This window comes from Hyperolius riggenbachi, chromosome 2 (assembly GCF_040937935.1).
Source record: "Hyperolius riggenbachi isolate aHypRig1 chromosome 2, aHypRig1.pri, whole genome shotgun sequence".
Classification (NCBI taxonomy): Eukaryota; Metazoa; Chordata; class Amphibia; order Anura; family Hyperoliidae; genus Hyperolius; species Hyperolius riggenbachi.
In genome coordinates this window covers 560,359,401-560,584,400 of record NC_090647.1, presented here as the reverse complement: position 1 = coordinate 560,584,400, position 225,000 = coordinate 560,359,401, and the positions used below count along the sequence as shown (strand labels likewise).

Sequence of the window (225,000 nt, the reverse complement as noted above, 5' to 3'; positions counted from 1 at the left end):
AGTCACTCACTGCTGCTCCAGTCCCCCGCCGCCAGCTAGTTTAGTTTTTGCTGACCTCGGAGGTCGGCGGGCCGCATTGCATACATTTGTATGCATTCCTGCTAGTGCAGGCACATTAACACATACATTTTTACGCATTAGAGGTGCAATGCGAAAAATGTTATGCGTTGCACCACTAACGCGTAAAAACGTAGGCGTTAATGTTCCTGCACCAGCGGGAATGCGTAAAAATGTATGCAATGCGGCCCACCGACCCCGAGGTCGGCAAAAACTAAACTAGCTGGCGGCGGGGGACTGGAGCAGCAGTGAGTGACTACGGGGGCACAGGATGGCTGCATGGGGCTGGTAGAAGCAGAACTAGCTGGCGGCGGGGGACTGGAGCAGCAGTGAGTGACTGCGAGGGCACAGGATGGCTGCATGGGGCTGGTAGAAGCAGAACTAGCTGGCGGAGGGGGACTGGAGCAGCAGTGAGTGACTACGAGGGCACAGGATGGCTGCAGGGGGCTGGTAGAAGCAGAACTAGCTGGCGGCGGGGGACTGGAGCAGCAGTGAGTGACTACGAGGGCACAGGATGGCTGCATGGGGCTGGTAGAAGCAGAACTAGCTGGCGGCGGGGGACTGGAGCAGCAGTGAGTGACTACGAGGGCACAGGATGGCTGCATGGGGCTGGTAGAAGCAGAACTAGCTGGCGGCGGGGGACTGGAGCAGCAGTGAGTGACTGCGAGGGCACAGGATGGCTGCATGGGGCTGGTAGAAGCAGAACTAGCTGGCGACGGGGGACTGGAGCAGCAGTGAGTGACTAGGAGGGCACAGGATGGCTGCATGAGGCTGGTAGAAGCCCCAGGTAAATGAAACTCCATATTTTTTTTTTTTTTTGCCTGACTATTCCTTTAAGGAGAACATACAAAGTGCTAGTGCTATGTACACAGTGCTGCAATATGGAACTTTGACTTGTTTCACCAAACGGCTTTTTCAAAAAGTGCTATACACGATATATACAGTAGATAAATACATTGTGCACACCTCCACCAATCACAGCATGTTCCCCCTATAGCCCAAGTCAGAGCTCGATGTATTTATCTGCTGTATATATGTATAGCACTTTTTGAAAAAGCCGTTTGGTGAAACGTCAAAGTTCCATATTGCAGCACTGTGTACATAGCACTAGCACTCTGTATGTTCTCTTTATGTTAATCTATAGCGAAGACAGGTGACAGCCAGATATGGTGGGGCTCTGCCACTTGCATATGAAGTAGCAACTGCAAGGACAGAGAGTTTACATTTTCACCTGTATCATTTCTGGGGGTGTCCTACTGACTCTGTGGGATAGCTACACTGCAACCATACATATAGCGGGTTGTCTGGGGATAAGCAAGGACCCCCACAGAATCTAGAGCAGGAGTCCCCAAACGTTTTGGGTCGAGGGCCGGGTCAACATACTTCAGACTGCTGGGGGGCCGGAGTATACATAAAATGATGTAGAAGTCTTTGTGGGCCAGACAGTGAAGCACACCCAGGTGACACTGCAGTCCAATTGGACAGCAGTGTCACCTGATGTGGAATTTGATTGGAAACCAGCGAAGTACTGCTATTTTGCTTCCATGTAGATGGGTGGTGCCAGTACTACTATTCTTACATAGTAACATAGTTATTTTGGTTGAAAAAAAGACATACGTCCATTGAGTTCAACCAGTATAAAGTACAACACCAGCCTGCTCCCTCACATATCCCTGTTGATCCAGAGGAAGGCGGAAAAAAAACCCACAAGGCATGGTCCAAATATGCCCCAAAAGGGAAAAGGGCGCCACCAGGGGTTTGTCATAATCAAGTGACTCCCCAATGTGTGTAATACCTGATTATTGGTCAGCAGTTAGTTTGAGACTTTGGAGGTGCCCCTTCCAAATAGAAAATATATACAAAAAAAATTCACTCGGCGATATTATGCTGGGTACACACGTTAAGATTCTGGCAGATTTATTGCCAGATCATTTTCAGCATGTCCGATCTTATTTCCTGCTCACTTCTATGGAAAATCGATCGGAAATCAGATTGGACATGCTGAAAATAATCTTACAGTAAATCTGCTTGAAAACCCTATTTTGTGTATTAGGCATAACAATGGAGGGGAGCAGGGGAACTGAGAGCAGTGCACATATGAGAGGTGTGGCTTTATTCTTTCTGGAGAGTCAGAACTCACTAACTCGTTAAATCAAAAAGTTAATTTACTCCGAATTACTTTTACTTCAAAGCATTTACATTTTCACACTAAAACCCATTAAAAACGCTGCAAGAGATCACTCAGAGTAATGAAACCTATAACTAGAGGTTTACAAGAGGAACCTGTTACTTGGCATTTCCTCTGCCTCCTGCCCCCCTACAAGTGCACTGTGGTCCAGTGATAGTCGAGGAGCAGAATTGCAGACATCAAACCAACAAGAGTGTTTCCCCGAAAATAAGACAGTCTTCTATTATTTTTTTCTCTCGAAAAGATGTGCTAGGGGCGGGCTTATTTTCAGGGGATGTCTTATATTTGTATCACGAAGTGTCTCTCAGCAGAACATTTCATGTTACTTTGTACTGTACTATTCCTGGATTTGAAGATATGCTGCTGTACAGATCAGGCACCTGTCCCTTCATCCCTGCACAGCTGATAAGCTTGCTGTGTGCTGGGATGACAGGACCGGTGCCCAATCATCACTGCACTGTTGTGTCCCCGCTTGCTGGCTGCCTCTTCTTCCTCTTTAACTTCCGCTAGGGCTTATTTTCAGGGAAAGAGGGTACCTTTAACGACTAATGCTGCGAATATACGATTCGTTTCTGCTGCAGATAGATGGCTCGATAGATAATTTCCGACATGTCCGATCTCCCGTTAGATCATTTTGCCGCTCGATTTCTCATAGAAGTAAATAGAAAAAGATAAGAAAAACAAAAAAAAAGAGAATCGAGGGGCAAAATTGATAGAGCGAAAAAAAACAACGCATCGTGTATTCCCAGCATAACTGTGCATGGTTTTGTTGCAAGCTTTCCAAATATTAACCACTTAAGGACCACAGTCTTTTCACCCCTTAAGGACCAGAGCCTTTTTTCCCATTCAGACCACTGCAGCTTTAACGGTTTATTGCTCGGTGTCACTGGAGCCCTAGTGGTCAGACCGCAAACTGCCTTCCAATCGGTTTCAGCACACAGACCATGCAAGCTTTGGTCGCGATCTTTGCGCAGAAACCAACAGAAATTTGGTCAGCAGCCCGACCAGAAGGGAGCCTGTGGGTTACGGAATTACACTTTACACACTAGTTCAGGGTATAACTGCCACCACCTCTGTTACCATGGGACAGAGGAGCCTGCTCACTGTCTGAACCTAGATCTACAAATAAAAACGGTTAAAACGCTGTATTCTGTCTAGCTAGCAACAATACAATAGTAGCGTCTCTTCAGAAGTCTGGTTCAGTTTGTGCGGCTGCGAAGCAGGGTAGCGGAACAGTGAATGACTTGGATAAAGTCGTTTATTCACGGCAATATAAATAATTAATACATACAGACAATTATTAAAATCAACAATTATTAAAACAGTACTAGCCAGTATGAAAAATAAAAGCAAGGGAGAAAAAATACTTAGTTTCATGGAAAATGTCCTTTTGTGGGAAAATCATCAAGTCCTTGATTTCAAGTTCCGCAGAGTTCTTTGTTTCAGCTAAGTTCAATCAAAATGGCCACCACTTGTTCCTCAAGGTGGCCGTGTGTTCATGAAGGTGGAAAAATGGAGGAATAATTAGCCCGGGCAGCTCATGTACTTTTAATGGAGCTGCTTTCAGAGGCGGGCTTCCAGAGTCGGCCCCCGGGCTGGACTATGGTAATCACATCTGGGCAGGGGCTTTCACAAGCCCCATAACCCTGACATTTCCCTAGACCGACCTACGCGGCCGGCACACAAATAATAATTACATATTCTTGATCCCGAGAACCTACCGATTAATATGATACCTTGGATGCGGGTGTTAGGGCGTATGGTTACCGAGGGGTCCATAATTCCTTAACCGAACGAGGTATGATTATGATTTGTATACCGAGACGTTGGTCCAATTTCAACGAATCCGAATACACTCCTCCCACCTCTGGGTGATACTCAGTTTTTCTTTAATAAGCAGAAACCATACATCCCATGCATCACCATTTTAAGCCATGGAGACGGTTTGGCTGGGTAGTCTGATCTCCTGCTGTGAGCTCATCCTGTCTTTTCCCAAAAGGCAGAGTGAGCTCTTTGCTGGCTCCTGGGGGAAGCTTCCTTCTAGCTGAACAAACTTTTGGTATTTTACACCTCTGGCTAATTAACCTCTAGGTGTCACCTGGTTCCCAGAACAGAAAAGGGAATTAATGCCTCCATGTTATTCTGCCTTGCACAGGGAATATGCCCAAGCTAATTAACACCTCCCCCCAGGCTTTTACAGGGATTCTCTCAGCTAAGAGAAGACTGTAGATGCTCCTACACAATCAACCCAGATTCTATTGATGTGAAGCGCAATTTATGCAGAGAATCGAGTGCGATCGCTTTTTCTTCACGGGCAGTTCCAGGACGCGTCTGCGGCCCCGCAACCGTCCGTGACACTCGGTCATACAACCTACCACCTAAATGAATTTTACCTCCTTTTCTTGTCACTAATACAGCTTTCTTTTGGTGCTATTTGATTGCTGCTGCGAGTTTTAGTTTTTATTATAAAACAGAATGATAAAAGCGCTCGCTCCACACTAATGATATCAGTGATCAATAAATGTATTTGACTAAAGCTGAACAGTCAATAGTCCGCAATTGTGATTTGCCGGGTGCTGCAATTAATTCTCTGGGTTATAGCCAGCAATAGAAAGTCATTAGGTTGTAATTGCGCTCTCAGCATAAAACTTAATTCATCCATCTCTCCCCCCTTCATGGACTCACTCACCAGATGTTGCGGTCTATAGCTAGACCAAACAGCGCCTCCGGGGTGTATGGCCCCCCGTCGCCTCACGATCTCACTTGTTCCCCTCCTTGATGGATGCAGGGCTAGTTCGTGTCTGGTTAGGTCCTTGAGGTATAAAGCATGCAGGGAGAGAAGAAACAGGAAGACCAGCCTCCTATAGTGTAACTCCGTTTTATTTAAAAAGATAAAAAAACGTAAAAATTGAGCCAGCAATACTAGGTACACTTGGACTTTTAGGTGGAGTCAGTTACAAGCGGCCGCCAGTTACCCACATCACCCTTCAGTGTCCACTAAATGCTGCCCAATGCCGCCGGGACGCCAAGCCAGTCATTATGACCAATGTTCAGTGCAATGATGAACTCTTAAAACTAGTCTCAGACACATCCACATATAAAAAATTGCCGGGGGACCCCACAAAAACCTACCTGGGGGAACTGAGGCAAATATTGAAGCAGGGGCTGAGTGAATATTTACTTAATGACCATGAGTTTGATTACTTGATACCCTCTGCCCCCAGAATCCCTGTAATCTATCAGGTACCAAAAGTACACAAAGGCCCCATTTGCCCACCAGGGAGGCCCATAATAAGTGGGATTGGGTCGGTCACTCATCGGCTGGGCCAGTACCTGGATGACGTGCTGCAGCCGGCAGTGGCTTTGGTGCCTCACCTTCTTAGAGACACCAAGCATGCCCTGCAGGTGCTGGACCAGATAGACATTAAGACCCATATGTTGCTAGCGACTGCGGACATCGCATCTTTATATACGGTAATACCCCACCGGGCGGGGGTGGAGGCAGTTAGACTGTACTTGATCAGAACCGGTATGATAGAAAGGCAAATTGAATTTATTAAGGGAAAAAAATTGGTATATGCGCTCCTCTATGTACAGCACAGCTAGTATCAATATATGCTCTTCCCTTCACTAGGGTCTAAACCTGGTTAAATGGATCGCTATATGATTGGGTGTGTAAATGCCACCCTATAAAAATTGTAAACAGTAAATACAGCGCTCTAACATCAACCAGATCTATATCAAAATATTATTCCAAATATTGCACACAGTCCCTTAGGCACACAAAAAACAAAAGTCCACGTTAAAGTCCATATGCATAAGCCTCCATATCGTTAGTATTAATCACGCTCACCAGACAGGATGGCTGACTAATTATGATCAGCATATACAGCATATGATAGATGTCCTCTGAAGTTCCTTTACACTTCTTCCTGTATGCACCTCAGAAAAAAAGCATATCATAGCATGATACCGTTTGGCATACAGGGAAAACAAGCTTTCACCAATGCAAGTGGTTACCCGTGTGGGATTCCCAATCACCATACACCCAATGTGTATAACAGTAAGGTTGCGGGCTCACCAGATGCAAATGCTGACCATATACAGGATCAGCTAACAGCGCTCAGCACAAAGAAACCTCCTCACTCCGAACAGACTCTTCTCCCTTGAAAGGACTCAAAGCGGAATCGCCATAGTATATTACCGTTTATTAAAACATTAAAACTCAGCATTTGCATCTGGTGAGCCCGCAACCTTACTGTTATACACACTGGGTGTATGGTGATTGGGAATCCCACACGGGTGACCACTTGCATTGGTGAAAGCTTGTTTTCCCTGTATGCCAAACGGTATCATGCTATGATATGCTTTTTTTCTGAGGTGCATACAGGAAGAAGTGTAAAGGAACTTCAGAGGACATCTATCATATGCTGTATATGCTGATCATAATTAGTCAGCCATCCTGTCTGGTGAGCGTGATTAATACTAACGATATGGAGGCTTATGCATATGGACTTTAACGTGGACTTTTGTTTTTTGTGTGCCTAAGGGACTGTGTGCAATATTTGGAATAATATTTTGATATATATCTGGTTGATGTTAGAGCGCTGTATTTACTGTTTACAAATTGAATTTATTGTCCAGTTGTTGGAATTTGCTTTAGGGAAAAATTATTTCTGGTTTGGGGGCCATTTCTATGTACAGACCAGGGGATGTGCCATGGGGGCGGGGTTTGCTCCCAGTTTCACGAACCTCTTCATGGCGATTTGGGAGATGGGGGTGTTGGCTGGCCCCGCCTCCAGGGAAATCGTCTCCTGGTCTAGGTACATAGATGACCTGATAATTGTTTGGAACGCCACAGAGGAGGCCTTGCAGACCTTCGTCCAGAATTTAAATGACAATGACCTGAACATTCGGCTCACAATGGAGGCTAGTAGCACGACAGTGCATTTTTTGGATCTAGAGGTCAACAAAGGCGAATCCAAAATCTGGACACGTACGTTTTTTAAAACGACAGATAGAAACGAGTACATAGGTCTTGACAGCTGCCATCACCCTAACTAGGTGAGGGCGGTACCGAAAGGGAACTTCCTTAGATTAAAGAGGAACTGTTCTCGACATGAGGATTTTATAGAACAATCACATATGCTTAGGGGTCGTTTTTTACAGAAGGGTTATGATGCTGCCTTCATTGATGAGCAGATTAGTCAGGTGGCCCAAATGGATAGGAAACAGACCTTCACTAGGAGGACAAAAGATAGAGATCCAAATAACATACCTTTCATCACAGGATTTAGCAGACAATATCAAGAAATGGAAAGAATTGTCAAACGACATTGGAAGATCTTGAAAGCAGATGCTCAGCGGGGACCTATATTGACAGATCAGCCACAATTCATCTATAGGAAAGCCAATAACCTTAAATCCCTGATGGCACCTAGTTGTGTGAACCCGCCCAAAAGACACAAAAATCCTTGGCAGACTGATGGCTTTTATCCATGTAGATCTTGCAGAATGTGTCAGAATGGTCTCACAAAGAAAGCTTCTAGTATAACTTCAAGCTCTAATGGTTGTGAGATCAAAATAAAGGGATTTATCACATGTTCCACCAAATTCGTTGTGTATTGCCTGACATGTATGTGCGGTAAGCAATACATTGGCAGGACTAGTAGAGAGCTGAAAGAGCGATTGGGTGAACACTACTATAAAATTGAGAACTAATCCTAGTGTCCCAAGGCATTTTGTAGGTAACCACTCTTGTAGGCTCAGTAAAATGACAATGACAGGTATAGAAAAATTGCAGCCTTCATGGCGGGGCAGTAACAAAATTCGAGAGCTGTCAAAACTAGAAACTAAACATATATATGAATTTGAGACTCTAGAACCAACAGGACTAAACATTGAAATAGATCTTAACTGCTTTCTTAATAATTCCTAACTATTATCCTGTTATATGTATAAGGCCCTCTGGGTGGTGCTGTAGCTCCCTTGACTGATCTGTATATAGTGTCCCATCTGTACGATTTGAAAATAGACCCGAGACGGTGGTGTGTGGTTGTATGGGGGGGGGACCCACTTACCACCAGCATTGTTTGGCCCGTGAGTAACATAATGGATTGTGCTGTATAAACAAAAAGCGGTTTAACCCGGGGTTTCCCTGGGGTTGGGATATTGGGTCATAGTAATCTATTTGCGGGTGTTAATATGGACGTTTGTTTGCCTGATTCTAATATGTAAAATTATGGATTGTAATCCGCAGGAAGGTTTCTTCCTTTTGTTCATGTATATGGTATTTTTATGTACATGGCATTTTGCTGCATTGAGTCATATGTAAATATGCAGAGCACAGAACCTAAGCATGAATGATCCATCTGTTATATGTGCTATTAGCCTGTCAGCAGAGGGCGGATTTAGCCGCGGTCAAATAAAGAACATTAAATAATGTGTAGTAAGTTATATACTATATGCACATATGCAATAAAAATGTATCTAAGTATCCGAGGGGATCGTTTTTAATTGTACAACAAAACTGTATTTTTACGAAATTCTGTGAAGGAGGAGTCACTTCCGGGTTGGCAGCCGTACAGGCTTTAAATTGAGGGCACACACGTCACTCCGTGTAGCCCCTGATGAGTTGCTAAGCAACGAAACGCGTAGGGCGGAGCCACGGAGTGACTTAACACACAGGGCAGAGCGAGCGCCGAGTACTGGCTTGGCGTCCCGGCGGCATTGGGCAGCATTTAGTGGACACTGAAGGGTGATGTGGGTAACTGGCGGCCGCTTGTAACTGACTCCACCTAAAAGCCCAAGTGTTCCTAGTATTGCTGGCTCAATTTTTACGTTTTTTTTTTAATCTTTTTAAATAAAACGGAGTTACACTATAGGAGGCTGGTCTTCCTGTTTCTTCTCTCCCTGCATGCTTTATACCTCAAGGACCTAACCAGACATGAACTAGCCCTGCATCCATCAAGGAGGGGAACAAGTGAGATTGTGAGGCGACGGGGGGCCATACACCCCGGAGGCGCTGTTTGGTCTAGCTATAGACCGCAACATCTGGTAAATGAGTCCATGAAGGGGGGAGAGGTGGATGAATTAAGTTTTATGCTGAGAGCGCAATTACAACCTAATGAATAATTAGTTTTTATTATGTTCCTCAAAAAAGACATACATTTTGTCAAAAGATTTCTTTTAACTTTCTACACACACATTTTTCAAATAAAGTAAAATTTCTATATACATTTTTGTCCCAAAAAAAAAATAAAAAAAAAAAATCCATTCAGTGTATATTTATTGGATTGGGTAAAAGTTGTAGCGTTTACAAACTATGGTGCCAAAAGTGAAATTTTCCCATTTTAAAGCATCTCTGACTTTTCTGAGCACCTGTCATGTTTCATGAGGTGCTAAAATTCCAGGATAGTATAAATACCCCCCAAATGACCCTATTTTGGAAAGAAGACATCCCAAAGTATTCAGTGAGAGGCATGGTGAGTTCATAGAAGATTTTATTTCTTGTCACAAGTTAGCGGAAAATGACACTTTGTGACAAAGTGTCACTCCATTTTAGAAAGCAGACACCCCAAGGTATTCCGTTAGGAGTATGGTGAGTTTATAAAAGATTTTATTTTTTTCTTTTGTCACAAGTTAGTGGAAATAGATTTTTTTTTTTTTTTTTTTTTTACAAAGTGTCATTTTCCGCTAACTTGTGACAAAAAATAAAATCTTCTATGAACTCACCATACTCCTAACCTTGGGGTGTCTTCTTTCTAAAACGGGGTCATTTGTGGGGTTCCTATACTGCCCTGGCATTTTAGGGGCCCTAAAGCGTGAGGAGTAGTCTTGAAACCAAATGTCTCAAAATGACCTGTGAAATCCTAAAGGTACTCATTGGACTTTGGGCCCCTTAGCACAGTTAGGGTGCAAAAAAGTGCCACACATGTGGTATCGCTGTACTCAGGAGAAGTAGTATAATGTGGTTTGGGGTGTATTTTTACATATACCCATGCTGGGGGGGAGAAATATCTCTAAATGACAATTTTTTTTTTTTTTTGTACACACAATTGTCCATTTACAGAGATATTTCTCCCACCCAGCATGGGTATGTGTAAAAATACACTCCAAAACACATACTGCTTCTGAGTACGGCGATACCACGTGTGACACTTTTTTGCAGCTTAGGTGAGCTAAGGGGCCCAACGTCCTATTCACAGGTCATTTTGAGGCATTTGATTTCTAGACTACTCCTCACGCTTTAGGGCCCCTAAAATGCCAGGGCAGTATATGAACCCTACAAGTGACCCCATTTTAGAAAGACACCCCAAGGTATTCTGTTAGGAGTATGGTGAGTTCATAGAAGATTTTATTTTTTGTCACAAGTTAGCGTAAATTGATTTTTATTATTTTTTTTTCACAAAGTGTCATTTTCCACTAACGTGTGACAAAAAATAAAATCTTCTATGAACTCATCATACACCTAATGGAATACCTTGGGGTGTCGTCTTTCTAAAATGGGGTCACTTGGTGGGGTTCCTATACTGCCCTGGCATTTTAGAGGCCCAAAACCGTGAGGAGTAGTCTGGAAACCAAATGCCTCAAAATGACTGTTCAGGGGTATATGCATCTGCAAATCTTGATGACAGGTGGTCTATGAGGGGCCGAATTTTGTGGAACCGTTTATAAGCAAGGTGGCCTCTTAGATGACAGGTTGTATCGGCACTGAAGTGCAGGAAGCGCAGAATGTTCTCAAATCGTGACCTGGACATGGCAGCAGAGAACATGGGCATGTGATGTATTGGGTGCGTAGACCAATAAGGCCGCAATACATTCTTTTTGACTAGACCCATGTTAAGCAGAAGGCCTCAAAAAATTACCGCAATACATTCTTTTTGATTAGACCCATGTTAAGCAGAAGGCCCCAAAAAATGTTACGTTCGGAAACTTGGAGTGGTTTCCACCGAAAAGGCTGGGCATGGTAGCTTCTTGGATTGGTGGTTGCGTATTGTGTGGCATAACGGTTGGTCTCAGCCACAATTAAGCCGTAGAGACCAGCAGTGATCAGAAAAAAAAATCCTGTCACTGCGGTGGGGCGGGTGAGGGTTTGGCTGGGTGATCAGAAGCCCGCAGGGGGCAGATTAGGGCCTGATCTGATGGATAGGAGTGCTAGGGGCGTGACAGGAGGTGATTGATGGGTGTCTCAGTGGGTGATTAGAGGGGAGAATAGATGCAATTAATGCACTGGGGAGGTGATCGGAAGGGGGTCTGAGGGGGATCTGAGTGTTTGGCCGAGTGATCAGGAGCCCACACGGGGCAAATTAGGGCCTGATCTGATGGGTAGGTGTGACAGGTGGTGAGAGGAGGTGATTGATGGGTGTCTCAAGGTGTGATTAGAGGGGGGAATAGATGCAAGCAATGCACTGGCGAGGTGATCAGGGCTGGGGTCTGAGGGCGTTCTGAGGGTGTGGGCGGGTGATTGGGTGCCCAAGGGGCAGATTACGGTCTGATCTGATGGGTAGCAGTGACAGGGGGTGGTTAATGGGTGATCAGTGGGTGATTAGAGGGGAGAACAGATGTAAACAATGCACTGAAGGAGGTGTTCAGGGGGGTCTGAGGGTGTAGGCGGGTGTTTGGGTGCCCACAGGGGGCAGTTTAGGGTCTGATTTGATGGGTAGCAGTGACAGGTGGTGACGAGGTGATTGATAAGTGATCAGGGTGTGATTAGAGAGTAGAATAGATGCAAGCAATGCACTGGTGAGGTTATCAGGGCTGGGGTCTGAGGGCGTTCTGAGGATGTGGGCGGGGGATTGGGTGCCCAAGGGGCAGATAAGGGTCTGATCTGATGGGTAGCAGTGACAGGGGGTGATTGATGGGTGATCAGTGGGTGATTAGAGGGGAGAACAGATGTAAACAATGCACTTTGGAGGTCATCTGAGGGTGGGTCTGCGGGCGATCTGATGGTTTGGGTGGGTAATCAGATGCCCGTAAGAGGCAGGTTAGGCTCTGATCTGATGGGTGGCAGTGACGGGGTGATTGACAGGTGATCAGTGGGTGAGTACAGGGGAGAATGGATGTATACAGTACACAGGGGGGAGGTCTGAGGGCGTTCTGAGGGTGTGGGCGGGTGATTGGGTGCCCAAGGGGCGGATTAGGGTCTGATCTGATGGGTAGCAGTGACAGGGGGTAATTGATGGGTTATCAGTAGGTGATTTAGAGGGGAGAACAGATGTAAACAATGCACTTTGGAGGTGATCTGAGGGTGGGTCTGCGGGCGATCTGATGGTGTAGGTGGATGATCAGATGCCCGCAAGAAGCAGGTTAGGCTCTGATCTGATGGGTGGCAGTGACAGGGAGTGATTGATGGGTGATTGACAGGTGATCAGTGGGGGATTACAGGGGAGAATAGATGTATACAGTACATGGGGGGGGGGGGTCTGAGGGTGTGTGTGTGTGTGGGGGGGGGGGGGTGATCAGGAGCCCCCAGGGGGCAGTTTAGGACCTAATCTAAAAAATAGCGTTGACAGATAGTGACAGGGAGTGATTGATGGGTGATTGGGTGCAAACAGGGTCGGGGGGGGGGGGGGGTCTGACTGGTGCTGTGGGCGATCAGAGGGCAGGGGGGGGCAGGATCAGTGTGCTTGGGTGCGTATTAGGGGGGCTGCAACCTGCCCTGGTGGTCCCTTGTTCACTGGGACCACCAGGGCAGGAGGTAGCCTGTATAACACGCTTTGTGTACATTAAAAAGCGTATTATACACTTAGATCGCGGCGATCGAGGGGTTAACAACTCGCCGGAGCTGCTAATTGGCCGGCCGGGTTGACGTCGTGGGTGGGCGGAGCCTATTGCCGGCAGATACGCGTGTATGCAGCGCTCGATTTGCCGGCCAGCTACTGCAGAACGAGCCACCGCCGATGCGATGATCGGCTGTGGGAGGTTGGCAAGTGGTTAAAGCCTGGATTCAGGCGTGTGTATGACCAGAAAACCTGGATTCAGGCGTGTGTATGACCAGAAAACCTGGATTCAGGCGTGTGTATGACCAGAAAACCTGGATTCAGGCGTGTGTATGACCAGAAAACCTGGATTCAGGCGTGTGTATGACCAGAAAACCTGGATTCAGGCGTGTGTATGACCAGAAAACCTGGATTCAGGCGTGTGTATGACCAGAAAACCTGGATTCAGGCGTGTGTATGACCAGAAAACCTGGATTCAGGCGTGTGTATGACCAGAAAACCTGGATTCAGGCGTGTGTATGACCAGAAAACCTGGATTCAGGCGTGTGTATGACCAGAAAACCTGGATTCAGGCGTGTGTATGACCAGAAAACCTGGATTCAGGAATGCTCATTTTTTTGTCTCTTCTCTTCAGACTGGCTGACTTTTTAACACTTCTGTTTGTTGCTGCTCTCTGGCTGAGAGATACGTTTATTATTGTGTGTTTACCTGTAGTGGCAACTGCTGGCAGAAGTTCAATAGATCTAAACACTGAGGATGTATTTTTACATTTCAAAAGAGGGAACAACTGTGGGACATGTCAGATTGAGCCTACAGAATCTGTCTTTGTCACCACCCCTCCCTCTAGATCAGTGGTCCTCAAACTAAGGCCCGTGGGCCGAATGTGCCCCCCTAAGGCTTTTTTACCGCCCCCCCCCCCCCACACACACACACAAAATGTATTACTTATAGATGTTCTCGGCTACATCTTTAAATATTAGCGGTCCGCATATAGAATAGCAGTGCTGGTACCACCCATCCACATGGAAGCCAGAAAGCAGTCATTTCGCTGGTTTCCAATCAAATTCCACATCAGGTGACACTGCCGTCCACTGCAGGTTGTCACCTGGGTATGCTTCACTGTCTGGCCCGCAAAGACTTCTACATCATTTTATGTATACTCTGGCCCCCCAGCAGTCTGAAGTATGTTGACCCGGCCCTCAACCCAAAACGTTTGGGGACCCCTGCTCTAGATTGTAAGCCTTTGGCAGGACCCTCTCCCTTTGTGTATCATACTTGCTTGTGCACTCCACCCAGAGCAATGTGAACTTGTATTATTAGCACTACTGCTCCAGTGTATGATCTGACATTGTATTGCTACCTGTATTGTGCTGTGTATCTTATTTCCCATTACCTGTATTGTTTTGTCTATTGCCTGTATTGTGCTGTCACCCCTGTTCTCATTGTCTGTAATCCTATGTATTGTACATTGCTGCGTAATATGTTTGCGCTATATAAATCCAATAATAATAATGTGATCCTAAACTTCTTATTGTATGGTTCTGATCCAGTTCTGTATAATGCCTAAAGAAGAAGCTTAACGTTTGGAAAGCTTGCAATAAACCATATACAGTTAGTCATTAACCCCCTTGGCGTTATGATTCTTTCCGGATTTTAGGGCACCCTTTCAGATCCTAAAACCTGGAAAATCATGCTGCCAGGGAGATCTGCAGCAGCCCAGCAATCACTCACCTCCCTGGTAGTGTTGGGCGAACACCTGGATGTTCGGGTTCGCGAACGTTCGTCGAACATGGCCGCGATGTTCGGGTGTTCGCGCCGAACTCCGAACATAATGGAAGTCAATGGGGACCCGAACTTTTGTGCTTTCTAAAGCTTCCTTACATGCTACATACCCCAAATTTGCAGGGTATGTGCACCTTGGGAGTGGGTACAAGAGGAAAAAAAATATTTGAAAAAGAGCTTATAGTTTTTGAGAAAATTGATTGTAAAGTTTCAAAGGAAAAACTGTCTTTTAAATGCGGAAATGTCATGTTTCTTTGCACAGGTAACATGCTTTTTGTCGCCATGCAGTCATAAATGTAATACAGATGAGAGGTTCAATAAACAGGGACCGGAAACGCTAACCCAGCAGCAGCACACGTGATGGAACAGGAGGAGGCGCAGGAGGAGAAGTCCACGCTTTTTGAGACGCAACCCAGGCCTTGCATGAGGACAAAAAGCGTGCGGCTATAGCAATGCTTTTTGCCGCCATGCAGTCATAAATGTAATACAGATGAGAGGTTCAATAAACAGGGACCGGAAACGCTAACCCAGCAGCAGCACACGTGATGGAACAGGAGGAGGTGCAGGAGGAGAAGGCCATGCTTTTTGAGACACAACAACCCAGGCCTTGCATGAGGACAAAAAGCGTGCGGATATAGCAATGCTTTTTGCCGCCATGCAGTCATAAATGTAATACAGATGAGAGGTTCAATAAACAGGGACCGGAAACGCTAACCCATCACAGATGTTCATTGGTCATGTTACTTGGTTGGGGTCCTGGAGTGTTGCGTAGTCGTTTCCAATCCAGGATTGATTCATTTTAATTTGAGTCAGACGGTCTGCATTTTCTGTGGAGAGGCGGATACGCCGATCTGTGACGATGCCTCCGGCAGCACTGAAACAGCGTTCCGACATAACGCTGGCTGCCGGGCAAACCAGCACCTCTATTGCGTACATTGCCAGTTCGTGCCAGGTGTCTAGCTTCGATACCCAATAGTTGAAGGGTGCAGATGGATTGTTCAACACAGCTACGCCATCTGACATGTAGTCCTTGACCATCTTCTCCAGGCGATCGGTGTTGGAGGTGGATGTGCACGCTTGCTGTTCTGTGGGCTGCTGCATGGGTGTCAGAAAATTTTCCCACTCCAAGGACACTGCCGATACCATTCCCTTTTGGGCACTAGCTGCGGCTTGTTTTGTTTGCTGCCCTCCTGGTCGTCCTGGGTTTGCGGAAGTCAGTCTGTTGGCGTACAACTGGCTAGAGGAGGGGGAGGATGTCAATCTCCTCTCTAAAGTCTCCACAAGGGCCTGCTGGTATTCTTCCATTTTGACCTGTCTGACTCTTTCTTCAAGCAGTTTTGGAACATTGTGTTTGTACCGTGGATCCAGAAGGGTATAAACCCAGTAATTGGTGTTGTCCTGAATGCGCACAATGCGTGGGTCGCGTTCAATGCAGTCTAGCATGAATTGAGCCATGTGTGCCAGAGTCCTGCCAGAACCATCATCATCCTCTTGTGGGCGTTGTGATAGTTGTGATGCATCATAGTCGTCACCTTCTTCCTGGTCTGCTTCTGCTGACCATTCGCGCTGAATTGTGGAAGTCCAACGTGCACCGCTCTGGCCCTCGTCAGTGGTGGCATGAAATTCCTGCTCCAACTCCAGCTGTTCCTCCTCCTCTTCTTCGTCATAGCTGCTGGGGCCAGCGTTTCCTGAGGCAGATGGCCTGATGTTGGTACCATCACGCTGATCGTTTTCTCCTTCAGATTCCCCCAGTTGCATCATGACAGCTGTTTCCTTGATTTTCAACATTGACCTCTTCAGTAAACACAGCAGTGGTATGGTAATGCTGACTGAAGAGTTGTCACTGCTCACAAGCAACGTGGATTGCTCAAAATTTTGGAGGACTTGGCAGAGGTCCAACATGTTGGCCCAATCGGATCCACAGAAGCTTGGCAGCTGTCCGGATGCGCCCCGGTACTGCGCCGTCATGTACTGGACCACTGCACTCTTCTGCTCGCAAAAGCGGGCTAGTATGTGCAGCGTAGAATTCCAGCGCGTAGGGACATCACACAGCAAGCGATGGTGGGGGAGATTGAAGCGCTCCTGCATCTTGGCGAGTGCCCCCGAAGCAGTACTGGAATTTCTACAATGTTTGGCCACTCGTCGCACCTTCAACAGAAGATCGGCGACGCCTGGGTATGTCTTCAGGAACCGCTGAACTACTAGGTTCATCACGTGCGCCAGGCAAGGGATGTGTGTCAGCTTAGCCAACCTTAAAGCGCGAATGAGATTACTCCCATTATCACACACAACCATGCCCAGTTTCAGGTCCAGCGGTGCCAGCCACAAATCCGTCTGTTCCTTTATTCCCCTCCAAATTTCCTTCCCTGTGTGCTGCTTATCCCCAAGGCAGATCAGCTTCAGCAACGCTTGCTGACGCATGCCAACAGCTGTGCTGCACTGCTTCCACGATCCTACTGCTGCTGGGTTAGCGTTTCTGGATGAGGTACAGCTTTGAGATGCGTTGGAGGAGAAGGAGTCAGAGAGGTAGGTGCTGCTGTTGTTATCCAGTGGGAAGGACGGCGGTGCAGCTGTTTGCGCTGTGGGCAACACCCGCGCCGTAGCAGGTGAGGAATCGCTGCCAGGCTCCACAAGGCTCACCCAGTGCGCGGTAAGGGAGATGTATCGACCCTGGCCGAACGCACTCGTCCAGGTGTCAGTGGTGAGGTGAACCTTGCAGGCAACGGCATTCTTCAAGCTTCGGGTTATTTTGCTGACCACGTGCTCATGCAACTCAGGCACTGCAGAGTGCGCAAAGTGGTAGCGGCTGGGAACCACGTAACGTGGGATGGCCACTGACATCATGCCCTTGAAGCTGTCTCCACCACTCGATATGGCAGCATTTCGCAGGCCAGAAGCTTGGCTATGCTGGCTGTTACTGCCACGGCCCGGGGGTCATTTGCTGGCAATTTCCTCTTGCGCTCAAACATCTCCGAGACAGACAACTGAACCGTAGGGCTGCACACTGAAGGGCTGTTGGTTGTTGTGTTTGATGAACACTGGGAGACCTCAAGAGCACTAGTCCGGAAAGTGACAGTGTCAGCGTCGTCTGATGTTTGTGAATGTTGTGAACCACGCAATGGCTGGGCTACTGCTGCTGCTGAGGCGGGTCTGGTGGTGAGTCTGGTGAACCCAAGGGAGGCAGTGTTGCTGGTACCCTGTCCTGCCGCGTTTGCCCACAGAGTGGGATGTTTGGATAGCATGTGGCGGCTCATGCTGGTGGTGGAGAGGTTGTTAATACTTTTTCCCCTGCTCAGGCGGGTCTTGCACACCTTGCAAATCGCCATGGTACCATCCTCAGTGCAGTCTTCAAAGAAAGCCCAGACTTTGGAGCACCTGCCTTGCTGGCGATTTCTGTTTGCGCCTCTTTTGCGTCTCAAAGGAACTTCTACGCTTGTGGTGCCTGAAATTTCGCGCCGCCCACCTTGTGGCACAAGGCGAACTCGTGCAGCAGTGGGTTCTTCAACAGACTCATCTGTGCTGCTACGACGGCGATGTTCTCCTTCACATACAAAATCTGGGTCTGTGTCCACATTGTCCATACCCTCCTCTTCCATCTCCTGAAACTCGTCATATGTCATTGTGGGGGGCCGCCGCCGTGGAGTAGACCTCCCTAGAACAACCTCTGCGCAGCTCACTCCAACGTCGTCTTCCAGATCTTCTCGGCCGACCTCCTGCAATTGCAACCCCTCCTGCCCAACTTGCTCTGGGATTTGGGTTTCAAAGTCCTCGGACTCGCCTTGTATTTCAGTGCGTGGTGCATTTCCCACAGTTAATGGTTGTGAATCCGGGCACAACATTTCTGGCTGTTCCATTGACCTTTCAAAGGTGGAAGTTTGTTGGGCTGGGAATAGCTCCTGCGAATACCCCATTGTGTCCTGAGGTAATTATTCGGACTGGTTATCTGGCAGTTGTGTGCGTGGTGTCGCTGCCGGTTGTGTCAGCTTTGTGCCCACTGGCTCCTTGTAACTGGCTGAGGACTCGGACCTCGTGCGTGATGTGCTGGTGCTGCTTAACCCACTGCTGGACGCTTGAGAGGTCATCCAAGTAATTATCTGGTCCTGATCTTTTGGATTTGTGAGGGTTGTTGTCCTGGACAACATGGGCGGTATTGAGTGGGTTTTCTTCGGTGCTCCCCTGTGGCCTGTACGTGAACCGTCAGGGGAAACACCTCTTCCCTTGCCCCTCCCTCTTTCACCGGATTTCTTCCTCATTTCACTTATCCTTAAAGTACACGCTGACTGGCAGCAGTACAGTGGCAGTACAGAAATGCTATACAGTGGTGGGTGAGCGGTGTACCACTATTCCCAGCAGCGACACAGAGCACAATGCTATACAGTGGCGGGTGAGCGGTGTACTACTGTTCCCAGCAGACACAGAGTGGCAGTAAACACAATGCTACATAGTGTGGGTGAGCGGTGTACTAATGTTCCCAGCAGCGAGTCAGAGCACAATGCTATACAGTGGTGGGTGAGCGGTGTACCACTATTCCCAGCAGCGACACAGAGCACAATGCTATACAGTGACAGGTGAGCGGTGTACTAGTGTTCCCAGCAGACACAGAGTGGCAGTAAACACAATGCTATATAGTGCTGGGTGAGCGGTGTACACAGAGTGGCAGTAAACACAATGCTATATAGTGTGGGTGAGCGGTGTACTACTGTTCCCAGCAGCGAGTCAGAGCACAATGCTATACAGTGGTGGGTGAGCGGTGTACCACTATTCCCAGCAGCGACACAGAGCACAATGCTATACAGTGGCGGGTGAGCGGTGTACTACTGTTCCCAGCAGACACAGAGTGGCAGTAAACACAATGCTATATAGTGTGGGTGAGCGAGCGGTGTACTACTGTTCCCAGCAGCGACACAGAGCACAATGCTATACAGTGGTGGGTGAGCGGTGTACCACTATTCCCAGCAGCGACACAGAGTGGCAGTAAACACAATGCTATACAGTGCTGGGTGAGCGGTGTACACAGTGGCAGTAAACACAATGCTATATAGTGTGGGTGAGCGAGCGGTGTACTACTGTTCCCAGCAGCGACACAATGACTGGGGGGACCCTGGCTAGCCTGGCTGGAGAGAGAACTACCCTGCCTGCCTACCCAAAGCTAAACCCACAGACAAATGGCGGAGAAATGACGTGGTTCGGGTATTTATTTACCCGAACCACGTGACCCCTTCGGCCAGTCAGAGCGCGTTCGGGTCCGAACCACGTGACCGTCCGGCCAATCACAGCGTGTTCGGGTCCGAACCACGTGACCCGTTCGGCCAATCACAGCGCTAGCCGAACATTCGGGGAACGTTCGGCCATGCGCTCTTAGTTCGGCCATGTGGCCGAACGGTTTGGCCGAACACCATCAGGTGTTCGGCCGAACTCGAACATCACCCGAACAGGGTGATGTTCTGCAGAACCCGAACAGTGGCGAACACTGTTCGCCCAACACTACTCCCTGGCTCCAGCGCTGCAGTTAGACCTCCATCCTCCAGGTGGCGCTGCAACTCTAAAGTGAAATTGCTGGCTGTCGTCATGACGACAGCCGGCGATCTCACCAGCAGGAAGCAGAGCCCCGGAGGAGAGGAAGCAGAATGCCGGCAGACGTTGGGATCCCCGGGAGGTATGTAGAAACGCTCCCGCTGCACGCATTGCTCTGCATACAGCCTCCAGCGGCTACCCCGAGCACAGGTCGGGATTACTGCTCTTAGCTGCAGTTTTCTGCCCCGACCCTAGCTCAGGATAAACGCCAAGGAGGTAAAAGGTATCACCGGAATCTTCGTTTGTTGGATTGATGTCTGCATTTCTGTCTCCCTACATACACACTTGCTATGTGATCTTAGGGCCTGTCTCCACTTGGCAGTTTTTCTGAATGAGCTGTCTGAAAGTTTTGCATGGTTGTCAATTTTTTTTTCTGCATGTGTAAAAAACGCATTCAAGTGTGACCTAGCCCATTGATCAACATTGGTTTCAGTTTTCCTGTGCAGAAAACTCACAGAAAAACTGATGATTGGAGACATGCTCTGCTCTCCGTGCACTTAAAGGGATACTGTAGGGGGGTCGGGGGAAAATGAGTTGAAGTTACCCGGAGCTTCTAATGGTCCCCCACAGACGTCCTGTGCCCGCGCAGCCACTCCCCGATGCTCCGGCCCCGCCTCTGGTTCACTTCTGGAATGTCAGACTTTAAAATCTGAAAATCACTGCGCCTGTGTTGCCGTGTCCTCGCTCCTCCCGCTGATGTCACCAGGAGCGCACGGCGCAGGCACAGACCATACTGGGCCTGCGCAGTACGCTCCTGGTGATGTCAGTGGGAGCGAGGACCCGGCAACGCAGGCACAGTGGTTTTCTGACTTTAAAGTCTGAAATTCCAGAAGTGAACCAGAGGCGGGGCCGGAGCATCGGTGAGTGGCTGCGCGGGCACAGGATGTCTGCAGGGGACCATTAGAAGCCCCGGGTAACTTCAACTCATTTTCCCCGATCCCCCTACAGTATCCCTTTAAAGTAAACCTGAGATGCCAGGGAGAAACTAAACAAAATAAGTGTGTGTGTGTGTTGCAAGTTTGGGCAACGTTCTTAATGTCATGATTTTCTTGTATAAGTCATTGGTTGTTGCAATAAAAAATGTCAGTTAAATATATCATATGAAACACACACAGTGATATTTGAGAAGTGAAATGAAGTTTATTGGATTTACAGAAAGTGTGCAATAATTGTTTAAATAAAATTAGGCAGGTGCATAAATTTGGGCACTGCAGTGCGATGTGACAGGAGCATCAGTTTCCTGGCTGTCCTGCTTATCTTTCTGGCTTCCGTAGTTTCTAAATCACACACCTGAAAGACTTCTACTTTGGGGGACATTTATCAAGAGTTTCTGAGACAAAATATTAGTAGGTTTTTAGAAATCTGTGCAGAACTGTCTCAGGCGTCCTAAGAAATCACTAAATAGTGCAGATTCCTTCTTAAACTGTTTTTAAATAGGAGGGGTTGGGAAGGTTTCTCAGATAATGCAGTATGTGAGGGAAATTGCTGTTGCCTAGGTAACCAATACATCTGCTGTATTGCATCTATGCTCAGCACTGGAAGGGTTAAAGGATACCCTTGTAGACATGTGACATGATAGACATGGGTATGTACAGTGCCTAGCACACATATAACTATATTGTGTTCCTTTTTTTTTTCCCTCCCCTCCGCCTGAAAGAGTTAAATATCAGGTATGTAAGTGGCTGACTCAGACAGGAAGCGACTACAGTGTGACCCTCACTGATAAGAAATTCCAACTATAAAACACTTTCCTAGCAGAAAATGGCTTCTGAGAGCAGGAAAGAGATAAAAAGGGTAAATAGTTCATAGATTTTTAGCTCTGGCATACTTCAATGAATGTGTCTTTGAGCAAAAACAATAAAACAGTTAAAACTTAAAAAGTATTATTATTATTATTATTATTATTTATTGTATTTATAAAGCGCCAACATATTACGCAGCACTGGACATTAATTTAGGTAGATTTAAACATAAAATAAAACTGGAATATCTTAAAAAGTCATTTTTGGAGAAGGAAGATAGATACAATTGTTTATTTCATTAGTTTATTTTCGCCTCTGGTGTCCTTTAAGCACAGAACAGTTTCACAGGACACCTGGTGGATTTTTTCGCCTCGCGTGTCCTTTAAAGTGAACCAGAGACGAAGCACCCTCATGTATTTACCATATATATCAGTGGGAACATTAGAGAAAACTCCTACCCTGCTCTCTGTTTCATCCTTCACTGCTCAGCCTGCTTGTTTACAGCCCTAATAAAATCCCTGACTGAGCATTGTCTGGCTTTGCTCAGGAATCTCTATAGCTGAGTCTGTCTTCTCTGATGTCTTTTCAAGCCTAAGCCTGCCCCCTTGTGGCTCTGCTATAATGACTGAGCTATAATGATTCCTGAGCAAAGCCAGACTGAATTCTAGTCTGGGTTTTTATCAGGGCTGATCAGAAGCAAGCAGGCTGAACAGTGAATAATGAAACAGAAAGCAGGGTAGGTGTTTTCTCTAATGTTCCCACTGATATATATGATACATGAGGGTGCTTTGTCTCTGGTTCACTTTAAGCACAGAACAGTTTCACAGGACACCTGGCGGATTTTTTCGCTTCGAGTGTCCTTTAAAGTGGATCCGAGATAAACTTTGACTCATTGCATAATTGTGTTCCTTTCGTATAGTTTATAGGGCATTCCTCAAGCCAAATAGTTTTTTTTGTTTTAATACTCGAATTCCCTATAAACTAAACAAGCCTCGCCCACAGCTTTTTCACAGTGCCTTGGCACTGTAGCAAGGGCTTATGGGAGCTCATTCTGGGCAGGAGGAGGAAGAGGTTACTAGCCAGAGATTTAAGAGGCAGAGGGGAGGGAGGAGGAGAGGGAACTAAATTTACACACAGGCAAGCTGATAGCATCTCCAGCCCTCAGCCTGTGACAAACAGAACATGGCAGCTCTCATTGTATCACAGGACTAAATAATCATAAACTGTTGAAGCTGTTGGCAGCTAGATATGCTGTGTAAACTATCTAAACTTTATATAAGATATATAGACAAGTTACTTGTTCGTTTTTCATCTTGCATCCGCTTTAAGCCCAGAACCGCTTCACAGGACACCTTGGGGGGGAGAGGAGCACTTAACAAATCATGCCTAGCCTGCACTGCACAAGCTGTGTAGATGTGCTATTAAACACTTCTTAATCTAGGACAGTTCAGGAATGGATTTGCGCTTTTCTTGTAATAATAATCTTAACTGTAGTGCAGTTCTAGAAATTCACGCTAAGCTGCTGCTATTAAGTAGGATTTAAGAAGTTTCTTACTATCATGCAGAACAGTTCCTCTGCTGGTTAGAACTGTTTAAGAAAAAACTGTCAGTAATGCTTTGATAAATCTGGCTCTTTGTATCCTGTTTCTCAGGTGTCCTGTGTCTGGCCATCATCTCAGCAGTGTCTTCTGTACCGGAATGTGTGAGGAGTGGATCAGACGTGTCTCTGTGTGATATGAAGTGTCCGGACGAGCTCCCGATCCTACTGCTCTCCAGGAGATGTGGAGGAGAGGCTGCTGCAGCTGGTCTGTCACATCCGCCACACTGACCGCTTCCACCCCAGACTCCACCTGGACACAGACAGCGGCTGCTGGTCCCTCCCCCAGGCTGGGAGGGGAGACTCCTGTGTGTATGAGGTCCGGGATCGGGGCGCTGCAGATAAAGTCCTGACCTCTACATCCATCCGTGTGCTGGGTAAGAGTTCATATCCTGCATCACACTTCCCTCTAACCTCCATTGTACTCTATGGGGAGAGCTGACGTTATACCGCATGTCATAGAGGCCAGTAACACTGCTGACTGTATGTGGGGGAGGGGCTGCAGATCACATGATCAGTGTGGGTACAGGAGCTAGCAATCTCTCCCATGTCTCTGTGCTGGTGTCACATGACTGATGGGGAGTGTGTGGGGGAGGGGCTTCAGATCACATGATCAGTGTGGGCACAAGAGCTAGCAATCTATCCCGTCTCTCTGTGCTGGTGACGACTGATGGGGAGTATATGTGGGGGAGGAGCTGCAGATCACATGATCAGTGTTAGTACAAGAGCTAGCAATCTATACCATGTCTCTGTCCTGGCGTCACATGACTGATGGGGCGTGTCCTTCTGATCATTGCAGATCCGGTTCTTATCTACAACATAAGCAGTAACAGCAGCCGGCTGGGGGAGGACATTGCTGTGACTGTCCAGTTCTCTGGAGAAGAGAGCCATGTGACCTGGGAGCTGGACGGGGGGCGTCTCCCTGAGAGATACCGGCTGATAGATGACAACAGGACGCTGATTATCCCGAGTCTGCAGAGAGACGATGCCGAGAGGACATTCCGGGTCAGGGTCACAAACCCGGTCAGTGAGGAGGTCCGGGACCACCGGCTGGAGATCAGAGGTAAGGGGGCGGGTACTGGGGTGATCATGTGACCTGTATAGAGGGGGCGGTGTCAGTGAGGAGGTCCGGGACCACTGGCTGGAGATCAGAGGTAAGGGGGCGGGTAATGGGGGTCATGTGACCTGTATAGAGGGGGTGGTGTCAGTGAGGAGGTCCGGGACCACTGGCTAGAGATCACAGGTAAGGGGGCGGGTAATGGGGTTCATGTGACCTGTATAGAGGGGGTGGTGTCAGTGAGGAGGTCCGGGACCCCTGGCTGGAGATCAGAGGTAAGGGGGCGGGTAATGGGGGTCGTGACCTGTATAGAGGGGGTGGTGTCAGTGAGGAGGTCCGGGACCACTGGCTGGAGAGCACAGGTAAGGGGGCGGGTAATGGGGGTCATGTGACCTGTATAGAGGGGGTGGTGTCATTTAGGAGGTCCGGGACCACTGGCTGGAGATCACAGGTAAGGGGGCGGGTAATGGGGGTCTTGTGACCTGTATAGTGAGGGGAAAGTGTGGTGTCATAGTGTGAGGGGACACAGAATAGTGACAGTGTTTCATGTTGTCTCTTCTATGCTTTCCTTATGGAGGATTATACAGGTGAGTTCACATGTCCTTCCAGAATGCTCTCTGGTACATTGTATGTTGTGTAACATGTGACTCACACACAGTTCATTAGTGAGCTCCAGACTCTAGAGCTGGTACACAGGTTAGTAATCACACATGTGCTGGTAACATCAGCTAGACTCTCCTCCACATCCCCAGCAGACTCTCTATAGTGCTGCTGCAGGAGGTTATTGTGAGATGTATGAGAGGCCTGGACTGCAGCAGCCTGACAAATGTTGCCAAACTCCGGTGCACTACTGCTCCCAGCCAGCCGATGTATAGCCGCTTTCAGTCATACATCATCCACGTCCACTAATCACCCCCTGTCACCACCTGTCACTGCCACCTATCAGAGATCAGACCCTAAACTGCCCCCTGCGGGCATCCAAACACCCGCCCACACCCTCAGATCGCCCGAAGACCCACCATCATATCACCACCAAAGTGCATTGTTTACATCTGTTCTTCCCTCTCATCACCCCCTAATTACCCATCAATCACTCCCTTTCAATATCTGTCAGAGCTATTTTATAGATTAGGTCCCTAACTGCCCTCTGGGGGCTCCTGATCCCCCCCCCCCCCCCCCGTGTACTGTATACATCTATTCTCCCCTGTCAATCACCCATCAATCATCCCGTCACCATCTTTCACTGCCACCCATCTGATCAGACCCTAACCTGCCTCTTGCGGGCATCTGATCACCCCCACACCATCAGATCGCCCGCAGACCCACCGTCAGATCACCACCAAAGTGCATTGTTTACATCTGTTCTTTCCTCTAATCACCCACTTATCACCCATCAATCACCCCCTGTCTCCACCTGTCACTACTACCCATCAGATCAGACCCTAATCTGCCCCTTGCGGGCAACCAATCACCCGCCCACACCCTCAGATAGTCCCCCAGACCCCCTCTGATCAACTCGCCAGTGCATTGCTTGCATATATTCCCCCCTCTAATCACACCTTGAGACACCCATCAATCACCTCCTGTCACCACCTGTCACCCCCTAGCACTCCTATCCATCAGATCAGGCCCTAATCTGCCCCATTTTAGAAAGACACCCCAAGGTATTCCGTTAGGTGTATGACGAGCTCATAGAAGATTTTATTTTTTGTCACAAGTTAGTGTAAAATGACACTTTGTAAAAAAAAAAAAAATAATAAAGATCAATTTCCACTAACTTGTGACAAAAAATAAAATCTTCTATGAACTCACCATACTCCCTAACAGAATACCTTGGGGTGTCTTCTTTCTAAGATGGGGTCACTTGTGGGGTTCCTATACTGCCCTGGCATTTTAGGGGCCCTAAACCGTTAGTACACTTTTTTGCAGCCTAGGTGCGCTAAGGGGCCCAACGTCCTATTCACAGGTCATTTTGAGGCATTTGGATTCTAGACTACTCCTCACGGTTTAGGGCCCCTAAAATGCCAGGACAGTATAGGAACCCCACAAGTGACCCCATTTTAGAAAGAAGACACCCCAAGGTATTCCGTTAGGAGTATGGTGAGTTCATAGAAGATTTTATTTTTTGTCACAAGTTAGTGGAAAATGACACTTTGTGAAAAAAAAAAAATACAAATCAATTTCCGCTAACTTGTGACAAAAAATAAAATCTTCTATGAACTCACCATACAACTAACGGAATACCTTTGGGCAGCCTTTCTCAACCTTTTTACCCTGGAGGAACCCTGTAAATAACTTTTGGATCTCGAGGAACCCCTGCATTTATTTTTCAGGAGGCGTGGTCTTTAAATAGGTTAGGCTGCTAATTTCACTATCTCCTATTACACTGCCACTTATTAATTATACTGTCTCCTGACCCCCCAATTTAGTTTCTTGTTTTAGTACCACCTATTATAGTGTGCTCTATTATACTTCCCCCACGATGGGGTAAAATGCCAAGGAACCCCTGCAGAGTCCTCAAGGAACCCTGGTTGAGAAAGCCTTCCTTGGGGTGTCTTCTTTCTAAAATAGGGTCACTTGTGGGGTTCCTATACTGCCCTGGCATTTTAGGGGCCCTAAAGCGTGAGGAGTAGTCTAGAAACCAAATGTTTCAAAATGACCTGTGAAATCCTAAAGGTACTCATTGGACTTTGGGCCCCTTAGCGCACCTAGGCTGCAAAAGTGTCACATGTGGTATCGCCGTACTCAGGAGAAGTAGTATAATGTGTTTTGGGGTGTATTTTTACACATACCCATGCTGGGTGGGAGAAATATCTCTGTAAATGGACAATTGTGTGTGTAAAAAAAAAAAAAAAAAAAAAAAAAAAAAATCTCATTTACAGAGATATTTCTCCCACCCAGCATGGGTATGTGTAAAAATACACCCCAAAACACATTATACTACTTCTCCCGAGTACGGCAATACCACATGTGTGGCACTTTTTTGCAGCCTAACTGCGGTAAGGGGCCCTAAGTCCAATGAGCACCTTTAGGCTTTACAGGGGTGCTTACAAATTAGCACCCCCCAAAATGCCAGAACAGTAAACACACCCCACAAATGACCCCATTTTGGAAAGTAGACACTTCAAGGTATTCAGAGAGGGGCATGGTGAGTGCATGGCATATTTCTTTTTTTTTTTTTGGTCTTATTTTTGTTTCAAAGTGTCATTTTCCGCTAACTTGTGACAAAAAATATCTTCTATGAACTCACCATGCCTCTTAGTGAATACTTTGGGTTGTCTTCTTTCCAAAATGGGGTCATTTGGGGGGTATTTATACTATCCTGGAATTTTAGCCCCTCATGAAACATGACAGGTGGTCAGAAAAGTCAGAGATGCTTCAAAATGGGAAAATTCACTTTTGGCACCATAGATGTAAACGCTATAACTTTTACCCAAACCAATAAATATACACTTATTGGATTTTTTTTTATCAAAGACATGTACATTTGGACAAATGTATAGGAAATTTTACTTTATTTGAAAAATGTCAGCACAGAAAGTTAAAAAAATCATTTTTTTGACAAAATTCATGTCTTTTTTGATGAATATAATAAAAACTAAAAATCACAGCAGCAATCAAATAGCACCAAAAGAAAGCTGTATTAGTGACAAGAAAAGGAGGTAAAATTCATTTAGATGGTAGGTTGTATGGCCGAGCAATAAACCGTGAAAGCTGCAGTGGTCTGAATGGGAAAAAAAGTGTCTGGTCCTTAAGGGGTAGAAAGACTGTGGTCCTCAAGTGGTTAAAAGCTTCAACAGCCCTCTTAACTCTACTCCCCGCTAAAACTTACAGTATCAATAAAATCAATAACTCCTATTTTACTTACCTCAGCAAGATTACTAATTGCTCGACAATGGAAATCAAGCTCAGTACCCACTATGGCTGAACTGTTCAAAGAGATAAACGCAGTTATGCGTTTTGCAGGACCTCTTCACCCCGACCTCAGATAATGCTGAATCTTTCACTACGAAATGGGCTATATGGTTGGATTTTAGGGACTCAGAGAAAGCTGTGGTAATTCTCCGCAGGGACCCTGCTCTTTCTACATCCAGCACTCCATAAAATTGGACTTTATAAACAGCACAGAATAGACCTGACACGGAGTTAGACACACTTCCTACACCTCTTGTCCCATTCCCCCCCCCCCCCCCCTTCCTCTTATGTTTCTTATCCTCCTCCCTTTCTACTTGTATATGTCTTACTATGTCCATTTCACTCTTTACTGCTCTCTAATATAACCATCTTTTGGTGTATATCAAATCCTATGCTTCTTAAGGTACATCTATATTCTCTACTCTCTTTATACTTAGTGTACCACTTTACCATTTATTACTAATGTCATGACTTCTTTGTCCAGAAACCTTCGGAATAGAACATTGCGGATAACTCGATTCATAATCCTCCCGAAATAACCTGAAATGGAACTCTGCTCAATATTCTGGACTTTCATAACCCTCACAAATGTACCGAAAGCTCAACTATACGCCATAGCTAATACTTAATGTTATACACATTATCTTTGTGACATGTTATTTTACCTACTTGTTCCTGTTAAATCTTTCAATAAAAATTTATTTGGAAAAAAATAAATAAAAGAATGAACCTACAATCCCTATCTTGTTTAACCAGATACTACCTGATGGGTAAATCTTGGGTTTTGCATGTCTTTCCTCACAGATGCTGATAGAAGAATAAGAGCGGGAGTCATCGTGGGAATCATCGCTGCCTCTGGAGGGACGGTAATGCTGCTGATGCTGATTTTCTGCATTATATGTAGGGTGAGTGATTAGATATTTCCCTGGTTGTGTGTATTGTATATATCCTCTCCCGGCCTCTGTATACATCTATATATATGAGTGAGTGAGTGAGTGAGTGAGTGAGTGAGTGAGTGAGTGAGTGAGTGAGTGAGTGAGTGAGTGAGTGAGTGAGTGAGTGAGTGAGTGAGTGAGTGAGTGAGTGAGTGAGTGAGTGAGTGAGTGAGTGAGTGAGTGAGTGAGTGAGTGAGTGAGTGAGTGAGTGAGTGAGTGAGTGAGTGAGTGAGTGAGTGAGTGAGTGAGTGAGTGAGTGAGTGTGTGTGTGTGTGTGTGTGTGTGTGTGTGTGTGTGTGTGTGTGTGTGTGTCAATGGAAAAATGTAAAAGGCTGCCATTCTCACAGTAAACAAGCCACAGTCCCCACACTTGGCACAGGTGGTCACTTGGTGACCGAGGTTACAAATCCAGGAAAAGTGGGCGGAGCATAAAAACAGCCAATCAGATTTCAGCCGTTCATTTTAAATGGGAAAATGTAAACTGCAGCCATTCTTAGACTGTTAATCGCAGGGGTCTCAAACTTGGCACACTTGGTCACTGGGTGAATGTGATTAAGATTCAAGAAAATGGGTGGAGCCTACAACTGCCAATCAAAATTCACCTATTGATTTTCAAGGGAAATATTTAAACTGCTGCTATTCTTACACTGTTAATGGCAGAGGCTTCAAACTTGCTACAGTCGGTCATTGGGTGACTGGGGTCAAAATTCACGAAAGGGGCGGGGCCACATACAGCCAATCAGATTTCCTTGGTGGATAAACTGCTTTCATTCACACATTTTTGATGCCAGGAACCTGACAGCTCACAAACTTGGTCATCAAGTGACTGTGTGTCAAGGTTACAAAAAGTGGGCGGAGCCAAACAACTTTTACTGGGAAAATATAAACTGCAGCCATTCTTACACCGTTAATGGCAGGGTTCTGAAACTTTGCACAGTTAGTCATTGGGTGACAGATTAAGATTTTGGAAGGTGGGTGGAGCCTACAACAGCCAATAAAAATTCACCTTTTGATTTTCAAAGGGAATATTTCATCTGCTACCATTCTCTTATACTGGTAAAAGCAGATGCCTCAAATCTCGTACAGTTGGTGACTGGGGTCCAAATTCAGGAAGGGGGCGGAGCCACAAACAGCCAGATTTGTTTATTTTTCAATGGGAATATACAAAGTATTGATACCAAGGACCCCAAAGCTGATAATCTTGATAATTGAGTGTCTGTATTCCAAGGTTAGAAAAAGTGGGCGGTGCCAACAACTTCATTTTTTACATTGCAGGGTTCCCAAACTTTACACAATTGGCCACTGGGTGACTGGGATGAATATTCAGAAATGTGGGTGGAGCCTACAACAGCCAATCAAAATTCACCTTTTGATTTTCAAGGGGAATATTTACATTGCTGCCATTCATGCACTGTTAGTGGCAGAGGCCTCAAACCTGATACAGTCAGTCATTGGGTGACTGGGGTCTAAATTCACTAAAGGGGTGAACAGCCAATCAGATTTGTTAGATTGATTTCAGCCATTCTGTTATTGGCAGGGTTCTCAAGCGTGACACAGTTGGCCACTGGGTGACTGGGACTAATATTCAGAAAAGTGGGTGGAGCCTACAGCAGCCAATCAAAATTCACCTTTTGATTTTCAAGGGGAATATTTACATTGCTGCCATTCATGCACTCTTAATGGCAGAGGCCTAACACCTGCTACAGTCAGTTACTGGGAGACTGGGGTTTAAATTCTGAAGGGAGCGGGCCAAAAACAGCCAATCAGTTTTGTTTAACCCTCCTGGCGGTTTATTAAAAATCCGCCAGGGGGCAGCAAAGTCTTTTTTTTAATTTTTTTTTTTTTTCATGTAGCGAGACAAAGTCTCGCTACATGATAGCCGCTGCTCAGCGGCATCCTCCCAGCCCCTCCGATCGCCTTTGGCGATCGGAGATCAGGAGATCCCGTTCAAAGAACAGGATCTCCTGGAGGGCTTCCCCGTCGCCATGGCGATGGGCGGCATGATGTCATCGACATCGTGACGTCATTGGGAGTACCGATCTACCCCTCAGCACTGCCTGGCACTGATTGGCCAGGCAGCGCACGGGGTCTGGGGGGGGGGGCTCACGGCGCGGGGAGCGCCGCGTAATCGGCGCAGAGCGGCGGCGATCAGAGGGCACACGCAGCTAGCAAAGTGCTAGCTGCGTGCTGCAAAAAAAAAATTATCAAAATCGGTCCAGTAGGGCCTGAGAAATCCCCCTGCGCGGCATAGCCCGTGCTCAGCACGGGCTTACTGCCAGGGAGGTTAATTTTAATGGTAAAATGCTAATTATTGATGCCAAAGACCCCAAAGGTCATAAACTTGGTCAGTAAGTGACTGTATGTCAAGATTAGAAATAGTGGTCGGAGCCAAAAACAACTAACTTTTTACATGGGGAAATGTAAACTGCAGCTTTTCTTACACTGTTAATGGTAGGGTTCTCAAACTTCACACAGTTGGTCACTGGGTGACTAGGATTAATATTCGGAAAAGTAGGTGGAGCCTACAAGAGCTAATCAAAATTCACCTATTGATTTTCAAGGGGAATATTGAAACTGCAGCCATTCTCACACTGTTAATAGCAGAGGCCTCAAACCTGCTACAGTCGGTCGTTAAGTGTTTGGGGTTCAAATTTAGTAAAGGGGCGGAGCCAAAAACAGACAGATTTCTTTGCTGGATAAACTGCTTACATTAGCACAATTTTGATGCCAGGATCCCAAAAGCTCACAAACTTGGTCATTGAGTAGTGACTGTGTGTCAAGGTTACAAAAAGTGGGTGGAGTTTAAAACAGATTTTCTGGGAAATTGTAAACTGCAGCCCTTCTTCACTGTTAATGGCAGGGTTCTCAAACTTAGCATAGCTGGTTACTGGGTGACTGGGATTAATATTCAGAAAAGTGGGTGGAGCCTAAAAATGCCAATGAAAAATCAATGTCACTTTTCAAGGAGAATATTAAAATTGCTGCCATTCTTGCACTGTTAATGGCACAAGCCTCAAACCTGGTACAGTTGGTCATTGGGTCACTGAGGTTCAAATTCAGAAAAGGGACAGAACCACAAACAGTGAATCAGATTTGTTTCATTTCATGGGAAAGTACAAATTATTGATGCCAAGGACCCCAAAACTCACAAACTTGGTCATGGAGTGACTTTGTGTCCAGGTTACAAAAAGTGGGCGGAGCCACAAACAAATTTCACTGGGAAAGTGTAAACTGCAGCCCTTCTTACACTGTTTATTTCAGGGTTCCCAATCTTTGCCCAGATGGTCACTGAGTGACTGATATTAATATTCAGGGAAGTGGGTGGAGCCTATAATAGCCAATCAAAATTCACCTGTTTATTTTCAAGTGGAATATTTAAAGTGCTGCCATTTTTACACTGTTAATAGCAGATGCCTCAAACCTGCTACAGTTGGTCATTGGGTGACTGGGGTTCAAATGCTGGAGAGGGGTGGAGCCACAAACAGCCTATGTGATTTGTTTAATTTCTATGGGAATATACACATTATTGATGCCAAGGACCCCAAAGCTCGCAAACTTGGTCATTGAGTGTTTGTGTGTTAGGGTTAGAAAGTGGGCGGAGCCAACACCAGTCAAATACATACCCGGGCAACGCCGGGTCATCAGTGGGTGGAGACAAATACAAATTTCACTGGGAAAATGTAAACTGCAGCCATTCTGTTAATGGCAGGGTTTTTAAACTTTGCACAGTTGGTCACTGGGTGACTGGGATTAATATTCAGAAAAGTGGGTGGAGCCTACAAAAGTGAATCAAACTTCACCTGTTGCTTTTCAAGGGGAATATTTAATTGCTACCATTCTTGAACTGTTAATGGCACAGGCCTCAAACCTGGTACAGTTGTTTATTGGGTGACTGGGGTTCAAATTCAAAAAAGGGGGTGGAGCCACACACACCCAATCAGATTTGTTTCATTTCAATGCAGATTATTGATACCAAAGACCGCAAAGCTCACAAACTTGTTCAGTGAGTAATTGTGTGTTAGGGTTAGAAAAAGTAGGCGGAGCCAAAAACCAGCCAAATACATACCCGGGGAACGCCGGGCAATCAGCTAGTACATCTATATTAGTGGAATGTTCATCTGCTACAGGGGAGTTCTTATTTTACACAGATTTGTAATAACACAATCTTGGATTAGCTGCTTTTGTTTGCATTGTAGAAATTATTTAACCCTTTGCCATTGAGAGATTTCAAGCAGGCTGCACCCCTTATTGCCAGTCACTGCTGGGTCCATCTCATCATGGCTGGTAAAGGGTTAATGTGAACCTGACGTGAGGAAACTCAGATACACACAATGTAGAGGGACGGCTGTGGAATGTACAGAGCCTCTCCGGTCCTCTCTGCCCCTTGTTCCTGCGTCATCCCCAGTGGAAGTTATTCGTCCTGCTAGGCCTTCAGTACTCCTTAGGTAACCTTCTGAAGTACTTGCTCCCCCTGAGTACTTCTGAATTGGGGATAATCAATGAGATGCAAATATTTCTGAATTTATGTAAATTTATATGCAAATATAGGCAGTTCAAAATAGACTATTCCATTTTAAAGAACAAGTGACACCCATGGTAACCTAGAAAAAAAAAACACACGTATAAGTAGATAAATATTAGTTCTACTTGCATAACAAATTTATTGCGCGATCCACGTAATGATTCCTGTGAATTTTATAAATGAAAAGCAGAGAATCCTATTCTAGACAGTTTCCATCTTTGTTACCTTTGACCTCCTGACATCATTTTCTCCCTCACTTTTTTTTCTTCTCTTGCTAATTGTGTATTCGTTACCCGCCCTCCTCCCAGAGTCTTCAGACACTCCCACTGAGGTCTATACTGGGAAGTGCACTGTCTTCTGTCATTAGGAGGGGGACTAAAGGGAAGAGGAGGAATATATTATAGATAAAAAGAGCCCCAGCATTCAACTGTTTGGCAATGGCACTTAAATGGCCAGTGCTCCTAAGGTATGTGATAACTCCAAATCATAACAGCAGAAAAAGTTTTTTGAAAGTTTTGAATGCAGGATTAGCATCTTTATTACTCAATACACTCAGATCAGTTGCTGCTGAAATTTGATTATTATGGTGACAATCTCGCTTTAAGGCCTGGAACCAACTAGAGAGGTTTTTTTTGTTTTGTTTTTTTTTAGCGTTTAGGGAGCGCTTTCAATCACTAGCGTTTTCCCTAAACGCTCTGCCAATGTAAATGGGTGGGACAGATTCCACTACAGCGATTGCGATTTAGGAAATCACAATTACAGAACATGCTGCATTTTGGGAGTGTTTCCATTCTAAAGAATTGTATAGAAGTAGGGAAATCGCTCCCAAAATCGCTTGCAAAATGCTATCATAAATCGCTAGTGATTGCGATAGCATTTGGCGCTTTCTAGTGGGTTCCAGGCCTAGACCTGTGTTTAAATTGGTTGGTCCATTTTCAAACTGCATAAGTTTGCATAAACTCAGAAATATTTGCAAAATTGCGTTAAACGCAAACAGCCCTTGTTCACAGGTGAACTGTTCGGCCCATCTCTACCGAACAGTTGTGTGAACTAGCAGGTGGGATAAGTTTCACTGGGAACAGCACAGGAATGACGGGACAGAGCGAGGAACGGGAAATCTGTATAGTATCCAGAGCCTTCCCTCTGTTTGGGGTAAGTATCGAACTTGAAGTTTCCTTAGGTCAGGTTTACTTTAAAAGAAGCTCATGCATTAGCCCCTGCAAGCTTGTTTTGGAGAATATTATTCTACATCTTGGTAATGTTTAGGGGTGATCTGGGTGGCTATCCTGATCACCTCCATCAGCTGCCACAGATGCTCTCCCTTCCCTTGCAGAACCTTCTGTTGTGGCTGCCTCCCTCTGTCCTGGGCTGGCTGCTCACTCTTCCTGGAAGTTCCAGGCAGGAGGAGATGAGCAAGCATTAGCGGTCAGTCATGCTCGCTCATCTTTGTGATCTGCAGCCACATAACCTAGAAGGGCCCAGGGCCCTGTTACAAGGAGATGGAACGCCAGAACAGGGAGAAGTAAGTAGTACGCATGCAATGGTTTGAGGCGAAGTAAGTATTTAACCCCGCCTCTGTCGCCCCGCCCCAAGAAACCGGTAAAATGCGATAGTGCATGGTATGATTACCAATCACAAGCAAACAGCGGTATAGCATGGCAACCCTAATCCAGTGACACGGCTCCGCACCTATCCAGAAATACAGCTCCCTGCCCACATCCCCGCCCATCCAGTGACACTGTTCCCAGTCTACATCCCCACCCAGTGACACTGCTCCCCGCCCACATCCCCATCTAGTGACACTGCTCTCCGCCCACATCCCCCTCCCCATCCAGTGACACTGTTCCCCGTCTACATCCCCACCCAGTGACACTGCTCCCCGCCCACATCCCCATCTAGTGACACTGCTCTCCGCCCACATCCCCCTCCCCATCCAGTGACACTGCTTCCCGCCCACATCCCCCTCCCCTCCAGTGACACAGCTGGGCTGCTCCAGGTCACAAATAACTTGTGGAATTGAGACCTTTAGCTGCTTTGGGCCGCTCTGCTGTGGGTTTTAGAATAAAACGAAGTATATGGAGGTTAAGAAGACCCTGAAGTGAGAAGAATATGCAGGCTGCCATCTTCATCCTGTAATAAGCCGTGCCAGTTCCCTGATTCTGTGCTGATGCTCCGCCTCTAATACTACATGTCACTGGCCCCGGAATGAGCATGCAGATTAGATGCTGTGACTCCACTGGCTGCATGCTTGTTGCAGGGCTGTGACTCAAACTAAAGCCAAAAGCTCAGCCAGGCAACTAGCATTGTTAATAAGGGAATGAAGATGGCAGCCACTGTGCTCCTCACTTTAGGTTTCCTTTAACCTCCTGAGCGTTACGCCGCTCAGGAGGTTTATCAGCTTTAGAGACCCCGGGACTAATCCAACTGATTGCCTGGCTATTAAAGCTTTAGGTAGCACTAGGCTAGCTTGTATAGGTAGCCGCCACCCCCCGATCACCTGATCCCGGCAGTTAATACATTACCCAGCCTGGCTCCATCGATGGCACAGCCTCCCCGCACAGATCCGGTCTCTATGGGGAGGATAGGGTCTGCGGATGACGTCATGTACGATCCTCCCCATAGAGAGACTGGAGGCTGCGCCGATCACTGGAGCCAGGCTGGGTAATGTATAAGCAAACTGATTGGGGGGATTCTAGGCGATCGAGGGGTGCCGGCTGCTTATACTAGCTAGCTTAATGCTAGCTAAAGCTTTTACAGCCAGGCAATCAGTTGGATTAGTCCTGGGGGACCCCTGAGGAGAGTGAGTGGTACGGCCGACAGTGTCAGGCATACCGCTAAGGAGGTTAAGGAAGGTGACCACTACCAAGCTATTCTTGAGGGGTTGTTCAGCCATTTTCCAGAAGAAAAGATCTGATGACTGAAACATAACTGGGGCAGCAGTGGGTTCTGTCCTTGTGTGGGGGGAGGAGTATTCTGCGCAGTCACATGACCTGTCATTCTTAATTCTATATCCCCAGAAATCTGCAGAGAGGAGAAAAACAGAAGAAAATGGCACCTAGTATGAAAAGAACAAAATAAAAAAAAGGGGGGAAAGGGACCTCACCTGCCAGGACAGCAAGACTATGTATTGTATTCTGGACACTAAAATGCAATGATGTGCTGTGCTGGTCACATGTGCGAGTGTACAGTGTGTAAAATCAATGAATGCACTTTATTGTTGGTTTTAATAAAAATGTTTTACATGTGATTGATTCTGTATTTTTTGCTATAAGCAAAGCTCTTGGGAGGAGAAGATGGAAATTCTCTCCTGCACCATCATCTATCACTATTATCTCAAAATAGCACAAAGGACAGATACTTAATGAGAACCTGAGGCGGTTCCTTGAGGGGCAGATGGGACACAGAGACATGTTCTCTGCCTCATGACGTGTCTTCTGTGTCCACCCACCACCGCTCTCTGTCCCCCCACCCGAACCTCTGGCTCTCTTTAAGGATACTCAAAGTGACATGATGAGATAGACATGTGTATGTACGGTGCCTAGCACACAAATAACTAGGCTGTGTTCCTTTTTTTTTCTTTCTCTGCCTGCAAGAGTTAAATATTAGGTATGTAAGTGGCTGACTCAGTCTACAGCGTGACCCTCACTGATTCTGAGAGCAGGAAAGAGATAAAGGGTCAATAGTTCATAGATTTTAGCATACTTTAATGAATGTGTCATTAAGCAAAAACAATAAAACAGTTAAAACTTAAAAAGTAGATATAAACATAAAACTGTGGAATATCTTAGTCATTTTTAGGAGAAGGAAGATGGATACAATCGTTTATTAGTTTATTTTCACTTCGGGTGTCCTTTAAAGCAGCATTAGGATACATCAGAAGCTGGGAAATGCTTAAAAAAAACCCGAGGTGGGCTCATATAATAAAAAAAAAGCTACCTGATGGGCCACGATGCTGGAAGGAGGGAGAGCTCTCCCAGAGCGCAGGGAGTCGGAGGAGCGGCAGGGGGCATGGCCAGGGAGAGAGAGCTGCCCACTGGTAACTCTGGAAAGCCTGCAGGAACACCCCTAGTGAGCAGGGAGTCCCTCTCCTCCCATTACCCTCCGAGATAGTGACAAATATTGTTGCTAATTTGAAGGGGGGGGGGGGGGGGTGAGGGAGGGAAGGGGGCACAAAGGCATGTCATGAGACAGAGAACATGCCTCGTGTTGCATCTGCCACACCACCTTGAGTTCTCTTAAATGGGACTGCACATATTAGTTATCTAGTACCTAGGTTCTCAATGTGTAGTACGCGTACCCCAGGGGATACTTCTGATGGGTCCAGGGGGTACTCGGGCTTGATGCACTTAACCAAGAATAACATTTAGAGTTTTAGAAAATGATAAATCTTATTTAAAAAAACAAAACCAAAATAGTATTTTAGCTACCGTATTTTCCGCTGTATAAGACGCACTTTTTCTCCCCCAAAAATGAGGAGAAAAAGTTCCTGCGTCTTATACGGCAAATGCAGGGAATCCCCGACTTACGAACACCCGCCGATACGAACTGCCACTACGTCGGGGATTCCCTGCATGTAACTACCTGCTATGTGGTCTGCTTTCTGTCATTCCTGTAGGGGCTTGTAGGATTGTGCTGCCCCTATGTGTTCCTGGCTCCCCCCGTGTGGTCCGCTGACTCGCGCCCCTGCCTGCTTGTGTCCGTGTCCGCTCCAGCATATGTGCGCTCCCCTCCCCGCAATTGTGCTCTAGCCCCCCACTCGTTTCTGCCACCCTCCCCGCTTGCGTGCACGCTGCTCCCGATATCCAAATAGCCGCCGCAGTCTTACTATATCAGCGGCTCCCGGGATCGCAGCCGTGGTCTCCAGTCTCATCGCTCTAGTGATGGCTTCTGCTGATGACGCGTATTGCAGGAGCCATCACTAGAGCGAGGAGACTGGAGACCACAGGGCTGCGATCCCGGGAGCCGCTGATATAGTAAGACTGCGGCGGCTATTTGGATATCGGGAGCAGCGTGCACGCAAGCGGGGAGGGTGGCAGAAACAAGTGGGGGGCTAGAGCACAATTGCGGGGAGGGGAGCGCACATATGCTGGAACGGACACAAGCAGGCAGGGGCGCGAGTCAGCGGACCACACGGGGGGAGCCAGGAACACATAGGGGCAGCACAATCCTACAACCCCCTACAGGAATGACAGAAAACAGACCACACAGGTAACGGGGACACATAAGGGACAGCTATGGACACATGGGGGCACCTGAGGACACATGATGGACAGCTAGGGACACATGGGGGACACCTGAGGACACATGGGGGACAGCTAGGGACACCTACGGACACGGGGCCCACACTGGGGACCCCTGGGAACACCTGAGGTCACATGGAGGACATTAATTGGGGGAGAACATCTACAAGACGCTCTAGTATATAGACACACCAGGTTTAGTATACATTTTTTTTTTCCCCCTGGTTTTTGCCCTCTAAACTTGGGTGCGTCCTATATTCCGGAGCGTCTTATACCGCGCGAAATACGGTAATTAAAAGCAATAGTAAATGTTTAGAAATTGTTTAGAACCAATTATCATGTACTACAATTAAATGTATATTTGTCAAAGGTGTACTTGTGATAATGGTTACTATGGCAGGGGGTACTTGATGAGTACAGGGTTTTTAAAAGAGGTAGATACCAATAAAATGTTGAGAAACACTGATCTAGTAGATAGAATAAAGAGCACTGCTGCCATTTTTGCAGGTGATATAAAATGATGCAGAATTAGCACTAAGCACCATAGTAGGGCAGTTTATAGGCTACATAGCTCGGGGGGAGAGTGCGAGTCTCCCCCCCCATATTATTTAGCAAGATGCAGCCTCCTTACCAATATAGGTAGCCAGAAGAGCCCCCAGTATTCTGTAGCCAGACACAGCCCTCCAAGAATGTGTAGCGCGCCCCCCCCCCCCCCAGTAGTAGGTAGCACAAGCAGGCGGCCATGATCCCTCCCCCCCACCTCCCCAAGAATAAGAAGCCACATGCAGAGCACCCCCCTCCTCAGGTAGCCAGAGGTACCCCCAGTATTAGGCCAGATATGACCCCCGGGCATTAGGTAGCCAGAACTCCCAACATGCAGAGACCACAGTGGAGAGAGAGGTAACTGGCCATCTGTGGTCGGTAATGACACATGCAGTCTGTCTTTGTCCTCTAACAGTGCCAGTGGTGTCAGTCACCCATGGAAACAAGGATCCCGAAGATTGTGTGTCCTTCCTGGCCCCAGATGTTGTCTAAAGGGACCTATACACTGGTCGATTTCAGCCATTCTATAGAATCAATGGATCAGAAATCGATTCTATCAAATTATCAGATTGATCGATTTGAGCTATATGACAGGATGGAAAATCTAGGTCTATCAGCTGCTGGCAGCAGATCGATGACCCATAGAGTTGCATTTAGATAGATTTCATTCTGAAATCTATTGGATATCTGTTCCTAGTGGTTCGAATCATTGTACAGCAAAGATGGGCATATATGACCAGGCAGATTAACATTTATTTACATCAATTTTAAGTTTTGCACTTTACACATGACAGTGGTAAAGCACAATATAAAAGGGCATACAGCTGGGAACATCAGACTTAAGCTACGTACACACATGCGACAACAATCGTTCGTTGTGAACGACGAACGAACTTTTAATTGACAAAAGAACGACCTAAGTAAAGTTAGTTTTTAAAGGTGTGTAACGATCTGATCGTTAGAACGAAAGTTACATCACGTAAAGCAATTATTGCGCTTGTGCATAAATATGAAAAGTTCCATGGAGTAATAGTGAAATGCGCATGTCAAGCCTAGTACGAACTACCGTTTTCCAACGATGTACTACTTTTTCAAACGATCGTCGTTGGAAAAAATCCGCCAAGCTAGATCGTTTGTTTTTAACGATCTAGCTCGTCCGTCGTTAGACTTAATTGTGGTTGGCTGCTTTTTTTAAACGATCGTCGTTTGAAATGATCAGGGAACGATCGTTTCAAACGACTATAGTCGCATGTGTGTATGCAGCATTAGGAATAATGGTTGTTAAGTAAAATAATCATTTACAACGCCAAGCAGCAGCAGCTAAAGCAGACAAAATTCTGTGATGCATAAAACAGGAAATAAAGTCACAAGATCCTAGTGTACTACTCCCTCTGTATAAATCACTTGTGAGGCCACATCTGGGTTTGGAATAAAAAGTTTTGTGAACCACATTATAGAAAGGACATTGACGTTTTAGAACAAGTACAAAGACAGCCAAGTAAATTGTTCAGCATTACTTGTCACTTAGACTTACAAGGCAAAAATCATGAAAAGAAAAACTAAACCTGGTGCATCTATTAAGCAGGGTTGTCTTATGAACCTCCCCCCACCCCTCGTCTCTAAGCTACACCGCAGTATAGGTAGCTCCTCCCCCCCCCCCAATACATACAGATACACCCACCCTCCCTCCACCGGCCACCGCTCATTTACTGTCTGCCCCAGCTGCTCCCTTTTTGCTCAAAGTCCGTCTCTCTCTCTGGTGGAGGAGAGAGATGAGATGGAGCCAGCACTGCAATTCGGGTAATTTATTCAATCAATAAAAACAGAAGCACTTACAGTCAGCAAGGTCGGATGCAGAGCGTAAAGGTGGGCGCCAGGTCTATGTCTCTCTGCACTGCCCAGCGGCATACTTCAGACCAGCACAGTGAAGACACAGCAAGCGTTGCTCGTTACAGCAGCCGTTGTATTCAGGAAGTAAACAGTGATGTCACTTCCTGTATACAGCGGTCGCTGTAAGGCTCGGTTCACATTAGCATTCTGAGCCAAAAGGATCCAGTGAGTGGATCCAGTCTCCGCTTCATCGGATCCGGATGGCTATGTCCGTGGCCTGGTTCACATAGTGCATCACAGTTCACATAGTGAAAACTGACCTGATCAATGATTGATCAGATCAGTTTTCACTCAGCAAATACATATCTAATCTTCTGTAGCAGCCGGAGGTAATGGCTTCCTCTTCTTCTGCTGTGACTACACAGAGCATCATGTGACTAGTGACATGACGTGGAAGACGACAGAAGCCTCTACCGCCGGCTGCTACAGATTAGGTATGTATAAACCCTCCCTCACCCAAATTAGGGCCTGCAGGAATTTTTAGGTCCGGGGACCGGAACATATCCGTACCAACGGACGCATGTGAATGGATCCATAGGTTAACATTGGATCCTTTCACATCCGTTCCGTTTGTACAGTATATGTTCCGGTCCGCAAAAAAAAGCTAATGTGAACCGCTACCTCTTCACTGCGAGTCAAAACTGATCTGAAGTATACAGCCGCTCAGTGAGTGGGAGCCAGACTTTGTGCAGGAGGGGGGCCGTCTGAGGCAGAGAGCAGGTAAATGAGCAGTGGCAGGATGCGGGTAAGTGCTGCCTGTGCACTCTGCACTTTTTTTGCATTATATTTGGAATATAAGATGCACCCATTCCACCACCCCCCCCCCCCCCCCATGTTTTGGGGAAGAAAAAAGTGCGCCTGTAAGAAAGATAAGAATATAAGCTGTGTGTGGAGGGAAGAAGATTTTACCATCTGAGGGTTCTTTACAGTTAATAAATGAGGAAGATGGAAAGTCCTCTTAAAAATTGGGGGGGGGGGGGGGCTTGGTTGCTTTCCTTGGTTTTACAGGACATCACAGCTATCATTGCTCTGTGTGGGTAAGTAATGCCCTAATCTGGTCAGGAGATAGTTTCTTTCCTTAAAGCCCAATCTACACGATTTGATTCTATTTACGATCCGATTAAATCCGACATGTCCGATCAGGATTTGATTCAATTCAATTTACCATTGTTTTGCAATGGCAAATCGAATTGAATCAAATCCTGATCGGACATGTCTGATTTCATTGGATCGTAAATAGAATCGTATCATGGAGATCGGGCTTTACAGTGAGGAGTAGTGAGGTTGAATCTGATAGGCGTGTCTTCTGTAACCTACATGGTCATGTAACACATCAAACCACATACACATCAATATTGGTGTCGTTTCTCTTTGTGGGATCCTAATTAATCTGCTCATTATAAAAATGAAGCCCTCTGATCAGTTTATTTGTAAACCATAAATAAAACAAAACAACAAAAAACTAAGAGATAAAACACATTTATTTTAACCACTTAAGCCCTCAGTTGTTTTCACTTTATGCATCCGAGCAATGTTCACCTCCCATTCATTAGCCTATAACTTTATCACAATGAACTGATCTATATCTTGTTTTTTCCCCCACCAATTAGGCTTTCTTTGGGGGGTACATTTTGCTAAGAGCCACTTTACTGTAAATGCATTTAACAGTAAGAATAAGAAAAAAAAAAACAGAAAAAAATTCTCTTTACATAGATATTTAAAAAATGTAGACCCTTAGGTAAATATTTGTGTGTTTTTTTTATGTTTTTTCTTTTTTTTCATTAATATGTGGGTATTTTTGGGAGGGTGGGATGTAAATAGGGTTTGATTTGGGGAAATATGTGTATTGTAATTTTTTTTTTTTTTTTACTTTTAGATGTAGTTTTACTTTTTGGCCACAAGATGGCAACCTTGAGTTTGTTTACATGACGTCACTAAGTGTACAATGTACGCTTAGAGGGACATAGGAGTCAGAAAAAGCAAAGCTTTTGAGAGAAGCTGTCGCTTTTTCTGTGTGGGAGAGGAATCAGTGATCGGGCACCATAGCCCGATACATTGATTCCTTGGCTACCGAATCCGCGGCCGGGAGTGCACGCGGGAGCGCACATGTCCTCGACGTTTTTATGCGTCAAGGAGGACAAAGTGGTTAAAACCTAATGAATATTTTTGGATACTATAGAAATACAGTTTTCAGCACAGAAATGTAACAGTATAAATCATTTTCATACTTAACGAGCCATTTTAAAGAGTAACTGTAGTGAAAACATAATGAATAAAATTGCTATTATTTTTACAGTACAGCACATTATACACTAAAGCTGGCCATACACTGGCCCGATTTGCGCCCGTTTCGACAGCAGATTCGATCACTGGGATCGAATCTGCTGCCAATCGTTCACGCTACACGCCGAATTTCGATCCATTTCGTCCGATCCCGTCGATCGTGCCGTGCGGAAAATAACCGTCGATCGCCCGCGGGTAAAGAGCGCATCGCTAGCGGCGTTCGAGTGCCCGACGACCGACGCAATAGAGCCCGCATACATTACCTGCTCCGCCGGCGCGACTCCAGTCTCCCGGTCACCGCTGCTCTGTCTGCGCTCTCGTCTCCAGGTCCGGCATGCCTCACTTCTTCTAGCCCGGCAGGAAGTTTAAACAGTAGAGCGCCCTCTACTGTTTAAACTTCCTGCGCTAGAAGAAGTGAGGCATGCCGGACCTGGAGACCAGAGCGCAGACAGAGCAGCGGTGACCGGGAGACTGGAGTCGCGCCGGCGGAGCAGGTAATGTATGCGGGCGGGCGGGGGCAGCAGCAGCAGTACCACCACAACAGATTGTGAACGGTTTCAGGCTGAAATCGGTTCACAATCTGTTTGCTGTAAAGGTAGCCATACGATCCCTCTCTGATCAGATTAGATCAGAGAGGGATCTGTCTGTTGGTCGAATCTGATGGCAAATCGACCAGTGTATGGCCACCTTTAGTGTATTTGCAGATTGTAAAGACTTCCCTCCCCCTGATTTACAAGCTGAAATGTATCACTGGTGGTGACCTCTTTAGTCAGGTGCATCACTGTGGAATGTTTCTGAGATTTCCAAAGCCAGTGAAAAAATAATGCCCAGTCTCCCATAATGCTCTGGGAGGAAATTTCCACATAGCCAAACAGCCTAGGCTAAGCTTCAGTAGGAGGATGGGTTATTGACCAAATATACAGCAATGTTTAGACATAGGAAGTGTTTCTAATGCTGAAACCAGGAGAATTACCATAAAAGCGGGTTTCATGAATATTTTACTGCATTGTATTATGTCACTACAGGTCCTCTTTACACATACTCAGAAAATAGATGGGCAGCTTTAACTATTTCAGCCCGCGGGGATTTTTCACCTTATGCATCAGAGCAATTTTCACCTCCCATTCATTCGCTAATAACTTTATCACTACTTATCACAATTTATTGATCTATATCTTGTTTTCTCAGCCACTAATTAGGCTTTCTTTGGGGGGGTACATTTTGCTAAGAGCCACTTTACTGTAAATGCATTTTCACAAGATTAATAAGAAAAAAATGAAAAAAAAATAATTATTTCTCAGTTTTAGGCCATTATAGCTTTAAAATAATCCATGCTACCATAATTAAAACCTATATATTTTATTTGCCCGTATGTCTCAGTTATTATACCATTTAAATTTTGTCCCTCTCACAATGTATGGTGCCAATATTTTATTTGGAAATAAAGCGTATTGTTTCAGTTTTGCGCCCATCACTATTTACAAGCTTATAATTTAAAAATGTTTGTAGTATACCCCCTTCAAATGCATATTTAAAAAGTTCACACCCTTAGGTAACTATTTATGTTTTTTGTTTTTGTTTTTAATTGTAATTTTTTTTTTCCATTAAAAAATTTATTTGGGTAATATTTTGTTAATTTTTAATGTAGAGAAATGTGTAAACTGTAATGTAAAAAAATGTGTAGATGTAGTTTTACTATTTGGCCACCTTCATTTTTGTTTTCCCTCCTTGTACTTCTCGCTAAGCAGAAGTACAAGGGAGATGCGGAAATTTTTCCGGGCAGAAGAACTGAAGCCTCATGTGTGAGCGTTTTGGTTTTTCTGCGGGGGACAGGGATCGGTAATTGGGAACCGGGGGACACCATAGGGGCGCGATCGCGTGCGGGAGCGCAGCAGCGCGGCGGAAATGGTTAACCCTCCTGGCGGTCTATTAAAACCCGCCAGGGGGCAGCGCAGCAGTTTTTTTTTTTTTTTTAAATCATGTAGCGGGCCCAGGGCTCGCTACATGATAGCCGCTGTTCAGCGGCATCCCCCCACCCGCTTCGATCGCCTTTGGCGATCTCCGATCAGGAAATCCCGTTCAAAGAACGGGATTTCCTGGAGGGCTTCCCCCACTGCACTGATTGGCCAGGTGGCGCAGGGGGTCTGGGGGGGGGGGGGGGGGGGAGCGGAGCGGCGATCAGAGTGCACATGCAGCTAGCAAAGTGCTAGCTCCGTGTTGCAAAAAAAAAAAATTATGCAAATCGACCCAGCAGGGGCTTAGCAAGTTCATACATTACCCAGCCAGGATCCAGCGATCGCGCAGCCTCCCAGCACAGGAGCTGTGCTGGGAGGCTGCGCGATCTTCACTATGGTAAGGATCGCACATGATGTCATGCGCAAACCCGATCCTCCCCATAGAGAGACCGGAGCTGCCACACACCAGATAATAAGGTCGTTGCTTCATTGTGGACAGACCAAATTTGATCAGCTGGACAGTCACTGTTGTTCTATCATTGAGCTACCACAGCCCGGCGACCATGTGGGCTTGAAAACCGCCACGGCCTGCACTCTCGCCATGGTGCGCACCAGTCCAGCACGGCCGTCACTACACAGACAGGTGTTTGCGGTGCGTTACACAGGGAGATTCGTGTGTCAGTGTGAAGCAGTACTCTAATTACACTCCCTGATTGATGTATACACATGCAAGATGTTTTAAAGCACTTTAGGCCTCCAATTTAGCATTCAATGTGATTTCTGCCCTTACAACGCTGCTTTGCGTCCAATCCGGATTTTTCCCCGGGACTTTTGGCGTCTATCCCACTCATCCATGCAAAAACTCAGATGTTAGACCCCTTGAAACGTCTTTTCCATCACTTTTGTGGCTAGCATAAGTGTTTCTAGTGTTCAAAATTCGCCTCCCCATTGAAGTCTATTGCGGTTCGCGCGAACTGAACTTTTGCGGAAGTTTGCTAACCGAAAATCGGAGGTTCGGGCCATCTCTATGTATAAACGGGTGGATTGCAGGCGAGCGGGGGTTGCCGGACACCTTTACTAGCTAGCCTACTGCTAGCTAAAGCTTTTACTGCAATGAGAGCACATTTAATTAATTTTGGGAGACTCCTGAGAACAGAGAGTGGTATGCCTGACACAATGTCAATAAAGAAAAAAACGAAATTTTATTCAACAGGACAATAACACAAATGGACGTTTGTAGAAACGGAACTTGTTCTGCTGTATTTGTAAAATGTATTTAACTGAACTTATTAGTTTTAAGAATCAAAATTCTTTGCGGGATATGTTTTTCTTGCACATAACATGAACATTCCTGGGGAATGTTGACTAAGGCCTTGTTCACATTGCGTTCGGCTCGCGTGGCTGTCCGCAGTGGCCTTATTTTGAGGCGTTCTTTCTTTCCGACTCCCAGCGCTTTGGTGGGTGGTTTTTTTTTGGGGGGGGGGGCGGTAGCGGTTTTCGACGCGTTTTTTCCCGAGCGCTTTGATAATTAACTCCCTGACGCGAGTCAGGAAGTGAACTCTTTGATCCGGAAAATAATAAATACAATGTATTTATTCTTAAAACGCGAACGCAATCGCTCCACAAAGCGGTTTGCTTTTTTCCTATACCTCCCATTATTGCAAAAACGCCCTAAAAAGGCTCAAGCACCACTTTTCAAAACTGACAGCGCACGGAACGCTTTAGTCTAAACTACACCATAGCACAACATGGTGTAACCGCTTTCTCTGCGTTTTTGAAAAAACGCCCACGCTTAACTTTTCTAAAAACTCCTCTAATGTGAAGAGAGCCTTACTGTTGGCAGGAGGAGAGAGCAGCAACCTGGGAGCAGGAATTGTCTTTAATTTTAAACGCTCGTTAAACTGCTGCCTCTGTATAAATTCTGGCAAGCAATTATCCTATCACTCATTATGAGCAGTATGCAGACCATGGGCTCTCTTCTGGCATTTTTTTACAGCGGCACCCCTGGCTCTCAATTCCTTGCATATGGAGTCAACAAAATAGTGGTTTATAGTTAAAGCGGATCCAAGATGGAAAACTAGAACAAGACAAGTAACTTATCTATATATCTTATCTAAAGTTTAGATAGTTTACACAGCAAATCAAGCTGCAAACAGCTTCAACGGTATATGATTATTTATTCCTGTGATACAATGAGGGCAGCCATGTTCTGCTTGTGATCATTACACAGGCAAGCTGCTCTGTCTCTCCTCCCCCTCAGCCTGTGAAAACTTCACTCCCCTCTCCTCCTCCCTCTAAAATCTCTGGCTAGTAACCTCCTGCCCAGACTGAGCTCCCATAAGCCCTTCCTACATGGGTCTCAAGAGTGCCCAGGCGCTGGAAGAGCTGCGGGTGAGGCTTATTTAGTTTATAGGGTATTAAAAGCATAATATATAATTATTTTTATTTTTTTATTTTTTTTTTATTTGGCTTGAGGAATGCCCTATAAACTATATGTAAGAAACACAATTATGCAATGAGTAAAAGTTTATCTTGGATCCACTTTAAAGGGCAATTGAAGTGAGAGATGTGGAGGCTATCATATTTACTTTTAAGCAATACCAGTACCTGGCAATACCTGGCCATCATGTTGATCCTCTGCCTCCAATACTTTTAGCCACAGCCCCCCCCCCCCCCCCCCTCCAAACAAGCATGCAGCAGATCAGGTGTTTGACATTATTGTCAGATCTGACATGCTTGTTTCTGGTGGGATTCAGACACTATTGTAGCCAATCAAATCAGCAGGACAGCCGGGCAACTGGTATTGCTTAAAGGGACACTTAAGCTAGAAACAAAAAAAAAGTTTTACTCACCTGGGGCTTCTACCAGCCCCCTGCAGCAGTCCTGTGCCCTCGCAGCCACTCACTAATCCTCTGGTCCCCCGCTACCAGCTAGTTTCGTTTTTGCCGACAGGCCCGTCAGGACTGGCCACGCGTAGCTTTTTCCACATTCCCGACTGCAATTAGCGCTATTGCGGGCCGCAACGCGTACAAAAATACGCGTTGCCGCATATCTATGCGTGCGTAATGCGGCAACGCGCTAATTACAGTCGGGAATGCGGAGAAAGTTATGCATGGCCAGTCCTGACGGCAAAAATGAAACTAGCTGGCAGCGGGGGACCAGAGGATTAGTGAGTGGCTGCGAGGGCACAGGACTGCTGCAGGTCGCTGGTAGAAGCCCCAGGTGAGTAAAACTCATTTTTTTTCCCTGGCTTAAGTGTCCCTTTAAAAGGAGAAATATTACAGCCACCATATCACGCTCACTTCAGATCCCCTTTAAATAGAGATACCCTCCATGTAACCTCCCAATCTCTCCATACACTGCCCACAAATTTGACATAATAGAGCCCGATCTGACATACAGCTGAATAATGGGCAGCTACCCTACTAATTTAAAAGAAACAAAATAATGTTTAATTCCACTGAACATCCATTGGCGTTCTTGGCCTGGCAATCTCCCAGCATTGCATCTTCGGTGGGAAATGCTGCTCTCATCCATCTCCATGACAACACCAGGCAGTGCAAACGTCACACGTTCTGTAAGGATGTATAGGATTATGGAGTCCCTGTGAGGTTCCCCACTGGTCACACAAGCACACCAGCTGCAAATATATATTTCATATGCTAGGGTGACCATGCGTCCTCTTTTCCCCGGACAGGTCCTCTTTTTCAGATCTGTCCGGGGTATCCGGCCGGTCTTTTGAAATGCCCGGGGAAGAGCTCACGCAGGGGCGGCCAGCATACAGGCGAGGCACGCCCCCCGCTTGGGGCCTCACACTGCGGGGGGGGGGCTCGCTCTGCTGCTGGTGGCGGGCGGACACCGGGCGGCGGGTGTGCGGGCACCTGGCGGAACAGCGGGAGAGAGGATTTCCCACTTACCTTCCTCGATCCTGCCAGCTACTATCTACTTCCTGTCCCGGCGTCTGTCGGTATGGTAACGGCGCCCTCTGTGATGACGTAACCGCCTGTCATCACAGGGGGAGCTCTTACCAATGCGACGCGCTCCGGGAGAGGCTGAAGATAGAAGTTCTCTGCAGGATCCAGGCAGGTAAGTGGAAACTTCTCTCCCCGCCGCTGCACACACCCTCCTGGCCATACTGGGGGGGGGGGGGGGCGGGCATCTACCTATCTAACCTACACTGAGGGCATATACCTATGTAACCTATACTGAGGGCATATACCTATCTAACCTATTCTAAGGGGAAATAACTATCTAACCTACACTGAGGGCATATACCTATCTAAGCTATACTGGGGGTACTGGGGGCATATACCTATCTAAGCTATACTGGGGGCATATACCTATCTAAGCTACACTGGGGGCATATACCTATCTAAGCTACACTGGGGGCATATACCTATCTAAACTACACTGAGGGCATATACCTATCTAAGCTATACTGGGGGTACTGGGGGCATATACCTATCTAAGCTATACTGGGGGCATATACCTATCTAAGCTATACTGGGGGCATATCCCTATCTAAGCTATACTGGGGGCATATCCCTATCTAAGCTATACTGAGGGCATATCCCTATCTAAGCTATACTGAGGGCATATCCCTATCTAACCTATACTGAGGGCATATCCCTATCTAACCTACACTGAGGGCATATACCTATCTAAGCTATACTGGGGGTACTGGGGGCATATACCTATCTAAGCTATACTGGGGGTACTGGGGGCATATACCTATCTAAGCTATACTGGGGGCATATACCTATCTAAGCTATACTGGGGGCATATACCTATCTAAGCTACACTGGGGGCATATACCTATCTAAGCTACACTGGGGGCATATACCTATCTAAGCTACACTGGGGGCATATACCTATCTAAGCTACACTGGGGGCATATCCCTATCTAAGCTATACTCGGGGCATATCCCTATCTAAGCTATACTGGGGGCATATACCTATCTAACCTATACTGGGGCCATATTCCTATCTAAGCTATACTGGGGCCATATTCCTATCTAACCTATACTGCGGACATATACCTTGTCCGCACATTTGTGGGGAAATCTGCTGCCAATCTCATTGCATTTTGTGGAGAAATCTTCTGCAAATCTGATTGCATTTTGTGGTTGGCCGGCCCTCCACCATGTGGTTTGGAAAAAGAAAACGGCCCTCCATGCCCACAAAGTTGGACAGCACACTGCTAAGGTCTTGTATATTTGGCCCCACCCATGACCACGCCCACATGCTGTTGTGATTGTCCTCTTTTTTGGAAATCAAAATATGGTCATCCTATCATATGCACTTAGCAGACTCCAGAGTTGTACCTCCCAGCCAGGACACGCTCCACCCCAATAGAGCTGTCTAATGCAGGTCAATATGGCTTCTTTCCTGTACAGCTCCACTATTATGAATACAAAATATCCAGATACCTTCCTCCTTAGAAACTTCCCGACTAACCATGATGCACTTCCTGTTGTCATGTGGCCATGTCACTGTCCATGTGACCATCTCATAACAGATGTATCCTCCTGCCCAATCCATCAATAGCTTGGCTTAGCGTGTAACTACATAACTAACTACAACGTGTAACACGTACTTACAACTAACTACATAAGAGTTCCAGGTAAAAGGAAAATTGGTTTAAGACTCTTAGATTATATGGAAATGTTATCAAACATCTCTCCTTTTAGAAAAATAAGCTGTTATTTTAGCCCATCCAAATATTGCAGGGTTGCGCCACGGGGTCCTCTGTAGTTAGTCTAATCCTTCCACCACTGGCAGAGGCCACAGCATGAAGGATCTCCTCCATTCGTTTCACCAGCCGAATCTGTGACATAAACCCAAGTCTGGTCTCCTGCCACAGACTTGTAGCCATTCCCCTCTGGAGAGCCATTCTGCACGGCATTTACAGACCCTGTTCCCGCTTCTTCTTAAAGACCTGAGAACATAAAACACAGGAGGATAGATGAGATGATGGGACAGAGAACACCACACCACACATTGTACATGAGGCCTCACAAACAGCTGGGGGGAGGGGTCTGCTTCCATACAGTCATGTCTCTAGTGTTTTTCTTCCTTTACCCATCACACCAGATATACAGCAAGTAACCTCTTTATATATACAGACTACCCAGCAAGCTCATGGTGAACCAGAACTCATTGGAATGTGTGAGGGGCTACAATGGACCAAAAAGCCCTCTTACTAAAATGTTAAGCAAAACAAAAGTTTGCCTTCTTAAAACAGAAGGAATTTGGAAGAATTCAGGTTGGAGTGAGCTCTGATGTTTCCCACAATGCACCACTGATGAATATATGCAACTCCAAGAAGTTCTGGTTCACCATGAGCTTGCTGGGTAGTCTAACTCTGGGTGTTTCAAGGCCTACCCTGTAGAGCCACATTAACCACCTGTCCGCTGAGGGGTTTTCCCCCTAGAAGAGCAATTTTCACCTGTTAGCGCTCCTTCCATTCATTCACCAATAACTTAATCACTACTAATCACAATTAAATGATCTGCATCTTTTTTTTTTTTTTTTTTCACCACCAACTAGGCTTTCTATTGGGTTATTTTATTCTATTTATTCTAAATGCATTTTAAAGTGGACCCAAATTAAAAATACAAGATTTCAGAAATAAAATCTATTTTCTAAATTATAATAATAAATAGCAGCCTTTTTTCAGCTGCATGATGACAAATATAAAATATTTTACATTTATTGGAGAACCCCTCCCTTCCTTTCATATTGCCGGGACAGAATCCGGCAGACTGGTGGAGTAGTAGGTGTCTGGCAATGGATAAATTGCTAATGGCTGCCACCTGTATAACCCTAGTTATTAAAAGAGGAGGGTGAAAAGCATGCACTTATATGCTCATAGGCTTGAAGGAGTGTTTATTTATCTTTGTATGTGTCAGAGTGGTGCAACTAAATATTTTGAATTAAAAAAATGTTTGGTTTGGGTCCGCTTTAATGGGAATAATAAGAAAAAAAAAAATTTATCAGTTTTTGGCCATTATAGTTTTAAAATAATACATGCTATCATAATTAAAACCCACATATTTGTATTTGCCCATATATCCCGGTTATTACACCGTTTAAATTATGTCCCCAATAATTTATTTGGAAATAATGTTGAAGTTTTTCAGTTTTGCATCCATCACTATTTACAAGCTCATATTTTCAAAAACTATAATATGTCCTCTAGACATACATATTAAAAAAAAAGTTCAGTTCCTAAGGTAACCATTTATAGCTTTTTTATTGTCTTTTTTTATTTGGGTATTTATGAGAGTGTGTGGAAGGTAAGGAGTTAATTTTAAATGAAGTGTTGGTCTTTTTATTAAAAAAGAAAAAAAAAAATTAGGCGAGTGTAATTTTACCATTTGGCCACAAGACACCACTGAAGTCCCTACGTCCCTGGAACTTCAAGTGAAGTTTTTCAGGGCATAGATATACTGCAGCAGATGCAAGTAGTTAACCCATGCCATGCACTGATGAGGATCAACCAATCCGGAACAGTCTGTATGCATGTTGGATTATTGTGGCTCTGGAGGTGTGGTTAGCTTACAGGGATAACAAATGATGATTTGCATATTCAGAAGTGATGCATTGTGGGAGACATTATATGCTCACGCCAACCTGAACAAATACCTTCTGTGTTAAGAAGGCAAGGTTTCTGTTTTTCATTATATATTAAAGTGAAGCTAAACGTACATGGTTTACACAATGAGGTACTGGTGGGGAGGGGCATATATACATGATAAGATCCTTAATTACCAAGAGAATCCTGGTTTGGCCACATCTTAAAGGATACCCGAACTGACGTGACATGATGAGATAGACATGTGTATGTACAGTGCCTAGCACACAAATAACTAGGCTGTGTTCCTTTTTTTTTTTCCTTTCTCTGCCTAAAAGAGGCATACATATCAGGTATGTAAGTGGCTGACTCAGTCCTGACTCAGACAGGAAGTGACTACAGTGTGACCCTCACTGATAAGAAATTCCAACTATACAACACTTTCCTAGCAGAAAATGGCTTCTGAGAGCAAGAAAGAGGTAAAAAAGGGGAATTTCTTATCAGTGAGGGTCACACTGTTGTCACTTCCTGTCTGAATCAGCCACTTACATACCTGATATTTAACTCTTTCAGGCAGAGAAAGAAAAAAAAGGAGCACAGCCTAGTTATTTATGTTAGGCACTGTACATACACATGTCTATCTCATGTCACATGTCACTTCGGTTATCCTTTAACCACTGTACAAGTGTCGAGCACTCAATACCCACGCCCCAGTAATTATGTGTGTGTGTGTGTGTCCCGGCCCTTCTGCAGGTGTAATCACTCCCCCACATTGGCACAGAGGGAGGGGTGGAGGTGTAATCACTCCCCCACATTGGCACAGAGGGAGGGGTGGAGGTGCAGGAACTGCTTCTCAGACCGGGCTGTTCCCCAACATTCCGCACCCTGTGATGTCATCGCACAAGACACAATGGGCTCGATTCACAAAGCGGTGCTAACCCAGTTAGAGACTTTAGGCATGATAACCATTGCACCACTCTGGTGAAAAGCCAGTTTAGGTGTGATAAGTTTAGGCATGATAAGTTTAGGTGTGATAAGTTTAGGCATGATAAGTTTAGGTGTGATAAGTTTAGGCATGCTAAGTTTAGATAAGTTTAGATCGCTTGCAAAGTCCCGCACGCAAAGCAGCGCCATTAAACTTTATACGAAGTGCACCAGTCTTTGCTAGCGTAAAACTTTTGATCAGCTGTGCACTGCGGTGCTAACCCAGTTGGCGCTTAAACTTATCATGCCTAAACTTATCACGCCTAAACTTATCACGCCTAAACTTATCATGCCTAAACTGAGTTCAGGCATGATAAAGGGCTTTTCACCAGGGTGCTAACTGTTAGCACCGCTTTGTGAATCAGGCCCAATGTATCAAGACTGCACAAGCTAAAATATTCCACTAATCAATAAAACAAGATGTAGAAGGAAGCAGTCATATGGTGGTGCGCTTTACAATGTATTGCAATAATCTGCTATTGGATTGTAATATGGCAACAGTCTGTACAGGCAGCAGATGCTCCCATATCCTGGGGTATGGTGCCAGGGATCCACTTCGATACACGGGGCATAGCAGAGGCTCCACCACACCTTGCGGCACTCACTGTCAATGGTGGCAAAAAAAAAAAAAAAAAAAAAAAGATTGGGTCTCAAAGCACTTGTGGCGCAGTTAACTGTCTTCCCCTCACTCTCTGGGCAATGCAGATAGGATCCAGACACCCACCTGCTGCCCTATATGGCCACCCACCTCTAAGGTGTGGGGCAGGCACAGTGAAAATAGGTCACAAGATGGAGGAGCGCATTGGCTAAAAAGGCGAGGGCGTTCCACTGCAATTATGCTCTGCAAGATGGCAGAGAGAAGAGATGGAGGAGGGGGGGGGGGAGGGGGACCTTGCCCCAGCGGCAGCTGCTACTCTATAGGGGCCCTGGAGCAGCACTGTTAGCTTAGGAGAGGGTGCAAGAGAAGATGCTGTACAAGAAACCCCTGTACAATGAAGACACACCAGCTTGAGAATATGGTTTGTCTTGCTTTTTGTCCTCTAAACCTAGGTGAGTATGAGGCAGGGAGCTCTGCACTGATATCTTCTGCAGCACTGTACAGAGTACATAGTCCCATCACTGACTGTCCTCATGTCTAATGTCCAAACATATTATTATGATTTATTTATACAGCACTGACATGACTATGTACTGTGTAAAGTGCTGCAGAAGATGTCACAGACTATCCTCAGAGAAACTCACATCTACATCTAATACTACTGTAGTCATAGTCTGATAGTCCTACCACAAACTAAAGGTGAGCACTAATTATCCAATTTCAAGAACGATTGACGGGCTGATCTGATTAAATGTGATCAGTTGGAAATGATCTATGAGGTCTGTGACATCTTCTGCAGCACAGTCATGTCACTGACTATCCTCAGAGGAGCTCACACTCTAATCCTACCATAGTCATAGTCTAATGTCCTACCATATTATTATCATGTATTCATATAGCACTGACATCTTCTGCAGCACTTTACAGAGTACAAAGTCATGTCACTGACTGTCCTCAGAGGAGCTCACAATGTAATCCTACCATAGTCATAGCCTAATGTCCTACCATATTATTATTATTATGTATTTATATAGCACTGAAATCTTCTGCAGCACTTTACAGAGTACATAGTACATAGTCATGTCACTAACTGTCCTCAGAGGAGCTCACAATCTAGTCATAGTTTGATGTCCTTTTAGGGAGGGGAGCGATGTTATGGGAACCTGAATTACTCTTTTATAAGACAACGGGAGCATACAAACTCCATGCTTCTGGCTTAGAGATTCAAACCCGGGACCCCAGCGCTGCAAGGCAGGAGAGCTAGGCACCATGCTATGTAACTGTACACAGAGAAAGAGGTAACACTCACCCAAAAAGTAATGCAGATAATCAGCACTACCACCAGTACAGCAACCACGACACTCACTATTAATCCGACATTTGAATCAGGCCCTGTAAGAAAATAAAAAAAGTGTATAAAAAACACCTGAAACTTAAGGGGAACCTAAAGTGACATAAAAAAAGAGTTTCACTTACCTGGGGCTTCTACCAGCCCTCTGCCTGCGCCGGTCCTTAACGATCCTCCATTCCCCCGCCGCGGCGCAGTTTCGTTTCTGCTGACTGGGGTCGGCAGGCCACTGTGACTGCTCAGGACGCTCTGGCAGACAGTAACATGAACAAGGATGCGCACGGCCCTGGCCATGCAGGCGCAGTGGCCCGCCCACTCCCAGTCAGCAGAAACTAAACTAACCCGCGTGGGGGAACGGAGGATCGTTGAGGACTGGCGCGGGCACAGGACGGCTGCAGGGACTGGGTAGAACTAAGTGAAACTCTTTCTTTACTTCGCTTTACGTTCCCTTTAAATGCTACAGATACACAACATCAGTATATATATTTTGGGAGGTCATGTGACATCTCACCTGTATGATCCTCCATAAGGAAAGCATAGAAGAGAACATGAAACAGTCACTATTCTGTGTCCATGTCACACTATGACACCACACTCTCCCCCCCTCTATATAGGTCACGTGATCACCCCAGTACCCGCCCCCTTACCCCTGATCTCCAGCCAGTGGTCCTGAACTTCCTCACTGACCCCGCTCCCTCCCCCCTCTATACCAGCTGGTGGCCCCGGCACAGCACCCCCACCCTAATACAGGTCACATGATCACCCCAGTACACCTCCCCCACACACACCTGTTATCTCCAGACGGTGGTCCCGGACCTCCTCACTGACACCACCCCCTCTATACAGGTCACATGATCACCCCAGTACCCGCCCCCTTACCTCTGATCTCCAGCCGGTGGTCCCGGACCTCCTCACTGACGGGGTTTGTGACCCTGACCCGGAATGTCCTCTCGGCATCGTCTCTCTGCACACTCGGGATAATCAGCGTCCTGTTGTCATCTCTCAGCCGGTATCTCTCAGGGAGACGCCCCCAGTCCAGCTCCCAGGTCACATGGCTCTCTTCTCCAGAGAACTGGACAGTCACAGCAATGTCCTCCCCCAGCCGGCTGCTGGTACTGCTTATGTTGTAGAGGAGAACCGGATCTGCAATGATCAGGAGAAGGACACGCCCCATCAGTCATGTGACACCAGCACAGAGACATGGCATAGATTGCTAGCTCTTGTACCCACACTGATCATGTGATCTGCAGCTCCTCCCCCCACATACATTCCCCATCAGTCATGTGTCACCAGCACAGAGACATGGCATAGATTGCTAGCTCCTGTACCCACACTGATCATGTGATCTGCAGCCCCTCCCCCACATACAGTCACCAGTGTTCCTGGTCTCTATGTAATGCAGTATAGCGTCAGCTCCCCCCATACAATAGAGGTTAGGGGGAAGTGTAATGCAGGATATGGGCTCTTACCCAGCACACGGATGGATGTAGAGGTCAGGAATTTATCTCCAGCAACCCGATCCAGGACCGCATACACACAGGAGTCTCCCCTCCCAGCCTGGGGGAGGGTCCAGCAGCCACTGCTGGTGTCCAGGTGGAGTCTGGGCTGAAAGTGGTCAGTGTGGCTGATGTGACAGACCAGCTGCAGCAGCCTCTCCCTCTCGTCCCCTCCACATCGCCTGGAGAGCAGCAGGATCGGGAGCTCGTCAGGACATTTCATATCACACCGAGTGAAGTCTGTTCCGGTCTGTATGTATTCCGGGACTGAGAATATAAAATGAGATTTCAGTAACAGAGAGAGTGACAGAAATATAGTTGCAAACATAGACAATCATTTTATATAAATTTGATGGGAAGAGTTGGCCTGTCCTGATCTGCAGTTACGCCAGGATTGCCATTGCTGGAGGGCTGGATAGGGAAATATACATCACATCCCGCTACTCACAACATGAAGAAATGACAGCATCACTCCTGAACAGACACGGCTGCTGATGGTAAATACAGGATTATTCTATAGAAGCACATTATGTGCAATGTCTGTTTCCTGAATGCCAGATTCTAGTTCCCAAGTCCTCTACTGCCCCATTACTCAGATAAACTACTAGAATTCCATCTGGAGTCAGGAAGGAATTTACTTCTCTTTTAGGGCTAATTGGTCCAAGCTTTGGTTTAAAACTGAAAATAGTTCAGACCTACTGCTGATGCTGTAACGACACGTCATCAGCATCCTGGCTAGCAACACGTCTGTTGCTATGCAGGGGGACAGAGGTATGAAAGCAGCTTGCAATGGAGCCAATTCTCATTGGGGCAGGGAACAATGTGGTCCAGCAATGCTCGGGCCGCTGTACACAGGCTGAATAACCCCCAGCCGAGGTCAGACCAGCATGTGTACGTAGCATAAAATGCAAATGTAATGCAGCTTAGAACTAGGCCATCTAAATGCTGCTGGTGCAGATTTCAGAGCACAGCAACCTCATGCTGCCATGTCAGACCACGCCCCAGCCTGATTTGTTTGCGCCTATAATCTCCAGGCTGAACATATTCCTCATTTTCGTGAGAATAGCCGTGTTTAGCTGCAAAGGTGGATCCATCCCTATCAGCAATATTCTTGGCTATCCGTTGATACCAAGAGGTAGTCCGCATACTCTTCTCTGCTGCCCACTTTTCTTGAACATTTGTGCTCCATTTCAACAGGTAAGGAGTTTTTTTTTTGCCTTGTGAGCTAGGATCTGGCTTATTCTTGTCCCAAACCATCTTGGAGGGTACACTGACGTAGAGGAGTGGAGGAGACACAGAAAGGGAGAGAGAGAATATAAAAGGAAAAGCAGGAGGAGAGCTCAGAGGGAGAGGAGTGGAGGAGAGACCACAGAAAGGAGAGAGAGGATAAAGGAAGAGCAGGAGGAGAGCTCAGAGGGGGAGGAGAGACCACAGAAAGGAAGAGAGGATAAAGGAAGAGCAGGAGGAGAGCTGAGAGGGGGAGGAGTGGAGAAGAGACCACAGAAAGGAGAGAGAGGATAAAGGAAGAGCAGGAGGAGAGCTCAGAGGGGGAGGAGGGGAGACCACAGAAAGGGAGAGAGGGGAGAAAGGAAGAGCAGGAGGAGAGAGGGGTAAAGGAAGAGCAGGAGGAGAGCTCAGAGGGAGAGGAGGGGAGGAGAGGCCACAGAAAGGGAGAGAGGATAAAGGAAGAGCAGGAGGAGAGCTCAGAGGGGGAGGAGGGGAAGAGAGACCACAGAAAGGAGAGGGAGGATAAAGGAAGAGCAGGAGGAGAGCTCAGAGGGAGAGGAGAGACCACAGAAAGGAGAGAGAGGATAAAGGAGGAGCAGGAGGAGAGCTCAGAGGGGGAGGAGAGACCACAGAAAGGGAGAGAGAGGATAAAGGAGGAGCAGGAGGAGAGCTCAGAGGGAGAGGAGACCACAGAAAGGAGAGAGAGAATAAAGGAAGAGCAGGAGGAGAGCTCAGAGGGGGAGGAGGGGAGGAAAGGCCACAGAAAGGAGAGGGAGAGGATAAAGGAAGAGCAGGAGGAGAGCTCAGAGGGAGAGGAGGGGAGGAGAGACCACAGAAAGGAGGGGGAGGATAAAGGAAGAGCAGGAGGAGAGCTCAGAGGGGGAGGAGGGGAGGAGAGACCACAGAAAGGAGAGAGAGGATAAAGGAAGAGCAGGAGGAGAGCTCAGAGGGAGAGGAGGGGAGGAGAGACCACAGAAAGGGAGAGAGAGGGGATAAAGGAAGAGCAGGAGGCGAGCTCAGAGGGAGAGGAGGGGAGGAGAGACCACAGAAAGGGAGAGAGGATAAAGGAAGAGCAGGAGGAGAGGAGAGACAACAGAAAGGGATAGAGGATAAAGGAAGAGCAGGAGGAGGATGATGAGGAGGAAGAGGAGGAGCGCTCAGAGAGAGGGGTAAAGGAAGAGCAGGAGGAGAGCTCAGAGGGAGAGGAGGGGAGGAGAGACCACAGAAAGGGAGAGAGAGGATAAAGGAAGAGCAGGAGGAGAGCTCAGAGGGGGAGGAGGGACCACAGAAGGAGAGATAACAGAAAGGGAGAGAGGATAAAGGAAGAGCAGGAGGAGGATGAGGAGGAGCACTCAGAGAGAGGGGTAAAGGAAGAGCAGGAGGAGAGCTCAGAGGGAGAGGAGGGGAGGAGAGACCACAGAAAGGAGAGGGAGGATAAAGGAAGAGCAGGAGGAGAGCTCAGAGGGAGGAGAGGGGAGGCCACAGAAAGGAGAGAGAGAATAGAGGAAGAGCAGGACGAGAGCTCAGAGGGAGAACAGGGGAGGAGAGACCACAGAAAGGAGAGAGGGGATAAAGGAAGAGCAGGAGGAGAGCTCAGAGGGAGGGTAGACCACAAAAAGGAAAGAGGATAAAGGAAGAGCAGGAGGAGGAGGAGAGACCACAGAAAGGAAAGAGGATAAAGGAAGAGCAGGAGGAAAAGGAGGGACCACAGAAAGGAAAGAGAGGATAAAGGAAGAGCAGGAGGAGGAGGAGAGACCACATAAAGGAGAGAGAGGATAAAGGAAGAGCAGGAGGAGGAGGAGGAGAGACCACAGAAAGGAAAGAGAGGATAAAGGAAGAGCAGGAGGAGGAGGAGGAGAGACCACAGAAAGGAGAGAGGATAAAGGAAGAGCAGGAGGAGAGCTCAGAGGGAGAGGAGGGGAGGAGAGACCACAGAAAGGAGAGAGGATAAAGGAGGAGTAGGAGGAGAGCTCAGAGGGGGAGGAGGAGAGGAGAGACCACAGAAAAGGAGAGAGAGGATAAAGGAAGAGCAGGAGGAGAGCTCAGAGGGAGAGGAGGGGAGGAGAGACCACAGAAAGGAGAGGGAGAGGATAAAGGAAGAGCAGGAGGAGAGCTCAGAGGGGGAGGAAAGACCACAGAAAGGGAGAGAGAGGATAAAGGAAGAGCAGGGGGAGAGCTCAGAGGGGGAGGAGGGGAGACCACAGAAAGGAGAGAGAGAATAAAGGAAGAGCAAGAGGAGAGCTCAAAGGGGGAGGGGGAGGAGAGACCACAGAAAGGGAGAGAAAGGATAAAGGAAGAGCAGGAGGAGGAGAGCTCAGAGGGGGAGGAGGGGAGGAGATACCACAGAAAGGAGAGAGAGGATAAAAGAAGAGCAGGAGAAGAGCTCAGAGGGGAGGAGAGACCACAGAAAGGGAGAGAGAGGATAAAGGAAGAGCAGGAGGAGAGCTAAGAGGGGGAGGGGGAGGAGAGACCACAGAAAGGGAGAGGATAAAGGAAGAGCAGGAGGAGAGCTCAGAGGGGGAGGGGGAGGAGAGACCACAGAAAGGGAGAGAGAGGATAAAGGAAGAGCAGGAGAAGAGCTCAGAGGAAGAGGAGGGGAGGAGAGACCACAGAAAGGAGAGAGAGAATAAAGGAAGAGCAGGAGGAGAGCTCAGAGCGGGAGGGGGAGGAGAGACCACAGAAAGGGAGAGAGAGGATAAAGGAAGAGCAGGAGGAGAGCTCAGAGGGATAGGAGAGACCACAGAAAGGACAGAGAGAATAAAGGAAGAGCAGGAGGAGAGCTCAGAGGGAGAGGAGTGGAGGAGAGACCACAGGAAGGAGAGAGAGGATAAAGGAAGAGAAGGAGGAGGAGTCATAGGGTGAGGAGTGAAGGGGACACCACAGAAAAGAGAGAGAGGATAAAGGAAGAGCAGGAGGAGAGCTCAGAGGGAGGGTAGACCACAGAAAGGGAGAGAGAGGATAAAGGAAGAGCAGGAGGAGAGCTCAGAGGGAGAGGAGGGGAGGAGAGACCACAGAAAGGAGAGAGAGAATAAAGGAAGAGCAGGAGGAGAGCTCAGAGGGGGAGGGGGAGGAGAGACCACAAAAAGGGAGAGAGAGGATAAAGGAAGAGCAGGAGGAGAGCTCAGAGGGAGAGGAGGGGAGGAGAGACCACAGAAAGGAGAGGGAGGATAAAGGAAGAGCAGGAGGAGAGCTCAGAGGGAGAGGAGGGGAGGCCACAGAAAGGAGAGAGAGAATAGAGGAAGAGCAGGACGAGAGCTCAGAGGGAGAACAGGGGAGGAGAGACCACAGAAAGGAGAGAGAGAATAAAGGAAGAGCAGGAGAAGAGCTCAGAGGGAGGGTAGACCACAAAAAGGAAAGAGGATAAAGGAAGAGCAGGAGGAGGAGGAGAGACCACAGAAAGGAAAGAGAGGATAAAGGAAGAGCAGGAGGAAAAGGAGAGACCACAGAAAGGAAAGAGAGGATAAAGGAAGAGGAGGAGGAGAGACCATAGAAAGGAAAGAGAGGATAAAGAAAGAGCAGGAGGAGGAGGAGGAGAGACCATAGAAAGGAAAGAGAGGATAAAGGAAGAGCAGGAGGAGGAGAGACCACAGAAAGGAAAGAGAGGATAAAGGAAGAACAGGAGGAGGAGGAGAGACCACAGAAAGGAGAGAGAGGATAAAGGAAGAGCAGGAGGAGAGCTCAGAGGGAGAGGAGGGGAGGAGATACCACAGAAAGGAGAGAGGATAAAGGAGGAGTAGGAGGAGAGCTCAGAGGGAGAGGAGGAGAGGAGAGACCACAGAAAGGGAGAGAGAGGATAAAGGAAGAGCAGGAGGAGAGCTCAGAGGGAGAGGAGAGACCACAGAAAAGGAAGAGAGGATAAAGGAAGAGCAGGAGGAGAGCTCAGAGGGAGAGGAGGGGAGACCACAGAAAGGGAGAGAGGATAAAGGAAGAGCGGGAGGAGAGCTCAGAGGGAGAGGAGGGGAGGAGAGACCACAGAAAGGAGAGGGAGAGGATAAAGGAAGAGCAGGAGGAGAGCTCAGAGGGGGAGGGGGAGGAGAGACCACAGAAAGGGAGAGAGAGGATAAAGGAAGAGCAGGAGGAGAGCTCAGAGGGAGAGGAGAGACCACAGAAAAGGAAGAGAGGATAAAGGAAGAGCAGGAGGAGAGCTCAGAGGGGGAGGAGGGGAGACCACAGAAAGGAGAGAGAGAATAAAGGAAGAGCAGGAGGAGAGCTCAGAGGGGGAGGAGAGACCACAGAAAGGGAGAGAGAGGATAAAGGAAGAGCAGGAGAAGAGCTCAGAGGGAGAGGAGGGGAGGAGAGACCACAGAAAGGAGAGAGAGAATAAAGGAAGAGCGGGAGGAGAGCTCAGAGGGAGAGGAGAGGAGGGGAGACCACAGAAAGGAGAGAGGATAAAGGAAGAGCAGGAGGAGAGCTCAGAGGGGGAGGAGGGGAGACCACAGAAAGGAGAGAGAGAATAAAGGAAGAGCAGGAGGAGAGCTCAGATGGAGAGGAGGGGAGGAGAGACCACAGAAAGGGAGAGAGAGGATAAAGGAAGAGCAGGAGAAGAGCTCAGAGGGAGAGGAGGGGAGGAGAGACCACAGAAAGGAGAGAGAGAATAAAGGAAGAGCAGGAGGAGAGCTCAGAGGGGGAGGAGGGGAGACCACAGAAAGGAGAGAGAGAATAAAGGAAGAGCAGGAGAAGAGCTCAGAGGGAGAGGAGGGGAGGAGAGACCACAGAAAGGAGAGAGGATAAAGGAAGAGCAGGAGGAGAGCTCAGAGGGAGAGGAGGGGAGGAGAGACCACAGAAAGGAGAGGGAGAGGATAAAGGAAGAGCAGGAGGAGAGCTCAGAGGGGGAGGGGGAGGAGAGACCACAGAAAGGGAGAGAGAGGATAAAGGAAGAGCAGGAGGAGAGCTCAGAGGGGGAGGGGGAGGAGAGACCACAGAAAGGGAGAGAGAGGATAAAGGAAGAGCAGGAGGAGAGCTCAGAGGGGGAGGGGGAGGAGAGACCACAGAAAGGGAGAGAGAGGATAAAGGAAGAGCAGGAGAAGAGCTCAGAGGAAGAGGAGGGGAGGAGAGACCACAGAAAGGAGAGAGAGAATAAAGGAAGAGCAGGAGGCGAGCTCAGAGGGAGGGTAGACCACAGAAAGGGAGAGAGGATAAAGGAAGAGCAGGAGGAGAGCTCAGAGGGAGAGGAGGGGAGGAGAGACCACAGAAAGGGAGAGGATAAAGGAAGAGCAGGAGGAGAGCTCAGAGGGGAAGGGGGAGGAGAGACCACAGAAAAGAGAGAGAGGATAAAGGAAGAGCAGGAGCAGAGCTCAGAGGGAGGGTAGACCACAGAAAGGGAGAGAGGATAAAGGAAGAGCAGGAGGAGAGCTCAGAGGGAGAGGAGGGGAGGAGAGACCACAGAAAGGAGAGAGAGAATAAAGGAAGAGCAGGAGGAGAGCTCAGAGGGAGAGGAGGGGAGGAGAGACCACAGAAAGGATAGAGAGAATAAAGGAAGAGCAGGAGAAGAGCATAGAGGGGGAGGAGGGGAGGAGAGGCCACAGAAAGGGAGAGAGAGGGGATAAAGGAAGAGCAGGAGGAGAGCTCAGAGGGGGAGGAGGGGAGGAGAGACTACAGAAAGGGAGAGGATAAAGGAAGAGCAGGAGGAGAGCTCAGATGAGGACATACCACTGAAAGGAGAGAGAGAATAAGGGAAGAGCAGGAGGAGAGCTCAGAGGGAGGGGAGGAGAGACCACAGAAAGGGGGAGAGGATAAAGGAAGAGCAGGAGGAGAGGAGAGACAACAGAAAGGGATAGAGGATAAAGGAAGAGCAGGAGGAGGATGATGAGGAGGAAGAGGAGGAGCGCTCAGAGAGAGGGGTAAAGGAAGAGCAGGAGGAGAGCTCAGAGGGAGAGGAGGGGAGACCACAGAAAGGAGAGAGAGAATAAAGGAAGAGCAGGAGGAGAGCTCAGAGGGAGAGGAGGGGAGACCACAGAAAGGAGAGAGAGAATAAAGGAAGAGCAGGAGGAGAGCTCAGAGGGAGAGGAGGGGAGGAGAGACCACAGAAAGGGAGAGAGAGGATAAAGGAAGAGCAGGAGGAGAGCTCAGAGGGGGAGGAGAGACCACAGAAAGGGAGAGAGAGGATAAAGGAAGAGCAGGAGGAGAGCTCAGAGGGAGAGGAGGGGAGACCACAGAAAGGACAGAGAGAATAAAGGAAGAGCAGGAGAAGAGCTCAGAGGGGGAGGAGGGGAGGAGAGACCACAGAAAGGGAGAGAGGATAAAGGAAGAGCAGGCGGAGAGCTCAGAGGGAGAGGAGTGGAGGAGAGACCACAGAAAGGAGAGAGAGAATAGAGGAAGAGCAGGACGAGAGCTCAGAGGGAGGGTAGACCACAGAAAGGAAAGAGAGGATAAAGGAAGAGCAGGAGGAGGAGAGACCACAGAAAGGAAAGAGAGGATAAAGGAAGAGCAGGAGGAGAGCTCAAAAGGAGAACAGGGGAGGAGAGACCACAGAAAGGAAAGAGAGGATAAAGGAAGAGCAGGAGGAGGAGGGGAGACCACAGAAAGGAAAGAGAGGATAAAGGAAGAGCAGGAGGAGGAGGAGGAGGAGAGACCACAGAAAGGAAAGAGGATAAAGGAAGTGCAGGAGGAGGAGGAGGAGGAGAGACCACAGAAAGGAAAGAGGATAAAGGAAGTGCAGGAGGAGGAGGAGGAGAGACCACAGAAAGGAAAGAGGATAAAGGAAGTGCAGGAGGAGGAGGAGAGACCACAGAAAGGAAAGAGAGGATAAAGGAAGAGCAGGAGGAGAGCTCAGAGGGGGAGGAGGAGAGACCACGGAAAGGAGAGAGAGGATAAAGGAAGAGCAGGGGGAGGAGGAGGAGGAGAGACCACAGAAAGGAGAGAGAGGATAAAGGAAGAGCAGGAGAAGGAGGAGGAGAGACCACAGAAAGGAGAGAGAGGATAAAGGAAGAGCAGGAGGAGGAGAGACCACGGAAAGGAGAGAGAGGATAAAGGAAGAGCAGGAGGAGGAAAGACCACGGAAAGGAGAGAGAGGATAAAGGAAGAGCAGGAGGAGGAGGAGAGACCACAGAAAGGAGAGAGAGGATAAAGGAAGAGCAGGAGGAGGAGGAGAGACCACGGAAAGGAAAGAGAGGATAAAGGAAGAGCAGGAGGAGGAGAAGAGACCACAGAAAGGAAAGAGAGGATAAAGGAAGAGCAGGAGGAGGAGGAGAGACCACAGAAAGGAAAGAGAGGATAAAGGAAGAGCAGGAGGAGGAGGAGGAGAGACCACAAAAAGGAAAGAGAGGATAAAGGAAGAGCAGGAGGAGGAGGAGAGACCACAGGAAGGAAAGAGAGGGTAAAGGAAGAGCAGGAGGAGGAGGAGAGACCACAGAAAGGAAAGAGAGGATAAAGGAAGAGCAGGAGGAGGAAGAGAGACCACAGAAAGTAAAGAGAGGATAAAGGAAGAGCAGGAGGAGGAGAGACCACAGAAAGGAAAGAGAGGATAAAGGAAGAGCAGGAGAAGGAGGAGGAGAGACCACAGAAAGGAAAGAGGATAAAGGAAGAGCAGGAGGAGGAAGAGAGACCATAGAAAGGAAGAGAGGATAAAGGAAGAGCAGGGGGAGGAGGAGGAGAGACCACGGAAAGGAGAGAGAGGATAAAGGAAGAGGAGGAGGAGGAGGAGAGACCACAGAAAGGAAAGAGGATAAAGGAAGAGCAGGAGGAGGAGGAGGAGAGACCACAGAAAGGAAAGAGAGGATAAAAGAAGAGCAGGAGGAGGAGGAGATACCACAGAAAGGAGAGATAACAGAAAGGGAGAGAGGATAAAGGAAGAGCAGGAGGAGGAGGAGAGACCATAGAAAGGAAGAGAGGATAAAGGAAGAGCAGGAGGAGGAGGAGAGACCACGGAAAGGAAAGAGAGGATAAAGGAAGAGCAGGAGGAGGAGAAGAGACCACAGAAAGGAAAGAGAGGATAAAGGAAGAGCAGGAGGAGGAGGAGAGACCACAGAAAGGAAGAGAGGATAAAGGAAGAGGAGGAGGAGGAGGAGAGACCACAAAAAGGAAAGAGAGGATAAAGGAAGAGCAGGAGGAGGAGGAGGAGAGACCACAGAAAGGAAAGAGAGGATAAAGGAAGAGCAGGAGGAGGAGGAACCACAGAAAGGAAAGAGAGGATAAAGGAAGAGCAGGAGGAGGAGGAGAGACCACAGAAAGTAAAGAGAGGATAAAGGAAGAGCAGGAGGAGGAGAGACCACAGAAAGGAAAGAGAGGATAAAGGAAGAGCAGGAGAAGGAGAGACCACAGAAAGGAAAGAGGATAAAGGAAGAGCAGGAGGAGGAGGAGAGACCATAGAAAGGAAGAGAGGATAAAGGAAGAGCAGGGGGAGGAGGAGGAGAGACCACGGAAAGGAGAGAGAGGATAAAGGAAGAGGAGGAGGAGAGACCACAGAAAGGAGAGAGAGGATAAAGGAAGAGCAGGAGGAGGAGGAGAGACCACAGAAAGGAAAGAGGATAAAGGAAGAGCAGGAGGAGGAGGAGGAGAGACCACAGAAAGGAAAGAGAGGATAAAAGAAGAGCAGGAGGAGGAGGAGATACCACAGAAAGGAGAGATAACAGAAAGGGAGAGAGGATAAAGGAAGAGCAGGAGGAGGAGGAGAGACCACAGAAAGGAAAGAGAGGATAAAGGAAGAGCAGGAGGAGGAGGAGAGACCACAGAAAGTAAAGAGAGGATAAAGGAAGAGCAGGAGGAGGAGAGACCACAGAAAGGAAAGAGAGGATAAAGGAAGAGCAGGAGGAGGAGAGACCACAGAAAGGAAAGAGAGGATAAAGGAAGAGCAGGAGAAGGAGGAGGAGAGACCACAGAAAGGAAAGAGGATAAAGGAAGAGCAGGAGGAGGAGGAGAGACCATAGAAAGGAAGAGAGGATAAAGGAAGAGCAGGGGGAGGAGGAGGAGAGACCACGGAAAGGAGAGAGAGGATAAAGGAAGAGCAGGAGGAGGAGGAGAGACCATAGAAAGGAAGAGAGGATAAAGGAAGAGCAGGAGGAGGAGGAGAGACCACAGAAAGGAAAGAGAGGATAAAGGAAGAGCAGGAGGAGGAGGAGAGACCACAGAAAGTAAAGAGAGGATAAAGGAAGAGCAGGAGGAGGAGAGACCACAGAAAGGAAAGAGAGGATAAAGGAAGAGCAGGAGAAGGAGGAGGAGAGACCACAGAAAGGAAAAAGGATAAAGGAAGAGCAGGAGGAGGAGGAGAGACCATAGAAAGGAAGAGAGGATAAAGGAAGAGCAGGGGGAGGAGGAGGAGAGAGAGGATAAAGGAAGAGGAGGAGGAGAGACCACAGAAAGGAAAGAGAGGATAAAGGAAGAGGAGGAGGAGGAGGAGAGACCACAGAAAGGAAAGAGGATAAAGGAAGAGCAGGAGGAGGAGGAGGAGAGACCACAGAAAGGAAAGAGAGGATAAAAGAAGAGCAGGAGGAGGAGGAGATACCACAGAAAGGAGAGATAACAGAAAGGGAGAGAGGATAAAGGAAGAGCAGGAGGAGGAGGAGAGACCATAGAAAGGAAGAGAGGATAAAGGAAGAGCAGGAGGAGGAGGAGAGACCACAGAAAGGAAAGAGGATAAAGGAAGAGCAGGAGGAGGAGGAGATACCACAGAAAGGAGAGATAACAGAAAGGGAGAGAGGATAAAGGAAGAGCAGGAGGAGGAGGAGAGACCATAGAAAGGAAGAGAGGATAAAGGAAGAGCAGGAGGAGGAGGAGAGACCACAGAAAGGAAAGAGGATAAAGGAAGAGCAGGAGGAGGAGGAGATACCACAGAAAGGAGAGATAACAGAAAGGGAGAGAGGATAAAGGAAGAGCAGGAGGAGGAGGAGAGACCATAGAAAGGAAAGAGAGGATAAAGGAAGAGCAGGAGGAGGAGGAGAGACCACAGAAAGTAAAGAGAGGATAAAGGAAGAGCAGGAGGAGGAGAGACCACAGAAAGGAAAGAGAGGATAAAGGAAGAGCAGGAGAAGGAGGAGGAGAGACCACAGAAAGGAAAAAGGATAAAGGAAGAGCAGGAGGAGGAGGAGAGACCATAGAAAGGAAGAGAGGATAAAGGAAGAGCAGGGGGAGGAGGAGGAGAGAGAGGATAAAGGAAGAGGAGGAGGAGAGACCACAGAAAGGAGAGAGAGGATAAAGGAAGAGGAGGAGGAGAGACCACAGAAAGGAAAGAGGATAAAGGAAGAGCAGGAGGAGGAGGAGGAGAGACCACAGAAAGGAAAGAGAGGATAAAAGAAGAGCAGGAGGAGGAGGAGATACCACAGAAAGGAGAGATAACAGAAAGGGAGAGAGGATAAAGGAAGAGCAGGAGGAGGAGGAGAGACCATAGAAAGGAAGAGAGGATAAAGGAAGAGCAGGAGGAGGAGGAGAGACCACAGAAAGGAAAGAGGATAAAGGAAGAGCAGGAGGAGGAGGAGAGACCACAGAAAGTAAAGAGAGGATAAAGGAAGAGCAGGAGGAGGAGAGACCACAGAAAGGAAAGAGAGGATAAAGGAAGAGCAGGAGAAGGAGGAGGAGAGACCACAGAAAGGAAAAAGGATAAAGGAAGAGCAGGAGGAGGAGGAGAGACCATAGAAAGGAAGAGAGGATAAAGGAAGAGCAGGGGGAGGAGGAGGAGAGAGAGGATAAAGGAAGAGGAGGAGGAGAGACCACAGAAAGGAAAGAGAGGATAAAGGAAGAGCAGGAGGAGGAGGAGAGACCACAGAAAGGAGAGAGAGGATAAAGGAAGAGCAGGAGGAGGAGGAGAGACCACGGAAAGGAAAGAGAGGATAAAGGAAGAGCAGGAGGAGGAGAAGAGACCACATAAAGGAAAGAGGATAAAGGAAGAGCAGGAGGAGGAGGAGAGACCACAGAAAGGAAAGAGAGGATAAAAGAAGAGCAGGAGGAGGAGGGGAGACCACAGAAAGGAAAGAAAGGATAAAGGAAGAGCAGGAGGAGGAGGAGAGACCACAGAAAGGAAAGAGAGGATAAAAGAAGAGCAGGAGGAGGAGGAGAAACCACAGAAAGGAAAGAGGATAAAGGCAGAGCAGGAGGAGGAGGAGGAGGAGGAGAGACCACAGAAAGGAAAGAGAGGATAAACGCAGAGCAGGAGGAGGAGAAGGAGAGACCACAGAAAGGAGAGAGAGGATAAAGGAAGAGCAGGAGGAGGAGAGACCACGGAAAGGAGAGAGAGGATAAAGGAAGAGCAGGAGGAGGAAAGACCACGGAAAGGAGAGAGAGGATAAAGGAAGAGCAGGAGGAGGAGGAGAGACCACAGAAAGGAGAGAGAGGATAAAGGAAGAGCAGGAGGAGGAGGAGAGACCACGGAAAGGAAAGAGAGGATAAAGGAAGAGCAGGAGGAGGAGGAGAGACCACAGAAAGGAAGAGAGGATAAAGGAAGAGCAGGAGGAGGAGGAGGAGGAGAGACCACAGAAAGGAAAGAGGATAAAAGAAGAGCAGGAGGAGGAGGGGAGACCACAGAAAGGAAAGAGAGGATAAAGGAAGAGCAGGAGGAGGAGGAGAGACCACAGGAAGGAAAGAGAGGATAAAGGAAGAGCAGGAGGAGGAGGAGAGACCACAGAAAGGAAAGAGAGGATAAAGGAAGAGCAGGAGGAGGAGGAGAGACCACAGAAAGTAAAGAGAGGATAAAGGAAGAGCAGGAGGAGGAGAGACCACAGAAAGGAGAGAGAGGATAAAGGAAGAGCAGGAGAAGGAGGAGGAGAGACCACAGAAAGGAAAAAGGATAAAGGAAGAGCAGGAGGAGGAGGAGAGACCATAGAAAGGAAGAGAGGATAAAGGAAGAGCAGGGGGAGGAGGAGGAGAGAGAGGATAAAGGAAGAGGAGGAGGAGAGACCACAGAAAGGAGAGAGAGGATAAAGGAAGAGCAGGAGGAGGAGGAGAGACCACAGAAAGGAGAGAGAGGATAAAGGAAGAGCAGGAGGAGGAGGAGAGACCACGGAAAGGAAAGAGTGGATAAAGGAAGAGCAGGAGGAGGAGAAGAGACCACATAAAGGAAAGAGGATAAAGGAAGAGCAGGAGGAGGAGGAGAGACCACAGAAAGGAAAGAGAGGATAAAAGAAGAGCAGGAGGAGGAGGGGGGACCACAGAAAGGAAAGAGAGGATAAAGGAAGAGCAGGAGGAGGAGGAGAAACCACAGAAAGGAAAGAGGATAAAGGCAGAGCAGGAGGAGGTGGAGGAGGAGGAGAGACCACAGAAAGGAAAGAGAGGATAAACGCAGAGCAGGAGGAGGAGGAGAGACCACAGAAAGGGAGAGAGGATGATGGAGGAGGGAGGGAGGGAGGGGGAGAGAGAGAGAGAGAGAGAGAGAGGATAAAGGAAGAGCAGGAGGAGGAGGAGAGACCACGGAAAGGAAAGAGAGGATAAAGGAAGAGCAAGAGGAGGAGGAGGAGGAGAAACCACAGAAAGGAAAGCGAGGATAAAGGAAGAGCAGGAGGAGGAGGAGAGACCACAGAAAGGAAAGAGAGGATAAAGGCAGAGCAGGAGGAGGAGGAGAGACCACAGAAAGGGAGAGAGGATGATGGAGCAGGAGGAAGGGAGGGAGGGGGAGAGAGAGAGAGAGAGAGAGAGAGAGAGAGAGAGAGAGAGAGAGAGAGAGAGAGAGAGAGAGAGAGAGAGAGAGACCACAGAAAAGGAGAGAGGGGAGAAAGGAAGAGCAGGAGGAGAGAGGGGTAAAGGAAGAGCAGGAGGAGAGCTCAGAGGGAGAGGAGGGGAGGAGATACCACAGAAAGGGAGAGAGGATAAAGGAAGAGCAGGAGGAGAGCTCAGAGGGAGAGGAGGGGAGGAGAGACCACAGAAAGGAGAGAGAGGATAAAGGAAGAGCAGGAGAAGAGCTCAGAGGGAGAGGAGGGGAGGAGAGACCACAGAAAGGAGAGAGAGGATAAAGGAAGAGCAGGAGGAGAGCTCAGAGGGGGAGGAGGGGAGGAGAGACCACAGAAAGGAGAGAGGGGATAAAGGAAGAGCAGGAGGAGAGCTCAGAGGGAGAGGAGGGGAGGAGATACCACAGAAAGGGAGAGAGGATAAAGGAAGAGCAGGAGGAGAGCTCAGAGGGAGAGGAGGGGAGGAGAGACCACAGAAAGGAGAGAGAGGATAAAGGAAGAGCAGGAGGAGAGCTCAGAGGGAGAGGAGGGGAGGAGATACCACAGAAAGGGAGAGAGGATAAAGGAAGAGCAGGAGGAGAGCTCAGAGGGAGAGGAGGGGAGGAGAGACCACAGAAAGGAGAGAGAGGATAAAGGAAGAGCAGGAGGAGAGCTCAGAGGGGGAGGAGGGGAGGAGAGACCACAGAAAGGAGAGAGGGGATAAAGGAAGAGCAGGAGGAGAGCTCAGAGGGGAGGAGGAGAGGCCACAAAAAGGAGAGGGAGGATAAAGGAAGAGCAGGAGGAGAGCTCAGAGGGAGAGGAGGAGAGACCACAGAAAGGAGAGAGAGGATAAAGGAAGAGCAGGAGGAGAGCTCAGAGGGAGAGGAGGGGAGACCACAGAAAGGGGGAGAGAGGATAAAGGAAGAGCAGGAGGAGGAGAGTCCATAGAAAGGGAGAGGATAAAGGAAGAGCAGGAGGAGAGCTCAGAGGTGGAGGATAAAGGAAGAGCAGGAGGAGAGCTCAGAGGGGGAGGAGTGGAGGAGAGGCCACCGAAAGTAGAGGGAGGATAAAGGAAGAGTAGGAGGTGGAGTCAGAGGGGAAGAAGGGGAGGATAGGCCACAGAGGGCAATGAGAGATCACATTAGTCCTGCATTGTACAATCTGCTCTGTATAATGATTGCACTCTGGAGACATTACATGATTGGCAGTTATGTGATGTCACAGACAGAGGAGGATACAACTTACCCATTATGGACAGAGTCACTGCAGTTGAATCATCTCTTCTCTGATTGGTACCTCGGCAGTAATAGGTCCCCCCATCTCTGCGGGTCACAGCAGTCAGTGTCAGGGCCAGGTTCCCCTGTGACAGGTTGCTGGACAGTGCGGTGCGTCCCGTGTACTGAGGATCCTGCTGAGAGAGGTCATCCTGTCCCCTTCTAAATCTGTGTACCAGAAGCTTTCCATTCCCATCTATCCTCTCCCAGAGAAGCAGCAGGTTATCCACTCCGTGTATAAAGGGAAATGTACATGGAAGTTGTACTGTATCCCCGAGGGTAGCGGTCACAGTGGCGCCACCTGTGGGCAGAAAGAGAAATGATCAGAGCGCAGAAGACAGCTGTGTTGTGGGGCTCCCTCTAGAGGCCGGAAGCTTGTAGCCACACAGTGTTACTGCCACATAACTGATATGTAGGGAGGAGCCCCAGCACAGCCACACCTCTCAGCTCTACTTCTGGGGTCTACAGAGATCATAAATATTCCTTTACATTTAAGTGTTTTCTCTCCCGCATGTCTAAAACCACCTGATGCTGACAGCTAGTGATGGATGAACATCATGAACAATGTTCACAGACCGTTCACAAATTTTTCCAGGAATGTACAGTAGCAAAAAAAAAAAAAAAAAAAAAAAAAAAGTATGTGAATCATTTGGAATTATATAAATTTATGCACAAATTGGTCATAAATTGTGATCTGATCTTCATCCAAGTCACAACAATAGACAATCACAAGCGATTTTGCAGAGGGATTTTTTTTTTCCACTTTCTGACGTCATTCAGGAAGTGAGCTCTTGTACCCGGAAAAGAATAAATACAATGTATTTATTCATCAAAGCGCTGGGGAAATCGCTATAGAAGGCACTTTTTCGCTTTGCGATTACCCTACACCTTCCATTACAGGCAAATCACCCAGAAAATGGTACAGGCAGCGCTTTAGTGAGCGGACTGGAATTGAACCGCTCATATGTGAACACTGTCATAGGGAATCATTGCACAAGCGCTGTAAAGCCGCATCTACACGCGTAGATGCGGCGGCGATGTTCCTTATCAATAGAGCTGCTGATGCGGCTCGATTGATAAGATCCGACAGGACGGATCTCCCCACCGCCGCTTCCCTGCTCGCTCCCCGCGAGGGGACAATGGCAGGGATTTGAGCGGAAGATAAGCGGCGCCGGCGGGGATGAGCGGGGAATCGAATCCAGCGGGGACGCGGAAGAAGCGTTTCGGTGGCTAATCGAGCCGCCGGATCGGAGCCTCATCTACCCGTGTAGATGAGGCTTTAGGGCGATTTCTGAAAATTGCCAGCGCTTAAAATAAAAAAAATAAAAAAAAAACACGAAAATGCCCAAGGTGTGAACAAGCCCTTAGGGCTCAGCCACACTATAAGCTCTGAGCGTTAAAAAAAAAAAAAAAAAATCGGTAGCATTCACTTTCATTAAAATTGCGGTAATAATCAGGGCTGTGGAGTCAGTACAAGAATCCACCGACTCCGAAGTTTAGGATTTCACTGACTCCTCTAATTTGCATATTACAATCTTGTTGATTGAAAGTATGTAACATAAAATTCATCTCTTAACTGCCAACGCTTAGGAATTTTAAAAGACAACTGAAGTGAGAAGAATATGTAGACTGCCATATTTATTCCCTTTAGTCATAGACTGAGGCTGCTTACACACAAGGACGTTATAGGCGCACGTTAATGCAGCCTGTAACGCTCCCCCAACGCACAGCAATGTAACACAAGTGGGCTGTTCACACTGCCCACGTTGCGTTACATGTAACGCTGCACGTTGTAGAGAAAGTACAGCATGCTACGGCGTTAGAGCGGCTTAAGCCACTTTAGACTGTCTGCACATGCTCAGTCGTGTTGGGGAGGAGCGGAGAGCGGCCAGGCACATGGCTAATTAATATTCACTGCACGTTGTGACGTGCAGTGTTTACTTCCTGGAGCGGCCGCTCTGTGCGGCGATTGGCCGGCAGGCCCACGTGATGCCGCATGCGTCCAAGAGTACGCATCACGGACGCCAGAGTGAGCTGCACAACGCGGCTCACTCTGACGTCCACATCGAAGAGCACCAGGTGTTGCGTTAGGTGCACGTTATGCGACCTTAACGTGGCACCTAACGCAACGTCTTAGTGTGCAAGTAGCCTAAAACTAGTCCTTGGTAAGAGTACTTGTAAAAGGTACAGACCGGAACAAAGAACATCTATCAGGCCCTAGGCAATGTAACTGTGGGTACATGTAATGCTGAACAGCTTGAGAAAGGTTGCAAGACCGAAACAGCAGGGCTGTCGCTGCTACAGATTATTTTTTAAACCACTTTTGATGGAATAAAAGAGCTTTAATACAAATTGATGGTGCCGACTCTACTGTGGATTGTCCAGGTATGTACAGGTCCTTCTCAAAAAAATAGCATATTGTGATAAAGTTCATTATTTTCTGTAATGTACTGATAAACATTAGACTTTCATATATTTTAGATTCATTACACACAACTGAAGTAGTTCAAGCTTTTTATTGTTTTAATATTGATGATTTTGGCATACAGCTCATGAAAACCCAAAATTCCTATCTCAAAAAATTAGCCTATCATGAAAAGGTTCTCTAAACGAGCTATTAACCTAATCATCTGAATCAACTAATTAACTCTAAACACCTGCAAAAGATTCCTGGGGCTTTTAAAAACACCCAGCCTGGTTCATTACTCAAAACCGCAATCATGGGTAAGACTGCCGACCTGACTGCTGTCCAGAAGGCCATCATTGACACCCTCAAGCAAGAGGGTAAGACACAGAAAGAAATTTCTGAACGAATCGGCTGTTCCCAGAGTGCTGTATCAAGGCACCTCAGTGGGAAGTCTGTGGGAAGAAAAAGTGTGGCAGAAAACGCTGCACAACGAGAAGAGGTGACCGGACCCTGTAGAAGATTGTGGAGAAGGACCGATTCCAGACCTTGGGGGACCTGCGGAAGCAGTGGACTGAGTCTGGAGTAGAAATATTCAGAGCCACCGTGTACAGGCGTGTGCAGGAAATGGGCTTTCCCCAGGTCAAGCCACTTTTGAACCAGAAACAGCGGCATAAGCGCCTGACCTAGGCTACAGAGAAGCAGCACTGGACTGTTGCTCAGTGGTCCAAAGTACTTTTTTTCGGATGAAAGCAACTTTTGCATGTCATTCGGAAATCAAGGTGCCAGAGGAAAATGCCAAAATGCCTGAAGTCCAGTGTCAAGTACCCACAGTCAGTGATGGTCTGGGGTGCCATGTCAGCTGCTGGCTGGTGTTGGTCCACTGTGTTTTATCAAGGGCAGGGTCAATGCAGCTAGCTGTCAGGAGATTTTGGAGCACTTTATGCTTCCATCTGCTGAAAAGCTTTATGGAGATGAAGATTTCATTTTTCAGCACGACCTGGCACCTGCTCACAGTGCCAAAACCACTGGTAAATGGTTTACTGACATGGTATTACTGTGCTCAATTGGCCTGCCAACTCTTCTGACCTGAACCCCATAGAAAATCTGTGGGATATTGTGAAGAGAAAGTTGAGAGACGCAAGACCCAACACTCTGGATGAGCTTAAGGCCGCTATTGAAGCATCCTGGGCCTCCATAACACCTGAGCAGTGCCACAGGCTGATTGCCTCCATGCCACGCCGCATTGAAGCAGTCGTTTCTGCAAAAGGATTTCCAACCAAGTATTGAGTGCATAATTGAACATAATTATTTGAAGGTTGACTTTTTTTGTTTTAAAAACACTTTTCTTTTATTGGTTGGATGAAATATGCTAATTTTTTGAGATAGGAATTTTGGGTTTTCATGAGCTGTATGCCAAAATCATCAATATTAAAACAATAAAAGGCTTGAACTACTTCAGTTGTGTGTAATGAATCTAAAATATATGAAAGTCTAATGTTTATCAGTACATTACAGAAAATATAATAAACTTTATCACAATATGCTAATTTTTTGAGAAGGACCTGTATAAAACTTTTCATCCGTCTCCGGTACCCTTTAATTTGTAGTCACCAAACCAAATTTTAACAACATATCAAATTATTTGATTTCATCAGCAAAGAGAGTGCGTACATTTGCATAAATCAGCATCAATGCAGAATTATTTCCATCTCATTGACCATCTCTATTAGTGACACGGCTACACATCAGGCTTTATTCTTACAGCATAGACATTATTTAGTATATATAAGAGATTCCTGTGTACACATCATATATACTGTACAGTCACAATCAGATATGTGTATCTGACTTTAAAAATACGGGGACTGTTTTATTGAAGCACCACAAGTAACTAATTTTGATTGGTTTATTTCATTTTTGTGGACTAAGCACGGCTATTACTGTATATATAAATTATTTATGATGACTATTATCTGAGAAATAGAACATTTTATCATATTTTCTACTTTAATTACAGTTTAAATTCATTAGGAGTCGGTGCATTTTTTCCCCAACTCCGACTCCAGGCACCCAAAATTGCTCCGACTCCACAGCCCTGGTAAAAATCACGTAAAAATTGCCACGATTTTTCATGTATGCGATCATGTCGATTTTTACCGTGATTTTAACCACTTAAGGAGCGCAGTCTTTTCACCCCGTAAAGTGAACCTCCGGACTAAAAATCGACTCAGCAGCACTGAAAAGGCTTGGTGTTTCTTTAACAGTTTCACAGCATCAGAACTGTGTTTCTCTTATACAAGCCTCATTTTTAGCTGCACAGAAGAAAACTGCCCAGGCTTTTTTTCCCTGATGCTGTGCAAAGCATGATGGGATTTCTGATGTTGTTGTTCTCTTTCTGCTGTTTTGGTGCAATTTTTTTTTGTTTACATTTTGAATTTGACATTTGAAGCCTAGCGTGTGCAGCTGGGAGAGTTAATCAGGACACAGGACAGTTGGAACTGTGTCTCCTGCTCCTTGTCACCTCCTTTCAACCAAAAAGATGGCTGCCCCCATGACAAAGATGGCAGCCCCCATGAATCACAAACATTTGCCTGTTCTTTTAAAAGAGATTATTTTACCTATCTATTCTAATTAACATAACTAATGTAACTTGATGTCAGTATGTTTGTTTAGGCTGAAGTTCCCCTTTAACCTCCCTGGCGGTAAGCCCGAGCCGCGCAGGAGGATTTCTCAGGCTCTACTGGGGCGATTCGCCCCATTCAAAGTGCTGTGCGCGCAGCCAGCACTTTGCTAGCCGCGCGCACAGCTTGATCGCCGCCGCTCTGTGGCGATCGGCCGCACGCAGCGGCGAAAGAGGCCCCCCCCCCCCCCCCGCCAGAGCCCTGCGCTGCCCAGACCAATGAGTTCCGGGCAGCGCTATGGGCCGGATCGGATGCGCCTGACGTCCGGACGTCGGCTGACGTCCATGACATCATCCCGATCGTCGCCATGGCGACAGGAGAAGCCAAACAGGGGAACGCGTTATATATACGCGCTCCCCTGTTTGCTATTAGTGCCGGCGACGATCTCACTAGAGGGACACATGCGCCCTCTAGTGGTGTTTCATGTAGCTACCACTCTGGTAGCTTTACATGAAACAAAAACAAAACAAAAAAAATTAAAAACAAAAGGATTTTTGCCCATGTGGCAAAAAAAATTAACCGCCAGGGAGGTTAAGGACCAGACACTTTTTTTCCCATTCAGACCACTGCAGCTTTAACGGTTTATTGCTCGGTCATACAACCTACTATCTAAATGAATTTTACCTCCTTTTGTCACTACTACAGTTTTCTTTTTGGTGCTATTTGATTGCTGCTGTGATTTTTAGTTTTTATTATATTCATCAAAAAAGACATGAATTTTGTCAAAAAAAAAAAAAAAGATTTTTTTTACTTTCTGTGCTGACATTTTTCAAATAAAGTAAAATTTCTCTATAAATTTATTGTGCTACATGTCTTTGATAAAAAAAAAAAAATCCAATAAGTGTATATTTATTGGTTTGGGTAAAAGATATAGCGTTTACAAACTATGGTGCCAAAAGTGAATTTTCCCATTTTGACGCATCTCTGACTTTTTTTGAGCACCTGTCATGTTTCATGAGGTGCTAGAATTCCAGGATAGTATAAATACCCCCCAAATGACCCCATTTTGGAAAGAAGACATCCCAAAGTATTCACTAAGAGGCATGGTGAGTTCATAGAAGATTTTATTTTTTGTCACAAGTTAGCGGAAAATGACACTTTGAGACAAAAAAAAAAAAAAGTTTCCATTTCTGCTAACTTGTGACAAAAAAAAAAAATGAAATCTGCCACGGACTTACCAACCCCCTCTCTGAATACCTTGAAGTGTCTACTTTCCAAAATGGGGTCATTTGTGGGGTGTGTTTACTGTCCTGGAATTTTGGGGGGTGCTTAATTGTAAGCACCCCTGTAAAGCCTAAAGGTGCTCATAGGACGTTGGGCCCCTTAGCGCACATATGCTGCAAAAAGGGGTCACACATGTGGTATCGCCGTACTCAGGAGAAGTAGTATTATGTGTTTTGGGTGGTAGAAATATCTCTGTAAATGACAATTTTTTATTTTTTTTTATTTTTTACACACAATCGTCCATTTACAGAGATATTTCTCCCACCCAGCATGAGTATGTGTAAAAATACACCACAAAACACATTATACTACTTCTCCCAAGTACGGCAATACCACATGTGTGGCACTTCTTTGCACCCTAACTGCGCTAAGGCTTCTTGCACACCAAGACGTTGTGTTAGGTGCCACGTTAAGGTCGCATAACGTGCACCTAACACAACGTATGGTGCTGCAAGAGCCGACGGTAGAGTGAGCCGCGTTAGGCGGCTCGATTCCTATAATGTCTCCCAGAGTGGCGCTGCTTGGCCAGCGGGACCACGTGATGCGGAGCGAGACACTCCGCATCACGTGGTCCCGCCGGCCAATCAGCTGCCGCCAGTGCAGTGAATATTAAGTAGCCATGTGCGCGGCTACTGTAGCTGGCTCTCCCCGCCTCCTCTCCGCCCCCCACTGCGCATGTGCAAACAGTCTAACGCGGCTATAGCCGCTCCAACGCCGTAGCATGCTGCACTTTGCGGAGAACGTGCAGCATTACATGTAACGCAACGTGGGCTGTGTGAACAGCCCACTTGTGTTACATTGCTGTGCGTTGGGGGAGCGTTACAGGCGCACTAACGAGCGCCTGTAACGTCTTGGTGTGTAAGCAGCCTAAGGGGCCCAAAGTCCAATGAGTACCTTTAGGATTTCACAGGTCATTTTGAGACATTTGGTTTCAAGACTACTCCTCACGGTTTAGGGCCCCTAAAATGCCAGGGCAGTATAGGAACCCCACAAGTGACCCCATTTTAGAAAGAAGACACCCCAAGGTATTCCGTTAGGTGTATGACGAGTTCATAGAAGATTTAATTTTTTGTCAAAAGTTAGCGGAAATTGATTTTTATTGTTTTTTTCACAAAGTGTATTTCCACTAACTTGTGACAAAAAAATAAAATTTTCTATGAACTCACCATACACCAAACGGAATACCTTGGGGTGTCTTCTTTCTAAAATGGGGTCACTTGTGGGGTTCCTATACTGCCCTGGCATTTTAGGGGCCCTAAACCGTGAGTAGTCTAGAAACCAAATGCCTCAAAATGACCCGTGAATAGGACGTTGGGCCCCTTAGCGCACCTAGGCTGTTAGGTGTATGGTGAGTTCATAGAAGATTTTATTTTTTGTCACAAGTTAGCGGAAAATGACACTTTGTAAAAAAAAAAAACAATAAAAATCAATTTCCGCTAACTTGTGACAAAAAATAAAATCTTTTATGAACTCACCATACTCCTAACAGAATACCTTGGGGTGTCTTCTTTCTAAAATGGGGTCATTTGTGGGGGTATTCCTCTGAGACTACCCAGGGGAAAAAAGAGCACCTACCTAGCAAAAGGGAGTACTTGAGGAGCAGAAAGCTGTGGTCACTGCGTTTTGATTAAAAAAAAAAAAAAAAAAAATCAAAACTGATCTTTACAGTGCCACAGCTATTGTACAGTGTTTTTTTGCAGTGATCAGAAAAAAAAAATTCTGTCACTGCGGAGGGGTGGGCTGAACGCAAGTGCAGGCGAACGATCAGGCCTGATCGGGCAAACACTGCATTTTTTATTTAGTGGATCCTAGTGACCCCAATATAGATCTGACTGCGATCAGTAATGATCACTTACACACATATACATACATATACATACATACATATATATATCCATATATATATCCATATATATATCCAATGTTGATTAGCGACAGTGATGACGCTAATTAGTGACTGTGGTGCAGTGGGCTGAGCACTAACTGACACTAACAAAGGGCCCTAGCTAACTGGCCTAACAGCTAACACTAGTGACACTAAAGTGACAGTTTTCACTGATCACTGTTTTTAAATCACTAGGATAGTGACAGGGGGGTGATCTGGGGTGGCGAGTGTGGAATCAGAGGCAATCAGAAACAATAACGGGACAATCAAAGCCAATCACGAGAAAACAAAGCCAATCAAAGGCAATCACAGGGCAATTGCAAGCCAATCACAGGGCACTCAAATCACGAGACAAGCAAAGCCAATCACGGGACAATCAAAGCCAATCACAGGCCAATCACAGGCCAATCAAATCACGGGACAATCAAATCACGGGACAATCAAAGCCAATCACAAGACAAGCAAAGCCAATCACGAGACAAGCAAAGCCAATCAAAGCCAATCACGGGACAATCACAGGGCAATCAAATCACGGGACAATCAAATCCGATCACGGGACAATCAAAGCCGATCACGGGACAATCAAATACAATGTCAGCACAATCAAATACAATTACAGCACAATCAAATACAATGCACTGGGAAGGTGATTGGGGGGGGGGGGGGGGGGGTCTGAGGGCAATCTAAGGATGTGGGGGGTTGATTGGGTGTCCGCACGGGGCAGACTGGGTCCGGGTCCTGATCTGATGGGTGGCAGACACAGGGGGTGACGATGGGAGATCAGTGATTGATTACAGGGGAGAATAGATGTAAACAGTGCACTGGGGAGGTTATCAGGAGGGGGGGGGGGTCTGAGGGCAATCTGAGGGTCTAGGTGGGTGATCAGGTGCCCCCAAGGGACAGTTTAGGGTCTGCTCTGATGGGTGGTGGTGACAAGGGGTGATAGACAGGTGATCAGTGGGTAAGGCAGCTGTATACAAATGTATACAGTATACAGGGGGGTGGTCTGGGGGTTCTGGGGGGATCTGAGGGTAGGGGGGTGATCAGGGGACCCTAGGGGGGCAGTTAGGGACCTAATCTAGGGGATAGCATTGACTGTTAGTAACAGGGAGTGATTGATGGGTTTTTAGGGGGGTGCTTGGGTGCAAACAGTGGTGTGCTGGGGTGGTTCTGAGGGCTGGTGTGGGCGATCGGGGGGTCTGGGTGGGCAAAAGTGTGTGTGCTGGTGATCACTTACACGGCTGCCATCCTTTCTGATGGTCGCACGATGAAGTGACCATCAGAGGAGGAGGCAGCCTGTATAATACACTCTGTTACCCTTTGTTTATGTATTATACACTTGATTGGCCAGATCTGAGGTTTTGAAACCCGCCGGCGCTGCTGATTGGCCAGCGGGTTTCTTGTCAGGTGGGCGGTTTCAGGAACCGGCCCGCGGCACGCCTGCGTATACGGTTCCCGACTGCGGGTTTGACCAGATTAAGCAGGGAACAGCCTTATTTAAGCTACAAACAAGGCTGGAACCCCTCATACACTTCCCACTGCCACCACTAGCGTTGCTAGACACGTCCCCTCAGCTGTCGAGGGCTGAACACGCAATCTGCGTTTTCGTATTTGGGTCAGCTTTGCGCTTAGGCCGAATACGAGAACGCCACGCACCCACACACACAGTACAGTTGTACAGTAACACAGCACAATCAGACACTGACTTGTAATGCAAGTTACACTGTCGTGCAGTAAAACCACTAACAGTCGTTCCGAACGATACTGTTAGCTACTCGCACTGGCGTATCGTACGTTGGGTCAGCTGCACGCTTCAGGCCAACGTATGACAAACGCCCCCCCACACACAATGCAATTACAATTTCATATGGTAGTGTTGCTCAAGCATACAAATTAGGCATGGACTTATACACAGCTACACTGCAGTCTCTTCTAGGCTATGAGTGTTAGTTTAGTACAGCAGAAATCAAGCTTATTAAATAATGATTTAATATTCCATAAAAACATAGAACAATGCAGAACTTAATATATACAAAAGATTACAAAAAGACAAAGTAAAAATGTTACAAGATAAAAGTTACAAAAATAAGAGGTTACAAAGATAACACACACGGATATTTGCGTAAACTAAAAATGGGGATTAAAAAAACGTTACCAACTTGAAGGTCTCAACGTTGTCGGCAGGAGCATGCCGCTTGTTCGACCAAAAGTCGAGATCAACTCTAGCTATGCGCTAACTCCAAGAGCAGATACCGGTGGCTGTCCTGGGCCAGCTTAAATAGTCCGAAGTGTCCCCTGGGGCATTTAATGTCCAGCCCCCAGGAACTAATGCACTTTCCCCGTTTGTGACATCACCGAACGCTTGTCATAATCTTGAGAACAACAAATATCCTGTTGACACTTACAGAATTCAAAGCAATTCCTTTTCCAGAGATCCAACATCCACTATAGTACCCACACCCAACAAAAGACTTCCTTAGCCCAATTTCCCCAGGTTACAATGTCTATACATCAAGAGATTGTTAAGTGAGGCTTTCAACTCCAGGTGATAACTTGATTAAGGCTTTTTCCTGTCTCCTGTTTTTAAAGTCTGCAGAGATTTCCAGCCCCCTTCCAATAGATGTAATTTACAGGGTATGTTTGCGTTTCTTCACCACAAGTTGACATGTGTTAGTCTTTTCCTGACTAGGCTTGCTTTGTGTATTGAGACAATGGGCCGTCTCCTGAGTTCAAAAAGCCAGGCAGATAATCCCATTAGCAGAAACTCAAAGCACTTCATATGGTCAAGACAATACCCACTTCCTTGCCCCAAGCAATCAAAGGCAACAGCTCCCTCCATGGAACACAGGCAGAAAAATGAAAGCATATGTTCCTGTTATCCTTAAATCATCAGCAACCCAATATATCACCACACCTCCGCCGTTAACTTGGTGCAAGGCAGACGATCTTCCCAGATCATCCTGCCAGCACCTACACTGTTGGTTCTGCTTGACGGGACAGCCCATCCGCATTCCCATGATTGCTTCCCTTCCAGATGGCACTGGCAGGTGAATCTAACGAATCATCCCGCCAAAGCCTACATTGACGGCCTGGCCGGGTGGGGAAACTCTTTAGCATCCTCAGGAGGGTTCCCCACCTGTCAGTTAGCTCCCAGTTATACGAATGGAAAGCTAGGTCAGGTTTCTGCAATGTGTCGTTGTCCTTGGCAACCGGACGTAACCACCCAGAGGAATGTGGGTCAGTGACAACCGTGAATTCGCGACCATAAAGACAGTGCTGCAGCTGGGGAAGGGTTCCAACCGTCGCTACACGCACTTTCTCTATAGTGGCAGGAGCTATCTCTCGGTCTCTTTGGGGAACGATCTGCCGGTCTGCCTCCTCCACTTCGGACAGCTCCGAGGAAATAAATTCCCAGAACCCTCTCAGCCCGCCCCTCCCAGCTGGTGACCTGCTGGCTAGCCCCCTGAGCTCTTCCAGGCTGCTGTCAAATCGAACAGCCCCAGAGAGCTCAGTGCTGCCTGTCACACATTCCAGGAGGACCGCAGACGGAGAGGCTCCTGGGCCCTCAGGGCCAGGTTCTGAAGTGGATGTTGCTGACCCAGCAACATTTGCCACTTCGGTGGACAGTCCCTCTGCTGTAGACCCGCTAGCGCTGCGGGTTACCACGGCAGCGGAGGGAGCGCCCACATTACACATATCATACCCCACATCACCTTTGGTCTTGAAAACATCTGAAGGAGGAAGATCTGGCCTGTTGCTGTCTGCCCCTTCAGTGGACAGTCCACCTGCTGCAGCCCAGCGACCATTGCTGGTTACTCCTGCAGCCGACGGAGTGTCCACAGGACAAGCATCATTATGTAGCACAACACATATGATATCAACATTATCCGTCTTATACATATTGACATTTAGAACATCACATAAAACATCCACATTATCTGTATCATTACACACATTGCTACTCAGCACTTCACAATTATCATCAACAGTTCCTGCATCGATTGCCTCGATAGTCCGTGCGTCATAAATGACATCATCAGTTTCTGCATTCTCTGTGTCAACAGGTCCCACTCCAGGCCTAGGCACTGGAGACTCACTAGGGCTGGCTCCTAGTACACAGTCCATAGCCCCTGGGGCCTCGCCAGCACTCCCCACTTGCACAGCATTATCAAACAGCACCTGGCAAGAGTCCTGAACTTCTGCTGGGGATGCAGGCTCCACGGGGTTTGGAGTAGGCTCATACCGGGCTACTAACCGTCCCAGGTCAGTACCCAGCAAAACGTTGTGGGGATTTTGTCAGTTACCCCAACTTCTTTCAATCCGCTGCCGGCCCCCCAATCCAGGTGGACCAAGGCGGTGGGTATGGCTGGGGCGACACCCCCGATTCCTCTGACAGCAATCCTTTTCCCAGGTATGTACTGCTCTGGGTTCACAAGCTGGGGATGTATGAGAGTCACTTCTGCTCCAGTGTCTCTCAGCCCAGTGGCAACTGTACCCCCAACCGTGACAAGCTGCAGATTCTCTGCATAGCCAGTGGCATTCCTGGTAGCACACAGAGCAGTTGGGACTTCACGGGGGTTGAGGCCTCACTGGATTTTGGGGCCTCCCTCTTCCTCTCTGGGCAAGTCGTGCTGATATGACCCACCCTGTCACATACAAAGCATTACCGAGTGTCAGGTTGCTTGAATCCAGGAGACAGCGGTGCTTGCCTCCTCTGGGTGCTGGGTGAAACAGGTTTAGCAATCTGTTCTCCTCTCCAGCTGGGCGTAGTAGTCCTCCGGGACTCAGGTGCTCTATGGGCGGTGTAGGCATCGGCCATTTCCGCAGCCTCATCCACTGTCTTTGGTTCTCGATCCAGCACAAACAGCCGGACCTCAACAGGACAGGTGTGTAGGAACTGGTCTTTTATCATCAGCTCCTGCAGGGCATTCAAGGTTTTGACTGACAGTCCTTTTACCCACTGCTGGAAGGCAGTGTGCAGGTTGCACGCATGATCCAGGTAACTGTCATTAGGACCTCGCTGCACTGTCCTGAAACATTTGCGATACACCTCTGGCGTGAGGTGGTATCGCGCAATAATGGCTGTCTTAATTGCCTCAAAGTCTGTTTCTTCCTCCTGGGGGAGACTCACAAACGCCTCCAGGGCCTTGCCTCTCAGCCCTGGTGTGAGGTATCTTGCCCACTGCTCACGGGGCACCCCATACTGCCGACAAGTCCTTTTAAACCCCTGTAGGAAAGTGTCTATGTCAGAGTCCTTGTCCATAGCGGGGAACTTATCCAGGGGGATTCTGTGGACTCGCTCACCTTCGCGTTCTGCGGGTCCAGCAGACCGGTTCTGCTGCTGAAGTTTAGCCAGCTCCAGCTGGTGTTGCCGTTCAGCACTTTCCCTCTCGGCCTGGTGTCGCTGGGCAGCTTGTTCCCTCTCAGCCTGAAGTCTTTCACTCTCGGCATGGCGTCTTTCCCTCTCGGCCTGGTGTCGCTGTTCAGCTCTTCCCTCCTCTGCCTGTCGGTGCAGTAGGATCAGCTTTAGGCGCAGTTCAGGATCAGCTGAGTTCAGTAGCTGTAGATCAGCTTCCAGAGATGTCATCTCCGTGTTCGGTGGATCATCCAGGACATCATCTACACTCGCATCCTGTGGCGGGAGCGATTCCTCCTCTGGCGTGTCGTGAGCTGCATCTGCTGACGTTGAAGCACGGGCTTGCTCTGCCTCATCATACTCCTCGAGGGCACGAACTAACTGCTCCTTAGTCTGGCCGCTCACCGTCTCGATGCCTTTGTGCTCACACAGGTTGAGTAGTATCTCTTTGTTTTGCCTTGCATAGCTGGATGCTTTCTGAGCCATCGTGTTGCCTAAAAATAAAAGAAAAAAGGGGGGAAGGGAAAGCAAATACCAAGTGTGTATCTTTGAACAAAAAAAAACTTATATAGATTCTGCACTGAGTAGACTTCTGTAGGCTAGTTGCTTCTAGCAAGCTTCCAGCCTTTAGTACTCAGAATAGCGAGCTAAACTGCGTACTAATGTACTAAAACGATCCCACCGCTGCCAGCCAATTATGTCAGGAACAGGCCCGCGGCACGCCTGCGTATACGGTTCCCGACTGCGGGTTTGACCAGATTAAGCGGGGAACAGCCTTATTTAAGCTACAAACAAGGCTGGAACCCCTCAAACACTTCCCACTGCCACCACTAGCGTTGCGAGACACGTCCCCTCAGCTGTCGAGGGCTGAACACGCAATCTGCGTTTTCGTATTTGGGTCAGCTTTGCGCTTAGGCCGAATACGAGAACGCCACGCACCCACACACACAGTACAGTTGTACAGTAACACAGCACAATCAGACACTGACTTGTAATGCAAGTTACACTGTCGTGCAGTAAAACCACTAACAGTCGTTCCGAACGATACTGTTAGCTACTCGCACTGGCGTATCGTACGTTGGGTCAGCTGCGCGCTTTAGGCCAACGTATGACAAACGCCCCCCACACACAATGCAATTACAATTTCATATGGTAGTGTTGCTCAAGCATACAAATTAGGCATGGACTTATACACAGCTACACTGCAGTCTCTTCTAGGCTATGAGTGTTAGTTTAGTACAGCAGAAGTCAAGCTTATTAAATAATGATTTAATATTCCATAAAAACATAGAACAATGCAGAACTTAATATATACAAAAGATTACAAAAAGACAAAGTAAAAATGTTACAAGATAAAAGTTACAAAAATAAGAGGTTACAAAGATAACACACACGGATATTTGCGTAAACTAAAAATGGGGATTAAAAAAACGTTACCAACTTGAAGGTCTCAACGTTGTCGGCAGGAGCATGCCGCTTGTTCGACCAGAAGTCGAGATCAACTCTAGCTATGCGCTAACTCCAAGAGCAGATACCGGTGGCTGTCCTGGGCCAGCTTAAATAGTCTGAAGTGTCCCCTGGGGCATTTAATGTCCAGCCCCCAGGAACTAATGCACTTTCCCCGTTTGTGACATCACCGAACGCTTGTCATAATCTTGAGAACAACAAATATCCTGTTGACACTTACAGAATTCAAAGCAATTCCTTTTCCAGAGATCCAACATCCACTATAGTACCCACACCCAACAAAAGACTTCCTTAGCCCAATTTCACCAGGTTACAATGTCTATACATCAAGAGATTGTTAAGTGAGGCTTTTAACTCCAGGTGAAAACTTGATTAAGGCTTTTTCCTGTCTCCTGTTTTTAAAGTCTGCAGAGATTTCCAGCCCCCTTCCAATAGATGTAATTTACAGGGTATGTTTGCGTTTCTTCACCACAAGTTGACATGTGTTAGTCTTTTCCTGACTAGGCTTGCTTTGTGTATTGAGACAATGGGCCGTCTCCTGAGTTCAAAAAGCCAGGCAGATAATCCCATTAGCAGAAACTCAAAGCACTTCATATGGTCAAGACAATACCCACTTCCAGGCACGTGCACAGGGGGGTGCTTTGGGTGCCCAGGCACCCCCCTTTTTAAAATCTTCAAAAAAAGGACCCTCTCGTCATAGAAAATCAGCTCTGCCCCTGGTTGCGATAAGCCCCGCCCACCCGCGGGAAGCTCCGCCCCTGCCTGGGACACTTTCAAGTGAAGAGGCCCAGACAGGAATCCTAGTGTGGCATACTGACCTCTCCCTCCACCTAGGACCCATACTGACCTCTACCTCCCCCAGCACCCATAGTGACCTCTCCCTCCACCTAGTACCCAGTGACCACTCCCTCCCCTAACACTCACAGTGACCACTCCTTTCACCTAGGACCCATACTGACCTCTCCCTACCCTGTACAGTGACATCTCCCTTCACCTAGCACTCACAGTGACCTCTCCCTCCCCCAGCACCCACAGTGACCTCTCCCTCCCCCAGCACCCACAGTGACCTCTCCCTCCACCTAGCACCCACAGTGACCTCTCCCTCCACCTAGCACCCACAGTGACCTCTCCCTCCCCAGCTCTAGCAGTGATCCTGCCTACCCCAACACCCACACTGACCTATCCCTCCCCCAGCACCCACATTGATTTTTCCCTCCTCCAGTGGCTACCCTCCTGTCCCTTGCAGCACCCACAGGGACCTCTCCCATTGCCAGCGTCCACAGTAGCCTCTCCCAACATCCAGCATCCACTCTCTCCTCCAGTAACCACACTGACCTCTCCCAGCACCCACAGTGACCTCCCCTTCCTCCAGCACCCATACTGATCTCTTCCTTCCACAGCACAGTGGCCTACCCTTCCCCCAGCACCCACTCTGACCCTTACACCTCCCTTAGCAGCAACTATGCCATTCATAGCAGCACCCATAGTGACCTCCCACCCCCCTGCACCCGCAATGACCTCTACCTCCCGAGACCCACAGTGATCTCCCCCAAAGGACCCACAGTGACCTCCCTTTCCTCCAGCACCCATACTGACCTCTACCTTCCACAGCACCCACAGTTACTTATCCCCCCAGCACCCACAGTGACCTACTCTTCTCCCATCAACCACACTGACCTCTACCTCCCCTAGCAGCAACTATGCCATTCATAGCAGTACCCACAGTGATCTCCCACCCCCTGTACACACAGCAATCCCACCAATATTCAGCACCCCCATTACACTCAACCAGTAACCCCCACTATAGCAAGCACCCAGTACTTGCACCAAGCACCCTGCACCCAATACTCACATCCGGCCTCAATATGGCACTTAGTACTTGCATCAAAAATCCACATGCCACCCAATACCTGCACCCCTTCACCCTATAGCTTGCACTCAGTACTCACACCTACATGGCACAGTACTTGCACCCAGCTCCAACATGTCACTCACTACTCACACCTGCACACTGCCGCCATATGGCACCCACTATCTGCACTCACATAACTAGTACTAGCACCCAAAGTACCTGCACTCAGAACCCACATAACACACAATGCCCACCCATAGCTAGCACCCAGTGCAGGCATGGCACCAAGTATTTGTACCTATGTGATACACAGTACCTGCACCCAACACCCACATGTTTCATCTGCAGTAGTACCAGTTGCACTAAGCCTCCACTTAGTGCCCAGCACAAACACCAACCACTCACAATATGACATCCAGTACTTACACCCAGAACTCACAAGGGACTGAGTACCTGCAATCAACACCTACATGATGGTTGATACGCACCCATACAGCTGGAATCCACATGGCATCCTGTGCCAGCACCCAGAACACACATGGCACCCAGCATCTGCATTTAGCACCCACATGACAACAAATACCCCTCTAGCCAGCACCCATCACCCATATGTCACCATGTACAAAACAAGGAATTATTACTCACTCCCAGTACCCACTTGGCACTCAGTATTTTCACCCAAGACCCCCATAATCAACAACCACATGGCACAGTACTCACACGTCACCAAGTTCCAAATCCATTATATGCACCTAGTACCCGTCCATGGTCAGCACCCAAATAGCACCCAGTACCCATCCTTTGTCCGAGCCCGTATGAGACTCAGTACTCTCCCATGGCACACATCCAGACCACACATGGCACTCCCTACTCACTCATGGCCAACACTCACATGGCTCCCTGTACCAATTAGCACTCACATGGTACCCACTATTGTTTATCACCATCTGCTACTCATTCAGCACCCAACACTGCATAGCACCCACTGCAAATAAACACCCAAACACTGGACCTTGGTACCCAAAGCAGCTTGACACAGACTTTACTTTGGCATCTCGGCACCCACTGCCACTTAGCACAAAGTGAACCTTTGCGTCTTACCATCTACTGCATCTGGGTACCCACTGCACCTTGGCACTTACTGCAGTTTTGCATCTACTAATGCTTAGCAACCACTGCATATTGGTAACCACTTATTTGCCTAAAAAGAGGCTTGGGTGCTGATCAAGAGGGACAGAGGTACCAGTAATGGCACCCATCATCTGCATTCAACAGCATAACAATCAATACCCCCCTAGCCAGAAACAAGGAGGGGGGAGGGGGGGCATGTGTCGGAAGGCATTGCCAGGCCCCTTTTTTAAATTTGAGCACCCCCCACTTGAGGACCCTCTGCACGGCCCTGCCCACTTCCTTGCCCCAAGCAATCAAAGGCAACAGCTCCCTCCATGGAACACAGGCAGAAAAATGAAAGAATATGTTCCTGTTATCCTTACATCATCAGCAACCCAATATATCACCACAGGCGGAGCCTAGTGCCGGCGGCAAATGCGTCACGAATGACGCGATCGCCGGCCCCAGACAGCAGAACGACCCGCCACCCATCAGCATATTGCGGTCGTTCTGCACACCACTTTGCCACCGCCCATCGGCTGTGGGCGGTCAGCAAGTGGTTAATGAAAGTGAACGGGAGCGATTTTTAAAAAGTGCTCAGAAAGCACTAAACAATCACAAAGCGCTCAGAAAAGCGCATAGTGTTGCTGAGCCCTTAGCGTGGAATAATTTTTTTACTAATTACCTTATTTTCAATGCATTTTAAAGGAAAAAGAAGGGGACAAACAAACAAACAAAAAACAGTTTATTTCTCCATTTACATCCATTATAGCTTTACAATAAACAGTGCTGGCTTTAAGTTATCCAACCTGAGATAGATAGTTATATATTCGGATGGATGTATGTATGTGTGTATGTATGTATGTATGTACAGTATGTATGTGTGTATGTATGCATGCATGTGACGCGATCACTCGAAAACGGCTTGACCGTTTTGAACGGAACTTGGTATACAGATCCCTTACTACCTGGGATGATATGTTCTGGGGGTCTCGCAACCCCCCTGCACACCTGGGCGGAGCTACAGCCAGACTTCATGTAAAAGGCTGCCATTCTCACAGTAATCAAGCCAGAGTCCCCACACTTGGCACAGTTGGTCAATGGATGGCTGGGATTAATATTCAGGAAAGTGGGTGGAGCCTACAACAGCCAATCAAAATTCACCTATTGATTTTCAAGGGGAATATTGAAACTGCTGCCATTCTTGCACTGTTAATGGCAGAGGCCTCAAACCTGCTATAGTCGGTCATTGGGTGACTGTGGTTCAAATTCACTAAAGGGGCGGAGCCACAAACAGCCAATCAGATATCTTTGCTGGATAAACTGCTTCCATTCACAGTCATTGAGTGTCAAGGTTACAAAAACTGGGTGGAGTCAAAAACAGATTTCTCTGGGAAATCGCCTGCAATTAGTGCAGAATGCTACTGCCAGATTGCTAACAAACCAGCCTCGCCACTGTCACATTACACCGATCCTTTGCTTACTGCACTGGCTACCAGTAGAATGGAGAATACTCTTCAAGATTGGACTGCTGACATTCAAATCCCTGCACAATCTGGGCCCTGGATGATACATAAAGGACTTGCTGAAGCTGCACCACACCTCTCACAACCTCAGATCAGCAAGTTCTATAAACTTGGTCAATCCCAGAGTGCACCTCAAAAAATCTGGAGACAGAACATTCTGTCATGCTGCCCCTACTCTTTGGAACTCCCTGCCACACCCAGTAAAAGACAGCCCCATCCCTGGAGCTATTCAAATCTAGACTGAAAAGCCACCTGTTTAGCCTGGCATTTCCGGACTGTACCACGATGGTCTGAGCCATGCTTATGCGCTTTGAGTCCTATGGGAGAAAAGCGCTTTACAAATGTTATTTGTTGTTGTTGTGAAAATGTAAACTGCAGCCCTTCTTCACTGTTAATGGCAGGATTCTCAAACTTTGCACAGCTGGTTACTGGGTGACTGGGATTAATATTCAGAAAAGTGGGTGGAGCCTAAAAAAGCCAATCAATATTCACCTGTTGATTTTCAAGGGGAATATTAAAATTGCTGCCTTTCTTGCACTGTTAATGATACAAGCCTCAAACCTGGTACATTTGGTCATTGGGTCACTAGGGTTCAAATTCAGAAAAGGGGCGGAGCCACAAACAGCCAATCAGATTTGTTTTTATTGATGCCAAGGACCCGAAAGTTCACAAACTTGGTCATTGAGTGACTGTGTGTCCAGGTTACAAAAAGTGGGCAGATCCAAAAACAAATTTCACTAGGAAAATATAAACTGCAGGCCTTCTTACACTGTTAATAGCAGGGTTCTCAAACTTTGCCCAAATGGACACTGGGTGACAGATTAATTTTCAGGGAAGTGGGTGGAGCCTATAAGAGTAAATCAAAATTCACCTGTTGATTTTCAAGGGGAATATTTAAATTGCTGCCATTTTTACAATGCCTCAAACCTGTTACAGTTGGTCATTTGGTGACTGGTGTTCAAATGCTGGAGAGGGTCGGAGTCACAAACTTGGTCATTGAGTGTTTCTGTGTTAGAAAAAGTGGGTGGAGCCGACACCAGCCAAATACATACCCGAGCAACGCCAGGTCATCAGCTAATATCCTATATAATAAAACCCTACCTGTCCCTGTGGAATCCTCCTGTCCCTGTGTCTTGGCTACTGCGCATGTGTAGCCCTTGGGACAGGAGGAGGACAGGGCTGGGGGGAGGGGTGCGCGGGCTGATATGCGGCCGTGAGATAGACCTAGAGCCCGTTTTTAAATGGGCTTAGGTCTACTAGTATCCTATATAATAAAACCCCTGTGTCTCTGCGTCACCCTCCTGTTCCTGTGTCCATGCTTCCAGACTTGACAGTTTGCTGTCTGAGAACCTCATTGCATTGTGGGAAAAACAGCTTTTTCCAACTACCAAGCAAGCAACATCTCCCTGTGTGCATATACTTCAGACAGTGGTGGGGGACGGTTGAGCAGGAAGCGTCGGTATGCGCTTTGCCGGGGTCTAGCGGTCGTGGCCAAGCGCCCGTGTTTTTTTTTTTTTGTTTTTTTTTAAAGGCGGGCCTTTTTACTAGTGTATGTATAAGAAAAACGTGGGGTTGCAGCACACAGCTCTTTTTATTTGAGCAAATTCACACTATACAGGCAGACAGTTTCGGTCATCCCCGACCTTTTTCAAAGCCATCAAACAAATTAAATCAAACAGTCAGTTCCATGTAATCCACATGTACAATCTGTTCATATAATAATTTTTATGAATTACAGATTATATGAACAGATTGTACATGTGGATTACATAGAACGACTGGACACAGACAGCTTGGACTTAATTATGGACTCTGTTGCTTTAAAGCCAAGTGTGAAATTAACACTACCTTCTTTGATGGACGTATACCCTATTAGTGTGATGTCATTTCCTGTTTGTCAAGTATATATCAACTTGTTTGACGGCATTGAAAAAGGCCAGGGACGACCGAAACTGTCTGCCTGTATAGTGTGAATTTGCTCAAATAAAAAGGAAGAGCTGTGTGCTGCAACCCCACGTTTCTTTCTTATATTACCTTTAGGGGATTGGGCACCCCTGATTGCATGCACAGCTTCCCATTGAGGGATTGCTGGGGCAGCTGCTGACCTATCTATCTATTTATCTATCTATCTATAAAAATCAGATGTATGTGTGTATGTACAGTGGATTGCAAAAGTATTCGGCCCCCTTGAAGTTTTCCACATTTTGTCACCTTACTGCCACAAACATGCATCAATTTTATTGGAATTCCACGTGAAAGACCAATACAAAGTGGTGTACACGTGAGAAGTGGAATGAAAATCATACATGATTCCAAACATTTTTCACAAATCAATAACTGCAAAGTGGGGTGTGCGTAATTATTCATCCCCCTGAGTCAATACTTTGTAGAACCATCTTTTGCTGCAATTACAGCTGCCAGTCTTTTAGGGCATGTCTCTACCAGCTTTGCACATCTAGAGACTGAAATCCTTGCCCATTCTTCTGTAATACACGAGGCCGCTGCGGCGAACAGCACCGCCGCCGCAGCTGCCTCCATGCGGCCATCCATCCGTTCAGCATCCAGGACGCCGAGGACGGAACCTTCTCTCGTGCAGGGGGTCGCCTTAGCGCGCACAGACTGGACCTTTATGCGGGGAGGAAGCCCGTCAGCTAACCTGCTGGTCAGCTGACATCAGAGGAGTCCCACGGCGCTCAGGATTGGCTGATTCAGGAGGGGCGTGCCAGTGGGGTCCCCTCTGCTTCTTAAGCCTTTGGGCTTCATTCACACACTGTCTGTTGTCATGAATACTTGCGTGTTAGCACTCAGACTTTAGACTAGATCCCAGGTGTTGATGCTAAGGACTTCACACCTAGTCTAGGATATTGCTACATTGTTACTGTTTATGGTTAGACTAGTTCCCGGGTGTTGATGCCAAGGACTTCACGCCTAGACTAGGATATTGCCTATTGTATTGATCTCCTGTGTATGACTCTTAGCTATTCCTCTGACTCTGATCCTGCTTTCCGATCCTGTACCTTTGCCTATCTGCCTTGTTAGTTGCTGAACCTTTGCCTGATTACCGACTACTCTCTTGTCTTACGATTCTGTACTGATACTTACCTCTCTGTTGCCGAAACTTGCCTGTCAGACCACTCTACTCACCAGTGGGCTCTCGCCACTGGTGAGGTTCCAGTTTCACCAGCGCCTCTGGTGACGTTATTCTTTAGTGCAGTCCTGGTTGTGTTGCATAGGCTGCAGTACAGTCTGAGTCACCCGCTCCACGGGTGATCACTTGGCTGCAGTACTTCCTGAATCACCCGCTCCTCGGGAGATTCGGCCTCTTCGGTATGGATTTCTCCAGCTTGCTGGAGCTTGTACTCTAGTGCACGCCCAGTGTACTGATAGTACCTCACCAGCCCCTCTGGTGAGGTCTCATTAAACTATTAAAGTTATGGTTGCACCAAATCACTACACACTCAGCTCTGTGTCTGCTATACTGGTATTATTGGTGATTCTGCAGATCACCACATAATCAGACATCTGAGCTACGACAAGACCGTTACAGAACAACAGACCAGTAAAAGTATGGAGACACTCTGCCAACGGGTTGACGTGTTAACCACTACCGTTAATGAGCTCATTAAAACGGTTAACGCACAACAGACTCAGATTGAACAACTAGCTGAGTCCGTTAACCGCTTACTGGACCCTAATAATCGAGTGTCACCTCCTCCTGTGATCGAGCCGAGGGTGCCCCCACCTGAGAAATTCTCGGGGCATCCCTCAGACTTTGGTAATTTTAAGCATAGATGCTTATCTTATTCTGAATTACGACCCGTTTCTTCAGGTACAGAAAGTCAGAGGGTCACTTTTCTTAAGACTTTGTTGTCTGGAGATTCCCAGTCCTGGGCATACAGTCTCCCTACAGGGCATGAGGCCTTGACCTCAGTGGAGGAGTTCTTTAAGGCCATAATTTACGACAATTCTGATTTGGCAGTGACTTCTGAAAGGAAGTTAAAGACCCTCAGGCAGGGTCAAGGTTCCGTTGAGGTTTATGCTGCCGAGTTTAGGAGATGGGCAGTGTCAGCCAGGTGGGGGCAGTACGCACTCTTGGACTGTTTTTTGACAGGATTGTCCGACGCTGTATCTAATCTTATGTTGGGTCATCCAGAACCCAAGACTTTGGATGAGGCCATTTCCTTGGCCATCAAAATTGATAGGCGAGTACGCTATCAAAAGCAAACTCTAAGCCCTCAAGAAATTTTTCCTCCTGTACTTTCTCAGCTCCTACGCCTTCCTCTCCACCACCTGACGAGCCAATGCAAATTGGACAGGCCAAGCTGTCAGAGGTAGAGAAGAACAGAAGGCGAGCTGAAAAGTTATGCTTATATTGCGCCGATAAGGGCCATATGGTTTCTGCTTGCCCTAAGAAGGCGGAAAACTCTATCGCCTAGGAGTAGCTGGAGGTACTACCCTAGGTGATCTTGATATACCTCTAAATAATAAACGTGTTGTGAGAATCTGCTCAGCTGCCTGTGCAGACAGGCAGCGTTTTGATCACTGTTCACGTCTGCATTCTGCGGGTCTCTTTAAGAGAGACATTTTTGTCAGTTCTGCAGCTTGCTCCTGAGGAATTTGCATACATTCGTTATGCAAATCCCCTACCTGCCTCCTGTGATGACTCGCAATATAAAGGTTGGGATTACCCATAGTCCTTTGCTGGTCATTCCTTCAGGGTTTGTAGTTTACACTCCTTGTGAGTGTCAGCCATGCTACTTCTCGTTGAAGATTAGTTTAGAGTAATTCGTGGGACTGCGCTAGGCACATTCCCTAGTTTAGTTAGGATTGTATTATTTGTATTGCCTGTTCTGTCTGTCTGTGGGGTGCTAACCAGAGCAGCGGTTGCTACTGGTAGGCCCTTCTGTTCTGTCTCCTGGGATCGCGCTAGCCACTTTTCGCTAGCGCTGTGGATCCTTCTGTTCTGTCTCCTGGGATCGCGCTAGCCACTTTTCGCTAGCGCTGTGGATCCTTCTGTTCTGTCTCCTGGGATCGCGCTAGCCACTTTTCGCTAGCGCTGTGGATCCTTCTGTTCTGTCTCTTGGGATCGCGCTAGCGCTGTGGATCCTTCTGTTCTGTCTCCTGGGATCGCTTTAGCCACTTTTCGCTAGCGCTGTGGATCCTTCTGTTCTGTCTCCTGGGATCGCGCTAGCCACTTTTCGCTAGCGCTGTGGATCCTTCTGTTCTGTCTCCTGGGATCGCGCTAGCCACTTTTCGCTAGCGCTGTGGATCCTTCTGTTCTGTCTCCTGGGATCGCTTTAGCCACTTTTCGCTAGCGCTGTGGATCCTTCTGTTCTGCTACTCTGTCTTCCTGTATCGCACTAACTGCTAGCGGTAGCGGCTGTGGATCTTTCTGATCTGTGTTTCTGCTTGGATCACACTTGCTCTGACGGAAGAGCGGTGGATCCTTTCTGCCCAGTTCCTGTTTCACGTGTGTCTGTCTTGTCTGATTCGAACGCTTGCTGTAGGCTCGGTGAGGTAACCGTTAAGCAAGCGCTCGCGTTCTCTGTTTCGTGTTTGTCTGTCTTTGGTTAGTTAGGCGTGCTTGTCTCTGTTGTGCGTAACACGCGGAGACCGCGCACGAACGCGTGCACTGTTGCGAATGAGTGCGGTGTTCGCGTTCAGCTAGCTTTGTTATTTTCTTTATCTTTCTCATTGTATGATTTTCTGTGCCTTTGCTACCCTTGTGCTCTGTCCTGCTCAGTCTTGTGTCACTGTTGGCAATCGCCATTCTTGCGATTGCGTTTCCTCCTTCGTTTCCGCCGTTGTGTGTTCGCCGTCGCTGGGTGGCGATTAATTTGGTGGGCACACATTGGTTCTGTCCCTTTTCTCTGTTCCCTGTGGGCTATCCAGCCCTGCCTGATTGTACTTTGTCCCGGATCTGTACAATTCCCATTTGGCATCTGTGGCTGTGCAGCGGCTGTGTTCGCCTGCACTCCACAGCGCCATCTGCCGGTGGGAATTGCCCTCTGCGGGTGCATAGCACCTAGCCTGGGTGTCTGCAATAATACGCTTGTGGAGGAAATCCGCCGCGTCAGCGCACGTCTGGTGCGCTGACCACGGAGACGATTCCACAATCGTTACAGAATGACCAGCCCAACCAAAATTCCCAGGGCAGAGGGAACCTTTGATTTGCTTCAGACGTCATTGCCTGAGACAAAAGCGTATGTGGATCCTATTATAGGTAGGATCGCACACTATATAAAAGCAGTTAAAAAAAAATCGGTGCTCGTCCCTGATCCCCACCCATATGGGGATTATCTAGATACTGGGTTGTTTGAACCGCCATTTGCCTCATGGGAGATTGGGGCCTTGTTGGAAGAGTTTGATTTCGATTGGAAAGCCTTTTGCGATTTTTATATCGCAAAGAGCGCGGATGACCTGAATGATTGTCTCGACTCTATGTACCTTTTGATCGATTCTGATGAATGTGATGAGTGTGATGTGGATCTGGTGATTTATGTGTGGCAGACTATTTTGGACGAATTGCACACACACCAACCAATTATTTCCAATAAAGAGACACCATTGTCACATGATTTTTCCTGTCTTTCTGGGGTAAAGCAAGTGAGTTTGGACACTGTGCGACCTGAAATGAATGGGTGTGCCTCGTTTGTGGACACCTGTGTGAATTCTGATGAAGTTTCTTCTGTTTGTTTGGAGGTTGAATCTGTGCGATCTGATGCCTGTTTCTCAGATGTTCCTGCCGATTGTGATCGGCGTGAGTGTGTCAGTTTTGTCAATGATATGTGGGATCCCTTGTCTTGTAAAAACAGATTTTTTTCTCCCAGTACTACTTTAAGATCCTCCATCTATGATCTTGCTATGGGGAAAATTCCCAAACTATGCAGTTTCAAGAGTAAGGGTAATGTGATTAATAAAGTTTCTCATGTTGTTGTCACAACTCCTTCTTCTAATATTGTTCAGTATGTATGCTCAGACCTAGTCAGGTGTGAATGGGAGCCCCCGTTCCAGAAAAAGCAGCTCGAATCGCTGGTGTACGAATTAGAGAACAATTCAAAGTCGTTTTGTGAGTACTACATTGCCAGAAGTGAGTCTGTCTTGAGAGCATGTATAAGTTCTGCTTCTGCCTTAAGAAAAGGAAAGGGGTGTGAATTTGACTTTGTGAGTCCGCTGATTTGTATGTGGAAAATGATTCTGAATGAACAACGTGTACTTCATTCAGTTGATGTTTGTAAAAGCACATTGTCAGCTGGCGTTTCTGAGATCCAGCAATTCAGCCTGGAGATCTCTGAATCCCGGTCTTCGAAATGTCCACTTTCGCAATCGACTGCGATCTTGGATTCGCAAATTTCGCGTTCTGACTCCTCGGATTCGACATTATTAGCCGAGTCCAAGAGTGAGACAGCGCCTTGGGTTTGCGAACCTGATACTGAAGCACCTTTGCTCTGTCCAGAGAAGATGTCTCTGAGCCTGCCCTGCATCATGAATAAAGACATTATGTCCACTCGCATTGACATTTGCGAGTCTGATTCTGAAGAAAGTATTGACTCTCCACCCTGTACTCTGGATGAGTCAATATTGCCTTGTACAATATCTCCTGCAGTGTCCCTAGAGGCTCGTCTAGGTATTGCTGCTATTTTCACCTGTTTTTCTGCAGTTTTGGAATTGCAAGCTAGTTTGACTGCTACGCAGAATTCTGGGTGCAGTGAGATTAAAGTTAGGGAGTCAGTGTGTGGTCCAGTGAATATGCCTGTACATTCCCCTCATGATTATGAAATTCAATCTCAGTTTATGGTGGAACCTTACTTGGGACATCTGCCCTGTCCACAAGATAAAGTTCCAGTTTTGCCCTGTAACATGGATAGTTCAGAATCCTTCCTAGAAAACTTGAAAAATGATGTTCCTGAAGTTTTGTTCGATGTTCTGGAGGTCTCTGAGTTCCTCCCAAAGGGTGCAGAACTTGTAGGAGATGTCTCCTGCCCCCCAAGTCCTTCTGAGGTGTTACCCTCTTCCGTAGGCATTGTTGCCTTGCTGGCTACCTTTTCAGCTCTGATGGAGCTTCACTCATATGTAGTCAATGATGATATTATTGTCACAGAAATTTCTGAATTTGTATCCGAGTCTTCTTTTGAAAGTCCAGTGCCTGTGACCTCCACTCATGATGATTCTCTGCCCGGTACTGGTTTTGGTCTTGTCGTGCCGGACTCTGAGGTTGGCAGTTCCCCAACATGTCCTGAGGTTTCTCCTGTGCTGGTGTACCCCAGTGTGCTCTGTGACCCAGAAAGCCCAAGTGTGCCTCGGTTACCAGCGTACTCAGATGCTTCCTCGGTGGAGACATGCTCTGATATGGCCTGCCTGCTTGCATGCCCAGAAGTGGTCCCTGAAAGTCTTGATCTTGGTGGGTGTCCTCGTAATTCTGAACCCGGAATTGTCATTGGTTCCATGGGGGTTCTTGGTAATTCTCCATGTGAGCCTGGTGATTGTTCTGCCCTCTTGGGATCTCTGTGGAGCTTCAAAAGGTTCTGGGAGATTCCGGGAGAAATTTTGCTTGGTACCCTGGATAAGATCAACGGTGGCTTTTGTGTTGTAAGGGACACTTCGAACAGGTATTGTGGCAGGTTTGGTATTTTCGGACGCTCCTTGGAAGGTGGTGGGTATTGTCTGGAGGCTGTCGATGGCTTCTTCTCTGGCGTTCACAGTCCTGATGGGTGTTATTCCGAGACTGGTAGTACTGATGGGCATGTTTCGGTGGCTTCTGTTTCCGATGAGGTCAGTTTCGGGTGGACTGACTCTGGAATTGGACCTTGTCGGGCTACCCCGACCTTCATGAGTCTTCTGTTAGAATGGTTTGGAGATATCAGTTTTGAAGGTCGTCTGGAATCCGACCCTAGAATGGGGGGTACTGTGAGAATCTGCTCAGCTGCCTGTGCAGACAGGCAGCGTTTTGATCACTGTTCACGTCTGCATTCTGCGGGTCTCTTTAAGAGAGACATTTTGTCAGTTCTGCAGCTTGCTCCTGAGGAATTTGCATACATTCGTTATGCAAATCCCCTACCTGCCTCCTGTGATGACTGGCAATATAAAGGTTGGGATTACCCATAGTCCTTTGCTGGTCATTCCTTCAGGGTTTGTAGTTTACACTCCTTGTGAGTGTCAGCCATGCTACTTCTCGTTGAAGATTAGTTTAGAGTAATTCGTGGGACTGCGCTAGGCACATTCCCTAGTTTAGTTAGGATTGTATTATTTGTATTGCCTGTTCTGTCTGTCTGTGGGGTGCTAACCAGAGCAGCGGTTGCTACTGGTAGGCCCTTCTGTTCTGTCTCCTGGGATCGCGCTAGCCACTTTTCGCTAGCGCTGTGGATCCTTCTGTTCTGTCTCCTGGGATCGCGCTAGCCACTTTTCGCTAGCGCTGTGGATCCTTCTGTTCTGTCTCCTGGGATCGCGCTAGCCACTTTTCGCTAGCGCTGTGGATCCTTCTGTTCTGTCTCCTGGGATCGCTTTAGCCACTTTTCGCTAGCGCTGTGGATCCTTCTGTTCTGCTACTCTGTCTTCCTGTATCGCACTAACTGCTAGCGGTAGCGGCTGTGGATCTTTCTGATCTGTGTTTCTGCTTGGATCACACTTGCTCTGACGGAAGAGCGGTGGATCCTTTCTGCCCAGTTCCTGTTTCACGTGTGTCTGTCTTGTCTGATTCGAACGCTTGCTGTAGGCTCGGTGAGGTAACCGTTAAGCAAGCGCTCGCGTTCTCTGTTTCGTGTTTGTCTGTCTTTGGTTAGTTAGGCGTGCTTGTCTCTGTTGTGCGTAACACGCGGAGACCGCGCACGAACGCGTGCACTGTTGCGAATGAGTGCGGTGTTCGCGTTCAGCTAGCTTTGTTATTTTCTTTATCTTTCTCATTGTATGATTTTCTGTGCCTTTGCTACCCTTGTGCTCTGTCCTGCTCAGTCTTGTGTCACTGTTGGCAATCGCCATTCTTGCGATTGCGTTTCCTCCTTCGTTTCCGCCGTTGTGTGTTCGCCGTCGCTGGGTGGCGATTAATTTGGTGGGCACACATTGGTTCTGTCCCTTTTCTCTGTTCCCTGTGGGCTATCCAGCCCTGCCTGATTGTACTTTGTCCCGGATCTGTACAATTCCCATTTGGCATCTGTGGCTGTGCAGCGGCTGTGTTCGCCTGCACTCCACAGCGCCATCTGCCGGTGGGAATTGCCCTCTGCGGGTGCATAGCACCTAGCCTGGGTGTCTGCAATAATACGCTTGTGGAGGAAATCCGCCGCGTCAGCGCACGTCTGGTGCGCTGACCACGGAGACGATTCCACAATCGTTACACGTGTGTTGCTTCCCTGCACTATCACCTGGGAGGGTCAGGTTCACACTACTCAGACTTTTTTAGATTCTGGGTCTGCCGTAAATGTCATGTCTGCAAAATTTGCGGATCAGTTTAGATTTCCTTTGATTCCTGTGGGGGAGCAGATTAGGATTACTGCTGTGGATGATTCTCCACTGCCATTCACCATTGCTCAGACTCCAGTATTGTTATGCCAGATTGGGGCCCTGCACAGGGAACAAATGCAGTTTCTGATGTTAGAAATGTCCACATCCACGGTCATCCTGGGCATGCCGTGGTTAAAGAAGCACTCCCCGGACATCGATTGGAGTACCAGACAGTTATTAAGCTGGTCTCCATACTGCCATGACCACTGTCTGAAACAGATTCCCCTTGCAGCTAATTAAGCCCAAGTGGTTGAAACTAATGAGCAGCAGTTAGAACCCTCTGGGGAACAGCTTGAGTTGGATTGGGCATCAGAACTGGGCCCTTTTCAACAGGAAATTCCTGAAGGCAAACCAGAGAGGGTTCTTTTTGTTCCCCTCCAGTTGAGATTTAAGATCTTGGAGATATTTCATGCCCACAAAAGTGCTGGTCACCCTGGGGTGGCTCGTACTCTGGAATTGTTAAGACGGAGTGTATGGTGGCCCTCCATCAACTCTGATTGTAAAGAATTCGTGGGAAGCTGTACCGTTTGTGCCCGGAGCAAGGCCTCCAGGCGAGCCCCTGCCGGCACCTTACAGCCTCTTCCTGTGCCCAAGGAACCTTGGACCCATGTGTCCATGGACTTCGTGGGCGAGTTGCCTCCCTCTGAGGGTAAAACGGTCATATGGGTGGTGGTCGACAGGTTTAGCAAGATGGCACACTTCATCCCCTTGAACGGGCTCCCCTCTTCACAGGAATTGGCAGAGTTGTTCATACTCCACATCTTCAGGCTGCATGGGATTCCTCAGGATGTGGTGTCGGATAGGGGAGTCCAGTTCACTTCCCGCTTTTGGAAAGCTTTTTGTCAGCAATTAGGGATGAAGTTATCCTTTTCCTCAGGCTACCACCCACAGACCAACGGCCAAACAGAGAGTAAATCAGGCTCTCGAGCAGTTCCTCAGGTGCTACGCAGCCGATGCCCAGACTGATTGGGTCAGATTTTTGCCGTATGCCGAGTTCGCCCACAATAACCTGAGGTCTGCTTCGTCAGGGTTCCAGGTTGTTACGGGGAGATCACCCAAGTTCTCACCCCTGCCAGTTGTGGCCTCACCTTTTCCAGCTTTAGAACACTGGTCAGTAACCATGCGAGACATCTGGAATAAGGTGAAACAAAATTTGAAAAGAGCCTTTTCGATTCAAAAGAGGCAAGCCGACAAGAGACGTTCGGTGGAATGTAAGTTCGCACCGGGAGATTTGGTGTGGATTTCCACTCGTCACTTGTCCCTAAGACAGCCCTCTGTTAAGTTGGGTCCCAAATTTATAGGGCCCTATCCTATTTCTAAAAGAATAAATAATGTTACCTACGAGGTGTCACTTCCCTCCAGTTTCAGGGGTGGTAGGACGTCCCACGTTTCGCTTTTGAAGCCTGCGGTGTATGTGGATGCCACTCCTCCCCCCCCCTGTGGTGGGTAATGGAGAACCAGAATACGAAGTAGAAAAGATTTTGGATTCTCGGCGAGTGCGTAAATCCCTACAGCATCTGGTCCACTGGCGTGGGTATGGTCCGGAGGAGAGATCCTGGGTACCACTCTGTCGCATGCATGCAGAAGGGCTCAGAATGGAGTTCCACAGGTTGCATCCAGATAAGCCGGGTGGTGCGTGTTCGGAGCCCACGCCTAGAGGGGAGGGTACTGTAATACACGAGGCAGCTGCGGCTAACAGCACCGCCGCCGCAGCTGCCTCCATGCAGCCATCCGTCCGTTCAGTGTCCAGGACGCCGAGGACGGAACCTTCTCTCGTGCAGGGGGTCCCCTTAGCGCGCAGGCGCACGCACAGACTGGACCTTTATGCGGGGAGGAAGCCCGTCAGCTGACCTGCTGGTCGGCTGACGTCAGAGGAGTCCCACGGCGCTCAGGATTGGCTGATTCAGGAGGGGCGTGCCAGTGGGGTCTCCTCTGCTTCTTAAGCCTTCGGGCTTCATTCACACACTGTCTGTTGTCGTAAATACATGCGTGTTAGCGCTCAGACTTTAGACTAGATCCCAGGTGTTGATGCTAAGGACTTCACACCTAGTCTAGGATATTGCTACATTGTTACTGTTTTTTATTAGACCATTTCCCGGGTGTTGATGCAAAGGACTTCACACCTAGACTAGGATATTGCCTATTGTATTGATCTCCTGTGTATGACTCTTAGCTATTCCTCTGACTCCGACCCTGCACCTTTGCCTATCTGCCTTGTTAGTTGCTGAGCCTTTGCCTGATTACCGATTACTCTCCTGTTTCACGATTCTGTACTGATACTTACCTCTCTGTTGCCGAAACTTGCCTGTCAGACCACTCTACTCACCAGTGGGCTCTCGCCACTGGTGAGGTTCCAGTTTCACCAGCGCCTCTGGTGACGTTATTCTTTAGTGCAGTCCTGATTGTGTTGCATAGGCTGCAGTACAGTCTGAGTCACCCGCTCCACGGGTGATCACTTGGCTGCAGTACTTCCTGAATCACCCGCTCCTCGGGAGATTCGGCCTCTTCGGTATGGATTTCTCCAGCTTGCTGGAGCTTGTACTCTAGTGCACGCCCAGTGTACTGATAGTACCTCACCAGCCTCTCTGGTGAGGTCTCATTAAACTATTAAAGTTACGGTTGCATCAAATCACTACTGGTATTATTGGTGATTCTGCAGATCACACATAATCAGGTATAGTGTCTGCATTATTGGTGATTCTGCAGATCACCACATAATCAGACATCTGAGCTACGACACAAGACCGTTACATCTTCTTTGCAAAACAACTCCAGCTCAGTCAGATTAGATGGACAACATTTGTGAACAGCGGTTTTCAGATCTTGCCACAGATTCTCGATTGGATTTAGATCTGGACTTTGATTGGGCCATTCTAACACATGGATATGTTTTGTTTTAAACCATTCCATTGTTGCCCTGGCTTTATGTTTAGGGTCGTTGTCCTGCTGGAAGGTGAACCTCCGCCCCAGGCTCAAGTCTCTTGCAGACTCCAAGAGGTTTTCTTCCAAGTTTGCCCTGTATTTGGCTCTATCCACCTTCCCATCAACTTTGACCAGCTTCCCTGTCCCTGCTGAAGAGAAGCACCCCCAGAGCATGATGCTGCCACTACCATATTTGACAGTGGGGATGGTGTGTTCAGAGTGATGTGCAGTGTTAGTTTTCAGCCACACATAGCGTTTTGCATTTCGGCCAAAAAGTTCCATTTTGGTCTCATCTGACCAGCGCACCTTCTTCCACATGTTTGCTGTGTCCCCCACATGTCTTGTGGCAAACTGCAAACGGGACTTCTTATGCTTTTCTGTTAACAATGGCTTTCTTCTTGCCACTCTTCCATAAAGGCCAACTTTGTGCAGTGCACGACAAATAGTTGTCCTATGGACAGATTCCCCCACTTGAGCTGTAGATCTCTGCAGCTCGTCCAGAGTCACTATGGGCCTCTTGACTGCATTTCTGATCAGCGCTCTCCTTATTCGGCCTGTGAGTTTAGGTGGACGGCCTTGTCTTGGTAGGTTTACAGTTGTGCCATACTCCCATTCCTGAATGATTGCTTGAACAGTGCTCCGTGGGATGTTCAAGGCTTTGGAAATCTTTTTGAAGCCTAAGCCTGCTTTAAATTTCTCAATAACTTTATCCCTGACCTGTCTGGTGTGTTCGTTGGACTTTATGGTGTTGTTGCTCCCAATATTCTCTTAGACAACCTATGAGGCCATCACAGAGCAGCTGTATTTTTACTGACATTAGATTACACAAAGGTGCACCCTATTTAGTCATTAGCACTCATCAGGCAATGTCTATGGGCAACTGACTGCACTCAGACCAAAGGGGGGGTGAATAATTACGCATACACCACTTTGCAGTTATTTGTAAAAATGTTTGGAATCATGTATGATTTTCGTTCCACTTCTCACGTGTACACCACTTTGTATTGGTCTTTCATGTGGAATTTCAATAAAATTGATTCATGTTTGTGGCAGTAATGTGACAAAATGTGGAAAACTTCAAGGGGGCCGAATACTTTTGCAAACCACTGTATGTATGTGTGTATTTATGTGCCGCGATCACTCAAAAACGCATTGATCGATTTGAAAGAAACTTGGTAGACAGATTCCTTACTACCTGGGATGATGATATGTTCTGGCGGTCTCGCATCCCCTGCACACCTGGGCGGAGCTACAAACAGCCAATCAAATTTCACCCATTCAAGTCAATGGAAAAGGCTGCCATTCTCACAGTAATCAAGCCAGAGTCCCCACACTTCGTCGCTTGGTGACAGAGTTTACAAATCCATGAAAATTGGGCGGAGCATAAACAGCCAATCAATTGGCGTGAACACAGCGGCAGTCCTGGGGCGGGGTTTAGCAGGAGATCGCGCACACATCTCCGATTCAATGACGGAGCTCCGCGGCATCAGACTGTTACCCATCTATTTACAATATACAGCGCTGCAATCTAAGGCAGCGCTGTGCTGGGGACAGCCGTGTCACTCAGCTGTTCCCTACAGAGGATCAGGAGCAAACGGTTGTCATAGCCTCATGCTTTTGACAGCCGATCGCGGTGATTGGCTGGCGGAGGGAGGGAGGGCTGGGAATAAAAAAAAAAAAAAGACAAATTTGTAAAAAACAAAAAACAAACAAGGCAGTAGCAATCAGAGCCCACCAACAGAAAGTTGGGAAAGGGGGGGGGGGGGGGGATTCACTTGTGTGCCGAGTTGGACGGCCCTGCAGATAGCCCTTAAAGCTGCAGTGGCCTGGTCATTACTAGGGGGGGATGTAAGCCTACGGTCCTCAAGTGGTTATTATTCAGAAACGTGGGTGGAGCCTACAACAGCCGAACAAAATTCACCTATTGATTTTCAAGGGGAATATTTACATTGCTGCCATTCTTATACTCCTAATGGCAAAGGTCTCAAACCTGGTACAGTCAGTCATTGGGTGACTGGGGTTCACATTCTGAAAAGGGGGCAGAGCCACAAACAACATCAATAATTTAAATTTTCCCACTGAAATGAAACAAATGTGATTGGCTAAGGACCACAAAGCTCACATACTTGGTTATTGAGTGACTGTTTGTCAAGGTTTGAAAAAGTGGGTGGAGCTAGCAACCGCATTTTTTTTACATGGGAAAATACAAACAGCAGCCATTCTTACTCTGTTAATGGCAGGCTTCTCAAACTTCACACAGTTGTCCACTGGGTGACTGGGATAAATATTCAGGAAAGTGGGTTGAGCTTACAACAGCTAATCAAAATTCACCTTTTGATTTTCATGGGTAATATTTACATTGCTGCCATTCTTACGCTGCTAATGGCATAGGCCTGAAATCTGGTACAGTCTGTCATTGGGTGACTGGGGTTCAAATTCTCAAAACGGGGTAGGGCCACAAACATCCAGATTTGTTTAATTTCAAACTACAAATTATTAATGCCAAGGACCCTAAAGCTCAGAAACTTGGTCATTGAGTGACTGTATAAACTTGGTCATTGAGTGACTGTAAGTCAAGGTTAGAAACAGTGGGCGGAGCCAAAAACAATTCACTTTTTACATGGGAAAATATAAATTGCAGCTATTCTTACACGGTTAATGTCAGGGTTCTCAAACTTGACACAGTTGGTGACTGGGATTAATATTTAGGAAGGTGGGTGGAGCTTACAACAGCCAATCAAAATGCACCCACTGATTTTCAAGGGGGAATATTTACATTGCTGCCATTCTTACACTTCATGGCAGAGACCTCAAATCTGGTACAGTCTCATTGGGTGACTGGGGTTTAAATTCTGGAAAAGGTCGAAGCCACAAACAGCCAATCAGATTTACAGCCTTATCAATCCCTGCCATGTACTGATGAGGACCAAAAGTCCGAAACAGGCTGTCTACATGTGGGTTTGAAATGGCTGTGTAAAAAACTTAAAGCTATAGGCTTGCTATACACCAGCGGTTCTGGATGCTTGCTTGGCTTAACAAGGGTGAAAAGGGATAATTTGCATATTTAGTTGTAGTGCATTGTGGGTAACCTCAAATGTTCATTTATAACTGAATTATTGCAAATTTTCTTCTGTTTTAAGAAGGCAATTACACCAAGCTTTGCTTTTTAGTAGGAGGGCTTTTTGGTTCCTTTTATCCCCCTATACATTCCTAGTAGTTTGGGTCACCCTGAGCTGCTTGGTTACTCTGTTACACTGTTAATGGCAGGGTTCTCAGACTTGACACAGTTGGCCACTTTGTGACTAGGATTAACCACTTAAGGACTGCAGTCATAAAACCCCTTAAAGAGAAACTCCGACCAAGAATTGAACTTTATCCCAATCAGTAGCTGAGACCCACTTTTACATGAGAAAAATAATGATTTTCACAAACAGACCATCAGGGGGCGCTGTATGACTGATTTTGTGCTGAAACCCCTCCCACAAGAGGCTCTGGTACCGTACGGTACTCTGGGCAAACTGCCACAATGTAACAATGTTCAGACAGGAAATAGCTGCTTACAGCTGTCTGTTAAAGCCAGACCAGCTACATAATCTGCCCACAGTAACAATGTCACCATGTAAAACATGTCAGAATGTGAATCTGGGAGAGGAAAGATTTTACAATGAGCAAACACTGACTAAATCATTTATACATAATTATTGTAAAAATGAAGCACTTTTTTTATTACATTATTTTCACTGGAGTTCCTCTTTAAGGACCAGAGCCTTTTTTTCCATTCAGACCACTGCAGCTTTAACGGTTTATTGCTCGGTCATACAACCTACCACCTAAATGAATTTTACCTCCTTTTCTTGTCACTAATACAGCTTTCTTTTGGTGCTATTTGATTGCTGCTGCGAGTTTTAGTTTTTATTATATTCATCAAAAAAGACATGAATTTTGTCAAAAAAAAATGATTTTAACTTTCTGTGATAAAATTTGTCAAATAAAGTAAAATTTCTATATACATTTTTGTCCAAATTTATTGTGCTACATGTGTTTGATAAAAAAAACCCCATTCAGTGTATATTTATTGGTTTGGGTAAAAGTTATAGCGTTTACAAACTATGGTGCAAAAAGTGAATTTTCCCATTTTTAAGCATCTCCGACTTTTCTGACCACCTGTCATGTTTCATGAGGTGCTAAAATTCCAGGATAGTATAAATACCCCCCAAATGACCCCATTTTGGAAAGAAGACATCCCAAAGTATTCACTGAGAGGCATGGTGAGTTCATAGAAGATTTTATTTTTTGTCACAAGTTAGCGGAAAATGACACTTTGAGACAACAAAAAAGAAACAAAAAAAAATAAATAAAAAAGTTTCCATTTCTGCTAACTTGTGACAAAAAAAAAATGAAATCTGCCACGGACTCACCAACCCCCTCTCTGAGTACCTTGAAGTGTCTACTTTCCAAAATGGGGTCATTTGTGGGGTGTGTTTACTGTTCTGACATTTTGGGGGGTGCTAAATTGTAAGCACCCCTGTAAAGCCTAAAGGTGCTCATTGGACTTTGGGCCCCTTAGCGCAGTTAGGCTGCAAAAAAGTGCCACACATGTGGTATTGCCGTACTCAGGAGAAGTAGTATAATGTGTTTTGGAGTGTATTTTGACACATACCCATGCTGGGTGGGAGAAAAATCTCTGTAAATGACAATTATACAAGAAGAAAGGCGGACTCCGGCACACTCCTTGAAGTTCCTCTTTATTGTATCACGACGTTACAGGTATACATATGCCCCCTGTCTACAGCTGTTTCGCGTGTGTGCACGCCTCCTCAGGACACGTAAATGACAATGTTTTGAATTTTTTTTTTTTTTTTACACACACACACACACAATTGTTCATTTACAGAGAGATTTCTCCCACCCAGCATGGGTATTGTCACAGGAGCCCTAGTGGTCAGACCGCAAATGGCCTTCCAAACGGTGCCAGCACACTGATCGTGCGAACTCTGGTCGCAGTCAATGCGCAGGAACCGTTGGGAATTGGCCGCAGACCAACCAGAAGGGAGCCTGTGAGGTACGGTAATTACAACTTACACACGATTTCAGGGTATAACTGCCACCACCTCTGCTACCATGGGACAGAGGAGCCCACTGCCTGTCTGAGCCTAGATCTACAAATAAAACGGTTAAACACACTATTCTGTCTAGTTAACCACAATACAATAGTAGCGTCCCTTCAGAGACCTGGGATCAGTTCCTGTGTGTGCCGAATAATAGGGTAGCTAGAACAACTACTGACAATAGCGTCGGTTTATTGAAAGCAATATAAATAATTAATATATACAGACAATTATTAAAATCAACAATTATTAAAACAGTAATAGACAGTATGAAATAAAAAGGGAGAAATACTTAAGGTTTGTGGAAATATGTCCTTTTGTGGGAAAATCATCAAGTCCTTGGTTTCAAGTTCCCAAAGTTCTTTGTTCCAGAGCTCAATTCAAAGTTCAGCAAGATGGCCGCCAGCCATGTGTCCTCTGGCTGGCAGTGTGCTTTCGCAAAGGTGGAATTTGGAAGACTAACTAGCCCGGGCAGCTCATGTACTTTTAATGGAGCTGCTTTCAGAGGCGGGCTTCCAGAGTCGGCCCCCGGGCCAGACTCTGGTAATCACATCTGGGCAGGGGCTTTCACAAGCCCCATAACCCTGACATTTCTCTAGACCAACCTACGCGGCCGGCACACAAATAATAATTACATATTCTCGATCCCCAGAACCTACCAATTAATAGGATACCTTGGATGCGGGTGTTAGGGCGTATGGTTACCGAGGGGTCCATAATTCCTTAACCGAACGGGCCATCAAAATGAATTTCATATCAGCACGATGGCCAGATTTTACCGAATAAGACTATGTGAATTTCATAGCTGTGCGATATTCGGTTTTCGTATGCCGACAGGAAATCATACCACCCAGGCTTTCAGATTGGCCATTCATCGGTGCCAGGAAGTCTGGGGGGGAAAGTAGGTTTGGAGTAGCCCCCTGCTGGGGAGGGAAGCCTTCTGAATAGAGTCCCCAGCTGGTGACTAGAGAGGTAATGAAAGATAAACATTCTAAGCTAATTAACACATCAAAAGACATCCTGCATCTACGTCCAGGGCAGAGGAGAAAAACTTGTACTTTTAAAAAACCAGGAATGTCAATTTTTGATTCCTGTAATGGCTGCACAAATTTAGCCAGACAGCGATCAGAAATTGGACTGTGCGGCCCCTTCCAATTCGCCCGCGTTTCTCACGGCTGTTCCGTGACAGGTATGTGTAAAAATACACCCCGAAACACATTATACTACTTCTCCTGAGTACGGCGATACCACATGTGTGGCACTTTTTTGCACCCTAACTGCGCTAAGGGGCCCAATTTTTTTTTGTCACAAGTTAGCGGAAATTGACACTTTGTGAAAAAAGACAAACAATAAAAATCATTTTCCGCTAACTTGTGACAAAAAATAAAATCTATGAACTCACCATACCCCTAACGGAATACCTTGGGGTGTCTTTCTAAAATGGGGTCACTTGTGGGGTTCCTATACTGCCCTGGCATTTTAGGGGCCCTAAACCGTGAGGAGTAGTCTTGAAACCAAATTTCTCAAAATGACCTGTGAAATCCTAAAGGTACTCATTGGACTTTGGGCCCCTTAGCGCAGTTAGGGTGCAAAAAAGTGCCACACATGTGGTACCGCCGTACTCAGGAGAAGTAGTATAATGTGTTTTGTGGTGCATTTTTACATATACCCATGCTGGGTGGGAGAAATATCTCTGTAAATGACAATTGTTTGATTTTTTTTTTTTTTTTTTTTTTTTTACACACAATTGTCCATTTACAGAGATATTTCTCCCACCCAGCATGGGTATGTGTAAAAATACACCCCAAAACACATTATACTACTTCTCCTGAGTATGGCGATACCACGTGTGGCACTTTTTTGCACCCCAACTGCGCTAAGGGGCCCAACATCCTATGAGTACATTTAGGATTTTACAGGTAATTTTGAGGCATTTGGTTTCTAGACTACTCCTCACGCTTTAGGGCCCCTAAAATGCCAGGGCAGTATAGGAACCCCACAAGTGACCCCATTTTAGAAAGAAGACACCCCAAGGTATTCCATTAGTAGTATGGTGAGTTTATAGAAGATTTTATTTTTTGTCACAAGTTAGCGGAAATTGTTTTTGTTTTTTTTTCACAAAGTGTCATTTTCCACTAACTTGTGACAAAAAAATAAAAACTTCTATGAACTCACCATACTACTAACGGAATACCTTGGGGTGTCTTCTTTCTAAAATGGGGTCACTTGTGGGGTTCCTACACTGCCCTGGCATTTTAGGGGCCCTAAACGTGAGGAGTAGTCTGGAAAGCAAATGCCTCAAAATGACCTGTGAATAGGACGTTGGGCCCCTTAGTGCACCTAGACTGCAAAAAAGTGTCACACATGTGGTATCGCCGTACTCAGGAGAAGTAGTATAATGTGTTTTGGGGTGTATTTTTACACATACCCATGCTAGGTGGGAGAAATATCTCTGTAAATGGACAATTGTGTGTAAAAAAAAAAAAAAAAAAAAATCAAAAAATTGTCATTTACAGAGATACTTCTCCCACCCAGCATGGATATGTGTAAAAATACACCCCAAATACCACATGTGTGACACTTTTTTGCAGCCTAGGTGCGCTAAGGGGCCCAACGTCCTATTCACGGGTTATTTTGAGGCATTTGGTTTCTAGACTACTCACGGTTTAGGGCCCCTAAAATGCCAGGGCAGTATAGGAACCCCACAAGTGACCCCATTTTAGAAAGAAGACACCACAAGGTATTCCGTTTGGTGTATGGTGAGTTCATAGAAGATTTTATTTTTTTGTCACAAGTTAGTGGAAAATGACACTTTGTGAAAAAAACAATAAAAATCAATTTCCGCTAACTTGTGACAAAAAATAAAATCTTCTATGAACTCACCATACCCCTAACGGAATACCTTGTGGTGTCTTCTTTCTAAAATGGGGTCACTTGTGGGGTTCCTATACTGCCCTGGCATTTTAGGGGCCCAAAACCGTGAGGAGTAGTCTGGAAACCAAATGCCTCAAAATGACTGTTCAGGGGTATAAGCACCTGCAAATTTTGATGACGTGGTCTATGAGGGGGCGAATTTTGTGGAACCAGTCATAAGCAGGGTGGCCTCTTAGATGACAGGTTGTATTGGGCCTGACCTAATGGATAGGAGTGCTAGGGGGGTGACAGGAGGTGATTGATGGGTGTCTCAGGGGGTGATTAGAGGGGAAAATAGATACAATCAATGCACTGGGGAGGTGATCGGAAGGGGGTCTGAGGGGCATCTGAGGGTTTGGCCGAGTGATCATGAGCCCACACGGGGCAAATTAAGGCCTGATCTGATGAGTAGGTGTGCTAGGGGGTGACAGGAGGTGATTGATGGGTGTCTCAAGGTGTGATTAGAGGGGGGAATAGATGCAAGCAATGCACTGGCAAGGTGATCAGGGCTGGGGTCTGAGGGCGTTCTGAGGGTGTGGGCGGGTGATTGGGTGCCCTAGGGGCAGATAGGGTCTGATCTGATGGGTAGCAGTGACAGGTGGTGACAGGGGGTGATTGATGGCTAATTAGTGGGTGTTTAGAGGAGAGAACAGATGTAAACAATGCACTTGGGAGGTGATCTGACGGCGGGTTTGCGGGCGATCTGATGGTGTGGGTGGGTGATCAGATTGCCCGCAAGGGGCAGGTTAGGGGCCGATTGATGGGTGGCAGTGACAGGGGGTGATTGACAGGTGATCAGTGGGTTATTACAGGGGGGATAGATGCATACAGTACACGGGGGGGGGGTGATCAGGAGTCCCCAGGGGGCAGTTAGGACCTAAAATAAAAAAATAGCGTTGACAGATAGTGACAGGGAGTGATTGATTGGTGATTAGGGGGAGTGATTGGGTGCAAACAGTGGTCCGGGGGGTGGGCAGGGGGAGTCTGAGGGGTGCTGTGGGCGATCAGAGGGAAGGGGGGGCAGGATCAGTGTGTTTAGTGCAGACTAGGGTGGCTGCAGCCTGCCCTGGTGGTCCCTCGGACATTGGGACCACCAGGGCAGGAGGCAGCCTGTATAATACGCTTTGTATACATTACAAAGCGTATTATACGCTTCTAACGAGGCGATCGAGGGGTTAACAACCCGCCGGTGCTTTCGAACGGCCGGCGGGTTGTCGTCGCGGGTGGGCGGAGCCAATTGCCGGCAGATGCGCTGCCCCGGAAGAGACCCAGGACCCGACGCCAATGTGCGTTACGTGGTCCTGGGCATGCCACTTTGCTGCCGCCAATATACAGTGGGCGGTCGGCAAGTGGTTAATATTTAGAAAAGTAAGTGGTGCTACAACAGCCAATTAAAATTCACCTATTGATTTTCAAGGGGAATATTTAAACTGTTGCCATTCTTACACTGTTAATGACAGAGGCCTCAAACCTGCTACAGTCGGTCATTAACCTCTTGACGACCAGCTAACGCCGATTGGCGTAAACTGGTCGTCTGCGGGTTACCATGGAAACGGCCGCTCGATCGAGCGGCCTTTCCATGTCCGTTCACGGAGGGTGTCTCCGTGAACAGCCGGAGAGCCGCCGATCGCGGCTCTCCGGCAAAATGTAAACAGGCGGGGAAGAAATCCACGCTGTTTACATCATACGGCACTGCTGCGCAGCAGCGCCGTAAGGCAGATCGGTGATCCCCGGCCTCTGATTGGCCGGGGATTGCCGGCATATGATAGGCTGAAGCCTATCCTTCAATGCGCAGGACGGAACTCCGTCCTGCGCATTACGGAGAGAGGGAGGTAAGGAGGAAGAGGGCGGAAATGGCTGCGGAGGGGGGCTTTGAGGAGCCCCCCCCCCCCGCAAAACGCAGATGGCCGGCGGCGATCAGACCCCACCAGCAGGACATCCCCCTAGTGGGGAAAAAAGGGGGGTAGTCTGATCGCCCTGCTGCACTCCTGATCGGTGCTGCGGGCTGTAGAGCCCCCGCAGCACCGATCAGTGAAAAATCCCCTGGGGTTCAAATTCGCTAAAGGGGGCAGAGCCACAAACAGCCAATCAAATTTCTTTGCTGGATAAACTGCTTCCATTCACACAATGTTGATGCCAGGAACCTGAAAGCTCACAAACTTGGTTATTCAGGGCTCTTTCACACCAGAGCCCTTTTACTGCGTTTTAACGCAAAGTTCAAACTTTGCGTTAACCAAGGTAAAATGATAGTCCATAGACTATCATTTTACCTTTCACACCCGACACTGCGTTTCGGTTCAACGCACCGGGAGCGTTGAACCGCTGGGAGGCAGCGTTTTCCCATCGGGTGAAAAATAGCTACCGCCGCTGATTGCGTCGCACCGCAACATCCCAACGACACGCCGCAGGCTATTCAACGTGTGCAGGAGAACGGCTCCTACATGTGTTGTCTAATGTGAAAGAGCCCTGAGTGACTGTGTGTCAAGGTTACAAAAAGCGGGCAGAGCCAAATACAAATTTCACGGGGAAAATATAAACTGCAGCCCTTCTTACACTGTTTATGGCAGGGTTCCCAAACTTTGCCCAGATGGTCATTGGGTGACTGAGATTAATATTCAGGGAAGTGGGTGGAGCCTACAACAGTCAATAAAAATTCACCTGCAGATTTTCAAGGGGAATATTTAAATTGCTGCCATTCTTACACTGTTAATAGCAGATGCCTCAAACCTGCTACAGTTGATCACTAGGTGACTGGGGTTTAAAATCAGAAAGGGGGTGTAGCCACAAACAGCCAATCAGATTTGATTCATTTCAATGGGAATATATAAATTATTGATACCAAAAACCCCAAAGCTCATAAACTTGGTAATTGAGTGATTGTATGTCAAGATTAGAAAAAGTGGGCTGAGCCAACAACTACATTTTTTACATGGGGAAAATATAAACTGCAGCCATTCTTACATTGTTAATGGCAGGATTCCCAAACTTGACACAGTTGGCCACTGGGTAACTGGGATTAATATTCAGAAATGTGAGTGGAGCCTACAAAAGCCAATCAAAATTCATTTATTGAATTTCAAGGGGAATATTTAAATTGCTGCCATTCTTACACTGTTAATGGCAAAGGCCTCAAACCTGCTACAGTCAGTCATTGGGTGACTGGGGTCCAAATTCACTAAAAAGGGTGGAGCCACAGACCAAACAGCCAATCAGATTTGTTTCATTTCAATGGGAAAATACTAATTGATGCCAAGGACCCCAAAGCTCACAAACTTGGTCATTGACTGTTTGTGTGTTAGAAAAAGTGGGCAGAGCCAACAACAGCCAAATACTTACCCCCCCCCCCTCCTCCCACAACGCCTATATATATATATATATATATATATATATATATATATATATATATATATATATATATATATATATATATATATGTGTGTATGTGCCGCGATCACTCGAAAGCGCCTTGACCAATTTTAACGAAACTTGGTATACAGATCCCTTACTACCTGGGATGATATGTTCTGGGGGTCTCGCACCGTTACTGTTGGTGCTGAGAGTGGAAGCAGAGGAGAGATTTGACATCATGGCACACTTTGTATTTGAAAATGACATCAACAGTATTCTAAAGCTGGATACGCCCATCACCAATGCTCCACTGGCACGATGGCAATGGAAGGCAAAGGAAGGAACATGTTCTTCAGCAAATACCTCTGTAAACACCAGCGTCCTTTCACCAATGAAGGCATCAAATTGATCTCATAGCTCCAGCAAGACCTCTTCAAAAACTAAAAAAAGTCACAGGGGAAATCGCAGGTCACACCCTCCAGAGCTGGTGGAGAACGCATCATTCCCAATCGGAGTGCTATGCAGATGGATGTAGCAAGCTTCCTTCTGAGCAAAGAGAATGAACCTGCAGACCAGTCTCCAACTAAAAAGGAACAGCAGAAGGCCTGGTCTGTCAAATCCTTTTTGGTAGCTGAGGGCCACCATCCAAAGGGATAGCAGTAGGAGAACAGAGGCGCCAGCAGGATAAAAGTGGATAAAAACTTTAAAATTTGCTGGGAGGAAGTGGTGGACTTACCTCCATAAAGCAGACACGAAAGACTGTCTGAATAGTAGTCACATTTATTAATTAGTACCCCAAAACAGTGCAACGCGTTTCGCAGGCCCAGCCCGCTTCATCAGGCAATAAAAATGGGGACAAGACAGAATTTCAGCAATAGCAGGTGTAGCGCCTCAGAGGCGCTACACCTGCTATTGCTGAAATTCTGTCTTGTCCCCATTTTTATTGCCTGATGAAGCGGGCTGGGCCTGCGAAACGCGTTGCACTGTTTTGGGGTACTAATTAATAAATGTGACTACTATTCAGACAGTCTTTCGTGTCTGCTTTATGGAGGTAAGTCCACCACTTCCTCCCAGCAAATTTTAAAGTTTTTATCCACTTTTATCCTGCTGGCGCCTCTGTTCTCCTACTGCTATACCGTGTCCACCCCTGGTGGAGGGGTGATCTACCCCCTTTCGCATCTACAGAGAGCGACTTCTTATCCCTGAGTGAGGACAGGTCTAATCTCCTCACCTGCCTATACAGTGGTTGCCTGTGTGGTAACCCATGTTTGTGAGTATAATTTTCTCACGATAACCTTTACTTCATTTATGCTTAACATACTACACTATATTGGGCTCTCGGTTTCTCTACTCTTTACCATCCAAAGGGAAGTGACGTCAGCCGGATACTGGAGGGGATTTCCCACGTTGACAGCAGCGAGCAAGCTTGCCAAGCGGCGCTAGGTGGTGAGAAGTGAATGTGGGTTCCCCGGGCTGCATAGCAAAGACTTTCCACCCACAGAGAGATGTCCCTGGTAGGGGCTAAGTGGCAGGCATAATCTTGCTGGCCAGTTCCCCCATAACCGGAGCGGGCTAGAGTGGATGGATGGTGACCCGGCTACGCTACTCTGACGCGGAAGTGCACCACTTCAGGAAGCACCTAGGAAGGTGCTGGGAAATATTTTTACATACAAACCCAAGTACCGGCTAAGGACTGGTGAATAGGCACTGTTTCATGCCAATGTGAACTGTCTGCTGTAGATGCATAAGCATGAGTGATCTCAGTTCTACATGTTGCCATGATGGAATGCTCTGTTTAGAAGACCATTGATAACATCTTGTGCGGAATTTGGAAGGCTGGTGGACTGTATTTAGCAACAGGCAAACAGGACTCTATATTGCAGGCCTGCATAACCAGTGCACTTGGGGATATTAGCAGGGAGGATTACCTGTGTTGGTTTTTCTCCTGTGCTGGTGGGGTACAAGTGTGTTAGTGGTTGGGGTTCCGTGTATGGAGGTTTTTATGGGGGTTTAGCACGTATGGGACGTGCGCTGCATTATTTATTAGACTCAGACCAATAAATTGTTTCATATTTTTGCAACCACAGGTTTTCTCTTTTTTCTCATGTATGTTTGTAGGGTGTGCTAAGCACACAATTTTGCAGTACTTTTTTAGCCAATCTGATTTGTTTAATTTCCATGGGAATATACAAATTATTGATGCCAAAGACCCCAAAGCTTACAAACTTAGTCATTGAGTGTTTGTGTGGTAGGGTTCGAAAAAGTGGGCGGAGCCAACACCAGCCAAATACATACCCGGGGAACGCTGGGTCATCAACTAGTACATAATAATCATATGGTAGGACCTTAGACTAGGACTATGGTAGGATTAGAATGTGAGCTCCTCTGAGGACAGTCAGTGACATGGCTATGTACTCTGTAATGTGCTGCAGAAGAGGTCAGTGCTATATAAATACATAATAATATTATTGGAGGACCTTGGACTATGGTAGGATTAGGTTGTGGGCTCCTCTGAGGACAGTCAGTGACATGACTATGTACTCTGTAATGTGCTGCAGAATATGTCAGTGCTATATAAATACATAATAATAATATGGTAGGACATTAGACTATGACTATGGTAGGATTAGAGTGTGAGCTCCTCTGAGGACAGTCAGTGACATGACTATGTACTCTATACAGTGCTGCAGAAGAGGTTAGAGCTATATAAATACATAATAATGTTATAAAATAATTAAAAAAAGAAAGTGATCTGTGCAGTAGATTATCATTGGAATATCTACCTCAAGTGGAATGGTAGCAGCAGTCCATATCTGAACTGCAAGCTACCAGTACATGGGGGAGGGGGTACAACCATCATACAGGAGCCTTCAACTAACGGAGGAAGTGCGGTAGTGAGTTGTGGAACGCATCCCATCCGTTGCGTGTGAGAGGAGTGATGCGCATAGGATCCACGGACGTCTGGGTAAGTTAACCTCCTGTATGCCGCGGTCACATGTGCATTAATCAAATAATTTTGAATCCAAGTAGTTACGACCTTGTAACTACTCGAAAGACCATCCCTGGTGACCAAGTCTGGATGAGTAGGTTTGGAAGGGGTGCAGCAGCTCATGGAAATGCTCCTTTGGCTGCTGGTGCTGAGACTGTGGCAGGGCTCTGGACCTGCAGTGCACCTCTGTAACCTGGCTGCCGGCGCAGAAGCCGGTGATATGCCGAGCTGTCCTACTTTGTCGAGTTTTTCTATCTGGTCTAACACGGTAGTGTTAATTAGTTAATTGGATTATGCTACTCGTCTGCCTAACTCACTCGACCTTCTCCACTCCTAACGCTAACCTACCCCTCTCCTAACTTTTCTTTTAACCTGCTCCTATGGGATGCTTAATAGCAGTTACTATCAACAAGCTGACTGATGGATATCAGCAGGACAGAGCTCATGTGCTAGTGCACATGCGCAGATTGGATTTCAGCATGCCTTGATAGGAAGCATAAAGTTGGTGGGAGACGAATATCTATAGAAGACTGGCATTACACCAGTACACGGGCCAGGCCTCTCTCTGTATTCATGCACAGCAGCACAGTGTCGCTAGGAGGCGCCGTCCTCTTATTACAGCATAAGCTGTGTTGCTTTGTATTTCGTATGGCTCTTAACCTTCCTGGCGCAGGAGGTTTTCTCAGGCCCTGCTGGGCCGATTTGAATAATTTTTTTTTTGCTGAACGCAGCTAGCACTTTGCTAGTTGCGTCAGCACTTCGATCGCCGCCGCCCCGCGCTCGATCGCCGCCATCCGCGTCGCAACACAGCCCCCCCCCTAGACCCCTGCGCTGCCTGGCCTATCAGCGCCAGGCAGCGGCAAGGGGTGGATCGGGACTCCCTTAGACGTCACGACGTCCATGACGTCGGTGACGTCATCCCGCCCCGTCGCCATGGCGACGGGAGAAGCCCTCCAGGAAATCCCGTTCTTTGAACGGGATTTCCTGATCGCCTATCGCCGGAGGCGATCGGCGGGGCTGGGGGGATGCCGCGGAGCAGCGGCTATTAAAAAAAAAAAAAAAAATCAAAAAAACGGCTGCGCTGCCCCCTGGCGGTTTTTAATATACCGCCAGGAGGGTTAAAGGACCACTCCAGTGAAAAAAAAGATAGCAGTTAAAATCTGACAGAACTGACAGGTTTTGGACTGGTTCATCTCCTCATGGGGAATTTTGCAGGGTTTTCTTTGTTTTCAGAAGCATTCCCTGAATGGCAGTTTAACTGCCAAAATAGAAAGATACCAGCCCTACTCACTTGCACACTATTTTGACAGTTGGGCTTAGCAACTGCCGTTCAGGAAATGCTTACAAAACAAAACCCTGAGAATCCCCCATGAGGACATGGACTTTTCCAAAACCAGTAGATTCTGTAAGATTTTAACTGCTCTCTTTTTTTTTCGCTGGAGTGGTCCTCCTTAAAGAGACTCTAAAGAAAAAAAAACTCCCTCTGGGGGATACTTACCTCAGGGTCCCAATGAGGCTTCCCCGACCTCTGTAGAGAGCAGGAATCCAGCACTGGCTCCCCCGACAAGCAAGGATTTATTTACCTCTCCGGGTTCCAGCGCAGGTGCAGTAGCGGCTCTTCGTTCGGGATAGACGGGAATAGATGAGCCCCGATCAGATCTGCTCTCCTGCACAGACGCAAAAGACTCGCACCTGCGCAGTAGAGCGGATACAATCAGGTTCGGCTATTTCCACCTTACCCATACGAAGAGCTGCTACTGCGCCTGCACAGGATCGCGGTAGGTAAATAATGACCTCACTTCTGGGGGACACAGCGCTGGATTGCCGGGCCACCGGAGGAAGCCTCGTTAGGATCCAGAGGCTTTCCCCCTCTCGAGGTAATTATCCCCCCTCTTTAAAGTGGACCTGAACTCTTGCACAGGACAGAAGGAAAACAGAGAGAAATGCACCCTGTATGTATTCAAAGAGTTTAAGCTGTCTAATTCCCCCTCATTTGTGTCTAATCACAAGTTGTAATTTGATCTCTACTGTGTCACATGACTGCCTATGGCAAATAAGCCCATTTGAAAGTGCAGGCTGCTAACAATATGTCTGCTTCCATGAAAGCAGGAAGTAGACACACTGCATTAGGCCTCCGACTGGTGTAATGAAAGATTATTCCCTCCAGGGGGGATTATTAGTTGAGCAAGAGGGGGGATTGTTCCCTCCAGGGGGGTTATTAGTTGAGCAAGAGGGGGGATTGTTCCCTCCAGGGGGGTTATTCGTTGAGCAAGAGGGGGGATTGTTCCCTCCAGGGGGGTTATTAGTTGAGCAAGAGGGGGGATTGTTCCCTCCAGGGGGGTTATTCGTTGAGCAAGAGGGGGGATTGTTCCCTCCAGGGGGGTTATTAGTTGAGCAAGAGGGGGGATTGTTCCCTCCAGGGGGGTTATTAGTTGAGCAAGAGGGGGGATTGTTCCCTCCAGGGGGGTTATTCGTTGAGCAAGAGGGGGGATTGTTCCCTCCAGGGGGGTTATTAGTTGAGCAAGAGGGGGGATTGTTCCCTCCAGGGGGGTTATTCGTTGAGCAAGAGGGGGGATTGTTCCCTCCAGGGGGGTTATTAGTTGAGCAAGAGGGGGGATTGTTCCCTCCAGGGGGGTTATTAGTTGAGCAAGAGGGGAGATTGTTCCTTCCAGGGGGGTTATTAGTTGAGCAAGAGGGGGGGGGGGGAATTGTTCCCTCCAGGGGAGGTCATTAGTTGAGCAAGAGGAGGGATTGTTCCCTCCAGGGGAGGTCATTAGTTGAGCAAGAGGGGGGATTGTTCCCTCCAGGGGGGTTATTAGTTGAGCAAGAGGGGGATTGTTCCCTCCAGGGGAGGTCATTAGTTGAGTAAGAGGGGGGGGGGTTGTTCCCTCCAGGGGAGGTCATTAGTTGAGCAAGAGGGGGGATTGTTCCCTCCAGGGGGGTTATTGGTTGAGCAAGAGGGGGGATTGTTCCCTCCAGGGGGGGTTATTGGTTGAGCAAGAGGGGGGATTGTTCCCTCCAGGGGGGTTATTAGTTGAGCAAGAGGGGGGATTGTTCCCTCCAGGGGGGTTATTAGTTGAGCAAGAGGGGAGATTGTTCCTTCCAGGGGGGTTATTAGTTGAGCAAGAGGGGGGGGGGGAATTGTTCCCTCCGGGGGGGGGGGGGTTATTAGTTGAGCAAGAGGGGGATTGTTCCCTCCAGGGGAGGTCATTAGTTGAGCAAGAGGGGGGGGGGGGAGATTGTTCCCTCCAGGGGGGTTATTAGTTGAGCAAGAGGAGGGATTGTTCCCTCCAGGGGAGGTCATTAGTTGAGCAAGAGGGGGGATTGTTCCCTCCAGGGGGGTTATTAGTTGAGCAAGAGGGGGATTGTTCCCTCCAGGGGAGGTCATTAGTTGAGCAAGAGGGGGGGGATTGTTCCCTCCAGGGGGGTTATTGGTTGAGCAAGAGGGGGGATTGTTCCCTCCAGGGGGGGTTATTAGTTGAGCAAGAGGGGGATTGTTCCCTCCAGGGGAGGTCATTAGTTGAGCAAGAGGGGGGGGGTTGTTCCCTCCAGGGGAGGTCATTAGTTGAGCAAGAGGGGGGATTGTTCCCTCCAGGGGGGGTTATTAGTTGAGCAAGAGGGGAGATTGTTCCCTCCAGGGGGGTTATTAGTTGAGCTAGAGGGGAGGGTTCTGTGTGAGAATAGGGTTTGGTTGGGTTGCATTTTCTGATACAGATAGGTTGAAGTCAATAGTTAGGTTGCACTTTCTGATATAAATAAGTGCAAACGGTAGCAAAATCTGATAAAGTTGCAAAAAAAATTCACCACTCCGAAGGTTGGGGACCCCTGCAGTATATGGTACAGTGATGTGAGGGATACTGCAGCTGTCCTGAGTGATCAGACACCTCTGGGGGGGTGGAGGCAGAACGCACCTAGGTTTAGAGGATCAGCAGTTGTCATCGCTGTATCCACCGCACAGAGCTGAGAGGAGGACAGGCACGGCGGTCTCCGGTGTATGAGACATGTTGACAGAGTCTGCAATTGGTGTAGAGAGAATAGGCTGGTTCTCAACACAGCCAAAACCGTGGAGATGGTCATTGATTTCAGGAAGTATGCCAGTAATCCCCCCCCTATGTACATCGAGGGTACCGAAGTCGCTAGGGTTCCCAGCGTCCGCCTTCTGGGTACAACCATCTCTCACGATCTGACCTGGAGGGCAAATACCACCGCAACTCAGAAGAAGGCTCAGCAAAGACTCTTCTTCCTTCGCCAACTAAAGAAGTTTGGTATGGCCCAAGAACTTCTGAGGTCCTTCTACTCTGCGACGATCGAGTCAGTCCTCTGCTCATCCATCCTGGTCTGGTTCGCTGGCTGCACCACCAGTGACAGATACAAACTTCAGAGGGTCATCAGCGCAGCGGAGAGGATCATCGGGAAACCTCTTCCCCCTCTTGATCACATCTACAACACCAGACTGCGTAACAGAGCAATGAAAATTGTGGGTGACCACTCGCACCCTGGCCACGCTTTTTTCAGGCGACTCAAACTAGGTCGGAGGTTCCGGTCCATCCCTGCTAAAACCACTAGGCGTATGAACACTTTTTTCCCCACTGCCATCAGACTCTTGAACTCTGCCCGTTGTATTGACCCTCCCTGTAGCCGTCTCCAGTCTAACATCTGACCTTGACTGCGGCTGCGTTGTTATCTGCCTTGCTTAGGTCATGCTAGAGTCACCTGCTGTCACACACTGCTGTCCCTGCTAGTCCCGAAATGCTCTACATCAAACGATAATGTGTATGAAACGTCAATGTGTATTCTCATGTCCTGTTGTATTACCCTTGCTCTGTGTACTACTCTTTTCTGTTGTATAACTCTTTTTGTGCCTTCAATGTGTCAAATCCAATTCCGGGCACGGCCCAACCGTGCTTGGTGAAATAAACGAATTCTGATTCTGATTCTGATTCTTCTGATGAGGAGTTCACATACAGCCCAGGCCTGCACAGTGCCCATGCATGCAGCACATGACCAGGGCATCCGATGCCTCCTGCACTCCTCCAGCAGCCCCTAGAGCAGAATAAACAGTTTTTTTTTTTTTTTCAGTCGGAGCCTCGATCTCCTCACCAGTCTATCTCACTCCCCCTCTCTGGTAATGTCATGATCGCCTCTCCCTGGCTCGCTCAGGCTGTTACCCTCCCCAGCCACTGCAGCCAGCATCACTGTCAGTCAGGCAGGAAACACACTTGACTGTTTTCGTACGCGTTTTCTGCACAGAAAGAGAACTCATGTTAATCAATGGGCTAGTACACCCTTAATATTTTGTTCGCACGCAGAAAAAAAAACTGACATTCTGCATCATGACTCTGCACATTTTGTTAGTTTTTTGTATCAATTACATTAGCTGCTATGAAAAAACGCACACGTTTTCCTGCATAGAGACACACTTGGTGTGCAGAAAAAGTATGCAGGAAAACGCGCGCAGAAAACTGAAAGACAAGTGTGTTCCCTGCCTGAGTGTCAGATAGGGTTGCCAGGTCGGCTTATGGAGAAAACCGGACAGGGGGTGGAGTTAGGGGCGGAGTCAGAAGCGCACTTTTATGTAGAGTGGGGCTAAGCAATGGGCTTTTTAAAAAATGTTTTTTACAGTATTTATATCGCACTGACATCTTCTGCAGCACATTACAGAGTACATAGCCATGTCACTAACTGTCCTCACCAGTACATGCACATAAGAGACCACTTTTCACCAGTAAATGCACATAATAAGAGACCGCTTTTCACCAGTAAATGCACATAATAAGAGACAGAGCAGAAAACTATTACAAAACTGGAAAACTATGCAAATAATGCAATGCATTTATGGCGTTTTTGCACAGTGAAGTGGTCGATTTCTTGCGGGAAGTTTTAAAATTTATTTTTTTTTTCCACCAAAATTTTTTATTGAGAACAATAAAGTGGACATACATAGGCATAAAGTTAAAATATAAATCTGCGCATACATGTTTGTACACATTTTGAGCAAATATAACAAATATAACAGTATAACAGTATAAATTGCGTTGTACAATAGTATGAATTCAAGTGTAAAGTATAGTAAGCAGCGGGCTCAGGCGAGATTGAATGAGATTGAAAGTCACGCCTGGACTATACGGAGGGGAGATAGAGCGGAGCCAATGCACACAAAGAGCGGAAATACAACCAGAGAATTATGGGTCACTCACTCACCATATCTCCAGACTCCTGACCTTACCTTGCTTCCTTCACAGATGCAGAATCGCATTGCAAATGACGTGAGTGACGCACGTCATGCGTGCGTTGGCAACGCAGCTTTGGCGTTGCCGTAGCAACGTCGGGAAGCGCGGGCTCGGGGGCGGTACTTAAGCTGGCGTAACTTACGCCGCGTAAGCTGGCTGGCTGTGCCTTTGACTGACAGCCAGGCAGCGAATCAGCGGTCGCGCAGCGCTGGCGGACGGGTGGCGGCAAGTGGCAAAAGGCATAAAACCGGACATCTTAATTGTCCGGTTTAACATGCCTTTTTGGACAGGACACAGCGGCCAAAAACCGGACTGTCCGGTCTAAAACCGGACACCTGGCAACCCTAGTGTCAGAAGAATCACACAGTCATTCAAATGAGCCGCACACACATTTCCCAGGCTTCCCAGGCTGAGTGACAGAGGCGGGGGTTGGAGTTGGCTGGGGAAAGAAAGGGGAGGGGATGTGAGGCTTGTGTGGGACAGAAATGCCTTTTACTGGCTGCCACAGTGAGCCAGGGGGCGGGAGTAATTTTCTGCAACAACCCGCCCCTGGCAAGTGCATGAATGTATTGTATTTTTACGGACACAGCAAAAGTGCCTGCGGAAATCACGGGCACTGAAATTTAACTGTTTATTTACTGACAATCCGTAAATTTACTCACGGTTGGCAACACTGGAGGGGGCGGGGTCAGGCTAGACAGCACAGTGCTTCTAAGTGATCCACAGCGTGGAACTTAGCAGGCATAGAAAACCTGTGCTCATCTGTGATTGGCTGCGGCGCACTGATGTGCGGATCCGGCAGGCAGGCTCAGCTCTAATATAATATATGGGAGAGACGTCTGGTGCAGCAGCAGCCCGGTTAGTGCCCGCCCCCCACATCAATAGAACATTTATATCGCGCTTTTCTCCTGGCGGACTCAAAGCGCCAGAGCAGCAGCCACTAGGGCACACTCTATAGGCAGTAGCAGTGTTAGGGAGTCTTGCCCATGGTCTCCTACTGAATAGGTGCTGGCTTACTGAACAGGCAGAGCTGAGATCCGAACAGGTCCCCTGTATCAGAGGCTGAGCTATCCAGGGCTCCCCCCATCACTCACCTGCAGCGGGGCTCCGGATCAGGCTGAACAGTAACACCGCCAAGAGACAGGATGAAATCCCGTAGCTTCTTCGCTCCATGTTGTCGTGCTAGGAATTATCCTCTCTAAGTTTAAAGTGTACCTGGAGGGGGCAGCGAGGGAGGGGGAGACCTAAGGTGAGCGGAAGACGTCCCCCCTTCCCCACCGCTGGCTACCTGTTCTGGGGACATCTCTACCCCTGGCTACCTGTTCTGGGGACATCTCTACCCCTGGCTACCTGTTCTGGGGACATCTCTACCCCTGGCTACCTGTTCTGGGGACATCTCTACCCCTGACTACCTGTTCTGGGGAAATCTCTACCCCTGGCTACCTGTTCTGGGGACATCTTTACCCCTGACTACCTGTTCTGGGGAAATCTCTACCCCTGGCTACCTGTTCTGGGGACATCTCTACCCCTGGCTACCTGTTCTGGGGACATCTCTACCCCTGGCTACCTGTTCTGGGGACATCTCTACCCCTGGCTACCTGTTCTGGGGACATCTCTACCCCTGGCTACCTGTTCTGGGGACATCTCTACCCCTGGCTACCTGTTCTGGGGACACCTATAGACCTGGCTACCTGTTCTGGGGACACCTATAGACCTGGCTACCTGTTCTGGGGACATCTCTACCCCTGGCTACCTGTTCTGGGGACACCTATAGACCTGGCTACCTGTTCTGGGGACACCTATAGACCTGGCCACCTATTATGGGGACACCTATAGACCTGGCCACCTATTATGGGGACACCTATAGACCTGGCCACCTATTCTGGGGACACCTACAGACCTAGCCACCTATTCTGGGGACACCTATAGACCTGGCTATTTTGGGGGGGGGGGGGTAAGACGCTATGGCAGAGCTCAAACTTCCCCGGCAGACCTTTTACAGCACTACTAAAGTCACGTATATTCGGCCCCACCCATGACCACGCCCACATTCCGGTGCATGAACACGCCCACTTTTCGGCACGGCTCAGGGGATTTTGTCAGTAAAAAAAATCCTTTGTCAGTAAATTTCTAGGTATTTGTCAGTAAAAAATTGTTATAATTTAAGTAGGCCTCAGTTATTTGGACTGAGTTAGTCAAAAAGGCTTGGGGTGCAGACCTGCCCTTTAAGGGGATTTTCTCTTAGAGAGAAAATCTGCAGTTCTGTCAGCAGAACTAGAACATACCAAGAAGCTGTTCTATGGACAAGGCCACAGGTCTCACTGACCTCAACATGTACACCACAAGAACAGTAAACATAGGCCATATTTACAAAATACCACATTCTTGTAAGTAAGGCAAAAGCATCATTAAATATTAATCGAGTAGGTGGGTATCATGACACCACGAGGAGTCTAAGTCAATAGTCCGTTCTGGGGGATGGCGAAGATGAGGTCACATTTATCTCTTTCCTAGTCGGTATTAAAGGGACGGACGGGCTGACGGAGCTCACTCTGCTTCCTACTTTCATGCTATCTCTATATGCTGACTGGGACCTCTAAGTATTTCCATTCTTTATGTAATCTGATCTAATGTATGCTTTACATAGGTAGTCTAGTGTAACGTAGGTTAGAAAGAAGGTAACTAACATTCAGGAGGAAGGTTAGTCAAGAGCTGTAACTCCAAGAACTTAAACATGAGGATCTGCTTTGCTAAGATATGATGAACTATATCTGTATATCTGTGTAGTGAATAAACGCCGTGAATATTGACGAAGTCTGAGAAAAGTCTATCTCCTGCTTGCTGTGTTGAGAGTCAAGTTATCTCACAGTCTGAGGCGCAACTATAAGAAGTTGCTGGTGTCGAAGCAAACAGGTGATTTATAACAGTGGTATCAAAACCCTTCACTGTCTAGTGAATCTGGCAGACAGGGGCCAGGGGCCGAAATTTTTAAGATATTCCACAGCGACACAAGCGGAGTAGACGCGGACTGGAAAGCTTGTCAAGCTGATAAGTGGTGTGCGTGAGCCAGCACACGGGCTGCAATTCGAGGAAATCAGCGGCGAAACTCTTGGACGTTAAACTTAAGCTGCAGGTGCACATGCAGTTAAAAGCCTAAACAGGATCGCAGGTTGCTGGAACGCTCCGAGGCCGGCTGGCAGCTGTAGCGGGAGGATCCGATCCACTGAGCGGAGGGGGGGGGCCCCGCTCAGGAGCTCCAGGGGTCCAATCAGTTTCATGGAGAAGTTGCCAAAGCTGATCGAATTGGCAGGCGTAAGAAGTCCGGGACCAGGCATGTATGGTTTACGTTGTTATATTGTATTATCTTTATTGTATTTGGAATTGTACAAAGAATTGATAATGCATTCTGTGTTCGGTGCAGCTGCTGGAGGCTGCGCACTTCCTCTTTCTTATAGTGCTGTTTTCTAACAGTGGTGAGGATTTCTTATGATTTAATGTTTGTGTTGCATGTTACGGCTTACATAGTGGTTATATCCACATTTGTCACAGGCATGTTTTCTTTCGCTGGTCAGATGTTGATTGGGTTTTTTTTTCCTTCTCTTTTCTTTTTTTTGTCTTTCTCTCGCTCTCATGTCACAGAGAAGGTCTGCTGCGGTCTGCGTAGGAGGTTAGGAGAGCTAGGAGGGATGCCAGCGATGTCTCAGTCTACAAGTAGTGGGCAGTGGGGAGTGCAGCAGTCGGAGGGAGGTTGGGTAGAGAAAGAGAGAGAAAAGCAAGGGAGAGACGCAGTTCAAGTTTCAAGCTGTGTGTCTTTAGCAGTTTGTAGGGTTTATAGCACTTGTTAGCTGTGTGAGGTATGTTTTTTTTCTTCGGTGAGCTGGGTAGACAGGAATGCACAGCCCACGTCTCTGGGTCGCTTTGAAGGTATGAAGCAGTTTATAGCCACAGCTGAGATAGTGGGTGAGGTGCTACTGTACTCTGCCGTTTTTTTTCGGTCAGCATGTTTTTTCCCTCTGTCCGTAGGGGTGTTTGTGAGATGTTCTGCAGGGTAGAGCCTGTAGTTCAGAGATGTGTGTATCGGGAACATCTGCTTAGGTTTTCCTGAGGTGGGGTAAGATAAGGGACTTCACGAGCTACGGTGGAATTTCTGGTATTTCTCTTGTGGTTATGTTTTTCCATCCGAGAGTGTATGTAGCGGAATGCTGATTTTCTGCAATGTGTAATTATGCTATATGTAACTAGGCATAAAATGTTTGTTCTGTTTGATTGTGTTTTTTTCTCCTAATGTGTATAGGATTAAGAGGTTGCTATGGGAGATTGTATAGCAGCCATCTTAGCTGGCAGTCCAGGACTCAAAATGGCGGTATTGGGGAGGGCCCGCCCCCACGAGTCATGGCCCACACACGTCATGGCAGGGGGGAGGAGGGGCTGGGGGATCCACGTCATGTCAGGCTGTGCTCGCGGCTCCGGGCAGAGCAGCTGAAAGGAAGGGATGGTAGAGATAATGAGACATTCTACTGAGTATCTCAGATCACTGAGTATTTCCCCAGAGCCTGGGTCCAGGGAAAGGAATGCCAGGATACGTGCACCAAGCAGTTGCGGTGAGACTAGCATGGTCACGGATAGGAAGTGTTTCCCAGCTAGGTGCAGGGAGACACGTAGCAGTCAGATATTTCCCAGGAAGTGATTTGCAAGCGCAGCGCAGATCAGGAAAGTATCTGTACTGGGTTGCTTATGGGTTTATACCTTTAAGTGAGGCACCTTAACGGGTGGTGCAGCATGAGTCCCCAATAGAGTAAAAGGGGGGGACAGTGCATCAGGGGGTGCCGGAGTTGGAAAAAAGGGAGTTGACCAATCCAGATATCCGTCGCCGAGGCTGCAGAGCGGTAACGTTTTTTTCAGTTTTTTGTCGTAGACAGGGCCCGAGCTTGGCTATGAGGTCAATGCTGGGCTGGGACTGTTTGGGCGTTTTTCTCGTCCACTGATTGGTCAAATATGTTTTTTCCAGCTCCTATCAAGTGTAGCACAAAGAACAAGAACTGGCAGCAGTTCAGGGGGCAATTATAAAGATGAAGGAATTGCCATTTACAGAGTGCCAGTGTATCAGTACAGGTTTGCCATATGACTACCTACCAAGTTGGCATTCAGGAATCTGCATACAGGCATTTGACGCTGGTATGCTTAGCCCTGCACCCTGTGTAGTTTAAGTGCAAAGTGCTCCTTCCTACAGGGAGGCAGCCATTTTTTTTGTAGTATGGGGGTAGTAGCACGGCAAACAGTGGTCCGAGAGTACAACACACAGGACTTCTAGCAGAGCTGGTATCGCAATGAAGTTCTAGGTAAGTAAATGCGAAAATGAGCAAGAGCATTGCAGGCTCACCTGACAAAGCAGCGACAGGTAGGTGGCATCTGTACTCTGTGCATGCGACGGCCGCATATGTACAGAAGGGGGGGATGGGGAGAGAGCTTGCAATGAGGTGAGAGCTTCCAAAGGTGAAGTCCGCGGGAGCATATTTTAAACAGGTAAGTACTTAGGACAGTACTTAGGTAGGGGAGAGAGGTTTAACTCCAATCTACCAAAAAGAGTAAACAGAGTTCATGAGAACCATAAAGCAACGAGATCAATTACGGTATATATATATTGATCAATTTAAAGTGTACAGAGTACAAGCCGCAGGACGAAACCCAAATCATTAATAAGAATTGATTTGTTTGTATTTCGATTTCAGGAGTTTGGCCAATATGGAATCGAGACAGCTGCAGTGCTGGCAGCAAAGATGGAGATGTCAGTCGGATAAGCGAAAAGTTCCAGATGCCAATCTGAGTTTGGAGAACAGCAAGATTCCTGAAATTGGAAAGAGACTAAAAAACGAGATTCCTGAGATCGGAAAGCGACTAAAAAAACAAAACTGACTGAGCAAAGCAAATGTTTTTCTTTCCCAAGGAGGTGCTTTTATAATGAAGAGTACCGTGCTGATGGTGATCCTAGGCTGCCATTTCGTCCTAGGAGAACGAAGAGAGGACATTCTCATGAATAATAAGGGGTTAATGAGAACACAAGGCCCAAACATGTTGATGTTGGGTGACAAAGGTACTAATCCTTTCACACCTCCCTCTGATTGGCACAGATGGACCAAGCAGGGATGGAGGAAAAGAGCACAAGTGCCAGGTGAAAACAAATTTCATGGCACAATGTGGGTGAAAGGGCTGAAAGGTCAGGTGTGCTGGAAGGGTGACGTGAACGGCAGTGTAAATCTGCTATGGAATGTCACACTCCCAGAATCGATACACCGATCCAAAGTTTTGTTAAAAGGTACATTGCAGTACAATGGGTACATGCAAAAAGTGGAGTGTGTGATTCAGGGGTACCTTGTCTTGGTTATACAGAGTGAGATGGTTCAAGATTGGAGAGGAACGAGCAGGAGGCGTCAACTCTCTGACAGGAGAGACGCAGGGGACAACATCACACTCTGGGGTTGCCAACAGGGGGTGTCTCTGAAACAACTATACACACGTAAAGGCTGGAAAGCCGAGGGTTTGTGGTTCTCAAACCAAGAAGTAAAAATCGAGATAAAGCCACATTTCCAGGTGACAAAAAGGGTGAGGAGAGCGATCCTGGGGGAGGGAAAGCCAACACAGGGAACCCCATTCACACCACACGGGTCACCACAGGGGACGATATTACACAGTCCATATGCAGCCGCTTATCCTCATGCTAGTTGGGTAAGTGAAGAGGTACTCTTAATTGAAAGATTGCAGAGAGTACAGTCTTCCCGACCTCAGGTACATATTGTGCCTCAGGACATAAGGGGGGGGGGGGGGGGGGGAAGAGGTCCAATCAGGACAGTTGGGGACATATTTTGTCAGGGAGATGCTAAAAGATCCTGTACAACTGAGATTGGACAAGGGGAGGTATATAGATTTTTCTGGAGAAGGATCTGTTGCATGGCAGCTTCGAGAGGTTTGGGTGAACAAATGGAAACGGTGCAACATTTCTTTAAGCACCGCCACTTCCTTAGTTCCCACGTCAACACATGTCTTACACCAGGACCTGAGAGGTCAACGGTTTTTGGGGCTAGATGGGGAGGTGAAACAAGTAGATTTGTCATCATGCTGGCAATTCTCACAGAGGTACCTGTGTTGGCCGGGGCAAGTCCGGTTTAGTGAGGAAGCCTGCTGGCTCAATAACGCAGAGTGCGCAGCTGCCATCCAAAAGATCCCTCCTAATGCCAAACCAATATCTCCGGTGGCTGAAGGAAAAGTGTGTTTTTTAAACATGAGGTCTAATGACACATTCATTGTACATTTTCATAATTGTTCCGATAGGGTTGATCTTTCAAGGGGAACATATTGTGTGAGTGGAGATCCCATATGGATCAAGTCATCCACGTTTGATGACGTTATTTCTCAAATGGTTAAGAGAACTCTAAAGTTCAGAGTTTCACGTGAAGTTCCCATCCTGAAAGATAACACGACATGGGACAAAGGGGAACAGGTTTTGAGCCAAGACGACCACACTTTGTTACAACGGTTAAACAAACAGCACACTAAGTTAGAGGTAAGATTTCACCATGATCCAGGTGATCTTAACGAGGTAGAACACAAATATAAGCAGGTGAGTTCCAGTCTGACCTGGTGGAAAAGGTTTCCGGTGATGTTCCAGGGACACTCGGACTGGACCTCTGCAGTTCAAAATTTCTTCCTACACCCACTGGTCGTCTGGATGGGGATGACAACTTTGGGCATCATTATCCAGGTGAGGTTGTGTGTTAAATTACGCAAAACAAATTAGTCTGGTCAAGAGATTGGTGCCTCATAAACAATCTCATGAACCAATATTTTCAAATTAAGGGATATACAGGGTTACGGGCATAGGTTTAGTAGTACCTGTGATGGAGCCGATTGTATAAAGGCGCTCTTTTAGAAGGCACCTGGCACTGCTCCATCATGTAACAGACAAACGAGTTTCACTTTTCTGTGGTCATGCAAGTTTGTGAGTGATACGCAAGTGACGCAAATGCTGAGCATGTGGTATAGAGGGACTTAGAAGTAGGGCATCCCCAGAGAGCCTGGTTACAGGAAGACCAAGAGGTCTTGCCCTCTTTTCCAGGGATAACCGCCTAGAGCAGACAAGTTGTGTGACCACGAACATCGAAAAGTGAAACATAAAGAAAAGAAACCAGGTACTGTTGGGTTCAGAAGCAGGGATCTGCGGATCAAGCCTTTTTAGGGGGGATTTGTGAGAATCCGCTCAGCTGCCTGCGCAGGCAGGCAGCCTTTTGACCATTGTTTAGGTTTGCTTGCTGCAGGACTCTGGAAAGGAGACCTTCTGTCAGTTGTGCAGCTTGTGTTGCTGAGGGATTTGCATACATTAGTCATGCAAATCAGTTACCTGCCTTCTTTTGATGACTGGCACTATAAAAGCATTTTGCTCCCAGAATGCTTTGCTGGACATTTCCCTTCCATGGTCTGTTCCTGATGGACACTGCTGGAGTGTCAGCCATGCTACTTCTCGTTGAAGATTAGTTTAGAGTTATTCGTGGGACTGCGCTAGGCAGATTCCCTAGTCTAGTTAGGATTGTATTATTTGTATTGCCTGTTCTGTCTGTCTGTGGGGTGCTAACCAGAGCAGCGGTTGCTACTGGTAGGCCCTTCTGTTCTGTTATTATCTTCTCTGGATCGCACTAGTCTCTTTGCGCTAGTGCTGTGGATCCTTCTGTTGTGTCTTCTGGGATCGCGCTAGCCACTTTTCGCTAGCGCTGGGGATCCTTCTGTTCTGTCTCCTGGGATCGCGCTAGCTACTTTTCGCTAGCGCTGGGGATCCTTCTGTTCTGTCTTCTGGGATCGCGCTAGCCACTTTTCGCTAGTGCTGGAGATCCTTCTGTCTCTTGTCCCTGTTTTCGTGTGTCTGTCTTGTCTGCTACGCTTGCTGGAGGCTCGGTGAGGTAACCGTTAAGCAAGCGCTCGTGTCCTCTGTTTCATGTTTGTCTGTTAATGGTTAGTTAGGCGTGCTTGTCTCTATTGTGCTTATCACGTGGAGACCGCGCATAACCGCGTGCACTGTTGCGAATGAGTGCGGTGTTCGCGGTTAGCTAGCGTTTGTTATTTTCCGTATCTCCTTATTGTATTATTTGCTGTGCCTTTGCTACTCTCGTGCTCCGCCTTGCTGTAACCTTGTGTCACGTCTGGCGATCGCACCTCTCGCGATCGCGTTCCTGCTTCTTATCTGCTGTGGTGTGTGCACAGTCGCGGGTTGGCGACTAATTTTATGCACACACACACACAATCTGTCTCTGTGCTCACTCTCAATCACTTCTCTTGCGACTGCGTTTCTTCCCTTCGTACAATTCCTGTCTGGCGTGTGTGGTAGGGCAGAGGAGCTGTTCCTCTGCACTCCACAGCTCCACCTGCCGACAGGAATTTCCCTCTGCGGGTGCATAGCACCTAGCCTGGGTGTCCGCAATAATACGCTTGTGGAGGAAATCCGCCGCCTCAGCGCACGTCTGGTGCGCTGAGCACGGAGACGATTCCACAATCGTTACAGGATTGTTATAATTTAAGTAGGCCTCAGTTATTTGGACTGAGTTAGTCAAAAAGGCTTGGGGTGCAGACCTGCCCTTTAAGGGGATTTTCTCTTAGAGAGAAAATCTGCAGTTCTGTCAGCAGAACTAGAACATACCAAGAAGCTGTTCTATAGACAAGGCCACAGGTCTCACTGACCTCAGTATGTACGCCACAAGAATAGTAAACATAGGCCATATTTACAAAATACCACATTCTTGTAAGTAAGGCAAAAGCATCATTAAATATTAATCGAGTAGGTGGGTATCATGACACCACGAGGGGTCTAAGCCAATAGTCCTGTCTGGGGGATGGCGAAGATGAGGTCACATTTAACTCTTTCCTAGTCGGTATTAAAGGGACGGACGGGCTGACGGAGCTCACTCTGCTTCCTACTTTCATGCTATCTCTATATGCTGACTGGGACCTCTAAGTATTTCCATTCTTTATGTAATCTGATCTAATGTATGCTGTACATAGGAAGTCTAGTGTAACGTAGGTTAGAAAGAAGGTAACTGACTAACATTCAGGAGGAAGGTTAGTCAAGAGCTGTAACTCCAAGAACTTAAACATGAGGATCTGCTTTGCTAAGATATGATGAACTATATCTGTATATCTGTGTAGTGAATAAACTCCGTGAATATTGACGAAGCCTGAGAAAAGTCTATCTCCTGCTTGCTGTGTTGAGAGTCAAGTTATCTCACAGTCTGTGAGGCGCAACTATAAGAAGTTGCTGGTGTCGAAGCAAACAGGCGATTTATAACAAAAATAACGTGAAAGGTTGGCAACACTGGCTAGATCGGGGGCTCCCCTCCCTACCCTGAACGGGAGTGTACGTGGTGCGGAAGCGGAGATATTTAGGACATTTTACATGGCAGCACAATTAAATGGGACGCAGGCTCCTACTGCACATGCGGGGCTGCCCAATCTGCAGGGCTGCACTGTCATTACACCTGACTTTTTTTCCAACAATACACGTTACTGGTCTGTAAAATAGATGCTTAGGAAAATTTATAGCTGTATAAGGACATCATTCTCATTATTACAGCATCACGCAATTCAGTGACAGGCACCAGCAACTTATAACAGTATTCCATTCAGAGGTGCCTGTAAAACAAACGGAACATATGGGGGGGGGGGGGGGGGGGGGTTAACCACATGTTGTTTCTCTATGTGATTGTTGCAGTAGTCCTCAGACTATCCAGTCGCTAGTGGTGCTCAGATTTAATCCATGATTACAGATAACTTGTGATTCACAAGCATTTTTTGACTATTAGGCTTTGAAATCTGGACCCGTGGATTGAAAACCAGGGAACAGGGCCACGACAGGCCGTGATTTTGTATATCCGGATCTATTCACGATCGTGAACGCGGCTGGGAAGCTGTGGTTAGGTCGTGATTAGCGGAAATGACTTCCCTGGGCCAATCAGAGGCCCCCAGCCAGGCCCTAGCAACCAATCATTGGAGGGGAGGCTATGCCCTCCCCTCCTGTATATAAAGCAGCGGCCATTGAAGCCAGCTTACTAGACTGTGGCACTGAGGGGATCATCTCCAGGCCATTGTTGCTTCAGCAACAGTGTTATAGCATGAAAAACATAGCATTTTTACTCCTTACATTGCTCTAATAGTGTTTTTGACAGTTGTATTTAGGTAGCTAGCCTGTTAGTGATTTATTACTGCAGTTAGCTGTAGTCAGTGAGTGTAGTCATAGTAAGAGAGTGTACTAGTGATTACTGTGCTTAGTGCAGGCATGTTCAGACTGCTTATACTGCTGTACTGTATACTTGTTAGCTAGCTGAGCCAGCCAGCCAGTGATCAACTTCAGTTAGTTGAAGTCACTGTCACTGGTCAGTCACTAAGTTTACTCTGTGACCTTCTACTGTGTGGTACTATTCTAGTGTGCAGTCTGGCTGTTAGTTTGTTGTGCGCATAGTGCAGGCAGCTGTCCACTACTGTTTGTGCTGTTTATTATTTTATTTTATTTTATTGTATCACTGATCACATATATTCAGCTCATTAGCCAGATATAATTTTTAGTTACTACCTGCAGACAGTCACTTCCACTGTTGTTCAGTCACTAAGTTAAGTCAGTGACATTGTACTGTGCTCCTAGCGTGCAAACGTTTGCTTTGCGCATAGTGCAGGCAGACCGCAGCGCTGTCCACTGATTTTCGTGTTCTGTTACTGTATTCATTTTTTTCCCTTTACTGAAAAAACAATAAAAGCCCCCTGTTCTATTCCGTCTGTCCCCTGGCCCACACACATAGTGACTGTAAAAATCAGCACACTTTCTCCACCTTGTAATATTTGTGATACAACATGTCTGGCAGGGGTTGTGGGGGTGGCAGGAAAGGGAGTGCCATTGCTTCCACCACTTCTGGGACTGCTCCATGGCCAGGGAGAGGACGCGAAGCTGTACAGGGTCGGGTGCAGCAGGGCCTGGGCCGAGTCAGCAGACGCCTGTATCACAATTTTTCAAACCTTTGGGTCCCCGTGTGGTGGTTGAGCAGCTTGAACCAGAGGTGTTGATGGACATCATGACTTCATCCCAGACCTCCGCTGTGAGCAGCACTCCCAGCAGACTGGACATCTGGAGTGAGCTTGCCCGGTATGCCCTGGAAGTCCTGTCCTACCCCCTTCCAGTGTCCTCTCCGAGAGATGCTTCAGTGCGGCAGGTGGTGTGGTCACCGAGAAATGCTCTCGGCTGTCCCACGCCTCTGTGGACAAACTCACCTTCCTGGAAATAAACCAGGCTTGGGTGGAAGGTGACTTCCTGGCCCCTATTGTCAGCCACAGGGGGACATGAAGTGGCTGCTGCAATTTAACCATGCCTGCCTTTCCACAGCAAGTTAGAACCTGTGTGAGGTGAGGTGCCATGGTCGTTCTGTGCTGCCGCACTGACCGCTTAGTCCTCCTGACTTGCTACTAAAGTCTGCGTTCCCAACACCAGGGTCCATGGATGCATATCATTTTTTGGGCAGCATTATCATACTGTGGTACTACCAGTGAGGTGCCATGGTCATTCTGTGCTGCCACACTGGCTGCTTAGTCCCAACGCCAGGGTCCATTGACAACTCTGCTGCCATGTCATTGCTATTGCTGCAAGGTGAAAAAAAAAAAAAAAAAAAAAGACAAAAACCTCTCTGGGTTTTTTTCTGTGGTGTTGCCCACTTGTCTCATCCTCCTCCAGTGATACCATCACCGCCAGGTGCCATTGGGACTCACCATCACCTCTGCAATTGCTTAAAGTGTATTTCCCTGTTTAAAAACAATTATTACCAATTACTAGCCGCATTGCAATTGTTGATTTCACTTTAAAATCCATTTTCTCAAAAACTAAAAGTCCTTTTTGTTTTAAGTTGTAGCCCCTTATCACCTTTATAATCCATGCAATTTTGGGGATTGTAGCATGTATGGGGGCTTTGTTATAAACAAAAGAAAATCCGGATGACGGGTCGTGGATAGTCGTGACTGACTCATTCACGGCAAAAATCCGGTTCAAATCCGTGTTTCAGTTTCAAATCCGGAAAGCAATCACGGCGGTTCCGGATTTTTTTTTAACCACGGTCATGGTTGTCGAATCCGTGGATCGGGGTATCCGAGCAACACTACCAGCCGCTTCACATGTCAGCAGATGGACGATTTGATACAAGGTAAAGATGGTTACTTTCAATACATCTCGGTCTCTCTCTAATCATCCTATGTAACCTAACCTGTCCCCGCGTCATCCGTGTCCCTGTGTCCGTGGGTTTTTGCTACTGCGCATGTGCGCAGCACGGATAGCCTTTAGAACAGGAGGACGGGGCCAGGGAGCCGGGCGGGCATGTGCGCGGGCAGTCGGGTGCGCGCGTATGCGCACTAATATGTGGCAGCGGGGTCACAAGAGACATACAGCCCCTTTTGAAACAGGCTTAGGTCGACTAGTACACACTATATTATGAATAAATACCACCATATCTGTTATTAAAGGTATTATAAACCAGAAATACCTCATTTGCGCATTACCTATTTATATGTTGATCTGTTTCTGATACCTAAACAAGTTATATCAAATCAGATCAAGCAGCATAGTCCTAAAGATAAACATATTAGCGAACAAACACTAAGGGCCTGTTCACACCTAGAGCATTTTCGCCTTTTTTGAAGCACTGGCGATTTTTAAAAATCACCATAAAAGCGTTTGTGCAATGATTCCCTATGAGAGGGTTCACATCTGAGCGGTTCGATGCCGATCCGCTCACCAAAGTGCTGCCTGTACCATTTTCAGGGGCGATTTGCCTGTAAGGGAAGGTGTAGGGAAATCGCAAAGCTCTTAAAAAAAAAACGTTTTGTATAGCAATTTCCCCAGCACTTTCATGAATAAATACATTGTATCTATTCATTTCCGGGTGAAAGAGTTCACTTCCTGACTGACGTCAGGAAGTGAAAAAACAGAATCGCTCTGCAAAAGCGCATTAGGAAAATAATAAAATTAATAAAATCGCACAGCGCAGGTAAGGGGCGTTAACAAAAAAAAAAAATCACGCAAAAAAAAAAAAAATGGCTTTAGCGATTTCGAATTTAGATTTGAGCAAAGTCATAAAAAAACAGAAAGAAAGAAAGACACTACCTCACTCCCAAATGGAAGAGCCACAGTACAGAGTATAACTGCTGATTAACCAGCCTGGCGGTATGGACGAGCTCAGCTCGTCCATCACCGCCGGAGGCTACCGCTCAGGCCCTGCTGGGCCGATTTGCATGAAATAAAGTGCAGCACACGCAGCCGGCACTTTGCCAGCCGCGTGTGCTGCCCTGTCGCCGCCGCTCTGTGGTGATCCGCCGTGAGCAGCGGCGAAAGAGGGTCCCCCCAGCCGCCTGAGCCCAGCGTAGCCGGAACAAAAAGTTCCGGCCAGCGCTAAGGGCTGGATCGGAGGCGGCTGACGTCAGCTGACGTCGATGACGTCACTCCGCTCGTCGCTATGGCGACGATCTAAGCAAAACAAGCTCATTGCGGCCTTCCTTGTTTATTCTGGGCGCCGGAGGCGATCGGAAGAACGCCTCCGGAGCGCCCTCTAGTGGGCTTTCATGCAGCCAACTTTCAGTTGGCTGCATGAAATAGTTTTTTTTTTTATTAAAAAAAAACCCTCCCGCAGCCTCCCTGGCGATCTTATCAGAACGCCAGGGTGGTTAAAAAAAACGATATATTCTTTAGAGTTTAGACCAGGCTTTCTCAACCAGGGTTCCTTGAGTACTGTGCAAGTGCTCTTTGGCATTTTGGTGAGGTGAGGAAAGTATGATAGAGCACACTATAGTAGGGGGTATTATAAAAAAAAAAAAACACATTAACAAGCACTAGAATAAGGAGACACTGTAATAGGGAGGTAGTGAAATAAATAGCCACAGGGTGCAGGGTCTATGGCTAAAAGTATTAGAGGCAGAGGATCAGCAGGACAGCCAGGCAACTGGTATTGTTTAAAAGGAAATAAACATGTCAGCCTCCATATACCTCTTACCTCAGATGTTCTTTAAAAGTGACCCTGAGACGGGGATAATGGCAGTATTTATATTGACCTGGGGCTCCCTCCAGCCCCATGAGGTCCGTTGGTCTCCTAGCTGTCTTCTCTGGCTGCTCCGTTCAATTGTAAAAGCTCCCGGTATTCTGGCCATGCGCAGCCCGGCTGCATGCGCAGTACAGCCCGGCGGACGTCCGATGACGTCAGCGCGCCGGCGTGGGACGCAGAAGTCCCAGGAAATGGAGCGCAGAAGAGCCCGACCTGGCAGCCGGCCTGGCCAGGTCGGGTCGGGCACCGGAGACCACCGGGAGCCTGCGGAGCGGCGGCGAGGGCACCTCCTGCCTGCCACGGGCTGGAGGAAGCCCCAGGTAAGTGGAAATTTATTTTTTATTTTTTTAATCCCCTCCCTGAACCTTCCCTTTAAAGAGAGTCTGAAGCGAGAATAGATCTCGCTTCAGACCTCATAGTTAGCAGGGGCATGTGTGCCCCTGCTAAAACGCCGCTATCCCGCGGCTTAACGGGGGGTCCCTTCACCCCCAAATCCCCTCCGTACAGCCGGGGAGCGCTTCCACATTGAGGCAGGGCTAACTGCCGCAGCCCTGCCCCACGCGCGTCTGTCAGCGCGTATCTCCGCCTCTCCCCCACCCCTCTTAGTCTTTCTTCATTGAGAGGGGCGGGGAGAGGCGGCGATGCGCCGCTGACAGACGCGACTGGAGGCAGGGCTGCAGCCGTTAGCCCTGCCTCCGGGAAGAAATAAATCACGACTAAATCTACGACCAAGTTTTGCGGGGGTGGGTTTGGGGGTGAAGGGACCCCCGTTTAGCCACGCGATAGCAGCGTTTTAGCAGGGGCACACATGCCCCTGCTAACTATGAGCTCTGAAGCGAGATTTATTCTCGCTTCAGAGTCTCTTTAAGCAATACCAGTTGCCTGGCAGCTCTGCTGACCTATTTGGCTGCAGTAGTGTCTGAATAACACCAGAAACTAGCATGCAGCTAATACTGTCAGATCTGACAATAATGTCAGAAACACATGATCTGCTGCATGCTTGTTCCGGGTCTATGGCTAAAAGTATTAGAGGCGGAGGCTCAGCAGGACAACTGGTATTGCTTAAAGAAAACCTGAACTGAAAATTAAAAGTCAAAATAAGCATACACAAGTCATACTTACCTTCCATGTAGTCTTCTCCTCAGTGTCTTTCTCCTATCCCGCGTCCTATTTGATCACTGTGATCAAGGGAATTTTCCTTCCTCCATTTTGAAAATGGCCATTACCCATAACAGCTTTCTGGTCAGCACACAGTTAAACGGTAACATCGCCCACTTGAGTAGTGATGGGCCGAAGCTCCGATTTTAGGTTCGCGAACTTCCGCGGAAGGTTCGGTTCGCGGAAAAGTTCGCAAACCGCAATAGACTTCAATGGGGAGGCGAACTTTGAAAAATAGAAAAGATTATGCTGGCCACAAAAGTGATGGAAAAGATGTTTCAAGGGGTCTAACACCTGGAGGGGGGGGCATGGCAGAGTGGGATACACGCCAAAAGTCCCGGAGAAAAATCTGGATGTGACGCAAAACAGCGTTTTAAGGGCAGAAATCACATTGAATGCTAAATTGCAGGCCTAACGTGCTTTAAAACATCTTGCATGTGTATACATCAATCAGGTAGTGTAATTAGAGTTCTGCTTCACACTGACGCACCAAATTAACTGTGTAACGCTCCGCAAGTTACCAGCTGTTTGTGTAGTGACGGCCATGCTGGACTGATGCGCAACATGGCGAGATTGCTCTTCCTCACTCAGTGATGTCAGGTAATGTGTGACTGCCTTATCAACTTTCCATGGCATTGTTAAAAAGCTTACGTTTTGTTTTTAAATTACATTTTCTACTTGCTGTGTACTTGTTCAGTACCGCTACAATGAGAATCCTATGGTGGCGGGCAAGTCTGCCATTGTGACCCCGGGTAATGGCCGGGAAATGAGGGTTTGAATCCGGTGTGGAGCCTGAGCAACGGCTACCACTACACATCCAAGGAGGGCAGCGGGCAGGCATGCACGCCCGCCCCGAGGTAGTGACCAAAAATAACAATACAGTAGGAGGACTTTCGAGGCCCTGCTGTGTATTTGAATGAATGTACTTTAAATCCTTTAAAGAGACTCTGAAGCGAGAATAAATCTCGCTTCAGAGCTCATAAATAGCAGGGGCACGTGTGCCCCTGCTAAGACGCCGCTATCCCGCGGCTAAACGGGGGTCCCTTCACCCCCAACCCACCCCCCGCAAAAGTGTGTCGTGAAAAAGTCGCTGGCTGTCTCTTCCTGGAGGCAGGGCTAACGGCTGCAGCCCTGCCTCCAGTCGCGTCTGTCAGCGGCGCATCGCCGCCTCTCCCCCGCCCCTCTCAGTGAAGGAAGACTGAGAGGGGCGGGGGAGAGGCGGAGATACGCGCTGACAGACGCGCGTGGGGCAGGGCTGCGGCGGTTAGCCCTGCCCCAACCAGGAAGCGTTCCCCGGCTGTATTGAGGGGGATTTGGGGGTGAAGGGACCCCCGTTAAGCCGCGCTATAGCGGCGTTTTAGCAGGGGCACACATGCCCCTGCTATTTATGAGGTCTGAAGCGAGATTTATTCTCGCTTAAGACTCTCTTTAACGAGAACCAGTTATGGCGGGCAAAGATGACACCACATTCCTTTCACGAGAATCATATGGAGGCGGGCAAGTCTGCCATTTGTGAATGAGGGATGGAATCCGGTGTAGAGCCTGAGCGACGGCTACCACTACACAGGCAAGGAGGGCAGCAGGCAGGCATGCACACCTGCCCCGAGGTAGTGACCAAAAACAACAATACAGGACTCAGGAGGACTTTTGAGGCCCTAATCGTAATGAATCAACTTTAAATCCTTTAACGGGAATCCGTTATGGAGGGCAAGTCTGCCATTGTCACCACGGGTAATGGGCGGGGAATGAAGGTTGGATTCCGGCCCGAAGTGGGAGCCTTCTGAGACTCATGCTGTACCTGCCCTGACCGTGCTTTGCAGTGAGGTGAGTTCACTGAACACAAAGGTAGTTATATATGCAGTGAGGTGAGTTCACTGAACACAAAAGGGAGCTATGTGCAGTGAGGTGAGTTCACTCAACCCAAAGGTAGTTATATATATATGCAGTCAGCTGAGTTCACTCAACACAAAGGTAGTTATATGCATTGAGGTGAGTTCACTCAACAGAAAAGGTAGTTATGTGCAGCAAGGTGGGTTCACTCAACACAAACGTAGGTGTATGCAGTGATGAGGTGGGTTAACTAAACACAACAGGTACTAGTAGTAGGTAAATGCAGTACTGGGTGGGTAGTACAATGTGCAGCTCCCTGTCACACACACAGGTAGTCACTGAATGTGCTGCTGAATGCTGGTGGGCTGCTGGCAGTGGGACACACACATTATGAATTAGCAATGCTGTCTAAGCAACACAGACAAGTGTCTCACACACACAGGTAGTAGTCACTGAATGTGCTGCTGCTGCTGGCAGTGGGACACACAGTATGAATTAGCAATGCTGTCTAAACAACACAAGTTTGAAGCTTTTGCCATTAACAGTGTAAGAATAGCAGCAGTTTAAATATTCCCCTTGAAAATGAATAGGTGTCATTTTTGATTGGCTGTTGTAGGCGCCACCCATTTTCTTGAATCTTAATCGCATTCACCCAGTGACCAAGTGTGGCAAGTTTGAGAACCCTGCCATTAACAGTCTAAGAATGGCTGCAGTTTACATTTTCCCATTTAAAATGAACGGCTGAAATTTGATTGGCTGTTTTATGCTCCGCCCACTTTTACTGGATTTGTAACCTTGGTCACCAAGTGACCAACTGTGCCAAGTGTGGGGACTCTGGCTTTATTAGTGTGAGAATGGCAGCCTTTTAATTTTTTTCCATGGACTTCAATGGGTGAAATCTGATTTGCTGCCTGTAGCTCCGCCCAGGTGTGCAGGGGGGGAAGCGAGACCCCCAGAACATATCATCCCAGGTAGTAAGGGATCTGTATACCAAGTTTCGTTTAAATCGGTCAAGCCGTTTGAGTGATCGCGGCACATACACACACACACACACGAACACGATTTTATATAGATAGAGTATTAACCTCCCTGGCGGTATAAAAAAAATCCGCCAGGAGGGAGCGCAGCAGTTTTTTTAAAAAAAAAATTTCCTATATCATGTAGCGAGCCCAGGGCTCGCTACATGATAGCCGCTGAACAGCAGCATCCCCCCGCCCTCTTCGATCGCCTTCGGCAATCTCCGATCAGGAAATCCCGTTCAAAGAACGGGATTTCCTGGAGGGCTTACCCTGTCGCCATGGCGACGGGGCGGGATGACGTCACCGACGTCGGGACGTCATTGGGAGTCCCGAGCCACCCCTCGGCGCTGCCTGGCACTGATTGGCCATCGGCTAGCTGCGTGCAGTAAAAAAAAAAAAAAAAAAAATAAAAAATAAAAAAATAAAAAATTAAACAAAATCGGAGAAAACCTCCTGCGCGGCTTACCCCGAACTACGTTTTAACCTCCTTGGCGGGGTTACCGCCAAGGAGGTTAAAACAAACCAAAAAAAGTATTTGGCTTGAGGAATGCCCTATAAACTATATGTAAGGAACACAATTATGCAATGAGTAAAAGTTTATCTTGGATCCACTGTAAAAGGAAAAAAAAATATGACAGCCTTTATATACCTCCTGCTTCAGTTGCCCTTTAAGGACCACGGGCTTAAAGGGACACTTAAGCCAGAAAAAAAAAAAAAAAAAAAGTTTTACTCACCTGGGGCTTCTACCAGCCCCCTGCAGCAGTCCTGTGCCCTCGCAGCCACTCACTAATCCTCTGGTCCCCCGCTGCCAGCTAGTTTCGTTTTTGCCGACAGGCGCGTCAGGACTGGCCACGCGTTGCTTTTTCCGCATTCCCGACTGCAATTAGCGCTATTGCAGGCCGCAACGAGTACAAAAATACGCGTTGCCGCATTACACAATCATAGATATGCGGCAACGCGTATTTTTGTACGCGTTGCGGCCCGCAATAACGCTAATTGCAGTCGGGAATGCGGAAAAAGCTACGCGTGGCCAGTCCTGACGGGCCTGTCGGCAAAAACGAAACTAGCTGGCAGCGGGTGACCATAGGATTAGTGAGTGGCTGCGAGGGCACAGGACTGCTGCAGGGGGCTGGTAGAAGCCCCAGGTGAGTAAAACTCATTTTTATTTCTGACTTAAGGTTCGCTTTAAACCCCCCTAGTGACCATGCCATTTTTTTTTACAATTCAGCACTGCACAGATTTAACGGTTTATTGCTCGGTCATACAGCTTACCATCTAAACAAATTTTACCTCCTTTTCTTGTCACTAATAGAGCTTTCTTTTGGTGCTATTTGATTGCTGCTGTGATATTTAGTTTTTATTATATTCATTAAAAAAAGACAGGAATTTTGTAAAAAAAAAATTTTTTAATTTTCTGTGGTAAAATGTTTCAAATACAGTAACATTTCTATACAAGTTTTTGTCCAAATTTATTGTGCTACGTCTTTGATAAAAAATAAAATAAAATAAAAATCGAATAAGTGTATATTTATCGGCGAGAGCTTGCTGATAATCTTTCTCGCTTGTTTGACTGTATGACACATGAGAGTCCTGCACTTTTGCTGCTTCTTGAATATAGAAACTTTGTAAAAGCGTTTACAAGCTATGGTACAAAAAAGTACATTTGCGCAGTTTGAAGCATCTCCGACTTTTCTGAGCACCTGTCAGGTTTCTTGAGGTGCTAGAATGCCAGGATAGTATAAATACCCCCAAATGACCCCATTTTGGAAAGAAGACACCCCAAGGTATTTGCTGAGAGGCATGATGAGTTCATAGAAGAGTTGAAGTTAGCAGAAAATGACACTTTGTGACAAAATAAATACATTTAAAAAAAGTGTTTCCATTTCTGCTAACCATTTCTGTGGGCAATAACGTCTGTTGTTTGGCAAATTAATGGCACTATTGATAAATAACGTTAGTGTGTGCCACTATTGATAAACAACGTTACTGTGTGCCGTTTTTCTTCTTTTTTCCCTGTGCGCCATTATTATGCAGTACTAACGATAAATAGCGATAAGCGTATCTTTTTAATGTGGCGCCATTTTTATGCATAGGCGCTGTGCGCCATTATTCACTGATCCGATTCCTAACAGTTTTAGAAGGAATTTGCATTATGTACTGTTTTCTTAAGATGTCTGAGACAGTTCTGCACAGATTTAAAAAAAAAAACAAAAAAAAACAAAACAACATTTTTGTGTTAGTCACTCTTGATAAATGCCTCCCAGTTTCCAGCATGCCCCCTCCGCTTACCAGCAGCTCCCGGGGGAAGGCTGAGGAGCAGCAGCGCCGGGAGGAGAGAGGAACACTCGGAGCTTCTCCGCTTCATCTTCTCTCCTCATACAGAACTTCTGTCACCGACTCCAGAAGAGAGCAGAAACTGCAGTTAAAGCGGACCTGAACTCAGAACTTCCTCTCTGCTCTAAAAGATACAAAACAGCATAATAACCTTTAAAGAAAAAACATCTTTGTTACAGCCGATACAAATCCTAAAATAAATCTGCACAGTTTCTACTTCCTGATTAATGGGAGCAGACATATGGTTTACAGCCTGTGCTTTCAAATGAGCTTATCTGCCATCTCTGCCATAGGCAGTCATGTGACACAGGGGGAGATCAAATTACAACTTGTGCTTAGTCACAGATGAGGGGGAATTACACAGGCTAAACTCCCTAAATACACACAGGTGCATTTCTGTTATGTTTTCCATGTGTCCTGTGCAAGAGTTCAGCTTCACTTTAATTCCGTCATGATGTGTGAATCATGCAGAGATCCGCCTCTGTGTGTGAGAACACATTTCCCTCAGCCCAGCCTTGATGTGCCGCTACACTGACAGGCATGCTGTGTGTGTGTGTGTACACGTGTGTGTATGTGTGGTGTGTGTGTGTGTGTACGTGTACGTGTGTATATAGTGTGTGTGTGTGTACGTGTACACGTGTGTGTGTATGTGTATGTGTGGTGTGTGTGTACGTGTGTGTATATAGTGTGTGTGTACGTGTACACGTGTGTGTGTATGTGTACGTGTGTGTGTGTATGTGTGGGGTGTGTGTGTGTGTGTGTGCGTGTACACGTGTGTGTGTGTACACGTGTGTGTATGTACACGTGTGTGTATGTGTGGTGTGTGTGTACGTGTACGTGTGTATATAGTGTGTGTGTACGTGTACACGTGTGTGTATGTGTGGTGTGTGTGTACGTGTACGTGTGTATATAGTGTGTGTGTACGTGTACACGTGTGTGTGTATGTGTACGTGTGTGTGTGTGTGTGTGTATGTGTGGTGTGTGTGTGTACACGCGTGTGTGTGGTGTGTGTACACGTGTGTGTGTGTGTATGTGTGGTGTGTGTATGTGTGTACGTGTGGTGTGTGTGTATGTATGTGTGGTGTGTGTATACACGTGTGTGTGTGTGTGTGTGTGTGTATTTCCCTCAGCACCCCCCATTATGTGCGGCTACACTGACAGGCATGCTGGGAGATCGAGGAGTGTGAAAGAACACATTTCCCTCAGCTAGAATGACCAGATTTTTGTCTGTTCAACCTAGGAGGGGGCTGTACCCAAAAAATGGGGGGGATGCGCACCGCGCCGATAAATGGGCATGGCCATGACATTGTGTGGGCGGAGCTAACGTAATGATGCTAGGCATAAGAAAGCAGTGTTTACGCCATGATGTGGTCAAATGACATGGGTGTGCAGAAACTGTGTGATGCTATAAGTATACCGTGACCCCAAAGCAGCAAACATAGCCATCTATGACCATTAAATAATAAATGCAGCAACAGTTACCCCGGACACCACAAAATAAACGCAAAGTGTATGAAGCTCTGCATATACACCAAAAGCATGGCTGTTAAGTGGGAGCAGCTGACCAAAAACGAATTAAATGAGCAGCGCTACTTAAAAACAGACTAGTGCCTACCTGCAAAAGAGTGCAAGCCCCACTCGTGCTTTTGGTGTATATGCAGAGCTTCTGTTTGGGTTCAAGGTGCGTTTGTAGTTCCTGGGGGGCTCAGCGCATCTCTGATTGGAGGCCATTCGGAGGCGGCCTGGTGTTGCGCTGATCCACCTTTTGCGCAATTTTCGATTTTTCAATTTTATCTGGTAGCGCACCCAGGCTATGCATATACATAGGTTAGGATTTAGTTAGTGTTAGGCCCCTCCCATGGAGGATAGACGAGTACTTAATAGGTTGCATGCAAGCTGTTACAGGAAACTAACATCCTCCTCTAGTGGTAGACAGGTCATGTGTATGCTCGGTGTGTATTCGACCCCACGAGTGGGGCTTGCACTCTTTTGCAGGTAGGCACTAGTCTGTTTTTAAGTAGCGCTGCTCATTTTTTTGCTATGTACTAACACCAGGCCATTCGGAGGCGGCCTGGTGTTGTGCTGATCCACCTTTTGCGCAATAGCAGACTCATGCAGTATACTCTGCCAGGAGATTTTTCAGTGCTGGCTGTGTGTAACATGACCCTGTAACTTATCACTAGCAGCCGAGGGGAGGACCCAAGCAGCACCAGAATGCTTTGCAGTATGGTATGCGGCCTGTCGTCCTTTTAAGAGCTTGGGTCTAACATCCTTGCAGTTCAGCACACATCAAAACTAAGAGAGATTTTTAACTTCAGTATTGCCTTTTTGGCTTCCTTCTAAACTGTTTAACAAAGGAGAATAGAGGCTTAAATTAGCTTTTGCAGCCTGACAGTTACTCTTTAATGAAAATAATTAATTGATAAATGTAATATTGTTAAATAAAAAAACAAAACAAAACAAAACAAAACAAAACAAAAAAAACCACTGCTTTACTGGAGTCAGTGTCCCCTTGCTTGCGGAGTTTGCACACAAATGGAAAAAAAAAACAAAACAAAAAAAAATTAAATACATTAATATACATACATACACAAACCTGCTTTAGTGGAGTCACTGTCCCCTTGCCTGCTCGCTGGGCTGCGGGCTCGGTAAACCACCCGCCCAGCTGCCAATTACCCACCCAGCTGCCTAAATACCCAGCTGCCTAATTACCCACCCACCCGCTGCCTAATCACCCACCCACCCAGCTGCCCAATCACCCACCCAGCTAGCTGCCTAATCACCCACCCACCCAGCTGCCCAATCACCCACCCACCTGCCCAATCACCCACCCAGCTAGCTGTCTAATCACCCACCCACCAAGCTGCCCAATCACCCACCCAGCTAGCTGCCTAATCACTCACCCACCCACCTGCCTAATCACCCACCCACCCAGCTGCCTAATCACCCACCCACCAAGCTGCCTAATCATCCACCCACCTTCCTAACTGCCCACCCTCCTAACTGCCACCCAGCTTCCTAAATGCCCACCCTACCACCCAGCTACCTAACTGCCTACCCTGCCACACAGCTACCTAACTGCCTACCCTGCCACACAGCTACCTAACTGCCTACCCTGCCACACAGCTACCTATCTGCCTACCCGGCTACCTTTCTGCCTACCCTGCCACCTAGCTACCCATCTGCCTACCCTGCCACCTAGCTACCTATCTGCATACCCAGCTACCTAACTGCCTACCCTCCCACCGAGCTACCTAACTGCCTACCCAGTGCAGTGCCTGCACCGCAAATAGCGTGCCAGCCTGCCCAACCACCCTCCTTCCAGGTAATTAATGTTAGCCCACTATTGACCTGGCTACATATACTGCATTTTGTGGGGAAATCTGGAGACAATCTGATTGCATTTTGTTGGGGTAATTTGGCGACAATCTGATTGCATTTTGTCGGGAAATCTGCAGATAATCTGGTTGCATTTTGTGGGAAAATCTGCCGACAATCTGGTTGCATTTTTTGGGAAATCTGCCGCCAATCTGGTTGCAATTTGTGGGGAAATCTGCCGCCAATCTGGTTGCATTATTTTGGGAAATCTGCTGCCAATTTGGTTGCATTTTTTGGGGGGAAATCTGCCGCCAATCTGGTTGCAATTTGTGGGGAAATCTGCCAACAGTCTGGTTGCAATTTGTGGGGAAATCTGCCGACAGTCTGGTTGCAATTTGTGGGGAAATCTGCCAACAGTCTGGTTGCATATTGTGGGGAAATCTGCCGACAATCTGGTTGCGTTTTGTGGGGAAATCAGATTTCCCCACAAAATGTTTGGGTGGGAGGTCCGAGGGGTTGGAAGGTGGATGGGGGGGGGGGGGGGGGCCCATAATTTTTTTTTGCCATGGGGCCCAGTCATTTCTAGCTACGACCCTGTCTCATTATTACAGTATTATGCAATTCAGTGACAGATAGCAGTAACGTATAAGAGTATTCCGCTCAGAGCTGCCTATAACACAAACAGAACACATGGGGTTTCAGGTATAGTAACATGTTGGGCCGGATTCACAAAGCGGTGCTAACAGTTAGCACCCTGGTGAAAAGCCCTTTATCATGCCTAAACTCAGTTTAGGCGTGATAAGTTTAGGTGTGATAAGTTTAGGCGTGATAAGTTTAGGCGTGATAAGTTTAGGCGTGATAAGTTTAGGCGTGATAAGTTTAGGCGTGATAAGTTTAGGCGTGATAAGTTTAGGCGTGATAAGTTTAGGCGTGATAAGTTTAGGCGTGATAAGTTTAGGCGTGATAAGTTTAGGCGTGATAAGTTTAGGCGTGATAAGTTTAAGCGCCAACTGCGTTAGCACCACAGTGCACAGCTGATCAAAAGTTTTACGCTAGCAAAGTCTGGTGCACTTCGCATAGAGTTTAATGGCGCTGCTTTGCATGCGGGACTTTGCAAGCGATCTAAACTTATCTAAACTTAGCATGCCTAAACTTATCACACCTAAACTTATCATGCCTAAACTTATCACGCCTAAACTGGCTTTTCACCAGCATGGTGCAATGGTTATCATGCCTAAAGTTTCTAACTGGGTTAGCACCGCTTTGTGAATCGAGCCCGTTCAGTATCGGTGTGCATGATCTCTATCCAGTCATTCATGTAACCATAACTGGCTTGTAGGCTGGAGGGATGGGCACATCTAGTTGGGCCTCAAACCACTAAGCATTACCACATTGGGTAATCAGCGCCAGGTGGCCCATGATGCCAAGTGAGGCAGGTTCCTCAGGTGGCAATGGGCCCTGGGGCAGCATCCTGACAGCCCCCCACCTCTCTGCGGCATCCTGCTTGCTCCCCCCTCCCTCCCCATGGCTGCCACCTTGTTGCCTTCTGAGCTGGAGGCGGCGGCCGCTTCCTCTATATTCCTCCCCAGCCCTTTTCCAACCAGACTGTCACAGCAGAGCGGATACGGCTGCTGTCAAGAGGAAAGAATAGCGGTTCCTGTAAGTGTGATATACAGGAAGTACTTCCCCGCCGCAGCCGCCTCCTTTCTCTCCTCTACTTCCAGTATGATGCGTGACTGCATACGTGTCATACAGGATCGGTAGAGCAGACAGGAGCCTGTAGCCATCGGGGACACACTACATGGAGCGAGCGATCGGGTGAGTAATTACAACCCGACTGCTGCTCCAGCCATATGAGGAGGAGGGGGGGTCACAGGAATGGGGCCCATGTGGAGGGATGGAGGATGAGGTCGGACCCCCCTCATGCACTGGCCCCTATACCTGCTACATATACTGGGGGCTCCTATAGCTATTAGCTATGCTGGGGCAACTATACCTGCTACCTATACCTACTACCTATACTGGGGGTACCTATACCTACTACTTATACTGCGTCACCTATACCTTTTACCTATACTGGGGCATCTATTCCTGGCTACCTATACCTGTTACCAATACTGGGGCATCTATTCCTGGCTACCTATACTGGCCGCACCAATACCTGTACTGGTGGCACCTATTCCTGGCAACCTATACTGGCTGCACCTACATCTGGCTCCCTGTACTTGTGCAGCTATTCCAGAACATGAAAAGTGGGATATGAATACATATCTGATATCATTGGATTCAGCAGAATGGAAGCTTTTTACAAACAGTACATTTTTGTCAGTAAATGTAATTTGTCTTTGAAGAAACAACAACAGAAAAACATTTTATTGTTTATTTCACTTAACAAATTTCACTTAAAAATGTTGTTATATCTCAAACAGGGGCGTAACTAGAAATCACTGGGCCCCCCTGCAAAACTTTGGATGGGCCCCCCAGCTGTCATTGCTGGAGGGGGGAGCGCTGATGGTAGCCTGAGAGAGGGCCCCCTCCCCGCTGCTGTTTGTGCCTGCTGCTCCCCCTTCCTGCACTACGCCCCCTCCTTGCCCTTAAAAATGGCCCTGGAGGTCCCCAGAGCTAGGGGCCCCCTCTCAGACATCTCCCCCTAAGGGCCCCCCTGCAGCTGCATCCCTTGCAGGGGCTATTGTTACGACCCTGATCTCAAAGTTTTGTTTCAGTGTTCAAGCCCAATTCGTTACTATAATATGTTCTATTTCATGTAGGTTTTCTTCTCAATAATCCTAAGTAAACCTAATGAGTGATAAATGTCTAATTAATGCTTAGCAGTAGCTGTTTGCATTTAGGACAAATTGGCTGGCAGTGAAAGGGTTAAACCAAGTAAAAGTGTTTGGTATTTACCTCCAGCTCTGACCAGCTGATAACTTACACACTCCATGCGCTAACATTGACAGATGTAGCAGACAGCCATGAACCGGGTCATAGAATGGGAAGGAGACAGCTGCCAGCCTCAGAGTGTGCACGGTATGTGCAGCCGCTTTCTGTCCGCCCGCTGAGTAATTACAGGAAGCAATTACAGAGACCTGGGGAGCAGCATTGACAGGGAGGGCGGCACGGGGCCCCTGCAGAGGTTGGGGCCCCGGGGCAATTGACCCCTTTGCCTCTATGGGAGCGCCGCTCCTGACCGACAAATCTCTCATCCAATCTGATTAGAGAAAGATCTGTCGGCTTCCCATACACCGCAGGCCGATTCCCGATTGATTAGAGCATGAAATCTCTCGGGAATCGCCAGAGTCTCCTGCATCCGCTGCATCACCACTGTTCCCTAGTGTATACATGTGCACGTTTATACATTACCTGCCCTGTGTCCCCCACCGCTTGGTGCCCGTTCATCTTCTGAATCCGCCTCTCTTCCATTGGCCCCATACATGCCATCAGCGTGACGTGTGTGACATCATGCATGTATGGGGCCAATGGAATAGCAGCAGATTCAGAAGACGGATGGGCACCGTGACACAGGGCAGGTAATGTATAAACGCACACATATTTATACACTAGGGAACAGCGCCAGGGGTTTCTTTGTGTTCGTCACGCATCCCGATATCGCTCACCATTACCGCTGCGCAATAATTGACTGTTCCTTGCTGAGTTTGGCTCAATCGACTGCATAGTCAAACGCAACGGACTGTTTACACAACTTCAGGAACTGTGCATTCATTGTTTTGTACGCTATTCAAACAGAATGAGGAATTGGCTTTTGCATGGGAATCATATCTTTAAGCAATTGTCCTAATTATATGAGATGCATCTCCTTACTAGAACCAGGTGTGAGTGTTGACGTGCATATGTGGTATGAATTGGTGAGGTGTTGACGGTCATTGGGTCGTTTTTATGCAATATGTGTGTATGTTGAGATTTGATAATTAATACGATTTCTTTAATATTTTAGTAATTACTTGTCTTGTATTTGGAGTATATGCCCTGCTTTGGTACCTCCTAATTAGTTTTTTGTTCAGTAAATTTTTCTATCTTTGTCAGTAAAAATAATTTGAAAGGTTGGCAACACTAACGCAGACGACTGCACAATATATGCCCAATAATTGTCTGAATTGATCCACCAGTCGGATCGGGCAGAATATCGGTCATTCATCAACATCGCTTGGCTACAGGTTTACAACGATTTTTGTCCGATACGGGGATATGGGTCGTTCATTTCAAATGACTTTTATGTGGCGTGTACAGGTGTGTGATTCAGTTCTCAGAAGTCAAAACTTGCCCTGGGTATTATTGAGTTAAGCACAGGCACATTGCTGTGTTATGATACTGGCTCCTCCCCTCCTTGTGTTATTGGGCAGCAGAATTATGTAAATTTACATAACTCCTCCCTCAGTGACAGAGTTTCTGTCTGTGAAGTCAGTAGAGATGCAAAGTTGGGAGAGGAAACGTCTGTCAGTCCCAGCAGCTCAGAGTGTATGTGCTGCCTGCTCAGTGCTGGTGTCACCCAGACCCTATGAGGAGAGTTATTACTTAGTAATCAACATTTATGTAGCACTGACCTGTATAAAATACATTACTATTATTAGTGTAACTGTAGGCAGAAGTCATCCAACATGCAGTCTGAATATAGTACAATGCAGAGTGATCCCCACACCTATTTACAGTACATACAATACTTTAGCTTGTTGGCACTTTACAAATCCAAATATGTTCAGCAAAGCATCACAAAAGCAATGATATATACACACCCCACATATCATACCAGTCTGGTGTCCCCGCAGGTCTCCATGGTAGAGCTGATGAGTCTGCAGATCCCAGCTGTACAATGAAGGTTTTATAGTCTGTCTCTACAGGACTTTTATGCCAGGAACACCCTCCCTTCACCATTCCACTCCCCCGACCAATCATACAGCAGACCAACCCTCTCATAAGTTTTTTTACCCTCTCTTTTGTGAGTCAAATCATCAAAATGAACGATTCAGTTCACAAAGGGGTGGAGCCAAGAGCGCCACTCTCCCCTCCAGGACGGTGGACCAGGTATAGTTACCTCCGCTCTGTGATTACCTTATACAGACCTCCACAGACTGCACGAGCACTGCTCGCTAGTGTTGTCCGGATCATGAACGATTCGGATCTTTGATCCGAATCTATTTTGTGAGTCGAATCATCCGAATCATCAAAATGAGTGATTCGAATCGAAAAAGGGGCGGGGCAAGGAGCGACACGCCCCCTCTCAGCGGGCAGCGGGGTCCTGGAAGCAGAGCTGAGATGGATCGCTCTGTTGGAAGGGAGGCAGCCTTGCAGGAAGACAGGTAGATGAGAGAGAGGGGACATGGGTGCCACTGCCAAATATGTGTTAGAGATGGGAAGTTCGGATCTTTTCAATGATCCGGATGATTCGAATCGGATCATTGAAGAGATCCGGATCTTTGATCCGAATCTCGGATCATTTTACTACTGGAAGCATTCGGGGGTGAAATGAACAGCAGGACAGGTCTGTGGACAGGAGAAGGAGAGGGGGGTGGACACACAGAGAAGGGGAGAAGATGGACAGAGGGCAGGGAGTGGACAGAGAAGGGAGGAGGGACGAGCAGAGAGCAGAAATGTTTGCACGTAATACCCACATGCTGAAGTCATATGCTTTACATATATTTCACCTATATGTTCATCTGTACACTTTGAAAGAAAAGGTCGCACAGTGAAAGAAAGCATTCCCAGAAGATAAGTGCAGCTGTTTAGTGCCGAGTGCAGGAGGATTATATTGCCTTTCAATCACACTGTCTGCAAAGTTACTGAGCTGTGCTGAGCCAAAAGCTTCCAATGTGTTCACTGTGCAGCACTACGGAACAGACAGCCTGTAATGGGCAGTACATTATAGCCAGTATGTGTGCTCTACACATATCTGGCAGTGGCACCCATGTCCCCTCTCTGATCTACCTGTCCCTGCAAGGCTGGCTCCCATCCAACAGAGCGATCCATCTCAGCTCTGCTTCCAGGACCCCGCTGCCCGCTGAGAGGGGACGTGTCGCTCCTGGCCCCGCCCCTTTCGCGATCCGAATCGTTCATTTTGATGATTCGGATGATCGACTCATAAAATAGATTCGGATCAAAGATCCGAATCGTTCATGATCCGGACAACACTAATATGTGTAGAGCACACATACTGGCTATAACGTGCTGCCCATTATAGGCTGTCTGTTCCATAGTGCTGCACAGTGATCACATTGGAAACTTTTGGCTCAGCTCAGCATAGCTCAGTAACTTTGCAGGCACTGCACTTCACTTCTGGGAATGCTTTGGGGAATGCTTTCTTTCACTGTGCGACGTTTGCTTTCAAAGTACACAGATGAGCATATAGGTGAAATACATGTAAAGCCTATGATTGCAGCATGTGGGTATTGTGTGCAAACATTTCTGCTCTCTGCTCGTCCCTCCTCCCTTCTCTGTCCACTCCCTGCCCTCTGTCCATCTTCTCCCCTTCTCTATGTGTCCACCCCCCTCCCCTTCTCCTGTCCACAGCAGGGAAAGACCTGTCCTGCTATTCATTTCACCCCCGAATGTGCCGGTAGTAAAATGATCCGAGATTCGGATCAAAGATCCGGATCTCTTCAATGATCCGATTCGAATCATCCGGATCATTGAAAAGATCCGAACTTCCCATCTCTACTGCTCGCTGCTTCTCAGCAGCTGACAAGTGCTGGAAAACTTCGGTGCAAGTCTGTGAGGCACTAGTGTCTGATGTCAGGCAGAGTAACCCCACCCCCTCCCATAGCTGCCAACACTGAGTGTAATCTGATGCTGGAGCTTCCCCAGGACAGCATGCAGACAGCAGCCATAGTGCACCCACCAGGAGATGGAGAGGAGAGTTTGCAGGATCTGTGTGTGTGTGTGTGTAAAGTGTGTGGTGTATACAGCATGTGTGGTGTACCTATACTGGGGGGGGGGGGCTGCTACCTATCTAACCTATACTGGGGGGCAGCTACCTATCTAAAATATACTGGGGGCAGCTACCTATGTAATCTATACTGGGGCATAGGGCTGCACGGTTTTTTCGGTTCAAAACCGAAACTGCGGTTCGTGCCAAGACGATCTGGTGATCGTCAGTATCCTCGGTTTTTACTGAGTGCCCGCCCGCTGCCCGCGCGCTTGTCTGGCCCGCCTTCCGCTGTGTGCCGATTGGCCAGAGCCGCCAGAAGCAGTGAATATGTATTGTGGTTAATGAGCGAGGGGGCGGGTCCACTCGAGAGAGCGGCACACAGCTTTACCAATCGCTGGGTAGCGATGGAATGACGGCAGCGGTAGGCGGAGCTGTACGCTCTGTACAGCTCCGCCTACCGCTGCCGTCATTCCATCGCTACCCAGCGATTGGTAAAGCTGTGTGTGCCGCTCTCTCGAGTGGACCCGCCCCCCGCTCATTAACCACAATACATATTCACTGCTTCTGGCGGCTCTGGCCAATCGGCACACAGCGGTGCAGCCAGACAAGCGGGCGGGCTCTCTGAAAACTGCAGATAGTGACGATAACTATATCGTCTTCACGTGAACCGCCCCCCGCTGCCCTCACATGAACCGCCCCCGCTGCCCGGCTCTTAAAAAGGAACACCAGTGAACACTGCTGACAGTAGCTGCTGCATGGTTTTTGACAGTTGGTAACAGCTATTTCCCACAATGCAGCAAGGTTCACAGACAGCAAACTGCCAAGAGTACGTTCTTTTCTTGTTCTTGTGGGAGGGGTTTCACCACAATATCAGCCATATAGAGCCCCCTGATGATCCATTTGTGATGGGGTATCAGCTACTGATTGGGATAAAGTTCAAGAGTCGGAGTTTCTCTTAAAGCAATCGTTTGAAAAAAAATCGTGAAAAAATCGAAATCGCAATTTTTGAGAGAAAAATCGCAATTTCAATTTTTACCTAAAATTGTGCAGCCCTACTGGGGCACCTACCTATCTAACATGTATTGTGGCACCTACCTACCTAGCTAGCCTATACTGGTGGCAGCTATACTGGCTACCTATATTGGAGGCACCTACCTAACTAACCTATACTGGGGGCACCTACCTATCTAACCTATGCTGGGGGCAACTATTCTGGCTACCTATATAAGCCCACTGCCTTACTGTTACAGTTACATTACAGTTACCCCCACCCATGTGATGTCATGTCCACACCCATTTTTTTGCCACTACGCGCTTCGCTTTTTTTTTGGGGGGGGGAGGTTGGTAAATTATACGCACCGGGTGTCAAACACCCTAGCTACGCCACTGGCTCTGTGCTGTGCAGGCGGACCCCTGTCATAGCCCCGCCTCTGACACACACCCTGGCCAATCACAGCAAAGCTGTCACTGTTAGACCACAACATTTTATCATTCTCATTCTCACTTGGTATAATATTGACAAAACTGACATCAGGCACTGGAAAATTGGTATTGCGACTCCTATTATTTTTGACAGCTCTGTGACATGCTGGTGTCCGTAAAATGGTGCTGCCCGCCTCCAATGCCTATCCCTATCCTGCCTGCACTACCCTTTCTCATGCTTATCTCTAAAGCTAAAGGTGACCATACACCACTTGGCAGCCAATCAACCATTCAATTCGATTATAATCAAATAAAAATTGGTACCACCAAGTGCCTGCCAATCGACAATGCAACCAAATGTGGGCCTAAATTGGTCGCATGTATCGGTTTGACATGCTCACACAAGCCCTCACACCAAATCCAAATAAGCTTTATTGGCAGGACCAAATACATTTAGTATTGCCAAAGCAAAAACAAAGCATTAACATGGGAGGGGGGATTGTGGGAATAAGGGAAGGATGAGGGAGATCACAGCCCCACCTACATACACTCCCCCCCCTCCCCCAGCCAATAGAGGGAGAAACAGAGCTCTGCTCCACGCCTTCACCTCTAAGGCCGCCCCCCTAGAGATGGGAAGTTCGGATCTTTTCAATTATTCGGATGATTCGAATCGGATCATTGAAAAGATCTGGATCTTTGATCCGAATGTTGGATCATTTTACTAGGGAAGCATTCGGTGGTGAAATGACTAGCAGGACATGACTTTCCCTGCGGTGGACAGAGAAGGGGAGGGGGGTGGACAGACAGAAAAGGGGAGATGGTGGACAGAGATGGGCAGGGAGTGGACAGAGAAGGGGAGGGGGTGGACACACAGAAAAGGGGAGATGGTGGACAGAGATGGGCAGGGAGTGGACAGAGAAGGGAGGAGGGACGAGCAGAGAGAAGAAATGTTTGTTTGCACACAATACCCACATGCTGCAATCATATGCTTTACATATATTTCACCTATATGTTCATCTGTATACTTTTGAATGCAAACGTCGCACAGTGAAAGAAAGCATTCCCCAAAGCATTCCCAGAAGAGAAGTGCAGCTGTTTAGAGCAGTGCAGGAGGATCATATTGCCCTGCGATCACAGTGCCTGCCCTGTCATTCTAGCTCAGCACGTCTACAAAGTTACTGAGCTGTGCTGCTTCTGAGCCAAAAGTTTCCAATTTGTTCACTGTGCACAACTACGGAACAGACAGCCTGTAATGAGCAGCACGTTATAGCCAGTATGTGTGCTCTACACATATCTGGCAGTGGCTCCCATGTCCCCTCTCCCTCATCTACCTGTCTCCCTGCAAGGCTGCCTCCCATCCAACAGAGCGATCCATCTCTGCTCTGCTTCCAGGAGGACCCATCTGCCCACTGAGAGGGGGCGTGCTGCTCCTGGCCCCACCCCCTTTGTGATCCGAATCACTCATTTTGATGATTCGGATGATTCAACTCACAAAAGAGATTCGGATCAAAGATCTGAATAGTTCATGATCCGGACAACACTATGCCCCCCTCTTCACATCAGTGGCCACGGTGAGTTGCGGCGCCGCCTCTAATTCCGCCCCCTTGCCAGATGAGTTAAGGCTCATACACACGTCTGATTTTTGCGAACGACGGGTCGTTTGAACGTCCCGTCGTTCAGTCGTCCGCACGCCGAATCAGGCGTGTGTACAGACTGTCGTTCGCGTGATATGACTGAGTTTGAGCGATACGCCGGGATCCATTTGAGCTCAGTCTTATCACGCGAGCGACAGTCTGTACACACGCCTGATTCGGCGTGCGGACGACTGAACGACGGGACGTTCAAACGACCCGTCGTTCGCAAAAATCAGACGTGTGTATGAGCCTTTAGGGTGATTCTGGTGATTCGAATCGGATCATTGAAAAGATCCGGATCTTTGATCCGAATCTCGGATCATTTTACTAGGGAAGCATTCAGGGGTGAAATGACTAGCAGGACGGGACTTTCCCTGCAGTGGACAGAGAAGGGGAGGGGGGTGGACAGACAGAGAAGGTCAGGGAGTGGACAGAGAAGGGCAGGGAGTGAACAGAGATGGGAGGAGGGACGAGCAGAGAGCAGAAATGGTTTTTTTGCACACAATACCCACATGCTGCAATCATATGCTTTACATAAATTTCACCTATATGGTCATCTGTATACTTTGAATGCAAACGTCGCACAGTGAAAGAAAGCATTCCCCAAAGCATTCCCAGAAGTGAAGTGCAGCTGTTTAGAGCAGTGCATGAGGATCATATTGCCCTGTCCTAGCCCAGCACGCTGTCTACAAAGTTACTGAGCTGTGCTTCTGAGCCAAAACTTTCCAATGTGATCACTGTGCACAACTACTGAACAGCCAGCCTATAATGAGCAGCACATTACAGCCAGTACGTGTGCTCTACACATATCTGGCAGTGGCACCCATGTCCCCTCTCTCATCTACCTGTCTCCCTGCAAGGCTGCCTCCCCTCTAACAGAGCGATCCATCTCTGCTCCCTTCCAGGACCCCCCTGCCCCCTGAGAGGGAGGGGGCGTGCCGCTCCTGGCCACGCCCCCTTTGCAATCCGAATCACTCATTTTGATGATTCGGATGATTCGACTCACAAAAGAGATTCGGATCAAAGATCCGAATCGTTCATGATCCGGACAACACTAATCTGCAGGAGCAGTAACTTGAGAGAGAGAGAGGGGCACATGTGGCAGTCTGGCAGAGGATGCTTTTATGGGTTCATTCTTGTAATGTCCCTAGCGGCAGGTATTCCTCAAACTGTAAATGTGATGTAACTTTTAGATTCCCCTGTAACGTGACTGACGTAACTTTTAGATTCCCTAGTAAAACATCCAGATCCAGCTGGGGTGAGAACACATGCAATTTCCCTGTGCTGGCACTGCATTTTTTTCATTTCAGGGAAACCGAGCAAGTAGTCAAGCAGAACAGACTAGCTAGCCTGTGCACGATCAGAGACGTGACAGGCTGTAGAAGCACTGTATGTGTTATCTTTTTTTTTTTTATTATTTTTTTTTTTGCAGTCTGATACTATTAATTTTAAGACCAGTGCAGTCCTCATCCTTTTCCCCCTTCTATAGTTATAATCATGAGTATCACAACACACTGGACTTAAAGGGACCTCACCAATAAGTATGTATATTTTTTGTAGAGGTTTGTCTAATATACTGTATTGTTCAAACATGATGGTGACTCACCATCATGTTTGAACAATATATTAGACAAACCTCAAAAAATAAAAAATATACATACTTGGGGCTTTCTCCAGTCCCCTTCTGGCTGATCGCTCCCTTGCTGTCCTCCGCAACCTTGGATTGTCATCAGGTGGGATGAAAACCTTAGCTGGGGTTTCTGCACTGACATCTTCTGCAGCACTGTACAGAGTACATAGTCATGTCACTGACTGTCCTCAGAGGAGCTCACAGTCTAATCCCTACCATAGTCATAGTCTAATGTCCTACCATATTATTATTATTATTATATATTTATATAGCACTGACATCTTCTGCAGCACATTACAGAGTACATAGTCATGTCACTGGCTGTCCTCAGAGGAGCTCACACTCTAATCCTACCATAGTCATATTCTAATGTCCTACCATATTATTATTATGTATTTATATAGCACTGACCTCTTCTGCAGGACATTACAGAGTACATAGTCATGTCACTGACTGTCCTCAGAGGAGCTCACACTCTAATCCTACCATAGTCCTAGCCTAATGTCCTACCATATTATTATTATGTATTTATATAGCACTGACATCTTCTGCAGCACATTACATAGTACATAGTCATGTCACTGACTGTCCTCAGAGGAGCGCTCAGTCTAATCCTACCATAGTCATAGTCTAATGTCCTACCATATTATTATTATATATTTATATAGCACTGACATCTTCTGCAGCACATTACAGAGTACATAGTCATGTCACTGACTGTCCTCAGAGGAGCTCACCAACTAATCCTACCATAGTCATAGTCTAATGTCCTACCATATTATTATTATGTATTTATATAGCACTGACATCTTCTGCAGCACTTTACAGAGTACATAGTCATGTCACTGACTGTCTTCGGAGGAGCTCACAATCTAATCTCTAGAATAGTTATAGTGTAATGTCCTACCATATTATTATTATGTATTTATATAGCTCTGACATCTTCTGCAGCACTTTACAGAGTACATAGTCATGCCACTGACTGTCCTTAGAGGAGATCACAGTCTAATCTCTACCATAGTTATAGTGTAATGTCCTACCATATTATTATTATGTATTTATATAGCTCTGACATCTTCTGCAGCACTTTACAGAGTACATAGTCATGTTACTGACTGTCCTCAGAGGAGCTCACAATCTAATCCCTACCATAGTCATAGGCTAATGTCCTACCATATTATTATTATGTATTTATATAGCTCTGACATCTTCTGCAGCACTTTACAGAGTACATAGTCATGTCAGTGACTGTCCTCAGAGGAGCTCACACTCTAATCCTACCACAGTCATCATAGTCTAATGTCCTACCATATTCTTATTATGTATTTATATAGCACTGGCATCCTCTGCAGCACTTTACAGAGTACATAGTCATGTACAAACCCTGGCTGCCCAGCATTAATGATTAATCATTCTGATTATCAGCATATATGTTGTCACTCACAGCGTATGCTGATTATTCAGCAGAACAGACAGTTGTCATACTGTCCAGGTTGGGATAATGATGGCAGCTGCAGTAACAGGAGCAGTGGTAGGGAAGCACTGTACAGCACTATTTACATGATAATCTGACTTGCCATGGAAAGTTTCTGTGTCTCTGGATGCCCTCCTGATTGCTCTGCTTCAGTTCCTGCTTCCCATGTGCTCCATACTCCTCCCTCCTCTCTTCCTGCTTTTTCCTTTCCCAGTGTGCACCTGTCAAACAGGACCCCCATTGTGAAATATTTCTCCCATTAATTCTCCCTCCTGTGACTCCCACTTTACAGTATCTCTATAATATGGTTATTTTCATGGGGGGGCGCCACAGGTTTTCTCGCCTGGAGTGACAAATTGGCTAGAGGCGCCCCTGTCCATAGGTGTGTGGAAGATGTAAGGGACAGCATGGTGGACTGGGATATACAGTCCATAGGGGGGTATTGGGGGGGAATACAGTCCATGTGGTATCATGTTCCTCTCAGTTGGTGGCAGGCTGTGACATATCGGGCTGCTATTTGCACGGTTGTTTCTTCCTCCCCCAGTAGGATGTAGAGTTTCCTCTCCTCATCTGTGGAGGTAAAATCCTGGATGTGGGCGGAGAGTCTCTGGAAGTGGGCGGTCCTCACAGGTGCGTATTTGCTGCAGGAAGTGGACCTCATCCTCCATGACCCCCTGGTCACATTGTCTGCACAGTCTCTCCTCCCGGGGCTTCCATGTCTGTCTGTGGCGCCCTGTCTCTATCTCCAGGCTGTGGGCGCTCAGACGGTACCGGTTCAGGGTCTGGTCTGTCTTTGTGGTGGTGTAGCCTCTCCAGATATGGAGCCATTGTGTACTCCCTCTGTAGTGATTGATAGACAGCAAGTTTCTTGGAATTCTTTTTCACTTCTCCATTCCTCTATGTATCGTTCCTTGCAGCCTTCTATAGCTTTCTATAGTCTACACCCTCCCACAAGCCCACACACCCTCCCACAAACCCACACACCAGCCCTCACACCCTCCCACAAGCCCACACACCCTCCCACAAGCCCACACACCCTCCCACAAACCCACACACCAGCCCTCACACCCTCCCACAAGCCCACACACCCTCCCACAAGCCCAGGGCCGGATTTCAGGCAAGGCCACCTAGGCCATGGCCTAGGGCACCACAGGAGCAAGGGCACCAAAGCAGCAGGCTGGACTTATGCAGCATTTGCAAACTTGCAAATGCTGCAATGCAGGGAGATCAGGTGAGTCCCTGACTGCGGTACTCTGCTGCCAACAACGACCACCTTGCTCTCCGTGCATGTTTGCATTGTGGCCAGCGGCTATGGACTTGGGCAGCATTGGAGACAGAGGGGAAGAGGAAGCTTCGGCACTGGAGACGAATAGAGAAATGAGTGACACTGATGGCTGCTGCGGTGTGATGGCGAGCTGGCTACCTATACTGAAAGGGGGGTGGGAAAAGGAGGGATTAAGAGGGGGGGGGGGTATGAGGTTACCTATACTGAATAGGGGCTGGTAACAGCGGCCTTGGGCGGTAAAGAGTACAAATCCGGCCCTGCACAAGCCCACATACCCTCCCACAAACCCACACACCCTCCCACAAGCCCTCACACCCTCCCACAAACAAACACACCCTCCCACAAACCCTCTCACAAGCCCTCACACTCCCACCTCACCCCACCAACCCTCCACCTTAAGTAAATATTTTTACGGACACCACTGCCACAGCTACGGATTTCATGGGCAGGGAAAATTGATACTATATTTACTGACAATCCGTAAATTCACGGATGGTTGGCAACACTGGTCTAGGGCAATGTATTAGCTGGGCGGAAAAGTCTCTTAAAGGGAACCTGAAGTAAGAGTGATATGGGGACTGCCATATTTGTTTCCTTTTAAACAATACCTGTTGCCTAGGCTGACCAGATGTCTTTTTTTCCCGGACAGGTCCTCCCAGGTTTTTGAAATGTCTCCGTGAAGAGAGCCAAACACAGAGCGAGTCACAAGAGCCGATTGAAGAGACAGAGAGCCGAACAGCCAAGACTCAGTCCAGTGTTTTCCCCAGAGCCTATCAGCTGGGCAGTAGTGTGGTCCAGATCATGAACGATTTGGATCTTTGATCCGGATCTATTTGTGAGTCGAATCATCCGGATCATTACAATGAACGAATGATCAGGATGATCTGACTCACAAAAAAGATCCGGATCAAAGATCCGAATCGTTCATGATCCAGACAACACTACTGCCCAGCTGATAGGCTCTGGGGAAAACACTGGACTGAGTCTTGGCTGTTCGGCTCTCTGTCTCTTCAATCGGCTCTTGTGACTCGCTCTGTGTTCGGCTCTCTTCACGGAGACATTTCAAAAACCTGGGAGGACCTGTCCGGGAAAAGAGGACATCTGGTCAGCCTACTGTTGCCTTGCTAATGTCTTTGACTGCAGTAGTGTCTGAATCACACACCAGAAACAAGCATGCATCCACTGGCATAGGGCCTGCGGTGCAGCGGTCGCTGTGGCATGTGCAGATAGTATGCCCCCCCAGCACTGCATGTGCAGATAGTATGCCCTCCAAAACTTCATGTGCAGATAGTATGCACTCCAACACAGCATATGCGGGTAGTATGGCCCTCCAACATAGCATGTGCAGCCTATTAGGCCCCCAATACAGTGCAGATATCGTTACCCTAACATAGCAAGTCATATGTGAGCCATAATGTCACCCAATGGCCTGCAAAAGCCTGCAGCACAACCCAGAAGCCAGTAAATGACTGCTTTATGGGTTCTATGTGGAAGTTTGGTGCCAGAACTGCTATTCTACAGTGGCTTGCAAAAGTATTCGGCCCCCTTGAAGTTTTCCACATTTTGTCATATTTTATTGGAATTCCACGTGAAAGACCAATACAAAGTGGTGTACATGTGAGAAGTGGAACCAAAATCATACATGATTCCAAACATTTTTTACAAATAAATAACTGCAAAGTGGGGTGTGCGTAATTATTCAGCCCCCTGAGTCAATACTTTGTAGAACCACCTTTTGCTGCAATTACACCTGCCAGTCTTTTAGGGTATGTCTCTACCAGCTTTGCACATCTAGAGACTGAAATCCTTGCCCATTCTTCTTTGCAAAACAGCTCCAGCTCAGTCAGATTAGATGGACAGCGTTTGTGAACAGCAGTTTTCAGATGTTGCCACAGATTCTCGATTGGATTTAGATCTGGACTTTGACTGGGCCATTCTAACACATGGATATGTTTTGTTTTAAACCATTCCATTGTTGCCCTGGCTTTATGTTTAGGGTCGTTGTCCTGCTGGAAGGTGAACCTCCGCCCCAGTCTCAAGTCTTTTGCAGACTCCAAAAGGTTTTCTTCCAAGATTGCTCTGTATTTGGCTCCATCCATCTTCCCATCAACTCTGACCAGCTTCCCTGTCCCTGCTGAAGAGAAGCACCCCCAGAACATGATGCTGCCACCACCATATTTGACAGTGGGGATGGTGTGTTCAGAGTGATGTGCAGTGTTAGTTTTCAGCCACACATAGCGTTTTGTATTTTGGCCTAAAAGTTCAATTTTGGTCTCATCTGACCAGAGCACCTTCTTCCACATGGTTGCTGTGTCCCCCACATGGCTTGTGGCAAACTGCAAACTGGACTTCTTATGCTTTTCTGTTAACAATGCCTTTCTTCTTGCCACTCTTACATAAAGGCCAACTTTGTACAGTGCACGACTAATAGTTGTCCTATGGACAGAGTCTCCCACCTGAGCTGTACATCTCTGCATCTCGTCCAGAGTCACCATGGGCCTCTTGACTGCATTTCTGTTCAGCACTCTCCTTGTTCGGCCTGTGAGTGGACGGCCTGTGTTAGGTGGACGGCCTTGTCTTGGTAGGTTGACAGTTGTGCCATACTCCTTCCATTTCTGAATGGTCGCTTGAACAGTGCTCAGTGGGATGTTCAAGGCTTTGGAAATCTTTTTGTAGCCTAAGCTTGCTTTAAATTTCTCAATAACTTTATCCCTGACCTGTCTGGTGTGTTCTTTGGACTTCATGGTGTTGTTGCTCCCAATATTCTCTTAGACAACCTCTGAGGCCGTCACAGAGCAGCTGTATTTGTACTGACATTAGATTACACACAGGTGCACCTATTTAGTCATTAGCACTCATCAGGCAATGTCTATGGGCAACTGACTGCACTCAGACCAAAAGGGGCTGAATAATTACGCACACGCCACTTTGCAGTTATTCATTTGTAAAAAATGTTTGGAATCATGTATGATTTTCGTTCCACTTCTCATGTGTACACCACTTTGTATTGGTCTTTCACGTGGAATTCCAATAAAATTGATTCATGTTTGTAGCAGTAATATGACAAAATGTGGAAAACTTCAAGGGGGCCGAATACTTTTGCAAACCACTGTATGTATGTGCCGCGATCACTCAAAAACGCATTGATTGATTTGAACGAAACTTGGTAGACAGATTCCTTACTGTAACAAACGTCGAAGAGACAGCTGCGGTGAACAGCGATACTACCGCAGCTGCCTCCATCTCCCTGCCTAGCAATCTATCCGTGCCTCGGGCGTCTAGCACGCCGAGGACGGGTTTGCCAGCAGCACATAGGTTCGCATTGTCGCGTGCGCGCGCGCACAGAAAGGACCTTTATGTGGGGAGGAGGCGCGTCAGCTGACCGGCCGGTCGGCTGACGTCAGAGGAGATGTCCACCGCTCCTCATTGGTTGATGAGAGTGGGCGTGCAAGCCACTGTATATGCGGCCTGGCAATGTTCAAAGATGCAGCAGACCGCATTTATAAGTAATACATTTTGTGTGTGTGGGGCCGGTAAAAAAGCCTCAGGGGGCCACATTCGGCCCGCGGGCCTTAGTTTGAGGACCACTGCTGTACACCCTGTAAAAGCAAATAAATATAGCGGCCTCCATATCCCTTTCACTTAATAAGGACCGCCTAACGCCGATAGGCGGCGGCGAGTTTAAGTGGTTATTACATGGAAACGGCCGCTCGTTCGAGCGGCCTTTCCATGTCAGTTCACGGAGACTGTCTCCGTGAACAGTGTGCGAGCCGCCGATCGCGGCTCGCACGCCTAATGTAAACAAGCGGGGAAGAAATCCCCGCTGTTCACATCAATACGGCGCTGCTGCGCAGCAGCGCCGTAAGGCAGATCGGCGATCCCCGGCCTCTCATTGGCCGGGGATCACCGTCATTTGATCAGGCTAAATCCTATCCCACAATGCGCAGGACGGATATCCGTCCTGCGCAGCTGAATGAGGGAGGTAAGGGGAAGGAGGGAGCGCGGAAAATGCTGCGGAGGGGGGCTTTGAAGAACCCCACCCCCCGCTCGGCCACACGGAGCAGCGGCGATCAGACCCCCCCAGCAGGTCATCCACCTAGTGGGGAAAAAGGGGGGGGAAGTCTGATCGCTCTGCCGTGCACACGATCTGCGCTGCGGGCTGGAGAGCCCACGCAGCGCAGATCTGCAATAACAGCCCCGGTCCTTAAGTGGTTTTAAAGTGTCCTTTAAAATGTTATTGCATTTCCAGGCCCGGATTTACCTGACAGGAGCCTATAGGCACAGATGTCCTGGAACCTCCATGAACCTACAAACCCCCACCAAACTGCAGCACAACTGTGCTGGCTGTCCCAGCTGTCACCTCTTCCTTACATCCCTTGCCCGTCATAGGTACCTACATGTGACTCTTAGCATTATCCTACCAGAAGGTCCCTCAGTATTAAAGGATACCACAACCGAAGGGTTGTGGTAAAAATGATTGCAGCAGTGTGTAGGTAGTCAGGAGCACATACCAGCTGTTCTTCCACCCCTCCTCCGTCTGCCGCCATTCTCATTGTATCCCTCCCGGTGTGTGGCGACTTTCCTGAACTTTGCCCCGGACATACTGCGCCCTGTGTGCGCAGTATGTCCTTCCCTCTTCACTTCTGGCCGGCGCATAGTGCGAGGCTCAGAAGCTGCTGTCCCCTCTGTGCTGCGTGTGCGCTCCATTACACTGAGCGTCATATGCTAATCATGTGGCGCTCGGTGTAATGGAGCGCACACGCAGCACAGAGGGGACAGCAGCTTCTGAGCCTCCGGCCAGAAGTGAAGAGGGAAGGACATACTGCGCACACAGGGCGCAGTATGTCCGGGGCAAAGTTCTGAAAAGTCGCCGCACACCGGGAGGGATACAATGAGAATGGCGGCAGACGGAGGAGGGGTGGAAGAACAGCTGGTATGTGCTCCTGACTACCTACACACTGCTGCAATCATTTTTACCACAACCCTTCGGTTGTGGTATCCTTTAAGTAGCTAGAGGTGCCCCCAAGTATTAGGTAGCTAAAGGAACCTCAGTATTAAGTAGCTAGAGGTGCCCCCAAGTATTAGGTAGCTAGAGAAACCACAGTATTAGGTAGCCAGAGCTATTCTCAGTATTAAGTAGCTAGAGGTGGCCCTGAGTGAAGGGAGATCTCATCAGTGGAATGCAGAGAGCAGGGTAACTCTCATTTACACTCTAATCAGGACACTACATAGGGAAGGAGGCGCATGGTGAGTGGAGTGTGCCACCTTTCCACCATCAGGCGCCTGTAGGCACGTGCCTTACTCTGCCTTATGGTAAATCCGGCCCTGTGCATTCCGGTCTCCTTATCTGATCCTTCCACTGCTTCCTGCCCAGACAGGAAGTGGAGAAATCTCTGAGACTGTATTATAAAATGACATCCTTTGTAGAGTGGAGGAAAGTAGGTGATCTTGATCACTACACACATTATATAAATGTCTTGATCGATCATTTTCCAGGGGGCGACATCTACAAATGATGCAACAACAATTCTGTACATACTGCAGTGATGCTGATGTCTGCAATGCTGTACAGACTGCAGAGAAACAGACAGGGTCAGTCAGTCAGTTCATATGGTGAAGCTGCACTTGCGTACGTGTGTCGATGGTCATTCGTGATCTCACAATATTTGTACACGCGGTTTCACTTGAACGCTCGTCGCCTCATTGGTCGCCCTCTTCTCACATTGTTGGGCTGTTTCTCAGCAAATGATTGCCTTGAATTTTTTTGTTTCCACTGGCACTGTCAGGATAGGTTCACACTTGAGCCAGATATCCAACAGCCAGCTGGAGCAGACTGCGCAGTATCCGCTAAAATGGCCGTTTTGGTTTGGAGGTGGATGGATGCGTTTCCACCTTAGGCTTCTATGGGAAATGCATCCGCTTGTTGTCCAGAAAAATCATGCAGGCTTTGCGTTCTGCTGGCTGTAACAACAAATCCATTGCATACTGGCATGTGTGAACAGCCATAGCTCCCAACTGTCCCTCTTTCCTCTTCATTTGTACCTCTTTCAGGACTTTGTCCCTCTTTTTATGTAAATATGTGTATTTATCTACTGAAAAACTTTATTCCCATCTTTTAAATTGATACATTTCTTATTTTCAAATGTTAATATGAAGGAAAATGAACCAGGATAGAAAGGACCAGTGGGGTTTGAGCTATAAAACAATATCTTTTTCTTATGAAATCTTTATGGTATGCGTGATTAGGGGTGTGCTGGGGGCGTGATCAGGGGTGTGGCAGGGACATGGCTTAAAGAGACACTGAAGTCTCATAAAAATCCTCTTTTTACTTCAAAAATCTGTTTCTCCTCCCTGCCCTAACTAAAACGCTGCATCCCCGCAGCGGTAATCTAACGAAATACCCCCTAACTCCCCCCTCCCTCTCCCCCACAAAATTCACTACTTTTTTGGTTGTAGATTTTGTTGCTGTTGGAGGCAGAGCTATGAGCCGCAGCTCTGCCTCCATGCCAGTCTATCAGCAGCGGATCTCCGCCTCTCCCCCGCCCCTCTCAGTCTGACAGATGCGTTGAGAGGCAGAGCTGCAGCTGAAAGCTCTGCCTCTTTGAGGAAGCGTTGCCCGGATTGCCCCCCGGGGATTTGGGGAGTCTAAAGCCCTCGTTATGCGGCGGTTTAGTCCTGCTGAGACTCCTAAAGCAAATTACAAGGTAACAGTGGAAAAATGTATTCACTTCAGAGTCTCTTTAAAACTAAATATTCCCAGTAACAAACTGCATTCAATTTGTCAGAACTAATTCTGACATTTTAACCACTTGAGGACCACATTGGTAAACCCCCTAAAGACCAGGCTATTTTTTTCAAAATAGGCCACTGCAGCTTAGGCTGCTTTCACAGTGGGACGTTACAGGCGCACGTTAGAGCAGCCTGTAACGCACCCCACCGCACAGCAATGAAAAATCAATGGGCTGTTCACAGTCCCCACGTTGCGTTACAGTGAAAGTGCAGCATGCTGTGCGTTATAGGTGGTTTTAGCCTCATTAGACTGTTTGCACATGCTGAGTGCAGGAGAGGAGGAGGGGAGAGTCCGCTATTGTCCCTAGCCACATTGCTAATTAATATGGACTGCAGTGTTTACTTCCCGTAGCGGCCGCTTTGTGCGGCGATTGGCTGGCGGGACCACGTGATGTGGAGTGTTCCGATCATGTGGTCTCCACAGTCTTTGGACGCATGCGCCGTTTTCGTTCTACCAGTATCGAACGAAAACGGTGCACCAAGAGACCCATAACGCGTCCGCGTCCGAGTTTAGCACCACCATGCGTTGTGTTAGGGGCACGTTATGCGACCTTAACGTCCCCTCTAACGCAACGTCTCTGTGTGAAAGAGACCTAAAGGAGTGATCCAAGCACCTGATAAAAAAAATCCACTTACCTGAGGCTTCCTCCAGCCCATGGCAGCCGTCCTGTGCCCTCGCCACAGCTCCGGTGGCTACCGGTCTTCTCCGCTGGCGCAGCCAGGGTTCTGGGTCAGCTTCTTCTGTGCACCACGGCGCGGGTCACGTGGTCTCTGGTGACATCATCAGGAAGGTACTGCACAGTATCATCCTAATGACATCTGGGAAACCACGTGACCCGCACCGTGGAGCGCAGAAGAAGCTGACCCGGAACCCGACCTGGCGAGGTCGGCTGCTCCAGCGGAGAAGACTGGGAGCGGCGAGGGCACAGGACGGCTGCCACGGGCTGGAGGAAGCCCCAGGTAAGTGGATTCTTTTTTCAGGTGCTTGGACGTATCCTTTAAGGCCAAGCTGCAGGGCCGCACAACACAGCCCTGCAGCTTGGCTAGTGATTTCCCCCCCTTCTCCTCACTAACAGAGTTAGTGGAGAGTTAGGGGAATTTGGGGGAATTTAGTTAGATTACAGCCGCAGGGATGCAGCGTTTTAGGTTGGGCAGGGATGAGAAACAGATTTTTTAAGTAAACAGCTGATTTTTAAGAAACTTCAGACTTCCCTTTAAGTGTCCCTTTTTCTCATCTCAAAACGTTGGGAGGCATGGAACAGGTCCTATGTTATTTATACGATCTGATGCTCTGATCCACCTTTTGCGCAATTTTTAATTTTCGATTTTACTTGGTAGCACACCCAGGCTATGCATATGCATAGGTAGGATTTAGTTAGTGTTAGGTCCCCTCCCATAGGGGGATGACTTCTCTGCAGTGGGAGGGACGAGTACTTAACAAGTTGCATGCAAGCTGTTACAGGAAACCAACATCCTCCAGTGGTAGACAGGTCATGTGTATGCTGGGTGTGTATTCGACCCCACAAGTGTGGCTTGCACTCTTTTGCAGGTAGGCACTTATATGTTTTTAAGTAGCACTGTTCATTTCCTTGCTATGTACTAATTTAATTCATTTTTGGTCAGCTGCTCCCACTTAACAGCTTTGCTTTTGGTGCATATGCAGAGCTTCTGTTTGGGTTCAAGGTGCGTTTGCAGTCTCTGGGGGGGGGGGGGGGGCTCAGCGCACCGCTGATTGGAGGCCATTCGGAGGCGGCCTGGTATTGCGCTGATCCACCTTTTGCGCTATTTATACGATATGTCCCCTTTCCGTTTGCTAATCCGTAACCTGGACAGGAAGCGTCCAATTTTATTTTATTTTTTTTGTGAGGGGGGGGGGGGGGGGTTGCTCACGTGTATGCCAAGCCTTAGGCCTCTTTCACACCAAGACGTTGCGTTTTAGGGGACGTTAAGGTTGCATACCGTGCCCCTAACGCAACCCATGGTGGTGTTGAAGTTGGATGTCAGATTGAGCCGCATTATGCGGCTCTTGGTGCGCTGTTTTCCTTCTATATATATACTGATAGAACAGCCGCTCCAGGATAGTGATGGTAAGTCTGGATCTTTTCAAGGATTTGGATGATTCGAATCGGATCATTGAAAAGATCTGGCTCTTTGAACCGAATCATTTGAATCATTTTACTAGGGAAGCAGACTGGGTGAAATGACTAGCAGGACAGGACTTTCCCTGCACTGTACATTCTGTATGTTCCTGTTTCTTCCAGACAGACATCCACTGTGAACCGAATCGTTCATTGTGATGATCCGGATGATTGACTCACAAAAAAGATCCGGATCAAATGAACGATTCATTCATGATCCGGACAACACTATGAGTCCAGGTTACAGCCAATCGGCTAGTCACTGAGCATGTGCAAGCAGTCTAGCAGCTAAAGCCCAGTATAACGCACAGCATGCTGCACTTTCCCAGAACGTGCAGCGTTACAATGTAACGCAAAGTGGGCACTCTGAATAGTGTTGGGCGAACATCTAGATGTTCGGGTTCGGGCCGAACAGGCCGAACATGGCCGCGATGTTCGGGTGTTCGACCCGAACTCCGAACATAATGGAAGTCAATGGGGACCCGAACTTTTGTGGTTTGTAAAGCCTCCTTGCATGCTACATACCCCAAATTTACAGGGTATGTGCACCTTGGGAGTGGGTACAAGAGGAAAAAAAAATTAGCAAAAAGAGCTTATAGTTTTTGAGAAAATCGATTTTAAAGTTTCAAAGGGAAAACTGTCTTTTAAATGCGGGAAATGTCTGTTTTCTTTGCACAGGTAACATGTTTTTTGTCGGCATGCAGTCATAAATGTAATACATATAAGAGGTTCCAGGAAAAGGGACCGGTAACGCTAACCCAGCAGCAGCACACGTGATGGAACAGGAGGAGGGTGGCGCAGGAGGAGAAGAAGGCCACGCTTTGTGAGACACAACAACCCCGGCCTTGCATGAGGGCAAGAAGCGTGCGGATAGCAGGCTTTGTACCGCCATGCAGTCATAAATGTAATAAAGATAAGTGGTTCAATAAACAGGGACCACGCGGCAACGCTAACCCAGCAGCAGCAGACGTGATGGAACAGGAGCAGGCGCAGGAGGAGAAGGCCACGCTTTGTGAGACACAACAACCCAGGCCTTGCATGAGGGCAAGAAGCGTGCGGATAGCATGCTTTGTACCGCCATGCAGTCATAAATGTAATAAAGATAAGTGGTTCAATAAACAGGGACCACGCGGCAACGCTAACCCAGCAGCAGCAGACGTGATGGAACAGGAGGAGGCGCAGGAGGAGAAGGCCACGCTTTGTGAGACACAACAACCCCGGCCTTGCATGAGGGCAAGAAGCGTGCGGATAGCATGCTTTGTACCGCCATGCAGTCATAAATGTAATAAAGATAAGTGGTTCAATAAACAGGGACCACGCGGCAACGCTAACCCAGCAGCAGCAGACGTGATGGAACAGGAGCAGGCGCAGGAGGAGAAGGCCACGCTTTGTGAGACACAACAACCCAGGCCTTGCATGAGGGCAAGAAGCGTGCGGATAGCATGCTTTGTACCGCCATGCAGTCATAAATGTAATAAAGATAAGTGGTTCAATAAACAGGGACCACGCGGCAACGCTAACCCAGCAGCAGCAGACGTGATGGAACAGGAGGAGGCGCAGGAGGAGAAGGCCACGCTTTGTGAGACACAACAACCCAGGCCTTGCATGAGGGCAAGAAGCGTGCGGATAGCATGCTTTGTACCGCCATGCAGTCATAAATGTAATAAAGATAAGTGGTTCAATAAACAGGGACCACGCGGCAACGCTAACCCAGCAGCAGCAGACGTGATGGAACAGGAGCAGGCGCAGGAGGAGAAGGCCACGCTTTGTGAGACACAACAACGCAGGCCTTGCATGAGGGCAAGAAGCGTGCGGATAGCATGCTTTGTACCGCCATGCAGTCATAAATGTAATAAAGATAAGTGGTTCAATAAACAGGGACCACGCGGCAACGCTAACCCAGCAGCAGCAGACGTGATGGAACAGGAGCAGGCGCAGGAGGAGAAGGCCACGCTTTGTGAGACACAACAACCCAGGCCTTGCATGTGGACAAAAAGCGTGCGGATATAGCAGCAATGCTTTTTGCCGCCATGCAGTCATAAATGTAATACAGATGAGAGGTTCAATAAACAGGGCCCGGAAACGCAACACCATCCCAGATGTTCATTGGTCATGTTACTTGGTTGGGGTCCTGGAGTGTTGCGTAGTCATTTCCAATCCAGGATTGATTCATTTTAATTTGAGTCAGACGGTCTGCATTTTCTGTAGAGAGGCGGATACGCCGATCTGTGACGATGCCTCCGGCAGCACTGAAACAGCGTTCCGACATAACGCTGGCTGCCGGGCAAGCCAGCACCTCTATTGCGTACATTGCCAGTTCGTGCCAGGTGTCTAGCTTCGATACCCAATAGTTGAAGGGTGCAGATGGATGGTTCGACACAGCTACGCCATCTGACATGTAGTCCTTGACCATCTTCTCCAGGCGATCGGTGTTGGAGGTGGATCTGCACGCTTGCTGTTCAGTGGGCTGCGGCTGCATGGGTGTCAGAAAATTTTCCCACTCCAAGGACACTGCCGATACCATTCCCTTTTGGGTACTAGCTGCGGCTTGCGTTGTTTGCTGCCCTCCTGGTCGTCCTGGGTTTGCGGAAGTCAGTCTGTCTGCGTACAACTGGCTAGAGGAGGGGGAGGATGTCAATCTCCTCTCTAAAGTCTCCACAAGGGCCTGCTGGTATTCTTCCATTTTGACCTGTCTGACTCTTTCTTCAAGCAGTTTTGGAACATTGTGTTTGTACCGTGGATCCAGAAGGGTATAAACCCAGTAATTGGTGTTGTCCAGAATGCGCACAATGCGTGGGTCACGTTCAATGCAGTCTAGCATGAATTGAGCCATGTGTGCCAGAGTCCTACCAGAATCCTCATCATCCTCTTGTGAGCGTTGTGATAGTTGTTGTGATGCATCATAGTCGTCACCTTCCTCCTGGTCTGCTTCTGCTGACCATTCGCGTTGAATTGTGGAAGTCCAACGTGCACCGCTCTGGCCCTCGTCAGTGGTGGCATGAAATTCCTGCTCCAACTCCAGCTGTTCCTCCTCCTCTTCTTCGTCATAGCTGCTGGGGCCAGCGTTCCCTGAGGCGGATGGCCTGATGTTGGTACCATCACGCTGATAGTTTTCTCCTTCAGATTCCCCCAGTTGCATCATGACAGCTGTTTCCTTGATTTTTAACATCGACCTCTTCAGTAAACACAGCAGTGGTATGGTAATGCTGACTGAAGAGTTGTCACTGCTCACAAGCAACGTGGATTGCTCAAAATTTTGGAGGACTTGGCAGAGGTCCAACATGTTGGCCCAATCGGATCCACAGAAGCTTGGCAGCTGGCCGGATGCGCCTCGGTACTGCGCCGTCATGTACTGGACCACTGCACTCTTCTGCTCGCAAAAGCGGGCTAGCATGTGCAGCGTAGAATTCCAGCGCGTAGGGACATCACACAGCAAGCGATGGTGGGGGAGATTGAAGCGCTCCTGCATCTTGGCGAGTGCCCCCGAAGCAGTACTGGAATTTCTACAATGTTTGGACACTCGACGCACCTTCAACAGCAGATCGGGCACGCCTGGGTATGTCCTCAGGAACCGCTGAACTACTAGGTTCATCACGTGCGCCAGGCAAGGGATGTGTGTCAGCTTAGCCAACCTTAAAGCGCGAATGAGATTACTCCCATTATCACACACAACCATGCCCGGTTTCAGGTCCAGCGGTGCCAGCCACAAATCCGTCTGTTCCTTTATTCCCCTCCAAATTTCCTCCCCTGTGTGCTGCTTATCCCCAAGGCAGATTAGCTTCAGCAACGCTTGCTGACGCATGCCAACAGCTGTGCTGCACTGCTTCCACGATCCTACTGCTGCTGGGTTAGCGTTTCCGGATGAGGTACAGCTTTGAGATGCGTTGGAGGAGAAGGAGTCAGAGAGGTAGGTGCTGCTGTTATCCAGTGGGAGGGACGGCGGTGCAGCTGTTTGTGGCGTGGGCAACACCCGTGCCGTAGCAGGTGAGGAATCGCTGCCAGGCTCCACAAGGTTCACCCAGTGCGCGGTAAGGGAGATGTATCGACCCTGGCCGAACGCACTCGTCCAGGTGTCAGTGGTGAGGTGAACCTTGCAGGCAACGGCATTCTTCAAGCTTCGGGTTATTTTGCTGACCACGTGCTCATGCAACTCAGGCACTGCAGAGCGTGCAAAGTGGTAGCGGCTGGGAACCACGTAACGTGGGATGGCCACTGACATCATGCCCTTGAAGCTGTTTGTCTCCACCAATCGATATGGCAGCATTTCGCAGGCCAGAAGCTTGGCTATGCTGGCTGTTACTGCCACGGCCCGGGGGTCATTTGCTGGCAATTTCCTCTTGCGCTCAAACATCTCCGACACAGACAACTGAACCGTAGCGCTGCACACGGAAGGGCTGTTGGTTGTTGTGTTTGATGAACACTGGGAGACCTCAAGAGCACTACTCCGGAAAGTGACAGTGTCAGCGTCGTCTGATGTTTGTGAATGTTGTGAACCACGCAATGGCTGGGCTACTGCTGCTGCTGAGGCGGGTCTGGTGGTGAGTCTGGTGAACCCAAGGGAGGCAGTGTTGTTTCTGGTACCCTGTCCTGACGCGTTTGCCCAAAGAGTGGGATGTTTGGATAGCATGTGACGGCTCATGCTGGTGGTGGAGAGGTTGTTAATATTTTTCCCCCTGCTCAGGCGGGTCTTGCACACCTTGCAAATCGCCATGGTAACATCCTCAGTGCAGTCTTCAAAGAAAGCCCAGACTTTGGAGCACCTGCCTCCTTGCTGGCGATTTCTGTTTGCTCCTCTTTTGCCTCTCACTTGAACTTCCACGCTTGTGGTGCCTGAAATTGCGCGCCGCCTACCTTGTGGCACAAGGCGAACTCGTGCAGCAGTGTGTTCTTCAACAGACTCATCTGTGCTGCTGCTACGACGGCGATGTTCTCGTTCACAAACAAAATCTGGGTCTCTGTCCACATTGTCCATACCCTCCTCTTCCATCTCCTCAAACTCGTCATATGTCATTGTGGGCCACCGCCGTGGAGTAGAGCTCCCCACAACAACCTCTGCGCAGCACACTCCAACGTCGTCTTCCAGATCTTGTCGGCCGACCTCCTGCAATTGCAACCCCTCCTGCCCAAATTGCTCTGGGATTTGGGTTTCCGAGTCCTCTTCGGACTCGCCTTGTATTTCAGTGCGCGGTGCATTTCCCACAGTTAACGGTTGTGAATCCAGGCACAACATTTCTGGCTGTTCCTCCATTGACCTTTGAAAGGTGGAAGTTTGTTGGGCTGGGAATAGCTCCTGCGAATACCCCATTGTGTCCTGAGGTAATTCATCGGACTGGTTATCTGGCAGTTGTGTGCGTGGTGTCGCTGCCGGTTGTGTCAGCTTTGTGCCCACTGGCTCCTTGTAACTGGCTGAGGACTCGGACCTCGTGCGTGATGTGCTGGTGCTGCTTAACCCACTGCTGGACGCTTGAGAGGTCATCCAAGTAATTATCTGGTCCTGTTCTTTTGGATTTGTGAGGGTTGTTGTCCTGGACAACATGGGCGGTATTGAGTGGGTTTTCTTGGGTGCTCCCCTGTGGCCTGTACGTGAACCGTCAGGGGAAACACCTCTTCCCTTGCCCCTCCCTCTTTCACCGGATTTCTTCCTCATTTCACTTATCCTTACAGTACACGCTGACTGGCAGCAGTACAGTGGCAGTACAGAAATGCTATACAGTACCACTATTCCCAGCAGCGACACAGAGCACAATGCTATACAGTGACGGGTGAGCGGTGTACCACTATTCCCAGCAGCGACACAGAGCACAATGCTATACAGTGACGGGTGAGCGGTGTACCACTATTCCCAGCAGCGACACAGAGCACAATGCTATACAGTGGCGAACGAGCGGTGTACCACTATTCCCAGCAGACACAGAACAGTACACAGAATGCTATATAGTGTGGCTGAACGAGCGGTGTACCACTATTCCCAGCAGACACAGAACAGTACACAGAATGCTATATAGTGTGGCTGAACGAGCGGTGTACTACTGTTCCCAGCAGACACAGAACAGTACACAGAATGCTATATAGTGTGGCTGAACGAGCGGTGTACTACTGTTCCCAGCAGACACAGAACAGTACACAGAATGCTATATAGTGTGGCTGAACGAGCGGTGTACTACTGTTCCCAGCAGACACAGAACAGTACACAGAATGCTATATAGTGTGGCTGAACGAGCGGTGTACCACTGTTCCCAGCAGACACAGAACAGTACACAGAATGCTATATAGTGTGGCTGAACGAGCGGTGTACCACTGTTCCCAGCAGACACAGAACAGTACACAGAATGCTATATAGTGTGGCTGAACGAGCGGTGTACCACTATTCCCAGCAGACACAGAACAGTACACAGAATGCTATATAGTGTGGCTGAACGAGCGGTGTACTACTGTTCCCAGCAGACACAGAACAGTACACAGAATGCTATATAGTGTGGCTGAACGAGCGGTGTACTACTGTTCCCAGCAGACACAGAACAGTACACAGAATGCTATATAGTGTGGCTGAACGAGCGGTGTACCACTATTCCCAGCAGACACAGAACAGTACACAGAATGCTATATAGTGTGGCTGAACGAGCGGTGTACTACTGTTCCCAGCAGACACAGAACAGTACACAGAATGCTATATAGTGTGGCTGAACGAGCGGTGTACTACTGTTCCCAGCAGACACAGAACAGTACACAGAATGCTATATAGTGTGGCTGAACGAGCGGTGTACTACTGTTCCCAGCAGACACAGAACAGTACACAGAATGCTATATAGTGTGGCTGAACGAGCGGTGTACTACTGTTCCCAGCAGACACAGAACAGTACACAGAATGCTATATAGTGTGGCTGAACGAGCGGTGTACCACTATTCCCAGCAGACACAGAACAGTACACAGAATGCTATATAGTGTGGCTGAACGAGCGGTGTACTACTGTTCCCAGCAGACACAGAACAGTACACAGAATGCTATATAGTGTGGCTGAACGAGCGGTGTACTACTGTTCCCAGCAGACACAGAACAGTACACAGAATGCTATATAGTGTGGCTGAACGAGCGGTGTACTACTGTTCCCAGCAGACACAGAACAGTACACAGAATGCTATATAGTGTGGCTGAACGAGCGGTGTACCACTGTTCCCAGCAGACACAGAACAGTACACAGAATGCTATATAGTGTGGCTGAACGAGCGGTGTACCACTGTTCCCAGCAGACACAGAACAGTACACAGAATGCTATATAGTGTGGCTGAACGAGCGGTGTACTACTGTTCCCAGCAGTGACACACAATGACTGGGGGGGACCCTGGCTAGCGTGGCTGGAGCGCGAACTACCCTGCCTGCCTACCCAAAGCTAAACCCACAGACAAATGGCGGAGATATGACGTGGTTCGGGTATTTATTTACCCGAACCACGTGACAGTTCGGCCAATCAGAGCGCGTTCGGGTCCGAACCACGTGACCCGTTCGGCCAATCACAGCGCTAGCCGAACGTTCGGGGAACGTTCGGCCATGCGCTCTTAGTTCGGCCATATGGCCGAACGGTTTGGCCGAGCACCGTCAGGTGTTCGGCCGAACTCGAACATCACCCGAACAGGGTGATGTTCTGCAGAACCCGAACAGTGGCGAACACTGTTCGCCCAACACTAACTCTGAACAGCACATTGATTTTTCATTACTGTGAGTTGGGCTGTGTTACTGGCTGCTGTAACGTGGGACTTTAACGTCCCACTGTGAAAGCAGCCTAAATCTTGTATTGGCTGAGGTTTCTCTCCTATGGACAGGGCCGGATTTGTACTTTTTACCGCCCAAGGCCCACTACCTTCAGCCGCCCCATGACAATCAGCGGAATTAGGATCTGATAGATCAGGATATTAGGGTTAGGCATTTACAACAAAAAAAAGTGGTTAGTGGAGAATAAAGGCTAGGCCTTTTGGCAATTTAGGGTCAGGCTCGGAATTTGACAATAGGATTATGGGAAAAGGGTTAACATTTATGTGACCCTGAGATGGTACACTGGGCTTTATTTATACTTACCTGGGGTTTCCTCCAGCCCCATGAGCACTGTGGCCTCTTGCGGTATGCCTCCCGGTAATCCGGCTGGAAGTGCTCTTCTGCGCATGCGCAGCTCGTCCAGACGTGCACCCCTGATTGCGCTACTGTGTCCAAGAGCGTTTTGTGCCTGCGCTGCATTACTGCACAGGACGCTCCCGGGGACAAGAGTGTGACAGAGGGTGCCCACATCGCAGGGGATTACCGAGAGTCATAGCGCCAGAACAGAGGGGGCAAAGAGGCCAGGGAGGGAGGCCACAGGGCTCATGGGGCTGGAGGAAGTCCCAGGTGAGTGTATATATACTGTAAAGTCCAGTGTACCATCTCAGGTTAGAGAGTCTGATCACAAGATTAAGGTGATTAAATTGACTGAGGATAGTGACTATGCATTCTGTACAGTGCTGCAGAAGGTATAAGTGCTAGATAAATACATAATAGTATGGTAGGACATTAGACTATGACTATGGTAGGATTAGAGTGTGAGCTCCTCTGAGGACAGTCAGTCAGTGACATGACTATGTACTCTCTAATGTGCTGCAGAAGATGTCAGTGCTATATAAATACATAATAATAATATGGTAGGACATTAGACTATGACTATGGTAGGATTAGAGTGTGAGCTCCTCTGAGGACAGTCAGTCAGTGACATGACTATGTACTCTCTAATGTGCTGCAGAAGATGTCAGTGCTATATAAATACATAATAATAATATGGTAGGACATTAGACTATGACTATGGTAGGATTAGAGTGTGAGCTCCTCTGAGGACAGTCAGTGACATGACTATGTACTCTCTAATGTGCTGCAGAAGATGTCAGTGCTATATAAGTACATAATAATAATATGGTAGGACATTAGACTATGACTATGGTAGGATTAGAGTGTGAGCTCCTCTGAGGACAGTCAGTGACATGACTATGTACTCTGTAATGTGCTGCAGAAGATGTCAGTGCTATATAAATACATAATAATAATATGGTAGGACATAAGACTATGACTATGGTAGGATTAGATTGTGAGCTCCTCTGAGGACAGTCAGTGACATGACTATGTACTCTGTAATGTGCTGCAGAAGATGTCAGTGCTATATAAATACATAATAATAATATGGTAGGACATTAGATTATAACTATGGTAGGATTAGATTGTGAGCTCCTCTGAGGACAGTCAGTGACATGACTATGTACTCTGTAATGTGCTGCAGGAGATGTCAGTGCTATATAAATACATAATAATAATATGGTAGGACATTACACTATGACTATGGTAGGATTAGATTGTGAGCTCCTCTGAGGACAGTCAGTGACATGACTATGTACTCTGTAATGTGCTGCAGGAGATGTCAGTGCTATATAAATACATAATAATAATATGGTGGGACATATGACTATGACTATGGTAGGATTAGATTGTGCGCTCCTCTGAGGACAGCCAGTGACATGACTATGTACTCTGTAATGTGCTGCAGGAGATGTCAGTGCTATATAAATACATAATAATAATATGGTGGGACATATGACTATGACTATGGTAGGATTAGATTGTGCGCTCCTCTGAGGACAGCCAGTGACATGACTATGTACTCTGTAATGTGCTGCAGGAGATGTCAGTGCTATATAAATACATAATAATAATATGGTGGGACATATGACTATGACTATGGTAGGATTAGATTGTGAGCTCCTCTGAGGACAGTCAGTGACATGACTATGTACTCTGTAATGTGCTGCAGGAGATGTCAGTGCTATATAAATACATAATAATAATATGGTAGGACATTACACTATGACTATGGTAGGATTAGATTGTGAGCTCCTCTGAGGACAGTCAGTGACATGACTATGTACTCTGTAATGTGCTGCAGGAGATGTCAGTGCTATATAAATACATAATAATAATAATATGGTAGGACATTACACTATGACTATGGTAGGATTAGATTGTGAGCTCCTCTGAGGACAGTCAGTGACATGACTATGTACTCTGTAATGTGCTGCAGGAGATGTCAGTGCTATATAAATACATAATAATAATATGGTGGGACATATGACTATGACTATGGTAGGATTAGATTGTGCGCTCCTCTGAGGACAGCCAGTGACATGACTATGTACTCTGTAATGTGCTGCAGGAGATGTCAGTGCTATATAAATACATAATAATAATATGGTGGGACATATGACTATGACTATGGTAGGATTAGATTGTGCGCTCCTCTGAGGACAGCCAGTGACATGACTATGTACTCTGTAATGTGCTGCAGGAGATGTCAGTGCTATTTAAATACATCATAATAATAATATAGTAGGACGTTAAGCTATAACTATGGCAGGGATTAGATTGTGGGCTGCCCAGAGCACAGTCATGCCCATGTTCTCTGTACAGTGCTGCAGAAGGTATCAGCGCTAGATAAATACATAATGATAGGACATTAGACTATGGTTATGGTAGGATTAGAGTGTGAGCTCCTCTGACAGTCAGTGGCATGACTCTGTAAAGTGCTGCAGAAGATGTCAGTGCCATATAAATACATCATAATAATATGGTAGGGCATTAGATTGTGACTATAGTAAGAATAACAAAAGGAACAACACTGCATATATGAATAGCCTTGTTTGTGTGACAGGGAAATGACTGTGGGAGGAGGAGAAGAGCTGCCTGATTAACACAAAAAGAGAGAGGGGGCTGTATGGAGATAAGAGTGATAGAAGCCAGCTAACACAGGACAGTAGGGGAGCGTCAGGCAGTGACCCTCTTGCATAGTAAGAAAACAAACCCATTGCATAAAGAAACCTGAAGGAAACACATGAAAAAAAGTGTGCTTCAGAGGTCACAAAGTCACAGGCTCCGGGGGAGAGGAAGAAGGAGGGAGAGGGAGACAGCTGGTCACTCACAACTCCACAGCAGCTCAGGACAAAGTGTGTAAAATGCCTGCAGTTCTGCACACACACTTCTCCCTCCTGGCCCCTCACAGCGCTGACTCCATACTAAGTAGTGTTGTCCGGATCATGAACGATTCGGATCTTTGATCCGAATCTATTTTATGAGTCGATCATCCGAATCATCAAAATGAACGATTCGGATCGCAAAAGGGGCGGGGCCAGGAGCGACACGCCCCCTCTCAGCGGGCAGCGGGGTCCTGGAAGCAGAGCAGGGATGGATAGCTGAGTTGGAGAGGAGCCAGCCTTGCAGGGAGACAGGTAGATGAGAGAGAGGGGACATGGGTGCCACTGCCAGATATGTGTAGAGCACACATACTGGCTGCAATGTGCTGCAATGCGCAGGCTGTAATAATGCATAGGCTGTCTGTTCCGTAGTTGTGCACAGTGAACACATTGGAAACTTTTGGCTCAGCTCAGCACAGTAACTTTGCAGACAGTGTGATTGAAAGGCAATATAATCCTCCTGCACTCGGCACTAAACAGCTGCACGTATCTTCTGGGAATGCTTTCTTTCACTGTGCGACCTTTTCTTTCAAAGTGTACAGATGAGCATATAGGTGAAATATATGTAAAGCATATGACTTCAGCATGTGGGTATTACGTGCAAACATTTCTGCTCCCTGCTCGTCCCTCCTCCCTTCTCTGTCCACTCCCTGCCCTCTGTCCATCTTCTCCCCTTCTCTGTGTGTCCACCCCCCTCCCCTTCTCCTGTCCACAGACCTGTCCTGCTGTTCATTTCTCCCCCGAATGCTTCCGGTAGTAAAATGATCCGAGATTCGGATCAAAGATCCGGATCTCTTCAATGATCCGATTCGAATCATCCGGATCATTGAAAAGATCCGAACTTCCCATCTCTAATACTAAGGTGCCTACCCGTCTGCTGCTGACTTCCTCCTCCTGGGCTCAAATCTCCCGGCTTGTCTTGTCTCTTCTCAGCCCCGCCCCATAGTGTCACAGAGCAGAGCGCAGAGCAGAGAAGGGAGGGGCGCTCTGCTCTGTGTTGTGCACGCAGGGGAGACTCTAGACAGTAGAGATGGGAAGTTCGGATCTTTTCAATGATCCGGATGATTCGAATCGGATCATTGAAGAGATCCGGATCTTTGATCCGAATCTCGGATCATTTTACTACCGGAAGCATTCGGGGGTGAAATGAACAGCAGGACAGGTCTGTGGACAGGAGAAGGGGAGGGGGGGGGTGGACACACAGGGCTCTATTCATAAAAAAGTTGTTGTGAGAAAACTGGAGGGAAAATACCGCAGCGGTATTTTACACTTCTGGGTGGTCATTCAAAGAAATCTTGAAAGCTGCGATGCAAGTGCGGAGATCTCCCGCTGAAAGCTGGCGGTAAGCTGTCGGAAGGCATGCGGAAACACTTCAGCCGGCAGAGTCCCTCCGTGCACTGCTCTCTCTGGGAGGCCTGTCCCATTCACTTGTATGTAATCCGCAAAATCAGAGGGAGCGGTATTTCCCGTCCACATACCGCTTCCTCTAATCTTTATGAATGGCCATTTTGTTACTTTTTTCTAGATAAATCTAGAAAAACACTGGAGAAGGCGGAAATTTCTCGCTCTGCTGGGGGATTGTAGACTTTCATGCGGGAACAGCTTTTATGAATGCCCACTTTGCTAAATGGACGGGAAAATCCGCAGTTTTGAGCGGAAAACTTGCGGTAAGGTTTTATGAATAGAGCCCACAGAGAAGGGGAGAAGATGGACAGAGGGCAGGGAGTGGACAGAGAAGGGAGGAGGGACGAGCAGAGAGCAGAAATGTTTGCACGTAATACCCACATGCTGAAGTCATATGCTTTACATATATTTCACCTATATGTTCATCTGTACACTTTGAAAGAAAAGGTCGCACAGTGAAATAAAGCATTCCCAGAAGATATGTGCAGCTGTTTAGTGCCGAGTGCAGGAGGATTATATTGCCTTTCAATCACAGTGCCTGCAAAGTTACTGAGCTGTGCTGATCCAAAAGCTTCCAATGTGCTCACTGTGCAGCACTACGGAACAGACAGCCTATAATGAGCAGCACATTGCAGCCAGTATGTGTGCTCTACGCATATCTGGCAGTGGCACCCATGTCCCCTCTCTCTTATCTACCTGTCTCCCTGCAAGGCTGGCTCCCATCCAACAGAGCGATCCCTGCTTCCAGGACCCCGCTGCCCGCTGAGAGGGGGCGTGTCGCTCCTGGCCCCGCCCCTTTTGCGATCCGAATCGTTCATTTTGATGATTCGGATGATCGACTCATAAAATAGATTCGGATCAAAGATCCGAATCGTTCATGATCCGGACAACACTACTAGACAGCGCAGCAACAGACAGCAGGTTACTGAAAAACAGCTGTTCTGCTGCCGGTGTGTGACACCCGCCCCAGCTCTACTGTCGGCAGGTTTCCGCCCTAGGAACCGGCCTAGGTGGCCTATGCGGAAATCCGGCCATGCCTATGGACCCTTCACTACTCAAGCTCTCTGTTTAAGCGGATGTATCTCACTGCAGCCCCTTGTATCATCTGCACTAGCCTTGTAGCATGTGACTATGGGGCTTATTCACTAAACTGCAGTAAGCAGAATTACGTGTGTAAAGTGATAGCACACGGGCGCAGAGCAGAATGCAAAAAACATTACATGCAATACATTATGATCTACACGTCATGCGTAAGACTTTACACACAGTATTCTGCAGTTTGGTAAATATACCCTGGTGTGCGACTGTGCGTATTGTATGTATCATTTTAATGCCATACTACTACATTGCAGCACGGTGGGGTAGTGGTTGGCGCTTTTGCTTTGCTGGGTCCCTGGTTTGAATCCAAGACAGGTCACTATCTGCATGGAGTGTGTACGTTCTCCCTGTGTCTGTGTGGGATTCCTCTGGTACTCAAGTCTATATATACTTTGTAAAGTGCTGGGGAAGATGTTGGCGCTATATAAATACTAATTGATACATTGTTTCCTTTTTCACAGATTCTGAGTCTGATAAAAGAAGAAGAGGATCAGGAGTTGCTGCCGCTGGTGTGACAATAATATTGCTGGTGGTGATTGTCCACATAACACAGAGCAGAGCAATGAAGGACTGTGCTGCACACTGATGTGTCATTCTCCCTGCTGATCTTGCACTATGGTGGAAGCTAACTATATGAGGAATGATCCAATTTTTCTATTCTTATACTTTGGAATACATCATATTGGTTGGATGTGATATTCTAATCTCATAGCTCTGAACTGTCCCCTTTTTTGAGTCTGAATAACACCAGAAACAAGCATGACAAATACTGCTTAACCACTTGAGGACTCAGCCTTTACCCCCCCCCCTTAAGGACCAGCGCCGATTTTGCTGATCTGTGCTGGGTGGGCTCTACAGCCCCCAGCACAGATCAAATATCAGGCAGAGCGACCAGATCGCCCCCCTTTTTTCCCCACTAGGGGGATGAAGTGCTGGGGGGGTCTAATTGCTCCTGCCTGCGTGTCGCTGGCGGGGGGGGGGCACCTCAAAGCCCCCTCCACCGCAGGAATCCCCCTCTCCTCCCTTCCTGCCTGTCGTGACAGCGATCCCCGGCCGCTGATTGGCTGGGGATCGCTGATCTAGTACAACACTGCTACTGTTAGCAGCGTTGTACAAATGTAAACAAAGCGGATTATTTGTGTTTACATTTAGCCTGCGAGCCGCGATCGGCCCGCAGGCTATTCACGGAGCCACCCGCCGTGAATTGACAGGAAGCAGCCTCTCGCGCGAGCGGCTGTTTCCTGGTTAATTAGCCTGCAGCCGGCGACGCAGATGTGCCTCGCTGGTCCTGCAGCTGCCACTTTGCCGACGCGCGTTATGAGTGCGCGGTCAGCAAGTAGTTAAAGGGAACCTGAAGCGAGTACAATGATTTAAAATAAGCACATGACGAAGCTGCAAATGAATATTACATACTTACCTCACTGTCAGTTCCTCTTAGAAGCTCACCATTTTCTCCTTACAGTGATCACTTCCAGTTCTGACAAGATTTTGTCAGAACTGAAATATACCAGTTGCTGTCAGTTATATATCAGCAGCTGTTGGTTACAACTGAATGTGCAAGGTAATGTCCATGTTTCCCTATGGCTCAAGTGAGTGATATTACAGTTTAACTGTGTGCTGACCAGGAAGCTGTTATGGGGTAATGGCCATTTTTAAAATGGAGGGTGGAGAATTCCACTGATCACAGTGGACAAATGGGACACAGGAGAGGAGAAAGAGATTGAGGAGTAGACTACACAGGAGGTAAGTATGACCTGTGTATGGTTAGTTTGACTTTTTATTTTCAGTTCAGGTTCTCTTTAACCACTGTTCAGTAACTGCTTCTGTAAAATTTAAAGGATCACTATCCCAAATGTAAAGGTTCATTTTGTAATGGCACAATAGAAAAAGCAGTATTTCAATATGGTCAATGAGATGAAAATTCTTACAGGATTATGCACATTTTAGCAACCTGAAAAAGCAACAAATTAAACACAATTGAATCAAGTCCAACCACGTATTCCAGTTGATCCAGAGGAAGGTGAAAACCTCTTAGTGCCCGTTTCCACGGGAGTGGTTTCTGCTCCGAATCCACAGTTTCCCCGCAGGCAAATCGCACGGGGAAACTCTGCCATAGCAAACTATGGTGCCGCCGGCCGAATCGCTTGCCCTAGCGATTCTGCCGACACTGCCCACAGTTCTGCGAATCCCATAGCCGTGCATGGCACGGTTTCTGGGATTCGACTGCGATCCCGCACACCTGAAAGTGCCGCCATGCATCTCACTGACGCGTGCGGCAACAAGTGGAAACGGGCCCTAAGGGAGTGATTTTGCTTATTTTTAAGCACTGCCGCTTATTACAAATCGCCTTAAGAGCACTTGTACAATGTTAGCTTATGGGAGTGTTCTCACATAAGCAATGAGCTTTCCATCCAATCGAGGCTCCTGCATCATTTCCACAGCGTTTGCGATCCAATAGAAAGTATAGCAAAATCGCTAAGCGCTTGTTAGGAATCCGGCTCTGTGTGGTTGCACCTGCTGGTGGCACTTGGTTTCGGGACTGTGCTAACATCTATCACCAGCAGGTGGCATTGTGCAACATGTCATGGACATTTCTTTGCCCGCAGTTTCCTGGTTCACCTGCTGGTGGCTCTCTGCATCTGGACAGCAGTAATTCTATCATTCACCAGCAGGTGGCCCTCATGCTATCCATCCTGGACAATTATGCATCATCTGATGGGATTTGCATTTAAAGTGACTCTGTAACAAAAATTACAACGTTTTTTCTACCATCCTACAAGTTCCTAAACCTATTCTAATGTGATCTGGCTTGCTGCAGCTCTTTCTACTATAACCATCTCTGTAATAAATCAATGTATCTTTCCCCTGTCAGACTTGTCGGCCTGTGTCTGGAAGGCTGCCAAGTTCTTCAGTGTTGAACTGTTCCTCTATGCACACTCCAGTGTGTGTTTTATTTACATAAGCCAGCAGCTTCTCTGCTATCTTATCAGTGATAGAAGAGAGCTGGATAAAAATCCTCCTCTGGAGGCTGTGAAAGGAGCTGGTCTGTCACATACTAAGGAATTAACGACATAGGCAGAGCTGTCTGCAGGAAGCCTGTAATGTTCAGTGCATGAGAGAAGCTGGGGACAGAAGGTAAACACACACAAGTGATCTTTTGAGATTCAGAAGTAAGGCTGTATACAGCCTGCTTGTGTATGGATGTATTTTCTATGTGTGGACATGCCGTACATCAACCTACTTCCTGTTTTGGTGGCCATTTTGTTTGTTTATAAACAAACTTTTTAAAACAGTTTTTGACTACTTTTAATGCGGCGGGGAGCGGTGAAATTGTGACAGAGGGTAATAGGAGATGTCCCCTAACGCACTGGTATGTTTACTTTTGTGCGATTTTTAACAATACAGATTCTCTTTAAAGAGACTCCGTAACAAAAATTGCATCCTGTTTTTTATCATCCTACATGTTCCAAAAGCTATTCTAATGTGTTCTGGCTAACTGCAGCACTTTCTACTATGACAGTCTCTGTAATAAATCAATGTATCTTTCCCCTGTCAGACTTGTCGGCCTGTGTCTGGAAGGCTGCCAAGTTCTTCAGTGTTGTGGTTCTGCTATGAACTCACCCTTTCTGGCCCCTCTATGCACACTGCCTGTGTGTTATTTAGATAAGAGAGAAGAGAGAAGCTGCTCTAATCAGCTGAATAAATCAGCTGAATAAATCGTCCTCTGAGCTGGCTGGGCTTTCACATACTGAGGAATTACAAACAAGGGCAAAGCTGTTTGCAGGAAGAAAAGAGCAGCCTGAAACTTCAGTGCATGGGGGGAAAGAAACACACAAATGATCTCTTGAGATTCAAAAGGAATGCTGTATACAGCCTGCTTATGTATGGATGTATTTTCTATGTGTGGACATACTGTACATCAACCTACTTCCTGTTTTGGTGGCCATTTTGTTTGTTTACAAACAAACTTTTTAAAACTGTTTTTAACCACTTTTAATGCGGCGAGGAGCGGCAAAATTGTGACAGAGGGTAATAGGAGATGTCCCCTAACGCACTGGTATGTTTACTTTTGAGCGATTTTAACAATACAGATTCTCTTTAAGGACTCCACCCGCCTCAGAACCTTGCCAGAACCTCAGTTCAGCTTGGCTGTCCTGATCGCTGTGTTCCCTGCTCTGAGAAGCTCTGTTCTGATCTGATCTCCTGGTTTATGTTCTTTGCTTACTCTGACTCTGATTTGCCTTGCCCTTGTCTGCTGTTCCGCCTGGTCTGTATATATTTCTGTATATTGTTGTATAGATAGTTAGTTAGGATTGCTGTGTTTATGTGGGTTGCACTGTGGGATTTACCATTTGCTAATTTGTATATAATTTCACTAATTGACAATAAAACTGTTTATTTCACATTCATTGGTTTCCGTCTCAGTTCTGCTGCACATTGTGATCCATCAGTCTGCTGCTAAGAGCAGCCGTAACAGCGCTTGAAAAATTGCTTTGAAACACGATTTGCTGAGTGCTTTAATGAATAATACATTGTATTTATTAATTTTCAAGTCAAAGAGTTCACTTCCTGATTGAGGTCAGGAAGTGAACAAAACATTGCGGTACAAAAGCGCTTAGAAAAGTGCTTACAAAACCGCTCACAAAATCGCTCAGCGCTTGCAATTGCACTGGTGATTACCGTAATAATGTGAACAAGGCCTTCAGGAGAGTTCACACTTTTTTCTGTTTTGCGAAAACGCTTTCACCGCACAGCCAATGAAAGACAATAGACAACCGCAATTCTTCCAAAATGTGCATATTTTTATGCATGAAAAAAGTACTTCTTACAGCATAAATTCACATATCACACGCGAATTCCCATTAGCTGTTCTGAAAAAAAACAACACAAAAATTAGCATACTAATGCAAATTGTACTGCCAAAAATGTTCAGTTTTCCACAAGAATAAGTGTGATCTCTGCTTTAAAGTGAACCCTAGACGAACCTTACCCTCCAAATAAGATACTTGCCTAGGAAGAAGGAAGCCGCGGGATAGGCTTCCTGTGTCCTCCTCTCCCCCACTGCCCAGGACCCTATAGAAGTTTGAAGCCGAGCTCCTCTAGCTGCTCTGGAGTACTGCACATGCGCAGTCATACTCATGCAAATGTGCCCATAGCGGTGGTGCAGTACGGCTGAGCTTGTGCATGACGTGATTGGTCACAATTACGTCTGACAAGCTCTTGGCGGATATGTTCCTGGAGTCCGCACATATGGCAATGGTGGGGCCCAGGAGAATGTGGAAAGTCTCTGCAGGAGCTTAGGTAAGTATCTTTTTTTTTTTTTTTCACCTTTATTTCCTTCCTGACTCCAGTAATACCTGGATCAACATTGCTTTAATCTACTTACAACAATTTATACTACACTAACATGTATTAAAAAAAAAAAATGCCATAACAGTCCTGTAGCTTATATGTAAGAGATGTTTGTAGCTTGAGTCATTTGTTAGTAGGGGGTCTGTCTGTACAGTATGTTACTGAAGATGGTATAAAGACAACTAATGAAATTGAGAAATGTTATGATTTGGTGCAAAATCTGTCCTTATTTTGAATTTGATGCCAGTGTCAAATCTTATCGATATCTGCCTTGAATGATTATTGACTACTTAAAGGAGCCGGCCTAAAGGTCGTCATAAATCAAGGCAGTAATAGATTCATATCTCACTATAAACAGAATATTTATAGGTTAACAGGTTTACCTCTGGAATAAATACGCAACACTCAGTGAAATTTTATAGCATTCTATTAATATAAAGAAATAAAGCATTGTGTTTAGAAATATACATCATCTCATATACATTGTCAAAGTTCCTTTTGCAAAACAAATCCATATCAACATAGAAACTCTTCTGTAGATTTTATCCTCCGTCGATAATTGTTGTCTTGAGATTGTACAATTTATGATGTACACAACTATAGCTTTATCCTTATTAGTAGTCTATAGAGTTCTATTCTTGTATAAAAAAAAGTACATATATCTTAATCAGACAAAGCTGGGTAATTGTCCCAAAACTTTCAATTGCACTTATATAGTAATGCTTACTGATTGGTATATGGCAAAAAAGACATAAAAATGTTATCTAAAAAACTTAAAATTCTGAAACTTGAAAATGACTTTAGCTAAATCACCAAGAATAATACATATTACCTCTCGGATTCTAGAATCACTGGAGAAGGTAGTCTTTCTCTCAGCTAGGCCTCAGTCAATCTCCATCGAGTTTCCAGGCCTAGTGATAAAAATATGCAGCCTGCTATGCCTTTTTTTTTTTTTAGTGATGTACAATAATTATTACTTATTTTTAGTTTGTACATTTTCTAAATTGTGGCCTTTTTAACTTGCAGGTTATCAGACTAGGTCCCATATGGAATTCACTTTTTCTCTCTTCTAGGTGATCATTGGTCAAAATTGTCAGTAAATTGCCTTTTAAAACACCAGCAAGAAAGGAAATACTCAGAATAATTTCGATAGTACTTTTGGTACCTTTTCAGTTGCAAAAATGTTGAAAAGCTATGTTCAATAGAAGTTGAAAAATTATCTCCTAGTAGAAAACGCAGGAGAAAAAGTTAATTGCATATGGGCCCTGGTGCGTATATATCTGACGCCACTTAGCTTATTTAGCATAAACAACCTCCATCTTTTCTAATCATAATGACAGCAATAAACATTTTAATTAGATCTTATGACACAATTGGTTTTCTTATGGCATTTATCTAGATCTCATACTCTTAACTGGTGTGAGGTAAGCCAAGACATCAAGTCTTAAAGAGACTCTGTAACAAATTTTTCAGCCTTAGTTCTTCTATCCTATAAGTTCCTATGCCTGTTCTAATCTGCTCTGGCTTACTGCAGTCTTTCCTAACTGCACTGTCTCTGTAATAAATCAATGTATCTTTCCTCTGTCGTGTCTGCCGGGCTAAGGCTTTGAATGTGTGGAATGTGCAGGGCTGCTTGTCATTGGATAGAAGCGATACACACCCTCTGCAGGCCCCCTGCAGGCTCTGAATGACTCACACACTCTGTATATGTGATCCTATTACAAGCTGGTTAGTTTGTTTGTAAACACTGCCTAAAACTGTTAATTACAAGCCAGGATTGCAGCAGGGAGTGGCAGAAACAGCACAGAGGGGCACAGGAGAAAATAAGGAATAGAATGGTATGCTTTTTAGTGTAAGAATATTAGAGTACAGATTCTCTTTAAGTATAATAATTAATTATTAATAATGGATTTTCTGTATGGCTTCTGTGCGAGTCAAATTGAGACATCTCTCCAGCGCTATATTAATATAAACATAGCCTTTATTGTACAAGGAACACACAGGCTACTGGCGAGAAAAACATAAAGGGTCACTCTAACCAGCAATCTAACTAGGACTTCTGTGGGGGTTTCCTGAGGATAAAAACAGACACTTACCTGGGGCTTCTATCAGCCCCGGTAGCAGTAATGTCCCGTCCTCCTCCGATCTGCCATTCTCCGCCGCCGGCTCCGGTCTAGCGCGGCTTGCTTTCAACTGCGGCTGCGCGGCCGTGCGCCTGCTAGGGATGATCGGAAAGAGCAAATCCCGTTCCGCCGGAATTTGCGGATTCTGACAGCGCTCAATTTCGTCGCTATGAAAATTCTGCCGGATTTTTACGAAATTCCGTGGAATTCTGGATTCCGGTGGAAAAATTAAAATAATCACAAATGGAACCTTCTTTATGCTATATGGTAGCCCATAGAACCCATTGACTGTTCCCCTAGTCCTTTTTCTCCTTCCTCCCTGAGAAAGGAGGAGGAGGGTCTCGTCTTCCAGGGAATTGTAGGTTTTCAAAAGCCAGCTTACATACATTGGCCGGGAATCGAACCCAGGTCTAGTGCTTGGTAGGCAGCTCTCCTCACCACTATACCACCACCAACACTACATGCTGAAGCCAGCCTAGCATGTACCATTATGATATATCCAAGAGAAAAATGAGCTTGCTTAGGGATTTGTAGGATGTCAAAAGCCAACTCGCATACATTGGCCAGGAATCAAACCCAGGCCTACCACTCTGTAGGCTGCTATCCTAACCATTATACCACTAACACAGCACACTACAATGCTACATGCTGAAGCCAGCCTAGCATGTACCATTGTGATATACCCAAGAGAAAAATGAGCTCTCTCTCTCTCTCTCTCTCTCTCTCTCTCTCTCTCTCTCTAGGACTTGATGCCATTGAACTGAATTTTCAGCTTAAAACCATCAACGGATACCGGCAGAATTTCACAGGCAATTTCGGAATTCCGCCGGATTGAAAAAGCAATTCCGTTCCGACCAAACGGAAGGGAATGACCCATTTCCGCCCAAAATTGTGGAAAATACAATTCCGCGGAAAGCGGTGACCATCCCTACTAGAGAGAGAGAGAGAGATGAATCTACCTGGCTATCTGGGGTTCTCTTCGGACAACTGTTGAACACAAAAGGCAAGGCCATGCCTGGGTGGGCTTGAGCCACCAACCTTTCAGTTAACAGCCAAACACGCTAACCAATTGTGCCACAGTGACTGTGTACCACAAAGACTGTGCACGCAGTTGCTGTTGAATGATTTTATGGAGATGTATGTGTGTCTTTTGGAGGGAGGAAGTAAGTCTGCTCCAAGAAGTTTCAGCATGTAGTGTTGGTGGTATAATGGTTAGGATAGCAGCCTACCACGCCGGTAGGCCAGGGTTCGATTCCTGGCCAATGTATGCGAGTTGGCTTTTGACATCCTACAAATCCCTAAGCAAGCTCATTTTTCTCTTGGATAGATCATAATGGTACATGCTAGGCTGGCTTCAGCATGTAGTGTTGGTGGTGGTATAGTGGTGAGGAGAGCTGCCTACCAAGCACTAGACCTGGGTTTTATTCCCGGCCAATGTATGTAAGCTGGCTTTTGAAATCCTACAATTCCCTGGAAGACAAGACCCTCCTCCTCCCTCCCGGAGGAAGTCTGTCGAGCAGAAATTCTGCTTATTAGGCAGAAATCAGTTCGGTGGGAAAAAAAAATTTGCATTCTGTAAAATTCTGCGGAATTTCATATTTTTCTGCGGAAATTCCACCTTAGTGATATAGAAATTCCGTTCCGTTACAACGGAACGGAATCGCCAAATTCCAGCCGGAATCACAGAATTCTTAATTCCGCAGAATCCAGCGACCAACCCTAGCGCCTGGTTGCGTCAGCGTACTGCGCCTGCGCAGTACAAGAAAACTTCGGACTGCGCCTGCGCAGTAAGCTTCTGATGACGCAGACGGGAGCACGCACTATTCGTCTGTGTCAGGCGAATAATTGCACAGTGCTGGTGGCGGGAAACGGCAGATCAAAGGAGGACGGCGTGGGACATTACTGCTACAGGGGGCTGATAGAAGCCCCAGATAAGTGTCTGTTTTTATCCTCAGAAACCCCCACAGAACCCCTTTAAAGAATAACTGCTTAATTTCACAACATGAAATTTTGAAATTTACTCAATTAAAATGGCAGAACATTTTAAACATCATCAAATTAAAGCAAGATGGAGATCATCATTTATCTGCATTAATATGAGATTTTCTGACGCCAGGACATGTGCCATGAATGCTCCACCCACTTGTTCTATTGCTACCTGATGTAGGATTGCAGCTGTTCAGCAGTTCAGAGTCTCCTTTGCACTGTGACCCAATAAAAGTGAGCTAGTCCTTCCTTCTACTATTTAGCCAGAAGATGTGCCATTCATGATTTCCAAACAGAATTGGGCATTTTCTGTCATCAGACAACAAGTGATCCTGGGCCTGGCTGCCAGATCCGGAGTCCTCCTGGGCCTGGCTGCCAGATCCGGAGTCTTCCTGGGCCTGGCTGCCAGATCCGGAGTCTTCCTGGGCCTGGCTGCCAGATCCGGAGTCCTCCTGGGCCTGGCTGCCAGATCCGGAGTCCTCCTGGGCCTGGCTGCCAGATCCGGAGTCCTCCTGGGCCTGGCTGCCAGATCCGGAGTCCTCCTGGGCCTGGCTGCCAGATCCGGAGTCCTCCTGGGCCTGGCTGCCAGATCCGGAGTCCTCCTGGGCCTGACTGCCAGATCCGGAGTCCTCCTGGGCCTGGCTGCCAGATCCGGAGTCCTCTTGGGCCTTGGCTGTCAGATCCAGAGTCCTCTTGGGCCTTGGCTGTCAGATCCAGAGTCCTCCTGGGCCTTGGCTGCCAGATCCAGAGTCCTCCTGGGCCTTGGCTGCCAGATCTGGAGTCATTCTGCGCTAGGCAGTCAGATTTAGTCTTCCTGACCAATGGACATTGTAGGTGATAGGTGACCTAAAATTTGAAAAAACACATAACGATTAATATCTTATTGACCATCGATGCCATTGTGTGTGTATGACACACACACATTGCCAGGTTTTGAGGCAACTTACACATAAACAGTGCCTAAACTGCATCTAACTAGTTGGCAGCACAACACACACACACACACACACACACACACACACACACACACACACACACACACACACACACACACACACACACACACACACACACACACACACACACACACACACACACACACACACACACACACACACACACACACACACACACACACACACACACACACACACTGTACACACACACACACTGTACACACACACACACACACACACACACACACACACACACACACACACACACACACACACACACACACACACACACACACACACACTGTACACACACACACACACACACACACACACACACACACACACACACACTTATAGGACTTGTTGATTTTGACTGTCTCCCAATTCCAAGATGACTACACTTTGCATTAAAATACCCCTGAATCAGGGAAAATACTATTGAATAAAACTCATGGAGGGCTAGATGACCTTTTTCAGAGAAGACTGATGCTGCTCTTTGTCTTTGGAGGTCGTTCCTTTTTTTACTCCCTAGCCTCCTTGTGTATGAATGCTTTCTCTAGCTGAGAACATGTGATGTGGAACTCATGTATACGCAGTTCTGAATTGCTTCTCACTGCTGGGAGGAACTCCTGGAAAGTATGACGTAGGTATCCAGTCGAATACTCAAGAGGACAAATAACGGGACAGGAGGGACCCCCAAAACAATGTGTGGCACCAGGCTTCTCTGGAAAGGGTGATCTAGCCCTCCATGGGCTTCATTCAATTTCTAAAGTACCAGCCTCAGGGGTACTATAAGTTTGCGTGAAAGTTGTACATCTTCTCGCTATGCTAGCTTAGCCTGCAGTTGAATTGTATCTCACAGGAAGTGGAATTTCAGACCCTGCCTTCTGAACAGGAAGCCAGCTGCTGCAGGAGTCTCACATCTGTATGAACAGGTGCAGGCAAGTATAACTTTGCAACGGATTTCTACATTTAAAAACGCAGAGTCACAGAAGTGGATGAATGACAACTGGTTGAAACTGACAACAAGGGACTTAACTTTGTCAGCATTCAGAGGCCAGTGCATGGCATCAAAACAGCTCTATTCTAAATCAACACCAATGAGATTAGAGAATTCACACATGAATAGGTCTGACATTGTGCGCAGCTTCAGTGTGCTAATCGAAGGGAAATTGAGCTTCAGAAACCAAATCTCAGCTGTAGTCAAATCTTCCTGCTTTCATCTGAAGAACATTGCAAAAATGTAACGTCTGATTCCCCCAGAGGATCTTCCAACCCTAGTTCATGCCTTTATCACATCACAGCTAGACTACTGCAATGCCCTCTATGCTGGCCTCCCAAACAAGGACCTGTACCGCCTGCAGCTAGTACAGAACTCCACTGCCAGATTGCTAACAAACCAGCCTCGCCACTGACACATTACACCGATCCTTCGCTCACTGCACTGGCTACCTGTAAAATGGAGAATACTCTTCAAGATTGGACTGTTGACATTATTATTATTATTATTATTATTTTTTATTTATATAGCGCCAACATATTCCGCAGTGCAAAGCACAATAAGACGACAAAGGGAACATAGATATACTAACAAATTGTAAAACAGAGTTCCAAGCAGCACAAATATTGTGACAAAAACAGTAAACATTAGGAGGAGGACCCTGCCCTTGCGAGCTTACAATCTAGTGGGTAGTGGGGGACACATTAGGTAAGGGGGTGGAGGATGGATGACATTCAAATCCCTGCACAGTTTGAGCCCCGGCCCCCGGATACATGAAGGACTTGCTGAAGCTGCACCACACATCTCACAACCTCAGATCAGCAGGTTCCATAAACCTGGTCACCTCCAGAGTGCACCTCAAAACCTTTAGAAAGGCCTGGTGCACACCAAAACCCGCTAGCAGATCCGCAAAATGCTAGCAGATTTTGAAACGCTTTTTCTTCTTTTTCTGCAGCGTTTCAGCTAGCATTTTGCGGTTTTGTGTAGCGTTTTTGGTGTAGTACATTTCATATATTGTTACAGTAAAGCTGTTACTGAACAGCTTCTGTAACAAAAACGCCTGCAGAACCGCTCTGAACTGCCGTTTTTCAGAGCGGTTTGCGTTTTTCCTAGACTTAACATTGAGGCAGAAACGCCTCCGCAATCCAAAAAATGCCTCACCCCGGGAGTATGCGTTTCTGCAAAACGCCTCCCGCTCTGGTGTGCACCAGCCCATTGAAATACATTACCCAAGTGTTTCCGCAGCCGCAAGCGGATCGAAAACCGCTGCCGAACCGCTCTGGTGTGCACTAGGCCAGACAGAGCTTTCTGTCATGCTGTCCCTACGCTTTGGAACTCCCTACCACGCCCAGTAAAGACAGCCCCACCCCTGGACATATTTATATCCAGACTGAAAATCCACCTGTTTAGCCTGGCATTTGCAGACTTATAGAATTTTTCCTCTGTATCGCATTCAACAAATGACTGGTCTGAGCCATGCTTCTGCGCTGTCCTACAGGAGAAAAGGGATTTACAAATGTTGTTTGTTAAATTACTTACAAATGACATTAAACAAAACCTGGGGGGTACTCACCTGGGGTGGGGGAAGCCTCCGGATCCTATTGAGGCTTCCTCCGTCCGCCTCAGTCCCACGGCAGCGGTGAAAATCCTCCCAGAACAGCAGGGATGTAAATATTTACCTTCCCGGCTCCAGTGCAGGCGCAGTATCGGCTCTCCGCCTCGGAGATAGGAGGAAATAACCGATCGCTGTCAGGCCACTCTACTGCACAGGCGCAAGTCTCCTGCTCCTGCGTAGTACAGCGGACCCGACAGAGATTGGCTATTTTCGCCTATCTCCGTGCTGAGAGCCTATACTGCGCCCCCGCTGGAACCTAGGGAAGGTAAATAAATCAGCGCTTGTCAGGCTTGTCGAGGGAGGATTGCTGGACACTTCGGGGGAGCCAGCGCTGGACTGCCTGCAGCTACAGGGGAGGGGGAAGCCTCATTGGGACCCTGATGCTTCCCCCTCCAGAGGTGAGTACCCCCCAGGGGAACTTTTTTTGTTACAGGTTCTCTTTAAATAATATGTGTGCTTCTAGAATATATCATCTTCAAGTTTACTTATATCACCGGAGACCTAAAACAAATAAGCTGAAAAGCATCTCTTGGAAGAAAACTCAGGATATATTTAATGTGAAACTGAAAGAAAATTTAAAACAAAAAAACAATACTTACCTAAGGAGAGGGAAGACTTTGGGTCCTATAAAGCCTTGCCGGTCTCCTTGTTCCCCGCAGGCTTCTCTTCCTGAGTGCTTCCAAAAGACTGCCAAAGCTAGCAGAATCCGGAAGAGAGCAGTCCACGACCAATGGGGGAGTCTGTGGGGGAACGAGGAGAACTGGGAAGTCTCTATAGGACCCAGAGCGTTCCCTCTCCTTAGCACTGGCGTAACAATAGGAGACGCGACCCCTGCCGCCGCGGGGGGGGGGGGGCCCAGGGCCCCCCTAGGGCCTGCTCAGGGACTTTTGGGGGGCAGAAGGGGTCGCAGCATAAGAGGAGAGTGTGGCAGATCGGTGGAGAGGGGGGACATTCCGCCCCCCCCCCCGGGCTCTCCTCTCAGCGCTCCCCCTCCTGCAATCATTGGTGGCAGCGGGCAGCGGCGGTGGCGGCAGGACAACACATTACCTCCTTCTTGCTGGAGGTCTTCTGTCCTCTCAGAGCAACTTCTGTAAACAGGAAGTTGCTCTTAGAGAACGGTAGACCTCCAGCGTAGAGATGTCACGAACCTCCGAATTTCGCGGAAGGTTCGGTTTGCGTAAAAGTTCGCGAACCGCAATAGACTTCAATGGGGATGCGAACTTTGAAAAATAGAAAAAATTATGCTGGCCACAAAAGTGATGGAAAAGATGTTTCAAGGGGTCTAACACCTGAAGGGGCGCATGGCGGAGTGGGATACATGCCCAAAGTCCCGGGGAAAAATCTGGATGTGACACAAAGCAGCGTTTTAAGGGCAGAAATCACATTGAATGCTAAATTGCAGGCCTAAAGTGCTTTCAAACATCTTACATGTGTATACATCAATTAGGGAGTGTAATTAGAGTTCTGCTTCACACTGACACACCAAACTCACTGTGTAACGCACCGCAAACAGCTGTTTGCGTAGTGACGGCCGTGCTGGACTGGTGCTCACCGTGGCGAGAGTGTAGGCCGTGGCGGTTTTCAAGCCCATATGGTCGCCGGGCTGTGGTAGCTCAATGATAGAACAACAGTGACTGTCCAGCTGATCAAATTTGGTCTGACCACAATGAAGCAACGACCTTATTATCTTTTGTGTCCCACCCCCACCCGAGACACTCAAATAGCCAACGGTCATTGCTTCATTGTGATACGCAAGTCCCTTCACCGTGGCAAGGTAATGATCACGAAGGGGGATGGGCACGTGTACATGCCTTTTGTTTTTTTGTTGCAGCCGCCCGCAGTGCAGCCAGAAAAATTAGGCAGGCATGTACACGCACCAGAAAAATTAGTGTAGCGGCCGCTGCTAGCAGCGGCCTTAAAAATTCAGGAACCCGCCTACAGTCCTGGACCCTGTTGGTGGTGGCGGAGAAGGCAGTCAAGCGGCCGGCAGGCAGAGATGCTGTGTGTGGGGACTGACTTAGTCTTCGGTCGTGCAGTAGCCCTCTGTGATCCATTCCTCATTCATTTTGATGAAGGTCAGGTACTGAACACTGTCGTGACTTAGGCAACTTCTCTTCTCAGTGACAATGCCTCCAGCTGCACTGAAGGTCCTTTCGGACAGGACGCTTGCAGCAGGGCAAGAGAGAAGTTGTATGGCAAATTGGGACAGCTCTGGCCACAGGTCAAGCCTGCGCAACCAGTAGTCCAAGGGTTCATCGTCGCTGCGCGCAGTGTCTACATCCACACTCAAGGCCAGGTAGTCGGCTACCTGCCGGTCCAGGCGTTGGTGGAGGGTGGATCCGGAAGGATTATGGCGAGGAGTTGGACTAAAGAATGTCCGCATGTCCGACATCACCCTGAGATCGCTGGAGCGTCCTGTTCTTGCCTGCGTGGACTTGGGAGGAGGAGGGTTACTGCCAGTGGTACCTTGATTGCGTTGTGCAGCCACATCACCCTTAAATGCATTGTAAAGCATCATCGACAGCTTGTTCTGCAAGTGCTGCATCCTTTCCACCTTCTGTTGAGTTGGTAACAGGTCCGCCACTTTGTGCCTGTACCGAGGGTCTAGTAGCGTGGCCACCCAGTACAGGTCATTCGCCTTGAGTTTTTTGATACGGGGGTCCCTCAACAGGCTGGACAACATGAAAGAGGCCATCTGCACAAAGCTGGATGCAGACGTACTCTCCATCTCCTCTTGCTCTTCCTCAGTGATGGGACGCAACTCCTCTTCCTTCCCCCAGTCACGAACAATACCACGGGAACGTGGAGCAGCAGAAGCCCCCTGTGACGGCTGCCGCGGTTGTTCTTCCTCCACAGAAACACCTTCCTCATCATCATCATCAGAGTCTGACTCCTCTCCTTCTCCACACGACTCCTCTTCTTCCTCCTCCTCCTCCCCCCTCTGTGCTGCCGCTGGTGTGGTGGAAACATCGGGTTCGGGTGTAAATGGATCCCACGACTCCTGCTGCCGTAACTCTTCTTGTTCACGCTCCTCCACAGCTGTATCCACCACTCTACGCACGGCACACTCCAGGAAGTAGGCGTAGGGGATCAAGTCGCTGATGGTGCCCTCAGCGCGACTCACCAGTTTGGTCACCTCCTCAAAGGGCTCCATGACCCTGCATGCATTTCGCATCAGTGTCCAGTTGTTGGGCCACAACATCCCCATCCTCCCAGATTGTGTCCTTGTACTGTAATGATACAGGTACTGGGTGACGGCTTTCTCCTGGTCTAGCAGGCGAGAGAACATCAGCAGGGTGGAATTCCAGCGAGTTGGGCTATCGCAAATCAGGCGTCTCCCCGGCAAGTTGTTTCTACGCTGAATGTCCGCAAAGCGTGCCATGGCCGTGTAAGAGCACCTGAAATGCCCACACAACTTCCTGGCCTGCTTCAGGACGTCCTCTAAGCCTGGGTACTTGGACACAAATCTTTGCACGACCAGATTCAGCACATGTGCCATGCAGGGGACATGTGTCAGCTTTCCCAAATTCAACGCGGAAATGAGATTGCTGCCATTGTCACACACCACGTTGCCGATCTCAAGCTTGTGCGGGGTCAGCCATTGCTCCACCTGTTTGTTAAGAGCAGCCAGGAGAGCTGCTCCAGTGTGACTCTCCGCTTTGAGGCAAGACATGTCTAACACTGCGTGACACCGTCGTACCTGGCATGCAGCATAGGTCCTGGGGTGCGGGGGCTGTGTAGCTGGAGAGGAGATCGCGGCACCAGCCAAGGAGGAGGAGGAGGATGACGACAGCGAAGAGGTGGTAGCAGGCGGAGAGGAGGTGGCTGGAGGCCTGCCTGCAAGCCGTGGAGGTGTGACAAGTCGGTCCGCTGCTCAGCCACGTACTCCCTGCTTGCTGCCATCGGTCACCAGGTTGACCCAATGGGCTGTGTACTTAATGTAGCGGCCCTGCCCGTGCTTGGCAGACCAGGCATCCGTGGTCAGGTAGACCCTTGACCCAACGCTCTTCGCAATAGATGACACCACTTGCCTCTCAACTGCACGGTACAGTTTGGGTATGGCCTTTTGTGAGAAATAATTGCGGCCTGGTATCTTCCACTGCGGTATACCAATGGCCACAAACTTACGGAAAGCCTCCGACTCCACCAGCTTGTATGGTAATAGCTGGCGAGCTAATAGTTCCGCCACGCCAGCTGTCAGACGCCGGGCAAGAGGGTGACTGGCAGACATTTGCTTCTTACGCTCAAATACTTCCTTCACGGACAGCTGGGTACTGCTGTGGGCAGAGGAGAAGGAACCGCTCAAGAGAAGAGGCGGTGTGGAGGAGGGTGGCTGTGATGGTGCAAGGGAGAAAGCGGAGGAAGACTATGCACCTGAAGGAGGAAGAGGAGAAGGAGGGTGGCTTGTCTTTTGGGTGCTGCTTTTCCTCAGATGTTCTTGCCATAGCTGTTTGTGCCTTTTCTCCAGGTGCCTTCGTAAGGCACTTGTCCCTACGTGAGAGTTGGCCTTTCCACGGCTCAATTTTTGCTGACAGAGAGAACAGATGGCTTTGCTCCGATCTGAGACACACTTTAAAAAATTTCCAAACCGCTGAGCCCCCCTGGGGTGATGGCGCTACGGTGGCATCAGCAGCTGACGTTGAAGGGCATGTTGGCTGGCTGTCCATAGCTGGCGATACATGGCGCCGGACACTGCCCCCAGCTGTTTCTGAGGACGAGCTCCCTCTGCTTCTATCATTGAGTTGTCTCCTCCTACTCCTCTCCGACTCCCCCTCTGAACTGTCCCCCTGGTCATCTCCTCTACTGGGAACATACGTGGCATCCGTATAATCGTCATCATAATCCTCCTGGCCAGCTTCGCTTTCCTCAGACACCTCCTCAACTGCACCAACTTCAGGTGGTTCATCATCCCCCTCCTCACACGTTACGTCCATACTATCGCCACCTAACTCAGACGTATGAGGTGGTGTACCTGCGCCTTCTTCTTGTTTTTGCAGTAGTGGCTGTGAATCAGTGATGTCACCACCACCAAATAACTCCTGCGAAGTGTCAAATGCAGCGGATGTGGTGCTTGTACTAGCGCTGGTGGCACTGGCTGCGGGACATGAGGTTTTCTGTGTTAAATACTCAACCACGTCCTCACAATTTTGGGAAGTGATGGCACGTGCCTTCTTCTGAGCACTGTATTTTGGGCCAGGTCCGCACGAAATCACAGCAACACCACCTCGCACAGACCTGCCGGTGCCTGGTGGCCTTCCTCTGGGTCTGCCTCTACCTCTACCTGGTTTGTCCATTTTGTCCATCTCGGGGGGGATGCTAGGTAGATGCAGTGAGCTGGGTACACTCAACACAACAGGTAGTTATATGCAGTGAGGTGGGTTCACTGAACAGTAAAGGTAGTTAGATGCAGTGAGGTGAGTTCACTGAACAGTAAAGGTACTTAGATGCAGTGAGGTGGTTTCACTCAACACAACAGTTAGTTAGATGCAGTGAGCTGGGTTCACTCAACACAGCAGGTAGTTATATACAGTGAGGTGGGTTCACTGAACAGTAAAGGTAGTTAGATGCAGTGAGGTGGTTTCACTCAACACAACAGGTAGTTAGATACAGTGAGGTGGTTTCACTCAACACAATAGGTAGTTAGATGCAGTGAGGTGACTTCACTGAACAGTAAAGGTACTTAGATGCAGTGAGGTGGTTTCACTCAACACAACAGGTAGTTAGAGGCAGTGAGCTGGGTTCACTCAACACAGCAAGTAGTTATATGCAGTGAGGTGGGTTCACTGAACAGTAAAGGTAGTTAGATGCAGTGAGGTGGTTTCACTCAGATGCAGTGAGGTGGTTTCACTCAACACAACAGGTAGTTAGATGCAGTGAGGTGGTTTCACTCAACACAATAGGTAGTTAGATGCAGTGAGCTGGGTTCACTCAACACAGCAGGTAGTTATATGCAGTGAGGTGGGTTCACTGAACAGTAAAGGTAGTTAGATGCAGTGAGGTGAGTTCACTGAACAGTAAAGGTACTTAGATGCAGTGAGGTGGTTTCACTCAACACAACAGGTAGTTAGATGCAGTGAGGTGGTTTCACTCAACGCAACAGGTAGTTAGATGCAGTGAGCTGAGTTCACTGAACAGTAAAGGTAGCCATACACTGGTCGATTTGCCATTAGATCGACCAACTGACAGATCATTATCTGATCGAATCTGATCAGAGAGGGATCGTATGGCTGTTTTTACTGCAAACAGATTGTGAATCGGTTTCAGGATTACCGATCACAATCTGTTGAGCTGCTCCTGCTGCCTGTCCCCCCCCCCCCCCCCCCCGTCTTCATTACCTGAAGCTGGCTCCGGGTCCTCTTCTCCGCGCTGCACTCCGCACCGCATCCCAGCATCCTGCACCGCATCCCAGCGTACACTGTGTCACTCCGTGACCAGGAAGTTCAAATAGAGCGCCCTTTATATGAACTTCCTGGTCACTGGAGTGACACAGGAAGTTCATGTACGCTGGGATGGAAGCAGGAACAGAGCGGTGCAGCGCAGAGAAGATGCCCGGGAGCCAGCGTCCGGTAATGTATACTTGATCGGATCGGCCGCCGCTAACGACGCGCTCCCTACCCGCGGGCGATCAAGGGTAATTTCCCACACGGCGCGATCGACGGACCGATCCGATTTCGGGAGGAAATCAGATCGGCGGGTGCTTTTAGCGCGAACGATTGGCAGCAGATTCGATCCCAGTGTATGGCCAGCTTAAAGGTACTTAGATGCAGTGAGGTGGTTTCACTCAACACAACAGGTAGTTAGATGCAGTGAGGTGGTTTCACTCAACACAACAGGTAGTTAGATGCAGTGAGCTGGGTTCACTCAACACAGCAGGTAGTTATATGCAGTGAGGTGGGTTCACTGAACAGTAAAGGTAGTTAGATGCAGTGAGGTGAGTTCACTGAACAGTAAAGGTACTTAGATGCAGTGAGGTGGTTTCACTCAACACAACAGGTAGTTAGATGCAGTGAGGTGGTTTCACTCAACACAACAGGTAGTTAGATGCAGTGAGCTGGGTTCACTGAACAGTAAAGGTAGTTAGATGCAGTGAGGTGAGTTCACTGAACAGTAAAGGTACTTAGATGCACTGAGGTGGTTTCACTCAACACAACAGGTAGTTAGATGCAGTGAGCTGGGTTCACTCAACACAAAGCTAGGTATATTCAGTGATGAGGTGGGTTAAGTAAACACAACAGGTACTGGGTATATGCAGTACTGGGTAGTACAATGTGCAGCTCCCTGCCACACACACAGGTAGTCACTGAATGTGCTGGGCTGCTGGCAGTGGCACACACACTATGAATTAGCAAGGCTGTGCATGCAACAAAAGTGTCAGTTTGACACACAGAAGAAAAAAAAAAGTACAGGATGAGCTCTGAAAAGAGCTGTTGAGGGGTGCTATAAAAGCAATAATAATCAGCCAGGAGCAAGCTAAGCAGCCAAGAACCTAACTAATCTGTCCCTAGAAGAACAAGTCTGCAACAGCTGTCCCTAGTCTGTCTCTAGCAGGCACACGAGTGAGGCTAATGGCCGCCGGAGCCTGCCTTATATAAGGGGGGGTGGGGCTCCAGGTCTTAGTGTAGCCTGAATGGCTACAATGTGCCTGCTGACTGTGATGCAGAGGGTCAAAGTTGACCCTCATAGTGCATTATGGGGCGAATCGAACTTCCGCAAAAGTTCGCCTGGTGCAGGCGAACGCGAACCACCAAAGTTCGCATGGAACCGTTCGCAGGCGAACCGTTCGCGACATCTCTATTCCAGCGAGAAGGAGGTAATGTGTTATCCTGCCACCACCACCGCTGCCACCAATGATTGCAGGAGGGGGGGGCGCTGAGAGGAGAGCCTGAGGTGAGGGAGGGGGGGGGGGGGGATGTCCCACCTCTCCACCGATCTGCCACACTCTCCTCTTATGCTGCGACCACTCCTGCCCCCAAAAGTCCCTGAGCGGTCCCTGGGGGATGCCTGGATTTTTTTTTTTTTTGCAGGGGGGCCCGGGGATTTCTAGGTACGCCCCTGCTCTTTAGGTAAGTATCTTTTCTTTGTGTTTTTAATATCCATTCAGACTTTCTTTAAATAAATCAGCACCAAATATGTGACTGACATCGCTCACCTGATATTTGACGTAGATCAGCGCTGCCATCATTACTATAACAACAGCGGCAGCAATGATGCCCCCTCTGATCCCTCCTGCAGAACCTGCGAAAGTTAATAAAACATAAGTAAAACATCTCAGATATTCCATATGAGATGAATGCATAGCTCTCAACAGTCCCTCTTTGGGAGCCCTGTCCCTCTGTCCTCCTCATTTGTCCCTCTTTCAGGACTTTGTCCCTTTGTCTATATAAATATATACAGTATATTTCTCTACTAAAAAGTGTGTTTGATTGACTCTAAACTTTATTCCCATCCTTTAAATTGATATATTACTCATTTTAAAATGTTACTATGAAGGAAAATGAACCAGGATAGAAAGGACCAGTGTGGTTTGAATTATAAAACAACATTTTTCTTATGAAATCTTTATGGTACACGTGACTAGGGTGTGACAGGGGCGTAATCAGGGGTGTGGCTTAAGTGTCCCTCTTACTCATCTCAAAAAGTTGGGAGGTATGTGAATGTACAGTGCATCAGTGTGTGATGTGGGTGGTCATGTGACGTCCTCTTTATGCATCAGTGTGTGATGTTGGCGGTCATGTGACATCCTCTTTAGTCCACCCTGCTAGAATGTCTGTAGCGGGAAGAAGGAGGCAAGATTCCCTGATTAACAAGCATGTACTTACAGTTAAAAAAGTTTCCGATGAACATTCACACTGTGAAGTGTAAATTGATTTCCAAAGCAACGGCTTTAACCTTGTATGAAGGGAAGTAGAAAATGTGGGCGCTAGTGGCTAATGGTGATTTGGACACCCATAGGGGATAATGCAAATATTGTTAATACGATGCCCAAAGCAGAAATGTGGGTGCCCGATAAATATAGTTTTTTGAATATCAGAACATTGAAATTTTTGAAAAATGTTATTTTAAAACTTGTAACGTTGTACTCTTTGTAATATTATTTTGTTTGCATGTACAAATTTTACATTTGTAAGAATGCTTGTTCAGGTGGGAACAGTTAGTGTTTGACACCTTGACACCACCAGGAGGTGGGGGGGGGGGGTCTTAGGGTTAGGAACCACAGGGGGGTTTAGGGTTAGGCACCATTGGAGGGGGTCTTAGTGTTAGGCACCACCCGGGGGGGGGGGGTCTTAGGTTTATGCACATCCAGGGTTAGGGTTAGGCACCACTAGGGGGGGGGGTCTTAGGGTTAGGCACCACTAGGGGGGGTCTTAGGGTTAGGCACCATGGGGGGGGGGGTTAGGGTTAGACACCACCAGGGAAGGTTTTAGGGGATTGTTAGGCATCAGTAGTGGAGGGTTCTGTGTGAGAGTAGGGTTGGGTTAAGCTTTAGTGAAATATTGGTAAGATTTTCTACTGTTTTATTATCGTTATTAAAATATTAATTCAGTAATATTGTTATATTTTTGTTTTCTTTTGCCATCTGTTTTAAAACGGTACTTATTGTTCACGTTTTCAGCTCGACTCCATGCCCAGTTGAACACCAGGTTTTATTACTGATGGGCTAAGAAGCACTATCCCATTTCTCTTTGCAGCCTATTTTGTACAGAGTATTGTGTCATCTAGCGCTGCAGTCTTGTTTCTGTATTTGAACACGATGTTTGTTTATTAAGATTTTGGCTTCACCCAGCGCTCATTTTTCCTTGCGCCTCTATTTCATGCACGCGTATGAAGGGATTCAACCTCTTCTGGAATCTGTTACTTTACACGGCAAAGCAGTTTCTGGAATAGTGATTCTTCTAGCTGTTCCTTACTTTACAGGCAAATTATCACACCAGCTGCCTATGGGAGTGTTCCTACCCACCTAGTGTTGGCAACATGCGTATTTTAGAACACTTTGGGACTAAGAATGTTACAGTTACATCCTCTGTGTGGCTGCCTGCTGGTGACAGGATGTAAGTGTAACGTCCTTGAAGTCCAACCAACGTAATCAAGCCTGGGTCTAGAACTTAGCAGCAGTGCGATGCTGGATGTTGGGGAGAGAAGAGGCAGGGGAGAGAGGAGGCGGGGAGAGCTGCTCTTCCCTGGAGCTGCTGAGGTGAGTAATCCTGCTACCTTTACTGGGGACACTCATGCCTGGCTATCTATACTGTGAATACCTCTGCCTTGCTATCTAAACTGAACACCTAAAAACACCAAACTGCTTTGGTCCTTAAGGGGGGTTTATACGCCAGTCCTCAAGGGGTTAAAATAACAACAAAAACGAAAACATAAGTAGAGATGGCCCGAACGGTTCACCGTCGAACGGTTCCTGGCGAACTTCCGTGGTTCACGTTCGCGGAGAACCGCAAACTTTTCCGGAAGTTCGGTTCGCCCCCATAATGCACCATTAGGGTCAACTCTGACCCTCTACATCACAGTCAGCAGGCACATTGTAGCCAATCAGGCTACACTCCCTCCTGGAGCCACTCCCCCCTCCTTATAAAAGGCAGGCATTGCCTGCAGTAAATAGAGAAGGGACAGCTGCTGCTGCTGCAGACTCTCAAAGGGAAAGATTAGTTCGGCTCTTGTAAGCTTGCTCCTTGCTGATTCTTGTTGCTAAAATAGCACCCCACAACAGCTCTTTTGAGAGCCAATCTTGTTCTTGTGATCTATTTTTTTTTGTCTTGCGTGTCCCACTGACACTTGTGTTGCATAGACAGCGTTGATAATTCATACTGTGTGTGTGCCACTGCCAGGCCCAGCACATTCAGTGACTACCTGTGTGTGTGACAGGTGCATATTGTAATACCCAGTACTGCATATAACTACCTACCTGTTGTTCACAGTGCACCCACCTACCTACGTGAGCTGAGCGCACGCAGTGTCTCTGTGCCTGTCCGCTACCTGTCTGTGTGTGACAGGTGCACATTGTAATACCCATCACTGCATATACCTACCTGTTGTATTCAGTGCACCCACCTACTTACGTGAGTGCACGCAATGCGATATACCACTCCATGCATACCTTAACTGCACCTGTGTGACTGACTGCACATTGTATTAGTCAAGTCAGTGAATACCTCTCACTTCATCCCCCCAATATGGACAATACAAAAGGCAGAGGCAGGCCACCTGGCAGGTTTGTTCAAGGTCGCGCTGTCATGATTTTGTACGGCCCTCGACCAAAGTACAGTGTTCAGAAGAAGGCACGTGCCATCAACCCCCAATATTGTCAGGACGTAGTTGACTAACACAGAACACCTCATCTTTCTCAGTTTCCGGCCTTACGCACGGAAGCGTGACATATCTTCCTCCTCCTGCTCGGATTCTGGCACCCCACTTAACACTCAGTCGGCCACCACCACCAAAGTGCCATCATCCCAGGGCTCAGCGGTGTGGACAAATTTTTGTGCGTCTGCCTCAGATGAGAGCAATGCCATCTGTACTCTCTGCCACCGAAAATTGAGCCGTGGAAAGACCAAGACCCGCGTAGGGACAACTACCTTACGAAAGCACATGACTACAAAGCACAAACTGCAATGGGATGACCACCTGAGGAAAAGCAGCACACAAAAGTAAAGCCACACACTGCAGTGGAAGATACCAGGCAATTATTTCTTTAAAAAGGCGATACCTAAACTGTACCGTGATGTTGAAAGGCAAGTGGTGACATCTCTGGCACACAGCGTTGGGTAAGGGTCCATCTGACCACGGATTCCTGGTCTGCAAAGCACGCTCAGGCCTGCCCGAAGACTAAGTCAGTCCCCACACACAGCATCTCTGCCTGCACGCCGTGTGACTTCCTGCTCCAAGACTATGTCGCTCCCCACACAGCTTATCTGCCCGCAGGCCGCTTGACTGCCTTCTCCACCACCACCAACAGGGTCCAGGACTCCAGGCTGATTCCTGAATTTTTAAGGCCGCTGCTAGAATAATTTTTCTGGTACGTGTACATGCCTGCCTAATATTTCTGGCTGCACTGCGGCTGCAACAACAAAACAAAAGGCATGTAAATGTGCCCATTCCCCTTCGTGATCATTACCTTGCCGCGGTGAAGGGGCTTGCGTATCACAATGAAGCAATGACCACCGGCTATTTGAATGTCTCGGGTGGGGGTGGCACACCAAAGATAATAAGGTCCTTACTTCATTGTGGACAGACCAAATTTGATCAGCTGGACAGTCACTGTTGTTCTATCATTGAGCTACCACAGCCCGGCGACCATATGGGCTTGAAAACCGCCACGGCCTGCACTCTGGCCACGGTGCGCACCAGTCCAGCACGGCCGTCACTACGCAAACAGCTGTTTGCGCTGCGTTACACAGTGAGTTTGGTGTGTCAGTGTGAAGCAGAACTCTAATTACACTCCCTGATTGATGTATACCCATGCAAGATGTTTGAAAGCACGTTAGGCCTGCAATTTAGCATTCAATGTGATTTCTGCCCTTAAAACGCTGCTTTGCATCCAATCCAGATTTTTCCCCGGGACTTTGGGCATGTATCCCACTCCGCCATACCCCCCTCCAGGTGTTAGACCCCTTGAAACATCTTTTCCATCACTTTTCTAGCCAGCATAAATTTCTCTAGTTTTCAAAGTTCGCCTCCCCATTGAAGTCTATTGCGGTTAGCGAAATTTCACGCGAACTGAACTTTCGCGGTAGGTTTCGTGAACCCGGTTCGCGAACCGAAAATCGGAGGTTCGGGCCATCTCTAAACATAAGGACTTGAGTTATAAGATAATACATTCACCGTGAAAACTTATCTCAGCATGCTAATAAATATGTTCTTTAGTGAATTACCATTTAAAATATTGATTAACCCTTTTTATAAGTTCTCACATTATTTATTAACACTAGGTAAATTTTATGAATTGTCAGTTCTTTGTCACTCTCACACTATGACATATCACCTTCCCCCCCTCTATACAGGTCACATGATCACCCCAGTACCCGCCCCCCTTACCTCTGATCTCCAGCCGGTGGTCCCAGATCTCCAGCCGGCAATCCTGGACCTCCTCGCTGACCGGGTTGGTGACCCTGACCCGGAATGTCCTCTCGGCATCGTCTCTCTGCACACTCGGGATAATCAGCGTCCTGTTGTCATCTATCAGCCGGTATCTCTCAGGGAGACGCCCCCCGTCCAGCTCCCAGGTCACATGGCTTTCTTCTCCCGAGAACTGGACAGTCACAGCAATGTCCTCCCCCAGCCAGCTGCTGTTACTGCTTATGTTGTAGATGAGAACCAGATCTGCAATGATCAGGAGAAGGACACGCCCCATCAGTCATGTGACACCAGCACAGAGACATGGCATAGATTGCTAGCTCTTGCACCCACACTGATCATGTGATCTGCAGCCCCTCCCACACATACACTCCCCATCAGTCATGTGACACCAGCACAGAGACATGGCATAGATTCCTAGCTCTTGTGCCCACACTGATCATGTGATCTGCAGCCCCTCCCCCCACATACACTCCCCATCAGTCATGTGTCACCAGCACAGAGACATGGGATAGATTGCTAGCTCTTGTACCCACACTGATCATGTGATCTGCAGCCCCTCCTCCCACATACACTGCCCATCAGTCATGTGTCACCAGCACAGAGACATGGTGCGACGGACGGTTGCGTGGCCGCAGACGCGTCCTTGAACCGCCCGTGAAGAACATGCGATCGCAATCGATTCTCTGCATCGATTGCGATTAAGATCGATAGAATCTGGATTGGTTGTGTAGGAGCATCTGCAGTCAATCTGGGCGCTCTCTTTTCTCAGCAGAGAGATAGCATTAGCTTAACTGCAGGATGGCTCTTTTGATGTGCTAATGAACAGGAACAATGCTTGTGTCCAAGAAGAATGTTTACTTTTAATTACCTCAGGGAGATGTCCATAGTCACCAAATGGTGAGCCTATTCAAAGGACACATCCCTCACAGCAGGGGGTCTATGCAAAACCTGCTTTCCCACAGACTCCATAGCACCAATGGAGGGCAGATCTGAATGCATGTGTTGGATGATTTCTTGTCGGTATATGGAGACGTGTGTATCGCACAGCTATGAAATTCATATAGTCTTATTCGTTAAAGTCTGCCCAACGTGCTGATATAACATTCATGGCAATATCTCGTCCAGTTATTGCGGTATGAATCTTCTCTGGAACCTGACCCGCTGCCCTAGTCACGTCTGATATATTAATCTGTATTTTCAGACAAGTATGAATCTGCTATCCACCTGAATATGACATGTATCGTCCCTGAGTTACGGCATTTTATAAGTTTAAACCTCAAGTCTCTCTCAGAGGGAATGAACTGTCATTGGTTGTCAATTCAGAGGGGGCAGGCATTGCCACACCCCCGAACCACCTTCATCAAAAGCACATTGCCAGCAGGTGGACCTCAATCCTCCAAATTCCATCTGTATGAGAGCCTGTCTGCTGCTAGCCAGAGGACATGTGGTTAGCGGTCATCTTGTTTGGACTTTGCTCTGGAACTGAAACAAAAGAACTTTGTTACTAACTGAACTGAATTGAAACCAGGAACTTTATGATTTTCCCAGAAAGGACATCTTTCCATGAATTAAGTATTTTCTCCCTTTTATTTTTATACTGTGTTATCATTTGTCTCCATAATTGTTGATTTTAACGATTTTCTGTATATATTAATTATTTATATTGCATTAATAAACCGACGCTATCGTCAGTTGTTTGTTCAGCTACCCTATTATTCAGCCATACAGAAACTGAACCCAGACTTCTGGAGAGACGCTACTTTTGTTGCTAGCTAGACAGAATAGAGTGAGTTTAACCGTTTTTATTTGTAGATCTAGGCTCAGCCAGTCAGTGAGTTCCTCTGTCTCAGAAAACAGAGGTGGTGGCAGTTATACCCTGAAATAGTGTGTAATTCGTAATTACCGTAACCCACAGGCTCCCTTCTGGTCGGTCTGCTGCCAAAACTCCAGCGGTTTCTGCGCACTGATCGCGACCACAGCTTGCATGGTCTGTGTGCTGAAACCGATTGGAAGGCATTTGCGGTCTGGCCATGAGGGGCACTGTGACACATGGCATAGATTGCTAGCTCTTGTACCCACACTGATCATATGATCTGCAGCCCCTCCCCCACATACACTCCCCATCAGTCATGTGTCACCAGCAGAGACATAGGATAGCAGCTTACAGTGAATAATACACCGAGGTTGATACACCTGAAGAGGTTAATGATTCTTTTAGCTGGTCCACAGCCTGATATATCAATCCCCTCCCTAGACATGGAATCAGGTAGACCAAGAATGATTGGTTTCAGCACATTAAGACAGAGCATAAACTGTTGGTTACTATATCATATGCCTAACGTCTATAGAGTTATAGCATAATCTGAGAAAATGCCGAAATTTTCTTCCTAAAGCAAGGGGCTGAACCCAGCCTGAGGTCAGGTTGCTAGGGAAGGGGGGGGGGGGAATCATCTCTCCTTCCAAAATCCACCCCTAACAAATAGAGGCTCAAATATGTGGAGACAAAGTCTGTCAGGGGTTCTTCTATGCCAATCCATACCCCATCAAGGATTTGTGAGCCCAACGGGACCTGGGCTTTGAACTATTACGCACAGAACTTTCTATCTTCTGTTTGGACTTAAAATTCCCAAAGGACACGGTAATTCTATAGAGTACTCAGGCTGTACCCAATTATCATTTTCACTTTTTAATCACTATTGTTTTAATATATCACTCTGCTCATTGTTAGAGGATTTTTGACATTTTTCTGTACTCATTTTTCTGCATTTATTTTATAAGTGCTTCTTCTAGAGATCTCTTCAAAAAATCCCGCCTTTTCCGAGAGAACCTTACCAGAACTGTTATATTGATATGTATTGTTATACCTAGAAAGGTAGTTGAAATAACCCTTTTCATGCAATTTCCCTTCAGATAGATGGGTCGAATAGATAATTTCCGACAGGTCCAATCTAATTTCCGTTCGTTTTTCTGTTTTGTATAGTAGTGATCAGAAAATCCATCAGAAAAACGATCGTAAATCCGATCGGATCTATCAGAAATCATCTATCTGATGTGAAATTGTATGGTGTGTCCCAGGCATTAGATTTGTGTATTCGCACACCGATGCAAATTGGTGGCAGCATACTCGATCTCTATATGAGAATGCAGATTGTATCGATTGTACATACAAGTGAAATTGTATTGTGTGTGGACTCTCCAACCATTAATGCCTTCAGAATTCCCTCAGGGTCTGAGGCTAAATGATAATCTGCGGCAAAGTGAACAGGAATTATATGGGGACTTCACAGAGTTGGATTATCCAAAAGGCAAACTTAGGCAGTTGCCTAGGGCCTGAGGAGAGTCTAGGGGCCTAGTAGATGATAGTCCACACCAAATCTTGCAAAAAAAAAAAAAAAAAAAAAAAAAGCCAGGTGACCATCAGCGAGAAGCAAAAACTGCTATCTTAGGGCCTAATTATCTTAATCTTTTCTGTTCCAAGGACAAGCAGTGTGAGAGAGGTGTACGCAGAGGAAATAGCGTGGCTCTTTAATTATTACCATTACGCATATAGAGGTAATCGTTGCCACTACAATACACCAATATAGAGCTAACAGATCGATTGGAGGAGGCCCACATGTTGGCCCCTCAGGTTTAGGGGCCCGGGTGCTGTTGCAACCACTGAATCCCCTATTATTACTCCACTGGTTCTTACAGAGCACACGGATGGATGTAGAGGACAGGACTTTATCTCCAGCCCCCCGATCCCGGACCTCATACACACAGGAGTCTCCCCTCCCAGCCTGGGGAAGGGTCCAGCAGCCCCTCCCCCACATACAGCCACCAGTGTTACTGGCCTCTATGACATGCGGTATAGCGTCAGCTCCCCCCATAGAGTACAATGGAGGTTAGAGGTAAGTGTGATGCAGGTTATGGGCTCTTACCCAGCACACGGATGTATGTAGAGGACAGGACTTTATCTCCAGCACCCCGATCCCGGACCTCATACACACAGGAGTCTCCCCTCCCAGCCTGGGGGAGGGTCCAGCAGCCCCTCCCCCACATACAGTCACCAGTGTTACTGGCCTCTATGACATGCGGTATAGCGTCAGCTTTCCCCATAGAGTACAATGGAGGTTAGAGGGAAGTGTGATGCAGGATATGGGCTCTTACCCAGCACACGGATGGATGTAGAGGACAGGACTTTATCTCCAGCACCCCGATCCCGGACCTCATACACACAGGAGTCTCCCCTCCCAGCCTGGGGGAGGGTCCAGCAGCCGCTGTCTGTGTCCAGGTGGAGTCTGGGCTGGAAGCGGTCAGTGTAGCGGATATGACAGACCAGCTGCAGCAGCCTCTCCCTCTCCTCCCCTCCACATCTCCTGGAGAGCAGCAGGACGGGAAAGTTGTCCGGACACTTCATATCACACCGAGTGACGTCTGATCCAGTCCTCACATATTCCGGCACCGAAGACGCTGCTGAGACGCTCACTGAGTACAGAGCACCTGAGAAACCGGATACAGAGCTCTTAAAGAAGGACTCTAACACAAAAGTGTAATGTCTGCTACACACATCCAATTTTTATTGGCCAATGATTAACCAATTTTACCACCCCCCATGTAGTAGAAAGGTCAACATATTCTGAATACTATGAATAGATTGTGTAGGTAATTGTGTATTACATGGAAGTGGTAACATTGGCTAAGCAGTATTGGATGTACGCAGGCACCTTAAATTACCATCCGCAGAAGCTTTAAAGCTGCAAATTACAAATATTGTTTCAAGTGACCCAATAGAATGACGTTTTCTTTTTTTGAAGGATGACTCCATGCAAGATCTCATTCACAGATTTTCAGAATTTTGTCATATGAAAATTCTCAGCTGTGGAGGTTTCGCACCCTCTCCCTGGGCAGCTGGCCGGTGTGCCTATCTGGGTGAGGCTGCAGACAGGTTATCTTTCAGCTGCAAGGACAACAAGCAGTGATGAACTAAGGGGATCGGCGGCAGGAGGGAGCCGCTCTGGGTGTCACCATGGCAGGGGGTGACACCGGAGTCCCCCTGTGCAGCCACTCATAACCCCACCTGGAGCAATGAATGCAGAGTATCGCACAAGCGGAAGCTGTGCTGTGTTAGCTCATCTGCTGCACGCTGGAGTCCACCAATGCTTCCTCCAGTAATCAGGTCATGCAGGAAGACATGCTGAGCGCTAGGAAGAGAGCTTAGTGGTGAGTGACAGGAGGTCGCATTGGTGGACTCTGGTGTGCAGCAGCAGGTGAGGTAACACAGCACGGCTTCTGCTCACGTGATACTCTGCATTACTGACTGCGGTACCCCCACTGCCACCTATGCCTTAGACTGTGCCCACCTACACCTAACACTAACTGGGGCCCCCACATATAGCTAATACTAACCTAATCCCATACCTACACCTTACACTAACCTCTCCAGCTCTCCCCCACCTACAACTAACACTTACCTCTCACATACCTATGCTTAGTACTAACCTCCATCACCTACAGTATGCCTAACACTGACACCCTCACCAGCACCACATACACCTAACACTAACCTCCCTCATACCTACGCCTAACACTAACCTCCATCACCTATGCCTAACACTGACACCCTCACCACCACCACATACATCTAACCCTAACCTCCCTCGTACCTACGCCTAATACTAACCTCTATCACCTATGCCTAACACACCCACCACCACTACATACACCTAACCCTAACCTCCCTCATACCTACGCCTAATACTAACCTCTATCACCTATGCCTAACACACCCACCACCACTACATACACCTAACCCTAACCTCCCTCATACCTACGCCTAATACTACCCTCCCTAATGTCTACACTCTGCCCACCTTCACCTGATACTACCCGGGGCCCACACATACGCCTAACACCACCCAACCACCACCACATACGCCTAAGCCTAACCTCTCTCATACCTATGCCTAACACTATCCTTCCCCCTTACTTACACCTAACACTAACCTCCCTCATACCTACGCCTAACACTAACCTCCATCACCTATGCCTAACACACCCACCACCACTGCATACACCTAACCCTAACCTCTCATACCTATGCCTAACACTATCCTACCCCCTTACCTACACCTAACACAAACCTCCCCTATACCTAACACTACCCTCCCCCACTTATGCCTAATAACACCCTTCCCACATGTACCCAACACTACCAGCCCCCCACCTACGCCTAACCACAGCAGGTTCCCCACCATGGATATGAGAGAGGAGCAAGTCCCTTTAACACAGCACCACACAAGTATGTGATATTCAAAAAGGTAACAATTTATTAATGAACAATATTAAATCACTATAGAACCATAATAAAAACAATTAAAAAAGAATCATGCTGCCTGTAATGCATATATCATAAATGCAATCAATCACTATAATAATGAGCGCCCCATCAAAAAATAAGCATAATCATGTAAATATCTCATACTGTGAGGTGCTCAATACAGAGCTACCCCCAGTGACAGAACCCGGGTTCAGTATTCAGCTGAGAAAGTGAAAAGAGAGGAGAAACCTACAGAGAGGTCTAATGGTGAACACACAGTGCATATATATTATACCATCAATATGATGCAAACAAACAGTCAGATGCAATATGATCAACCTAAGTATATTGCAAACAGTGCATAAACCAGTAATGTGGTAACATTCAAATATAGTGACTATGATACCGCACGCTGAGGCTGACGCAGTATAGAAGGCAAAAATACTTAGCCGGATGGGCGCTAATGCAGGCAGCAGGAGGGAGAGAGAGCCCCGGGCGGATGTCTCCACCGGTTCCGCGGCACCGACGCCGCTTTGTCAAGAGAGAGGGGGACTCCTGTAACCATAATGGCGGAAGACGCCTGGTTAAATAGTGTGCAGAGCGGCATCACGTGGTCGCATGACGTATGCGCATCACGCGCGCCGCTCGGCCAATGGGGACTAAGTAGGCGGATAGAAGGAAGAGAAGGAGTCGAGGAAGCCATGCTGGAGCGCAAATAGGAAGTAAGTATCACCCATTACGTGATCTCACATCTCATTGCATCGTGCAAGGCACCGCTGCGCCCTGCCAACATTTGAATGTACCAGCATCACTGGTACAGTTGGTACAGTTGCTGGTACAGTTGCTGGTACATTCAAATGTTGGCAGGGCGCAGCGGTGCCTTGCACGATGCAATGAGATGTGAGATCACGTAATGGGTGATACTTACTTCCTATTTGCGCTCCAGCGTGGCTTCCTCGACTCCTTCTCTTCCTTCTATCCGCCTACTTAGTCCCCATTGGCCGAGCGGCGCGCGTGATGCGCATACGTCATGCGACCACGTGATGCCGCTCTGCACACTATTTAACCAGGCGTCTTCCGCCATTATGGTTACAGGAGTCCCCCTCTCTCTTGACAAAGCGGCGTCGGTGCCGCGGAACCGGTGGAGACATCCGCCCGGGGCTCTCTCTCCCTCCTGCTGCCTGCATTAGCGCCCATCCGGCTAAGTATTTTTGCCTTCTATACTGCGTCAGCCTCAGCGTGCGGTATCATAGTCACTATATTTGAATGTTACCACATTACTGGTTTATGCACTGTTTGCAATATACTTAGGTTGATCATATTGCATCTGACTGTTTGTTTGCATCATATTGATGGTATAATATATATGCACTGTGTGTTCACCATTAGACCTCTCTGTAGGTTTCTCCTCTCTTTTCACTTTCTCAGCTGAATACTGAACCCGGGTTCTGTCACTGGGGGTAGCTCTGTATTGAGCACCTCACAGTATGAGATATTTACATGATTATGCTTATTTTTTGATGGGGCGCTCATTATTATAGTGATTGATTGCATTTATGATATATGCATTACAGGCAGCATGATTCTTTTTTAATTGTTTTTATTATGGTTCTATAGTGATTTAATATTGTTCATTAATAAATTGTTACCTTTTTGAATATCACATACTTGTGTGGTGCTGTGTTAAAGGGACTTGCTCCTCTCTCATATGTATTAATAGATTGTCCTAGCACACACAATAGATAGTGTGCAGAGATACCAATTGTTATAGGTTCCCCACCATGGCACGCTTATTACGCCATACGCACTACTTTCCTTTTTGGGGGGGCTGTCATTTAAAGGAACACTATCGATTAACGTGTTTTTTTAACCTGGGATTGAGAGAGTTCCTGAAGTGCTGCTAAATTATGATGTATACAATTCACTTGCTTATCTCTCTTGTTTACTGTATCAAATTCCTTTCACTCCAAACTGAGCCACGGGAGGGAGAATTCCCTCACAGTGCATCCGTTAACCCTGTATGTATGAGAGAAAGCCCTGTGTCTCTGACTGAAGTGTCTGCAGAGAGCAGAGGAAATGTAACTTGTTATAAACATTTGTAATTGTCTGTGACACCACAGCTTTTCGTTGTTTTTTTTTGCTTTCAGAGAAAAATACTCTGTAGTCTCATATGCAAAAAACAACACTGGCTGTGCATTGAAGCAGACACCCCTTTTGAGAATGATTTGTCACAATAGAGCTAAAAAAAAATGTTTACACAGCTACTTAGACATTATTTGTACATTGTCATTCTAAAACACTTAGCTTGATAGTGTTCCTTTAACGCTGTTCCTCACTTTGTAGGCAAATGATTTCACACCAGCTACCTGTGTGAGTGTTCCTCCTCACCTAAAGTTGTCAGCATGCGTTTTATGACACCTCCTCTACAGATCATGTTAATAAGGTCATGTTCTTTAGTGAACTAACATTTAAAATATTGACTTATGCTTTGAGATACGTCCTCAGTTTATTTAGTAAGACTAGGTCAATGTTTGTGAGTTGTCATTATTCTTTGTCACCCTATGACATAACACCCTCCATCTTCTATACAGGTCACATGATTAGTCTAGTAATTGCAAACCTTACCTCTGATTTCCACCCGGTGATCCCTCTTACTTCTGATCTCCAGATGGTTGTCCCGGATCTCCAGCCGGCAGTCCTGGACCTCCTCACTGACCGGGTTGGTGACCCTGACCCGGAATGTCCTCTCGGCATCGTCTCTCTGCACACTCGGGATAATCAGCGTCCTGTTGTCATCTATCAGCCGGTATCTCTCAGGGAGACGCCCCCCGTCCAGCTCCCAGGTCACATGGCTCTCTTCTCCAGAGAACTGGACAGTCACAGAAATGTCCTCCCCCAGCCAGCTGCTGTTACTGCTTATGTTGTAGATGAGAACGGGATCTGCAATAATCAGGAGAAGGACACGCCCCATCAGTCATGTGTCACCAGCACAGAGACATGGCATAGATTGCTAGCTCTTGGCTGATGGTGTAATGGTTAAGGGCTCTGCCTCTGACACAGGAGACCAGGGTTCGAATCTCGGCTCTGCCTGTTCAGTAAGCCAGCACTAATTCAGTAGGAGACCTTTGGCAAGTCTCCCTTCACTGCTACTGCCAATAGAGCGCGCCCTAGTGGCTGCTGCTCTGCTCTGGCGCTTTGAGTCCGCAAGGAGAAAAGCGCAATATAAATGTTATTTGTCTTATTTGTTTTGTCTCTTGTACCCACGCTGATCATGTGATCTGCAGCCTCTTCCCCCACACACACTCCCCATCAGTCATGTGACACCAGCACAGAGACATGGGATAGAATGCTAGCTCTTGTACCCACACTGATCATGTGATCTGCAGCCCCTCCCCCACATCCAGTCACCATCAGTCATGTGACACCAGCACAGAGACATGGGATAGATTGCTAGCTCTTGTGCCCAAACTGATAACTAAATATGTGATCTGCAGCCTTGGGCTCTTTCTAGGCACAGGCCACCCAGGCAAAGGACTGGAGTGTCTCCTATTGAAGAAGGAGCACATGGCACTATTGATCCACAAGCTTTCCATTTATTATCTTTATTTTTACACAGTGGGTGACAATGAACTGTTCTGCTTATGTCACCAAAATACCTAAAACCTGCACTGTAGAGTACAGGTTAGTAGGACATGCGAGGCAGGACAGGGACTCTTACCCAGCACATAGATGGATACAGAGGACACCGGATCTCCTGGTTCATCTCTGTACCGGACCTCATACACACAGGAGTCTTCCATCCCAGCTTGTGTTAGAGTCCAACAGCCGGTGTCAGTGTCCAGGTGGAGTCTGGAAATGTAGACTTCAGCATGGGAGATGTGGCAATCCAGCTGTGCGATCTTCTCCCTCTCCCCTCCGCATTGCCTGTACAGCAGCAGGACATGGACTGGCCCCAGGCACGTCATACCACAATAAGTGATGCTTGATCCACACTGGAAATACACTGGGTCTGATGGGAGGATCAGTAGGAAGAGGAGGAGACCTGAGGAAGAATAAAGAATTAAAAAAAGAAATCCCCAAATCTCTTATTAGGTCTACAGTGGTAATAATCACCATAAGAAAAAAAAAAAAACTCGGTAAGAGCTTGTGCTTTTCCACATCAAGGAGGAAAGAGCTTGTAGTTCATTGGTTTTGTAGATTTGTAGGCCTGAACATGGTTTTTAAGCCAATGTGTGTTATGAATAGTGATGCTCAAATACCCCTTTTTAAAATTCGAGTTTGGTCGAATTCGAATAGTAAATTATTCGAGGTCAGTCGAATATTCGAGTCGAATAATTTTTACTATTCGATTCGACCTCGGACTTCGAGCTCACTATTCGATTCGGTATTCGAGCTAACTATTCGAGCTGACTATTCGAATTGGCCTTAAATAGCTTCCAACACTTGTTTTGAGGGTGAATGATGCA

General features: G+C 47.5%; 2 protein-coding genes across 4 annotated transcripts; one reads left to right on the top strand and one right to left on the bottom strand.

Annotated features, from left to right (window-relative positions):
- The first annotated feature begins 20,316 nt into the window (after positions 1 to 20,316).
- Positions 20,317 to 37,337, top strand: LOC137545299 (uncharacterized). The gene is made up of 6 exons (XM_068266415.1): positions 20,317 to 20,404; positions 23,717 to 23,747; positions 23,806 to 24,038; positions 24,461 to 24,724; positions 29,438 to 29,538; positions 37,108 to 37,337. The coding sequence occupies exons 1-6, from the start codon at positions 20,317 to 20,319 to the stop codon at positions 37,147 to 37,149; spliced, it is 759 nt and encodes a 252-aa protein (XP_068122516.1). The 3' UTR covers positions 37,150 to 37,337.
- An 11,909-nt stretch (positions 37,338 to 49,246) lies between these two features.
- LOC137547374 (uncharacterized) lies at positions 49,247 to 156,161 on the bottom strand. Of its 3 annotated transcripts, XM_068270916.1 has the most exons (9): positions 156,091 to 156,161; positions 147,980 to 148,148; positions 73,042 to 73,371; positions 57,977 to 58,270; positions 57,387 to 57,650; positions 56,469 to 56,551; positions 50,761 to 51,939; positions 50,426 to 50,695; positions 49,247 to 50,313 (listed from the first exon to the last, which is right to left on the bottom strand). In XM_068270916.1, the coding sequence occupies exons 2-7, from the start codon at positions 148,053 to 148,055 to the stop codon at positions 51,907 to 51,909; spliced, it is 1,080 nt and encodes a 359-aa protein (XP_068127017.1). In that variant the 5' UTR covers positions 148,056 to 148,148; positions 156,091 to 156,161; the 3' UTR covers positions 49,247 to 50,313; positions 50,426 to 50,695; positions 50,761 to 51,906. The 3 variants fall into 3 exon arrangements, with proteins under 3 accessions (XP_068127017.1, XP_068127014.1, XP_068127016.1); XM_068270913.1 differs by having other exon boundaries at positions 49,247 to 50,695; XM_068270915.1 differs by having other exon boundaries at positions 49,247 to 50,695; positions 156,105 to 156,131.
- Between the last annotated feature and the right edge of the window lie 68,839 nt (positions 156,162 to 225,000).

Coding starts and splice junctions, on each gene's coding strand:
- LOC137547374 (XM_068270913.1), bottom strand. CDS start 148,055: ATGAAGCGGAGAAGCTCCGAGTGTTCCTCTCTCCTCCCGGCGCTGCTG. Junction 57,651..57,976: donor TACATCCATCCGTGTGCTGG/GTAAGAGCCCAT, acceptor TGATCATTGCAG/ATCCGGTTCTCCTCTACAAC. Junction 51,940..56,468: donor TTATCTGCATTACTTTTTGG/GTGAGTGTTACC, acceptor TTATGTTCTCAG/GTCTTTAAGAAGAAGCGGGA.
- LOC137545299 (XM_068266415.1), top strand. CDS start 20,317: ATGACGACAGCCGGCGATCTCACCAGCAGGAAGCAGAGCCCCGGAGGA. Junction 24,039..24,460: donor TACATCCATCCGTGTGCTGG/GTAAGAGTTCAT, acceptor TGATCATTGCAG/ATCCGGTTCTTATCTACAAC. Junction 24,725..29,437: donor CCACCGGCTGGAGATCAGAG/GTAAGGGGGCGG, acceptor CTTTCCTCACAG/ATGCTGATAGAAGAATAAGA.